The sequence below is a fragment of the Hyla sarda genome, chromosome 4 (assembly GCF_029499605.1).
Source record: "Hyla sarda isolate aHylSar1 chromosome 4, aHylSar1.hap1, whole genome shotgun sequence".
Classification (NCBI taxonomy): Eukaryota; Metazoa; Chordata; class Amphibia; order Anura; family Hylidae; genus Hyla; species Hyla sarda.
In genome coordinates this window covers 75759901-76048258 of record NC_079192.1, presented here as the reverse complement: position 1 = coordinate 76048258, position 288358 = coordinate 75759901, and the positions used below count along the sequence as shown (strand labels likewise).

The 288358-nt window shown below is 43.7% G+C and overlaps 1 protein-coding gene across 5 annotated transcripts; it reads right to left on the bottom strand.

Annotated features, from left to right (window-relative positions):
• Positions 1-159976: 159976 nt before the first annotated feature.
• On the bottom strand, positions 159977-282152 carry ARHGAP25 (Rho GTPase activating protein 25). Of its 5 annotated transcripts, none has more exons than XM_056571404.1 (11): positions 281801-282152; positions 191882-192078; positions 188431-188518; positions 183874-183981; positions 173227-173434; positions 172699-172831; positions 168597-168670; positions 167076-167197; positions 165777-165976; positions 163965-164503; positions 159978-160505 (listed from the first exon to the last, which is right to left on the bottom strand). In XM_056571404.1, the coding sequence occupies exons 2-11, from the start codon at positions 192062-192064 to the stop codon at positions 160295-160297; spliced, it is 1866 nt and encodes a 621-aa protein (XP_056427379.1). In that variant the 5' UTR covers positions 192065-192078; positions 281801-282152; the 3' UTR covers positions 159978-160294. The 5 variants fall into 5 exon arrangements, with proteins under 5 accessions (XP_056427381.1, XP_056427379.1, XP_056427378.1 ...); XM_056571403.1 differs by lacking the exon at positions 281801-282152 and adding an exon at positions 260819-260982; XM_056571405.1 differs by lacking the exon at positions 281801-282152 and adding an exon at positions 257144-257152.
• Positions 282153-288358: the final 6206 nt, after the last annotated feature.

The window sequence follows — 288358 nt, the reverse complement described above, 5'->3', positions numbered from 1 at the left end:
TTACAGGTACATGCAGGGAAAGAAGATGGCGAGGACGCTGGGGTACACTAAACGGCGACGGACCATTTGCACGCCGAAGCGCTTCATCAGGCCAGTGTCATCGGCCTGACGAAGCGCTTCAGCACGCAAACGGTCCGTCGCCGTTTAGTGTACCCCAGCGTCCTCGCCATCTTCTTTCCCTGCATGTACCTGTAAAATCTTCTACAATAAAGGCCTCTGATTGAAGATTACCTGGTGAGTGCTCCACTGTCTTTTCCTTCATATTGGATGTAATTAGATATTAGATAACCAGTCTGAGTTCCCATTCTTGTATAATTTATTGAAGCATAATATAAGCATGAAAACCATTCGTGTGCCCAGTAGAAAGGAGGCCCAAAGTAAAATATTAAAACAAGCCCCTTTTATTTTATGGCTTGAGAGGGGTACTCAGGAAGGATAGGGGATAAGATGTCTGATCGCAGGGGACCGCCGCTGGGACTCCCCGCAATCTCTGTTGCGGCAACGCAGTCATCAAGTGCACAGAGCGAACTTCTCTCAGTGCCTGATGACTAGTAATGCGGCGCTGACGTCACAGCCACGCCCCCTCGTGACACTATGGCCATGCCCCATCAATGCAAGTCTATGGGAAAGGGCATGTCCACCACGCCCCTCCCATAAACTTGCACAGAGGGGGCATGGCTGTGGTGTCATGAGGGGGCATGGCCGTGACATCACGAGTCTCCGGTGCCGCAGCCAGCGTTCTAAACGAACGCTGGGTGCTGCATGGAGATCAGGGATCCCAGAGGCGGGACCCCCGAAATCAGACATCTTACCCCCCATCCTTTGGATAGGGGATAAGATGCCTAGTAGTGATGAGCAGCATTGCCCATATTCAAATTCACAATATTTAGTGAATATATAGATGAATATTCGTCCTATATTCGCGAATTTGGTGTATTCGTTATATTTGCATATTCGCATATGCGAATATTCGCATATATGTATATTCGCATTTACGAATATTCGCATATGTTAATATTTGCGTATTGGAGGAAGAAAATAGTGAGGGGGTGGGCAACTTTATTATTGGTTGCTAGGGATGTTGTTGATAACCTCTGACAAGTGTATTTGCATCATTCTAATTGGCTCACAAGTGAAAAGAAGGAATATGCGAATATTCACATATGCGAATATTCGCACATGCGAATATTCACATATGCGAACATGCCCATATGCGAATATTCACATATGCGAATATGTGCATCTGCACATATGCGGGAAAAAGCGAATATTCACAATTTCGAATATATTCGCAATATTCGCAAATTCACGAATTTGCGATATTCGCGATAGAAATTTGAAATGCGAATCTTCGCGCCCAACACTAATGCCTAGGTGTGGAGTACCCCTTTAAGTATTGCCATCAAGAGTGTTAGCCCTTGGACAAGTTTCATGGCCACATTGCTAACAATTTAAAGGGGTACTCAGTTGGAAAACTTTTTTTTTTTAAATCAACTGATGAAGTTAAACAGATTTGTAAATTACTTCTATTAAAAAAATCTTAATCCTTACAATACTTATTAGGGACTGTATACTACAGAGGAAATTATTTTCTTTTTGGTTTTCTTCTCTGTCACGACCACAGTGCTCTCTACTGACACCTCTGTCCAGGGCCAGATTATCATTGGAGCCAGGAAAGCAAGGGGGCCCTGCATCATGCAGGTCCTGGTCGGCAGACACTTAAAAATATGGATCTCCACAAAGAACATAATGGCAGTTACTGCCCGATCAGAACCTGCTTTGTTCCTTCTGAATGCTGGAGAGGGTGATTGCTTTGTGGACCTGTGGTGATGTCATGATCATGTGACTTGGGGGCGGAGCTAAAGTTTCCGGCGCAGCCAGGAGAGTAGTGTGGTGAATTCTTCCTGCAATCTGTTGGTGTGAAGTCACTGTATACAGCAGTGTTTCCTAACCAGGGTGTCTTCAGCTGTTGCAAAACTACAACTCCCAGCATGCTAGAGGCACCATGGATGGAAGACACTAATATAAAGTATATACAGTACATGTGAGCTCCAGAGCTGCACTCACTATTCTGCTGGTGGGGTCACTATGTACATCAGTGTTTCCAAACCAGGGTCCCTCCAAGTGTTGCAAAACTACAACTCATAATACTAATATTATTTCAAAAAGTATAACAATCTTTATTAGACAATAAAAAACAATTTTAAAAAATTAGTAAAAGGCAGAGGATGACCTTACGCAGGAGACAACAAGTGCCAGTGGACCTGGTGTGGGTAATGTAGGCATTCAGTCAAGTGCCAAAAATTGTGTAAATACATGTGTGTAAATAGGTAAAGATGGCCAAAAATGGAAATGAAGAGTGACAACATGATAAGTATCAAATATAAATGTGCAAAACTGAATAGAAAAATTGTGATCAAAATATGTGATAAAAATAATAATAATAATTGATAATAAATATTGGTAATAATGATAATAATTTATATGAGCAATATCCCCTATAGTAAATAGAAGAATAAATAAATAAATTCATAAATAAATTCATTAATAAATAAATTGAACCCCAATATTAGTCAAGCGTAGCTAAAACTAAGCAAAGGTAAGTATACAAAAATTAGTGCTTGGTGGTATCGGCCTGTGGGTATATGACTAGAGGGACGAGTACATCATCATGACATGGTCATTGAGTCCCAAGTGTTTTTGGCTATATATTGGTACCCCCGGGACCTACATACGGCACGTATTGTCTTGCCGTTTCTGTTGCTTGGCTAAATTAAAACTACAACTCCCAGCATGCCTGGGTAGCCAACGCCTGTCATAGGCTGTTTAGGAATGCTGGGAGTTGAAGTTTTGCAACATCTGAAGGCTGGTGTGATCACTGTGTACATACATTACTTACCATGTACTGTACTGATCCTGAGTTAAATCCTGTAATTAATTTATTAGAAAAATACAAATCACAACAAACACAAAACCAGCACAACTTTGCCATAATGGAAAACAACGAAATTAAATAACATAAACCCATACTTTTCAAGATCAAAAATCATGCCTAAACGGTCAGCCCAGCTTTTCCTAAAAATACTAGTACTACACCAAACATAACCAAACACACTCACATGCATGCATACCTAATGTCCAAAAACCAAAAATAAAATAGCATTATTTAGCTTTAACTAAAAAAAACACCCAAACTTGGGAGAATCACACATTACAAAAACACAACAAGCTCTCCCACGGTACACAAAAAAAATGTGTTTTCTCTTTTTTCCTTTTTCCCTAATAATAATACTATATTATCCACATACTACACACATGCACACACATTACCATTCCTTTACAACATATATAAAAAAAAAAAATTATATATATATATATATATATATATATATACGACTCAAAAACACCCAAACTTGGGAAAATCACATATTACAAACAGAAAACAACTAAGTCCACAACGGATACAAAAATACCAAAAAACGGGTTCGACTGCCATCTATCACTACTATAAACACTATATAAAACACTATATAATACACAAACCAAGACATAAAATAAACAAAAATATTAAAATATAATATTTACTATACATACTATATACATACTATATACATATAACCTATATACACCTATAAATACACAGAAAACACACCTACAAATATAATAAACCAACCTACTCTAAACTGTCCCTTCACCCACACCACCCGCCCTCCTGTACATGGGTCAGAGTCCATACAGTTCGTAGTCCTCAATGTCCAGTCCATAACTGACCCATGCAAGGTCCACCAAAACAAACAACCACCACCACCCACAAATACGCCCTCCCAACCTAGAACTCCTCCCAACCAACTTTACCATAACCAGCTTTGTAATATATATATATAAACAAACAAACAATACAACCCACTTTAGGACCAAGTTCGGTGCCTGTAAGCCCTTCAGAACCTTAACATCTGAAAACAAAACAAAAAGCTATGGTGCACATGCAATAGCCCACCACCAGGAAGAAGGACGGCAATCCTGATACATACAAAATTTACATTCTTTCCCTAACTCCACCCTACCTCTCTCCATACCATTATCCCTAAAAATATCTGACCCTACTATAACCATAACCCTGTCCCTACATCACTGTCCCTAACCAAAACAAGGGTACTCTACCCAAAAGGTCTAGTACCAAGGGCACATCAAAACAAAACCCTCTCCATAGGAGAGAAGCCCTACTGGTACCAAGATTCCCATGCTCCAAAGACCTGATCTTCCCAAGGTCACCGGTGATGTTCCTACAGACCTTCCCCTCGGAGAGGACTTTCCGCTGTGTAGACACTAAACACCGTGCATTCCATGTGTAGTACCTAACTTCTAAGCTGACTAAGAATAAAGTGCCCCGATCACGGCCACCCAGGGTCCTGAATGCCCCATAAGCCCACTCCGGTTAGGTAAGGCCAAGTTGACTCCAGCCGATGGAAGCGCCCACCCGGTTGTAGACCCCTATATTAAAGGGACAATGAAGCAGGAAATGGTCCATGCTTTCCAGCATGTCCCCGCACTCTTCTCGGGGACATCCCCGGTCATCAGATCTCCTACACTTCAAATTGTCCATCACATATAGCTTCCCCTGAAAGCAGCGCCAGGCAGTGTCCCAAAACTTCTGGGGGATCCTTTTCACGTTTAAAAGATATAACCCGACCCTCAGATCCCGACCTGGGCAGTCCCTGAGCGCCAGAGGCTTCTGGAAGTGGATCAACAAAACCCTTTTGTCAAGAAACTGCCTTGACTGGGTCCTGATCTCCCACACTCCCAGACCCCACCAACGTATCGCCTTCAGAGTCGGGGTAGCGTAAGCCGGAAGATGCCCATGGGGCATACGGAGGTCCTTCACTTGCCCTCCTGTCTCGCATTCCTGGAAGAAAGGCCAAAACCATTCCCTGCTGGAGAGTACCCATGGAGAAGCCCTCTCTGACCAGAGGTTTGAGATGTTAGCTTTCAAGTAGGTGTTCGTTAAGAACACCACAGGGTTTATCATAGATAAACCCCCTAGTCTCCTCGTGCGGTACGTAACCTACCTCTTGACTAAGTTCATCCTGTTCCCCCATAACAGTTGGATAAACAGGCTGTAGATCCTAGTGTAGTAGGCCTCTGGCAAGATACATACGCTTCCCAGATAGATAAACAAGGGGAGCAGGTACGATTTGATCAGGTGTACCCTTTCCCTGAGGGTCATAGACCAACCCTTCCATTGGTCCACCTTCTGAGTGGCATCCTGGAGCTTACCATCCCAGTTTTTGGTGGGATAATCATCCTGGCCGAATGCAATGCCCAAAACTTTTGCTGCCTCTTGGGGCCCTGGAAGAGTGTCCGGGAGATCAAACGTGGGATCTCCCCCTCCCAGCCAGAGACTTTCACACTTAACCCGGTTGATCTTAGACCCGGATGCCTCCGAGTATTGTTCCACCTCTGACAGCACCACATCGACCTCCTCTCTCGAGGACACGAAAATGGTGACATCATCAGCGTACGCCACCACTCTCTGGGCGACATCCAGCTCCGCCGGACTCATCCCGACTCGCACCAATGGCCCACAATCTACCCTCCAGACGAAAGGATCGATTGCGAACACGTATAAAAGCAGGCTCAAAGGACAACCCTGATGGACTCCGGACCCCACCTCAAAAGAGCGGCCAGACCCCCCGTTCACAAGAGGGAAACTCTCTGCCCCTGCATACAAGATCTTAAGCCAATTAACAAAAGTACTCGGTAAGCCATATCTCAGGAGGACAGACCAGAGGTACTCCTGGTTCAACCGATCAAATGCTTTGGCCTGATCCAAGGACAGCAAGTACCCCTTCCAGAGACCTGCACTACTCCGCTCCACTGCCTCCCGGACACCGAGAACAGCACTTAAGGTGCTACGGCCTGGAACCGAGCAATGCTGGGCCCCCGAAAGGAGCCGAGGTGCAAACTTCACCAGCCGATTAAACAGTATCTTGGCCAGAAGCTTCCTGTCTGTATTGAGAAGAGCTATGGGTCTCCAATTCTCAATATGGCTGGGATCTTTACCCTTTGAGAGAAGAATCAGGGCTGACCTCATCAATGACTTCGGCAGAGTGCCCGAGGAGAGACACTCATTTAATACCTTAGTCAAGAGGGGAGCCAAAGACTCCTTAAAGGTCCTGTACCACTCGGATATTAAGCCATCCGGACCTGGTGACTTCTTAGGGGCAAGCCCCTCGATCGCCAGTCTAACTTCCTCTTCCCTGATTTCCTCTGCCAAAACATCAAAAGAGGGGTCTACCCCTGGCTCAGGAATGGTTTCAGCCAGGAAAGCCGACATCCTGTCTCGATCTAGATCCTTCCTTCCCAAGAGGTGTGAGTAGAAGGATTTGACGACCTCCAAGATCCCTGATCTGGACTGATTCAGAGATCATGTACTATCGATCAGTCCTGAAATGACTTTACTACACACTGACATCTTACAGTTTCTGTAAGGGTAGGGCGAGCGGTACTTCCCGAAATCCCTCTCAAAAACCAAAGATGTGTGCCTATTGTACTGACACCTCATCAGCAAGGACTTCACTCTGGAGATATCCTCTCGGCTACCTCTAGTCGAGACGGGAAGCTCGAGTTTCCTCCTCAGTCCCTGATACAGGCGATACCTTCAGGGACCTGAGGCTCGAGAGCTGGCGAAAAAAAAACGCAACCCGCTTCTTGAACATCTCCCACCACTCTGACTTACTACTACATAGGCCCAGTAAAGGTACCTGACTCTGAAGAAAATCCTCAAAGGACTGTCTTACCTCCGCTTCCTCCAGGAGGGATAAATTCAGCTTCCAATAACCTTTACCCATCCGGGGGGTCTCTGAAACATTCAGGGAAAACAAAATCATACAGTGATGGGAGGACTCCACCTCAACCACGGACACTGCGGAAGAAACGGCTTCCTCCTTTAAATAAAATCTATCTATCCTAGACCTGCAGCTACCTCGATGATAGGTGAAACCCGCGTGGCCTGAGGGGCTCCTGATGTGGGCATCCTCTAGGCGAGCTTCCTTAACTATATTATTGAGAGCTATGCTATCATAAGCCAACCGATCATTGGAGCCTCTCCTATCTTGAGATCTCGTGACAGATCTTCTGACCCCTTCCTGACTACTGGCCGTGGCATTTTCTTTCACACTCCTCGCCGGCCGGGTACGGGGAGTGCAAGATGAAGCCTCCTGGGGCTCCATAGCAGGAAAAACGTACCCAGGTGCCTGCCACACACTTGGGGAGGGGCAGATGAAAACACTGCTTCTCTGGAAGTCTCTGGAAGTAACAGGAGCTCAGACACACCCAACCTCACTCCAGAGCTGTACTCACTATTCTGCTGGTGAGGTCACTGTGTACATACATTACATTACTTATCCTGTACTGATCCTGAGTTATATCCTGTATTATACTCCAGAGCTGCACTCACTATTCTGCTGGTGGGGTCACTGTGTACATACATTACATTACTTGTTGGGGGTTGATGTCAGTGAGCACTTATTGGAGATATTGGGGGTGATGTCACCGGTGAAGTCAGGGGGTGATATCTGAGCACTCAGTGGTGATGTCGGGGGGTGATATCTGTTACGCCTAGCGCTCCGGGTCCCCGCTCCTCCCCGGAGCGCTCACGGCGTCTTTCTCCCTGCAGCGCCCCGGTCAGTCCCGCTGACCGGGAGCGCTGCACTGTCATGGCAGTCGGGGATGCGATTCGCACAGCGGGACGCGCCCGCTCGCGAATCGCATCCCAGGTCACTTACCCGTCCCGGTCCCCTGCTGTCTTGTGCTGGCGCGCGCGGCTCCGCTCTCTAGGGCGCGCGCGCGCCAGCTCTCTGAGACTTAAAGGGCCAGTGCACCAATGATTGGTGCCTGGCCCAATTAGCTTAATTGGCTTCCATCTGCTCCCTGGCTATATCTGATCTCCTCCCTTGCCGGATCTTGCTGCCTTGTGCCAGTGAAAGCGTTTAGTGTGTCCAAAGCCTGTGTACCTGAACTTCTGCTATCCATCCTGACTACGAACCTTGCCGCCTGCCCCCGACCTTCTGCTACGTCTGACCTTGCCTCTGCCTAGTCCTTCTGTCCCACGCCTTCTCAGCAGTCAGCGAGGTTGAGCCGTTGCTAGTGGATACGACCTGGTTGCTACTGCCGCAGCAAGACCATCCCGCTTTGCGGCGGGCTCTGGTGAAAACCAGTAGCCTCTTAGAACCGGTCCACTAGCACGGTCCACGCCAATCCCTCGCTGACACAGCGGATCCACCTCCTGCCAGCCGGCATCGTGACAGTAGATCCGGCCATGGATCCCGCTGAGGTGCCGCTGCCAAGTCTCGCTGACCTTCCCACGGTGGTCGCTCAGCAATCGCAGCAGATTGCCCAGCAAGGACAGCAGCTGTCGCAGTTGACCGCCATGTTACAGCAACTTCTGCCTCTGCTACAGCAGCAACCATCTCCTCCGCCAGCTCCTGCACCTCCTCCGCAGCGAGTGGCCGCTCCTAGCCTCCGCTTGTCCCTGTCGGACAAATTTGATGGGGACTCTAAACTCTGCCGTGGATTTTTGTCTCAGTGTTCCCTGCATATGGAGATGTTGTCGGACTTGTTTCCTACAGAACGGTCTAAGGTGGCGTTTGTAGTAAGCCTTCTTTCAGGAAAGGCCTTGTCTTGGGCCACACCGCTCTGGGACCGCAATGATCCTGCCACAGCCTCAGTCCAGTCCTTTTTCGCTGAAGTCCGGAGTGTCTTCGAGGAGCCAGCCCGAGCTTCTTCTGCCGAGACTGCCCTGTTGAACCTGGTCCAGGGTAATTCTTCAGTGGGCGAGTACGCCATCCAATTTCGTACTCTTGCTTCCGAGTTATCATGGAATAACGAGGCTCTCTGCGCGACCTTTAAAAAAGGCCTATCCAGTCGCATCAAGGATGTGCTGGCCGCACGAGAGATTCCTGCCAATCTGCAAGAACTCATCCATTTGGCTACCCGCATTGACATGCGTTTTTCTGAGCGACACCAAGAGCTCCGCCAGGAAAAAGACTTAGATCTCTGGGCACCTCTCCCACAGTATCCGTTGCAATCTACGCCTGGGCCTCCCGCCGAGGAGGCCATGCAAGTGGATAGGTCTCGCCTGACCCAGGAAGAGAGGAATCGCCGTAGGGAAGAAAATCTCTGTCTTTACTGTGCCAGTACCGAGCATTTCTTGGTGGATTGCCCTATCCGTCCTCCACGTCTGGGAAACGCACGCACGCACCCAGCTCACGTGGGTGTGGCGTCTCTTGGTTCCAAGTCTGCTTCTCCACGTCTCACGGTGCCCGTGCGGATTTCTCCTTCAGCCAACTCCTCCCTCTCAGCCGTGGCCTGCTTGGACTCTGGTGCCTCTGGTAATTTTATTTTGGAGTCGTTTGTGAATAAATTCAGCATCCCGGTGACCCGTCTCGTCAAGCCGCTCTACATTTCCGCGGTCAATGGAGTCAGACTGGATTGCACCGTGCGTTACCGCACAGAACCCCTCCTGATGTGTATTGGACCCCACCACGAAAGGATTGAGCTCTTCGTTCTCCCCAACTGTACCTCTGAGGTCCTCCTCGGTCTGCCATGGCTCCGCCTTCATTCTCCTACCCTTGATTGGACCACCGGGGAGATCAAGAACTGGGACTCTGCCTGCCTTAGGAAGTGCCTCTCCCCCCCTCCCAGTCCCGTCAGGCAAGCCTCTGTGCCTCCTCATGGCTCCCGTCCTTGTGTCACCCTGCCCCGTGCCAAGCTTCACCCTCTGCCCTCCCTCCCCATTCCAACTCCTGCTGTACTGCCTGCCGTTGAGGAAACCCTCCATTCACTCCCGGTGTCCTCATCCCAGGGGAGGCAGTTACCGGACAAAAAAAAGGGGAGACCTAAGGGGGGGAGGTACTGTTACGCCTAGCGCTCCGGGTCCCCGCTCCTCCCCGGAGCGCTCACGGCGTCTTTCTCCCTGCAGCGCCCCGGTCAGTCCCGCTGACCGGGAGCGCTGCACTGTCATGGCCGTCGGGGATGCGATTCGCACAGCGGGACGCACCCGCTCGCGAATCGCATCCCAGGTCACTTACCCGTCCCGGTCCCCTGCTGTCTTGTGCTGGCGCGCGCGGCTCCGCTCTCTAGGGCGCGCGCGCGCCAGCTCTCTGAGACTTAAAGGGCCAGTGCACCAATGATTGGTGCCTGGCCCAATTAGCTTAATTGGCTTCCATCTGCTCCCTGGCTATATCTGATCTCCTCCCTTGCACTCCCTTGCCGGATCTTGTTGCCTTGTGCCAGTGAAAGCGTTTAGTGTGTCCAAAGCCTGTGTACCTGAACTTCTGCTATCCATCCTGACTACGAACCTTGCCGCCTGCCCCCGACCTTCTGCTACGTCTGACCTTGCCTCTGCCTACTCCTTCTGTCCCACGCCTTCTCAGCAGTCAGCGAGGTTGAGCCGTTGCTAGTGGATACGACCTGGTTGCTACTGCCGCAGCAAGACCATCCCGCTTTGCGGCGGGCTCTGGTGAAAACCAGTAGCCTCTTAGAACCGGTCCACTAGCACGGTCCACGCCAATCCCTCGCTGACACAGCGGATCCACCTCCTGCCAGCCGGCATCGTGACAGTAGATCCGGCCATGGATCCCGCTGAGGTGCCGCTGCCAAGTCTCGCTGACCATCCCACGGTGGTCGCTCAGCAATCGCAGCAGATTGCCCAGCAAGGACAGCAGCTGTCGCAGTTGACCGCCATGTTACAGCAACTTCTGCCTCTGCTACAGCAGCAACCATCTCCTCCGCCAGCTCCTGCACCTCCTCCGCAGCGAGTGGCCGCTCCTAGCCTCCGCTTGTCCCTGCCGGACAAATTTGATGGGGACTCTAAACTCTGCCGTGGATTTTTGTCTCAGTGTTCCCTGCATATGGAGATGTTGTCGGACTTGTTTCCTACAGAACGGTCTAAGGTGGCGTTTGTAGTAAGCCTTCTTTCAGGAAAGGCCTTGTCTTGGGCCACACCGCTCTGGGACCGCAATGATCCTGCCACAGCCTCAGTCCAGTCCTTTTTCGCTGAAGTCCGGAGTGTCTTCGAGGAGCCAGCCCGAGCTTCTTCTGCCGAGACTGCCCTGTTGAACCTGGTCCAGGGTAATTCTTCAGTGGGCGAGTACGCCATCCAATTTCGTACTCTTGCTTCCGAGTTATCATGGAATAACGAGGCTCTCTGCGCGACCTTTAAAAAGGCCTATCCAGTCGCATCAAGGATGTGCTGGCCGCACGAGAGATTCCTGCCAATCTGCAGGAACTCATCCATTTGGCTACCCGCATTGACATGCGTTTTTCTGAGCGACACCAAGAGCTCCGCCAGGAAAAAGACTTAGATCTCTGGGCACCTCTCCCACAGTATCCGTTGCAATCTACGCCTGGGCCTCCCGCCGAGGAGGCCATGCAAGTGGATAGGTCTCGCCTGACCCAGAAAGAGAGGAATCGCCGTAGGGAAGAAAATCTCTGTCTTTACTGTGCCAGTACCGAGCATTTCTTGGTGGATTGCCCTATCCGTCCTCCACGTCTGGGAAACGCACGCACGCACCCAGCTCACGTGGGTGTGGCGTCTCTTGGTTCCAAGTCTGCTTCTCCACGTCTCACGGTGCCCGTGCGGATTTCTCCTTCAGCCAACTCCTCCCTCTCAGCCGTGGCCTGCTTGGACTCTGGTGCCTCTGGTAATTTTATTTTGGAGTCGTTTGTGAATAAATTCAGCATCCCGGTGACCCGTCTCGTCAAGCCGCTCTACATTTCCGCGGTCAATGGAGTCAGACTGGATTGCACCGTGCGTTACCGCACAGAACCCCTCCTGATGTGTATTGGACCCCACCACGAAAGGATTGAGCTCTTCGTTCTCCCCAACTGTACCTCTGAGGTCCTCCTCGGTCTGCCATGGCTCCGCCTTCATTCTCCTACCCTTGATTGGACCACCGGGGAGATCAAGAACTGGGACTCTGCCTGCCTTAGGAAGTGCCTCTCCCCCCCTCCCAGTCCCGTCAGGCAAGCCTCTGTGCCTCCTCATGGCTCCCGTCCTTGTGTCACCCTGCCCCGTGCCAAGCTTCACCCTCTGCCCTCCCTCCCCATTCCAACTCCTGCTGTACTGCCTGCCGTTGAGGAAACCCTCCATTCTTTCCCGGTGTCCTCATCCCAGGGGAGGCAGTTACCGGACAAAAAAAAGGGGAGACCTAAGGGGGGGGGGTACTGTTACGCCTAGCGCTCCGGGTCCCCGCTCCTCCCCGGAGCGCTCACGGCGTCTTTCTCCCTGCAGCGCCCCGGTCAGTCCCGCTGACCGGGAGCGCTGCACTGTCATGGCCGTCGGGGATGCGATTCGCACAGCGGGACGCGCCCACTCGCGAATCGCATCCCAGGTCACTTACCCGTCCCGGTCCCCTGCTGTCTTGTGCTGGCGCGCGCAGCTCCGCTCTCTAGGGCGCGCGCGCGCCAGCTCTCTGAGACTTAAAGGGCCAGTGCACCAATGATTGGTGCCTGGCCCAATTAGCTTAATTGGCTTCCATCTGCTCCCTGGCTATATCTGATCTCCTCCCTTGCACTCCCTTGCCGGATCTTGCTGCCTTGTGCCAGTGAAAGCGTTTAGTGTGTCCAAAGCCTGTGTACCTGAACTTCTGCTATCCATCCTGACTACGAACCTTGCCGCCTGCCCCCGACCTTCTGCTACGTCTGACCTTGCCTCTGCCTAGTCCTTCTGTCCCACGCCTTCTCAGCAGTCAGCGAGGTTGAGCCGTTGCTAGTGGATACGACCTGGTTGCTACTGCCGCAGCAAGACCATCCCGCTTTGCGGCGGGCTCTGGTGAAAACCAGTAGCCTCTTAGAACCGGTCCACTAGCACGGTCCACGCCAATCCCTCGCTGACACAGCGGATCCACCTCCTGCCAGCCGGCATCGTGACAATATCTGAGCACTCAGTGGTGATGTCGGGGGGTGATGTCAGTCAGCACTCAGTGGTGAGATTAGGAGAGGACAGTGAATGGCGTAAATGTAAAAAAAGAATACAAAAGTTTAGAATTGCTGCTTTTTGGTCACATCATATACCATAAAAATTTATAAAAAGCAATAAAAAATTCCCATCTAAACAAAAAAACTACAAAACATAGCACAAAAAATTGTCCCTTGTATAGCCTTTTATACGGAAAAATAAAAGTGTTATAGGGTTCAGAATGGAAACATTTTATGCATGTTAATTTTCTTACAAAAAGTAGTAAAATATAACAAAACCTACATTAATTGGGTATCATTGTAATCATATAGACCTACAGAATGAAGATAATGTGTAATTTTAACAGTAAAATATATTGCGTAGAAACGAACCCACACCCCCAAAAACTTTCCAAAATTGCATTATTTTTCTATATTTTCTTTATGAATTGAAAAATTTCTTTATTGTATGTGAGCAGGGCATCTATATGGGTGCGGGTGCATGGGGGGCCCCATGAGTTGTCAGCCCACCCCTGCTACCCGGAAACAAGTCTCAGTGGGAGGGGGGACTGTCTTGGGGGTGTTGTTTGGGGGCCCCATCATACTGAAGTGCTCCGTCTTCCAAGCAGCCTTAATCTGGCCCATCCTCTATCCATATCAGGAACTGTCCAGAGCAGGAGAAAATCCCCATAGCAAACATATGCTGCTCTGAACAATTGCTAAAATGGGCAGAGGTGTCAGTAGAGAGCACTGTGGACGTGACAGAAAAGAAATCCAAAAAGAAAATAATTTCGTCTGTAGTATACAGCCACTAATAAGTACTGGAAATATTAAGAATGTTTAATAAAAGTCATTTACAAATCTGTTTAACTTTCTGGCACAAATTGATAAAAAAAAAAAAAGGTTTTCCACCGGAGTACCCCTTTAGTTCTCTTCCACTTGAAAAGGTATTCCTGCACAGGTTCTTGCAACGGCAAAGGAGGTGAAACCAACTATGCCTGGGTCTCCTGTCTCCAAGTATCCCAAGCAGCCTCACGATATGACTTTACAGCAGGGGTCTCAAAGTCCCGGCCCGCAGGCCATTTGCGGCCCACGGAACGAAAGTTTGTGGCCCGCACCAGGTCTGTGTAATTTGTATTGCCCGATGCCCGGAACATGTAGTCCCGGGCGCCGGGCAGGTAACTTCTTCAGGCATTTAGCCCTGCTTCGGGCAAGCAGCGCTAAATGCCGGAAGGCTTCACTTACCCCGCCCTCCTACTCCCGGTCTCCGGTTGGCCGGCCGGTCCGAGTCTGATGAGGGACGTCGTGCATGTGACGTCCCTCCGCAGACCCGCACAGGAGGACGTCAGTGACGTCACTCGACAGGCTGCCACTGGAGAGGAGAAGCACAGCGCAGGACAGGTAAGTGTGTCTACGTGTGTGTGCATGTGTGGGTGGGTGGGTGTCTGTCTGTGTGAGAGTCGGGGGGAGGGAACGACAATGCTACCTAATGTGGGGAATCTGCTTCTACCTAATGTAGGGAACCTGCTACTACCTAATGTGGGGAACCTTCTTCTACCTAATGTGGGGAACCTGCTACTACCTAATGCAGGGAACCTGCTACTACCTAATGTGGTGAAACTGCTACTACTTACCTAATGTGGGGAAACTGCTACTACCTATCTTATGTGGGGAACCTGCTGCCTATTTAATGTGGGGAACCTGCTGCTTACCTAATGTGGGGAACCCCCAGAAGTAGCACCCCCATCATCTGTCAGCTAATGCTATTACCACACGGGGGTAGGGGGAATGGGGGGGGGGGGGTTGCTGGTGGATGATGAGGGGCGCATGATGGGGGCATTATATGTAAGGGGCGCATGATGGGGGCATTATATGTAAGGGACGCCTGCGGCCCAGCCTCACCCAGCTGCTACCTCCAGTGGCCCCCAGATAATTTGAGTTTGAGGCCCCTGCTTTACAGTATGTACACATTTGGCAATGACCATCGACAAAAAAAGGCATCTTTCTGGTATTATGCATTGGAGTAAAATTGTGACTGTATGTATAACCTAGTTTTTTTTTATTAGACATTTTGTTTTATTTAATAAAAAGGGGTGATGGAGCGGGAAAATGCAAAACAGAATGGGGGAGTAGCAGAGTTAGTCATGACAGTACACAAACTTCGAAAGAGAACCAGTTATTAACAGTCATAAAAATATTTCCCATATACATGACATGAAACATCGCTTGTTATTTCTAGATTATGTCATACCATGAGGCTGTGGATTAATCACTAAAAACATATATTTAACATCAAAATAATGGAAACAAAACTGTCCATGCATGTGTGTCACTGTCAACGTAATGTCTTCTCCATGGGATCAAAGGATTTTACCATAAAAACTGGATTATTATAAGAAAGTCTCTATAGTGATATAAGTTATATTTATCCCAAGATTCTACACTGAATCATAGCATGACAAATATTTTATCATTACAACAATTTTTTTTACAATTTTTAATATTTTGCAACCAGTTCCTCATGTGGCTGCTGTTAATTTATGACAGATGTTTCAGCCACCTTATGTCTGGCCCACAAAGGGGCATTTAGTTAACAGGAGAGCTGCTCTGAAATGTGACAATGTAAAAACCCAAACTAGTGATAGTGTATGAAGGTAGAGTAACTAGGCCAGTAATAAAAAAGAAAATAATGGTTTACAAATGTTCCTGCTCTTTTCCCTAGCACAAATCAAGAGGAAAGAAAAACTCAACTCCTAAGGAATTTATTAATGCATCAAAGTATAAAAAAAAAAACAATACAATACAATACAATAAGATCCTTAAAATAAATGACTGACGTGTTTCGGACAACGTGTCCATTTTTTTCTTATGAGATGGATCTTCTTTCTTCTTGATTTATGCATGCTGTGCTCTGGCTATCCAGGCTCCAAGATGGGGATATCTAAACCAAGTACAGGTGTGGTAAGATGGTTTTTGTCTTTCCCTGGCACAGACCCATTTCTTCACTACACATTCTCTGACACTTTTTGACATTGATCGACTCTAGGCCCCTAGCATTATTCTAGCATGGACTACAATTCTGAGAGTTGTAGTTTTGCAACATCTGGAGGTCCACAGTTTGGAGACCAATGGCTTAGTGGGTCTTCTTAACCTCCGAAATAATAATATGACACCTCTGACATACATGTGTGATACTTCCCTGTCTTGCAATATTTGACAGTGCCAAAAGTAAGCATCGATACAATGGCCCTCATTTACTAAGAAAATCGGGTTGTAAGTCTATGTTGCTTTCTTACCCGACTGCTTTTTTCCCCTGGTATTTATTATTATGTCGCATCCTGTTTGTCGCACGTGGGTTTTGTAGGTTTTGGTTTCCAACTCCTCTGAGCTGTCGGGAAAAAATCCACAACAATTCAACAAATTCGGGTTGGAAACCTTAATAAATACGTGGGAAAGCTCAGAAATGTCAGGTTACGCCCCTTTTTCGGGTTTGGGAGAATCCACATCGGGTCTGTCGGGAAGAAATGTCGCATAGTGTCGCAGACTGGCGCACGATGTCTGCGACATGGCGCAGACAAAGATGCAACAAAAAAACCCGACAAAAGAGGTTGGGTTTAGAATAGTAAATGAGGGCCAATATCTTACATTTTGGGCATTTGGGGGATAAAAAGTGGGCCTTCACCCTCTTGCATTACAGTACAGTCATCCTCCCTTCCATCTGTCCGCTATTCTTCTATTTCTTGATAAGCTAAAGAAGATACCTTAGTAAGACATAATGAACTGATTAGGGCCAGTGCAGAGCAGAATTTTGACTACATAGGTGAGTAGATGGGGTTAAAAATCTGAATCCCCAGCTGGGATTTTTATGAAGGGAAGGGCTTTTTTACGTGTTTTTTGCCCCATAGGGACTTTTAAAAGGAATCATTAGATTGCTTTTATTGGTCAAGGCTATGCTATAGCAAAGCATTGGTCAGTGTAATCGGCAATCTGCTTGTACAGCCTGCCTGAGGCAGGTTGTATCAGCAAAATGAAGATCACAGCATGGAGGTAAGCTGAAGACCTCCAGCTACCGTTTTAACCTGTTGCCATGATCGCATTACTAGTGAGTCTCAGCTGCTGATAGCAACTGGTACTCACCAGGTATGAAGCGCACTCAGTTCAGCTGTGGGTTCTCATATTTCTTCTATATCTAGACTTAACATTACAATGCAAAGGAATATAGGACAACTTTCTATAAGCTCTGCATAATGTATACTGCTATTTTAAGGCCAGGATATCTAGATCCCTAAAATAAGGGGCTCACGTGTAATATAATGCACATATCCTTACATTTTGACTTTTTCAACACTAACACATATTACAATGCAGAAGAAATCATGAGGCATCTATGGTAGAGTCCCTCAATATTTTGGCACATTTTTGGTACATTAAGACCTTGCCCCGTTTTTGCCAAATCCATGCCCCATATTACCTAAGTCTAAAAAGGGTTCACACTGTCGCTGGACTCTACTAAAGGTAACTCTATCATTTAACCTGTTTAAAGAAAGTGAGTTAATATGAGAAAAATAATGCATGTCCTATTTTTTGTTCTCCACTCAACTGTAAAATACCAAATCCATCGGGACCTGGCGGTGTCTGTTCGGCTTCCTTGTTTGGCACCAAACAGACCCTGAACAAGACAGAGCCCAGCAGCAGTGTGAACAAGCCCTTACTGGCAGCATTTCTACTAAAAAATCTGGACCTCCATTAACATTTCTTAATTGAAAGTAATTCACAAAGTGGATTCTCTCCTCTCCATTTGCAGCAGATTCATATCTTACAAATCTGTCTAAAATCTAAGGCCAAAATTTTTACTCCATCATTTTTGACCAATATATAATTTTTTTTTTTTTGCTGTCTAATCTAAATCCTGATATATATATATATATATATATATATATATATTTAGTGTACGCAGTATTATTAAGCAAAAGGAATGATAGGTTATGGGAAATCTCTTGAGGGTGCGTAATGTCTGAAACATTAAAGCAGAATTCTGTATGTAATAGCTACACTAAATCACATTGTCATTCTTTGGATATAATGGATACCATGCGGTACGGGGATAAGGAGAATTAGAAGTGTTTCCACAGGTACACTCTGTGTATTAGGCAATGAAGTTATAGGCATTTAGTTTCCAAACTATAGTGTGATATTGTATCCAGCTTTTGGGTTTGTTGAGTCTTTTAATTTAACAATATATAGTTTTATATCCTCTGTTAAAGGCCTACCATATTTATCGGCGTAAAACACGCACTTTTTAAGCTAACATTTTTAGCCTAAAGTCTATGTGCGCGTTATACGCCAATAAGCCGCAGCAGTTCAATGATTTAAAGCGGGCGCTTTAAATCAATGAACTGCAGCGGCTTTGCAGGTGCAGAGACAGCCAGCGCTGCCGGCTTCTCTGCCCCTGCCTGCCCTGGGGTCTAGAGCCCTGCTGCTGGCCCTTCTCTCCCCCTGGCTATCGGCGCCGCAGCCCGTTCTCTCCCCCTGACTATTGGTGCCGGCGCCCCATTGCCGGCGCCGATAGCCAGGGGGAGAGAAGCGGCGCCGGCAATGGGACAGTGGCGCCGACAGCCAGGGGGAGAGAAGGGGCAGCGGCACCCATTGCCGGCGCCGCTGCCCCGTTGCCTCCCCCCATCCCCGGTTGCATAATTACCTGTTGCCGGGGTCGGGTCCGCGCTGCTTCAGGCCTCCGGTGTGCGTCCCCTGCGTCGTTGCTATGCGCTGCACGGCGCAATTGGGCGCCGGCACCGATAGTCAGGGGGAGAAAACGGGCAGCGGCGCCGATAGCCAGGGGGAGAGAAGCAGCGGCAGCAGGGCTCCAGACCCCAGGGAAGGCAGGGGGAGAGAAGCGGGCGGCGACGGCCTCTCTGCCACTGCCGTTCCTGGGGGTGTATCGGGGTATACACGCGCACACACACGCGCACACACACGCACCCTCATTTTACCATGGATATTTGGGTAAAAAACTTTTTTTACCCAAATATCCTTGGTAAAATGAGGGTACGTGTTATAGGCCGGTGCGTGGTATACCCCGATAAATACGGTAATTTCTTTCAAAGACTTCTCCCTGTCTGTCTCCACTTTGGATGTGCTATTCCAACCTGGCTCCATTCACTTCAATGGAACTGATCTGCAGAACCACACTTAACCTGGAGACAGAGAGGGAGCCTTCTTTAAAATAAGTTATCTCTGTTTTTCGATTTGTGGATAACCCCTTTAATGTGCAAAAGCTATTGTATGTAAGAATGAAACAGCTTTTTTTGTGGGTAGTCCTGAAAAAAAAACTAATGTTTAAAAATTGCTACATATATACATAATAATTAATTGAATCAAATGTATGGAGCCTATTAACTCCAGTGTGATGAGTTGATTTATAAAATGCCTATCAAGCTTACCAGAAACTGTTATGAATGAATCAAATACTTTATTAGAAAAATGCAAATAACAAAAATATATTAGAAAAAAAACATTTAAAACAGAACATCAGCAGTCAGACTGAAAATGGTGCAGGGGTAGACCCTGATAGTAGATAACACCCGAATGAATGTCTGAATGAGAATTATATCAAATATATCCAAAGAATCTACTCCAGCATGGAAGAGAGATAAAAGGGTGGGCTCTAATAGTAGATGTTGGAAATGCATAGAATTGGACAAATGTAAACTTTAATCATGTGCAAAGTGTGTATCAGATACCGTAAGAAATAATACAACCATATGCATGAATATGAACAAAGAAGCAAGTCTCTTAAAAAAGTACTTATGCATGAACGCATACAGTTCTAATAATGACATACATATTACCAAGGGGTAATAAACCGTCACTCCCCGGGGATGACCAGCAGGTGAGTTAAAGGGGTACTCCAGTGAAAAACTTTTTTTTTCAATCAACTGGTGCCAGAAAGTTAAACAGATTAGTGAATGACTTCTATTAAAAAATCTTAATCCTTCCAGTACTTATTAGCTGCTGAATACAGCGGAAATTATTTTCTTTTTGAAACACAGAGCTGTCTGCTGACATCACGAGTACAGTGCTCTCTGCTGACATCTCTGTCCATTTTAGGAACTGTCCAGAACAGCATATGTTTGCTATGGGGATTTCCTTTTACCCTGGACAGTTCCTAAAAATGGACAGAGATGTCAGCAGAGAGCACTGTGCTCATGATTCAGCAGACAGCTCTGTGTTTCAAACGGAAAAGAATTTCCACTGTAGTATTCAGCAGCTAATAAGTACAGGAAGGATTAAGATTTTTTAATAGAAGTAATTTACAAATCTGTTTAACTTTCTGGCACCAGTTGATTTAAAAAAAAAAAATGTTTTTCACCGGAGTACCCCTTTAATGCCTATAATGTTAACGTGTGGCTCAAAAGGCAATCTATTTTTTAGTTATAGATTGTGTGTCAATTCCTTGCTACTAGGTCAATTGGCTCCAAAGATGGCTTCAATTTGTCTTGTCTTTTCCTGGGCTTTCGCGGTGCACATTATTGTTTCAGAGACTGGGTTTTCCTCAGGGTTGGTATAGCCCTATAGACATGTAAAAAAAGAAAATGGCAGCAGCACACTTGGTCAACAAAATGGAGGCTCTTAGCGCTCTTTTTGATCAAAACGTGTCCCCCCCCCCCATCCACCACGCAGCGGTGACCTCATATCAGATGGGACCCTAACACTAACTCACCTCTGCTGGGCATACAGCCTCTGACTGGGGGACATGTTGGATCCACTATCAATCCAAACCACCTCTTGTGAAATAGGAGGTGATTTGGATTGATTGAACAGCAGAAACAAAAAAACAAAAATGTAGCCAGCACCTAAACCCAATACACGGGTGCTCACTACTGTGGCAAGTACAACACATGTAAAAAAATAAAATGGCAGCAGCGCACTTGGTCAACAAAATGTCACCCAGTCAGAGGCTGTATGCCCAGCAGAGGTGATGGATGGGGGGACACGTCAAAAAGTGTGCTAAGAGGCTCCATTTTGTTGACCAAGTGTGCTGCTGCCATTTTCTTTTATTTATTTTCTTTTATTTACATGTTTTGTACTTGCCACAGCAGCGTGCACCCGTTTATTGGGTTTAGGTGCTGGCTTCATTTTAGTTTTTTAGTTTTTGCTGTGCAATTTGGGGGGAGTGGCTCCCTCTGTAGCCCTGCATCCCCTCCCCTATTACACAGGAGGTGGTTTGGATTGATAGTGGATCCAACATGTCACCCAGTCAGAGGCTGTATGCCCAGCAGAGGTGAGTTAGTGTTAGGGTCCCATCCGATATGAGGCCACCTCCGCATGGTAGATAGGGAGACACGTTTTGATCAAAAAGTGCGCTAAGAGCATACATTTTGTAGACCAAGTGTGCTGCTACCATTTTCTTTTTTTTACATGTTTTGTACTTGCCACAGCAGCGTGCACCCGTGTATTGGGTTTAGGTGCTGGCTAAAAAAAATGTTTTGTTTTGCTGTGCAATTTGGGGGGAGTGGCTCCCTCTTTAGCCGTGTATCCCCTCCCCTATTTCACAGGAGGTGGTTTGGATTGATAGTGGATCCAACCGATCAATGGCAAATGGGGGCGGGGGGAGGGGGTTACAGTTGAAATCCCCGCTCTGCCCCCCCCTTGGATGTTGGGCAGAGTGGGGGGGTGGGGGGAAGATGGTGGCGGTTACCAGAGTTCACGAGGAGGGGGAGGCGGAGGAGCGGTGAAGGCAGCAGCAAAGATCCTTGGTAAGTGACCTTCACTGCTGCCTTCTAGGAGTTGCCAAACTACAACTCCCAGCATGCCCAGACAACCAAAGGCTGTCTGGGCATGCTGGGAGTTGTAGTTTTGCAACATCTACAGGGCCACAGTTTGGAGACCACTATACAGTGGTGCCCAAGCTGTAGCCTTACAGATGTTGCAAAACTACAACTCCAAGCATGCTCAGACTGTTCAGGCATGCTTGGAGTTGTTGTTCTGTAACATCTGGCCCTTCAGATGTTGCAGAACTACAACTTCCAGCATGCCTGGACAGTCTCGGCATGCTGGGAGATGTAGTTTTTCAATATCTGGAAGAGCACATTTTGGACACCACTATACAGTGGTGTCCAAACTGTAGTACTCCAGATGTTCCAAAACTACAACTCCAGGCATGTGGCTCAGATGTTCCAGAACTACAACTCCAAGCATGCCTGGGCAGTCTGAGCATGCTTGGAGTTGTAGTTTCGCAACATCTGGAGGGCTACAGTTTGGACACCACTACACAGTGGTCTCCAGACTGTTCTCCTCCAGTTGTTGAATAACTACAACTCCCAACATGCCCTTCAAGCTGGAGGCACCCTGTTTGGGAAACACTGCTGTAGGGTCATTTTGGTATCGGAGGCAAGTGTAATTCTTGCATCCGGGTCAGTCCCTATGCAAATCCCTAATTCCGGCCTCAAATGCGCATGGCGATCTCTCACCTCGGAGCCCAGCCATATTTCAAGGCTACAGTTTAGTGCCACATATGAGGTATCTCCGTACTTGGGAGAAATTGCCTAACAAATTTTGGGGGGCTTTTTCTCCTTTTACCCCTTATGAAAAGGTAAAGTTGGGGTCTACACCAGCATGTTACTGTAAAAAAATTTAATTTTTTTTACACTAACATGCCGGTGTTTCCCCATTCTTTTCATTTTCACAAGAAGTAAAAGAAGAAATTGTGTTACAAATTTTGGGATCTTTTTTTCCTGAGTATGGAAATACCCCATATGTAGACATAAAATGCTCTGCGGGCGCACAACAAGTCTCAGGAGTGAGAGCGCCATGTACATTTGAGGTGATTTGCACAGGGGTGGCTGATTGTTACAGCGGTTCTGACATAAACGCAAAAAAATAAATACCCACATGTGACCCCATTTTGGAAACTACACCCCTCACGGAATGTAACAAGGGGTATAGTGAGCCTTAACACCCCACAGGTGTTTGAAGAATTTTAGTTAAATTTGGACGTGAAAACGAAAAAAAAAAAACATTTTTCACTAAAATGCTGTTGTTAATTTTCACAAGGGGTAATAGGAAAAAATCACCCCAAAATTTGTAACCCCATTTCTCCTGAGTATGGAAATGCCCCATATGTGGATGTAAAGTGCTCTGCGGGCACACTACAATGCTCAGAAGAGAAGGAGCGCCATTGGGCTTTTGGAGAGAGAATGTGTCTGGAATTGAAGGCCATGAGTGCTTACAAAGCCCCCCATGGTGCCAGAACAGTGGACCTCCCCCCCACATGTGACCCCATTTTAGAAACTACACCCCTCGCGTAATGTAATAAGGGGTGTAGTGAGCATTTACACCCCACTTAAAAAAAACACAGTTGCTCTTTCCCTCTTGAGCCATGTTGTGAGCCCGGAGAGCACTTTATATCAACATATGAGGTATTTCCATACTCAAGAGAAATTGGGCTACACATTTTGGTGGGCTTTTCTCCTTATACTACTTTGAAAAATTCGAAAAATGGGGCTACAAGAACATGTTGATTTTTCTCCTCCACTTTGCTACTATTCTTGTGAAACACCTAAAGGGTTAACAAACTTTCTGAATGTCATTTTAAATACTTTGAGGGGTGTAGTTTCTATAGTGGGGTCATTTATGGGGTATTTCTCACAGAAAGGCCCCTCAAATCCAATTCAAACTTCACTGGTCCCTGAAAAATTCAGATTTTAACATTTTCGTGAAAAGTTTGAAAAGTGCTGCTATACTTTGAAGCCCTCTAATGTCATCGAAAAGTAAAAACATGTCAACTTTCTGATGCCAACATAAAGTAGACATATTGTTTTTGTGAATCAATATAAAATGTATTTGGAATATCAATTTTCCTTACAAGCAGAGAGTTTCAAAGTTAGAAAAATGCAAAAAATTCTAACATTTTTAGAAAGGATGAGAAAGGATGCAAGTAATGCCGAAAATTTACTACTATGTTAAAGTAGAATATGTCACGAAAAAACTGTCCGGAATCAGAATAAACGGTAAAAGCATCCCAGAGTTATTAATGCATAAAGTGACAGTGGTCAGTATTGTAAAAAAGGTCTGAGTCCTTAAGGTAAAAAAGGGTTGAGTCCTTAACCCCTTAAGGCCCCGGGTTTTTCCGTTTTTGCATTTTCGTTTTTTCCTCCTTACCTTTAAAAAATCATAACTCAATCTTTCACCTACAAATCCATATGATGGCTTATTTTTTGCGCCACCAATTCTACTTTGTAATGATGTCAGTCATTTTACCCAAAAATCTACGGCGAAACGGAAAAAAAATCAATGTGAGACAAAAAAAATTTTTAAACGACATTTTGTAACTTTTGGGGGCTTCCGTTTCTGCGCAGTATATTTTTTGGTAAAAATGACACCTACTTTTTATTCTGTAGGTCCATATGGTTAAAATAATACCCTACTTATATAGGTTTGATTTTGTCGTACTTCTGGAAAAAATCAAAACTACATGCAGGAAAATTTATACGTTTAAAATTGTCATTTTCTGACCCCTATAACTTTTTTATTTTTCTGCGTATGGGGCGGTAAGAGGGCTCATTTTTTGCGCCGCGATCTGCGGTTTTTAGCGGTACCATTTTTACATTGATCGGACTTTTTATTCATTTTTCCATGATATAAAAAGTGACCAAAAATGCACTATTTTGGACTTTGGAATTTTTTTGCGCGCACGCCATTGACCGTGCGGTTTAATTAAAGATATATTTTATAGTTTGGACATTTCTGCACGCGGCGATACGACATATGTTTATTTTTATTTACACAGTTTTTTTCATGGAAAAAGAGGGGTGATTCCAACTTTTAATAGGGGAGGGGTTAAATTATCTTTATTCACTTTTTTTTTAACTTTTTTTTGCAGTGTTATAGCTCCTATAGGGACCTATAACACTGCACACACTGATCTTTATCATTGATCACTGGTTTCTCCCTGAGCTAACCGGCATGGTTTCACTTTCATTTTAGACACGGCGTTCAACTTTGAACGCCGCGTCTAAAGGGTTAATAGCACGCGGCAGCGCGATCAATGGCGTGCGCTATTAGCCACGGGTCTCGGCCGTTGTTAGAGGCCGGGCCCGACCCGCTATGATACGGGGCCACGACGTGGCCCCGCGTTATAGATCGGGAGCGGACTCAGGGCATACAGGTACGCCCTGGGTCCTTAACAGGTTAAAGGGGTACTCCGGTGAAAACCTTTTTTCTTTTAAATCAACTGGCTCTGGAAAGATAACAGATTTTTAAATTACTTCTATAAAAAAAATCTTAATCCTTCCTGTACTTATTAGCTGCCGAATACTACAGAGGAAATTCTTTTCTTTTTGGAATGCCAACTGATGACAACACGAGCACAGTGCTCTCTGCTGACGTTATTATAATAATAAGTCTTTATTTATTTATTGTTGTCCTTAGTGGGATTTGAACCCAAGACCCCAGCACTGCTAACCACTAAGCCACCATGTTGCCCTTAGCATATATCTGCTATGCACATTTGCTAAAATGGACAGAGATGTCAGCAGAGAGCACTGTGCTCGTGATGTCATCAATGTTCCAAAAAGAAAGGAATTTGCTCTGTTGCATTCAGAAGCTAATAAGTAATGGAAGGATTAAGATTCTTTAATAGAAGTAATTTACAAATATGTTTAACTTTCTGGCACCAGTTGATTTAAAAGAAAAAAGGTTTTCACCGGAGTACCCCTTTAAGGGGTTAAAAGTACCACCATGAGCCATGAACTTTCTCTGGCATTGAGCAGAAAAGTATTGGCACACTACATTACTCAGTTAGAGATGGACGGTAGGAGCCTATACACATTACAGTGATGCATACATTACACAGGTTTGTAATAGTTATAGTACACATGGTGGTTTTATTGCATTTTGCAGTTACATGTTACCAGACAGCGCATCATTTTGTTGCAATGAAAACACAAAGCACCAGACAAACCCAGGGACCAGCAACCCGGGAATGGTGGGAAATTTAAAAAAAACTAAGCATCTTAAAATTTACTAAAGTTAGCCATGTCAACTTTATATTTAGGAATACTTGTTCTTGGGATTTATCCTATTGCTGTATTACTTTTGTATTATTGTTACACTGCCATGGTATCACAATTGCATGCTCAGATTATATATACATGAACACAGACTTGCACAAATTACACTCTTTGAGTAAGTCCTTTATTTCTGCATAGGATTTTTATGACCAATCTCAGTTTACAATGAGTGACCTTTTACTTAGTCCAAGTGATATGATCTAAAACACAGTTTCTCAACCCAAGTCTTCAGAGATTATAAACTGTACAAATTCATTAGAGTGTTTGGTTTTTAATATGTTTGGTTTAATCTTCAATCACTAAACTATACACAATGAGCTAAGGGACAGCTGGGCCAAGAGTTGTGTGTATAAGAAGCATAAGAAGACCTTGGCCTCATCATGTAACCAACAGGTTTGTCTCAGGGACCTTTTTCCCTATATCAACCAACTAGAGTTCAACTAAAAATGTAAAGGGAACCTGTCATCACATTTAGGAATACGAAACCTACATCATATGGGATCAATCACAATCACAGAAAAGAGGCCATACTTGTTGGTAACTGGTACAGGGCAGCTTAGAAACCTATTTCCACCATGATGCAGATCAGCCACAATGCTATATAGAGGCCACACAGGTTCTAAATACTGATGACCAACTACTCACACACCTACTATTCATGAGGGGGGTATTTGCTTAATATCATACCTGCACATAGATAAGGTGTATAAAGTGTGACAGTTACACGATGTATAGTGCACCATGTTGGCTTATAAGCTATTAGGGTGCATTCACATCACGATTATACCATCCTACTTTTTCTCACGATTTATTTATTTATTATTATGTAAATTGTATTGAATCGTTGTGTCTTTAAATAAACTTTATTGCCCTTGACATACATATAATTTTCCAAACATGCTAAGATTTTTTGTAAAAAATCGGATGAAATTTTCAGCTGTACGATTTTTTTACACGATTTTTAATCGGATACCAGCATTTTTTTAAATACGATTGTATACCATTTCAGGTAATTCGATTTTGTCCGATTTTAATGTCTGGAAATCGGATGGTAAAATCGTGATGTGAACCAGGCCTTAGTGACACCCATACTATTTGATCAGGTATGCTGCCCAGCATCTTATATGTGCACCCCACCAAGCACTGACATCCTAGGCTCCCCCAGCATCATACGACTAAGCTAAATAAAAAAAATAAAAAATTACAACATGAAGTATTTGTCACAGCGAGCGCTCCGGTCATCACCTCCGGACCGGAGCGCCCGCTGCCTCAGCCCACAGTCCCAGGGTCACGGCGTCTGTCGGTCAGACGCACTGACCGGGAGCGCGGGTTCCACAGCTTCAGGGACGCGGCTGGCGTGGCGGCTGGTTCACGCGCTGCGTCCCTGCCCGGCTCACCTGATCCTCGGTGCACGACTCCCTGCACTCCTGCATCCCGGAGCGCGCGGCCCCGCTCTCTAGGGCGCGCGCGCACCGGCTTCAGTAAATTTAAAGGGCCAGCGCATCGGTAATTGGTGCGCTGGTTCCTCACCTCCTACTGTGTCCTTCATATATAAGCTGCCTCCCCCTTCCTGCCTTGCCGGATCTTTGTGCCTTGTGCCTCTGAGAAAGCGTTCCCTTCTGTGTTAGTTGCCTCGCCAGTTGCCGTACCCGTTGCTACCGTCTACTCGCCTGAGAACCTTTGCCGCCTGCCCTGACCTCTGCTATGTCCGACTACGCTCTTGCCTACTCCCTATGTACCACGCTATATTTGCTGCCAGAGAGGTCGAGTTGTTACTGGGGGACACGACCTGGTAGTTACCGCCGCCGCAAATCCATCCTGCTTTGCGGCGGGCTCTGGTGAAGACCAGTAACTGCTTAGAACCGGTCCTCCGGTACAGCCCGCGCCATCGCCTCTCTGATCCAGAGGATCCACTACCAGTCCTGCCGGTTCGTGACAGTATTAGTTGATATTTTGGCCAAAATACAAAATCTCACAACCCACGTTAAGGGTATAATACTAAGCAGCTACCACATCATGAATAGTAGGTGAGAGAGAAGCTGTTCATCAATATTTTACACCAGTGAGACCTTTCCCATACAGCATTGCGGTTGGTATACATCATGGTGGGAATTTATTTTTGCCTGCCCCTATACCAGTTACTAGTCAGTATAGACTCTTTTCTGTGATATTAAACTAAGAGCATACATTTATGCTGCTTACATTAATTATGGCCTTTCCCATATTCTTTAATTTAAGACTAGTTTTACACTGGGTTAAAGGGGTATAAATATGTGAATAAATATCTCAATTGCGGCAATAAATCCAGATGATTTAACTTCAGAGACAGTTTTTGATTTAACTTTAGAGACATTGAGGGACATTTATCAATGTTTGCTTATGTATTCTTTTTTTTAGTAATTTTTTCCTTACTTTATTTTTGCTTATGTGTGACTTATTTATCAACTGGTTTCAGCCTGTTGATAATTTTCTTTCACATAAGCAATTTTTCCTTTTTTACTTTGGTAGTAGCTTTTTCTGCTCCATGTTTGAGCTGGAGTAAATTTAGTCAATTTTTAACGCTGTTGCGACTTTTTTTTGCGCAGTTGCGACTGTCGCAGTTAATAAATACCTGACTACGCGTAGTCCATTTTAAAATGATTACTACATAGTTAATTTTTGGAAAACTTGCTTTTCTCGCTTTCCAGTCAAAATGTCGCACGAAAAATCGTGTAGTCGCAGTTGCGACAATTTTGCGACGATTATAGTAAAGAAAACCTGACTAAACCTGTTGATAAATGTCCATAAATATCTACAGACAATGGGGGAGATTTATCAAAGGATTTAGACTGGTTTTTCTTGTCTAAATTTGTCGCACAGAAAGTCTCAGTCTAAATATGTGCGACTTTTCTGCGACTTTTGCTCTAGAGAATTTTTAGAACATGATGCATGCAAGTCTATTTTAGACTGAAATGCATTGAAAAATGCATTGGTGCTGAATTTATCAAGTGCGACTTTTCAGCGACAAGTCGCATAGGCTGAAAGTACGCCGAAATGTCAGACCATGCTGGAGCAGGTTTAAATATAGACTAAAGCATAGATCATGAAGTCTGTGCACAGAATTTATCAAGAGCTGTGCGCCATTTGATAAATTAGGTGCACAATAGACCAGACTAACCCTCTGTAGTTTGGTCTATATTGATGCGGGACATAGACAACTTTGATAAATCTCCCCCAATATCTACAGACACCATAATTGAAGTTAAATCATCTGGATTCATTGCTGCAACTGAGATATTTATTCACATTATCTACCTGCATTATTTCTACAGACTGTGTGGACACTTAGCGAAAAAAAATTAAGTTTTTTCATTTTATGTATTTTATTAGTTTTAAATAATTATTTGCCATATTTTATGCATTGAATATTTTATGTATAGACTATTTAATATATATGGTATTTCTGCTGACAATGACAAATATCTTATTATCAATAAATTTATTTGTATCTAATATTCATGACTCTGAGCCCCAATTTTTCTATATATTTTGTATAATTTTTGGTGCCTTAGGTACAGGTATTATTTGGGCAGCCCGAGTCACAGGTTGTCTGGGAGATGTGTAAATTACTTCTATTTACAAATCTAAATCCTTCCAGTACTTATCAGCTGCTGTATACTACAGGGGAAGTTCTTTATTTTTTTAATTTCTTTTCTGCCTGATCACAGTGCTCTCTGCTGACACCTCTGTTAATGTCAAGAACTATCCAGAGCAGGATAGGTTTGTTATAGGGATTTGCTCCTTCTCTGAACAGTTCCTGACATGAACAGAGGTGTCAGCAGAGCGCACTATAGTCAGACAGAAAACTACACAATTTCCTCTGTAGCATATAGGAGCTGATAATTACTGGAAGGATTACATTTTTTTAAATAAAAGTAATTTACAAATCTGTTTAACTTTCTGCCACCAAATGATAAAAAAAAAAAAAAAAAAAAGTTTTCCACTGGAGTACCTCTATAAGCAAAGTCTGCTGTATACCGCTAAAAGTGTTGAACTAGCTTTACCCATTTCCTGCAGCTTGGGGCACATGCACCTAGTACCACAGATTGCACATGACTTATTGTCCACCCTTTAAAGGGGTATTCCAAGCAAACCTTTTTTTATATATATCAACTGGCTTCGGAAAGTTAAACAGATTTGTAAATTACTTCTATTAAAAAATCTTAATCCTTCCAATAGTTATTAGCTTCTGAAGTTTGCTGTCTAACTGCTCAATGATGATGTCACGTCCCGGGAGCTGTGGATGATGAGAGAATATATCCCCATAGGAACTGCACAGCTCCCGGGATGTGAGTCATCAGAGAGCAGTTAGACGGAAAACAACAACTCAACTTCAGAAGCTAATAACTATTGGAAGGATTAAGATTTTTTTTTTTTACTAGAAGTAATTTACAAATCTGTTTAACTTTCCGGAGCCAGTTGATATATAAAAAAAAAGTTTTGGCCTGGAATACCCCTTTAACATTCTAATACATTTCTATGGACCTCTGTAATTTGACCAAATTAGGTGCGATTTAGACTTCAACATGGATCACCTTCATGAAGTCAACACCTCGCCTTTATCAAAAAGGAAAATTATCCAATTGGCAGAAGGTTAGGATTACTCTTGTGCAATCAAATATTTCCAATAGAGAGGTGATAGAACCAAGTATGGCTTCTTTCCTCGGGACATTCATACAGACACATTCACTTGATCTGCTTTTATCACAGCCCTAATGCCGAGAAATGGCATACTGTCTAATTTGGGCCAAGCTTCAGAGCAAACAGCTCTTTGATAGTAAACCATGATGCACGTCAGATTTCATTGGAAAGTAGCAGCCATTGACATGCCATGTCTTTATAACATTTCCCCTATAAGTGGAGTCGAATGTAAGGTTAGAGGGGGTTAAATCTGCTGAATGAAGAGGCTGTGAGTTAGAGGAGCCCATGACAGCTTGGAGAGGAGACCTAGTGACAGATGTGGAGGATATAGTAGAGAAAGCCTCATCGCACGCATGCCAGACCGAGACTACAGATAACTCTCCAAGTGCATCTCTGTCCCTAGCGAGCACAGAGAAGAGAGGTGGATGGATAAGGGCCTCGCTCCCATACAAGAAAAGATTATTTAGCAATTAAACCACTTAAAAGTTGACAGCAGCAGACAGCTCTGACACATATCATACAATGGTTTCAGATCCCAAAGGATTTCATCATTTATTCAGAAGGCTTATAGGTTCTTAACAGAGATAAGACATGTTATTTTCCCAGCTTTAAAGTCTAATATTTGGACAGTTGATGGCCAAGTGTGTTTGGAGATTGGTCTTCTTTGTTATGTCTCTGTAGTCATGGCACACATCATTCAAGGATGTGTTGTTTTCCCCAACACAATAAGCGTTTAAAGTTGGCATGTGTGTTCTTTGGACAGCACAAAGGTTTGTGAAGTTGGGAAGCTGCTCTATTTTATCCTCACATCATTGTGAGACAGCGGATTATACCTGAGCCAAGTCCGTTGGCATTTGGAGACATTTATCACATAGTGCCACTGTCCAAAAATGGAGATCAATTTCGGCTTCTAAAATGATGAATAAAAGTGACTGATGATATATAAATCAATACCTACAGGAGACGGTATCACTTAACATTTATTTTCCTCAGGAATTGCTGCTTGCCTACTTTTCAGCTCAACTTTACTAGGACTGTGATCTGTGACTACAGCTAAGAAACAGGGAGTTTGAGGTAGTCTGAGACACACCTCCTGCCTCATCATTGGGGTAGGTTGCTGCTTTCTCCCTCCCCCTTCAACTCTGCTTCATCTCATTGGCTGCTGTATATGACACAAGTCTTTCACAGTCTCATAAATATACAGGAGTGCAAAGTGGGCACTATTACTGTAAGGAGAAATACATATGGGGGGGGGGGGTTATAACAAAGTGGGCATTGTGCTGGAGAAAGGAGTCTACATTTTTGGGTCTTGCAGGTTCTGGAGAGACAATTCATGGCCAGGAAAAATCTTCATGGTAGTGAACAGTGAAAAGTGAACGACTTAGAGAAGATGTCACCTTTGTGTCACTGGATGTAACTGTAATTCTAATATGGTCTGCAGAACGCTTGCGTACAGCTGGTATCTACCACTAAATGGTCACTGTATATCAGAATGCCCATTTTTCCCACATACCCTATTTTAGTACCTTTCCAATAAGCTTTATTTGTTTTTATCTACACACTACTTTAAGTTTAAAAACTCTCAGCGCTATAGCCCTTGTCGGTATTGCACACTGCATTTGTAGGAGGTATGTTATATCCTCAATACATGTTTTGTACTGATATAGTAACCAAGTGCGTCTGCTGCACGCACTCAGAAACAGCTATGGGCTATGTATTAAAACATTAATTCACTCTGCCCCCCTCGACATGTTTCACTACATGAAGCTTGATCAAGAGGTAGCCGGCAAGTGAGCATAGACACTGTTTTGGGGTACTATATAGACTAATGTGCTGATGTCAGTGATGGATTGTGAATGCTTGCCAGCCAATCAGATTCCAGTATGTGCCGACAAGCTCTCTGTATGGTCACATCCTCATGATTGCTGGATGAATCCAGCAATCGTACTTCTCCTTCATGTCAAATGCTCCCTCCCTAACACACGTCATGCCTTGCTTCCGTTTCATGTGACTCACGTCCATAGGCGTGCGCACGGGGTGTGCCGGGTGTGCCCAGGCACACCCTAATCAAGCTCAGGCTGGCATCCGAGGCCACCACTGAGCAGCCCGCAGAGGACCTCCCCCCCCCCTCACATTCGGGACATCCCTGTGTCCCGAAAGATCTTTTCGGGACATAAGGATGTCCCGGTTACCTTTCTACAGTGGCCCCCGCGTTAACTTTAAAAACACAGGGGCCGCCGGGAAGTAGCGCACGCAGGGACGTCATTGACGTCCCGTGCGTGCGCCCATAGTAACGGAGGAGCGGAGATTCAAGGAAGAGGATGGAATGGTAAGTGACCAACACGATCTGGCAGCACGTCGTCTTCAGTGTTCCGACTATCGGTCCTCCGGTCCCGGGACCTACTGCTATGGACTATAGGCCATAGCAGTAGATCGTGACCCCGGACCGGAGGACCGGTGGTCGGAACACTGAAGTGGGGCAGTACACAGACATACAGCCTCCAGCCATACACTGTATATGGCTGGAGGCTGTGTGTCTGTGGGGAATATACTGCACCTAATGTGGGGAACTATACTGCACGCTATACTGCACCTAATGTGGGGGACTATACTGCACCTAATGTGGGGGACTATACTGCACCTAATGTGGGGAACTATACTGCACCTAATGTGGGGAGCTATACTGCACCTAATGTGGGGGACTATACTGCACCTAATGTGGGGGACTATACTGCACCTAATGTGGGGGACTATACTGCACCTAATGTGGGGGACTATACTGCACCTAATGTGGGGAACTATACTGCACCTAATGTGGGGAACTATACTGCACCTAATGTGGGGAGCTATACTGCACCTAATGTGGGGGAGCTATACTGCACCTAATGTGGGGGAGCTATACTGCACCTAATGTGGGGGAGCTATACTGCACCTAATGTGGGGGACTATACTGCACCTAGTGTGGGGAACTATACTGCACCTAATGTGGGGAGCTATACTGCACCTAATGTGGGGGACTATACTGCACCTAATGTGGGGGAACTATACTGCACCTAATGTGGGGGAACTATACTGCACCTAATGTGGGGGAACTATACTGCACCTAATGTGGGGGAACTATACTGCACCTAATGTGGGGGAACTATACTGCACCTAATGTGGGGGAACTATACTGCACCTAATGTGGGGAAACTATACTGCACCTAATGTGGGGGAACTATACTGCACCAAATGTGGGGGAACTATACTGCACCAAATGTGGGGGAACTATACTGCACCAAATGTGGGGAACTATACTGCACCTAATGTGGGGAAACTGTACTGCACCTAATGTGGGGAAACTGTACTGCACCTAATGTGGGGAACTATACTGCACCTAATGTGGGGAACTATACTGCACCTAATGTGGGGAACTATACTGCACCTAATGTGGGGAACTATACTGCACCTAATGTGGGGAACTATACTGCACCTAATGTGGGGGGACTGTACTGCACCTAATGTGGGGGGACTGTACTGCACCTAATGTGGGGGGACTGTACTGCACCTAATGTGGGGGGACTGTACTGCACCTAATGTGGGGGGACTGTACTGCACCTAATGTGGGGGAACTGTACTGCACCTAATGTGGGGAACTGTACTGCACATAATGTGGGGAACTATACTACACCTAATGTGGGGGAACTGTACTGCACTTAATGTGGGGGAACTGTACTGGTGCAGTACAGTTCCCCCACATTAGGTGCAGTACAGTTCCCCCACATTAGGTGCAGTACAGTTCCCCCACATTAGGGCCAGTACAGTTCCCCTTCATTAGGTGCAGTACAGTTCCCCCACATTAGGTGCAGTACAGTTCCCCTACATTAGGTGACACCTAATGTGGGGTAACTGAACTACACCTAATGTGGGGGAACTGTACTGCCAACCTAATGTGGGGTAACTGTACTGCCAACCTAATGTGGGGGAACTGTACTGCCAACCTAATGTGGGGGAACTGTACTGCCAACCTAATGTGGGGGAACTGTACTGCCAACCTAATGTGGGGGAACTGTACTGCCAACCTAATGTGGGGGAACTGTACTGCCAACCTAATGTGGGGGAACTGTACTGCCAACCTAATGTGGGGGAACTGTACTGCCAACCTAGTGTGCGGGGACTTATACTGCCAACCCAATGTGGGGGACCTATACTGCACCTAATGTGGTGGGACTTATACTGCACCTAATGTGGCGGGACTTATACTGCACCTAATGTGGCGGGACTTATACTGCACCTAATGTGGGGGAACTATGCTACACCTAATGTGGGGGAACTATATTAACTGTGTGTATGTGTGCGTATATATATATATATATATATATATATATACACGCGCGGCGGGAGTTTGTGCTTTAGTGTGCACACCCTAATGCAATAGGCTGCGCACGCCTATGCCCACGTCACCTGCACGTTCCCGGATGCACAAACTCTTCATCTCCGTGGTAATTGCTTACCTCTCGTCTGCGCACTCACATGTGCGCAAGCACTTCGTTATTCTGCCTCGTTAGGCATCTGGATCACGATCAGGTCTCAATGCGCTTGCGCCTCTATGTTGATATTCTTTCTTCTATCTAGGGGTCAGTATTCACTTCTGAATCAGGTCATGACTACAGTGTGACATAGGGGTTAGTTCATGTAACATGAAGGGTGTATGAATTTCTTTCCACAGTGAACACATTGCCCTCATATCTGCCTTAACCTTTTTATTTTTATATTGAAATTATCTCTGCATATTAAATTTAAATATTATGTCACCTAATGTGGGGGAACTGTACTGCACCTAATGTGGGGAACTGTACTGCACATAATGTGGGGAACTATACTACACCTAATGTGGGGGAACTGTACTGCACTTAATGTGGGGGAACTGTACTGGTGCAGTACAGTTCCCCCACATTAGGTGCAGTACAGTTCCCCCACATTAGGTGCAGTACAGTTCCCCCACATTAGGGCCAGTACAGTTCCCCATCATTAGGTGCAGTACAGTTCCCCCACATTAGGTGCAGTACAGTTCCCCTACATTAGGTGACACCTAATGTGGGGGAACTGAACTACACCTAATGTGGGGGAACTGTACTGCCAACCTAATGTGGGGTAACTGTACTGCCAACCTAATGTGGGGGAACTGTACTGCCAACCTAATGTGGGGGAACTGTACTGCCAACCTAATGTGGGGAACTGTACTGCCAACCTAATGTGGGGGAACTGTACTGCCAACCTAATGTGGGGGAACTGTACTGCCAACCTAATGTGGGGGAATTGTACTGCCAACCTAATGTGGGGGAACTGTACTGCCAACCTAATGTGGGGGAACTGTACTGCCAACCTAGTGTGCGGGGACTTATACTGCCAGCCTAATGTGGGGGACCTATACTGCACCTAATGTGGTGGGACTTATACTGCACCTAATGTGGCGGGACTTATACTGTACCTAATGTGGCGGGACTTATACTGCACCTAATGTGGGGGAACTATGCTGCACCTAATGTGGGGGAACTATACTAACTGTGTGTATGTGTGCGTATATATATATATATATATATATATATATATATACACGCGGCGGGAGTTTGTGCTTTAGGGTGCACACCCTAATGCAATAGGCTGCGCCGCCTATGCCCACGTCACCTGCACGTTCCCGGATGCACAAACTCTTCATCTCCGTGGTAATTGCTTACCTCTCGTCTGCGCACTCACATGTGCGCAAGCACTTCGTTATTCTGCCTCATTAGGCATCTGGATCACGATCAGGTCTCAATGCGCTTGCGCCTCTATGTTGATATTCTTTCTTCTATCTAGGGGTCAGTATTCACTTCTGAATCAGGTCATGACTACAGTGTGACATAGGGGTTAGTTCATGTAACATGAAGGGTGTATGAATTTCTTTCCACAGTGAACACATTGCCCTCATATCTGCCTTAACCTTTTTATTTTTTTATTGAAATTATCTCTGCATATTAAATTTAAATATTATGTCATTCAGATGATTATTTTCATCTATTACATATCACTCTACATCATCTCAGCAACCAGCCATTACAACAGTACAAACAGTTACATCTATGGGGATTTTAAGTCAGCCCCCTCCTTTTTTAGGAGCAGGGGTCAACTCCGGGACACAGAGAAGTGGGGGTATCTCCAAAACCCCCATCTATCCAAGACAATTGTAGGTGAGGATACAGTAATGCAAATCGGCAACCTCACTCCACTGAGATTAACATCTGATCAAATGTCAGTGTTGCGCAAAGGGTTATCATTTACACCTACCCCAAGATATAACTCTTTTACTTGGATAAAGGAAATAAATGTATTTGCGAGGAAACTTGCTCTACATAAAATCCATAAAAATAAAACGGCTGATCCTAGTACCCTCGCGAGACGTGATGAACAAGTACTCACGGACCTAGTAAATTTATTTGAAGACAATGAGACTGGAGTGAGGATGGCAGACCTCCCCCTACTCGACCCTAAAACCTAAGTGCAAAACGACACCATCATTTAGCCAATTTTATAATATTGATACATTTGTTAAAATGGTCAGTGTGGAGTTAGAGCAACTTTCCCCTAAAAATGATAACCATAACCTCATTAAGAGGGTGATAAAAGCCCTCAGAGAACTCCAACAGAACGAGGAAATTGTGATAAAGCCCTCCGATAAGAGGGGCAATATTGTTATAATGACTAAGGAGGATTATAAAAACATGGTCCTTAGATTGCTGAGAGATCAAGACACATATACTAAATTGGACCAAAATCCTACAATTGGATATGTTGCAGAACTGAAAAAGTTTTGGGGAACGACAACTTAACAGAAGAAATCAGCCTGTATGTTAATCAAATCTTGGCTCGTTTGTGACCTCTTTACCATCATACATCAAAGATACTTGAGACACTGTCTCCAGACTCAAAGAGATCCCTTTTCCCCAGCCACATTTATTGCGAGCCTCGATATGAATGCCCTGTACACTAATATCCTGCACAAATTGGGGATCAAGGCAGTAGAGCACTATTTATGCACAAGAGGAAGACAATTTATTAATCGCAATAAATTTGTCACCACAATATGGTTTTTCTCTTGATGCCCAATTATTTTAGTTTTGAAGGTCACTTTTATTTACAAAACAAAGGCACAGCAATGAACACGGCTTGAGCACCAAATTTTATGAACGTATTTTTGAGGTGGTGGGAAGACACTGTTGTTTTTTCAGATGCACATAGTTAATTTACCAGGCACATTTTGTTTTGGGGCAGCTTCATTGATGATATTCTTATATTTTGGGACGGCACTGTCACCCTTTTTCACGGATTTGTACAAATTCTTAACACTAATTCCATCGGCATTCACTTCACGTTAGAAATTCAATCACAGTCACTTTGTTTCCTTGATCTAGAGGTCTCATTCGGGTCTGGAGGCAGCGTCCAAACCAAGGTATATAGGAAAATAACATCCACTAATAGTTTCCTTGAATGGAAAAGTTGCCACCCAAGACCCCTCAAGAGCGGTATCCTGGTGGGGCAATACTTGAGAGCCAGGCATAATTGCTCTAGTGAAGAAGCCTTTCTGGAAGAGAGTAAGCTTCTTTTCCATCAATTTACAGCTAGGGGATGTCCCCAAAAAAGTTTTACATAGAGCATTTGCAAGAGCAAGAACTACCCCGAGGTCAGAATTGTTGCGAGATAAAACAAAGGTTAATCAGCCTAAACTGGTTCAATATATTGGCACTTTCGACCAAAATAATAAACCGTTCATGAACATCTTGAGAAAATATTGGTCAAAATTATTGGCAGATGGAGACCTAAAAGAGGTACTCACTCCTGGCCCGAGTGTGACATGTCCGAGGGGAAGGAACATCAGGGAGCAGCAGGTACATAGTCACTATAAAGAAAAAGAGAGGTCAGATGGTACTTGGCTAAAATCAAGGGTCAAAGGTTCATACCCCTGTGGAGGGTGCCACTTTTGCAGGTATCTACCCAAGAAGAAAGAATTCATAAACCCATATATGAATTCAGAGATTTTATAAACTGCCAGACATCTGGTGTTATTTCTATTGCGGAATGTGAATGCCCCAAATTATACGTGGGCAAGACAACCCAACAATTGAGGAGAGGGGTGTCAAAACATTTGAGTAAGATACAGATGGGGAAAGACCCCCCCCCCCCCAGCAAGACATGTTCGTGAAGTGCATAGAGGAGATTTAAAGTGTTTGAAATTTTGGGGATTTATCAAACTCCAATTAGGTCCAAGAGGAGGAAACTTCAACAAGAAACTCTTGAGGGAAGAAGCAATATGGATGTGCAGGCTTAAAATCTTAAACTCTCAAGGTTTAAATGAGGGGTTTACATTCTCCGCTTTTCTTTGAAGCCCGCTTTTTTGTATAATATAAAAAAAGTTGGTACATTTTAACAAAATATCTACACCAGTCATGCTGGAGAACAGCTATAGGGACTGTGGTGATCACAAATTTATGAACATATCTGCTATATCGAACAAGGAATAATGAAAAATTTGAGGGTGATGAAATAAAAGTCATTTAAAGTAGTAAGCCATAATTTCAGTAAAAGAGAAATAGGAGGTAAATACAAAAATACTTACTGGAATGTAATGTGATCCCTCGGGGGTGGAGTCCGCCTCTGGAGAAGGCTCACTTCCTACATAATAAAAGAAAAAAGCAAATCTCCTTCCAAAATGTTAACAAAAAAGGAAAAACAAAGCAATTTAAAAGAGATTGATAAAAATGACATGGAGGTACAGAGAAAGAAGAAAGCAAGAAAAGCAATTTAAAGGAAGGATTAGTGAGGAACAATGACTTGGAAAAGTATGTAAAAGTAGTTAAAAATACCAAAAAGAAAATATATATTATAAGTGGCAGCTAATCATATTCTCACGTGCATATTCTTATGTTACACTATCTCTGAGGAGTGATATGTAATAGATGAAAATAATCATCTGAATAACATAATATTCAAATTTAACCCCTTAAGGACTCAGCATTTTTCAGTTTTTGCATCTTCGTTTTTTCAACATTTATATGTTTAAAAATGTCCTCTTCTGACCCTATAACTTTTTTCTTTTTCCGCATATGGGGATGTATTAGAGCTCATTTATTGCGCCGTGATCTGAAGTTTTTATCAGTACCATTTTGTTTTGATCAGACTTGACCAAAAATACGCTATTTTGGACTTTGGAAATTTTTTTTAGGTGTGCGCCATTGACCATGCATTTTAGGTATATTTTTACAGTTTAGACATTTACGCACGCGGCGATACCACATATGTTTAGATTTCTTTTTATTTACATTGTTTTTTTTTATGGAAATAGGAGGTAAATAGGTGAGTCTGACTTTTATTAGGGAAGGGGTTAAATCACATTTATTAACAAATTTTTTTAATTTTTTTTTTGCAATGTTATAGCCCCAATAGGGGGCTATAACATACACTGATCTATTACACTGTTCACTGCCATGCAATAGCATGGCATTGATCAGTATTATCGGCACTTGACTGCTCCTGCCTGGATCTCAGGCATGGAGCAGTCATTCGGTGATCGGACACGCAGGAGGCAGGTAGGGATCCTTCTGGTGTCCTGCAAGCTGTTCGGGATGTCCCGGTTTCACCGCGGCGGTCCCGAACAGCCCGACTGAGCTGCCAGGATGCTTTCAGTTTCACTTCAGACGTGGCTGTCAACTTTGATCGCCGTGTCTGAAGGGTTCATACCGGGCATCACCGCGATCGGTGATGTATGGTATTAGCCGTGGGTGCCGGCCGTTGATGGTCACTGGGACTGTCCCGATATGACGCAAGGTCACCATGTGACCCTGCGTTATATCGCGGGAGCCGGCACAGGACGTAAATATACGTCTTGCATCGTTAAGAAGTTAATATGCAGAGATCATTTCAATATAAAATTAAAAAGGTTAAGGCAGATATGAGGGCAATCTGTTCACTGTGGAAAGAAATTCATACACCCTTCATGTTACATGAACTAACCCCTATGTCACACAGTAGTCATGACCTGATTCAGAAGTGAATACTGACCCCTAGATAGAAGAAAGAATATCAACATAGAGGCACAAGCACATTGAGACCTGACCGTGATCCGGATGCCAGAAGAGGCGGAATAACAAAGTGCTTGCGCACATGTGAGTGCGCAGACGAGAACACAAAGGTAAACAATTACCACGGAGATGAAGAGTTTGCGCATCCGGGAACATGCAGGTGATGTGGGTCACGTGAAACAGATGCAGGGCATGACGTCTGTTAGGGAGGGAGTATTTGACATGAAGAAGTACGATTGCTGGATTCATCCAGCAATCACGAGGATGTGACCATACAGAGAGCTTGCTGGCATATACTGGAATCTGATTGGCTGGCAAGCATTCAAAATCCATCACTGACATCAGCACATTAGTCTATATAGTACCGCAACAGGACGTCTACACTCAGTTGCCCGCTACCTCTTGATAAAGCTTCATTATGTGGCAAAACATGAGGGGGGCAGAGTGAATTAAAGTTTTTAATACAGCACATAGCGCATAGCTGTTTCTGATAGCATAGCTGTGCGTGCTGCAGATGCACTCGGTTACTATATCAGTACAAAACATGTATTGAGGATAGAACGTACCTCTTACATATACAGTGTGCAATACCAACAAGGGATATACAGTGGGGATCAAAAGTTTGGGCACCCCAGGTAAAAAAAATTATTAATGTGCATAAAGAAGCCAAGGAAAGAGGGAAAAATCTCCAAAAGGCATCAAATTAAAGATTAGGCATTCTTATAATATGCCAACAAAAGTTAGATTTTATTTCCAACATTTACACTTTCAAAACACCGTATTTTTCGCACTATAAGACGCACCAGACCATAAGACACACCTAGGTTTTAGAGGAGGAGAACAAGAAAAAAACAGCAGGCCTCCCCTTGTAGACAGTGCCCCCTTGTAAAAAGCAGCCCCCCCTTATAGAAAGTGCCCCCTTGTAAACAGCAGACCCCCCCTTATAGACAGTGCCCCTTGTAAACAGCAGCCCCCCCACTTATAGACAGTGCCCCCTTGTAAACAGCAGCCCCCCCCCTTGTAGACAGTGACCCCTTGTAAACAGCAGCCCCCCACCTTGTAGACAGTGCCCCCTTGTAAACAGCAGCCCCCCCCCCTTGTAGACAGTGCACCCTTGTAAACAGCAGCCCCCCCACTTATAGACAGTGCCCCCTTGTAAACAGCAGGCCCCCCCTTGTAGACAGTGCCCCCTTGTAAACAGCAGGCCCCCCATGTAGACAGTGCTCCTTGTAAACAGCAGCACCCCCCTTCTAGACAGTGCCCCCACTTGTAGACAGTGCCCCCACGGTAGTTGCTCACCTGCGGTTGCCGCTCTGCTGCCCCGTTCTGCTGTCCGCATCCACGTTCTGCCATTCGCATCTCCGTTCTGCCATCCACATCATGGCGTCCTATGGAGCGTAGCATTAAGCTGGGTGCAGGGGAAGAGGTGGAGTGACGTGTGTGTCACATGTTCCTCCATAGGACGCCATGTTGCGGATGGCGGAACGGGGATGTGGACTGCAGAACGGGGATGCGGATGGCAGAATGGGGATGCGGACAGCAGAACGGGGCATTTGACGGCCGCACTGCAGCAGGTATCGGCCTTGGTATCGGGGACATTAAACGAGTCCCCGATACCATGCAAATGCCGGGTATCGGCACACACATTCGCTCTATAAGATGCACAGACATTTACTCCCACTTTTGGGGGGGAGAAAGATTGCGTCTTATGGAGTGAAAAATACGGTAACAGAAAACAAAAAAAAGGGCAACCTGCAGAGTTAATATCTTGTTCTGCCCCCTTTGGCAAGTATCACAGCTTGTAAACGCTTTTTGTAGCCAGCCAAGAGACTTTCAATTCTTGTTTGAGGAATCTTTGCTTATTCTTCCTTACAAAAGTCTTCCAGTTCTTTGAGATTTCTGGGCTGTCTGTCACGCACTGCTCTTTTAAAGGGGTTCTCCAAAGGATAGAGGATAAGATGCCTGATCGTGGGAGTCCTGCCGCTGGGGACCCCCGTGATCTTGCACGCGGTACCCCGTTTATAATCAGTCTCCGGAGCGTGTTCGCTCCGAGTCTGATTACCGGCGACCACAGGGCCGACGGCCTGTGACGTCACGCCTCCGCCCCCGTGTGACTTCACACTCCGCCCCTCAATGCAAGCCTATGGGAAGGGGCGTGATAGCTGTCACGCCCCCTCCCATAGGCTTGCATTGAAGGGCAGAGCGTGACGTCACATGGGGGTGGAGGCGTGACGTCGCACGCTGTCTGCCCTGTGGTCGCCGGTAATCAAACACGCTCCAGTGACTGATTATAAACGGGGTGCCGCGTGCAAGATCACGGGCGTCCCCAGCGGCGGGACTCCCGCGATCAGGCATCTTATCCCCTATCTTTTGGATAGGGAATAAGATGTCTAAGCACCGGAGAACCCCTTTAAGGTCTATCCATAGATTTTTTTAGTGAAGGTCAGGAGATTGTGAAGGCCATGGCAAAACCTTCAGTTTACGCCTCTTGATGTAATCCCCCCCTGGATTTCGAGGTGTGTTTAGGATCATTATCCATTTGTAGAAGCCATCCTCTCTTTAACTTCAGCTTTTTCACAGATGGTATCAAGTTAGCATCCAAAATTTGCTGAAATTTTATTGAATCCATTTTTCCTTCTTCTCGTGAGATGTTCCCTGTGCCACTGGCTGCAATACAACCCCAAAGCATGATTGATCCACCCCCATGCTTAACAGTTGGACAGAGGTTCTTTTCATTAAATTCTGTTCCCCTTCTTCTCCAAACGTACCTTTGCTCATTTCCACCAAAAAGTTCAATTTTAACCTTATCGGTCCACAGAACTTGTTTCCAAAATGCATCAGGCTAGTCAATATGTTCATTTGCAAAGTTCAAATGCTGATTTTTGTGCTGAGGATGTAGAAGAGGTTTTCTTCTGAAGACTCTTCCATGAAGACCATATTTGTACCTCTTTATAGTGGAATAGTGTACCACATCTCCAGTGTCTGCCAGATCTTTCTGGAGGGATTGTACAGTCAAATGTGGGTTTTGAATAGTTTTCTCACAATCCTGTGAGCTGTTCTGTCTGATATTTTTATTTGTCTTCCAGTTCTTGCTTTAACTTCCACTGTCCCTGATAACTGCCATTTCTTAATTACATTCCAAACAGAGGATATTGACATCTGAAAACGTTTTGCTATCTTCTTATAGTCTTCTCCAGCTTTGTAAGCGTCAACTATTTTCAGTTTCAGATTTCTAGACAACTGCTTACAAGAACCCATGTACAGGAAAGGGGGCGTTCCATCCCTGCATGGGATTCATGGAGGGGGTGCCGGCTGCTGTGTCAAGTTCAGAGCACTACAGATCTCATTTAAAGAAGTGTGTAGATGAAAACGAATAAAGCTTATGGGAAATGTATTAAAAGAGGGTATATGGGAAAAATGGGCAATTTTGGGTTACTCTAAGGGGGAATCTATAGGTTTAATTTTGAATTTAACCCTCCATATACGGGTCTTAAACCATTGGGATGTATGTCAGAATGTTGGAAAATTTTAGGGCAATTTTGTATCTGAAATGGTTGTCCTTTTTTTCCCTTAAATCTGGTTTTCCTGACTACAACTAGAGTAAAATGATAATTAGAGATAAGCAAACTTTTCAAAAATTCGATTCATCGAATTTTGCGAAAAAAATTGTTTCGATCCAAATTTATTCGTGGTAAATCTTAATAAAAACAGCTACTTCTGTCCTACAGAGAGCCTCAATAGGGGTATAGAACACTTTGCTGTGTTCTAACACGCATATGGGGTGTGCTGGGGTAGTGAAATAATACTGTTTTTCAGAATAACATGCAGATTACCGGCATCACTTTTAGAATCACTGCCATAGAGCGGCTAGTCCTTGGCAATATTCCTTTTATTACTGGTCTGGTATCAACATGGCAATAATACTGGCAGAGTAACTCAAGGATAGCCACATGTTTCCTACAATACACAGTCAATATATGGAGACCATATAGTGGCTGAATGACACAGCCTGGAGGTGGCATCAGTATGAGGAGACCATATAGTGGCTGAATGACACAGCGTGGAGGGGTTGGCAGCAAGAGGAGACCATTTAGTGGCTGAATGACACAGCGTGGATGAGGCTGAAGCATGAGGAGACCATGTAGTGGCTGAATGACACAGCGTGGAGGTGTTGGCAGCATGAGGAGACCATATTGTGGCTGAATGACACAGCGTGGAGGTGGTGGCAGCATGAGGAGACCATATAGTGGCTGGATGACACAGTTTGGATGAGGCTGAAGCATGAGGAGACCATATAGTGTCTGAATGTCACTGCCTGGAGTTGGCAGCATATGAGGAGACAATAGGGCCTCACAATCTCTAATAATAAAAGATGAATTTTGAAATTGCAATTGAAGATGTATTGTACCTAGTGCTACCATAAACATATATAGGTAATGTCCTAGGCTCAGCAGCATCACTAAACCATGTAGTTGCTATATGACACATACAAGAGTTGCAGAAGCATGAGTATACAACAGGGATTCACAACCCCTAACATTAAAAGGTGAATGTTGAAATCTCTATTGAAGATGCATATTAGCTAATGCTACCATCCAAAAATGTAGGGCATAAGCCCAGAAGCATCAGTAAGCCAAGTAATTTCTGAAAGACACAGAAGCAGTCAGGCACAGGCATCAGCAGTACACCTGAGGGTTTCATAACCCCTTACATTGAAAGATCAATGTTGAAATCTGAATTAGAAAAAAAGAAGGACAGAGCGCTCCATAGTGTAATACCGCAAGGTAGGGGATCCACAGGTAAAATAGGAAATGCCCTTACCATGAGCGGTTGTGTAAGCTCACACACAACAGTGGTCAGAATGAGTGAGAAACAAGTCCAGTCTGCAGCCTTCCCATCCAAGCGAGATAATGGCAGGATAAAACTTCAAGGTGTGATGGGATTCAATGGCGCTGAGCAGGAGCAGACACGTCAGGTGAGATGGAGGATGCCTTTATTAAAGCAATGCTACGCGTTCCACCGCAGGTGCGGCTTCATCAGGCATGGTTAACAAGGAAGGGGTTGGTCTTTATATACAGGTAGGGAAATTAACCCTTACCTGAACATTTTGGATTACACATGTTATACAAAATCAATTAACATGGTCCACCAGCAGCATGCCTGGCAGAGATTTTACATAATTAAAAAAGGTTTCATATAAAAATACAACATTTTACATTAAAATAATATTTTTTCATACACAATAATGATGGGCATTTTATTGGTAATTAATGCATATGCCTATGCGCATGGACGATTGTATTATAATTTAATTTTAATGGTTGGCTTAAATTTTTATCTTTTTTCTTTTTTTACCCATATCAATATTTGCTATGAGTTCTTATTTTTGTTTTAACATGCAAATTATTAGGCACACATATTTGGAAAACCAAATACGTGAGTGAAAAACTGTAAATAAATGCGCACCGGCATTAGCATTACAACCATCAGAGCGATTTATAAAATATATAACTCCACGTATGTATACGTGTGCAGATGCCCGCAAGCGTCTCCGGGCACAAGCACACACATGCACACCCATACACACCTGAAGATCCACATTCACATATATTAAAAAAAGAGAAGAACATATATAAAATAAAAAAGCATAGTGTGAACAGGGCACCAGGATATCTATCTCTTTTCCATTTAAACGCACATTCTCTATGGTATCATTAAATCCTCGTGGGGATAATGTGTCTAATTTATGGATCCAAAAGGATTCCCGATTAATAAAACGTTGGTAACGATTGGGAACATTTTCCGGAATTTGTTCCAATATTATCAATCTTAAAGAACTAATATCACCCTTATGAGTATTGGAAAAATTTTGCTAAACACTATGTAGCAGAAAATGTTTTTTATATTAAACCTGTGCTTATTCATACGGGATCGCACCATCTGAATGGTGCGACCCACGTATTGAATGTTGCAACCACAGGATAATAAGTATATCGCAAACTGTGAATCGCAACTGAGATGATCTTTTATAATATATTTCTTTTGTGTTTGAAAAGACAAAAAACTATCTATCCTGGTGCTCTGTAGCATACTGCAACATAAGCAGCGCTTTTTATTGCATGGCATACATCCTCCTGCTCTACCTTCACCTTTATCCATCTTATCTTTTGTACTTTTATCTTCTATGTTTTTGAGTCTGCTGGGGGCTATTACATTTTTTACATTTTTTGCGCGCTGATATGTAACCCCGGGATGTTTAGGAATAATTTGATTTAATATCGGATCCGCCATTATGATGGGCCATTTTCTTGCTAGGATTTTTTTTTATTTCACTGGCTTTATTATTATAATTTGTAATAAAATTGTGTCTAAATTTGTTCTCTACACTATAATTTGCAATCTTATGTTTATGTATCAAAAAATTGGATTGTTTTTTTCTTTTTACTTTGTTGTAAGCTGCATTTAATAATTTTTCAGGGTATCCCTTTTCTCGGAACCGTTTTTTTTTATAACTGCTGCCTGCATTTTAAAATCTATCTCGCTCGTAAATTTTTTCTTATACGAACATACTGCCCATAGGGCACGTTTTTGAGCCAATTCGGATAATGCACACTTAAAACTTAAAAAACTATTTACATCTACCTATTTGAAGAAAATACGAGTGATGATCTGATTGTCTGTATTTCTTGATATCTCAAGATCCAAAAATTCAATTGTAATCAGAGAGTAGTGTAATGTAAATTGTAACCCCCCTGAGTTATTATTCAAAAATGTAACAAATTTTTCTGCCTCTAACTGGGTCCCTGTCCAAATAAAAAATAAATCATCGATAAATCTTCTGAAAAATAAAACATGTTGGTGGAATAGAGGGGACTGTGCCATGTTTAGCGTAACTTGGGGCAAAACGAGTCCCCATGGCACAGCCCCTCGTCTGTCTGTAAATAATGTTATTGAAGGTGAAAACGTTATGTTCTAAAATAAATTTGATAGAATTTAACAAAAAAAAGTGCTTGTTCACTTTTCAAATCCTGATCATTGTTCAAAAAATGCTCGATGCTACTCAGGCCTAATTCTGTATTAATATTTCAATAGAGGGAACACACATCCAAGGTTAGAAACGAAAAAGTGGGAGGGAGGGATCATTTTTTCATATCTTGTATTAATTGAGTAGAGGCCCTCAAATACGAGGGTAATTGTAAAACATATGGTTGAAGAAATAAATCAACATAATGGGATAAATGAGCCGTGATCGAAAAAAATACCAGAAATAATAGGACGACCTGGGGGATTCATTAAATCTTTATATAACTTGGGTAAATAATAAAAAATAGGTAAGGAATAATGTTTGATATTTAGGAATGTGTGTTCCCTCTTATCAAATAATTGTGAATCAGATCCACTATTTATTAAGTCTATATAGAGTCGATGATAATGGGGTGAAGGGTCACTACTCAGTATTTCGTAGTACTCTATATCCGACAGTATTCGATTTGCTTCATTAATATACATATTTCTATCTATAATTGCTATCCCGCCCCCCTTATCAGTGGGGCATATAATGATTGTATAATGAAATCTGAATTAAGCATTTATGTTAGCTAGTGCTATCATAACATATATTGAGTTAATATCCCAGTTAATAATGTCCCAACAGCATCAGAAAAAGATATATTGGCTGAATGACACAGCCTGGAGGTAGGGAAAGCATAAGGAGCCCATATAGTGTCTGAATGGTACAGCCTGAAGGTGGCTGAAGCATGAGGAGACCATATAGTGGCTGAATGACACAGCGTGGAGGTGTTGGCAGCATGAGGAGACCATATAGTGGCTGAATGGCACAGCCTGGAGTTGGCTGAAGCATGAGGAGACCCCAGTACTTCACAATCCCCAAGAAAAAACACAAGAATTTTAGAAATTTAAAATGAAGATTTTGGATAGCTAGTGCTACCTACCATAACTAAATTTTTATTCCCAGACCCAGGCCTAGCAGCAGTATCAGTAAACCATATATTGCCTGAATGACACAGCCTGGGGTTGGCTGAAGCATGAGGAGACCCCAGCGCTTCACAATCCCCAAGAAAAAACACAAGAATTTTTGAAATTTAAAATGAAGATTTTGGATAGCTAGTGCTACCTACCTTAACAAAATTTTTATTCTCAGGCTCAGCAGCAGTATCAGTAAACCATATATTGCCTGAGTGACACAGCCTGGAGTTGGCTGAAGCAAGTTTTAGTGTCCCGGACCCCGGCATGTACGTACAAAGGGCCAAATTTGACAAGCCCCCACAGGGCTCCTGTGGCCATGAGATGTAGGCGCAACATCTCCATTGCCCTAACCAGCTATTGTTTCCAACACTTTTCGCCAAGGCATACCATGTGAAGAACAGCATGACACCACTTAACCCTGCACACATGGTATGCTGGAGGGCCACTGAGACTTGTCTGGGCAGTGGAGGCTAGTGGAGGATGAGGACACAGTGGAGGATGAGGAGGCAGAGTCGCACACTGTCACAGGACCAACAGGCTGAAAGTGGAGCAGGAAACAGCATGAGTACACAAGAGGGGTTCACAACCCCTAAAAGTAAAAGGTGAGTGTTGAAATCTCTATTGAAGATGCATGTTAGGTAGTGTTTCGATCCAAAAATTTAAGAGCCAAGCCCAGAAGCATCAGTAAGCCAAGTAGTTCCTGAAAGACACAGTCAGGAAAAGGCATCAGCAGTACCCAATAGGGTTTAATCGCCCCTTACATTGAAAGATCAATGTTGAAATTTCTATTAAGCATGTATTTATCTAGTGCTAAACATCCCAAAATTTAAGGCCCAAGCACAGAAGCATCAGTAAGCCAAGTAATTCCTAAAAGACACAGGAGCAGTTAGGAGCAGGCATCATCAGTACAGCCGATGGTTTCATAACCCCTTACATTGAATGATTAATCTTCAAATCTCAATTAAGCATTTATGTTAGCTAGTGCTACAGAACATATTTGGAGTTAATATCACAGTTCCATTAGCATATTGGCTGAATTACACAGCCTGGAGGTGGGGAAAGCATAAGGAGCCCATGTAGTGTCTGAATGGTACAGCCTGAAGGTGGCTGAAACATGAGGAGACCATTGAAATACAAGAATTTTAAAAAGAAATCTAAGATTTTAAAATTGAAATTGAGGATTTTGAAATTGAACTTTTAACTCCCAAGTTTTAGTGGCCCGGGCCCCGTGGGTACAAAGGACCTAATCTAACAAGGAGTCCCATGTCACAAGTCAGCACAATGACAGAGCCTGGAGGTGGCATCAGTAGGAGGAGACCATATAGTGTCTGAATGGCACAGCCTGGAGTTGGCTGAAGCATGAGGAGATCCCAGGGCTTCACAAAAATTGTCAGAATACCACCTGACATTCAAAATAATAAAATGATGAATACGTTCTCTGAAGAAAAGCATCCTTCATTAGATGACAATATGAGTATTGTGTGTTCCAGTGACATTAGCTCATTGGAGGAACAGGAAAACATTATACAAATTAATTCTGCAACTGAAGAACCACAACAAAGAATGAACGACTTAAAGCTTACTGGAACTGAGGAACTTCAAAATGGTAAATCTACCACCTGGGATAGTCAGTCAGTTCCAACAGCCGGTAGTCAGTATCCACAGTTCCCTGTTTCTGCTAGTCCTTGGCAATATTCCTTTTATTACTGGTCTGGTATCAACATGGCAATAATGCTGGGAGAGTAACTCAAGGATAGCCACATGTTTCCTACAATACACAGTCAATATATGGAGACCATATAGTGGCTGAATGACACAGCCTGGAGGTGGCTGAAGCATGAGGAGACCATATAGTGTCTGAATGACACAGCCTGGAGTTGGCGGCAGATGAGGAGACAATGGGGCCTCACAATCTCTCAGAAAAAAGATGAATTTTGAAATAGCAATTGAAGATGTATGGTATCTAGTGCTACCATAAACATATATAGGTAATGTCCTAGGCCCAGCAGCATCACTAAACCATGTAGTTGCTGAATGACACAGACAGGAGCAGTAAGCAGCAGGAGTGCACAAGAGGGTTTCATAACCCCTAAGATTGAAAGATCAATGTTGAAATCTCAATTAAGCATGCATGTAAACTAGTGCTAACATCCATAAATTTAAGGCCCAAGCCCAGCTGCATCACTAAGCCAAGTAGTTCCTGAAACACACAGCCTGGAGCAAGCATCAGCATGAGTTTACAAGAGGGCTTCACAACCCCTAACATTGTGTTAATGTTGAAATCTGTATAGAAGATGTATGTTAGCCAGTGCTCACATCAAAAAATTTTAGGCACAGGCCCAGCAGCATCACTAAACCATATAGTTGCTGAAACACACAGATCAGGCAGCAGCAGAAGTACACAAGATGGCTTAATAATCCCTAACATTAAAAGCTGAATCTTGAAATCTATATAGAACATGTATGTTAGCTAGTGCCAACATCCAAAAAATTGAGACACAGGCCCAGCAGCATCAGCAAGCCAAGTAGTTCTTGAAACACAGCCTGGATCAGGCAGCAGGATGTGTACATAAGAGGGCTTCACAACCCCCAACATTAAAAGATCAATGTTGATATCTTTATTGAGTAGGTATGTTTGCTAGTGCTACCATCAAAAATTGTAGGTAATATCCATAACAGTCCCAGCAGTATCAGAAAACAATATATTGGCTGAATGACACAGCCTGGACGTGGGGAAAGCGTAAGGAGCCCATATAGTGTCTGAATGGCACAGCCTGGTAGTGGCTGAAGCATGAGGATACCATATAGTGGCTGAATGGCACAGCCTGGTGGTGGCATCAGGAGTCCTGAAAGTTACCCTAATGCAAGGAATTCCTGAAACTGGGGAACAGCACCTTAATTATGTTTTGCAGTATCCATGGCAGCACAATGAGAGAGCCTGGAGAAGGTAGCATCAGCATGGGGAGACCATAGAGCAGCACAAATATAGAGCCTGTAGGTGGCAGCATCAGCATGAGGAGACCATAGAGCAGCACAATTAGAGAGCCTGTAGGTGGCAGCATCAGCATGAGGAGACCATATGGCGGCACAATGACAGTGTCTGGAGGTGGTAGCATCAGCATCAGGAGACCATATGGCGTCAAAATGACAGAGCCTGGAGGGGGTAGCATCAGCATAGAGACCATATGGTGGCACAAGGAAAGAACGTAGAGGTGGTAGCATTAACATGAGGAGACCATAGAGCAGCAGAATGAGAGAGCCTGGAGGTGGCAGCATCAGCATGAGGAGACCATATTGTGGCACAATGATAGATCCTGGAGGTGGTAGCAATAGCATGAGGAGACCTTAGAACAGCACAATGACAGAGCCTAGAGGTGGCAGCAGCATCATGAGGGCCATGTCAACTGAGGGTTGAGTGTGAGGAACCCACCGACTGTTGACTGGGGGTGTCGAATGTCACTTGAGATGAAGTGGATGACCGATCAATCACAGCTGCTGGGTTGCTGGTCGTGACACGACTGCTAGCTGACGCCAGGAGCTCAGACCTCTCGCTGCAACTCTGGCTGGCACACACCCTTACTCTGCTGCGACCTCTGCCTGCGCCTGATGAATTTAGGTGTCTAGCACTCCTCTGTGCACGTCCTGGCAATACTCTTCCTGACATACTTATTGTGTATATGAGGGGAGTACAATACACTTCACTACACTTAAAACAGTATTTGTCTAGAACAGCAGCAGGTGTGTTACTATTGGCTGTCCTTTCACTGGATATAGGCCATTGACAGATTAACAAGTACAAAATAGTACACTACTTAGATGTAGGTATGCATTATGCACCGATGAGGGCAAAAATGCGCTACAATACGCATGAAAAACTCTGTATTTTTGTAAAACACCAGCCGGTGAGTACTATTGCTTGGACTTACACAGTATGTAGGCCCTTGACAGATTAACAGGTACAAAATGGTACACTACTTAGATGTACAAATGCGGTATGCACTGATGAGGGCAGAAAAATGCGGTACAATACACATTAAAAACTCTGTATTTTTGTAAAACACCAGCCGGGGAGTACTATTGCTTGGACTTTCACAGTATGTAGGCCCTTGACAGATTAACAGGTACAATATGGTAGACTACTTAGATGTATGTATGTGGTATGCACGTATGAGGGCAAAAAAATGCGCTACAGTACACTTGGAAAACTTATTTTCATAAAACAACAGCCATTGATAAGTTTTCCCTGGCCTTTCACTGTATGTAGGCTTGTTGCAGATTAACAGGTGCAAAAAAGTGCACTACTTAGATGTAGGTATGTGGTTTGCACGTATGAGGGCAAAAAAAATGCGCTACAGTACACTTGGAAAACGTATTTTCATGAAACAACAGCCAGTGATTAGTTTTCCCTGGCCTTTCACTGTATGTAGGCTTGTTACAAATTAACAGGTACAAAAAAGTGCACTACTTAGACGTAGGCATGTGGTAGGCATGTATGAGGGCAAAAAAAATGCCTTACAGTACACTTGGAAAATGTATTTTCATAAAACACCAGCCGGTGATTACTTTTGCCTGGACTTTCCCAGTATCTAGACTTGTTACGGATTTACAGATACAAAATATTAGACTGCTTTGATGTAGGTATGTGGTATGCACGTATGAGGGCAGAAAAATGCATTACAGTCCGCTGAAAAAAACTTTTTTTGCACAGCAGCAGGACTAAACAGTGCAGCACCACAAAAAACTAAATTGCACTCAGTCACAGAGTATTAAGAATGGTGTGAACTGCTGGTTATTATACCATCTACAGACTAGTATAAGCAGCAGATGATTTCTTGTGGAGAAAATACACAGAATTTTGCTGAAAAATCATTCCTGCCTCCTGTGATACGTTTCATGAAGTTAAGTCAGCTTCTTGATATGTATGAGGCAACGAAAAGCTTTCTGCCCCTCTCTGATAATATGCTGAATAAAGTGACTGGGAGGTTTATGGCTGGCGTAAAAATCCTTCTCAGTGACAACAAGCAAAGCACTGCACTGCTCTCTGTCCACAACACTGATGTGACTAGCAGTTGGAAGTGGAACACTGCGGTATGATCAATTCAGTGTGTCTGTGTAACACACAGAGACACGCAGCCATCCTCTCTCTCTGCAGTGAATGGCATTAAATGAGCAGCCGCAAAATGGCGGCCGATTATATAGGGCTGGGACATCACAGGGGTCAATGAATGCTGATAGGCTGCATCCTGCATGTGATTCAGGGTCATCACACCTACCTCCCTGTCCGCCATTGCCTTCCCGCCTTCCCAGCATCCCCTGCCCCATGTAATGAACGATATTCGCATTTGTAGCAAATCGAATAAATCCTGAAATTCGTAACTAATTCGGGTTGGTCTGCTTCGATTCACTCATCTCTAATGATAATAGTGATCCTTTATCCCATGTGTACTGATAGCTTTAACCCCTTAAGGACCAGGCCATTTTACACCTTAAGGACCAGAGCGTTTTTTGCAATTCTGACCACTGTCACTTTAAACATTAATAACTCTGGAATGCTTTTAGTTATCATTCTGATTCCGAGATTGTTTTTTCGTGACATATTCTACTTTAACTTAGTGGTAAAATTTTATGGTAACTTGCATCCTTTCTTGGTGAAAAATCCCAAAATTTGATGAAAAAAAATGAAAATTTTGCATTTTTCTAACTTTGAAGCTCTCTGATTGTAAGGAAAATGGATATTCAAAATAAAACATTTTTGGGTTCACATATACAATATGTCTACTTTATGTTTGCATCATAAAATTTATGAGTTTTTACTTTTGGAAGACACCAGAGGGCTTCAAAGTTCAGCAGCAATTTGGAAATTTTTCACAAAATTTTCAAACTCCCTATTTTTCATGGACCAGTTCAGGTTTGAAGTGGATTTGAAGGGTCTTCATATTAGAAATACCCCATAAATGACCCCATTATAAAAACTACACCCCCCAAAGTATTCAAAATGACATTCAATAAGTGTATTAACCCTTTAGGTGTTTCACAGGAATAGCAGAAAAGTGAAGGAGAAAATTCACAATCTTCATTTTTTACACTCGCATGTTCTTGTAAACCCAATTTTTGAATTTTTGCAAGGGGTAAAAAGGAGAAAATTTTTACTTGTATTTGTAGCCCAATTTCTCTCGAGTAAGCACATACCTCATATGTCTATGTAAAGTGTTCGGCGGGCGCAGTAGAGGGCTCAGAAGGGAAGGAGCGACAAATGGTTTTTGGGGGGCATGTCACCTTTAGGAAGCCCCTATGGTGCCAGGACAGCAAAAAAAACCACATGGCATACCATTTTGGAAACTAGACCCCTCGGGGAACATAACAAGGGGTAAAGTGAACCTTAATACCCCACAGGTGATTCACGACTTTTGCATATGTAAAAAATAAAAAAAAATGTTTTACCTAAAATGCTTGGTTTCCCAAAAATGTTACATTTTTAAAAAGGATAATAGCAGAAAATACCCCCCAAAATTTGAAGCCCAATTTCTCCCGATTCAGAAAACACCCCATATGGGGGTGAAAAGTGCTCTGCTGGCGCACTACAGGTCTCAGAAGAGAAGGAGTCACATTTGGCTTTTTGAAAGCAAATTTTGCTCTGGGGGCATGCCGCATTTAGGAAGCCCCTATGGTGCCAGAACCGCAAAAAAAAACCACATGGCATACCATTTTGGAAACCAGACCCCTCGGGGAACGTAAAAAGGGGTAAAGTGAACCTTAATACCCTACAGGTGTTTCACGACTTTTGCATCTGTTTAAAAAAAAAAAATTCTTACCTAAAATGCTTGGTTTCCCAAAATTTTTACATTTTTAAAAAGGGTAATAGCAGAAAATACCCCCCAAAATTTGAAGCCCAATTTCTCCCGCTTCAGAAAACACCCCATATGGGGGTGAGAAGTGCTCTGCTGGCGCACTACAGGTCTCAGAAGAGAAGGAGTCACATTTGGCTTTTTGAAAGCAAATTTTGCTCTGGGGGCATGCCACATTTAGGAAGCCCCTATGGTGCCAGGACAGCAAAAAAAAACACATGGCATACCATTTTGGAAACTAGACCCCTCGGGGAACGTAACAAGGGGTAATGTGAACCTTAATACCCCACAGGTGATTCACAACTTTTGCATATGTAAAAAAAAAAAAAAAAAATTTTTACCTAAAATGTTGGTTTCCCAAAAATTTTAGATTTTTAAAAAGGGTAATAGCAGAAAATACCCCCCATAATTTGTAACACAATTTCTCCCGAGTACGGCGATACCCCATATGTGACCCTAAACTGTTGCCTTGAAATACGACAGGGCTCCAAAGTGAGAGCGCCATGCGCATTTGAGGCCTAAATTAGGGATTGCATAGGGGTGGACATAGGGGTATTCTACGCCAGTGATTCCCAAATAGGGTGCCTCCAGCTGTTGTAAAAGTCCCAGCATGCCTGGACAGTCAGTGGCTATCTGGTAATACTGGGAGTAGTTGTTTTGCAACAGCTGGAGGCTCCGTTTTGGAAACAGTGGCGTACCAGACGTTTTTCATTTTTATTGGGGAGGGGAGGGGGGCTGTGTAGGGGTATGTGTATATGTAGTGTTTTTTACTTTTTATTTTATTTTTTGTGGTAGTGTAGTGTTTTTAGGGTACAGTCGCACGGGCGGGGGGTTCACAGTAGTTTCTCGCTGGCAGTTTGAGCAGCGGCAGAAAATTTGCCTCAGCTCAAACTTGCAGCCGGATACTTACTGTAATCCTCCGCCCATGTGAGTGTACCCTGTACATTCACATTGGGGGGGGGGACATCCAGCTGTTGCAAAACTACAACTCCCAGCATGTACGGTCTATCAGTGCATGTTGGGAGTTGTAGTTTTGCAACAGCTGGAGGCTCCGTTTTGGAAACGGTGGCGTACCAGACGTTTTTCATTTTTATTGTAGGGGTATGTGTATATGTAGTGTTTTTTTACTTTTTATTTTATTGTGTGGTAGTGTAGTGTAGTGTTTTTAGGGTACAGTCGCATGGGCGGGGGGTTCACAGTAGTTTCTCGCTGGCAGCTTGAGCTGCAGCAGAAAATTTGCTGCAGCTCAAACTTGCAGCCGGATACTTACTGTAATCCTCCGCCCATGTGAGTGTACCCTGTACATTCACATTGGGGGGGGGGGGGAACATCCAGCTGTTGCAAAACTACAACTCCCAGCATGTACGGTCTATCAGTGCATGCTGGGAGTTGTAGTTTTGCAACAGCTGGAGACACACAGGTTGTGAAACACTGAGTTTGGCAACAAACTCAGTCTTTTGCAACCAGTGTGCCTTCAGCTGTTGCAAAAGCTACAACCCCCAGCATGTACGGACAGCGGAAGGGCATGCTGGGTGTTGTAGTTATGCAACAGCGGGAGGCATACTACTTTGGCTGGGGATGCTGGCGATTGTAGTTATGCAACAGCTGGAGACACACTGGTTTGCTACTTAACTCAGTGTGCCTTCAGCTGTTGCAAAACTACAACTCTCAGCAGTCACCGACAGCCAACGGGCATGCTGGGAGTTGTAGTTATGCAACCACCAGATGCACCACTACAACTCCCAGCATGCACTTAAGCTGTTTGTGCAAGCTGGGAGTTGTAGTTACACAACAGCTGAAGGTACATTTTTCCATAGAAAGAATGTGCCTCCAGCTGTTGCAAAACCATAAGTCCCAGCATGCCCATAAGTGCATGCTGGGAGTTATGGTTGTCTGCCTCCTCCTGTTGCATAACTAAAGCTCCCAGCATGCCCTTTTTGCATGCTGGGAGCTGTTGCTAAGCAACAGCAGGAGGCTGTCACTCACCTCCTGCTGCTGCTGATCGCCGCACAGGTCAGTCCCGCTGCCGCCGCCGTCGTCGCTCCTGGGGCCCCGATCCCAACATTAACGCCGGGGATCGGGGTCCCCAGCACCAGGGGTGCACGTCCCGCACCCGCTCACGTCCTCCGGAAGAGGGGCGGAGCGGGTGCGGGAGTGACACCCGCAGCAGGCGCCCTGATTCGTCGGCCGGTAATCCGGCCGACGAATCAGGGCGATCGTGAGGTGGCACCAGTGCCACCTCACCCCTGCAGGCTCTGGCTGAGACGGCCCCGATCAGCCAGTAATTCCGGGTCACCGGGTCACTGGAGACCCGATTGACCCGGAATCGCCGCAGATCGCTGGACTGAATTGTCCAGCGATCTGCGGCCATCGCCGACATGGGGGGGCATAATGACCCCCCTGGGCGATATGCCGCGATGCCTGCTGAACGATTTCAGCAGGCATCGGGCACCGGCTCCCCTCCGGCTAGCGGCAGGGGGCCGGGAAAGGACAGGACGTACTCCTACGTCCTCGGTCCTTAAGGACTCGGAAACGGGGGCGTAGGAGTACGTCCATTGTCCTTAAGGGGTTAAAGGTGATCTGTGATCCAAATTATAGGTTGCTCCTAAAGTTCCTACAGACTCTATGAACACGAACATAAACTTTGCATGCAATTGTACTACAAAATTAGTTGGGTCTTTATTTTCTAACAATAATTGAAGATTTTCCTATCCTTGGTGACGGAAAATATAGATTTTATGAAAGACAGAAGGCGAGCATTATTGCATTTAACTTTCTTTACTGCAAAATGATAGCAGCAAATGTACATATTAACACAGGTAATAAAGAAAAAACTTTGAATACACAGAGTACAGGTGCACACAGGTATCCGAACATGCTAGGTATAGTAACAGCCAATCAGGTATCTAGGTAGGTGATATAAGTCTTTGCCCTATGTAACAAGTCCTCTTTCTTTGAAATCCTTTGAGGGAACAGGTAACAATATAACTCAAGGTCCATCAACGAAGGAGTAAGAGTAGATATCGATTTTAGACGTCTGAGGGATGAATCTAGAGTACGTTCAATAGAAGAGTCAGCGTTGAAGATGCAGGAACATCTGGGAGGCGAACATGAACAGCATCAAACATGGGATGAAGTAGGATAAAAAGGCCCAAAACTTTGAAGATTTATGAAGCTGTGAAATGAAAAGAAACATGTTAGTGGGAAGGGAATTGGGAGGGATAATGCTCGCCTTCTGTCTTTCATAAAATCTATATTTTCCGTCACCAAGGATAGGAAAATCTTCAATTTTATTTCAAGACAGAAGGCCTCGCATTATTGCAAGTTCAAAGCTAAAAGTATGCAAACAAGCTATACATCAATACATTAAAATACATTAAGTAAAGACATAGAGACATGTGATTCAGGTCTATAATAAAAGGTCTTAAAGGTTGAATCTGAAGACCAATTAGCGGCTTTAAGGAGCTCAGATAGGGAAACTCCTGCTTGATAGAGTTTTGTAGATACTGCCCCCCTGGCAGAATGAGCCCCAAACATAGATATGTCAATGTTAGCCAAAGACATAGCCTGCTTGACCCATCTTGCCAGAGTGGCAGAAGACACAGGTAAATGAGGTTTGCAATAGGATATAATAAGTTGATTGTGAGAGGGATGTCGAAGGGTGGCAGTTCTAGTCTCGTAAACTTTGAGACAACGAACCACACATAGTTTTTCATTGTGAGGAAAGGAAGGATAAAAGATTTGGTGTAAGTTGGTTTTAGTTCTTCTGTGAATGGTAAATACGACTCCATGAGGAGAGTATTGTCGAAGAGATAAGTCTAATGCTCTAATATCCGAAAGGCGTTTAATAGAGATCAAACAAAGGAGGGTAGAAAGTTTTATAGATAAAAGTTTCAATGATAAAGTATCATTATCATCCCAATCAGAAAATAATTGTAAGATGGAATTGACATCCCAAGTAGTGTTATATTTGGGAGACGGGGGGCGTTTGAAGCGGATCCCTTTAAGAAGTTTACAAACTAACGGATGTCTGCCAACAGGAATACCATTGATTGGATCATGGTAAAAGCATATGGCAGATCTATAAAGATTTAGAGTTCTATAAGCTTTGCCGGAATCGAAAGAGGCCGATAGAAAATTTAAGATGTTGGGAATAGATGCATGAACGGGATCCAGGTCCCGTTGAATGCACCAATCAACCCAAAGTTTCCAGGCTGATCGGTAAGCGGTCCTGGTACCTGGAGCCCAGGCCTCCGACAAGATGTCTCTAGTAGACTGTGAAAATTCCGCGTCAATTGAGTCTGACCCGAAATTAACCATGCCACTAGAAGAAGTTGGTGAGACAGTATTAAAGGGTGAGCATTCCCTGATGGGTCTAACAGAAGATCTGGAAAGGATGGAAGAATCCGTGGATAATCCAGAAGCATGCCTAGAATCAGAGGAAACCAGGACTGTGTTGGCCACCAAGGAGTGATCAACACCAGAGATGACTTCTGAGCTAAGGTGTGAAGAAGGACTCGGTGAATGAGAGAAAAAGGTGGAAACGCATATAGCGTTTGAGGAGGCCAAGTTTGGGAAAAAGCATCCACCCTTAGGGCTTCCGGATCGGGTCGCCAGCTGAAGAACAGTGGTGTTTGACGATTCAGTCGAGAAGCGAAGAGGTCAAGTTGTAGAGGGCCCCAAAGAAGATTGATCTGGTGGAAAACTTGAGGGAGAAGTTGCCAATCGCTGGAATCGGCAAGATAGCGGGAATTCCAATCTGCTACGACATTGGAGAGACCCGGAAGGTATTCTGCTTTTATGACAATGTTTCTGTCCAGGCAGAAGTGCCAAAGGTCTTTGGCGATATTGGCGAGATGAATTGATTTCGTTCCGCCTAGGCGGTTGATGTATTGGACCGCCGGGATATTGTCCATCCGAATCAGGATACAAATATGAGATAGATGTTTCGCGAAACTTTTCAGAGCAAAGAAGGCCGCTAGTAATTCCAGGCAATTGATATGTAGAGATAATTCCATAGGAGACCATTTGCCTCCCGTGGATAGAGATCCATGGCGAGCTCCCCATCCGTTGAGACTCGCGTCCGATTCCAGAATGATATCTGGATTGGAATTGAAAATGGCTTTGCCATTCCATTCCTGGATATATCTGAGCCACCAATTGAGCTCTTCTTTGGCTTCTGTGGAGAGAGAAATCTCATCTGAATACCCTAGTCCCTCTCTGAGGTGGCGAATCTTTAACCTTTGAAGCGCCCTGTAGTGAAGCGGTGCTGGAAATATGGCCTGAATTGAGGCTGAAAGGAGACCGACCACGCGAGCGATGGAACGAATAGAAATCATCTGTCTGTTGAGGATGGAACGAATCTCCTTCCGGATAACCTTCAATTTCTTCGATGGAAGACTGAGAAGGGTAGTGTGGGTGTTCACTGAGAAACCCAAGAATTCTACCTCCTTGCCAGGAAGTAAACTGGATTTCTCTTGATTGATAATGAAGCCAAGGTCTGACAAGAGAGTGAGAGTCCAATCTCTGTGAAGGGAGATCAGATGAAGAGATTCCGCCATGATAAGTATATCGTCCAGGTAAATGATTAGTCGAACGCCCCTGGAACGAAGGGAAGCTACCACTGGTTTCATCAGTTTGGTAAAGCACCAAGGAGCGGAAGAAAGTCCGAAGGGAAGGCAAGAGAACTGCCACTTGAGATTGATCCATACAAACTGTAAGTATGGTTGAGAGACTGGATGGATGGGAACTGTCAAGTAAGCGTCTTTGAGATCGATCTTGACTAGCCAATCCTCTTTCAGTAGAAGATCTCTCAGAAGATGGATGCCCTCCATCTTGAAATGACGGTATCGAACATGATTGTTGAGAAGTTTGAGATTTATGACCGGTCGATGACCGCCATCCTTTTTCTTTACAAGAAAAAGATTGCTCACAAACCCTACAGAATCTAGAGGAATGTTTACAATAGCATTTTTTGCCTGAAGTTCTGCAACTTCTACATTGATCAAGTTTTGGTCTGTAATTGAAAAGAAAATGGGGTGTGGTAGTTGAAATTGAACAGGCTGGGATATGAATTCTATTTGGAATCCCAACACTGTGTTGAGGATCCACTGATCGTTTGAGATTTTTTGCCAATTTTGGAAAAAATGCATGATCCTTCCTCCTATTGGTAAGTGGGAAAAAGAAGATGGCTTACCTGATGGAGGTCTGGAGCGGGAAGATCCTCGTTGACCCCTAGCCCTCCAGGGCCATCCTCGATAGGGGAAGAATGGTTGGGTTTGGGTGGCGGGAGGATAGAAGGATTGTCTATCTTGATGGAAGGATCCACGGTATTGGGACCTGGATTGGTGTGGACGGCTGGGAAAACGGCCCCTATGTTTCCCAGCCTTCCCCAAAACCTTGTTAGAAAATACTTTTTTCAGTGAGGCCTGAGCCTTATCCAATGAGGAAAATATTCCCACATATTTTGAGATTTCTTTAATAAAGCTATCACCAAATAGCATATTGTCGGAAGTGGAAGATGATTCTGTAGTGGCCAAATGAGCCAATTGTGGGTCTAATTTCATTAAGATTGAGCGTCTACGCTCTATGGAAATGGATTCACATGCATTTCCTAGCAGGCAAATGGTTCTTTGGGCCCAACCTGGCAAGGTAGCAAAATTAAAAGGTTTGTTTGAAGTATTGGCTTCTTGAGCCATCTCTAAAATTTTTGTAGCTGGACCAAGGACGTCTAAGACCCTGTCCTGACAAGTTTTAAAGGCTCTATCGATCCCTTTCCTAGGGTTTTTACCCGACTTTTGTAGGTATTTAATTAAAATCGGATCTAGTTCAGGGGTGGAAGTATCCACCGTGGAAAGAGAGGGGCGGGGACATTCTGCTCTAAGCTTATTCCTAGATTTTTTGTCTAGAGCCTTTTTTATCCATAAGGACACATTCTGGTCAATAAGGGATTCTGGGGTCCATTCACCCGATCTGGGGTGACTTATCTGGGAAGGATCAAAAAGAGGGTTCCCGGATTTATCATAGAGGATTGTGGTATCACTAGTATCAAAATCTTCAAAATTATAATCATTTTCATCGGACTGACCCGGATGATATGACTGATCATTAGAGTCTGAGGAGACAGAGTCCTCTGCAGAAGAGTCACCCGACTGTTCCTGGTAAGAGTTAGGTTTAGACCTCTTTGAAGTTTTAGTACCCCGTTTTTTATTTACTTCCTCACGGGTAGAGGGTGAATTATGATGCGATGAAGCACCTGACATATGGCTGCAACAAGGGCAATTGCCTGAATCATGATCCTGGCATTCCTCAGAGGTAATTGTCTTTCTATTTTTCTGAGGTTTGTGGCCTGCAGAATCAGATTTTCTCTTAACCGGAACTTTTTTGCCACATTTGGAAGTCTGGGCTGACTGCTGTGCAAATAATTGTGTTATAGACTTAGCCACTGATTTGACTAAAGAGTCTTGCATATTTACTAGGGCAGAATCTACCGCCTTTTGAACAGAGACTGACACTGACTGGTCCACAATACCTTGAATGTGGTCAGCATTAATGCAGGAGCAGTCTTTAGGTTGAACAGACATATTGTTGTAATAAAACTATATATTAATAGAAATAAATTGGTTAGTAAGTTATTAATAGGGGCTGCTATCAGTACTATTAATAATGGTAATTGTCTATCTATTTTTTGTGACAAATATATATATATATATATCAGAGCTGCACTGTCCTGAAAAGGACAGTAGGTGGCAGCAGAATAAAAGAAAGGCAAATTGTTTTAAAAATAATAATTTGCTTTTAAACAATTAAGTTTAGTCTGACTATTGGGGAGATGTGAGAGAAGCAAACGTCCTCCGAAGCCGTGACAGGAATGTGACAGGATTCGGGGGCGGGAACAGAACAGTGAGAGCCAACTTTCCTGAAGTCTCGCGAGACTTGCGCGCACCGCTCAGAAATGGCGCTGCTGAACGGGAAGACCGGGACTCTGTAATGGAGGAGAGGACCGGAGCGCCGAAATGGTAGGAGAATATAAAGAAGCATCGGGAAGGGGGAAAGATATGTCTCACAAACTAGTGTGGCAATAAACGGAATGTGTTGGTGAACAGCTAAAGCAGAAGGAATATAAGCGCAACTATGTGTGATAATGCGGTATAACAGTAAGGAATACTGGGGAAATAATTACTAGTAAATGTTAACAGTTGAATAATGAAATAATTAGCAAAGGAAAAAATATTATTTGATAACAAGTAGTATATAGGTACTTATCCTGCGGTAGCAGCAAAGAAAGAGGGCTTGTTACATAGGGCAAAGACTTATATCACCTACCTAGATACCTGATTGGCTGTTACTATACCTAGCATGTTCGGATACCTGTGTGCACCTGTACTCTGTGTATTCAAAGTTTTTTCTTTATTACCTGTGTTAATATGTACATTTGCTGCTATCATTTTGCAGTAAAGAAAGTTAAATGCAATAATGCGAGGCCTTCTGTCTTGAAATAAAATTTTATATTGACAGTTACTGAGACTTTTACTGAAACTTTTATTTTAATTCTTAAAATAAGTATTTAAAAATACACGCACCAGCCTACTTGGCCACCATCATATCAAAAATGGCCACATCTATATTAATACTTAAGATTGCAAGTATATGTAGGAAGGTAGGTATTGGGTGAATCAGGACAGAGTTTCAATCATGTAGTCCATTGTCACTATTATAGTGCACTTACTAGTGAACACGCACATGAACCCACCTCATAATGTACAGTGGGGCTCAAGTTACAGTAATAATTGGTTTCGGGACAGCCATTGTAAGTAGATAACATTGTATTTTGAGACCATAACTCTACGGATATTTCAGTACTATATGACAATCATGTTTGATGTGTGGTGTGAGATATGGGGCAACTCTTGCACCACAGAAAATGTAAAACTAAGTCAACAATAATGTAAATATTACCCACAATAAAGAGCAACCCAAATGCAAAATTTTATGAAAGACAACTCAGGTGGCTATTAGGTTCTGGTCAGGTTTCCATAACCATACTGTTACTTATAAGAATGTATTTTTATTTTTACTGTTTTACCCAACTCTATTAAGATATAAACCATTCTCCTTGCTACAATATATGTGCCTCATACACAGAATGCTGCAAAAGAGATACCTTATGCCCTGTCTAGAAGGCCGGGGTGCAGTGATATAGTAGGTGAGTCCATACAGTGCTTAGCCACAGAGTTATAATACTCCCCATTTTATGGTGTGCAGATTCTTCAGTGTATCCTATAAGATACATCTCAGTGCTGCTTTCCCTGCTTTCTGTTTCTAACAGCTAATGGGGGGAACCCTATTACAAAGAGACAGATTGATGCTACATCTCATAGGACTGCACTGACACTTTATTGTGTAAGTTAGGGTGCCGAAGTTCTTTTCATGGATCTTTCACTTGTTGTACATAGATAGGACTCTGAGCAAGTGCAGTAATAATCATCCATCCCCTTTGTCTCTGCAAAGCCAGAGGCCTCATGGGAAACATAGGCTGCATTAGGAAACCTTGGGGGAGATTTATAATTGTGTGGCTATATGCAGTCATTCCTCCTGCCCTTTTTTTTTTTTAGCTTACTTGCGCCAAATTTATCAATGAGGCGCACAGACTTTGATACATTTTGCTGTAGGATGTCACTTTTCTAAGGCAAGCCAGATTTTGTACATATTTTTTATTTTTATTTTATTTATTTTTTTGCTGTTTAAAAAAGATGCAGTTAACAAATCTCATCCACTGCATAGTCACAAAAGCAGTGTATTTCACAATCACTTTTGCCAAAGGTGTCTATTTGAAAAAGGTGCAGATTTTTTGCGCAAAGGCTTTCCACACAAAATTAATGTGCCAAAGTACAACCATGAAAGTGTCAGTAATGCATTGATAAATCTCCCCTATGCCACTATATCCGTCAGTAGGTATGTCATCCACTACCTGTGCTTTCTGTCACTGAAGGTTGTCACAGCACATGGAAACTAGGCATCAAGGGTTAAACTTCCCTTGTGCCATTTTGCAAAACTGCAGCCATGATAATGTCTCCTTCAAGGCAAACCTGGTAAGCATAAACATAGAAACTTACTGTTTCACATTACAGTTCTCCATTTTGTAAGTAAGGCACCTTACAGTCTCCAGGGGTTCTTGCAGCGTAACTGTTGCCCACTTTCACTCTTCTTACACCCTAGTGCTATCAGATAGGAAAAAGAAAAGTCGCACCGTGCCACCATGCCACACTTTCCCAGAAGAAGCAATCTTATCTAAAGTAATGAAATGCATTGGGGGGGGGGGGGGGGGGGCTATAGTTGGTGGACTATAGTTGGTAACATGAGGGTACAGAGATCCTTATGTTTGTAAAAAAAAAAATGTTAAATTTTACTGAAGATGAAGAAGATGAAGAAGCAGAGAATATTAAGAATGAGTGCTGCTTTCTCCATTGTAGTCAATAGAAGCACTATGGGGGGTATTTATGAAGCACTTTAACCTTGTTTTCTGGGGTTAATGTGGTGCATTTTCTACGCCTTTTGTTGCGCCTTTTCAAATACGCGCATTCCTTTGGTTGGCTGCTATATGTGTGTTTTCAGTCGGGTTTTTGCAGTGGTCAGGAATTTATGAAAATGCTACTTTTTAAAAAAGCGCAAAATTTGGCGCAAACCCTTTAACCCCTTGTCGCAGAACGACGTGTATACCCGTCGCTGCGGCATGGGAAAGTTATGAAGCGAGCTCAGGAGCTGAGCTCGCATCATACCCACATGGTCCCAGCTGCTATCAGCAGCCAGGACCCGTGGCTAATGCTGGACATCGCCTTCCGGCAGATGTCCGGCATTAACTCTTTAGACGCGGCAATCAAAGTTGATCACCGCATCTAAAAGTGCAAGTAAAAGCATCCCGGCAGCTCAGTCGGGCTGATCAGGACATCGTGATAAAATCACGATGTCCCGATCAGCTAGGACGCGCCAGAAGGGTGCCTTACCTGCCTCCTGCACGTCCAAACGGCGATTGATTGCTTCAAGCCTGAAATCCAGGCTTGAGCAATCAACCACCGATAACACTGATCAATGCAAAGCTATGGCTTTGCAGTGATCTGTATAAAAGATCAGTGTGTGCAGCGTTATAGCCCCCTATGGGAGCTATAACACTGCAAAAAAAAAAGTGAACAAAAAAAGTTAAGATCGTTTAACCTCTTTCCTAATAAAAGTTTGAACCATCCCCCTTTTCCCATAAAAAAAAGTGTAAATAAAAATAAAAACATGTGCTATTGCCGTGTGCGTAAATGTCCGAACTATAAAAATATATATCGTTAATTAAACTACACGGTCAATGGCGTATGCACAAAAAAATCCAAAATAGCATATTTTTAGTCACTTTTTATAACAAAAAAAAGAAAAAGGGATCAAAAAGTCTGATCAAAGAAGAAAAATGGTACCGATAAAAACTTCAGATCATGGCGCAAAAAGTTAGCCCTCATACCATCCCGTACATACAATAAAAAAGTTATAGGGGTCAGAAAATGACAATTTGAAACGTATACATTTTCCTGCATGTAGTTATGATTTTTTTCCGAAGTAATAAAAATCAAACCTATAGAAGTAGGGTATTATTTTAATCATATGGACCTACAGAATAAAGATAAGGTGTCATTTTTTATGAAAAATGTACTACGTAGAAACAGAAACCCTCAAAGTTTACAAAATGGCGTTTTTTCTTCCATTTTGTCACACAATGATTTTTTTTCCGTTTCGCCGTAGATTTTTGGGTAAGATGACTGATGTCATTACAAAGTAAAATTAGTGGTGCAAAAAATTAGCCATCATATGGATTTTTAGGTGCAAAATTGAAAGGGTTATGATTTTTAAAAGGTAATGAGGAAAAAAGCGAAAGTGCAAAAACGGAAAGATGCTATGTCCTTAAGGGGTTAAAAAGGCACATAAAAAAGGCATAGAAAACACACATTACAAAAAATTGTTGAAATGACTGATTAATATAAGCATTAATATAAATTTATTTTATATAAAAAAAATATTACTAAATATTACCAAAAAAAAATCTAATTTGGAAACGTTTTTCAATATGGTTAAGATGGACATGTTTAAAAGTCTGGATATTTGGTACAATTAAGTTTAACAAACAAGGAATCATCTCTGAAAGAGCTTCCTGGAACACTTACCTGTAAGGTGGGTAAATTCACACACATGACAGTCATTTTTGAAATTGCACCAAATGTATAGCCCACAGCCTGACTTGCACCTTTTTGTAAATTTGGTGCAGTGAGTTAAAAAGACACCCATGAAAAAAAGGAGTAAAAAAACACATACCACAGCCATTATTCGTAAAAAAAAAAAAACAATAACTCTAAGTTCTAAATAACTCTAAATATCCTTTTAGGTTTCAGTCAATAATATTTTAAGCGATTGTGGTTAGGAGACCACATATTTTCTTATCTAAGTGCAAGTTATTGACATCAACAACAATACCATTAGCAATGAACATTACAATTGAATTCCTTAATTCCTATGTGCTGACAATGTAATAAGAATTGTGGAACCAAACTAAACCCACAGTCCCATTAACATCACTTCCCAATCTGTAAACCATTTCATAGAGTACCTCGTGCAAGCACCATAATCCCAGCTTGAATCTCCTGTAGTTTCCAGTCAAGTGCATCTGACACCCTGCAGGCCCGGAGGTGATAAAAAGCAATGTGTGATGTGAATGCATGGTGGGATGTGCATAGTCTATACAATATAACAGGCATACACACTAGGAGTTTGTGTCACTTGCTGTAGCAACCAGCGATATGTTGGTAGAGAGACAGATAAGGGTAAGATCATGGATTCATTTATGAACAGGTTTCTCTGTAAGCACGCACTCTACCAAATAATATCCCAGCTAAAACTGGGCATGTGGGCATGTGATACGTGCTCTATATTGTGCGCATTATGGCTCCTAGCAGGTGTCATAACAAAATGCAGTGTGACAGCGAGGCAGCTGACTCTGTTATTGGTGTTGTATAGAAGAGACACATCCGTGCCTTATAAAGACACTTTGTTTTAATGGGTTCATGCAACTGATAACCAAGTATATAAATATATTTGGCCCATAAATTATCGCAATTCTCTTGCAGTCTAGTATCCAATGGTTTAGGTATATAGCTGATTTAGTGTATCTTAAGCAAGCACTGCCGCAAAAATTTTTTATACCTCCACACTTTTAAATTCACTTCCAACAAGTCTATAACCTGTAGAAAAGAACCCATACAAGTGGTAGGTTGCCCTCTAGCCCAGGCACAATAGAGACCCAGTCCAGGAGACTAGAGACAAATATCAGAATAAAGTTGAATAGATGGAGTCACTGGAGGTGATTGGAAAATAGGGTATGTGTGTGCTTGAAGACAGAGACAAAGAGGGCTTCAGAAAGGGCCGAAGAAAAAGCAGAGTGTTGGAAGTCTGGGGTTAAAAGGAGCAACCAGTCAGAGGGCAGCAGTTTCCCAGTACCTTTGTGATACACCCAAGTACAGTAGAACATGATCTACTTTATTGCAATCAGATCAACCCACAATCTTCCTTGGGTTTAAAACTGGAACTATTGGAAGGTGGCCCATGGCTGCCGGAGTCATTTTGTAAGGGGGGATTTGCTCAGTTCACATATATGTTGAAGTTCCATTTGGGAGCTCCCTTGCAAAGTCCATTCCAATGACAAACAGTGGACCCGGACAGTCCTTTGCCTAATTGACACCAACAGGTCCACAAGAATCATAAACTGTGATCCAAAACTTGTTTAACCTAAGTCTGGCCTGGAATCTCACTCTAGCAGTAGCTAAGATAAGTGAGTGAAATCAATAACAAATGATTGCAACCATGGGGGCAAATTACAGCCCTTGGCACCAACAGTTACTTGCAAGGTTGTCAGTTGCAGTTCCCCAGCTGTGGAGACTGTTATAAGACAACAACTGAATGTTCCCTGTGTAATGACTTGTCCGTGTTTGACCTGAAGGGTTAAACTTTCTTGAGGTTTGGCTTGGCCTGGTTGCTTTCCTACACCCTAGCAAATCTGGGCTGTGGGCTGCTAACCAGGCTGAGCCTGCACCTGTAGGGATAGCTACTTAAGTCCAGCTCACTCTGTTTGGAGTTGCCAGTGAAAGAACTTAGTTTGAGTAACCAGCATTGTTTGTTCTCTGTAATCTGGATATTGATCTTGGCTCGGCTTTTGACCTTTCTTCTGCTCTTGTATATTGGTACTTTGCTATCTCCAGTTGCTGACCTGGCTAGTCTGACTACGATTTCTGTGTGTGTGTGTTTAGATTTACCTTTGTTAGTTTTGGGTGTCTCCAGCTGTTCCTTGACTCCAACTGTTTTGTTTTCTATTGTTTTGACTCTGTCAGTTCCAGCACGTAGTTAGGAAGGGACCGTCCTTGGGGGTTTAGGAACCCGTTGTTTAGGACAGGTATGCAAGTAGGCAGGGACAGAGGGCTTCACTCTATCCCTGCCCAACGTGACACCCTGGTTGCAGATTTAAAGTGGATAGACATAGTTACTTCCGTCCAAAAACAGTTGAAATGTATGTAGCCGGGTTGTAATACTACACACAACCTGAGGACATGTATGAGGTTGTTTTTGAAAGAAAGCAACTTTGTTTTTCTAATTCTGAATAACCCCTTTAAGGCCCTTTTACACAGGCTAACGGGAAAGATATTGAGCGTCGATCTCTATGATGGGCTCAAACAATCACAGTGTGGGTTGCATGAACAATCAATGGATTGTTTTTGTGCTCATCCATTTACACAGGGTCATGTGAACGATAATGATTTAAATGGCCACATAAAAGATGTAATTATCCGATAAACAAACATTTTCTTGTTATTCAGCTGATTGTTGGCCCTTTTACATGGGTCAGTTATCAAGAATCGTCATTCCTAGAGAACGTCATTCATCTGATTATTAGCCTACATGAAATGGTCTTAAAGTAATTAAAAGGTATCAGTTAGCTCTAACAGGGATCTGTGTTGCGTGTAAACTGTGAAGTGAGCTTTAGACACTCAGTGTAGCTACATCTCTTTGCTTTAAAGAATACTCTGTCTTTAGAAAGAGGCCCCTCTATGAGCAGCACCTAGGTGGTGACAGATGTGAAAGTCAAGGTCCCCAAGCCTAGATGGTTAATACGGTCACCTAGAAGTCTGATATCAGAAGATTATGACTGTGTCCCCAAAAGTCATGGATTACAACCAGTATTCCAGTGCTGCCTCCCTACATGCCTAGAGTTGTTAACTCTTTAGCCTGAGATCTATTCCTTATTTCATAAAGATTGTAAGCATGTATGATCAAGGCTAATGTATCTTGTGAACAATGGCTTCATTTGTCTGCATCATACTGTCACCCAGATGTTAAGTAGATGCCAGCATGACCTTTCAGCACGCCAAATCCCATCTATCATGTGTGACTGAGGACGAATAGGAGTAAATCTGAGATCAAATTACCTGTTTTCTCTACACAATATGGCGTTGAGTGCAATGTGATTCACAACAATATCATGACAAGATATGAAATTAAGATATAATGCTGAGCCTGGCATGAATGTTATCTCCAGGAAAGCACCTACATTAGGACAGTTATTGTCTCCACTAATTTTTACAGTAAAAAGAATGGTAGTTCTACTACTTGGCTATTGTCCATAACAAGTGTAGTGTCTGTGTGTTTGGTGATAGTTCTGTTTTGTATGTGGTATTTCCATATTTGCGGTTACATACATTACTATTCCATGTATACAGTTTATTTAACCACATGAAATAAAATTAATTTGCCATTTTAAAGTTGCACAACATGGCCCCTCAATATATTAGAGACTGCATGGCAGATTTGGTCTCATCTGACAGAAAAAATACTGCAGCACAAGGAAGTCTGCAAAGAGACAGTTTCATTGCAAAAACAAGCCCTTTGCACCACATTCAACTGTGTTCTCCTTAATTTAACAGCAAAGTACCACCGTCTCTGTGCCATGCCATATCCTTTAACCCCTTAAGGACGCAGGACGTAAATGTACGTCCTGGTGAGGTGGTACTTAACGCACCAGGACGTACATTTACGTCCTAAGCATAACCGCGGGCATCGGAGCGATGCCCGTGTCATGCGCGGCTGATCCCGGCTGCTGATCGCAGCCAGGGACCCGCCGGCAATGGCCGACGCCCGCGATCTCTCGGGCGTCTGCCATTAACCCCTCAGGTGCCGGGATCAATACAGATCCCGGCATCTGCGGCAGTTCGCGATTAAAATGAACGATCGGATCGCCCGCAGCGCTGCTGCAGGGATCCGATCATTCATAACGCCGCACGGAGGTCCCCTCTCCTTCCTCCGTGCGGCTCCAGGCGTCTCCTGCTCTGGTCTGTGATCGAGCAGACCAGAGCAGGAGATGACCGATAATACTGATCTGTTCTATGTCCTATACATAGAACAGATCAGTATTAGCAATCATGGTATTGCTATGAATAGTCCCCTATGGGGACTATTCAAGTGTAAAAAAAAAATGTAAAAAAATGTAAAAGTAAAAGTAAAAAAAAAGTGAAAAATCCCCTCCCCCAATTAAAAAGTAAAACGTCCGTTTTTTCCTATTTTACCCCCAAAAAGCGTAAAAAACATTTTTTATAGACATATTTGGTATCGCCGCGTGCGTAAATGTCCGAACTATTAAAATAAAATGTTAATGATCCCGTACGGTGAACGGCGTGAACGAAAAAAAATTAAAAAAGTCCAAAATTCTTACTTTTTTAATACATTTTATTAAAAAAAAATTATAAAAAATGTATTAAAAGTTTTTTATATGCAAATGTGGTATCAAAAAAAAGTACAGATCATGGCGCAAAAAATGAGCCCCCATACCGCCGCTTATACGGAAAAATAAAAAAGTTATAGGTCATCAAAATAAAGGGATTATAAACGTACTAATTTGGTTAAAAAGTTTGTGATTTTTTTTAAGCGCAACAATAATATAAAAGTATATAATAATGGGTATAATTTTAATCGTATTGACCCTCAGAATAAAGAACACATGTCATTTTTACCAGAAATTGTACGGCGTGAAAACAAAACTTTCCAAAATTAGCAAAATTGCGTTTTTCGTTTTAATTTCCCCACAAAAATAGTGTTTTTTGGTTGCGCCATACATTTTATGATATAATGAGTGATGTCATTACAAAGGACAACTGGTCGCGCAAAAAACAAGCCCTCATACTAGTCTGTGGATGAAAATATAAAAGAGTTATGATTTTTAGAAGGCGAGGAGGAAAAAATGAAAACGTAAAAATTAAATTGTCTGAGTCCTTAAGGCCAAAATGGGCTGAGTCCTTAAGGGGTTAATAGACCGCAGGCACTTTAAGCTTGCAGCCTACTAAATCATACTAAGACAGATGCAATCCAATTATGTAATCACACCCACCTTTTGAATGATAAGGGCCACTTTATTTGTGTGGGGACACAAGGGGAGAACTGATTTGGTGTGGGGGCACTATTCACCATAATTTATGCTAGTGAAATAGTGTAAATCTATGCAAGCTCCTAGATGCAACTATTCCCTTTCTTTGCTTCTCCCTCCTTTCTTCCCTGTCCCTGCTGCCTTGTTTTTCTTTTTCCCTTTTGCTCCCTTTCTTCCTTTCTGTTCTCCCCCCCCCTTAATTTATGTTTTTCTGTTTTGTTTTTTGTTTGGCCTGCACCCTTGCTATGCACATGACTAGACATTTGCTCGGTGTCGCTTGGGATTGGCCTGCTGTCTGCAGTGTACTTACTACACTCTGTTAGTTTAGAATTTTTGATGACATTTTATATCACTTTGAGGGTTTTTTATGTATAAAATATGATAACATCTCTTTGCAAATGTCTATTTCTTAATTCATGTCTCTTCTCACTTAACTTGTGGACATGAAATCTATTTTGCTGATGTCAATAAAACATAAATTGGAAGCATAGCTAAAGTCTGGCATCTAAAATGACGGTCAGTCTTCAGTAAATCTGCCCCCAAAGTGTTTGGATGTCAATCAGTATGGTAGATTAAGAGATATGGCAGACACCCAGACTAATCAAAGACACAGGAGAGGTTTCTTGGAAAAACATAGTCTTGTTCTCTATCAAGTACAGTACATCAGTACTGCTAGCTGTGACATGTACGTAAGAGGAAATACGTAGCGATCTGTCCTCAGCATTAACTAAATTGATAGCAGTGGGGGTTCCTGAAGGTAAACTATGGTGTGAGTTACAAGAAACAAATGGAGTTATAATAAAATCTGCTGTGTTACTTAGAAGTGACCTCAGATGATTGTTGACTGCATATAACCACAGTATCCAGTGATGTCCGGAGAGAATAGATTCTTAGAATATTGTATGAAAATTTAGGCTAATGAGAACCATGTCACTCTGCGGACAGAGGAACAATATAAACAGTTTCTTCCAGTGTTACGCAATTTCATAGAACACCCAGCATGCTAAATAGAAGGACTAGCCTTAACAGCAGGAATAAAACTTTGCCAGTGGATGCAGGGCTGGCCTAGGTATAACAACTAGCCCTGGAAATAATTGCATACCAGCCCTATAGCATAACGCAACATACACGACAGAAGCCTGGCCGTACGATGCAAGTAGTTCTTTAACAGAACCCTGGGAAATCAAATACCAGGCTGGCAGATACTGGTTTCAGGTTGAATTCTACAAGTTTACTTCCTGGCCCAGAAATGCTTGGTGTTGGATGGCCAAAACCCCCCATACAGTGACCATGCAGTGTTACATACCAGCTGTATGGTAGTGCTCTGACCATATAAGTAATTACAGTGCAGTTACGTCCAGTGACGTCTTCTCTGACCTGAGTTGTTAACTTTTCCTTCTCTTTGCCATCCGGCCTGGGACATCTTAAAGACTTCTTATGGCCACGACTCGTCTCCACAGAATCTGAATCTGACAAATATTTTAGACTCCTTTCTTCAGCACAGTCCTCACCTCTAAACACACTTCAAATGTATATTGCCCCACACAGTAATAATGCCCACTTTGTGCCCCCATATAATAGTTAGGTCCAACTCTGTGACCCATTTAGCAGTTAGTTCCCCTCTGAATCCCTATATAGAATAAGGGCCACCTCTGTGCCTCCATATTGTCGCACCTCTGTTCCCCTGATATAATAGAAATGTAGAAATTATTAGGCCCACATCTGTATCCCGATATAGTTCATATGCCCAACTCACGGCCTCCATACAGATAATAGTTCCCCACTGTGCCCCCACATAGTTAATAGGCCCATATCTGTGTCCTCATATAGTAAATAGACCCACCTGTACCCCATATATCTCATAGACCCATCTGTGTCCCTATAGAGTTAAGTTGCCCACATCTGTGTCCCCACATAGTTAATAGGCCCACCTTTGTCCCCATATAGTTTATAGGCCCACATCTGTTTCCTATATAGTTAAATGGCCCACCTGTCCCATATAGTTAATACTTTTTACTATATGGCAACATAGATGTGAGCCTATTAACTATATGGAGACATAGATGTGGGCCTATTGACTATATGGGGACATAGATATGGGCCTATTAACTATATGGGGACATAGATATGGGCCTATTAACTATATGGGGACACATATGTGGGCCTATTAACTATATGGGGACACATGTGGCACTATCAACTTAAAAGGCCCACATCTCTGTCCCCATAAAGTTAATATGGCCCACCTGTGCCCCTATATAGTTAACACTTCTTACTACATGGGGACATAGATGTGAGCCTATTAAAGGAGTAGTCCAGTGGTGATTCAGTGGTGAGCAACTTATCCCCTATCCTAAGGATAGGGGATAAGTTGCAGATCGCGGGGGGTCCGACCGTTGGGGCCCCCCGAGATCTCCTGTATGGAGCCACGACAGCCGGCGGGAAGGGGGCGTGTCGACCTCCGCACGCGGCGGCCAGCGACACGCCCCCTCAATACAACTCTATGGCAGAGCCGAAGCGCTGCCTTCGGCAATCTCCGGCTCTGCCATAGAGATGTATTGAGGGGGCGTGTCGGCCGCCGCTTCGTGCGGGGGTCGACACCCGCTATCTCGGCGGAGAGCCGGGGCCCCGTACAGAGAGATGGCAGGGGGCCCCAGCGGTCGGACCCCCCGCGATCTCAAACTTATCCCCTATCCTTAGGATAGGGGATAAGTTTTTCACCACTGGACTACCCCTTTAACTATATGGAGACACAGATGTGGGCCTTTTAACTATACGGGGACATAGAAGTTTCCCTATTAACTATATGGGGACATAGATGTGAACTTATTAACTATATGCCCACCTGTGTCCCAATACAGTTAATAGCACTCCTGTGCTCTCATATAGTTAATAAGTCTACCTGTTTCCCCATATACCTCTCCCCAAATAGTTAATATGACCTCACTATAATAACTTTGCCCCCACTTGTAGTAAATGAAAATAAACAACAAAACAAAAAAAATTATGCTCACATAGGGCACATTCCTCCAGTGTCTCCTCAGATGTCTTCAAACAGCACCAGTGCTGGTCTATGCTGGAGGCCTATTGGACAGCGGTAACGCGGCTGATGATGTCAGAGGTCCGACAAAGAGGGCGCAATGAACTGCGTGCATCACGTCACCTGTGTTGGATATTTGACGTCATCAGCCGCGCTCCTACTGTCCAATAGGCCACCGGCATAGACCAGCCTGGGCTGTAACCATACACAGGTTGTAACCACGAACTCTATCTGCGTCCTAAGGATGCAGAAAGAGTTGCGAGTGGTTGTAGCCCAGGCCACGCATCTGCTGTCGGGGGCCACGGTGGGACGGCCCTGCCAGCCTTCAAGGTGGATGGTCTACCAGGAATTTTCCCGGTAGGCCAGTCTGACCCTGCATGGATGGCATTGTGCCTGCTAGATTTAAAGCCTGGCATAGTCAAACTTCATTACAGCACAGGACTTTCTGACAGGCACAGTGACTTGTCAATCATGGCATATAGTAAGTACCATAGGAGGCGCTATGCCACTGCTATGGAGCCTTTGAAGAGATGTGGCCTACACCCTGGTTTGTTGTATTCCATTATCTCTGGGCCCCTCTCCAAAATATTTTAACCCCTTAAGGACCACAGGTTTTTTCATTTTTGCACTTTTGTTTTTTCCTCCTCACATTCTTAAAATCATAACGCTTTCAATTTTTCACCAACAAACTCATATGAGGGCTTGTTTTTTGTGCCACAATTTTACTTTGTGATGACATCAATAATTTTACCACAAAATCTACGGAAAAAACAGAAAAAAAATATCTGTCGGGCTAAATTGAAAAAAAGGCATTTTGTAAGTTTTGAGGGCAGCACACTTTTTGTTAAAAATGACACCTTATCTTTGTTCTGTAGGTCCTTACAATTAAAATGACACCCAACTTATATAGGTTTGATTTTGTTTTACTTCTGTTAAAAAAGTATAACTTTATGCACGAAATTAGTTTAAAATTTCCTCTTCTGACCCCTATAACTTTTTTATTTTTACAGGCAGCATGAGGGAAAGTTTTTTGCGCCATGATCTGAAGTTTTCATCGGTACCATTTTTGTTTTGATGGGACTTTTTGATCGGTTTTTATAAATTTTTTTTAAAGTATACAAAGTGACCAAAAAAAAAACTATTTTGGACTTTGTTATTTTTTTTTTACGTATACGCCATTGATCTTGCAGTTTAATTAACATTATATTTTTATAGATCGGACATTTATGCACGTGGTGACACCACATATGTTTATTTTTATTATGTTTTTATATTTTTTTAGATGGAATTTGGGAAAAGGGGGGTGTTTAAAACTTTTAATAAGGAAGGGGTTAATGTGTGTTTTTTTTATACTTTTATTAAACTTTTTTTTTACACTTTATTAGTCCCCTTAGGGGACTTTTAGGAGGAATCATTAGATTCCTCATACAGATCAATATAGTCTCTTTTATGGACTGGTGCCCAAAACTGAACAGCATATTCCAGGTGAGGCCGTTAAAGGAGCCCTATGGGCCCTACTACATTGGGGCCTTTATGATATTACATGTAACCCAACACTTTTCCTGCAATAAGTGCAAGGATTGAGGTAGATCGGGTTGAAATTTAACAAAAGCATTAGAACCTCTAGGACAGGGGAACTCAACTACTCTTAGTAGGGGTCCGCTTATCCAGGTCTGCCATCCAGTGAAGGTCCGAGCTAAACGGTAAGACCTGGTTCACACCTAGCGGCTGCAGTGCCATGCCAGAAATAAGTGCTGCCTGTTATAAAACATTATTTGTTAAGTCATAATCATTCCCCAACTGCCACACACTGTGCCCCTGGTATAATAATGCCACACACTGTGCCCCTGGTATAATACTGCCACACACTATACCCCTGGTATAATACTGACACACACTGTGCCTTTGGTATAATACTGACACACACTGTGCCCCTGGTATAATACTGACACACACTGTGCCCCTGGTATAATACTGACACACACTGTGCCCCTGGTATAATACTGACACACACTGTGCCCCTGGTATAATACTGATGACAATTACGTCACACTCCAACAGTATGGGTGCTCAAAGTAGGAATCCCAATCCTTATAATAAACGATAAAGTAGACTTGGCACACCAATCAATGTGAAGTAGGGTATTTTTATTTGCAATCCAAAATAATGTAACGTTTCGATCCTATTAGGATCTTTCTCAGACCTATGAGGAATAACCAAAACAGAACGTATGGACAAATTGAGTCACATATTAAGAAAAATCATATGTGATACTCATGCTAGAGAGTAGTACTATACAACAAATGAAAATAGAAAAATAATAATATAAATAATAATATCACAAAATTGTGTCTGATTCATCACGAGGTATGTGTAACACATAAATGACACAAGTAGTGAAATAAGGCATCGGAGATATAATCAAAAATTGTACGTGTCTTATATCAATAATGGTATAAAGATGCAATAGATGGTACATAGGTAATGAGGTATATGAAAAAATTACATAGGAGATATGATGAAGACATATTAGCACATAACATCACTACTGGTATAACAATGAATGATATAATGACATCCAATCAATAATGATACAAAGAAAACTAGACATCACATCATATACTGGGAAAAAGGAAATGCACATCAAACAATATCAAATATATATGGTGGAATGCAAGGTGCGCACCACCCGCCGGTCACATGATGTAGAGAGTGAAATGGTAAATAGATGCAGGTGGAATGCAAACTGCGCTCCACAGGCCGGAATCCAGTGTATATGTCAGGGTTGAATTGTCAGATAGTAAAAAAAGAAAATTGAAGATAAGATAGGAATAGAGAGAAAATAGAGGGCAAACAGAATAAGAGAAGGAATAGAAAAGTGAATAGAATAAAATAAGTGTATTGATGTGGTAATCACATAGTTGGAGCAGAATAGTATAATAGATAATAGCTGATAATGTATATTGAAGAGGGAAGGAAAATGATGCAGAAGAAGGAAAGCAGAAGTGATTGTATTCTTTTCCTGATGCACTACCCTTCCAATTTCCCTTCTTATTCCCCTCTCCTTCCTAATTTTTCTCCTTATTTTTCCCTTTTTCCTTTTTTTCCTCACTTTTAAATCTTTATCTCCTATTCTAATCATTTTCCATCTTATTTTTATTTTATTTTAATTTTAATTTTTTATTTTTATTTTTCATTTTTTCTTATCATTTTTCATTTTTTCCATTCGCCTTCCCAAATTTTTTTATTAAATTTTCCCTTGTTTGATTTTTATCACTTTTTTCATATTTTTCTCATTTTCATCAATTTTATTATTTGTAATTTTTCCATTTTCTCGATTTTTCCATTATTATTTTAATTTTTATCTTATCTTCCTATAATCACTTCTGCTTTCCTTCTTCTGCATCATTTTCCTCCCCTCTTCAATATACATTATCAGCTATTATCTATTATACTATGTTGCTCCATATATGTGATTACCACATCAATAAACTTATTTTATTCTATTCACTTTTCCATTCCTTCTCTTATTCTGTTCGCCCTCTATTTTCTCTCTATTCCTATCTTATCTTCAATTTTCTTTTTTTACTATCTGACAATTCAACCCTGACATATACACTGGATTCCGGCCTGTGGAGCACAGTTTGCGTTCCACCTGCATCTATTTACCATTTCACTCTCAACATCATGTGACCGGCGGGTGGTGCGCACCTTGTGTTCCACCATATGGGGCGTACTCTGTGATCGCTGTATTACAGCGGTCTCGGAGGCGCTTCACTTTGGTTACGCCCATTCCCCGCCCTTCTATCATGTGACCACTCGGTGGAACGCATCCTGCGTTCCACTGCCCGGCGCGCATCGGAGATCGCTGTTACACAGCGGCCTCTGATGCGCTAGGGGCCATAGACATATCACATGACCCTGGGTGGAGTGCATGATGAGTTCCACCGCCCGTCGGCTCTGTCTTTTTTTTTCTTCTTCTTTTTTAAGTTTTTTTCAGTTTCATCCTGTTATGCTGCTCGTTACCATCACATTGGTTTTTTAGGTTCACACAGGTAATATTTATTGGTTACATAGTTACATAGTTACATAGTTAGTACGGTCGAAAAAAGACATATGTCCATCAAGTTCAACCAGGGAATTAAGGGGTAGGGGTGTGGCGCGATATTGGGCAAGGGATGGGATTTTATATTTCTTCATAAGCATTAATGTTATTTTGTTCCATGAATGTATCTAATCCTGTTTTAAAGCTGTTAATTGTTTCTGCTGTGACCAGTTCCTGAGGTAGACCGTTCCATAAATTCACAGTCCTCACGGTAAAGAAGGCGTGTCGCCCCTTGAGACTAAACTTTTTCTTCTCCAGACGGAGGGAGTGCCCCCTCGTCCTTTGGGGGGGTTTAACCTGGAACAGTTTTTCTCCATATTTTTTGTATGGGCCATTAATATACTTATATACGTTTATCATATCCCCCCATATTAGTTTAGTCGCGCGTCTCTGCACCCTTTCCAACTCCGCAGTGTCCCTTTTATGGACAGGTGCCCAAAACTGAACAGCATATTCCAGGTGAGGCCGTACCAATGCTTTATAAAGGGGGAGTATTATGTCCCTGTCCCTTGAGTCCATGCCTCTTTTGATACATGACAATATCCTGCCAGCTTTGGAAGCAGCAGCCTGACATTGCATGCTATTCTGTAGTACACACAGATCCTTCTCTACCAGTGACTCTGACAGTTTAATCCCACCTAAGACATACGACGCATGCAGGTTATTAGTACCCAGATGCATAACTTTACATTTATCCACATTGAACCTCATTTGCCAAGTGGATGCCCAGACACTTAGTCTATCCAAGTCATCTTGTAACTTATGCACATCCTCTATAGACTGTACCGTGCTACAAAGCTTGGTGTCATCTGCAAAGATAGAAACAGATACCATCCTCTATATCATTGATAAATAAATTAAACAACAGCGGGCCCAGTACTGAACCTTGGGGTACACCACTAATAACCGGGAACCAATGAGAGTACGAATCATTGACCACCACTCTCTGGGTACGATCCATGAGCCAGTGTTCAATCCAGTTACAAACTAAAATTTCCAAACCCAAAGACCTTAACTTACCTGTCAGACGTCTATGAGGGACAGTATCAAACGCTTTAGCAAAATCCAGAAACACTATATCCACAGCCATTCCTCTGTCAAGGCTTCTACTCACCTCTTCATAAAAGCAAATTAGATTGGTTTGACAACTTCTATCCTTAGTAAACCCATGCTGGCTATCACTTATAATACAATTATCCCCTATGTATTCCTGTATGTAATCCCTTATAAGTCCTTCAAACAATTTACCCACAATGCACGTTAAACTTACCGGTCTATAGTTTCCTGGGGAAGACCTAGAGCCCTTCTTGAAGATTGGCACCACATTCGCCTTGCGCCAGTCCCTTGGCACAATACCAGACACCAGAGAATCTCTAAATATCATGAACAGGGGTACAGATATTACTGAACTTACCTCTCTAAGAACTCTTGGGTGTAGTCCATCCGGCCCTGGGGATTTGCTTACATTTATATCACTTAACTTACCTTGTACCATCTCTACATTAAGCCAGTTCAGTACATTACATGATGTGTTACCAGCACTGACCTGGCCAATGTCAGCTCCTTTTTCCATAGTGTATACAGAACTAAAAAACCCATTCAGTAGCTCCGCCTTCTCTTGATCGCCTGTGACAACCTCCCCATTATCATTATTAAGGGGTCCTACATGCTCTGTCCTTGGTTTTTTTGCATTTATATATCTAAAAAAATATTTAGGATTAGTTTTGCTTTCTTTGGCCACCTGTCTCTCATTTTGAATTTTTGCTGTTTTTATTACATTTTTACAGATTTTATTAAGCTCTTTGTACTGTTTAAATGTTATCGCTGACCCATCAGATTTGTATTTTTTGAAGGCTATTTTTTTGTTGTATATTGCTCTTTTAACATCATGTGTCAGCCATGTAGGATTTAGTTTTAATCGTTTATATTTGTTCCCCTTTGGTATATATTTAGATGTATAGTTATTTAGAGTTGATTTAAAGATGTCCCATTTACCTTCTGTATCAGTATTTGAGAACACCTCCCCCCAGTCTATGTCCTGTAGTGCAGCCCTCAGCCCAGGGAAATTTGCCTTTTTAAAGTTATATGTTTTTGCCTTCCCCGCCTGTCTTTGTTTTCTACATTTTAAGTCAAAAGTAACTATATTGTGGTCGCTATTACCAAGGTTTTCCCGCACAGTTACATTACCAACCAGCTCTGCATTGTTGGAAATGATCAGATCCAACAAGGCATCACTTCTTGTTGGGTCCTCCACAAACTGGCCCATAAAATTATCCTGCAATAAATTTAGGAATTGTCGCCCCTTTGTAGTTTTAGCCAACCCCGGACCCCAATCTATATCTGGATAGTTAAAATCTCCCATTATTACCACTGTACCTGCCCGGGTGGCCCTCTCTATTTGTTTATGAAGCCGAACTTTTATCTCTTCAGTGATATTAGGGGGTCTGTTATTTTTTCAGTATTTCCCTCCTTTTGTAATTCTACCCACAGTGATTCCACCTCCTCAAAATCATCACACACTATGGCATCGTTCACACTGACTTTCATACCACTTCTTACATACAGACAGACTCCACCACCTTTTCTGTTCATTCTATCCTTGCGAAACAATGTAAACCCCTGCAGATTGACAGCCCAGTCATGCGAGGAGTCCAGCCATGTCTCAGTGACCCCAACTATATCAATATGTTCCTCCAGTATCAAGGCCTCAAGCTCCCCCATTTTATTTGCTAGGCTTCTGGCATTTGTGAACATACACTTTACATTTCCATCCTTTATTGTTATTGGGGTTAATGGGATTCAAGGGTGTAAGTTTTATTTTCCTATGAAGCCTATTCCTATTAACTATTCTAACCCCTCCCTCCGCTCCACCCCCAGGTACATTTATAATTCCCACCTCTCTATCTACACTATCTTCCCCCTCTTTGCTGTAGGTTCCCTCCCCCCAAGTCCCTAGTTTAAACACTCCTCCACCCTTCTAGCCATCTTTTCCCCAAGCAAAGCTGCACCCTCCCCATTGAGGTGCAGCCCGTCCCTACGGTAGAGCCGGTAACCGACAGCAAAGTCAGCCCAGTTCTCCATGAACCCAAACCCTTCCTTCCTACACCAGCTTCTGAGCCACTTGTTTACCTCCCTCATCTCCCGCTGCCTCTCTGGTGTGGCTCGTGGTACTGGTAGTATTTCAGAAAATACTACCTTGGAGGTCCTTGCCTTAAGCTTGCGGCCTAAGTCCCTGAAATCATTTTTAATGTTACCCTGGTGTTTGCTTTTACTATATTCTATCTATCACTTTTTCACTTCCAGTTCATTGAACCGAAAGTAATCCTGTATTTACCTATATAAACCAGCAGCTATATGCTGCAATTCCATATACCAGTACTTTAATTTTTCTTAACCATTATCTCTCCAGCAATCTGGTAAGCCCAGAGTAGGAGTACAGACATCCTCTCAAGCATGCCTATATTGTTTGATATTGTTGGATGTGCATTTCCTTTTTCCCAGTATATGATGTGATGTCTAGTTTTCTTTGTATCATTATTGATTGGATGTCATTATATCATTCATTGTTATACCAGTAGTGGTGTTATGTGCTAATATGTCTTGATCATATCTCATATGTAATTTTTCATATACCTCATTACCTATGTACCATCTATTGCATCTTTATACCATTATTGATATAAGACACGTACAATTTTTGATTATATCTCTGATGCCTTATTTCACTACTTGTGTCATTTATGTGTTACACATACCTCGTGATGAATCAGACATCATTTTGTGATTTTATTATTTATATTATTATTTTTCTATTTTCATTTGTTGTATAGTACTACTCTCTAGCATGAGTATCACATATGATTTCTCTTAATATGTGACTCAATTTGTCCATATGTTCTGTTTTGGTTATTCCTCATAGGTCTGAGGAAGATCCTAATGGGATCGAAACGTTACATTATTTTGGATTGCAAATAAAAATACCCTACTTCACATTGATTGGTGTGCCAAGTCTACTTTATCGCCTGGTATAATACTGCCACACACTGTACCCCTGGTATAATACTGCCACACACTGTGCCCCTGGTATAATACTGCCACACACTGTGCCCCTGGCATAATACTGCCACACACTGTATCCCTGGTATCATACTGCCACACACTGTGCCCCTGGTATAATACTGCCACACACTGTGCCCCTGGTATAATACTGCCACACACTCTGCCCCTGGCATAATACTGACACACACTGTGCCCCTGGTATAATACTGACACACACTGCGCCCCTGAATATAATACTACTACATGTTGTGTACCTAAATATAATTCCTTCAAACACAATGCCCCTGATATAATACCTCCATACACCCTGTTTCTGAGTATAGTACTGCCATTTAAGCCTGCCCCACATATGAACTGTGCCATGATGCCTCTCCCCCATATAAAACTATGCCACTATGCCTGCCCCCCCCCCCCCATGTGAACTCTCCAGCTGTTGCAAAACTACGACTCCCATCATGCAGACAGAAGAGCATGATGGGAGCTGTAGTGTGAAACAACTGTAGAGTTAAAGGTTGGGAAATACCTGTTATACACTTACTTCCAGGGCTGGACTAGGAGGAAAAATAGGTCCGGGGATATTAGACTATGCATTATTTTTTTTTTTTTTAATGGCGGGTTTTGTAACAGTTGGAGACCACTGATTGGGGTAGTGTCACCCATCATCACTGCAGAAATTACAAGTGACTCCAGCTTTGATGGCACCGTCAGGAGAATAGACAATTGTATAATGACTCACAGGAGACGTCTTCTCTGTTGTCTTTACTTTTCTTCTTCATCTGGTCTTTATCTTCTTTCAGCTCCATCTTTTCTGCAGAGTCTGATGCCCGGACATCATTGGTCACTTTGGTAGTAGATCCTCATCCTCTCTGCATAAAGACAATAATCATTATAACCCTGCCAGACATCATGACCCCTAAAAATAATACTGCCGGATACTGTTTCCTCTGTTTGTTAGAATCCCACCCCTGTACTCCCCCCAGATCCATTTTTCCCCTCCTCCTGCAGACCCTGCTCTTGTTAATATCCTGATAGGATAAGGTTGATTATTTATAAAGTTAAAATCATAAATTGGTGGGCACAGTTTGCAAAAAAAAAAAAAGGCTGCAATTTTTTTCGGTACTTGTTTACTAGAAAAATCTCCATATAGATAGCAAAATTACCTGAATTCTTCCAGTCTGAACCCAGACCACATGGGGTTTTAATGGTTCAACAAGCAAACCTTTGGTAACAACTGGCCCACTGGGAAACCCTGATCCAACAACATGGTGGCAAATCCGCTGACCTTTACCAGCTCTTGAAGCAGGTTGCACTGTTATCCTTAGGACAACTGAGTTTGATGATCAAAATATTTGGTCAGTTGATTTTTGCTCAGGAATTTGCCCAATTCAATGCGGAGGATATATATATATATATATATATATATATATATATATATATATATATATATGTATATGTATATATATACTAAATTTGAGTAGCCGTATTAGTCCAGTGATGCAGATGCAAATCAAAAAATGTTGCAGTTTCTTGTAATACCTTTTTTATTGGACTAACAGAATTTTGTAGAGAAGCTTTCAGGATTCCTCCCTTTATCAAGTCCAAAGCAAATCAAAGCTCACAAGCAGAAGACACAGGTTACATCTCACAAATATGCAGGGGTTAAGACAATAGATTTGGAGAATTCATACTTAGATGGGCCATAAATTGGCCTGCTATAGGAACATAGACTAAATAGATAAGGATGAGAAAAAGGGGGAGGGAGGGGGGAGCAGGGGAGAGACTGGTAATTAAGCAGGACAAAGTGAGATGCAAAAGAGAATACAGTACAGTACAGTATGGGTTATAAGAAATTTTGATAATGAGATATGAAACTCAAATCCACATTGAGTCCCCTGTTTTTGGAGTAAAAAAACAGCATCATTTTGGCTTCAAATGTCTTTCTCTTTTGTGTTTTTGAAATTCCCTCTCAGTATCCTGATTGTAAGGTCATGTATGGAGTGGCCTGATTGGGTAAAATGGTGTCCAACTGGGGTGCAGTAGTCATTTTCTTTATGGCGCTTGATTGAATGTCTGTGTAGATTAATCCTTTCGTTGAGTTTCCAGCTGGTTTCACCAATGTAGCATCCCATGTCACACTTGGTGCATTGTATCATGTAGACCACATTTGGGGATGTGCAGGAGTATAGTCCTATAGCAGGACAATTTATGGCCCACTTTAGTGTGAATTCTCCACATCTATTGTCTTAACCCCTGCATATTTGTGAGATGTAACCTGTGTTTGCTTGTGAGCTTAGATTTGCTTTGGACTTGATAAAGGGAGGAATCACGAAAGCTTGTCTCTACAAAATGTTGTTATTCCAATAAAAAAGGTATTACAAGATACTGCAACATTTTTTGATTTGCATCTATATACATATATAATATATATACATATATAATATATATAATTTTAACAAGATTTTATTATATATTTTTTGTCTATGTTGCACAGGAGACCTATAATTTGGAGGCAGCTGCATGCATGGTGGAAGGGGAAAAAAAGCATGGAGAGCTCAGCATTTCTTCTTCTATTACAAATTGTTTTGCCATTTTGAACACTAGCAGAGGATTATATATCTGGCCAATTGACAGATACTTTCCCCTAACTGTCAATCTTCATATTCATTTGTAATATTCTCTGTTCAATTACACATAAATATTCTAATTGCTTATTAAGATTGACAGTTAGGGGAAAGTACACTGCTAAAAAAAATTTAAGGGAACACTAAGATAACACATCCTAGATCTGAATGAATGAACTAATCGTATTATATACTTTCGTCTTTATGAAATTATTTTGTTGTTGCTGACAACAAAATCACACAAAAGTGATCAATGGAAATCAAATGTATCAACCCATGGAGGTCTGGATATGGAGTCACACTCAAAATCAAAGTGGAAACCACACTACAGGCTGATCCAACTTTGATTTAATGTCCTTAAAACAAGTCAAAATGAGGCTCAGTACTGTGTGTGCCCTCCACGTGCCTGTATGACCACCCTACAATGCCTGGGCATGCTCCTGATGAGGTGGCGGATGGTCTCATGAGGGATGTGCTCCCAGACCTGGACTAAAGCATCTGCCAACTCCTGGAAAGTCTGTGGTGCATGTCTGTGGTGTTGGTGGATGGAGCGAGACATAATGTCCCAGATGTGCTCAATTGGATTCAGGTCTGGGGAAAGGGCAGGCCAGTCCATAGCATCAATGCCTGCCTCTTGCAGGAACTGCTGAAAAACTCCAGCCACATGCATGTCTTGCATTTGGAGGAACCCAGGGCCAACTGCACTAGCATATGGTGTCAAAAGGGGTCTGAGGATCTCATCTTGGTACCTAATGGCAGCCAGGCTACCTCTGGAAAGCACATGGAGGGCTGTGCGGCCCCCCAAAGAAATGCCAGTCCACACCATTACTGATCCATCGCCAAATCGGTCATGCTCTAGGATGTTGCAGGCAGCAGAATGTTCTCCACGGCGTCTCCAGTCACTGTCATGTCTGTCACATGTGCTCAGTGTGAACCTGCTTTCATCTGTGAAGAGCACAGGGCGCCAGTGGCGAATTTGCCAATCTTGGTGTTCTCTGGCAAATGCCAAACGTCCTGCACGTTGTTGGGCTGTAAGAACAACCCCCACCTGTGGATGTCGGGCCCTTATACCACCGTCATGGAGTCTGTTTCTGACTGTTTGAGTGGACACATGCAAATTTGTGGCCTGCTGGAGGTCATTTTGCAGGGCTCTGGCAGTGCTCCTCCTGCTCCTCCTTTCACAAAGGTGGAGGTAGTGGTCTTGCTGCTGGGTTGTTGACCTCCTACAGCCTCCTCCCCATCTCCTGATGTACTGGCGTGTTTCCTGTTAGCGTCTCCATGCTCTGGACACTACGCTGACAGACACAGCAAACCTTCTTGCCACAGCTTGTATTGATGTGCCATCCTGGATGAGCTGCACTACCTGGGCCACTTGTGTGGGTTGTTGACTCCGTCTCATGCTACCACTAGAGTGAAAGCACTGCCAGCATTCGAAAGTGACCAAAACATCAGCCAGGAAGCATAGGAACTGAGAAGTGGTCTGTGGTCACCACCTGCAGAACCACTCCTTTATTGGGGGTGTCTTGCTGATTTCCTTTAATTTCCACCTGTTGTCTGTTCCATTTGCACAACAGCATGTGAAATTGATTGTCAATCAGTGTTGCTTCCTGAGTGGACAGTGTGATTTCACAGAAGTGTGATTGACTTGGAGTTGTTTAAGTGTTCCTTTATTTTATTGAGCAGTGTATTTTTTTATTTGTCAGAATAGAGCATGTGACTTTATCAGCCAATCCCTCTTCAGTGTGGAATATATGAAACGCTGTCCTAGTTAAAAATGGAAGAACAATTTTGTTTGGAAGAAGAGATGTTGCTGGCCTCTGTATACCCTTGCCTAAACTGCACCCCTGTGTAATATAGATACAAGTTATATAACAAAATGATAATACATTATGAAGGAATAATATATGTATGGTATAGGGGATACAGCTGGCTTCTCTGTGTATCTGTCCGCCCCATGAGCTGAAACTGCAGACATCTTCTCCCAATTCACAGCAGCGGTCAAAAGTTATTCTATTCACGGACAGTTTTCTTTTCCACAGGTTGACATTGAATAGAACAACTAATGATCGGGACCAACAGCGAAAATTCTCTCCACCCCGCCAATGCAGAGACTAGTCGTGTAATTCATCACAATAAGGCTAGGATTCCACTGAGGTTTTTTCCCACCAGAAAAAAGGCCAGGAAAAACTGCCAAAAAAACTTCCATAGCTTTCTCCTTTGTTTTGGCAGTTTTTCTGGCTTTTTTTTCTGGCATTTTTACCTTCATGTGGAAATTGCATTTTTACCCTTTGGCAGTTTCGATGCAGGCATTGTTTCCTGTGGTACCACAAAAACAAGAAAAGATGCAGGAATGATGCAGTAGGGATGTCTGAATTAGTAGGGAATTATTTTATATGTTTTAAAACGAAATTCTTTTTTATTTGATTTTTTTTTTATCTTTTATTTCATTTTTCTACTTTTAATGTTTGATTTTCCTGTTTGTTGGTCTGTTTTTTTGTTTTTTGGTGACTTTATAATTTTTTAAACACCCAAGAATGGAGTCTACATTTTATTCTATTCTGCCAGAGCGGAGAAAATCATATACTTGACCACAGTAGCTGCAAAGGTCACAGGTTAATTATGTGGTTAACCACAATTAATTTGCATAATAAGTAGCTCAATTGAATGTGCTCTTGTGGTTTACCACATATTTATCCTGTAACCTTTGTAGCTACTGTTTATTAATAATGATTATTTCAGCTCTGTGCTGAAAAGAAAAAAAGTCTTCTATGGGGATTTCAATTATTTCCTTATGTATCACAAAAATAAAGAAATAAAAGATGTGAAACTGATACTGTGGCCATGCCTGAATTTGTAGGCAACAACATTTAAATGTTTTAAAACAAAATTATTTTTTATTAAGAAGCAGTGAAAATTTTTGTGAGAAGGGCAGGGAACTGAGAGCCCTGGCCACCCAATATTAACATGCAAAGCAGCCTGTGAAAATGAATAGAATACTGTAATATAATATTACAATAAAGGTTAGAATAGACAAATAATATTCTTAGACAGGTGCTTTATATATATATATATATATATATATATATATATATATATATATATCATTCAATATTTCTAGCTGTGATGTTCTGCCGAACTAGTTTACACTGCCGTGTGCAGAAGATTGAATCAGCCTTTTTGTACAGTTCTGCCGGGATGGATATATTTTGCTAACATTTTTTAATAAGGGGGTATAGTGACTAACAGTACCACTATTAAATATACTAGGTTTATATACAAAATAGCATATGTACCATTGCGTCCTATCATTATGCCGTACAGGTGTATTTTGTATATAAACCTAGTATATTTAATAGTGGTACTTTTAGTCACTATACCCCCTTATTAAAAAAATGTTAGCAAAATAAATCCATCCTGGCAGAACTGTACAATAGGCTGATTCAATCTTCTGCCCACAGCAGTGTAAACTATTTCTGCAGAGCATCACAGCTAGAAATATTGAATGTTACATATATAAAGCACCCCTCTAAGAATATTATTTGTCTATTCTAACCTTTACTGTAATCCTATATTACAGTATTCTATTCATTTTCACAGACTGCTTTGCATGTTAACATTGGCTGGCCGGAGCTCTCAGTTCCCTGCCCCTCTCACAAAAATTGTTCACTGCTTTTTAATAAAAAATAATTTTGTTTTAAAACATTAAAATTTGTTTTAACCCCTTCCCGCAGAATGGCATATATAAACGCCGGGTTGTGCAGTGCGTTCGCGCATCCCGGCGTTTATAAATGACATTCAGTTAACCCGGCGATGCGCAGCATCGCACGGGTTAACTGGCAGAAGTCCCGCTGTTTCCAGCAGGGGACAACTTCTGCTTCACCCCCCAGGACCATCCATTGATGGTCCTGGTCAGCGATCACTTTGATTGGTCCCTGTGGACCAATCACAGTGATCTGGGGTGAAAGTTCAGATCCCCCGCACTGCCCGCCCCTGGAAGTCGGCAGAACGGGGGACGATGGCTGCAGGGGCTCGCAGGGACCTGCGGCATAGGGGGGGAACACCAGGGGACCGGCGGACTTACCTGGCGGGACCGAGGAGCAGCGGCAGGACCGGCCACGTGGACGAGCAGCGACGGGACCGGCAGGTAAGTACGTAGTCCTCAGAAGCAGCAGTGAAGATCTTCACTGCTGCTTCTAGGAGTCTGAAACCTACAACTCCCAGCATGCCTAGACAGCCTTTGGCTGTCTGGGCATGCTGGGAGTTGTAGTTTTGCAACATCTGGAGGGCCCCAGTTTGGAGACCATTGTATAATGGTCTCCAATCTGTGCTCTTCCAGCTGTTGCAAAACTACAACTCCCAGCATGCACTGACTGTCCAGGCATGCTGGGAGTTTTAGTTCAGCAACATCTGGCCCTTCAGATGTTGCCGAACTACAACTCCCAGCATGCCCTTCAGCTGTCTGGGCATGCTGGGAGTTGTAGTTTTGCAACAACTGGAGACACACTGGTTGGGAAACATTGTTTCTAACTCAGTGTTTCCTAACCTGTGTGCCTCCTGCTGTTGCAAAACTATAACTCCCAGCATGCACTAACAGACCATGCATGCTGGGAGTTGTAGTTTTGCAACATCTGGAGGGCCCCAGTTTGGAGACCATTGTATAATGGTCTCCAATCTGTGCTCTTCCAGCTGTTGCAAAACTACAACTCCCAGTATGCACTGACTGTCCAGGAATGCTGGGAGTTTTAGTTCAGCAACATCTGGCCCTTCAGATGTTGCCGAACTACAACTCCCAGCATGCCCTTCAGCTGTCTGGGCATGCTGGGAGTTGTAGTTTTGCAACAACTGGAGACACACTGGTTGGGAAAAATTGTCTGTTTCTAACTCAGTGTTTCCTAACCTGTGTGCCTCCAGCTGTTGCAAAACTATAACTCCCAGCATGCACTAACAGACCATGCATGCTGGGAGTTGTGGTTTTGCAACAGCTGGTGCACCCCCCCTGTGAATGTACAGGGTACATTCACATGGGCGAGGCTTTTACAGTGGGTTTCTCGCATCTTGAGATGCAGCAAATTTTGCGCTGGGAAATTCGCTGTAATCCCCCGCCCGTGTGACTGTACCCTAAAAACACTACACTAACACAAAATAAAATAAAAAGTTAAAAACACTACATATACACATACCCCTACACAGCCCCCCTCCCCCAATAAGAACGTCCGGTACACCACTGTTTCCAAAGCAGAGCCTCCAGCTGTTGAAAAACTACAACTCCCAGTATTGCCGGATAGCCGTTGACTGTCCACGCATGCTGGGAGTTTTGCAACAGCTGGAGGCACCCTGTTTGGGAATCACTCCCGTAGAATACCCCTATGTCCACCCCTATGCAAATCCCTAATTTAGGCCTCAAATGCACATGGCGCTCTCACTTTGGAGCCCTGTCGTATTTCAGGACAACAGTTTAGGGCCACATATGGGGTATCGCCGTACTCGGGAGAAATTGCGTTACAAGGTTTGGGGGGCTTTTTCTTCTTTAACCCTTCATGAAAAGGAAAAATTGGGGTCTACACCAGAATGTTAGTGTAAAAAAATTCAATTTTTTACACTAACATGCTGATGTTGCCCTATACTTTACATTTTCACAAGAGGTAAAAGGTAAAAAAGCCCCCCAAAATTTGTAACACAATTTCTCCCGACTACAGAGATACCCCATATGTGAGCGCAAAGTGCTCTGGGGCGCACAACAAGGCCCAGAAGGGAGAGCGCACCATGTACATTTCAGGTGATTTGCACAGTGGTGGCTGATTGTTACAGCGGTTTTGACAAACGCAAAAAAAAAAAAAACCACATGTGACCCCATTTCAGAAACGACACCCCTCACGGAATGTAATGATGGGTGCAGTGAGAATTTACCCCCCACAGGTGTCTGACGGACCTTTGGAACAGTGGTCTGTGAAAATGAAAACTTGTACAGCCCACTGTTCCAAAGATCTGTCAGACACCAGTGGGGGGCAAATGCTCACTGTACCCCTTGTTACGTTCCTCAAGGGGTCTAGTTTCCAAAATAGTATGCCATGTGTTTTTTTTTTTTTTGCTGTTCTGGCACCATAGGGGCTTCCTAAATGCGACATGCCCCCCGAGCAAAATTTGCTCTCAAAAAGCCAAATATGACTCCTTCTCTTCTGAGCATTGTAGTTCGCCCATAGTGCACTTCAGGTCAACTTATGGGGTACCTCCATACTCATAAGAGAAGGGGTTACAAATATTGGTGGGTATTTCCTGCTATTAACCCTTGGAAAAATGTGAAATTTTGGGGGAAACACACATTTTAGTGAAAAAAATATTTTTTTTTACATATGCAAAAGTCGTGAAACACCTGTGGGGTATTAAGGCTCACTTTATTCCTTGTTATGTTCCTCAAGGGGTCTAGTTTCCAAAATGGTATGCCATGTGAGGGTTTTTTGCTGTTCTGGCACCATAGGGGCTTCCTAAATGCAACTTGCCCCCCAAAAACCATTTCAGAAAAACTTACTCTACAAAATCCCCTTATCGCTCTTTCCCTTCTGAGCCCTCTACTGCGCCCGCCGAACACTTTACATAGACATATGAGGTATGTGCTTACTCGAGAGAAATCGGGCTACAAATATAAGTATACATTTTCTCCTTTTACCCCTTGTAAAAATTCAAAAATTGGGTCTACAAGAACATGCGAGTGTAAAAAATGAAGATTGTGAATTTTCTCCTACACTTTGCTTCTATTCCTGTGAAACACCTAAAGGGTTAAAATGATGACTGAATGTCATTTTGAATACTTTGGGGGGTGCAGTTTTTATAATGGGGTCTTTTGTGGGGTATTTCTAATATGAAGACCCTTCAAATCAACTTCAAACCTGAACTGGTCCCTGAAAAATAGTGAGTTTGAAAATTTTGTTAAAAATTGGAAAATTGCTGCTGAACTTTAAAGCCCTCTGGTGTCTTCCAAAAGTAAAAACTCGTCACTTTTATGATGCAAACATAAAGTAGACATATTGTATATGTGAATAAAAATTTTTTTTATTTGTAATATACATTTTCCTTACAAGCAGAGAGCTTCAAAGTTAGAAAAATGCAAAATTTTCAATTTTTTCATCAAATTTTAGGATTTTTCACAAGGAAAGGATGCAAGTTACCACACAAATTTACCACCATGTTAAAGTAGAATATGTCATGAAAAAAACAATCTCGGAATTAGAATGATAACTAAAAGCATTCCAGAGTTATTAATGTTTAAAATGACAGTGGTCAGATGTGCAAAAAACGCTCTGGTCCTTAAGGCCAAAATGGGCTTGGTCCTGAAGGGGTTAAAACAGTTACAAATTCAGGCATGGCCACAGTATCAGTTTTACATCTTTAATTTCTCTATTTTTGTGATACATAAGGAAGTTATTGAAATCCACATTTTTTCTTTTCAGCGCAGAGCTGAAATAATCATTATCAATAAACACTATCTACAAAGGTCACAAGTTAAATATGTGGTGAAACACAAGAGCACATTCAATTGACCTACTTATTATGCAACTTAATTGTGGTTAACCACATATTTAACCTGTGACCTTTGTAGCTACAGTGGTCTAGTTAATGATTTTCTCTGCTCTGGTAGAATAGAATAAAATGCAGACTCCATTCTTGGGTGTTTAAAAAAAAATCGAACATTACAAATGGAAAAAAAATAAAAATAAATAAAAATAATTTCGTTTTAAAACATATAAAATAATTCCCTACAAATTCAGACATCCCTACTGCATCATTCCTGCATCTTTTTTTGTTTTTGTGGTACCCAACTAATAAATGTCAGTAGGGAAACTGCCAAAGGGGTAAAAATGCAATTTCCGTACAAAGGTAAAAACGCCTGAAAAAATGCCAGAAAACTGCCAAAACACAGGAAAAAGCTGTGGCAGTTTTTCTGGCAGTTTTTCCTGGCGTTTTTGCTGGTGGGAAAAAACCTCAGTGGAATCCTAGCCTAATAGTGATGTATTACATGCCTGAGAAAAGCTTATACTGGCCTCTGCACTGGCGGGGGTGAGAGAATTTTCACTGTTAGTCCTGATCATTAGTTGTTCTATTCAATGTCAACCTGTGGAAAAGAAAAATGTCAGTGAATAGAACAACTTATGACCACTGCTGATAGAGTTGCTGTGAATTGGGGGCAGGTGTCTGCAATGTCAGCTCATGGGGCAGACAGATACACAGAGAGGCCAGCTGGATTCCCTATTCCATACATATATTATTCCTTCATAATGTATTATCATTTTGTTATATAACTTTTATCTATATTAAACAGGGGTGCAGGTCAGGCAAGGGTATAGAGAGGTCAGTAAAATCTCTTCTTCCAAACAAAATTTTCTGCCATTTTTAACTAGGACAGAGCTTCATATATTCCACACTGAAGAGAGATTGGCTGATAAAGTCACATGCTCTATTCTGACCAATCTAAAAATACTTCCCCCTAACTGTTAATCTTAATAAGCAATTAGAATATTATGTGTAATTGAACAGAGAATATTACAAATTAATATGAAGATTGACAGTTAGGGGAAAGTATCTGTCAATTGGCCAGATACATAAACCTCTGCTAGTGTTCAAAATGGCAGAACGATTCACTATAGAAGAAGGAATGCTTCTGACCTCTCCATGCTTTTTTTCTTCTTCTACCATACGAGTAAATTATAGGTCTCCTGTGCAACAAAAACTATAATAAAACCTTATTAAAATTATATATATACGGTATATACATGTATATATATATATATATATATATATATATATATATATATCCTCCACACCGAATTGGGCTAATACCTGGGAAAAAATCAACTGACCCAATATTTTGATCAACAAACTCAGTTGTCCTAAGGATAACAGTGCAACCTGCTTCATTCATGAGCTGGTAAGGGTCAGCGGATTTGCCACCATGTTGTTGGAGCAGGGTTTCCCAGTGGGGCAGTTGTTATCAAAGGTTTGCTTGTTGAACCATTAAAACCCCACATGATCTGGGTTAGAAATGAGGAATTCAGGTAATTTTGCTATCTATTCCAATAAGACAAGGACCGAAAAATTGCGGCCTATTTTTTATGTAAACTGTGCCCACCAATTTATGATTTAAACTTTATAAATAATTGACCTTCTATTAGGATGTCAAAAAGAGCAGTTAGTGCAGCAAATTCTGTAATTGTAAAAGACCTAGAGGGAAGGGGTCTGTGAATTTAAACCTGTGCAGAGGAAAATGGGTACAGTTGCCCATAGCAACCAAATTACCTCTTTAATTTAAAAAAATAAGCAATCAGATTGATTCTATAGGCATCTGCACCACATTTCCCATGCACAGATTTTGGTAAATCTTCCAAACCCTTTTCCTAGAGGTTCTAATGCTTTTGTTAAATTTCAACCTGATCTACCTCAATCCTTGCACTTATTGCAGGAAAAGTGTTGGGCTACATGTAATATCATAAAGGCCTCAATGTAGTAGGGCCCATAGTTTCCTTTACCAATTAACGACAGAGTTAAACTATGCATCTAAGAGACTATTTACCCATCTTCCTCTTCACAAACCCTCTTCCTCCTCGCCCCCACCCTACATTCGCATTTGGACACCACTGCAAATGCCAATTTTCCTTATCTGACAAGAACCTTGGAGTTCTCTGTATCTTTTAGCCCTTTATATAAATCTTATGGAGTCACCTTTGCCCATATTCTCCGCTTCACAATTTCACCCTCAGATAACATGAAAAATATGTGACTATTTATCCCAATCTGACCATATGCCATAACAGGGTTTATCTTCTTTTTAATAATATCCTATCCTGATCGGGGGATTTTCTACACCTTGCCAGTTTCTGTATCAGGGTCATTAACTTTATTAAGGGGTACTCCAGCCCTCAAACACTTCTCCATGAGATTGAGGATAAGCGTATAGGGGCAGGACTTGCACTTTTACATAAAGCCACCATCATGAACCCAATGTCAAACACCCCTGTTTGTTTGGCTCATCCATTACACTGCAGTTAGCTCTTCTCCTACTATCTCTCTTTCACACACACTTTATTAAACACATTATTAAAATACATTACTAATAAAAATTAGCCTAAAATTTTTTCGGATCAAATTGTTTTTTTTTTTATTCAGCTAATCGGCCGAATCGAATTTTTCTGAAATTATTTCATCTCTAGGGCTTACCTCTCTTTTCTTCCTGGTCCTGTTTCTGCGATTGATAGAGCCTGGCTGAACCAGGCTTTATCAATCGAGCGCAGATCACACAGATCAATGGAGTTCTATAGAACTCCATTGATCTGTGTGAGAAATGTAATGATTCCTCCTAAAAGTCCCCTAAGGGGACTAATAAAGTGGGGGAAAAATGAATAGAAGTTTGAAAAAACACCCATTAACCCCTTCTATATTAAAAGATTAAATCACCCCCTTTTCCTAAGTTCCATATAAAAATATGTAAACATAATAAAAATAAATATATGAGCCCTCACACGTCCCCATATACGGAACATTTTTTAAGTCATAGGGGTCAGAAGAGGACAATTTTAAACATACAAATTTTCAAGCAAAAAATTATCATTTTTTAACAGTAAAACAAAAGCAAACCTGTATATGTTGGGTATCATTTTAATAATATGGACCTACAGAATAATGATAAGGTATAATATATTTTACAGAAAAGTGCTCTGCGTAGAATCGGAAGCCCCCAAAATTACAAAATATTGTGTGTGTGTGTGTGGGGGGGGGGGGGGGGGGGTATTTATTTTGCCTCACAAATATTTTTTTCTGGTTTTGCTGTAGATTTTGTGGTGAAATTATTGATGTCATTACGAATCAAAATTGGTGGTGCAAAAAACAAGCCTTCATATCGGTCTGTAGGTGTAAAATTAAAAGCGTTATGATTTTTAGAAGGTGAAGAGAAAACAACAAAAGTGCAAAAATGAAAAAAAAACCTTTGCACTAAAGGGGTTAATTTTAAAAGCTAAACACTGTTACAGCAAGCTTCTGTAAGGTAAAAAAAAATTTCAGGGGTTCCCTCACGGTAATATTGTCGGAAATCACTAAAATAGGCTATCTTCCTATAAGGCTACGTTCACACAGCCGTCTGCTCTGCCCGTTATGTAACCCGTTTACAAATTTTGCAAACGGGTTGCAAAGGGCTGTAAACGGATCCCATTGATCTCAATGGGATTTTTTTTACAGTCCTTTATCACCCGTTATGTTTGTAATCCGTTATTTTTGACGGCCATAAGACGTTTCATTTCATTTATTTTTTTGGCTGTCAAAAATAACGGGTTAAAAATGGGTCTTTTAAATTTAACATTGAAGTCTATGGGAAACGGGTTACAAACAGGTTACTCTTTAATGTACGCATTTGCACTCGTTTGTAACCCGTTTTTTTATGTTCCGTTATTTTACTTAAACGGCTGAATATCAGGACGGGAACCAACGGCTGTGTGAACGTAGCCTAAGGTGGGCTTGTATTATAAATGGCACATGGAGTCCTGTTGCAGATTTTGCATTGGGGCACAGAAGCTACAAGTTATGCCACAGTTCCCCTGGTCAGTCTGATTATAGAGTTATGTTCTACTACTTTTGACAAAACTTTGCATCACCGTGTTCTGAGTCATATATCTATTTTATTTTTCTATCTAGGGAGATGTGTTAGGGCTCCTTTTCTGCATGATAAGCTCTAAATTTTATGAGTACCATTTTAAGAGGGGTGACAAAAAAATGGCAATTTTTGTTCAGGATGTTCACTGTATAGGAAAAATAATGTACTTTATTAAGTTGGACATTTCCGCACAATTACGTTGTACAATTAAGGCGACCAAGGTCGCTGAACGCGTCACTCTATGATCCCTGTTGCTGTTTGCTGTTTTATTCCACAATAAATCATCTTGCATCGTGCTCACAGTGCTGGACATTTTCTTTTTACTATTGGCTGTGTTTGTGGCGTCCGCACGAGTCCGCACATGGGGGCGGCATTGGTGAGCTGAACTACTACTTGTTGCACTTTCCGCACAATTAGGTTCAATTAATATTTTTAAAAACTTTAATTTTTATTTGTTTTCACACTTTTTCAGTCCTCCTAGGGGTCTTGTGCCAGCAATCATTCTATCGCTTGTAGAGTATACTGCAATATATTGCAGTGCATTTTCATTTTCAGTATCTCCAAATACAACCTGGCTATGGCAAAAAAATCAATATCTTGTTTTGTGTAAATAAATCGGAGTGATACATACTTTTTACTATACTTAAGGGGGTTTTCCTGGACTTTTCAAATGATGACCAGGATGGGCCATCGCTGTCTAATTGGTGGGGGGGTCCAACAATTGATCAGCTGTTTTCCAGAGCAGTGGTTCCCGTATACACAGAAAACAGAGCTGAAAGTAGACAGCTCTGTACATTGTGTAGTGGCCATGCTGGATTACTGAAGCGCAGCTCCTAATAAAATGACCAGCTGATTTAAGGGGTTGCCGGAAGTCCCACTCCCACGAAAAGATAGTAAAGGAAATCTGTCATCAGTGTCACCTGCACTATCCTATTCGTACAGACAGGTAGTGTAAGTGACACTGATGACAACGATACTTACCTGGTCCTGTTCTATGCTGTGGCTGTGGTTCTCCAGCAATCTTACCCCATATCTTCAGTTCTGGGGGCAGACTTGGAGCATGGGTGGAGCTTAATGACATCACCGCTGCTGCTCTATGCTGGGTCCTGCTGCTAGAAAACCGCTGCGGTGACATCACTAAGCTCCGCCCATGCTCCAAGTTGGCCACGGAACTGAAAATACAGCAAAACATCGCACGGAATGGGACCAGGTAAGTTTCGTTGCCATCAGTGTCACCTGAACTACCTATCTGTACCTGTGCAGGCAACACTTATGACATAATTCTTTTCATGGCTATAAATAAGAAAGCAATGGAAATTGGCCTTAAAGTTGTCTGTTTAGAGACATCGTTCCTTCTTATCATAGAAATGTGCTCAAGCAATATGTAAATAAAGTTTCTTAACTATAAACCACAGACACATTAATCGTCTTGGTAAAACAGGACCTGCTATATAAATTATTGTCAAAACCTCTTTCATTACATTTGAAAACCATTTGGTCTGGACTTACCAGGGAGAGACTTTACATTTCTTGAACAGTTCACTTATTGGCAGAGACCAGAAGGAATAATGGTTTGGAGATAATTAAGGTCAGATCTCGGAGGACGCGCTGATATAAGCCATGTGGTTCAGCTGCTTTATCAACATTCATTTTGATAATGATTCCTTACAAATATTTAGGGAGATCTAGCCCATAGCAACCAATCTAATTGCTTTTGTTATTTTTCAGAGGCCTTTTTAAAATTTTTAGGAGCAATCTGATTGGTAATTTTTTCCTTTATCATTTACTCTTTTTGATAAAAAGAATAAATAAATCTAAGTACATTTTCTGGTTCCTGTAAACTTTTAAAGGATTCCACTAACATAGGGACCAATGTCTTCATAGGATCCATGATTCTGTTATATTTAGACCAAAAACATACAAAATAGCATATTAACCCCTTAAGGAACAAGCCCATTTTCACTTAATGAACCAGGCCAATTTTATTTTTGCGTTTTCGTTTTTTCCTCCTCGCCTTCTAAAATCCATAACTCTTTTATATTTCCATCTACAGACCTATATAAGGGCTTGTTTTTTGCGTGACCAATTGTACTTTGTAATAAAACCTCTCATATTCCCATAAAATGTACAGCAAACGCCCCCCAAAAATTTTTTTAGGGAGGAGATTTAAATGAAAACCAAAATTTTGTACATTTTGGAGGGGTTTGTTTTTACACTGTACAATTTACGGTAAAAATGATATGTGTTCTTTATTCTGTGGGTCAATATGATTAAAATGATACCCATGGCTAGATACTTTTATATTTTTGTACCGCTTAAAAAAAAACGAAAACTTTTTTGTACAAAATCAGTAATCTAAAATCGCCCTATTTTGACCACCTATAACTTATTCATTTTTGCATATATAGGGGGTTATGAGGTCTAATTTTTTGCGCCTTCATCTGTACTTTTGTTGAGATACAATATTTGCATATATAAAGCTTTTAGATAATTTTTTCTAAACAAAAATTTGAAAAAAATGTGACAGAAAAGTAGCATTTTTGGACTTTTTTTTTATTTTATACGTTTACGCCATTCACCGTACAGGATCATTAACATTATATTTTCATAGTTCGGACATTTACACACGCGGCGATACCAAATATGTTTATTTTTTTTAAATTACGCTTTTTGAGGGTAAAATGGAAAAAACTGACAATTTTCATTTTTATTGGGGGAGGGGATTTTTTTACTTTTTATTTTAAAATTTTTCAACTTTTTTTTAACACTTTTTATGTCCCCATAGGGGACTATCTATAGCAATCCTTTGATTGCTAATACTGTGCAGTGCTATGTATAGGACACAGCACTGCACTGTATTATCGGTGATCTTCTGCTCTGGTCTGCTCGATCTCAGACCAGAGCAGAAGACCCTGGGAGATGGCCGGAGCCAGGTGAGGGGACCTCCGGCTGCCATGCTGGATGATGGGATCGCCGTGGCAGCGCTGCGGGCGATCCGATCATCCATTCAAAGCACCGCAATGCTGCAGATGCCGTGATCTGTATTGATCACGGCATCTGAGGGGGTTAATGGCGGATATATACGCGATCGCGGATGTCGGCCATTACGGGCGGGTCCCTGGCTGCTGCTAGCACCTGCCGTGTATGACGCGAACACCGTTCCGATGCGAACGGTCATACACAGGATGTAAACGTACATCCTGGTGCAGGAAGTCCAGCCAAACCAGGACGTACATTTACGTCCGTGGTCGTTAAGGGGTTAATTATAAGGAGGCAAGCTGAACATACTGTCCAAACGGCAGAGACGGCTTAAAGGGTACCTTTCATCAAAAAAAAACTTTTGATATATTATAGATTAACGTATGCAGATTAACTTTGAGATAGCATGTTATTAAAAAAATATGCTTCTTTCTATTTAATTTTCCACTTTGAAAAAATGACCACTAGGGGTCTCCCTACCAGTCCTTTTTTAGAGATTTCAGACTCATGCAGGAGTCCTAAATCTCAGACTGCATCCGGGACACAGACAAGCGCAACATTGCTCCCTGGCAGGGAGCAGTGGTGAGTTTGTGTGTGTTCCGGATACAGTCTGAGATTTAGGACTCCTGCATGAGTCTGAAATCTATAAAAAAAAAAAGGACTGGTAGGGAGACCCCTAGTGGTAATTTTTTCAAAGTGGAAAATTAAATAGAAAGAAGCATATTTTTTAATAACATGCTATTAGAAAGTTATTCTGCATACATTAATCTATAATATATCAAAAGTTTTTTTGATGAAAGGTACCCTTTAAAACGCGCTGAACAAATGGGTGTCTGTCCAGGGCATGTTCATGAATTGTTAAGTAGTCTTAATCCATTTTTTTTTCACTTTAATTTGTCTAAGCAGAATTGTATTTTCCATTGTCTTTTCCATACTTTATATTCATATATCTTGTTACGCCGAGCGCTCCGGTCCCCGCTCCTCCACGGAGCGCTCGCAGCATCCTCTCATTCGCAGCACTCCGGTCAGACCTGCTGACCGGGTGCGCTGCAATATCACTCCCAGCCGGGATGCGATTCGCGACGCGGGAGGCGCCCGCTCGCGATGCGCATCCCGGCTCCCATACCTGACCCGTTCCCCGTCTGTCTTGTCCCGGCGCGCTCGGCCCCGCTCCTTAGGGCGCGCGCGCGCCGGGTCTCTGCAATTTAAAGGGCCACTGCGCCACTGATTGGCGCAGCAGGCCTAATCAGTGTTATCACCTGTGCACTCCCTACTTATACCTCACTTCCCCTGCACTCCCTCGCCGGATCTTGTTGCCATTGTGCCAGTGAAAGTGTTCCCTTGTGTGTTCCTAGCCTGTGTTCCAGACCTCCTGCCGTTGCCCCTGACTACGATCCTTGCTGCCTGCCCTGACCTTCTGCTATGTCCGACCTTGCTCTTGTCTACTCCCTCGTACCGCGCTTATCTTCAGCAGTCAGAGAGGTTGAGCCGTTGCTGGTGGATACGACCTGGTTGCTACCGCCGCTGCAAGACCATCCCGCTTTGCGGCGGGCTCTGGTGAATACCAGTAGCAACTTAGAACCGGTCCACGAACACGGTCCACGCCAATCCCTCTCTGGCACAGAGGATCAACCTCCAGCCAGCCGAATCGTGACATATCTATAGCCTCCACCAATTTGGTGAAGAACACTACATACATATTTTTATAGATCCCCTTCCTCCTTGCTGCTGTTATTGGGGGTATTTTAGGACACCTAAACATTTTTGACCAAATAATTGCTTAACTAAGGGGCATCTAAAAAAAAATGAAAAAAAATGCTACAGATTTATTCTGTTCCTAAATGGTACCTTTCATTAGAAATACTTATGAATATGTTTTAGATTGGCCTATTTAAATTACTTTTGTAATATACCTTTTAATAAAATGTATAACCCCTAAAAGCCTGTAAAGTGTATAAAGCTAAATATTTCAGCTCCCTTTCCTTTTGAGCTGAGATAAACTGTAAAGTCATGATTAGAGATGAGCAAACTTTTGAAAAATTTGATTCGGCTGATTCAGTTCGGGTCGAATTTATTTGTGGCAAATCTATATGAAAAACGGCTATTTCTGGCCTACAGAGAGCCTCAATAGGGGTGTAGAATACTTTGCTTTGTTTAAATAATAATGTTATTCAGTATGACATGCAGATTACAGGCATCGCTATTAGAATCGCTGCCGAAGAGCGGCACAATGACAGAGCCTGGAGGTGGCATCAGTATGAGGAGACCATAAAGTGGCTGAATGACACAGCGTGGAGGTGAAGCATGAGGACACCATATAGTGGCTGAATGGCACAGCCTAGAGTTGGCAGAAGCATGAGGAGACCATTGAAATTTAAGATTTTAAATTTTTAAAACTGAAATTGAGAATTTTGAAATTGAAATTTTAAGTTTTAGTGTCCTGAGCCCCGGTGTGTGGGTACAAAGGACGAAATCTAATAAGGAATCACATGTCACATGGCAGCACAATGACAGAGCCTGGAGGTGGCATCTAGAGATGAGTGAATTTTTTGAACGATTTGCCGAATTTTCCAGAAAAATTTGGTTCGATCTGAATGTATTTGCTGAGAATTTACATTAAAACGGATATTTCTGCCCTACAGACAGCCTCAATAGGGTGTAGAACACTTTGCTGTGTTCTAACACGCATATGGAGTGTGCTGGGGTAGTGAAATAATACTGTTTTTCAGTATGACATGCAGATAACAGGCATCGCTTTTAGAATCACTGCCGCAGAGCGGCACAATGACAGAGCCTGGAGGTGGCATCAGTATGAGGAGACCATATAGTGGCACAATGACAGAGCCTGGAGGTGGCATCAGTATGAGGAGACCATAAAGTGGCTGAATGACACAGCGTGGAGGTGTTGACAGCGTGAGGAGAACATATACAGTATAGGAGAGGAGACCATATACCCATATGCCGGGGCTTGGGACACTACTGAGGAAAGGGCCGTGACCCCAGTGCCCTGAAACGCGTCTAGTCCTGATTTTATCTGCCACTACCGATCCTGAATACAGCGCCAATACATCTATTTGGATTTGTGCCCCCATAACAGTTATCGCTACCTGGAAGCCCAGCCTATTCCATCAAGTGAGCACCCACAGCTTCTGGTCCCAGCCTCTGTCTCCAGTGTTTTCCTCCAGCTGGTTACCAGTGACGTCACACGCTGACCCCACAAGGTTTTGCCAACGACCTACAGCAGTGAGTACCACCATCAGCGAGTGGCTTTCCATCGAGCCGGCGCAGACCAGACCTGCTATCGCCAGCGCAAGCCAGCCCTCAACTCCTGCAACCCTGGGAAGATCGCTGGTATCCTAATTTCACCTACAGCAGTCGGCTATCCAGAGACTGGTAAAACATTCTGCCACCTGTGCTATAGTGCTCTACACTTAGGCTACAGTGCTACATTTGTTATAACTTTGAAACATTTCTGAAACATTTTGAAACATCTGAACATTTAAGATCAAATAACCAGGCTACAACCTGTGTTAACCATTTAGTGACATTTATGGACGCTGGTTGTTATAACATTATTTGAATATTCTCAACAGGATCAATTGAATAATGACTCACTAGTGGCAACAATTTTTATGTCTATTTTATGTTTAATGTTTTATTAATAATTGTGAACTGTCTATTCTATTTTTCACACAAGGGCCCTGTGTGAAGATAGTTTATTAGCTACTGTTAATTTGAATAAAGTAAAGAATATATTAAAATTGAAGCACGGTTTTCAATAATTTAATTATTCTTCATATTTAAAAAAAAATATCCTGTACACTTTCCTTGAGGTCGGGCAAACTAGATTTATTTGTATTTAGACCTCGGTCAGTGTAGAAATTGTGAGCTGCACCATTTATTTTTCTCTTTTAGATTTGTAAATTACTTCTATTAAAAAATCTTAATCCTTTCAGTACTTATGAACTGCTGAAGTTGAGTTGTTCTTTTCTGTCTAAGTGCTCTCTGATGACACCTGTCTCGGGAACTGTCCAGAGTAGAAGCAAATCCCCACAGCAGACCTCTCCTACTCTGTGCAGTTCCTGAGACAAGCAGAGATGTTAGCAGAGAGCACTGTTGCCAGACAGAAAAGAACAACTCAACTTCAGCAGCTGATAATTATTGGAAGGATTAAGATTTTGAATAGAAGTAATTTACAAATATGTAAAATTTTCTGAAGCCAGTTGAGATATAAAAAAAAGTTTTCCTGGAAAACCCCTTTAAGGACTGGTCCATTTTAACGGGTTAAAACCGTTTCCACCGGTGGAGAACGGGTTAAACCCTATGGGTCCCGGTTGCTACGGGCAGCCAGGACCCAGGGATAATGCCGGGCCATGGCTGATCTTGCCCATGCCCGGCATTAACCCTTTAGATGCCATGATCAAAGTTGATCGAAGTTGATCTAAAGCAAAAGTAAAAGAATCCCCGCAGCTCAGCAGAGCTGATTGGGACTATCACGACAAAATCGCAATGTCCCGATCAGCTTACAGGACAATAAGAGGGTCCTCACCTGCCTCTCCGTCGTCCAATTGGCGACCTACTGCTTCATGCCTGCACAGCAGGCTAGAACAGCAGTGCGTTGGTGGCACTGATCAATGCTATGCAATGTCGTACACGTAAAAAAAATACCAAAGTCTAAAATTGTGCATTTTTTTCTCTTCATATACCATAAAAATATTAATAAAAAGCAATCAAAAAGTCCCATCAAAACAAAAATGATTCCAATAAAAAAAAAGACGACGGCACAAAAAATTAGCCCTCATTCCACCCCATACACAGAAAAATTTAAAGTTATAGAAGTCAGAATATGCCAATTTTAAACATACTAATTTTGGTGCATGTAGTTTATAAAGTATTAAAATAAAATAAAATCTATATAAATTGGGTATCCTTGCAACCGTGTGGACCTACAGAATAAGCATAAAAATGCACTGCGTTCAAAAGGGAGTCCCCAAAAGTTACGAAATGGCGTTTCTTTTTTTATTTCACTCCACAAATAATATTTTTTGGGTTTCCGCCCAGGTTATATTATAAAAGTGATGTCATTACAAAGTATAATTGGTGACACAAAAAAACAAGCCCTTATATGGGTCTGCAGGTGCAAAATTGAAAGTGTAATGATTTTTAGAAGGGAAGGAGGAAAAAACGAAAATGCAAAAACTTAAATTTGCTGAGTCCTTAAAGGGTTACTCTGGTACCACAGTTTTATGGTTATCTAGCGTATTTGTAAAGTTTAGCACTTTTGTAATTCACATGTTATACATCTGTCCACAGCATATATGTTTTTTACTGACCTCTTTTCTGTGACAAAAGTTCAGTGGTTTTTCTGGTTGCTTTTGACTGTTGTCCACACTCACGGCCATGTTTGTTCACTGTTGTGGACAAGACATCAGTGCTGCAGACGTTGCTGTTTTTTCTTCTCCTGCCATGGTTTCGCACCTTTTCCACACCCCTGTAATGAATATTCATTGAATTGTTGGGGAGGATGGACGCTCACAATGTACGTTGTTACACCGAGCGCTCCGGGTCCCTGCTCCTCCCCGGAGCGCTCGCAGCGTTCCTCTCTCTGCAGCGCCCCGGTCAGACCCGCTGACCGGGAGCGCTGCACTGACACTGCCGGCGGGGATGCGATTCACATAGCAGGACGCGCCCGCTTGCGAATCGCATCCCAAGTCACTCACCTGTCCCGGTCCCCGGCTGTCACGTCCTGGCGCGCACGGCTCCGCTCCTTAGGGCGCGCGAGCGCCAGCTCTCTAAGATTTAAGGGGCCAGTGCACCAATGATTGGTGCCTGGCCCAATCAGTCTGATTAGCTTCCACCTGTGCACCTGTCTATATAACCTCACTTCCCCTTCCCTGCCGGATCTTGTTGCCATTGTGCCTTGAGAAAGCGTTTATTGTGTTTGCCATAACTGTGTTCCTGACCTCTTGCTATCTCCATTGACTACGAACCTTTCCGCCTGCCCCGACCTTCTGCCACGTCTGACCTTGCCTCTGTCTAGTCCTTCTGTCCCACGCCTTCTCAGCAGTCAGCGAGGTTGAGCCATTGCCAGAGGATATGACATGGTTGCTACCGCCGCAGCAAGACCATCCCGCTTTGCGGCAGGCTCTGGTGAAGACCAGTAGCAACCTAGAACCGGTCCACCGACACGGTCCACGCCAATCCCTCGCTGACACAGAGGATCCACATCCAGCCTGTCGAATCCTAACAGTAGATCCGGTCATGGATCCCGCTGAGGTGCCGCTGCCAAGTCTCGCTGACATATCCACGGTGGTCGCCCAGCAGTCCCGACAGATCGCCCAACAAGGTCGCCAGCTGTCGCAGTTGACCTCCATGCTACAGCAACTTCAGTCACAGCTACAGCAGCAACCATCTCCTCCACCGGCTCCTGCACCTCCTCCGCAGCGAGTTCCCGCTCCTAACCTCTGCTTGTCCCTGCCGGACAAATATGATGGGGACTCTAGACTCTGCCGTGGTTTCCTGTCTCAATGTTCCCTACATTTGGAGATGTTGTCGGACCAATTTCCTACAGAACGGTCGAAGGTGGCTTTCGTGGTTAGTCACCTGTCTGGGAAGGCCCTGTCATGGGCCACACCGCTCTGGGACCGCAATGATCCTGTCACTGCCACTGTACAGTCCTTCTTCACTGAGGTCCGTAGTGTCTTCGAGGAACCAGCCCGAGCTTCTTCTGCCGAAACTGCCTTGCTGAAACTGGTCCAGGGAAATTCTTCTGTAGTCGAATACGCCATCCAATTTCGTACCCTCGCCTCTGAATTATCTTGGAACAACGAGGCCCTCTGCGCGACCTTTAAAAAAGGCCTATCCAGTAACATCAAGGATGTGCTGGCCGCACGAGAAATTCCTGCCAACCTGCATGAACTTATCCATTTGGCCACCCGCATTGACATGCGTTTTTCTGAAAGACACCAGGAGCTCCGCCAGGAAAAAGACCTTGATCTCTGGGCACCTCTCTCCCAATATCCTTTGCAAACTACCCCTGTGCCTCCCACCGAGGAGGCTATGCAAGTGGATCGGTCTCGCCTGACCCCTGAAGAGAGTACTCGCCGCAGGGATAAAAATTTATGTCTGTACTGCGCTAGTACCGAACATTTCTTGGTGGATTGCCCTATTCGTCCTCCACGTCTGGGAAACGCACGCACGCACCCAGCTCACGTGGGTGTGGCGTCTCTTGGTATGAAGTCTGCTTCTCCACGTCTCACTGTGCCCGTGCGGATTTCTTCTTCTGCCAACTCTTCCTTCTCAGCTATGGCCTTCTTGGACTCTGGTTCTGCGGGAAATTTTATTTTGGCCTCTTTTGTTAATAAGTTCAACATCCCTGTGACCCGTCTCGCCAAGCCGCTCTACATTTCCTCGGTCAACGGAGTAAAATTGGACTGCACTGTGCGTTACCGCACAGAACCCCTGCTCATGAGCATTGGACTGCATCATGAAAAAATTTAACTTTTTGTTTTGCCCAACTGCACCTCTGAAGTCCTCCTCCGTCTGCCATGGCTCCAACGCCACTCTCCTACCCTTGACCACCGGGGAGATCAAGAGCTGGGGTGCTTCTTGCCACAAAAAATGCCTCATGTCTGCTCCCAGTCCCGTCAGTCAAACCTCAGTGTCTCCTCCTATACCTGGTCTCCCCAAGGCATATCAGGACTATGCCGTGCCTCCTCATAGCCCCCGTCCTGGTAATACTCTGCCCCGTGCCAAGCTTCACCCTCTGCCCCCCCTCCCCATTCCCACTCCTTCTGAACTGCCTGCCGTTGATGAGCATACCCAGGACTTCTCTGTCTTCCAGAAGGAAACTCTACAATCGCTCCCAATGTCCTCGTCCCATGTGAAGCAACAACCGGACAAAAAGAGGGGAAGACCTAAGGGGGGGGTACTGTTACGCCGAGCGCTCCGGGTCCCTGCTCCTCCCCGGAGCGCTCGCGGCGTTCCTCTCTCTGCAGCGCCCCGTCAGACCCGCTGACCGGAAGCGCTGCACTGACACTGCCGGCGGGGATGCGATTTGCAGACCAATCAGTCTGATTAGCTTCCACCTGTGCACCTGTCTATATATCCTCACTTCCCCTTCCCTTCCCTGCCGGATCTTGTTGCCATTGTGCCTTGAGAAAGCGTTTATTGTGTTTGCCATAACTGTGTTCCTGACCTCTTGCTATCTCCATTGACTACGAACCTTGCCGCCTGCCCCGACCTTCTGCTACGTCTGACCTTGCCTCTGTCTTGTCCTTCTGTCCCACGCCTTCTCAGCAGTCAGCGAGGTTGAGCCGTTGCCGGTGGATACGACCTGGTTGCTACCGCCGCAGCAAGACCATCCCGCTTTGCGGCGGGCTCTGGTGAAGACCAGTAGCAACCTAGAACCGGTCCACCGACACGGTCCACGCCAATCCCTCGCTGACACAGAGGATCCACATCCAGCCTGCCGAATCCTAACATACGTTACCCCTTCCCCACCATGAGGACCATGCGCCCGCGTGGGGAATCAGGGGTATCAGCTATCATGATTCCCCCGCTGGCACACTGTCAGCTTCTCACCCATAGTCCCCACATCAGGGAATGAATTGTCAGCCGCAGTGCACTGTCCCCACTTTAGGGAACTAATGATATGTGACCCACGGACGCCGTTCTCCTTCTCCCCCTCCCTCCCCCCAATGAATTGTCAGCCGCAGTGCTGTCCCCACATTAGGGAACTAAGCTTATGTGACCTGCGAGCGCTGCTCTGCTTCCTGCCCTTCCACCCCCCCCCTCTAACCCCCCGAAGCAATGTACCAACAAGGGTTAAAGGACATCTGTACTGCTACATTCTCCATATTACTGTGCCCGGCTGCAAAAATAAACAAAACAAACTTTGACTCACCTTCCAGCGTTCCCCCGTTGCTACAGTAATGGCCTCACGGTCACGGGCCCGCGGGTCACATAAGATCAGTTCCACCCACTGGCAATTAATTCATTCCCTGATGTGGGGACTGTGGAGTGACAGTGGGTGGGAGCACTATACTAATGAGCAGGGCGGGGAAAGGGAGTGCTAAAGGGGAAAGAAAAAACACAGGGCTGGGCGGCAACGCAAAACAAGTTGGGCAGGCTACAAGGCATGCTGGGAGCTGTAGTTTCTAAAGCAGAGGCAAAACGGAAATAGATGCTACACTACAGGGACACACTTGTGCAAATGAAGGAAAAGAAAGACAAACAAAGAGCAAGCATGAGACCAGAGATAACAAGAAAACTCACCTGAGAGGGTAAGTAGAAACTGAAAAAACACATTGGCCACCAAAGTACCCCTTTAAGGTGAAAATTCCCTAAGGGGTTAAATTACACATAAGTTTCATTGGCTGGAGATAAAGGAATGACATTTGTAAGAAACTAGGTAGAAAAAGATAGCATCTTCCTACAGACCAGCACAGATGTAAATTTGTCCCAAATTCTTTATCCAAAAAAATATCCAACAGATAAACATGTTTTATGAACAAAAACGTGCGTTCATTGTGGTGCTTCCCTTCCCATAATAGATCACACACAGGCTATTTTTGAATAAAAATGTGATCTGTTTTTATTTCCTTTGAAGGCCTTCTCAGCTTTTGTTTGAGATCTATGCCAACATAGCAATGGGCAATAAGCTTAAAAGTCTGGTCTTTATTGCTTTATATATCTGCCCAAGCAAGAAATTTACAGCCTTCGGCTGTCCGGGCATGCTAGGAGTTGTAGTTTTGCAACAGCTGGAGGCACCTGGTTGGCAAACACTTCTTTAAAGGGGTCCTCCACTTGAAAAAACATTTTTTTTTTAATCAACTCGTGCCAGAAAGTTAAACAGATCTGTAAATTACTTCTATTTAAAAATCTTAACCCTTCCAGTACTTATCAGCTGCTGTATACTACAGATGAAGTTCTTTTCTTTTTGAGTTTCCTTTCTCTCTGACCACAGTGCTCTCTGCTGACACCTCTGTCCATTTTAAGAACTATCCAGAGTAGGAGTGAGGTGAACCAGGAGAGTTGTGGGGTCTGGGGTGTTGCGGTGATGTAAGTGCAGGGTCTGAGTATTAACCCTTAGATGTCATGATGCCAGGGTGTGGTTTCCTTAGTGTTAATGGTCCTACCGCCAACCGTACCAGAAACGGCAGGGAAAATAACGGAATGTCCACAGCAGACTTTATGAATAAACTGAAGAACTTTACTTGAAGATTTTATGCAACAGTCTCTATACATAACAGTCTCTTAAGAGGAAACCGGAATGCAGGTTCCTCACTGTTAGGATTCGGCAGGCTGGATGTGGATCCTCTGTGTCAGCGAGGGATAGGCGTGGACCGTGTCAGTGGACCGGTTCTAGGTTGCTACTGGTATTCACCAGAGCCCGCCTCAAAGCGGGATGGTCTTGCTGCGGCGGTAGCAACCAGGTCGTATCCACCGGCAACGGCTCAAACTCGCTGACTGCTGAGAAGGCGTGGGACAGAAGGACTAGACAGAGGCAAGGTCAGACGTAGCAGAAGGTCGGGGCAGGCGGCAAGGTTCGTAGTCAATGGCTATAGCAAGAGGTCAGGAACACTGGTAAGGCAAACACTATAAACGCTTTCTCTGGCACAAGGCAACAAGATCCGGCAAGGAAGTGAAGGGGAAGTGAGGTTAAATAGACAGGGAGCAGGTGGAGGCTAATTAGACTGATTGGGCCAGGCACCAATCATTGGTGCACTGGCCCTTTAAATCTTACAGAGCTGGCGCGAGACAGCTGGGGACCGGGACAGGTGAGTGACTTGGGATGCGATTCGCGAGCGGGCGCGTCCCGCTATGCGAATCGCATCCCCGCCGGCAGTGTCAGTGCAGCGCTCCCGGTCAGCGGGTCTGACCGGGGCGCTACAGAGAGAGGAACGCCGCGAGTGCTCCGGGGAGGAGCAGGGACCCGGAGCGCTCGGCGTAACAATACCCCCCCTTAGGTCTCCCCCTCTTTTTGTCCGGATGTCGCTCCACATGGGACGAGGACATTGGGAGCGATTGTAGAGTCTCCTTCTGGAGGACAGTGAAGTCCTGGGTATGCTCATCAACGGCAGGCAGTTCAGAAGGAATGGGAATGGGGAGGGGGGGCAGAGGGTGAAGCTTGGCACGGGGCAGAGTGTTACCAGGACGGGGGCTATGAGGAGGCACGGCATAGTCCTGATAGGCCTTGGGGAGACCAGGTATAGGGGGAGACACTGAGGTTTGACAGAGGGGACTGGGGGCAGACGTGAGGCATTTTTTGTGGCAAGAAGCACCCCAGCTCTTGATCTCCCCGGTGGTCCAGTCAAGGGTAGGAGAGTGGCGTTGGAGCCATGGCAGACCGAGGAGGACTTCAGAGGTGCAGTTGGGCAAAACAAAAAGTTAAATTTTTTCGTGATGCAGTCCAATGCTCATTAGCAGGGGTTCTGTGCGGTAACGCACAGTGCAGTCCAATTTTACTCCGTTGACCGAGGAAATGTAGAGCGGTTTGGCGAGACGGGTCACAGGGATGTTGAACTTATTAACAAAAGAGGCCAAAATGAAATTTCCCGCAGAACCAGAGTCCAAGAAGGCCACAGCTGAGAAAGAGGAGTTGGCAGAAGGAGAAATCCGTACGGGCACAGTGAGACGTGGAGAAGCAGACTTCAGACCAAGAGACGCCACTCCCACGTGAGCTGGGTGCCTGCGTACGTTTCCCAGATGTGGAGGACGAATAGGGCAATCCACCAAGAAATGTTCGGTACTAGCGCAGTACAGACATAAATTTTTATCTCTGCGGCGAGTCCTCTCTTCATGGGTCAGGCGAGACCGATCCACTTGCATTGCCTCCTCGGCGGGAGGCACAGGGGTAGATTGCAAAGGATACTGTGAGAGAGGTGCCCAGAGATCAAGGTCTTTTTCCTGGCGGAGCTCCTGGTGTCTTTCAGAAAAACGCATGTCAATGCGGGTGGCCAAATGGATAAGTTCATGCAGGTTGGCAGGAATTTCTCGTGCGGCTAGCACATCTTTGATGTTACTGGATAGGCCTTTTTTAAAGGTCGTGCAGAGGGCCTCATTGTTCCAAGATAATTCTGAGGCGAGGGTACGAAATTGGATGGCGTATTCGCCTACAGAAGAATTTCCCTGGACCAGGTTCAGCAAGGCAGTTTCGGCAGAAGAAGCTCGGGCTGGTTCCTCGAAGACAATATGAACCTCAGCGAAGAAGGACTGTACAGTGGCAGTGACAGGATCATTGTGGTCCCAGAGCGGTGTGGCCCATGACAGGGCCTTCCCAGACAGGAGACTGACCACGAAAGCCACCTTCGACCGTTCTGTAGGAAATTGGTCCGACAACATCTCCAAATGTAGGGAACATTGTGAAACCACGGCAAAGTCTAGAGTCCCCATCAAATTTGTCCGGCAGTGACAAGCGGAGGCCAGGAGCAGGCACTCGCTGCGGAGGAGGTGCAGGAGCTGGCGGAGGAGATGGTTGCTGCTGTAGCTGTGGCAGAAGTTGCTGTAGCATGGCGGTCAACTGCGACAGCTGCTGTCCTTGTTGGGCCCCCTCCCGTAGGCTTGCATTGAGGGGCGGAGCGTGACATCACACGGGGGCGGTGGCGTGATGTCACACGCCGCCGGCCCTGCGGTTGAGCGTAATCAGACCCGGAGTGAACACGCTCCAGGGACTGATTACAAACGGGGTGCCGCGTGCATGATCGCGGGCTTCCCCAGCTGCAGGACTCCCGCGATTAGGCATCTTATCCCCTATCCTTTGGATAGGGGATAAGATGTGTAAGCACCGGAGTACCCCTTTAAGATTTTTAAATAGAAGTAATTTACACATCTGTTCAACTTTCTGGCACAAAAAAAAAATGTTTTCCAGGGAAACTTCACATACAGAGTGCACGAGTTACAGGGCACTCAAGTGGGAAAAAAAATTTTCAACTGGCTCCGGAAAGTTAAACAGATTTGTAAATTCATCCAGTACTTATCGGCTGCTGTATGCTCCAGAGGAAGTTGAGTTTTTTTTTTCTGTTTAACCACAGTGCTCTGAACTGACGCCTCTGTCTGTCTCATGAACTGTCCAGAGCAGAGTAGGAGCAAATCCCCATACCAAACCTCTCCTGCTCCGGACAATTCCTGACATAGACAGAGATGTCAGCAGAGAGCACTGTGGTCAGTCAGAAAAAAACTCAACTACCTGTGGAGCATACAGCAGCTGATAAGTACTGGAAGGATTAAGATGTTTTAATATAAGCAATTTACAAATCTATTTAACTTTCTGGCTCCAGTTGATTTGAATTTTTTTTTCCAGCAGAGTACCCCTTTAAATCTGTTCTTCCACTTACCCACAGTTCTTCATTTGCACACTTTCCTTGTCGTTGTCCTTCTTAGACCCACCACTCAATTTTGTCAAATGTGGATGAATAGGACCAATAGACATCCACTCTTTCCCTATTAGCTAGTCATGCATTCACATGAAATACCCAGAGTTCCAAGGGCACAGCTACCCCAGGCAACTAGCAACCAATGGGCTTTAGTCCAGCCCCCTAGTATATAAGGGGCTGTAGTCTCCAGATTCTCTCTTTTGTTCCTGCACTCTCTTGAGACCTGGCCAAAGCCTAAAGTCCAGCAGCCATCTCTAAACCGTGAGTTACAAATATCTCTGCAAATCAAGTGACTATTACTCAGCTAAAGATATATATTAGTAGCACAGTGGCCTGCTGCATTTTCACCATAACTACAAGTCCAAGCAAGCCTGTGAGGTTCCCTGTGTCCCGGTTGCCTCTGAGGAAACTGCATTATTGTTAAGACTGTTTCCTCCATATTGCAAGTAAAAGTTCCAGTTACTTTAAAACCCTTTCTGTGGACATTCCTTCATTGCATGCCGTTTTTGGGCTGGTTGTCGGCGGTGCCCTATACCAAAACGACCACATCCTGGCGTCACAAACCCTAAGGGGTTAACAACATCTTGCCCCCGAGGTTAATACCTCTATTTCAGCACCCTGTGGTCCCCACATCTCTTTTGGCGTCTCACAAACAGGATACAGGTGTGTGCCTTTTTAATAATTCAGCCACCCAGGCCACCCACAATGAAAAACAGGTGCATACCATTACTGCAAAAGCCACTAGTCCTCCCCCTATGCAGGAATGTGTATAGAGAACTGTCCAGGATCATCGCAAGCTGCGACCGAAATTGCGCCCAAAAGTGTGCAGGACATTGTCAGTGAAATTGTGCTTTGCCGGGGCGCTAGAAAAAGTAAGGGGGAAGGTGAAGAATACTGTATTGTGGCCATGTATAAAATTCGGGGTGAAGCCATGTTACATGCTTCATTACAGAAAGTACCTGAAAGGGTTAAGGAAGAACCCGAGAAGGGCGCCAAAATGTCCCGCGCTGGTCTGCGTCCCACCCCTGGGCATGGACATCATGTAGCCATCTCAATGCCAAAGTGGAACTGTTGTTATCTGCTTGTGTTTGCCGGGGGACAGGAAGTCAGTGACCGATGACCGATGACTTCCTTCCGGCCGGCCGCCATTTTGTCCAGCCCTCTTCAGTCCGGAGAGGTGTTCAGACAGGGCAGAGCCCACCAGAGCACGTGAAGAGAGCAGCAAAATGGCACCGGAGCAGCGGAAAGTTCCCACAGCGCAGCTGTTCCAAGATTTAGCTGACCGTTTGCAGCGATTGTCCCTCGGGGCCGAGGAGGACTCCTACCAGCCCCCGCTTCCAGAGGACAATGAATGGCCAGCTACCCCGAAAGAGGAATCACCGCAGTCTTCAGCAGCAGCATCGCCGGTGAGATTGTCCCCTCACCACCGATCCTGGGGATCCTGGGCAGAGATCGCAACCGAGGAGTCGGATGTAAGTACACTGGCCGAGGCCGCATTTTCTACGCCTTCTTACTCCTTCAGCCCAGATAGGGAGCCCCCAGTGCCAAAGTCTGTCCCAGTTAGTGCATGCCCGCAGTCACCCCCTCTTCCTCAATGGGTGTTCGGCGAAGAGCCAGCGCTTATTCAATATATGTGGGATCATGTCCTTCCCTTGCCAGGGAAGTCCCATCCACTGGTCCCCACAGCACAGGCTGAGAGAGCCCGCAGAGAGACCAAAATAGCCGGCATCATAAAAAATTGAAAGCCCAACACAGGGAAAGGTATGGGCCTAAGCAGTTGCCCTATGAAGTAAAGCTGGAGCAACAGCAGGATACCAAAAGGCTGGAGGCCCTCTATATATGTAAGCTGGACTATCCACGAGAGGGTGAGCCACCCTTGGAGCGCCGACGCGCCACTGTTATAAAGTTTGATAGAGTACGGGGCTTTGGCACCCTTCAAGACTCCCGGCATGGAGGTACCATACTTGAAAACAGGAGAGTCTTTCAGCGGGACTACCTGCCTCCAGCATTCCACTCCTTAGAAGCTGGGGAGATAGTGGAATACACCCCGGTGAAAAGTCTGCGGGGAGAATGGGCAGCAGCCATACCCAGGCCCAAGAATCCCACTCATATACCCCTCACATATTTCCCATCGGACGACCAGTGGCGTCTCCAGCATTCATATTTAGGGGGGGCACATGGGGGGCCAGTGACAAAAGTTGGGGGGGCAATTATAAAACGTGTGTGTGTGCGTATGTGTGTGTAAATATATATATATATATATATATATATATATATATATATATAAAATTGTTTTATATATATATATATCATAAATAAATACATATATATATTTAAAATTTCATTTCATTTAAAATCTTCATACATTCTTTTTGCACAATGATTTTTTTTTTCCGTTTTTGCCGTAGATTTTTGGGTAAAATGACTGATGTCACTACAAAGTAGAATTGGTGGTGCAAAAAAAAAAAAGCCATCATATTGATTTTTTGGTGCAAAATTGAAAGGGTTATGATTTTTAAAAGGTGAGGAAAAAGTGCAAAAACAGAAAAATGCTATGTCCTTAAGGCGTTAAAACTTTTGGACACTACCATCAACTTTGATAGCGGAATCTAAAGTGTTAATGTCGGACATCAGCCTGATTGTTGATGTCTGGCATTAGCCGAGGGTTCTAGCTAATGATTTATACAACACAGTGGGAGCAGGCACAGTGCGTACACATACGCCTTGTGTCCTTAGGGCTCATTTACATGGATGGATCCCCAGCATATTTTACGCTGCGGATCCCCCGACAATGGACCTTACAGTGCTGCCTCCATCTGTGCTGCTCATAACAGCAATCCTCCGCTGCGAGCAGACACGCTTTGATGTGTATACTCGCACACATAGCGGCTGCTCTCGGCCTAGCTGAGAGAGCAGAAGGAGCCGCCATGATGTGTGCGAGTATACACATCAAAAGCATGTCTGCTCGTAGCGGAGGATTGCTGTTATGAGCAGCACAGATGGAGGCAGCACTGTAAGGTCCATTGTCGGTGGATCTGCAGCGTAAAATACACTGCGGATCCACCCCTGAATGAGCCCTTAGGATACGTTCACACGTACAGGACCTGCTGTATATTTTCTGCAGCTGATTTTGCTACCTATTGAAGCTAATGGGTTGCAAAATCAGCTGCACAAAATATGCAGCAAAAATATGCAGCTGATCATATACATGTGAATGTACCCTTAAGGGGTTAATGATAAACTAGTTCACATGTTGTCCTTCCAGAGGGGTCACTTTCCCTCCTCCAGTGTCCACAGGTCACCAACAGGTCACATTACCAGAACAATTTATGGAAAAATAGCGGCAAAAATTGCGCGGCTTTACCGCGATTTACAAAAAATCGCAGTAAGACCGCGCAATTTTGCCGCGATTTTTCCCAAAAATTGTTCTGATAATGTGACCTGTTGGTGACCTGTGGACACTGGAGGAGGGAAAGTGACCCCACTGGACTGCTACTATACACATGACCCAGCGCCAGGATAGACTGCTGATCAGGGGGGAGAGAGGGAGGACACGGGACATCACTCACCTCACATGAAGCTGCTCTGTGTTCCGGAGGCCTGTCAGCTCTCGGCCCCGCCCTCTCCTGTGCTGGGGGCGGAGCCATCATCAGGTACCTTCATCCCTGCTCTGCTTGTCTCTGCTAATGATAAGCAGACCAGGAGCAGCGCAAGGATATCCTCAGCAGCTGCAGCGGGCTCTTTAGCCAGCCGGTCAGTCCGCCCCTGGCCCCAATACTAGTATCGGGACATCCCTATTTATTTTAAATTGGGGGGCACAAGGGGGCGCACGGCCTGATCTAGGGGAGGCCATGGCCCCATCTGCCCCCCCCTAGCGACGCCACTGAGGACGACTGGGATGCAGATCCCCATGGAATTCGGCCGACGAGGTCTCCAGATACTGCCCTGGAAGAAGTAATGTATTTGTCCGAGGCGCCCATCATGGCTCCTAAATTCATGAAGAGGTCCAGTTCCTAGTGCCCAGGCCTACTCCCTCTGAGGAGGTGAGGCCTAATCAGCGGGCACCAATTTATGTGCCTAGGCCTACTCCAGTCCCGGAGGTGTGGCCTAATCAGCAGGCACCGAGCATAGAATGCGGGTGCTGCAGGGAGATCGCGGGGGGTCTTAGCACCGGGCCCCCCCGCGATCAGACATCTTATCCCCTATCCTTTGGATAAGGGATAAAATGTTTTTGCCCGGAATACCCCTTTAAGAGAATTATGCCACTCCCTTAGAGAGTCAGAGAGCCTCAGTGGAGCTGTGGACCATGGTTTAAGCCCCTTTGAGGGAAACCTGTAGGCTGAAGTCAAAGATAAAGAGACCTGGAGAGTCTGAATGGTGCCGCGACTGGGGACGTGACGTGAATGGAGGGGGCGTGACGTCACATACCCAGTCCTGGAAACCCGGAGGTTTCCGAAACTGGAGATGCAGCACCCGCATAGAATGCGGGTGCTGCAGGGAGATCGCGGGGGGTCTTAGCAGCGGGCCCCCCGCGATCAGACATCTTATCCCCTACCCTGTGGATAGGGGATAAAATGTTTTTGCCCGGAATAACCTTTAACTCACCCTCATCATGTCCCTCATGGTACCATACATAGTACTCTAGTACAGTACCGTAGCAAAGCACAACCCACAACAATGCTGTCCAACACTCCAGCACTAGGCATTGAGTGGGCCCACACTGAAGCATAGCCATTAAAGGGGTACTCTGGAAGGAAAAAAAGGTTTTTAAATCAACTGGTGCCAGAAAGTTATACAGATTTGTACATTACTTCTATTTAAAAATCTTAACCCTTCCAGTACTTATCAGCTGCTGTATGCTCCAGAGGAAGTTGTGTAGTTCTTTCCAGTCTTACCACAGTGTCAGGAACTGTCTAGAGCAGGAGAGGTTTGCTATGGGGATTTGCTCCTGCTCTGGACAGTTCCTGACATGGACAGAGGTGTCAGAAAAGAGCATTGTGGTCAGACTGGAAAGAACTACACAACTTCCTCTAAAACAATCAGCAGCTGATAAGTACTGGAAGGCTATTTTTCTGGCATCCATAGATTTTAAAACACGTTGCGTATTCCTCGCTCACTATACACACAGTGCTTTCCGACGGCAGCCCTATGCGTGTAGTGAGTTTTGGAGGTGGGCCGTGTGCCGGCGTGACTGTTATGCGCAGCTCCACCTCCAAAACTCACTGCACACATAGGGCTGCCGCTGGAAAGCCCTGTGTGTATAGTGAGCGAGGAATGCACAGCGTATTTCCCTCTGCTGCTGCAAATATTGCGCAGTGTCAAATACGCTGCATATACGTCAGGTGGGAACGCACCCTTATGGGGAACACACACAGGCTTTCATTTACTAAGAGTGTTGGGTTTTTACGAGTGTGAAATGTTTCTGACTTACAAGATTCCACTCTATTTACTATGGGTATTCACAGATTTAAAAGTCGGGAAAATTTTCTGAGCAGCATTTTCTTTGTGAATAAGGCTGGGTTCACACTACGGTTTGTATTTATGGTTCCCGTATATGGCTGAGAGGAGGGGGGCGGGGCTTAATCGCGGTGCCCGCACTCAGCCGTACACGGGAACCGTATTTAATGCATGTCTATGAGCCGAACGGAGTGACCCGCAGCCTCCAGTCGGCTGTGTTTTTGGCCGTATGCGGCCGCAGGCAAAAACGTGGTCGACCGGTCGGCTCATAGACATGCATTAAATACGGTTACCAAATAAGGCTGAGTGCGTGCGCCGCGATTAACCCTTTAACGACGAAGGACATATATTTACGTCCTCCGCCGGCTCCCACGATATGCCGCGGGGTCACGCGGTGTCCCGCGGCATATCGGGTCGGTCCCAGCGGCTATCAATGGCTGGGACCCGCGGCTAATACAGGACATCACCGATCACGGTGATGCCCTGTATTAACCCTTCAGACGCGGCGATCAAAGCCGACCGCCGTGTCTGAAGTGAAAGTGACCCGGCTGCTCAGTCGGGCTGTTCGGGACCGCAGCGGTGAAATCACGACATCCCGAACAGCTTACAGGACACTGGGAGGGACTTTACCTGCCTCCTCGGTGTCCGATCGACGAATGACTGCTCTGTGCCTGAGATCCAGGCAGGAACAGTCAAGCGCCGATAACACTGATCACAGGCGTGTTAATACCCGCCAGTGATCTGTGTAAGAGATCAGTTTGTGCAGTGTTATAGGTCCCTATGGGAACTATAACACTGCAAAAAAAAAGTAAAAAAAAAAAGTGTTAATAAAGGTAATTTAACCCCTTCCCTAATAAGAGTTTGCATCACCCCACTTTTACCATAAAAAAAAATAAAACAGTGTAAATAACAATAAAAATGAACATATATGGTATCGCTGCGTGCGTAAATGTCTGAACTATAAAAATATATTGTTAATTAAACCGCACGGTCAATGGCATACACGCAAAAAAAAAATCCAAAGTCCAAAAAAGCGTATTTTGGTCACTTTTTATACCATTAAAAAATGAATAAAAAGTGATCAAAAAGTCAGATCAAAACAGAAATGGTACCGATAAAAACTTCAGATCACAGCGCAAAAAATTAGTCCTCATACTGGCCCGTACGTGGAAAAATAAAGTTATAGGGGTCAGAAGAGGACATTTTTAAACGTATAAATTTTCCTGCATGTAGTTATGATTTTTTCCAGAAGTACGACAAAATGAAACCTATACCGTATGGACCTACAGAATAATGATAAGGTGTCATTTTTACGGAAATATGCACTGCGTAGAAACGGAAGCCCCCAAAAGTTACAAAATGGTGTTTTTTCTTCTATTTTGTCGCACAATGATTTTTTTTTTCCGTTTCCCCGTGAATTTTTGGGTATAATGACTAATGTCCCTGCAAAGTAAAATTAGTGATACAAAAAATAAGCCATAATATGGATTTTTAGGTGGAAAATTGAAAGGGTTATGATTTTTAAAAGGTAAGGAGGAAAAAACGAAAGTGCAAAAACTGAAAAACCCTGCGTCCTTAAGGGTTCAAGCCCCGCCCCCTCCTCCCAAACGTATACGGGAACCGTAAATACAAACCGTAGTGTGAACCCAGCCTTAGACAGTAAATAGGTTGGGTTGTGAAAACACACACCTTTTTGGGACAACCAGGCCCACTTTGCAACAGACCACGACCGTTTTTGATTTTCACAATGCAATGTTGCAGAATGTGTAGTTCTTTCCAGTCTGACCACAGTGCTCTCTGGTGACAGGAACTGTCAGGAGCAGGAAAAAATCCCCATAGAAAACCTTGCCTGCTCTGGACAGTTCCTGAACCAACATAGGTGGCAGCAGAGAGCACTGTGGCCAGACTGAAAAGAACTACCCAGCTTCCTCTGTAGTATACAGCAGCTGATAAGTACTGGAAGGATTAAGATATTTAAATAGAAGTAATTTACAAATCTCTATAAATTTCTGGCACCAGTTTATTTGAAAACATTTGTTTTCCACTTGCATTCCATCATAGTACCCCTTTAATGGGTTGTATGTCTTGCATTGACATATATATTAGGACCCAACCTCCTATCCCAACCTCCTATCCCAATCTCCTATCCCGTCCTCCTATCCCGTCCTCCTATCCCGTCCTCCTATCCCGACCTCCTATCCCGACCTCCTATCCCGACCCGTCCTCCTATCCCGTCCTCCTATCTCGACCTCCTATCTCGACCTCCTATCCCGTCCTCCTATCCCGTCCTCCTATCCCATCCTCCTATCCCGACCTCCTATCCCGACCTCCTATCCCAACCTCCTATCCCGACCTCCTATCCCGTCCTCCTATCCCGTCCTCCTATCCCGTCCTCCTATCCCGTCCTCCTATCTCAACCTCCTATCCCGTCCTCCTATCCCGTCCTCTTATCTCGACCTCCTATCCCAACCTCCTTTCCCGTCCTCCTATCCCATCCTCCTATCCCGACCTCCTGTCCCGATCTCCTATCCAGACCTCCTGTCCCGTCCTCCTATCCCGACCTCCTATTCCGACCTCCTATCCCGACCTCCTATCCCGTCCTCCTATCCCGTCCTCCTATCTCAACCTCCTATCTCGACCTCCTATCTCAACCTCCTATCTCGACCTCCTATCCCGACCTCCTATCCCTTCCTCCTATCCCTTCCTCCTATCCCTTCCTCCTATCTCGACCTCATATCCCGTCCTCCTATCTCCACCTCCTTTCACGACCTCCTATCTCGACCTCCTATCACGACCTCCTATCCCTTCCTCCTATCTCGACCTCCTATCCCGAAGGATTAAGATATTTAAATAGAAGTAATTTACAAATCTCTGTAACTTTCTGACACCAGTTTATTTGAAAATATTTGTTTTCCACTTGCATTCCATCATAGTACCCCTTTAATGGGTTGTATGTCTTGCATTGACATATATATTAGGACTAGCTAAGTACCCGGCGTTGCCTGGTTTTTCCTTCCTAATCCTTGTTGGGGAGGAAAATAAACAAAGGAGGAGGCTTTTGACTTCATATCCCATCCTCATATATTGTTGTCATATCCCAACCCCATATCCCATCCTTATATGCCGACCTCCTATCCCGACTTCCTATCCCGACCTCCTATCCCGTCCTCCTATCCCATCCTCCTATCCCGACCTCCTATCTGGACCTCCTATCTGGACCTCCTATGCCGACCTCCTATCTCATCCTCCTATCCCGTCCTCCTATCCTGTCTTCCTATCTCGACCTCCTATCCCGTCCTCCTATCCCAACCTCCTATCCCAACCTCCTATCCCGTCCTCCTATCCCATCATCCTATCCCGATCTCCTATCCCGATCTCCTATCCCGACCTCCTATCCCGACCTCCTATCCCGACCTCCTATCCCGACCTCCTATCCCGTCCTCCTATCCCGACCTCCTATCCCGACCTCCTATCCCGTCCTCCTATCTCGACCTCCTTTTCCCGTCCTCCTATCCCGTCCTCCTATCTCGACCTCCTATCTCGACCTCCTATCGCGACCTCCTATCCCTTCCTCCTATCTCGACCTCCTATCCCGAACCCGTAATATGTGTACCAGGTATTGAAATATCTCTAGACATACGGAAGTTATGTGGGAACATACATTTCCCATTGATTTGCATGGGACTTTAAACAAAAACCCCGACCCTCACAAATGGGGGTAGTTAAGGTTTAAATTAACTATCCTATATTTTAAGTGGATATATAAGTAACATGTGACCAAGTATTATCAAAATATCTCCAGCCGTTTGGAAGTTATGCAGTAACATGTATTTCCCATTGACTTGTATGGGACTTCAAACATAAACCCCGCCCCTGGCAAATGGGGGTGGGTAAGGGTTAAATCACCTATCCTATGTTTGTTGTTGACATATTAGCAACATGTGTGCTAAGTTTCATGTTAATATCTTTAGCCGTTTGGACGTGATGCTGGAACATTCACAAATACATACATACATACATACACAAATACATACACACATACATACACACACACACACACACATTGAGTTTTACATATCTATATATGTAAAACTCAACGTGTTTGTGTGTGTATGTATGTGTGTATATATGTATGTGTGTATGTTCCACAAAAACTTCCAAACGGCTAAAGATATTAACATGAAACTTGGCACACTTGTTACTTATATGTCAACAACAAACATAGGATAGGTGATTTAACCCTTACTCACCCCCATTTGCCAGGGGCGGGGTTTATGTTTAACCCCTTAAGGACTCAGGGTTTTTCCGTTTTTGCACTTTCGTTTTTTCCTCCTTACCTTTTAAAAATCATAACCCTTTCAATTTTCCACCTAAAAATCCATTTTATGGCTTATTTTTTGCGTCGCCAATTCTACTTTGCAGTGACATTAGTCATTTTACCAAAAAAAAAGCACGGCAAAACGAAAAAAAAAAATCATTGTGCAACAAAATAAAAAAAAACGCCATTTTGTAACTTTTGGGGGCTTCTGTTTCTACGCAGTACATATTTAGGTAAAAATGACACCTTATCATTATTCTGTAGGTCCATACGGTTAAAATGATACCCTACTTATATAGGTTTGATTTTGTTGCACTTCTGGAAAAAATCATAACTACATGCAGGAAAATTTATACGTTTAAAAATGTCCTCTTCTGACCCCTATAACTTTTTTATTTTTCCACGTACAGGGCGGTATGAGGACTAATTTTTTGCGCCGTGATCTGAAGTTTTTATCGGTATGATTTTTGTTTTGATTGGACTTTTTGATCACTTTTTATTCATTTTTTAATGGTATAAAAAGTGACCAAAATACGCTTTTTTGGACTTTGGAATTTTTTGGGGCGTACGCCATTGACCGTGCGGTTTAATTAATGATATATTTTATAGTTCGGACATTTATGCACGCGGCGATACCACATATGTTTATTTTTTTTTTTTACACTGTTTTATTTTTTTATGGGAAAAGGGGGGTGATTCAAACTTTTATTAGGGAAGGGGTTAAATGACCTTTATTAACACTTTTTTATTTTATTTTTTTTGCAGTGTTATAGGTCCCATAGGGACCTATAACACTGCACACACTGATCTCTCATGCTGATCACTGGCGTGTATTAACACGCCTGTGATCAGTGTTATCGGCGCTTGACTGCTCCTGCCTGGATCTCAGGCACGGAGCAGTCATTCGTCGATCGGACACCGAGGAGGCAGGTAAGGGCCCTCCCGGTGTCCGGTCAGCTGTTCGGGACGCCACGATATCACCACGGCGGTCCCGAACAGCCCGACTGAGCAGCCGGGTCACTTTCACTTTAGAAGCGGCGGTCAGCTTTGACCGCCGCTTCTAAAGGGTTAATACCGCACATCGCCGCGATCGGCGATGTGTGGTATTAGCCTCGGGTCCCGGCCGTTGATGAGCGCCGGGACCGACGCGATATGATGCGGGATCGCGGCGCGATCCCGCTTCATATCGCGGGATCCGGCGCAGGACGTAAATATACGTCCTGCGTCGTTAAGGGGTTAAAGTCCCATGCAAGTCAATGGGAAATATATGTTACTGCATAACTTCCTAATGGCTGGAGATATTTTGTTAATACTTGGTCACATATTACTTATATGTCCACTTAAAATATAGGATAGTTAATTTAACCCTTAACTACCCACATTTGTGAGGGTCGGGGTTTTTGTTTAAAGTCCCATGCAAATCAATGGGAAATGTATGTTCTCATATAACTTCCGTACGGCTGGAGATATTTCAATACCTGGTACACATATTACAGGTCTGGATATGAGGATGGGATGGGAGGTCGGGATAGGAGGTCGGGATATGAGGTCGGGATATGAGGACGGGATATGAGGACGGGATAGGAGGTTGGGATATGAGGTTGGGATAGGAGGTCGGGTAGGAGGTCGGGATAGGAGGACGGGATATGAGGATGGGATAGGAGGTCTGGTAGGAGGTCGAGGCAGGAGATCAAGATAGGAGGTCGAGACAGGAGGTCAAGATAGGAGGTAGAGATATGAGGACAGGAAAGGAGGTCGGGATAGGAGGTCGAGATAGGAGGATGGGATAGGAGGTCGAGATATGAGGATGGGAAAGGAGGACAGGAAAGCAGGACGGGAAAGGAGGACGGGATAGGAGGTCGGGATAAGAGGACGGGATAGGAGGTCGGGATAAGAGGACGGGAAAGGAGGTCGGGAAAGGAGGTCGGGATAGGAGGTCGAGATAGGAGGTCGAGATAGGAGCTTGAGATAGGAGCTCGAGATTGGAGGTCGGGATAGGAGGACGGGATAGGAGGTCGAGATAGGAGGACGGGATAGGAGGTCGAGATAGGAGGACGGGATAGGAGGTCAACATAGGAGGTCGGGATAGGACGAGATAGGAGTACGGGATAGGAGGACGGGATAGGAGGTCGGGATAGGAGGTCGGGATAGGAGGTCGGGATAGGAGGTCGGGATAGGAGGACGGGATAGGAGGACGGGATATGGGGTTGGGATATGACAACAATATATGTGGGATGGAATTTGAAGTCAAAAGCTTCCTCCTTTGTTGATTTTCCTCCCCAACAAGGATAAGGAAGGAAAAACCGGGCAACGCCGGATACTCAGCTAGTATATAGATAAAGCCAGGATGCAAGGATCCAGTTAGGTGCATTACAGTACTGTTTTCCAGCTTAAAAACGACATGAATCTCCAGGGGGAGCCTGTGATACTCCAAATCCTAAACCAAGAGTGTCTAATTCCATGTATAAAATGCCAAATCCCAGGGATTATGCAAGTTAGTAAATATAATATTTTTTTAAAATAAATCATTTTCAAAGATATAGCCCTATATTTCTAGGCATTCACCACTCAACATACCTCATTTTTCCGTGGTTCCATTATTGATATCAGGCTCGGTTAAAATACCAGTTCCCATAGTGGCCATTAGTTTAATCCAATACATTTTTAAATCTCATATTAGTTACTAAGCAACATACAAACCAGTTTATTGTGTTTTGGAAAAAATAAGACTAAACCACAAGTGCAGTCTACCTTTGCTTTTTACGGTTTTACATTCTTGAGCAGAGTCTAATAATGCCACCTACTTGTCATGTGTGGTACTACACCACTAGACATGAAAAAGACTTCTCTACTGAATTATAAACATTAAACTACTTTTGCTATGACTAAGAGTCCATAGGCCTCAAAATGTGGGGTTGTCAACTGGATTATAAAATATTAAGACGACAAATAAAATCCTTCAGTTTTGCTGCTAAGAGCTGCAGACACTGTTGGATGGCTGTTAGGATATAAAAGCAAACTGTCATAGAGCTGGTGGTGGCTGCTAAACATATAAAATTGCCTTTTTTTCTTCTCAGCCAAGTCTCAAGAAGGCAGGGCCGAGATACTTAAAGGGGTTATCCAGGAAAAAACTTTTTTTATATATCAACTGGCTCCAGAAAGTTAAGCAGATTTGTAAATTACTTCTATTAAAAAATCTGAATCCTTTCAGTACTTCTGAAGTTAAGGTTGTTCTTTTCTGTCTAAGTCTTCTCTGATGACATCTGTCTCGGGAAACGCCCAGTTTAGAAGCAAATCCCCATAACAAACCTCTTCTAAACTGAGCGTTTCCTGAGACAGGTGTCATCAGAGAGCACTTAGACAGAAAAGAACAACCTTAACTTCAGACGCTCATTAAGATTTTTTAATAGAAGTAATTTACAAATCTGTAAAGTTGATATATATAAAAAAAAGTTTTCTCCTGGAATACCCCTTTAAGTGCCACTCCCTTTCGGCCTCCTCGCTTGCCCTCAACTCCCAGACCCTCCTTGACAGCCACACAGAGTATTAGTGGGAACATCAGTCAGGGGGGGTAAAGGCGAATATAGAGGTGAGCAAGGATGTAGCACTTGAGCAGCTTGGCCCCACCTCCTTAACATTTGGCTGAGAGATAAAAACATGATTTTATAAGTTTGGCAACCACCATCAGCACTAGGATAGGTACAGTTTGCTGCTACACCCTAACAGCTATCCAACAGTGTTTGCAGCTCTAAGCAACAAATAGATCTGACAGATTCCCTTAAAAGGTAATGTATCACCTATATTGTGTTTATACTAAAAGCCAGATGCAGATTCTTTTTTTTTTCTAATCTGTTTCTATCCACTGTGTTTAACTGGCTTCATATCATTTGTTGTACACTATTATGGGGACAACCATAAAGCAAGCCCCATGGACATAGATACCATAGACTGTCCCAAACCCTATTTACTAATATGGGAAAATTATCTGGGCATTCCCTGTGACCTGTGCAGAGGTCATTCCTCAAAAAGTGGGAGGCTGACCTCTAAGCTCCAGCTATTCTCTTATATATTTACAGAACAAGAAGTATTTGCTTAAAGGGGTACTCCGCTCCTAGACATTTTATCCCCTATCCAAAGGATAGTGGATAAGATGTATGATCACGGGGTGCCGCCGCTGGGGACCCCAGCGATCTCCCTGCTGCACCCGATGTCCGCTTAGAGCATCGGGTGCAGCGCCAGAGGCTCGTGATGTCATGGCCACACCCATAGACTTGCATTGAGGGGGCGTCGCTGTGACATCATGAGCGAGGCATGACCATTACGTCACGAGCCTCCACCCCGCATCCCCAATCATCCGACACGGAGCGAAGTTCGCTCCGTGCTCCGGATGTCTGGGATGCTGCAGCCGAGATTGCGGGGGTCCCCAGCGGTGGGACCCCCGATCAGACATCTTATCCCCTACCCATAAGATGTCTAGGGGCGGAGTATCCCTTTAATATTAGGTCTAGTGGCCAGAATGGAAACTGCAAAAACAAAAGGTCCAGAGCACCACACTGACTCTTTGCAGGGAAGCCTAACGACAGCAGTGGAAATGTTACCAGCTCTTAGTATGTGGTCATAGGAAGTAATGAAGTAATGTTATACAGTGCACTTATCACAGGAAATGTCTATTCAAATGACCCCGAAATTGTAAAATCTTGAATCCAAGATTGTTGTTACCACAGCAGCTTCCTCTTTTGATGGGTCAGTCTTCATGGGACTCATATGTTTATATAATTAGCTAAAATTAGTGACAGTTTTAATGCCGGAGATGTAATGTTCCAGCTCTCATCCCAAACAACAAAATCTCACATGAGTTCAAAGGTATCTAGTGCTGAGAAAAATGAATGAGTTAACATTGAAAATAATCTAAATTCTTTAAAAAAAATTACATTTAAAAGAATTTAAAGGAAAACCCCACTTTCAGCTTGTGTTTTTAACATTCCAGTTAAACTAACACTATTAAGTCACTTTGTAAATACGGTATTTTTCTTTCCTTATGTTGTAATAAGTTTGATGACATCATGTTTTTTTCTGCAACTATATTAAAACAGAGGTAAATAATAGAACTTTGTCAAGGACAAATGATATGCCCATATACTGTGAAAATGCTATCAAAATATTCTTATAAATAGGGCGGCGTTACTGTCATGTGTCTTTTCTTTAGCCAATCAGTTTACCCCTTTGGTGTTTCTGTTAAAGGGGTTATCCAGAAATAAAAAAAAAAAAACAGGCCTTTTTTCTTTCAAAGACCTCTCCCTGTTTGTCTCCAGTTTGGGTGTGGTTCTTCAGCTCAGTTCCATTGAAGTGAATGGATGTAACAGGTCACGGCAGGTGGTGGATCCTCTGGGCCTGTGTGTATGATGACGTGAGCCGTGCCAGGGAGCAGAGTCTAAGGAGCTGCTGGTTTTCACCAGAGCCCACCGCAAAGCAGGATGGTCTTGCTGCGGCAGGCGGCACCCAGGTCGCTATCCCTGGCACAACTCGTCCACACAGGAAGCTGGGAGTATGGCACATAGGTCAGGGCAGGTAACACAGGTGCAGGGTAGGTAAGGTAGCAAGGAACAGGTACACGGTAACAGAGACACAGGACTTTCACTATGGCAAAAGACAACCAAAGATCCAGCAGGGAACCAAGGGAGGAGCTGATATTTAAAGGGGTACTCCGGTGGAAAACCTTTTTTTTTTTTTTTAAAGGGTACCTCTCATCAAATAAACTTTTGATATATTTTAGATAAATGAATGTTGAATAACTTTCCAATAGCATGTTAATGAAAAATATGCTTCTTTCTATTGTATTTTTCCCGATCAGTCCTGTCAGCAAGCATTTCTGACTCATGCTCGAGTCCTAAACACTCAGAGCTGCCAGCCTGCTTAGTTCACAGCCAAACAGGCTGTGAACAAAGCAGGCTGGCAGCTCTGAGTGTTCTCCTTTGTGAACAAAGCAGACTGGCAGCTCGTAGTGTTTAGGACTCCAGCATGAGTCTGAAATGCTTGCTGCCAGGACTGGTAGGGAGACCCCTAGTGGTCATTTCTTCAAAGTGGAAAATTAAATAGAAAGAAGCATATTTTTTAATAACATGCAATTGTAAAGTTATTCTGCATACATTAATCTATAATATATCAAAAGTTTTTTTGATGAGAGGTACCCTTTAAATCAACTGGTACCAGAAAGTTAAACAGATTTGTAAATTACTTCTATTAGTAAATCTTAATCCTTCTAGTACTTATTAGTTGCTGAAAACTACAGAGGAAATTATTTTCTTTTTGGAACACAGAGCTCTCTGCTGAATCACAAGCACAGTTCTCTCTGCTGACATCTCTGGAGAAAATCCACATATGTTGCAAACATATGTTGCTCTGGACAGTTCCTAAAATGGACAGAGATGTCAGCAGAGAGCACTGTGCTTGTGATGTCAGCAGAGAGCACTGTGTTCCTCTGTAGTATTCAGCAACTAATAAGTACTGGAAGGATTAAGATTTTTTAATAGAAGTAATTTAGAAATCTGTTTAACTTTCTGGCACCAGTTGATAAAAAAAAATAAAAAAAAAAGTTTTCCACCGGAGTACCCCTTTAACCCCTTAACGACGCAGGACGTATATTTACGTCCTGCGCCGGCTCCCGCGATATGAAGCGGGATCGCGTCGCGATCCCGCATCATATCGCGTCGGTCCCGGCGCTAATCAACGGCTGGGACCCGCGGCTAATACCACACATCGCCGATCGCGGCGATGTGCGGTATTAACCCTTTAGAAGCTTCTAAAGTGAAACTGAAAGTATCCCGGCTGCTCAGTCGGGCTGTTCGGGACCGCCGCGGTGAAATCGCGGCGTCCCGAACAGCTGATCGGACACCGGGAGGGCTCTTACCTGCCTCCTCGGTGTCCGATCGACGAATGACTGCGCCGTGCCTGAGATCCAGGCAGTAGCAGTCAAGCGCCGATAATGCTGATCACAGGCGTGTTAATACACGCCTGTGATCAGGATGAGAGATCAGTGTGTGCAGTGTTATAGGTCCCTATGGGACCTATAACACTGCATAAAAAAAGTAAAAAAAAAGTGTTAATAAAGGTCATTTAACCCCTTCCCTAATAAAAGTTTGAATCACCCCCCTTTTCCCATAAAAAAAATAAAACAGTGTAAAAAAAATAAAATAAATAAACATATGTGGTATCGCCGCGTGCGTAAATGTCCGAACTATAAAAATATATAATTAATTAAGCCGAACGGTCAATGGCGTACGCGCAAAAAAATTCCAAAGTCCAAAAAAGCGTATTTTGGTAACTTTTTATAACATTCAAAAATGAATAAAAAGTGATCAAAAATCATACCGATAAAATCTTCAGATCACGGCGCAAAAAATGAGTCCTCATAATGCCCTGTACGTGGAAAAATAAAAAAGTTATAGGGGTCAGAAGATGAAATTTTTAAACGTATAAATTTTCCTGCATGTAGTTATGATTTTTTCCAGAAGTGCGACAAAATCAAACCTATATAAATAGGGTATCATTTTAACCGTATGGACCTACAGAATAATGATAAGGTGTAATTTTTACCGAAATATGCACTGCGTAGAAACGGAAGCCCCCAAAAGTTACAAAATGGCGTTTTTTTTCCGATTTTGTCGCACAATGATTTTTTTTTCCGTTTCGCCGTGCATTTTTGGGTAAAATGACTAATGTCACTGCAAAGTAGAATTGGCGACGCTTCAGCATTTCCCGGTTGTCCCAGACAGCCAGGACCATGCTGAAGGCTAGGAGCGAGGTGGCAAGCCGGCCACCTCCTCCTATACCCTGCGATCTGTCGGTTAGTTAACCGACCAATCGCAGGGGGGGGGGGGGGGGCGGTTACTTCCTCCCGCCCTGCCCGGCCCCTGGAAGTCCGGAGAGGACGGGAGGAAGACCGGAGGACGCGGCGGGGGACGGGGGAGTGCTGGGGCCCGGCCCCGGTACTTACCTCGTCCCTGAAGACCCGGATCCCGGCGATGAAGACGGCGGCGACAGGTGAGTTCCTCTTCAGCCGCAGTCGGGCCCTTTACAGCAATGCACGTCGCCGTAAAGTGACGTGCATTGCTGTAATGGGACCCTGTATACTACAACTCCCGGCATGCCCAGACAACCCTTGGCATCTGGGCATGCTGGGAGTTGCAGTTTTACAACATCTGGAGGTCCACAGTTTGGAGACCACTGTGCCCTTCCAGATGTTGCAAAACTACACATCCTCAGCATGCCCTTAATGTCCAGGCATGCTGGGAGTTGTAGTTCTGTAACATCTGGCCCTTCAGATGTTGCAGAACTACAACTCCCAGCATGCCTGGACAGTTTTAGCATACTGGGAGTTCTAGTTTTGCAACATCTGGAAGGGCACAGATTGGTAACCACTGTATTATTGGTCTGCAAACTGTAGTCCTCCAGATGTTGCAAAACTACAACTCCAAGCATGCTGGGAGTTGTAGTTTGGCAACATCTGGCTCTAAAGATGTTGCCGAACTACTACTTCCAGCATGCCTGAGAATGTTTGGGAGTAGTGGTTTTGCAACAACTGGAGGCACACTGGTTGGGAAACATTGTCTGTTACTCAGTGTTTCCCAACCCGTGTGCCTCCAGCTGTTGCAAAACTAAAACTACCAGCATGCACTGATAGACTGTGCATGCTGGGAGTTGTAGTTTTGCAACAGCTGGAGCCCCCCCCCCCCCCCTGTGAATGGCTTACAGCGAGTATCACGCTGCAAGTTTGCAATGCAGCAAATTTTGCGTGGCAGCTCAAACTCGCAGCGGGAAACTCGCTGTAACCCCCCGCCCGTGTGACTGTACCCTAAAATCACTACACTACACTAACACAAAATAAAATAAAAAGTAAAAAACACTACATATATACATACCCCTACACAGACCCCCTCCCCTCCCCAATAAAAATGAAAAACGTCTGGTAGCCACTGTTTCCAAAATGGAGCCTCCAGCTGTTGCAAAACAACAACTCCCAGTATTGCCGGACAGCCGTTGACTGTCCAAGCATGCTGGGAGTTTTGCAACAGCTGGAGGCACCCTGTTTGGGAATCACTGGCATAGAATACCCCTATGTCCACCCCTATGCAAATCCCTAATTCAGGCCTCAAATGCGCATGGCGCTCTCTAACGTTGGAGCCCTGTCGTATTTCAAGGCAACAGTTTAGGGTAACATATGGGGTATCGCCGTACTCGGGAGAAATTACCTAATAAATTTTGGGGGGCTTTTTCTCCTTTAACCCCTTATGAAAAGGTGAAGTTGGGGTCTACACCAGCATGTTAGTGTAAAAAAATAAATTTTTTACACTAACATGCTGGTGTTGCCCTATACTTTTCATTTTGACAAGAGGTAAAAGGGAAAAAAGCCCCCCAAAATTTGTAATGCAATTTCTCCCGACTACGGAGATATCCCATATGTGGCCGCAAAGTGCTCTGGGGGCGCACAACAAGGCCAAGAAGGGAGAGTGCTCCATGTACATTTGAGGTGATTTGCACAGGGGTGGCTGATTGTTACAGCGGTTTTGACAAAGGCAAAAAAAAAAACACATGTGACCCCATTTCGGAAACTACACCCCTCACGGAATGTAATGAGGGGTGCAGTAAGAATTTACCCCCCACTAGTGTCTGACAGATCTTTGGAACAGTGGGCTGTGCAAATTAAAAATTTTGTACAGCCCACTGTTCCAAAGATCTGACAGACACCAGTGGGGGGTAAATGCTCACTGTACCCCTTGTTACGTTCCTCAAGGGGTCTAGTTTCCAAAATGGTATGTCAAATCCACTTCAAACCTGAACTGGTCCCTGAAAAATTGTGTTTGGAAATTTTGGAAAAACTTGGAAAATTGCTGCTGAACTTTGAAGCCCTCTCGTGTCTTCCAAAAGTAAAAACACGTCAATTTTATAATGCAAACATAAAGTAGACATATTGTATATGTGAATAAAAAACGAAATTTTTGGAATATCCATTTTCCTTACAAGCAAAGAGCTTCAAAGTTAGAAAAATGCAAAATTTTCAATTTTTTCATAAAATTTTGGGATTTTTCACCAAGAAAGGATGCACGTATCGACAAAATTTTACCACTATGTTAAAGTAGAATATGTCACAAAAAAACAATCTCGGAATCAGAATGATAAGTAAAAGCATTCCAGAGTTATTAATGTTTAAAGTGACAGTGGTCAGATGTTCAAAAAATGGCCGGGTCCTAAGGTGTAAAATGGCTGGGTCCTTAAGGGGTTAAACCCTTAAGGACCTAGGGTGTATGGATACGCCCTGGCTTCCTGGTACTTAAGGACCCAGGACATATCCATACGCCCGTAGGAAATCGATCAGCAGGCCCCCCTGGCAAATGCCCCCTCCATGTCGGCGATCAACGCAAATCGCAAGTGAATTCACACTTGCGATTTGCGCCTATTCCGGGTCCCTCCTAAGCGACGACCAATAGCAGATCGGGGCGGGACCAATAGCAGAAGATCCACTTACTCATCCGGAGGCAGCTGGCGATGGAGATCAGCGGGCGGCGATGTCATGTGGCAGAAGAGGACGGCTCCCTGGATCCTACGGAAGCAGGTAAGTTGCCTAGCAACATCTGGAGGGCTACAGTCTGAGACCACTATACAGTGGTCTCTAAACTCTAGCCCTTCAGATGTTGCAAAACTACAACTCCCAGCATGTCCAGACAGCTGTTAAGGCATGCTGGAATATGTAGTTTTGCAACAGCTGGAGAGCTGCAGTTTGAGACCACTATACAGTGGTCTCTAAACTGTATGCCTCCAGATCTTGCAAAGCTACAACTCCTAGTATGCCCAAACAGCTGTTTGCTGTCTGGATATGCTGGGATTTGTAGTTTTTCAACATCTGGTGGGCCACAGTTTGGAGATCACTGTGCAGTGGTCTATAAACTGTAGCCCTCCAGATGTTGCAAAACTGAAAATTCCAGCATGCCCAAACAGCTGTCTCGGCATGCTGGGAGTTGTAGTTGTGTACCTCCAGCTGTTGCATAGCTACATCTCCCAGCATGCGCTTTGGTGATCAGTACATGCTGGGAGTTATAGTTTTGCAACAGCTGGAGGCACACTGGTTGGAAAATACTGATTGCGGTAACAGAACCTAACTGAAGGTTTTCCAACCAGTGTGCCTCCAGCTGCTGCAAAAGTACAACTCCCAGCATGCAGGGTCTGTCAGTACATGCTGGGAGTAGCAGTTTTGGAAGAGCTGGAGGTTTGCCTCCCATGTGAACGTACAGGGTACATTCACACAGGCAGGTTTACAGTAAGTTTCCTTCTTCAAGTTTGGGCTGAAGCTAATTTTTCGCCGCAGCACAAACTCCTAGCGGGAAACTCTCTGTAACACGCCAGTGCGAATGTACCCTAAAAACACTACACTAACACAAAATAAAGGGTAAATCACTACATATACACTCCCTTACACTGTCCCCCCAATAAAAATGAAAACTGATTGTACAGCAGTGTTTCCAAAACGGAGCCTCCAGCTATTGCAAAACAACAACTCCCAGCATTTCTGGACAGCCACTGACTGTCCAGGCATGCTGGTAGTTTAGCAACAGCTGGAGGCACCCTGTTTGGGAATCACTGGCGTAGAATACCCCTATGTCCACCCCTATGCAATCCCGAATTTAGTCCTCAAATGCGCATGGCGATGTCTAACTTTGGAGCCCTGTCGTATTTCCAGGAAACAGTTTAGGGCCACATATGGGTTTTTTCTGTACTCAGGAGAAATTGCACTACAAATTTTTGGGGGCTTTTTCTCCTTTTACCCCTTATGAAAAGGAAAAGTTGGGGGCAACACCAGCCTGTTAGTGTAAAACAATAAAAACTTTTCACTAACATGCTGGTGTTGCCCAAAACTTTTTATTTTCACAAGCGGTAAAAGGAAAAAAAGACCCCCAAAATTTGTAATGCAATTTCTACTGAGTACGGAAATACCCCATATGTGGGCGTAAAATGCTCTGCGGGCTCACAATAAGGCTCAGGAGTGAGAGCGCACATGTACATTTGAGGCCTAAATTGGTGATTTGCAAAGGGGTGGCTGATTTTACAGCGGTTCTGACATAAATGCAAAAAAATAAATACACACATGTGACCCCATTTTGGAAACTACACTCCTCACAGAATGTAACAAGGGGTATAGTGAGCCTGAACACCCCACAGGTGTTTGACGAATTTTCATTAAAGTTGGATGGGAAAAAAAAAAAAAAAAAAATCACAAAAATGCTGGTGTTACCCAAAATTTTTCATTTTCACAAGGGAAAAAGCCCCCCTAAATTTGTAGCCCCATTTCTTCTGAGTAAGAACATATCCCATATGTGGATGTAAAGTGCTCTGCGGGCAAACTACAATGCTCAGAAGAGAAGGAGCACCATTGAGATTTTGAAGAGAAAATTTGTCCGAAATTGAAGGCCACGTGTGTTTACAAAGCCCCCATAGTACTAGAACAGTGGACAACCCCCCCCCCCACATGTGGCCCCATTTTGGAAACTACACCCCTCATGTAATGTAATAAGGGGTACAGTGAGCATTTATGTCCCACAGGTGTCTGACATATTTTTGAAACAGTGGTCCGTGAAAATGAAAAATAAAATTTTTCATTTGCACAGCCCACTGTTCCAAAGATCTGTCAAATGCCGGTGAGGTGTAAATACTCACTGCACCCCTTATTAAATTCTGTGAGGGGTGTAGGGGGGCTTTGTGTAGGGGGCTTTGTAAACGCACATGGCCCCTGACTACTATTCCAAACGAATTCTCTTTCTAAAAGCTCAATGGCGCTCCTCCTCTTCTGAGCATTGTAGTTCGCCAGCAGAGCACTTGACGTCCACACATGGGGTATTTCCATACTCAGAAAAAATGGGGTTACAAATTTTGGGGGTCATTTTCTCCTATTTCCCCTTGTAAAAATGTAAAATTTACGGAAAAAAATGCATTTTAGTAAAAAAAAGATTTTTTTTTCATTTACACATCTAACTTTAACAAAAAGTCGTCAAACACCTGTGGGTAGGTAAGGGGTATTCCAGGCAAAAACATTTAAAACATATTAAACATATAAAATTGCCTTTTTTTCTTCTCAGCCAAGTGTCAAGAAGGTAGGGCCGAGATACTTAAAGGGGTTATCCAGGAAAAAACTTTTTTATATATATCAACTGGCTCCAGAAAGTTAAACAGATTTGTAAATTACTTCTATTAAAAAATCTTAATCCTTCCAATAGGTATTAGCTTCTGAAGTTGAGTTGCTGTTTTCTGTCTAACTGCTTTCTGATGACTCATGTCCCGGGAGCTGTCCAGCTCCTATGGGGATATTCTCCCATCATGCAAGGGATATTCTTCCATCATGCACAGCTCCCGTGATGTGACATCATCATTGAGCAGTTAGACAGAAAACTTCAGAAGCTAATAACTATTGGAAGATTTTTTTATAGAAGTAATTTACAAATCTGTTTAACTTTCCAGAGCCAGTTGATATATGAAAAAAGTTTTTGCCTGGAATACCCCTTTAAGGCTCACTGAACCCCTTGTTACATTCCTTAAGGGGTGTAGTTTCCATAATAGTATGCCATGTGAGTATTTTTTGCTGTTATGGCACCAAAGGGGCTTCCTAAATGCGACATGCCCCCCAAAAAACATTTCAGCAAAATTTGCTTTCAAAAAGCAAAATGTGACTCCACTTCTGAGCATTGTAGTCCGCCCGCAGAGCATTTTACGTCCTAACATGGGGTATTTCCATACTCAGAAGAGATGGGGTTACAAATTTTGGGGGGCATTTTCTCCCATTACCCTTTCTAAAAATTGTAAATTTGGGGGAAAAACTGCACTTTAGTGAAAATATTTTTTTTTTCATTTACACATCCGATTTTTCCTTAAAGGTATTTCCTTACTCGAGAGAAATTGCTTTACAAATTTTGGGGGGGCTTTTCTCCTATTAGCACTTGCAAAAATTCAAAAACAGGGTCTGCAAGAACATTCGAGTGTAAAAAATGAAGATTTTGAATTTTCTCCTTCACTTTGCTGCTATTCCTGTGAAACACCTAAAGGGTTAACACACTTACTGAATGATACTTTGAGGGGTGCAGTTTTTATAATTGGGTCATTTATGGGGTATTTCTAATATGAAGGCCTTTCAAATCCACTTCAAATCTGAACTGGTCCCTGAAAAATTCAGATTTTGAAAATGTTTTGAAAAATTGGAAAATTGCTGCTGAACTTTGAAGCCCTCTGATGTCTTCCAAAAGTAAAAACATGTAAACTTTATGATGCAAACATAAAGTAGACATATTGTATATGTGAATAAATATATAATTTATTTGGAATATCCATTTTCCTTATAAGCAGAGAGCTTCAAAGTTTAAAAAAAATGCAAAATGTTCAATTTTTTCATCAAATTTTGGAATTTTTCACCAAGAAATGATGCAAGTATCGACAAAATGTTACCACTAACATAAAGTAGAATATGTCACGAAAAAACAATCTTGGAATCAGAATGAAAAGTAAAAGCATCCCAGAGTTATTAATGCTTTAAGTGACAGTGGTCAGATGTTCAAAAAATGGCCGGTAGGCATGAACATTCCTACAACCTCACTCCAGCGCTGCTCCGGACTAATGAAGCAGCGCTAAAGACCGCTTCCGGGTATAGTAGGAAATCCCACACATGCGCAGTATCGGCCGGGATGAGGAAAGTGTAAGACATTATATGAATATTCATTAGCCGGGTGGTGCTGCGGGCTGGGCGGCGATTACATCACAGTGCCAGATGAAGGCAGTAACCCCGCACGTGTCAGTTAGCAGCTAATTTAAATATACAGAAAAACTGCTATAACGGGCGAACGGCGCAACGCATCCAGGCAAGGTAGGACTCAAAATGTTCAGCGTCTCGCGCACTATCCATCGGCACCTGTGGATAGTGCGGGAGAAAACATATGACAGTTTTCCTTTAACCCCTTAGTGCATATGGACATTTATGAACATCCATATGCGCGTCCAGATATATAATGCATGCTCATGAGGTGAGCGCGCATCATACCCGGTGGGACCCGGTTGCTATAAGCAACCAGGACCCACGCTAATGCCGGACATCCCCGATCGGGCCCGATGCATTAACTTTGATCGCCGCGTCTAAAAGTGAAAGCAAAAGCATTCTGGCTGCTCATTTGGGATGATCAGGACCATTGCGATAAAATCGTGATGTCCCGATCAGCTAGGACTCAGCAGGAGGTCCCCTCACCTGTCTCCTGTGCGTCCGATCGTCGATTGATTGCTCCAAGCCTGAAATCCAGGCTTAAGCAATCAACAGCCGATAACACTGATCCCTGCCATTGAATGCAATGGCAGTGATCAGTGTATTGAATCAATGTACTGCATGTTATAGCCGCCTATGGGGGCTATAACATTGCAAAAAACAGTAAAAAAAAAAAAGTTAATAAAGATCATTTAAATCAGGATTAGTGTTGCTTGCGAATATTCGCAATGCAAATTTTATTCGGGAATTCGCGAATATTCGCGAACATAGCACTATATATTCGTAATTATGAATATTAATTTTTTTTTTTTTTTTTTTTTTTCACAGTACACATCACAGTGATCATCCCTCTCTGCTTCCAGCTTGTATGGTGTAAAGAAGGCTCTAATAATACTGTGTGAGACTGGCGTGCGAATTTTCGCATATACGAAAATTTGCATATGCAAATTTTCGCTTATGCTAACTTTGTATATGCGAAAATAAAACGCGAATATTACGAATATGCAAATTTAGTGAATATATGATGAATATTCGTCCATATATTCGCGAAATATTGCGAATTCGAATATGGCCTATGCCGCTCAACACTAATCAGAATCACCCGCACTAAACCTGTTACACAGGCTTGTAGTGCGGGTGATCCTGATTAAAACACTTCTTACCTGGTTAAAATGGTTCAGCGCTTCTTCAGATATCTTTATCTTTAGTTTTCTGTTATTCCCTGGCTTGGAACTCAGTGGGAGGTGTTATCATCTCAGACTCGGCTATACGTCATTCTAGCTGGCGGAGCGGCCGCCCGGCTCATGAATATTCATGAACTTATCCTCGTAGTCTAACTCCTTTTTCTAGGTCTGGTGGGGAGGGCCGCGCATGCACCGCGTTCCGTACACCCGGAAGCGGCGTTCTCCCCCCCGGCTTTTCACTCATGCAGCCCGTCTTCATACTTGTAGCCCGTCTTCATACAGCCCTCCCCACCAGACCTAGAAAAAGGTGTTAGACTACGAGGATAAGTTCATGAATATTCATGAGCCGGGCGGCCGCTCCGCCCAGCTACAATGACGTATAGCCGAGTCCGAGATGATAACACCTCCGACTGAATCCCAAGCCAGGAAATAACAGAAAACTAAAAATATAGATATCTGAAGATCCGCTGAACCATTTTTAACCAGGTAAGAAGCGTTTTCATCAGGATCACCTGCACTACAAGCCTGTGTAACAGGTTTAGTGTGGGTGATTCTGATGACAGATTTCCTGTAACCCTTTCCCCAATAAAAATTTGAATCACCCCCCCCCCTTTCCCATAAAAAAACTGTGTAAATAAAAATAAACATATGTGATATCGCCACGTGCGTAAATGTCAGAACTATAAAAATATATCATTAATTAAACCGAATGGTCATTGGCGTACGTGCCAAAAAAATCTAAGTAGCATATTTTTGGTTACTTTTTATACCATAACAAAATTATTAAAAAACGATTAAAAAGTCTGATCAAAACAAAAATGGTATAGTTAAAAACTTCAGGTCACAGCGCAAAAAAAGAGCCCTCATACCGCCCCGTACATGGAAAAATAAAGAAGTTATAGGGGTCAGAAGAGGACAATTTTAAACGTATACATTTTCCTGCAGGTAGTTATGATTTTTTTCAGAAGTAATACAAAATCAAACCTGGGAAGATCCGAGACATCTGGCAGAGGCACTCCAGCGGGATCCATGGCTGGATCTTACTGTTATGGGACTCAGCAGGTGGTGGATCCTCTGGGCCTGTGCGAATAATGACGTGAACCGTGCCAGGGAGCGGAGTCTAAGGAGCCGCTTGTTTTCACCAGAGTCTGCCGCAAAACGGGATGGTCTTGCTGCGGCAGGCGGCACCCAGGTTTCTACCCCTGGCACGACTCGTCCACACAGATAGCTGGGAAGTGGCCTGGCACAGAAGGAGACTGGCAGGAAGTGGCAAGATGGCAGTAGGTCAGGGCAGGTAACACATGTGCAGGGTAGGTAAGGTAGCAAGGAACAGGTACACAGTAACAGAGACACAGGACTTTCACTATGGCAATAGGCAACCAAAGATCCAGCAGGGAACCCAGGGAGGAGCTGATATTTAAGGACAGGGGTGCAGGTGAAGACATTTGATTAATTGAGCACTGACCCTTTAAGAGTAAGAGCTCCGGCGCACGAGCGCCCTAGGTGGCGGGGGTACGCGCACCAGGGTTGCGAAGACACGGAGAGGCAAAAGATGAGGGAGGTGGGTGATGGGCTGGGATTCACATACGGGCGCATTCCCGCAATGTGAATCCCAGCCCCGCCGGCAGCGGGGACATGAACAAAGAGCGCTCACGTCTGGCGAGTCCAGCTGGAGCGCAGGCATTACAATGGAGCCAAGTTGTAATACCCCACCCAAAGTGGAGACAAGGAGGGCGTTGTCTTTGAAAGAAAAAAGGCCTGTTTTTTTTTTTTCCTGGAATACCCCTCTAACCCCTTAACGACAATTGACGTAAATGTACGTTATGGTGCCATGGTACTTAACGCAGCGTACATTTACGCTCCACCATGACCGCAAGCATCGGACTGGTGCTGGCATCATGTGCAGAAGGTCCCGGCTACTATCAGCAGCCAGGGACCCGCCAGTAATGGCGATCGTGCGGATGTCCACCATTAACCCCTCAGATGCCGTGATCAATACACAGTACTTTAAATGGATGATCGGATCGCCCGCAGCGCTCCGATCATCCAGCATGGTGGCCGGAGGTCCCCTCACCTGGCTCCGGCCGTCTCCCGGGGTCTTCTGCTCTGGTCTGAGATCGAGCAGACCAGAGCAGAAGATGACCGATAATACTTATCAGTGCTATGTCCTATGCATAGCACTGAACAGTATTAGCAATCAAAGGATTGCTATAACTAGTCCCCTATGGGGACTATTAAAGTGTAAAAAGGAAAGTTAAAAAAAAGTTAAAAATAAAAAAAGTTAAATGTCCTTTTTTCCCAATTTACCCCCATAAAGTGTAAAAAAAATTATTAATACACATGGTATCGCCACGTGCGTAAATGTCCAAACTATAAAAATATAATGTTATTGATCCCATAAGGTGTGAAAGTAAAAAAAAAAATAGCTGCTTTTGTGTAACATTTTATTTTTAAAAATTATAAAAAAAATTATAAAAGTTTTATATACACAAATGTGGTATCAATAAAAAGTACAGATCATGGTGCAAAAAATGAGCCCTCATACTGCCGCTTCTATTAAAAAATCTTAATCCTTTCAGTACTTAGGAGCTTCTGAAGTTAAGGTTGTTCTTTTCTGTCTAAGTGCTCTCTGATGACACGTGTCTCGGGAACACCCAGTTTAGAAGAGGTTTGCTATGGGGATTTGCTTCTAAACTGGGCGGTTCCCGAGACACGTGTCATCAGAGAAAACTTAGACAGAAAAGAACAACCTTAACTTCAGAAGCTCATAAGTACTGAAAGGATTAAGATTTTTTAATAGAAGTAATTTACAAATCTGCTTAACTTTCTGGAGCCAGTTTATATATATATATATATATATATATATATATATATATATATATATATATATAAAGTTTTTCCTGGATAACCCCTTTAAGGTCAAAATGGGCTTGGTCCTTAACCCCTTAAGGACGCAGGACGTAAATGTACGTCCTGGTGCAGTGGTACTTAACGCACCAGGACGTACATTTACGTCCTGTGCATAACCGCGGGCATCGGAGCGATGCCCGTGTCATGCGTGGCTAATCCCGGCTGCTGATCGCAGCCAGGGACCCGCAGGCAATGGCCGACGCCCGCGATCTTGCGGGCGTCCGCCATTAACCCCTCAGGTGCCGGGATCAATACAGATCCCAGCATCTGCGGCAGTGCGCGATTTGAATGAATGATCGGATCACCCGCAGCGCTGCTGCAGGGATCCGATCATTCAGAACGCCGCACGGAGGTCCCCTCTCCTTCCTCCTTTCGGCTCCCGGCGTCTTCTGCTCTGGTCTGAGATCGAGCAGACCAGAGCAGGAGATGACCGAAAACACTGATCTGTTCTATGTCCTATACATAGAACAGATCAGTATTAGCAATCATGGTATTGCTATGAATAGTCCCCTATGGGGACTATTTAAGTGTAAAAAAAATGTAAAAAAATGTAAAAAAAATGTAAAAGTAAAAAAAAGTGAAAAATCCCCAATAAAAAAGTAAAACGTCCGTTTTTTACTATTTTACCCCCCAAAAGCGTAAAAAATAAATTTTATAGACATATTTGGTATCGCCGCGTGCGTAAATGTCCGAACTATTAAAATAAAATGTTAATGATCCCGTACGGTGAACGGTGTGAACGAAAAAAAAAAGTCCAAAATTGCTACTTTTTTAATACATTTTATTAAAAAAAATTATAAAAAAATTATTAAAAGTTTTTTATATGCAAATTTGGTATAAAAAAAGTACAGATCATGGCGCAAAAAATGAGCCCCCTACCGCCGCTTATACGGAAAAATAAAAAAGTTAGAGGTCATCAAAATAAAGGGATTATAAACGTACTAATTTGGTTAAAAGGTTTGTGATTTTTTTTAAGCACAACAATAATAGAAAAGTATGTAATAATGGGTATCATTTTAATTGTATTGACCCTCAAAATAAAGAACACACGTCATTTTTACCATAAATTGTACGGCATGAAAACGAAACCTTCCAAAATTAGCAAAATTGCGTTTTTCTTTTTAATTTCCCCACAAAAATAGTGTTTTTTGGTTGTGATATACATTTTATGATATAATGAGTTATGTCATTACAAAGGACAACTGGTCGCGCAAAAAACAAGCCCTCATACTAGTCCGTGGATGAAAATATAAAAGAGTTATGATTTTTAGAAGGCGAGGAGGAAAAAATGAAAACGTAAAAATGTAATTGTCTGAGTCCTTAAGGCCAAAATGGGTCTGAGTCCTTAAGGGGTTAAAGGAGTACTCCAAAGAATAGGGGATAAGATGTCTCACCGTGGGGGTCCCGCCGCTGGGGACCCCTGCAATCTTGTATTCGCCACCCACCTGTTTGAGCTGAACGCCGTGGTGCCAGCTCACAAACAGCCGGGTGGCGACCACGGGGCCGGAGTATCGTGACATCACGGTTCCACCCCCGTGTGACGTCACCCCCGCCCCCACTATGCAAATCTATGGGAGGGGGCGTGGCTATAATTTCATGCAGAAATTCTGGTGTGTGAACATAGCCTTGGACGGCAGGCACTGTGGGGGTGTTAATGTTTTAGTAGGAGGCCAAACAGATCTTGTGACAGAGAGAAGTTGGGGAGATTTATCAAAACCTATGCAGAAGAAGAGTGGTAAAGTTGCCCATAGCAAGCAATCAGATTGCTTCTTTTATTTTTCAGAGGCCTCTTTGAAAATGAAAGAAGCTTTCTGATTGGTTGCTATAGGCAACTGCTTCACTTTTCATCTGCACAGGTTTTGATAAATCTCCCCCATTGTAACTTTACCAAAAGACTGCCGTTGCAAATGCCATATCAGACAGAAATTATAATTTAACTCCAGTATAACAAATAGTTTACAATCAGAAATTAGGTCGAATAAAGAAAATGACAGAACAAGAAGTGCCTAAAATGCCCCAAAAAAGTATATCAGACAATACCTTCAAAGTGGTTTTCCAGAGTTTTTTTTTCTACTCAACTATGCTCAGGGTGCAGTTAAATAGAAAAAAAAATCTATACTTACCATCCTCAATCCTGCTCAGATGTGTCAGTCCCAGCTGCACTGCACATCCTTGTGTCTGTGTAGGCACAAGAAACTTGGCACTCAGCCAGTCAGTGACTGAGGCGGGACACCATTGCAGCCACTGATTGGCTGATCATGAAGGTCCTTGTACCGACACCAGCACAATGTGTCGACACCAAAACTGTGGCAGCAGCAGGGGAATGAGGAAGTTATGTATAGAATTTTTTTAAATATTGGGCAGCGCCCTAAACACAGTTCAGTATACTCCATTAAAGGGTTACTCTGCTCCCCAGCCTCCGGAACGTTGAGTTCCTGAACGCTGTGTGCGGGCTTCCGTGGTCAAGCCCGCCCCCTCGTTACGTCACACCCTGTCATGTGACATAACGTCCAGCCCCCTCAATGCAAGTCTATGGGAGGGGGCGTGGCGGCCATAGACTTTCATTGATTGGGCAGGCCGTGACGTCACAAGGGAGCGGGCCTGAACACGGAAGCCCTCACGCAGCGTCCAGAAACTCAATGTTCCGGTGTGAGGTGGAATAACCCTTTAAGTGCTCCTAGCTGCAGACAGTCACAATTAAGGTATGATCACATGGGCACATATGCTCCCATATGAGGTGCTGCATAACGGCTTCATCTCGGAGCTGCAAACAGTGCAGGGGGAAAGAGGGGGGGGAGCTCCCAATGGCATGTCACTCTTTCTTAGCATGTTTTGGGCTGCGGATGGAAATGTCCTACTAGAGGCTGCGGTTAAATGTATGTCCTGAGGGCAAAAATTATGATCTGAGGTGCTGAAACCTGCTAATCAGAGACCTTGGGGGACATATATTAGGCCGCATCACTAAGGAAGACCCCCTATAGCTGCACATTTGTGCACAGAAATCGTAATGCTCAAACATCACTATTTGTATGCAAAGATATGTGACTTTGAGGGTCTGCGCCACTCATGCCAGGGGCGTGTGAAGGAGGCCTGATAGAGGTTGGAAGGGGGCTTGACCTCGCATGGACTTGAAACCCCTAAAGTCTCCGAAATATATCCTCAATAGGCGGTGCATATGTGCGTGTCCACCAGGTGAAACAACAGCCACGGAACCCGTGGATTTACTAAAAGGCATTCACCAGTGGACCAAAAACGGGTGGCGCATTATTTATGTGTAGTGCCCCAAAACGCCAGACATGATAAATGTCCTAACTTGATACAGTCCATGCATTATTTATCTAGTATTACTAGGAAAACTGACTTGTCGTATCAGCAACAAGGACACATTTATGTGGGATTGTTTTGATATATTAGACTTGGTTGTTCCTAAAATTATTAATACATTCACAAATATATGAAACAATTTCCAGACATTGATAAAGAGAACTATAACTTCTCACAGGGGGCAGGGAAGATACTTGGAGGAGATCTTTGCTCGCCCAGAATTTACATTATCACCTACATTATTCTGTAGATATTGGGGGAGATTTATTAAAACCTGTCCAGAGGAAAAGTTGCTGAGTTGCCCATAGCAACCAATCAGATCGCTTCTTTCATTTTGCAGAGGCCTTGTTAAAAATGAAAGAAGCGATTTGATTGGTTGCTATGGGCAACTCAGCAACATTTCCTCTGGACAGGTTTTGATAAATCTCCCCCATTGTCCTTGCTGATGGTATTACAGTGACCCCCCGACCTACGATGGCCCCGACATATGATGAAATCGACATACGATGGCCTCTGAGGCCATCGCATGTCGATGTCAGCATCGACATACGATTCTTTTTTATGTCGGGGCCATCGGATTAAGTGCTATCCGGCAGCGCCAAATGCTTAAGCTGCTGCCGGATAGCAGCTTAATGTTCCCTGTGTGGTGCGGTAAGTATTACTTACCCCTCCACGATGCTCGGGGGTGTCCTCCGGGTCCAGCGCTGGTCTTCTCGGCCCTCTCCGATGACGTCAATACGCTTCTGCGCATGTCATCCAATAGGAATAGCGTACGCAGTGGCGTAATGACGTCGCTACGCAGGCCCAGTAAGGCCTTGCGGAAGACAGAAGAGGACCGGAGAAGACAGTAGAGGACCGGAGAAGACAGCGGAAGACCGGAGAAGACAGCGGAGAGCCCAGCGGAGGCCCGGGGACACCATCTCGAGCGGCGGGGACACCATCTCGAGCGGCGGGACACCATCTCGAGCGGCGGGGACACCATCTCGAGCGGCGGGGACACCATCTTGAGCGGCGGGGACAGGTGAGTACAGCTTCCTATACTTTACATTGCACGGATCCCTCAACATACCATGGATTCGACAAACGATGGCTCGTTTGGAACGAATTACCATCGTATATTGAGGGACCACTGTATATAATTACACTGTGAGCACAATCTACTGCAGTGTTTCCCAACCAGGGTGCCTCCAGCTGTTGCAAAACTGCAACTCCCAGCATGCCTGGACAGCCAACGGCTGTCCATGCATGCTGGGAGTTGTAGTTTTGCAACAGCTGGAGGCACCCTGGTTGGGAAACACTGATCTACTGTGTTTTATGCCTTTCCCAGGTGTGTAACATAAGTGTGTTTGTACTTCCCACATCCTATATGCTAATGTTCTGTAAACATACCAAGTTTTAACACCTCTAATGCCAAGTGCATATCTACAGTTGGAAATCTTTTTAATGTCACGTGACAGGGTTCTCTTTACTGTAGCAAAGTACATGATCATGTGGTGCCATCTTCTGGCTGCAATATACTGTGTAATCTGCAATGTAAAAAATATGATTATTTCCATTATTATTATTATTATGAATACAGTAATTATTAGTGTTGGGCGCGAATATTCGCATTTCAAATTTTTATCGCGAATATTATAGTCGTAATATATTTGAAATTGCGAAAATATTAGCTTTTTCGCATATGTGAATATTCTCATATGTGAATATTCACATATGCGCATATTTGCATATGTGAATATTCGAATATGCACATATAAACATATGTGAATATTTGCATATTTCTTCTTTTCACTTGTGGGCAAATTAGAATTAGTGTGTCCTTCATATAAGGATACACTGGCGAATGTCTCAATTTTAACATCAGTGTTGAGGGATAGCCAATGTCATTGTATACATCTACCACAGTAGTGCACCCATATTCCTGTTTTTTATTATTCTTATTGTTACACATCCACACCGGTGGTGTAGGATTCTATTGTGGCACTTGTAGTCCGCTGCAGGCATCCTCCATTGTATGCATTTTTATGCTGGGGATCGCCCCTAGCAACGGACTACAAGGGCAGGATCTGCTCCCCCAGTATAAATGCACAACCATATTTGGGGTTGAGCACCTCCAGCCATTTGAGACCACGTTTTTTGTTGTTTGTTCAAATTAGAATGATGCAAATACACTTGTCAGAGGTTATCAACAACATCCCTAGCAACCAATAGTAAAGTTGCCCACCCCTTCACGGTTTTCTTCCTCGAATACGCAAATATTCACATATGTGAATATAACAAATACACGAAATTTGCGAATATAGGACGAATATTCTTCTACATATTGGCGAAATATCGCGAATTCGAATATGGGCAATGCTGCTCCTCACTAGTAATTATTATGTGTAATTATTATTATATTTCATTGTCTAAAGCTATGAATATTGTACTGTACTTCATACATTGCAGTTTATCTTACATCTCAGTCTTGTGTTCGCATATGTTGATATGCAGGATGTTACAGAACAGGACAATTGACTAATGTATTCTGTAGAAAATGAGTGTCTATTGCAGGATACTGTAATAGGGTTTATATTCTGTACACACTAAAAGGGAAACTATGAGTAGGTTAGAACTTGCTTGCCTGCTGATATAGGCCAATAGGGCATGGTACTGTGATTAACAGGGTGTCTATAATATTTTGTATCCTGTGCAAATTATTTATAAAATGCCGTCTTATACATATGTAAATTAGTGTGTTCGGTGCACTGGGCTTGTTCCTTTACCCCTAGGTGCACTATGCCACCCGCTCCTGTTACCAATGCCTCTTTCTGCATATTCATCCACTCCTATGCAGTTCCCAGCAGCAATGAATTACGTCACTGTAGAGGGGTCAATGGATATGCAAGAGGAGGCCTTGTTACAGGAACAGGCGGGCGGCCGGATTGGTGCTTCTAAGGGTCTATTCACACGGCAGAATTTCCGCTAGCGGAATTCCGCCTCAAATAAAAGCCTAATAGACTTCTATGGGATTCCGCACTCACATTCACATTTCACCGGGAATTCCCGCACAGATTCCGCACCAATTCCGCACAAAATTCACAGAAGTGGAATTGGGGCAGATGAGAGGAAATTCTGCCGTGTGAATAGACTTTAAGGATAAAGAAATACTCCCGTAAAATCTTACACATTGTTTTAGTTTACGGCTTTTTTATTTTAATTGGTGGCACAGATCTGATGGACATTCTTCAGGATTATTCTCACTGCAAGATACAGTAGGAGTTCCTATCTGACCCAGGACTGAGCTTTGTTGTCCAGCAATGGCATTCAAAATAGAATAAAAAATACAACAACAGATCTGCGATGTTATCCAGGCACTACTGCCTAGCCTGGTTTTATAATATGGCACCATTCATATTTGGATCACAAGTCAGAGGTAACAACTTCACATTATAGATGAGTAAACCAAACCCATAGAACACGAGTTTGATCAGAAATTTGCTAAAAGCTTGATTCGATACAATACAGCTCTGGTATGTCCTTCATATGAGTATATACTGGCGAATGTCTCAATTTTAACATCAGTGTTGAGGGATAGCCAATGTCATTGTATACATCTAACACAGTAGTGCACCTATATTCACCCATATTCCTGTATTGTATTATTCTAATTGTCACACATCCACACTGTCTATCTGGTGTAGGATTCTATTGTGGCACTTGTAGTCCGCTGCAGGCATCCTCCATTGTATGCATTTTTATGCTGGGGATTGCCCTTAGCAACGGACTACAAGGGCAGGATCTGCTCCCCCAGTATATATGCACAACCGCATTTGGGGTTGAGCACCTCCAGCCATTTGAGACCACATTTTTTGTTGTTTGTTTAAAAAGCGTGATTCGGCTAGAACTTGAACTTCAGGTAGTTTGTTTCGGCAGAACCTGCTAATATAACATCAGCCACATGGCAGAAAGGAGAAAGAGGAAGGATCATATGACCTAAGGGGAACCCATAATGCATTCCAAACAATTATCTCAGCCAATCTCTATTTATAATGAAGACTAATGTATCACAACATGTATTCTACATCTGAGCACTCTAAACATCTTAACCATCTCTCCATCATCTGTTGACAATGACAACTGAATAGACTTTATGTAAGGAAAACACCTCCCAGAAACTTAGTATAAAGGTACGATTACACGCGCGGATTTACAGCTGGTGAAGGCCCGCTCTATGCTGTCTTTACATGTGCCTACTCGTAGTGGCAATACGCCGCTACAAACAGACACAATGCGATGTGCGAGTCTGCCTAGCTCAGAGCAGGGAGAGCGACCGCGATGTGCGAGTAAGCCGCGCACATCGCTGCACTGTGTCTGCTTGTAGCGGCGTATTGCCGCTACCAGCAGGCACATATAAGCCAGCATACAGCGGGGCCTTCACAAGCGGATCCGCAGCTAAATACGCTGCAAAAATCCGTCATGTGAACGTACTCTTAAAGTCTTCCTCACAGCTGGTAGTCTTATACAGGGATATAGTTGGGGGAAGGAGTTGCCAAGATGTGTTCCCCGGGTGCTTAATACCTTACTTCACATGGTGGAGAGCAGTGTCATTGTACATACAGACACTTCACATTGACATAGGCAATTGTAACACCCATTAAAATTTATTCTCATACAGTATATCCAGGAGTGATAACAGGAAAACAGCACTACTCAAAATTTAAAGAAAAGATTGTCCAGAATAAAAAAAAATAAAAAAAAATAAAAGAAAATGTAAGTATTTCTTAAAACAGGCTATTAACACCTTAAGGACCAGGCCCATTTTGGCCTTAAGGACCAGACCAATTTTATTTTTGCAGTTTAGTTTTTTCCTCCTCGCCTTCTAAAAATTATAACTCTTATATTTTCATCCACAGACCCATATGAGGGCTTGTTTTTTGCGTCACCAATTGTACTTTGTAACTACATCACTTATTTTACCATAAAATGTATGGCGCAACCAAACAAATATTATTTATGTGGAAAAATTTAAAAGAAAACCGCAATTTAGCAAATTTTGGAAGGTTTTGTTTTCACGCTGTACACTTTCTGGTAAAAATGACATGTTTTCTTTATTCTGTGGGTAAATACGATTAAAATGATACCATGATTATATGCTTTTCTATAATTGTACCGCTTAAAAAAATCTAAAACCATTTTAACAAAATTAGTATGTGTCACGATGCCGGCTGGCAGGAGGTGGATCCTCTGTGCCAGAGAGGGATTGGCGTGGACCGTGCTAGTGGATCGGTTCTAAGTCACTACTGGTATTCACCAGAGCCCGCCGCAAAGCGGGATGGTCTTGCTGCGGCGGTAGTGACCAGGTCGTATCCACTAGCAACGGCTCAACCTCTCTGACTGCTGAAGATAGGCGCGGTACAAGGGAGTAGACAGAAGCAAGGTCGGACGTAGCAGAAGGTCGGGGCAGGCAGCAAGGATCGTAGTCAGGGGCAACGGCAGGAGGTCTGGAACACAGGCTAGGAACACACAAGGGAACGCTTTCACTAGGCACAAGGGCAACAAGATCCGGCGAGGGAGTGCAGGGGAAGTGAGGTATATATATGGAGTGCACAGGTGAACACACTAATTAGAACCACTGCGCCAATCAGCGGCGCAGTGGCCCTTTAAATCGCAGAGACCCGGCGCGCGCGCGCCCTAGGGAGCGGGGCCGCGCGCGCCGGGACAGGACCGACGGAGAGCGAGTCAGGTACGGGAGCCGGGGTGCGCATCGCGAGCGGGCGCCACCCGCATCGCGAATCGCATCCCGGCTGGAGGCAGTATCGCAGCGCACCCGGTCAGTGGATCTGACCGGGGCGCTGCAGTAACGAGAGTGTAGCGAGCGCTCCGGGGAGGAGCGGGGACCCGGAGCGCTCGGCGTAACAGTACCCCCCCCCCTTGGGTCTCCCCCTCTTCTTTGAGCCTGAGAACCTGAGGACCAGATTTTTATCTAGGATATTGTCCTCAGGTTCCCAGGATCTCTCTTCAGGACCACAGCCCTCCCAGTCAACCAGAAAAAAGGTTTTCCCTCTGACCTTTTTGGAGGCCAGTATCTCCTTTACAGGAAAGATGTCCGAAGAACCGGAGACAGGAGTGGGAGAAATAAGTTTAGGAGAGAAACGGTTGAGGATGAGTGGTTTAAGAAGAGAGACATGAAAGGCATTAGGAATACGAAGAGAAGGAGGAAGAAGAAGTTTGTAAGAGACAGGATTAATCTGGCACAAAACTTTGAAAGGACCAAGATAGCGTGGTCCCAATTTGTAGCTGGGAACACGGAAGCGGACATATTTAGCGGAGAGCCATACCTTGTCTCCGGGAGAAAAAATGGGGGGAGCTCTTCTTTTCTTATCAGCAAACTTCTTCATGCGTGATGAAGCCTGTAAGAGAGAATTTTGGGTCTCTTTCCATATGGTGGAAAGATCACGAGTTATTTCATCCACAGCGGGCAAACCAGAGGGCAAGGGAGAAGGGAGGGGGGGAAGAGGGTGACGGCCGTACACCACGAAAAATGGGGATTTGGAAGAAGATTCAGAGACTCTGAAGTTATACGAGAATTCGGCCCATGGTAGAAGATCTGCCCAGTCATCCTGGCGGGAGGAAACAAAATGCCGTAAATAATCACCCAGGACCTGGTTAATTCTTTCTACTTGCCCATTGGATTGAGGATGATAAGCAGAAGAAAAGTTTAATTTAATCTTGAGTTGTTTACAGAGAGCCCTCCAGAATTTTGACACGAATTGGACGCCTCTATCCGAGACGATCTGCGTGGGCAACCCGTGAAGACGAAAAATATGTACAAAAAATTGTTTTGCCAACTGAGGCGCTGAAGGAAGACCAGGAAGAGGAATAAAATGTGCCATCTTGGAAAATCGATCAACGACCACCCAAACAACAGTGTTGCCACGGGATGGGGGTAAGTCTGTAATAAAGTCCATACCAATCAGAGACCAAGGCTGTTCGGGGACAGGCAGAGGGTGAAGGAGACCAGCAGGCTTCTGGCGAGGAGTCTTGTCCCGGGCACAGACAGTGCAGGCCCGCACAAAATCAACAACATCCGTCTCCAGAGTCGGCCACCAATAGAAACGAGAGATGAGTTGCACGGATTTCTTGATGCCCGCATGGCCTGCGAGATGGGAGGAGTGACCCCATTTGAGGATTCCGAGGCGTTGGCGTGGAGAGACGAAGGTCTTCCCTGGAGGAGTTTGCCTGATGGAGGCTGGAGAAGTGGAGATCAGGCAGTCAGGAGGAATGATGTGTTGCGGAGAGAGCTCTACTTCCGAGGCATCCGAGGAACGAGAGAGAGCATCGGCCCTGATGTTCTTATCGGCAGGGCGAAAGTGAATTTCAAAATTAAACCGGGCAAAGAACAGAGACCACCTGGCCTGGCGAGGATTCAGCCGTTGGGCAGACTGAAGATAGGAGAAATTCTTGTGATCGGTGTAAATAATAACTGGAAATTTAGATCCCTCCAGCAGATGCCTCCATTCCTCAAGTGCTAATTTAATGGCCAGTAGCTCTCGATCCCCGATGGAGTAGTTCCTCTCCGCCGGAGAGAAGGTCCTAGAAAAAAAAACACAGGTAACAGCATGCCCGGAAGAATTTTTTTGTAGAAGAACCGCTCCAGCTCCTACTGAGGAGGCATCAACCTCCAATAGGAAGGATTTAGATGGGTCAGGTCTGGAGAGCACGGGAGCAGAAGAAAAGGCCGACTTGAGCCGTTTAAAGGCGTCTTCCGCTTGAGGAGGCCAGGACTTAGGATTGGCATTCTTCTTGGTTAAAGCCACGATAGGAGCCACAATGGTGGAAAAATGTGGAATAAATTGTCTGTAATAATTGGCGAACCCCAAAAAACGTTGGATAGCACGGAGTCCGGAGGGGCGTGGCCAATCTAAGACGGCAGAGAGTTTGTCTGGATCCATTTGTAGTCCCTGGCCAGAGACCAAGTATCCTAGGAAAGGAAGAGATTGACATTCAAACAGACATTTCTCCATTTTGGCATAAAGTTGATTGTCACGAAGTCTCTGAAGAACCATGCGGACATGCTGGCGGTGTTCTTCTAGGTTGGCAGAAAAAATCAGAATATCGTCCAGATACACAACAACACAGGAATATAAGAGATCACGAAAAATTTCATTAACAAAGTCTTGGAAGACGGCAGGGGCGTTGCACAGGCCAAAGGGCATGACCAGATACTCAAAGTGTCCATCTCTAGTGTTAAATGCCGTTTTCCATTCATCCCCCTCCCTGATGCGGATGAGATTATAAGCACCTCTTAAGTCCAGTTTGGTAAAGATGTGGGCATCTTGGAGGCGATCAAAGAGTTCAGAGATAAGAGGTAGAGGGTAGCGGTTCTTTACCGTGATTTTATTAAGACCGCGGTAGTCAATGCAAGGACGTAGGGAGCCATCTTTTTTGGACACAAAGAAAAATCCAGCTCCGGCAGGAGAGGAGGATTTGCAGATAAACCCCTTTTTTAAATTTTCCTGGATGTACTCAGACATAGCAAGAGTCTCTGGGGCGGACAGAGGATAGATTCTGCCCCGGGGTGGAGTAGTGCCCGGGAGGAGGTCAATAGGACAGTCATAAGGCCTGTGAGGAGGTAGAGTCTCAGCTTGTTTTTTGCAAAACACATCAGCAAAGTCCATATAGGCCTTAGGGAGACCGGTTACAGGGGGAACCACAGGGTCACGGCAGGGAGTACTGGGAACCGGTTTAAGGCAGTCCTTGAAACAAGAGATACCCCAGCTCTTGATCTCCCCCGTGGACCAATCCAGGGTTGGGGAATGGCGTTGGAGCCACGGTAGTCCAAGGAGAATTTCGGAAGTGCAATTGGGGAGGACCAAGAACTCAATTTTTTCTTGATGAGGTCCGATGCACATTAGAAGGGGCTCCGTGCGGTAACGTATGGTACAGTCCAATCTTTCATTGTTAACACAATTGATGTAGAGGGGCCTGGCGAGACTGGTTACCGGGATGTTGAACCTGTTGATGAGAGAGGCCAAAATAAAGTTTCCTGCAGATCCGGAATCCAAGAAGGCCATAGTAGAGAAGGAGAAGGTAGATGCAGATATCCGCACAGGCACAGTAAGACGTGGAGAAGCAGAGTTGACATCAAGGACTGTCTCACTTTTGTGCGGAGTCTGCGTGCGTCTTTCCAGGCGGGGAGGACGGATAGGACAATCCTTCAGGAAGTGTTCGGTACCGGCACAGTACAGGCAGAGATTCTCCATGCGGCGTCGTGTCCTCTCTTGAGGTGTCAGGCGAGACCGGTCAACTTGCATAGCCTCCACGGCGGGAGGCACAGGAACGGATTGCAGAGGACCAGAGGAGAGAGGAGCCGGGGAGAAAAAACGCCTCGTGCGAACAAAGTCCATATCCTGGCGGAGCTCCTGACGCCTTTCGGAAAAACGCATGTCAATGCGAGTGGCAAGATGAATGAGTTCATGTAGATTAGCAGGAATTTCTCGTGCGGCAAGAACATCTTTAATGTTGCTGGATAGGCCTTTTTTAAAGGTCGCGCAGAGGGCCTCATTATTCCAGGATAGTTCAGAAGCAAGAGTACGGAATTGTATGGCGTACTCGCCAACGGAAGAATTACCCTGGACCAGGTTCAGCAGGGCAGTCTCAGCAGAGGAGGCTCGGGCAAGTTCCTCAAAGACACTACGAATTTCCGAGAAGAAGGAGTGTACAGAGGCAGTGACGGGGTCATTGCGGTCCCAGAGCGGTGTGGCCCATGACAGAGCTTTTCCAGACAGAAGGCTGACTACGAGAGCCACCTTAGACCTTTCAGTAGGAAACTGGTCCGACATCATCTCCAAGTGCAGGGAACATTGTGAAAGAAAGCCACGGCAAAACTTAAAGTCCCCATCAAATTTATCCGGCAAGGATAGTCGAAGGCCTGAAGCGGCCACTCGCTGCGGAGGAGGTGCAGGAGCTGGCGGAGGAGATGATTGCTGAAGCTGTGGTAGTAGCTGCTGTAGCATCACGGTCAGTTGAGACAGCTGGTGGCCTTGTTGCGCTATCTGTTGTGAGTGCTGGGCGACCACCGTGGTGAGGTCAGCGACATCTGGCAGAGGTACTTCAGCGGGATCCATGGCCGGATCTACTGTCACGATGCCGGCTGGCAGGAGGTGGATCCTCTGTGCCAGAGAGGGATTGGCGTGGACCGTGCTAGTGGATCGGTTCTAAGTCACTACTGGTATTCACCAGAGCCCGCCGCAAAGCGGGATGGTCTTGCTGCGGCGGTAGTGACCAGGTCGTATCCACTAGCAACGGCTCAACCTCTCTGACTGCTGAAGATAGGCGCGGTACAAGGGAGTAGACAGAAGCAAGGTCGGACGTAGCAGAAGGTCGGGGCAGGCAGCAAGGATCGTAGTCAGGGGCAACGGCAGGAGGTCTGGAACACAGGCTAGGAACACACAAGGGAACGCTTTCACTAGGCACAAGGGCAACAAGATCCGGCGAGGGAGTGCAGGGGAAGTGAGGTATATATATGGAGTGCACAGGTGAACACACTAATTAGAACCACTGCGCCAATCAGCGGCGCAGTGGCCCTTTAAATCGCAGAGACCCGGCGCGCGCGCGCCCTAGGGAGCGGGGCTGCGCGCGCCAGGACAGGACCGACGGAGAGCGAGTCAGGTACGGGAGCCGGGGTGCGCATCGCGAGCGGGCGCCACCCGCATCGCGAATCGCATCCCGGCTGGAGGCAGTATCGCAGCGCACCCGGTCAGTGGATCTGACCGGGGTGCTGCAGTAACGAGAGTGTAGCGAGCGCTCCGGGGAGGAGCGGGGACCCGGAGCGCTCGGCGTAACAGTATGCTTGAAATTGCCCTATTTTGACCACCTATAACTTTCTAATTTTTCCGTATATGGGGCGATATGAGGGCTCATTTATTGCACCATGATCTGTAGTTTCTATCAGTACCACTTTTGCTTAGGTTTTACTTTTTATAAATTTTTTATACATTTTTTGGGGAATAAAATGTGACAAAAAAAGCAGCAATTTTGGACTTTTTAATTTTTTTTACGTTTACGTCGTTAACCTAATGGGATAATTAACAATATATTTTAATAGTTCAGACTTTTATGCACGCGGCGATACCAAATATGTGTATTAATATTTTTTTACGCTTTTTGGGGAGTAAAATGGGAAAAACTGACATTCTACTTTTTTATTGGGGGAGGGGATTTTTCACATTTTGTTACTTTTTTATTTAACATTTTTTTAACTTTTTTATTTTTAATTTTTACACTTTTTATGTCCCCGTAGGGGACTATTCATAGCAATCAGTTGATTGCTAATACTGTTCAGTGCTATCGGTCATCTTCTGCTCTGGTCTGATCGATCTCAGACCAGAGCAGAAGACCCAGTGAAACGGCCGGAGTCAGGTGAGGGGACCTCCGGCGACCATGCTGGATGATCGGATCGCCACGGCAGCGCTGCGGGCGATCCGATCATCCATTCAAAGTACCGCACTGCCGCAGATGCCGTAATCTGTATTGATCACGGCATCTGAGGGGTTAATGGCAGACATCAGCGCGATCGCGGATGTCCGCCATTACCCGCGGGTCCCTGGCTGCTGATAGCAGCTGGGACCTGCCGGGCATGACGGGAGCACCGCTCCGGTGCTCACGATCATGGTGGCGCGTAAATGTACGTCATGGAGCGCTAAGTACCATGTCACCATGATGTACATTTACGTCCATTGTCGTTAAGGGGTTAAAGTGTACATCTCATTTCCCATAAAAATAGTTAAATGTTACTCAGACACATAAAAATTACATGATCAGTAGGTACTAGCACCTATATTTCTCTTACAAATACCTTCTATCTGGTGCTCACTTGGTTTGTCATTCTGGGCATTGGAGGGGGAGTGTCCTCACTCTGCATGACTTATTTAGAGTCTACTGTGCTGTGATGGGTCTCTTCATCCAATCACTGCAGGCTGCTATGTAACCCTGCTATGCATCCCCTCCTTTCTGTTTTCATGCTGTCTGATAAGACAGGAGTGAGCACCGATGAGTGCTAGTGCAACTCTCACTGACTGGACTTTATGCCAGCCTGTGCTTCACCCTAGTGATTTTTTTTATAAGCCATGATTTGAAAGGGTAATGTTTTGCCAAAATGTACAACATAAAAAGTTTTTTAGTCTGACAGTGCCCATTTAGGGAACCTGTCAGGAGAATTTAGGCACCCAATGTCGTGATGTTCTTTTTTAAATGTGATCAACAAAGCAAAAAGTACTATTAAAACAGTATACACTACATTCAAATGTCCTGTAATAACTCCTGGGGGTGAGGCATATTCCAGCCTGAGGAACATCAATCAAGGCAGGATGGAGACTGACCAGCGTGACTCTTCAGAGTGGCACCACCCCTATGACTCTTTAAAGTAATTTGAATATAACACTGCTTTCAAAGTTCCTTTTTTACATTATGCTGCCTAAACACTTTGTAAAATCATTGTCAAACTGTTATCTTGGATTTCAGGTTGATGGTGGTTTAGGGGTCTAAATTCTCCTGGCAGACTTTCTTTAAGAGATATTTCCAGGTGACATTGCAATATTACTAACACAGCAAGGATTTTTCTTATGAGTACTTTCTTATAGCATGCTGAAAATGAAGTGGTCTGGATAAACACCCACTTACAGGTCACCTGTGTGGGTCCAAATTAGGATGAGAGGTATAATTTGGCAAAATGAGAAAAGCTACATTAATGAATGCAAAGACAAGCTTCTACAAAGACAATAATATGCTGATCTGTTTATTAGGCAGAGCTACCCACTTTTATACACTGGGTATATACTAAGTGTACATCACAGGTTATACAATTATATAATAGCAATTAACCAGAGGACACCTGCATGCTATCTTAGCCCCTGGCCAATCTCCCAGAAACTCCTCAGCTACGGTTATCAGCTTGGTCATTCTTTCCTGGGAACTCATACACTAGTACACAGTAGAACCAACTTCTTAGCCTTACTCAATTTCAGCTTATTTTCTAACAAATTCTGTACTTTAAGGATATTAACTGTTTAGTTTCCATAACAGAAGAAATATAGTCATTTTGGTGTTAAATAGTTTTAATAAAGGCTTATTATTTATATAAAAATATATAAAAGTTTACTTTGAAGTACAGCAGTGATGGGTAACAGCAGACTGTGCAAAAGCTATTCTTACCATCTATAGTCTTTACGTTTACTGAAGAATTTAAAACACTTTTCTGAGGAACCAAACTAGAACACAGGCTTCTATCCAGTCTTTTTACCAATGTATCTTCTTTATTATCTCAAAGATTTGGTCCACAGTTTGGTGAAACCACCAGAGTGCAAGTAGTTGTACAACTAATCTTCTGGTGACATTGTATTTATTCCGGTTTGTTTCCCGCTTGGCTCATGGCTCTCACAAAGCCTTGGATCTCCTGCTCCAGGTGTTTGTTCCTCCTTTCTGCATCATCTCGTGATCGCTCCATGTTTTGCAGTGTGATTTCCAATGCCTTCCTCTTGTTTCTTTCTTTTTCCAAATCCTCATTTAATTTCACCACTTTCTTCCACACATCAAAATTTTCTTTCTCTAGGCTAAAACCAAAGAAAGAAAAAAAAAAACAGAAATGTCATTGGAATTTCAAAACACTTTTCAAAACTTTATGGGTATTTGAAAAGATAATAGATAATCCTTGAAGATTAAAGAGATTAAATCTTAAAGTTTACATTTTGTAAATCCTTAACAATTTTTACTTTGAATCCTCAAATGGACACTATCAGATCCAAAAACTTTTTATGTATTGTAACTGATGAAAATTAAAGATGTTTTATAAAATGGTTGTTTTTTTTTCCCCCCAATATTTAATAAAGAAAATGGCTCCTGAAAATACCACCACTATGGGTCACAATACCTACTGGGACACTCACCAGTCCTGCAGCAGCATCAGGCTTGTCCATGAGTCATGGACAAGAGATGACTCATGGACAAGGCTGCATGAACAGATGCACCCATGTCCTCCCACCACCACAAGGGAGAGACCTTCCCCTGAAAGGATTTCTAACACTGTGAGCTAATAAAAAGAGTGATTTTAATAATAAATATTGGTGATAGAGGCATAAAAATTACATGTACATGGTCAGGATTAGCTAATAAGTAACAATTTGTTTTATTTTATTGTGGGATCTGATAGGTACCCTTTAAAAAAAATTCTCCTGTATCTCAAAGGGGTAGTCCACTACTTTAAAATGTTTCCCCTATCCATGTGAGCACAGTGTTCGGCTCTGCCATAGAGATGCATGGAGGGGGCTGATCCCACTCTGTGCATGAGGGGAGATAAGCCCTTTTATATTGCTGTAATATTCTTACAGTATGTCACCTCGTACTGTTCTTGTAGTTTTGCAACACCTCATGTGTCTTTCAATTTTTTCCCTAAGGACCCATATGAGGGCTTATTTTATGCAGGACCAATTGTACTTTGTAACGGCATTGCTCATTTTACCAAAAAATCTATGATGAAGCCCAAAAAAATTGCTTGTGAGGTAAAATTGAAAAAGCAAACAAAATACAATTTTGCAACTTTTGGGGGTTTATGTTTCTAAGTAGGGCATTATATTTATTCTGTAGGTACAACACTATCCAATTATATGTGTAACTTTTTTCAAGAAAATTTGTTTGGTTAAAATTGTCCACTTCTGATCCCTATAACTTTATTTGTCCGTTTACAGAGGAATATGAGGGTTCATTTTTTTATTTGTAGTTTTTATCGGTAAATTTTATGTTTTCATTGGAATTTTTGATTGTTTTATATAAAAAAAAAATTTGTGACCAAAGTTAGAAATTCTGGACTTGAATATTGTTTTACATTTACTGCATTCACTGTGCGGTTTCAGTAACATTATATTTTAATAGTTTGGACATTTCCACATGTGGCAAAACCACATATGTTTATGTTTATTTACATTATCTTTTTTTTTTTTTTTTTAAATGGGGGAAATTTAAACTATTATTAGGGGAGTGGCTTATTTACATTTATTAACTTTTTTCACAATTTTATAGTCCCTTTTACCCGCAATCTTTAGATTGCAAATACTAGTGATCAGTGTTATCGGTACTCCACCGATCGGACTGAACAGAGCAGGGTAAGGGACCTTCGTCCATCCTCTCAGCTGATTGGGACTCTGAGAATTCACAGCAGTGGTCCCGATGGAGAAGGAAGCGGAGAAGAGAGAGAGGAGGGAGAAGTGGCTAAAGAGTACCAGAATCAGAGAGATTGCAATAAGTGTGCACTAGTTTACTGTGAGTAATCAATCTCACCCCAGCTTTAACTGCTCAGTATTGTTCTATAATGGCCCCATGCTGCTGCTGCTGGGTGTTTTGGGTGCACTATAGAGATATAGGGGAGCAGGATCTTCTATTCTTCTATTCTCAATAATTGACTCATGAAAACAAGCCGCTGATGAGCCAATTAACGAGAAAATACTAATTCGTCAGCTGATTTGATTGTATATGCAGGCCTAAAAGTCATTTTAGTCATTCGCACATCTTCCTGTGTGGAAATGGTTCTGGACTATGGAGATAAGAAAGGTATGACTGGAATCCTGATTAGAAACCCTGTTTTTTTTCCTGCTGACAGGTACACAGGTACACTAAGGACCCCAATACATGAGGTGATTATCAGCCGAACAGACCAATAATCACCCAGTTCCATAGGCCCAGCGATCAGCTGAGGAATAAGCAAGCGCACATACATCAGCTGATCTCATGTTTTTGACATGTTTATAAATACTCGTAATAAGGCTTGTGCAGCTGACAAATTATAGAAGTATAGAGCTACATGAACGCCCCCTTCCATAGACTTGAATGGAGGGAGCATGGCGTGACATCACCACCACGGCCTCCTGAACATAATGTTCAGAGCGTTGGGTGTCTGCACGAAGATTGCAGGGGATTACAGTGGCTGGACCCCCACGATCAGATATCTTATCTAGAAACAGAATACCCCTTTAAGAAAAAGCTTATCTGTAGTCCTGCAACAGCTCTTGTTATTTGCAAATAAATCTTGTGTGTAAAAAAAAAAATTACCTTCCCGTGCCTCTGTGTTCACCACTTCCTTTTTTATTTAACAGATATAATTGTATTCTATTGCCTTTTATAGTGAAAAGACCAACCCTGGTCCAGACCCGATTTTACCGCAAGTTTTCTTTTTTTTTATGTCCCTTACATTATTTGAATATTGTACCCCTTTGGAAACATCACGTCTCTAGAAGGACATTGGGGGAATTTATAGGGTCAGTACGTTTATTCAAACAGTTGCAAATTTTTACGTAAACCACTGATTTGCGCAAACACATTTTTGACTTTTTTCACCTTTAGAGTGCCCTCACCAACTGGGAGGAGTTTGCTGTAAAGGGGGTGGAAAGGGGTATGGCCCTCAATTTACATTAGAAAGAAATCAGCAATTGTAGCTGAGATCTACATTCAGAGCAAGTGTAGCTTTCAGAAGGACAACACATGGGCAACCACTAATATGCCTGAAAAGCTAACCGAAAGACAGAATTTTACTGAAAGGGTTTTTTACCATGGTTAACTTTCTACAGCAGGAAAGGCTTCCCACAGTTATCTCCAATACATAGACACTCAAAAGTTTCCCATCCAAAAATAAAATATAGATTACCAAAATTGAATTTTTATTGTGATAATTGTGATATTCAGCCCAGAACTTTAGGAGTGGTCCATAGATGAATGGGAAGTCTTGATTTACTCTTAAGGAATTGTGTGTATCATCTAGAACAGGAAGCCTGCAGGTACACCCCTCAGACACCTCTCTCTCTCTCCCGTGATTTTTTGGTAAATAAAATGATTAAAATTTGCATATCACATGTAGGTAATTTTTGGAAAGGTTCCTTTATAATCATAATAATCAATATAATTATTGACAAGCCATAAGAGAATTAAGGAAGAAGAGTAAAGCCAACAACGACTACATTTTAGATACTATTTGTTATAATCAGATGTATAAGTTTTCTACTTGCATCAATAGTAATGTAAAATACCTTTTTATTCGGTCCTCAAGTTTCCTGTTGTGAATTGTCATTTGTTCTAGAGAATTGGCCAACCTCTCGCAGTTGATGTTTTCTTCACTCTCAGTAACAAGACAGGCATCCCCATTTGTAAGGTAGCTTGGGCTTTGTTGGCCTTCACTGTTCACAGTACATGTATCAAATGTTCCCGAACCTGAACTACCACCACAATCACCATGAGTGTAAGGAACATTATCATAGGTTGATGTACGATTCTGGGAGAGTTCTTCAGACAACGACCTCTTGTGCACACTGGATGCAGAAAAATAAGATTTTCTTCCATTAGGAGATGCCCAAAATTCACCACTGAATATTTCCTCTTTGAAGGTAGTGGCAGTGTTATCATCCTGATTTTTGACTATGGGACAATTTGTGATAGGCATAGTCTGAGTTCTCTTTCTTGGGATGGCTTTCCATGAATCGGAGCTGTCCAGCAATCCAGAGTTATAGTCGTCATGAAGAGACATGCTATCATCCGAGATGGAAGAACCACGGGAATCACCAAAGTATTTCTGGAGAAAAGAAGGATATACTGAATATCATTATTGTGATACATAAATCTTTAATGCAGGGGTGGACATGTCATTCAGATTAAACTGAGTTACCATTAACTAAATGTGCTGACGCACCTGTATTAGGCACAGATGTAACAGAGGTGACAGTCAGAGTCATAGCACATTAACTAGATGCATTAACCCACCAAGTTTGACTGTTAAAGGGGTATTCCATTTTTTTTTAAACTTGCCCCTGATGCAAAGTTATGTTGTTAGTACATTTATTTGTTTTACCTTTCAATGGGGGGATCATTCACTTTTTTGTTTTTCCATGGTCCTCCCAGGTTCAGCATTCCTCTGCAGTATGGATGACTGCCATCTTAAGCCTTTCCTACAATAATGTTCGGCTCAAGACAACAGCTAATCACAGGGGGCTTGGCTTCTTCTTGTCTTTTCTGACAAGCCAGCTCCCTGATGATGTTTGTGGTCCATCTGGACGTCCTGCAGTACCTGCGTTCAATGCATCCCTGCATTTGGAGAAATCACATGACACAGGCACATGGGACATCTAGATGTACCACACACAGTTGGGTTGTCAGGAAAGACAAGAAGAAGCCAAGCCCCCTATGATCAGCTGTTGTCTTGAGCCGAACAGGATCCTGTGAAAAGCTCAAGATGGCAGTCATCCATACTGCAGAGGAACGCTGTATCTGGGGGGGGGGGGGACCATGAAAAAACAAAAAAGTTAACGATCCACCCCTGAGAGGTAAAACAAATAAATGCACTAACTACATAACTTTGCATCAGGGACACGAAAAAAAAAAACTGGAATACTCATTTAACTGCTACATCTGTTTATGCAACTTGTGCAGTTTTATCCCTAAGGGTGTGTTCACATGTTCAGGTTTTAAATTGCAATAACTGAAAGCAAAGTCAGAAACAGATCAGAAATGGAAGAAAAGTATAAAAGAATAAACTAAGATCCTTCTCTTTTCAGTTCCATTCCTGGCTTTGTATTTATTACCATATTTGTAATTAAAAACCTGAATGTGTGAACACAGCTTAAAAGCAACATCATGTTGTCTATTAGATTGCTAATAAAGGAACAAGCTATTGAATTTCACAACTAACAATTACTGCGGGATAGTGAGAGAAAAGTGAGTGCTATCCGAGACCATGAGGCCCATATACTGTTCTTGCACAAGAGTCTTATCTGTGGCCACACTTGTTTCTATGGCAGCTTCCTTTTATGTGAGGAACATTTGTCTACTCTGCATCTCTAGCATCTTACCATATGTGTTTTAGATGAATCTCCTGAAGGTGAGATACTCTCCTCAGCTGTATCCCAACCAACCGAACTGCGTGGAACCTGCACTTTCTTTGGATCATTTCTCGGTGTCTTGGCTTCCACAGGCTGGTCTTTGGATTTAGGAAAGAATTTCTCGTGGTGACTGATCATCACAGTCATAAGTTTCTGGATCTGTGGAGCCCCTGAAAGGTAAAGTGACAAAATAATATGAGTGAGAAGAACAAAAATGAAGAAAAAAAAAAAAGGGAAAAAAATTCAAAACATCCTGTTTGGTCTGATTGGGCCTTTACCCTTCTTTACCTGACTCCACTTTCCAGATATTTACAATTTCCCCCCTTCTCAGTCTAACTGTAACAAAAGTTTGCTTTCCTTATTTCCCCCATATCCTATTACAAAAAATGTTTTCCCTTTTCTTGAATTTTTGCCAACACCCATTCATTGTTCCTAACCTTTTCCATCAATCCCTTGAATCATACCATCTCCTCACAACCATCACCTTAGCACACGTAATAAGTCTCAATATTCGATATTTCTCCTATGTGTGAGGTTTTCTAAAGTAACACCACATGGATTTTGATGCGGAGATCAGCACGGTTTTACCTATGTGAACATAGTCTAAATGGAAATGTAAAGATCCATTTGGGGAAAGTTGTTTGTTTATTGAACTTAATTTTTTTACTTTTTAACTAGTCCCACCAGGGGACTTTTACCAACGATCATCTGATCGCCCGTATAATATACTGCACTACTACTGTAGGCAATCTATACAGCAATGCCTCTAACACAAGTGTATAGAAGGCTTATCCCTGGCAGGCCTGTAGTCCCTCACAGGAACCCCAGCTGCCATGGAGACATGCTGGGGTTTATGTTTTGACCACGGCATAAAACAGGTTAACTGCCAGAAATGAAGGTTTCGGGCGGGGTTTCGGCTATCATTCTGACAGGTCCCACGATCCTGGCACATGGGACCTGTAGCAATCGATCAGGCTGATGCTGTTTAAAGACGACAGCCTGGCTAAAAGCCTATTAGTGACCATCGTTTAAAGACGTAAGGCAGTCACTAAGGGGATAAAGTCCTGCAAAATCCTTTCAATCTATAGTTCACTTAAGATACAACCAACACTGCCAACAATAAAATATGATCAATACGGGATTGATTTATTTGGCAAAGTAATTTTGTCCATTTTTCCTGAAATTGATGACTGTATCTGAGTATTTGTATTTAGAGATAAAGCCATATTTTAGACCAGTTCATTATGTAGATTTATAGATATGTATTACCTCTCATAAGGATCACCGGTTCTTCTATTTTTGACCTTAGAAGATTGATTCCTATCACCATGGCTAGATTATCTACACTCATCTTATTTATACTGGCGTTCTTCTGTACTTTATAAAGAAATCTGTAATATTCAATAAGAAATATGTTAACCTTCATAAAAGTATAGGTTGATCCACATCCTGCTAATGCTCTAAAGGGGTTATTCAGCCTTTAATAAAATCATGTCCAGTCCACAGCATAGGCTGTCAACATTAGATCTGTGGGGGTTCCACTGATCAAGCACCACATCTTATTGACGGATTGACGGTGCAGCAGCCTCTTCAGTGTTTATATCGGCTTCACGACGGATCATACTTGTAAATTCGCTATTTGTAGCAGTGGTGCAAGGAACTGCAGCAATGTCCCATACACTTGAATGGGATAACACCTTGCACCACTGCTATAAGAGTATTTATACCTATACAATAGGTATGCAAGATGGAAACCCAATTTGAAGCAGACTTTAAACCCACTCACATTCTACTAGGATGTTCAGTATCGACTCAGTATAAATGTATGGTCTTCAAAATAGTTTTCTCTGGTGGGCCAAAGAAGCCCAAATCTGTTGGGATGTAACAGGAAGATACACTGCTGCTAGTGGTTTTTAGCTGTGGCTTATTCCCCTCTTCTTGGGGTGAGCCAATGGGTACTCCGGCCCTAGACTTCTTATCCCCTATACAAAGGATAGGGGATAAGATGTCTGATAAGATGTCTGATAGCGGTAGCTCCGCCGTTGGGGACCCCCGCGATCTCCCTGCTACACCCGGCATTCGTTTAGAGAGTCGGTTGCAATGCCGGAGGCTCAAGACGTCACGCCAACCACACACCCCCTCAATGCAAGTCTATGGGAGGGGGCCCCCTCCCATAGACTTGCATTGAGGGGGCATGGCCATGACGTCAGGAGCGGGACGTGACCATGACGTCACGAGTCTCTGCCGCGCATAGCCAGTCATCCATCATGGAGCGAAGTTTGCTCCATGATCCGACTGCGGACCAATATATGGATGTCTGGAGTACCCCTTTAAGGGGTATCAGGAGACATAGCTGGGTTAAGCCAACAGCTATCTAACAGAACTAACAAAACTTTATTTTCCAAACTATTTAAATGATTATTTATATATATATATATATATATATATATATATATATATATATATATATATATATTACTGGATGTGTATTCCATAAAAATTAATTTATCAAGGTTACTTATTAATTATATATCTGAATGGGGAAAATATGTCTGTCTATGGTATCTACCTAAGATACAGGTGTGTTTTACATGTGCAGTTGCAGTAAAGAAATATGGACACCAAAAGAGGTCAAATGATGGGGGTGTACAGCAGTTTTGTAACACGGTGGGTGTGTGCGTAGTTTATTGTGAAACCTCAAAAGCAAACAAACATAAGTTATTGAGCAACAATCTACACGTAGAAAGCATCATGTAAATATCATGGGTCGGGGAAGGCTGAAAGATTTACCTGCATATAAAGCTGAGGAGATTATAATTCTCTCTAGGGAGAAAATGTATCTGTTTCATGAGTTCTTCATGGCCCTGTAAACATAACCAAGAAATATTACACTATGAGGGACATTCACCATTGTAGGTGTAGGTCAATGTTTCCCAACCTGGCTGCCTCCAGCTGTTGCAAAACAACAACTCCCAGCATGCCTGGACAGCCGAAGGCTGTCCTGGCATGCTGGGAGTTGTAGTGTTGCAACAGCTGGAGGTACCCTAGTTGGGAAACACTGCTGTAGGTGAAGCATTTTTGTACACTTTTTTTTAGAGTGCCAGAAATGTGTAGGTGCACAAAATTAATAAAATGGTCACATGGCATTTGATAACTTTTGTACAGGTAAACATTTTCTAAAATTCCACTTTACACACACACACTCACCAAAAAGCTAAATCTGGGTTGGTGTATTTTTGCGACTTTTTGGTGGTTCTTGCACAAAAATTTGTGACCTTTTTTTTTTTTTTTTAAAGTGACAATAAATTAATTACCACTGCATAAGACTAACCTTAAAGGGGTATTCCAGGAAAAACTTTTTTTTTATATATCAACTGGTTCCAAAAAGTTAAAAACAGATTTGTAAATTACTTCTATTAAAAAATCTTAATCCTTTCAGTACTTATGAAGTTGAGGTTGTTCTTTTCTGTCTAAATCCTCTCTGATGACACCTGTCTCAGGAAACGCCCAATTTAGAAGCAAATCCCCATAGCAAACCTCTTCTAAACTGGGCGTTTCCCGAGACAGGTCTCATCAGAGAGGATTTAGACAGAAAAGAACAACCTTAACTTCAGAAGCTCATAAGTACTGAAAGGATTAAGATTTTTTAATAGAAGTAATTTACAAATCGGTTTAACTTTCTGGAGCCAGTTGATATATATCTAAAAAAGTTTTTTCCTGGATAACCCCTTTAACAGCTGGTCAATGCACACTTTAAAAAAAAAAGTGTAAACCAGAAAGTCGCAAAAAATAGCCCGAGGTGCAGCGCTGCACCAAATGTGCAAGAAATATACACACAAAAAACTGCTCTAAAGACAATATTAATAATTATTATTATAGAAACACCAACTAAAGAGGAGAATATATGGCCCTAATACCATTTAAAGGGGTACTCCACTGGCCAGCATCCGAACGCTGTGTGTGCATGCTGCAGGGGTCGGCCGTGCCCCCTTGTGCCTAGGCCACGCCCCCTCAATGCAAATCTATGGGAGGGGACGTGGCAGCCACCACGCCCCCTTCCATAGACTTGCATTAAGGGGGTGTGGCCTGAAATTATGAGAGGGTGTGGCCGACCCCCGCAGCATGCACACACAGCGTTCGGAACTAAATGTTCCGGATGCTGGCCAGTGGAGTACCCTTTTAACACATGGAAATCCAGAATAAAATATATTGCTGTATAGCACAGGTTATGTCATTCTAAAGATGTACTTGTTATACATATGTGATTTGAGCCCGAAATACAGATCGCAATAATAGAGCACTGCTGGGGCACCTGTAAGTTTGAGAATGGGGACCCTATTCATACATTAGAATGAAGCAACGAGTCCCACATGCATGCTGCAGCTTCACTTATTCTCTATGGGAACTGCTGTAAACAGCCGTAAATTGTGAAGAAAAAAACTCTTCTAGAGTTGGCGCTGCTTATCCCAATGAAAATGGATTCCAAGTCAGGAGTAATATTCATATCCAAAGATGACTCGATTATTTGCAGTACAATAAAATAATAAAAGGACCAATGGCATGTTTTGGGGTGCACTTACTATTTCCTCAGGACAGGTTGGCCCATCTTCTGCGGCCCCTCGGCTGAACAGCTTTTCCACAGCATTTCATACCCCCATTAAATAGGGGCACATTTTTACTCGTACAATGTGAGCAGCCATATTACAGAGGCTTCTATCTGTGCAGATCACTGAGCAGGGTCATTGAATGCCGCGGTAATACACTGCTCAAAAAAACACTTAAACAACACAATGTAACTCCAAGTCAATCCCACTTCTGTGAAATCACACTGTCCACTCAGGAAGCAACACTGATTGACAATCAATTTCACATGCTGTTGTGCAAATGGAACAGACAACAGGTGGAAATTATAGGCAATTAGCAAGACACCCCCAATAAAGGAGAGGTTCTGCAGGTGGTGACCACAGACCACTTCTCAGTTCCTATGCTTCCTGGCTGATGTTTGGTCACTTTGAATGCTTTCACTCTAGTGGAAGCATGAGACGGAGTCTACAACCCACACAAGTGGTTCAGGTAGTGCAGCTCATCCAGGATGGCACATCAATGCGAGCGGTGACAAAAAGGTTTGCTGTGTATGTCAGTGTAGTGTCCAGAGCATGGAGGTGCTACAGGAGATAGGTCAATACATGAGGAGACGTGGAGGAGGCCGTAGGAGGGCAACAACCCAGCAGCAGGACCACTACCTCTGCCGTTGTGCAAGGAGGAGCACTGCCAGAGCCCTGCAAACTGACCTCCAGCAGGCCACAAATGTGCATGTATCCACTCAAACTGTCAGAAACAGACTCCATGAGGGTGGTATGAGGGCCCGACGTCCACAGCTGAGGGTTGTGCTTACAGCCCAACACCGTGCAGGACGTTTGGCATTTGTCAGAGAACACCAAGATTGGCAAATTCGCCACTGGCGCCCTATGCTCTTCACAGATGAAAGCAGGGTCACACTGAGCTCATGTGACAGATATGACAGAGTCTGGAGACGCCGTGGAGAACATTCTGCTGCCTGCAACATCCTCCAACATAACCAGTTTGGAGGTGGGTCAGTAATGGTGTGGGGTGGCATTTCTTTGGGGGCCGCACAGCCCTCCATGTGCTTGCCAGAAGTAGCCTGACTGCCATTAGCTACCGAGATGAGATCCTCAGACCCCTTGAGACCATATGCTGGTGCGGTTGTCCCTGGGTTCCTCCTAATGCCTCAACAATGCTAGATCTCATGTAGCTGGAGTGTGTCAGCAGTTCCTACAACAGGAAGGCATTGATACTATGGACTGGCCCACCCGTTCCCCAGACCTGAATCCGATTGAGAACATCTGGGACATCATGTCTCGCTCCATCCACCAATGTCACGTTGCACCACAGACTGTCCAGGAGTTGGTGGATGCTTTAGTCCAGGTCTGGGAGGACATCCCTCAGGAGACCATCTGCCACCTCATCAGGAGCATGCCTAGGCATTGTAGGGAGGTCATACTGGCACGTGGAGGCCATACACACTACTGAGCCTCATTTTGACTTGTTTTAAGGACATTACATCAAAGTTGGATCAGCCTGTAGTGTGGTTTTCCTCTTTGATTTTGAGTGTGACTCCATATCCAGACCTCCATGGGTTGATAAATTAGATTTCTATTGATATATTTTTGTGTGATTTTGTTGTCAGCGCATTCAACTATGTAGTGTTCAACTTAGTGTTCCCTTAATTTTTTTGAGCAGTGTACATAAATATTTTTCTATTTTCATACAGGAAAGTTGTACTTGGCTGTTTCCACAGCTTCCATAGGGAGTAAATGCAGAGGCTGCTCCCTTGTAATGACTGAAGTGGTCACCTTCTCAGCCAGCATTCACACCAGGGCTCACGTTCTTCAGGAATGTGTGGGAACTGAGTTCCTGCACTTTTTCTACAGCAGGAACACCATTCCCATTAGCAGGACCAGCCCTTGAGTGGAAATCTTGGGTGAGTTCCCACACTTTTTCTTCCCAAGACTTGACCCCTGATTCACACCATAGGTGATCAGTTAGTTATCCCCTATCCTGTGGATAGAGCGTGACCTTCTAAGATGACACAACTCCTTTAAGTTTTATATATATATAAGTCCAGTCAGCAATTCTGGCTCTATCCAAGTGACCCACCTTCTGAATAAATTTTTGCTTTTAAATTCCTAGCTTAGTGTTTCCCAACCAGGGTGCCTACAGCTGTTGCAAAACCACAACTCCCAGTATGCCCGGACAGCCAAAGGCTGTCCGGGCATACTGCGAGTTGTAGTTTTGCAACAGCTGGAGGTACCCTGGTTTGGAAACACTGCCCTAGCTGTTCAGCCAATAATATAATTTCGGCATGACTTACCTTTTCCTCATCAATGTTCATTGTATTTTCACATGCTAGACAATCCTCATACTGGGACCAGGGAAAGACAGGTTCAGGTAGCTCCCGCAGGTAAAGTTTAAACAGCGATGCTACAGTGTGGACGTCAGTATCGCTGAAAAAGATAGAAGGATAACTGAATATCTCATGGGTGATAGAAGATTATTGGAATTTTTAAGGATTTCATTATGATTCTGCTCAAATTCCGAGCCAGATTAACTTCAATGGGGCTTTGAAGGGAATTCTGCAAAATTTTAAGACATGTCTTTAAATTTTGCAGACTCTGGAATGTTTGCTGCGGAAATTCCACTGTGTGAATGGGACAGCTGAATCCCATGGCACATAATGGGCAGTAAATTCTGGGGAATTTCCTTGCTAAATATTCTTGTGGATTTCCCTCAGAAATTTCGCCCCGTGAACATGGCCTAAGAGAAGAGTTATTTTGCATACAGATTGTAGAATAATCACAAGCAGTTAGTATCTGAAATATAAGCGTATTGTAAAATGTACCTGCTAAAAGATGGCCTCTCTCCTGCATCAAACGCTTCCTTCAGCTGCTTCACCAGATTGTCCTGGCCGGGAAGTCGGAATATCCCCTCTTCATTCAGCCCCTTCTCTAGGATAAAGTCTGCACACTTCTCCATCAATATGGGAACCGTATGTCTTCCAAATTTCCTTTCATAGGCTATGGTGTCTGCCAGACGCTGGCCAAATACAACTACAAATACAAAGAATGGAAAATATAGCTGAATCATTCATTGAATTGTGACCTTCATGTCTATAGTAAGAGACATTCATGTTCAACTGTACGAAAGGAGTTAATTAGGACTTCATTATTGCAAAGCTACAACTCCCAGCATGCACAGACAGCCTTTGGCTGTCCAACATGCTGGGAGTTGTAGTTTTGCAACATCTGGAGGCACCCTGGTTGGGAAACACTGGTGTAATCCAACAATAATCTAATATTTTTATTTTGCCTAGGAACAAGGAATGACTGAAATCAGATGCAAATGGGGGTAAAGTAAATCCCCATTCCTAATATGCCTCTGTACCATTTAGAGCTTGTACTGAGCAATAATTCAACTAAATTGCAGTTGTTTGGCATGGATAATTCAGGCTCATAAAAGAGCACAGAAATACCTTTTTTGTAAATATTAAAGTAATTGCACGGGTGTATGGCGGGACCACGAGTGTAGCGGTGGGAGTGGTGGGATCAGATGGTATTAACCCCGGGGGCAAGATGTTGTTAACCCCTAGTGTTCGTGACGCCAGTGAGGTTTAAGGGTCAGGAACACGACACACCTTGCTGGACCAATATATTTGTAATTAACTTGACTTGACATTGGACTTGACTTGACTATATGCAGGAATTGACTAGTTTCAGTGACAGCAGACTAGTGTTGCTTGCGAATATTCGCAATACGAATTTTATTCGCGAATATCGCATATTCGCGAATTCGCGAATATAGCACTATATATTCGTAATGACGAATATTCTTTTTTTTTTTTTCACAGTACACATAACAGTGATCATCCATCTCTGCTTCCAGCTTGTGTGGTGTAAAGAAGGCTCTAATACTACTGTGTGAGACTGGTGTGTGAATTTTCGCATATGCGAATTTTTGCTTGTACGGGTTTTTGTATATGCAAATTTTCGCATATGTTAATTTTTTTCGCACATGCGAATATTTGCATATGCGAAAATAAAACGCGAATATATGACGAATATTGGTCCATATATTCGCGAATATTCGCGAATTCGAATATGGCCTATGCCGCTCAACACTACAGCAGACATAGACTTGAGAGTTACTGGAATGACTGTAGCTTTTGGGGTCTTCCAGATGCTGATCACTTGCACTGAGATCTCTGGAGTTAACTGTTCCTCAGCAAAGATCATAAGAGAAGAGACTGAGAGAAATTGTAATGGCCACCCCTTTATATATTGGGGGGCTGGACTGAAGCCCATTGGTCAAGCTGCGGGTCATAGGTTATGCTGGTGCTCTCTGGGAGAACATGTGACAACAAATCATGTGACTGCATAACATAACTTGTGACAGACTTACAAGAGGTCCTTTAGACCTTCCACAGGTCCTTTGTACTACCTATACATTAGGAGACTGTCTAGGCATTAAAGCAATACACACTGTTGTTTTCTGGAAACAACAGGGGGAGACCCTGCAGGAGAGCCCCCAGGTCACTGAGGGTCTCAACCTGACAGGGCCTAAGGTAGTACAGGACCATGTCCTGTACTGGTATATTACACAACACTATCATGGAAAAAAACAGAAATATGTTAAACTGAGCTTGTGCATCCCATAGGAACTTTTTTGTTCTCAGATTGACAGGAACAGTCAGGAGTCTCCCCATGACAGGTGATTTGTAATGACTCCTGGACAAAGCCGCTCCAGTCGAAATGCATCGAAGTTGTGGTGTGGGGCAAGGGTAAGTCCTGTCTTCTTTGCACGAGCTGCCTATCTGCAGTGGTGTACCAAGGGAGGCGGGGAGGCGGGGAGGCGGGGGGTGCGGCCCGCCCCGGGTGCCACTCTCAAGGGGGGTGCCAGGGGCGGACTGACCCGCCGCCGCCGCTGCTGAGGTCCGGGACATTCATCCCAGATCAGCAGCAGTAAGCACTACATTCTCCTGTATGCGCGATACACGCACATACAGGAGAAGGCGTCCCCTCTGTGTGAGCCGCATCTGCAGCTACACAAAGGAGACGTGACCTCCGCCCCCACGCAGCACGCAGTACAGGCGCCGATGACGTCACTCATCCGGCGCCTGTACTGTGGAGGGTAGAAGACGCGGGCTCTGCAGCTGAGGAGATCGCTGCGTGGGACATCAGGTGAGCATCCTTTTTATTTATTTTTTAACCCTGCCTATACCTATAGGGGGGTGCTCTGTATATACCTATGGGGAAGGGGGGGTGCTCTGTATATACCTCTGGGAAAGGGAGGGAGAGGGGGGGGGGGTGCTCTGTATATACCTATGGGAAAGGGAGGGAGTGGGGGGGGTGCTCTGCATTTACCTATAGGGAAGGGGGGAGAGGGAGGGGGGGTTCTCTGCATTTATCTATAGGGAAGGGGGGGAGGGTGCTCTGCATTTACCTATAGGGAAAGGGGGGGAGGGGGGGTGCTCTGTATTTACCTATAGGGAAGGGGGGGTGCTCTGTATTTACCTATAGGGAAGGGGGGGTGCTCTGCATTTACCTATAGGGAAGGGGAGGGGGGTGCTCTGCATTTGCCTATAGGGAAGGGGGGCGAGAGGGGGGGGTGCTCTGCATATACCTAGGGCTGGGCGGTATGACCATATATGTGTATCACGGTATCTTTTTAACTTATGGCGGTCCCACGGTATATAACGGTATGCCCCACCCCCAAAATCATGTGACCCGCCAGCGCTGTTCTGCCCACCCCCCCCCCTCCCCTATCATGTGACCCACACGCGGTGTTTGGCTTCCCCCCCCCCCAAATCATGTGACCTGCCAGCACTGTTCTGCTCCCCCCAATTAATGATGAGCCCAGCGGGGTACTACTCACATATGTCAAGCACTGCCATCCTCCTCTTTGTTGGGGGCCGCCGGCCACTGTACGCCAGTGGTCTCCAACCTGCGGACCTCCAGTTGTTGCAAAACTACAACTCCCAGCATGCCCGGATAGCCAACGGCTGTCCGGGCATGCTGGGAGTTGTAGTTTTGCAACAGCTGGAGGTCCGCAGGTTGGAGACCACTGCTGTACGCTGTATCCCTATGCCCAGGCTGCAAAAGATACAGAAAATAAACTTTTAACTCACCCACGTCGAACGCAAGCTGGGGACGGGAACGCCGGACAGCCGTCAGCCTATCACCGGCCAGAGCGATGCCCCGTCCCTGCCAGTGATAGGCTGAGCCCACTGTCATGTATGAAGCTGGCTTCATACATGACAGTGGGCTCAGCCTATCACTGGCCAGGGCGGGGCATCGCTCTGGCCGGTGATAGGCTGACGGCTGTAAGGGCTTCCCGTCCCCAGCGTAAGGCCGACGTGGGTGAGTTAAAAGTTTATTTTCTGTATCTTTTGCAGCCCCGGCATAGGTATACAGCATACAGCAGTGGTCTCAAACCTGCGGACCTCCAGCTGTTGCAAAACTACAACTCCCAGCATGCATGTGTACCAATGTATCCTGATCTGCATAGTTTCCTGACTTTAGTTAACCTGTCCACTCCCTTTATTCTCGGTAATCCTGTTGCTATATCTCCTGGCATCTTGTTTTGTCATTACTCTCATACCTGCCGTTTATTGCTTTGGTTTTAAAGGCTGTTGTCAGTACGTATGTGTATACACCTGCCAGTATATCTTCCTGTTATAGGTTTGTTACTACTTTGTATATCTGCTGTTATACAGTATTCCGGAGTCTGTTGTTTATAACTTGTTAACCCTTCATATCCTGACCTGTTTCCTCGACCTCCATACAGTTCTGTTTATTGTTTTTACTTGATGCCACTGCACTTTAGTCCAGTGGAGGAACTGACACCCAGTTGTAGAACCGCTGTCTAGAACGTTTATGTAAGTAGGCAGGAAAAGGAGTTCTGGGTAAATTCAGGGCTCACTATTCCCTGCCCTACATGACATGATCATTAAAAATAGTACCCATTCTGGATTGGAAGGTTACATTGGTACAGTTGCATCTCTCCATGCCTGATGTCAGGTTCCATGGGAAACTATGCTGGACAACCATTTTAACAAGCATGAACTGCAGTAACAAACACAGTCCACAGGAAACAGAAAAAAGACCTCTCTTCCTAAATACAGACACCCTCTTTCAACAATTTGACTCATAAATATTCAAATAATGACTAAACCAACAAAAATCTGCTGCAACTCTATGCAAAGACCTATTACCTTACAAATACAAATACAATAGAAAAAACTAAATTGTATCAATATAAATGTCTCCAGTGAAACATTCATCACCAAACAACAACCAAATAAGTAAAAATAAATAAATATACTGTATTTCATACTTCTTGGTTATTGCTCAATCAATAACCAAAATGTTAAAGGTTAAAAAAGGTTAAAGGTTAAAATTTCAGATCAAATCATACATTTAACTGATCGAATGAATTCATAAAAGCAAAGGTGATTTTTTTGTGTGCTTATTATTTGTACATTGCATGAAAACAAAGATATGCAAATATTTTATAAAATTTTTTTTTTACCAAGTAATAAAGTGAAAATCCAGATTAGGCTGGGTTCACATTACGTTATTACCAATATGGGACCGTATACGGCTGGGGGGAGCTAAAACCAGGCGATCCCGTATCCCAGCCATATGTAATGTATTTCAATGAGCCGACCGGAGTTAAACGGTGACTGCGGTTGGTTCACTTTTGCCCCGTAGGCAGTTTTCCCACCGGACCTAAAACCGTAGTGTACCACGGTTTTTGGTCCGTTGGGAAAACCACATATGGGGATAAAATTAGTCCACCGGAGTCAGCGTTTAACTCCGGTCGGCTCATTGAAATACATTACATACAGGCCGTGTATACGGCTGGGATACGGGGTTTTAGCTCCCCCCTACCGTATACGGTAAAAACGTAATGTAAACCCAGCCTAATTTAAATGATTTGAAGGGTATTTTGCTCTTGTCTCCAGACCAAATAGCTTTATCTGAGACAGGTGAATTTTTTAAAATAAATTTATTGCAGATATTCCCAACCAGTGTGCCTCCAGCTGCTGCAAAACTACAACTCCCAGCATGCCCGGACAGCCTTTGGCTGTCCGGGCATGCTGGGTGTTGTAGTTTTGCAACAGCTGGAGCCATCCTGGTTGGGAAGCACTGACCTATTGGAATGTAAATTCAATATTGGCGAAAAAATACAACGTAACCACTTTATTCTCGTCCTATGTTTCATTACATAACAAATAACAACCTACTGGCATTATTGGGTCAATATAAGTCATCACTACCTCTGTGGTGCAGCTTAACAGTCCTCCTCCTGTCAGCGAGGCATATCAGTCTCATCTTCAGAGCCGGGATACAGCCGATATCCCACCCTAATTTCCTATAGCACTGAGACATCCCAAGACAAGGAGAAGACTCCTTTATGCTGTTCCGTGATTCCCGGGGGGCCGTAGATGTCAGCGAGAGGCAGCTTTCCCTTCTTTCCAACCCTGCTGTGGATGTTGGGTTGGGCCTGCTCATACCTGCCTCTCATACAATGGGCTGCCTTTGTTTTAAAGAAATTTGTATAAACCAGAAATTCTGTCCCCTCCCTGCGAAGCCTCACTATTACCATCTAATTGTTAACTCCTCCGTACCCAACAGCAGAAACAATGATGTGATAACATATAATCAACAGATATAGGGCGGAGTTCTTTTAATTGAAGTGGGTTCTATATTCATAAAAAATTCATTGCTTAATACTACTGTCTAGCTGAGCTTTCCATTATACTCATGGCTGCAGCCAATTCCTCCATGCAGAAGGCTTTCCGACAAGGCGTGCTATGGATACGTGTCGCACACTGTCACCTTCAATTCTATAAATGATGTCTAATGATGGCGTAACCATCAACTTTGTTTCATTTAGCAAACTTTGTGTTGTTGTTGTTATGTGAATATGACTATGGATTTGGATATCCTGCCAATGTGCACCACCTCCCCACTGTAGTGCTGAAATTACTGTTTCTTTATTCCTTCCATTACGAGGGAAGGGTCACACGTGCCATATTTTGCTGCATAATTTGCTGCATATTTTCTGTAGCTGATTTTGCTACTCATTGGCCCTCATTTACTATTGCAAACCCAACATGTTTTGTCGGGTTGTGCGCCAGATTCTGTCGCATTGCACCAGAAATTCTATCTGCACCAGATTTTGCGCCAGAATTTGCGTCAGAATTGAAAAAAAACCAAACTAACTCTCCATTTTGCTAAGAAAACCCAAAAAAAGGGGCGTGTCTGCCGGGGAAAGGGGGCATGGTCTCCGAAAAGGGGCGTGTTCTCGACATTTTCGCAAAAACCCAACATATTTTCTAAGGTTTCCGCATAAAATGTGGTGGATTTGAGCTGAGAAAAACCCTACAGATCAGAGCATGTGTAAAAAAAAAAGCAAAGTGTAGGGAAAGTGGAAAATGTAGGGAAACCTTAGTAAATACCATGGGAAATAAATTGTAGGGAATTAGAACCCACAAAGAAACCTACACAACACTCTTAGTAAATAAGGGCCATTGACTTCAATGAGTAGGAAAATACGCAGCAGCTAAATACGCAGCAAAAATCTGGCAAACTCCGCTGTAAACATTTTATCCCCTGTGGACCCCCGCAATCTCCGGGCCGTCAGTTTGCTGCATCCGCATTTGTGACATCATGCCACACCCTCTCCATTTATATTTATGGGAGGGGACGTGATGTCTAGTGCATAGCCATCACGCCTCCTCCTATAGAGGTGAATGGAGAGGGTATGGCGGCTGGCATCGCCAGTCATCGGGAAGGAGTGGAGTTCACTCCATGCACCGAATGACAGGGGTGCCACTGCGGAGATCGTTTGGATAGGGGATAAGATGTTTACAGCGGAGTACCCCTTTAAGGAAGCTGTAAGTTCAGCCCCACAGTGGGAAGGTGGTGCACATTAGAAGGATATCCTAAGAGTGCATTCACACATACAGTATCCTATGCATATTTGATGCGCAGGATTTGAAGCTGCAGATTTCATTGTAATCTAAATGAATGAACACCACTTCAAATCCTGCGCATCAAATATGCACAGGATATTGTATGTGTGAATAGACCCTAAACATATATGTCATTAGATACCTGCAGATGGACTCAAATGCTCCCTTATGGCATTACTTACTATATTTACAATGGTTATGGTTTAGGAAACAGCTGTGCAGAATAATGGAGTACAGTAGGAAACTAGAGAACAAGTAGAAAACCAAGTCAATTTTTAGAGAAGATGTAACAGTAAATAGTGCTTTTAAGAAAAATAAAATTCCTAGCCCTTTAGTCATGATACCATTGATGTATCTTTCTTACCAATAGGAATCTGACTAGGTTATTGTGTGTTAATGGACTTAAAGGGGAACTCCGGTGGAAAAGAAGTGAAAAACAAATGTTTTTATATCAACTGGTGCCAGAAAGTTAAACATATTTGTATATTACTTCTATTTAAAAATCTGAAGCCTTTTAGTACTTATCAGCTGCTGTATACTAAAGAGGAAGTTATGTAGTTCTTTACAGTCTGACCACAGTGCTCTCTGCTGCCACCTCTGTCCGTGTCAGGAAATGTCAAGAGGTGAAGCAAATCCCCATAGCAAACCTCTCCTGCTGCGTACAGTTCCTGAAATGGACAGAGGTGTCAGCAGAGAGCCCTTTCTCTGTAGTATTAAGTGCTGGAAGGATTAAGGATTAAGATTTTTAAATAGAAGTATTTCGCAAATCTGTATAACTTTCTGGCACCAGTTGATTTGAAAGCATTTTTTTTCCACCAGAGTACCCCTTTAAGCTTTTATATCATCTGACAGCACTATGCAAAGGCCAAGGAGGGGAGTGTAATAATACCTTGTGTTTTCGGTCTTGCAACCTGAATCTATGAGAAAACTTTACTCAGTGGGTGTAAGCTCTTGTCATTAGGTGTCCTGAATTCTCTGTATTGGTGGCTTCTTTTATTCCTCCTCTAAGCTATCTAGTTTCCTATCTTCTTTCCTCTAGCATCCCTACATGAAACATGAAAGATGTGCAAAACAGCCCTATTCAGACAAACTGAACCAAGCAGCAAGGGATTTCTGGAACCGATATGTCGCATCTGAATAGACCCTAAATGGCTCCAGCTGCCCCATTCACCACATTTGGTTAGCCATAGTGAAGAAGTATCAACTATTCATAATAATAAAAAGTGACCACACTTTCCTAGCGTCCCTTGTAACAGACAACCCCACTTAGGATATAAATGTCTATACTGGAAACCATGTAGCATATTCACACAAGGATTATCATGTATTATTTATGAAGAATACATCTGTTCCCTAATATTTATACTACAAGAACACATCTATTACCAAGTATAAAATTAAGGGAAATATTTACTTCCCAAAGTCCAAGGATTACTTTGTTTGTTTCAAAATATCATATAGATTTTGGTTCCAAAGTGTTACCTTACTGGAGCGATGTTATAACTAGGGATGTCCCGATACCGATACTGATATCGGTATCGGGGCCGATACTAGCCATTTGCATGGTATCGGAGACTCGTTTAATGTCCCTAATACCATGCCCAATACCTGGTGCCGCTCTGCTGCCCCGTTCTTCCATCCTCCCGTCCGCAGCATAGTGTTCCATGGAGGAGCATGTGACACACACATCACTCCGCCTCCTCCCCTGCACCCAGCGTAACGTTACGCAGGAAGCAGAGTGACGTGTATGTCACATGCTCCTCCATAGGACGACACAATGCGGACCAGAGGACGGGAGAACGGGGCAGTAGAGCGGCAGCACCCGACCAGAGGAGGTGAGGGGTCTGCTACTAATGTCTAAGCGGGCGGCCCTGCTGCTGTCTAAACGGGGGGGGGCCCTGCTGATGTCTAAACGGGGGGGGGGCCTGCTACTGTCTAAACGGGGGGGGGGCTGCTGCTGTCTAAAGGGGGTGGCTGCTGATGTCTAAACGGGGGGGGGGGCTGCTGCTGTCTAAAGGGGGTGGCCCTGCTGCTGTCTAAAGGGGGGCCCTGCTGCTGTCTAAAGGGGGGGCCCTGCTGCTGTCTAAAGGGGGGGGGCCTGCTGCTGTCTAAAGGGGGGGGGCCTGCTGCTGTCTAAAGGGGGCCCTGATGCTGTCTAAAGGGGGGGCCCTGATGCTGTCTAAAGGGGGGGCCCTGATGCTGTCTAAAGGGGTGGCCCTGCTGCTGTCTAAAGTGGGGGCCCTGATGCTGTTTAAAGGGGGGCCCTTCTGCTGTCTAAAGGGGGCCCTGCTGCTGTCTAGGGGGGGGCTGCTGCTGTCTAAAGGGGGGGGGGCCTGCTGCTGTCTAAAGGGGGGGCCCTGCTGCTGTCTAAAAGGGGGGCCCTGCTGCTGTCTAAAGGGGGGTCTCTGCTGCTGTCTAAAGGGGGGGCTGCTGCTGTCTAAAGGGGGGCCTGCTGCTGTCTAAAGGGGGGCCTGCTGCTGTCTAAAGGGGGGCCTGCTGCTGTCTAAAGGGGGGGCTGCTGTCTAAAGGGGGGGCCTGCTGCTGTCTAAAGGGGGGCCCTGCTCCTATCTAAAGGGGGGGCCCTGCTGCTGTCTAAAGGGGGGGCTGCAGCTGTCTAAAGGAGGGGCCCTGCTGCTGTCTAATGGGGGGGGGCCTGCTGTCTAAAGGGGGGCCTGCTGCTGCTGTTTAAATGGGAGCCAACTGTCTAAAGGGGGGCTGTGGTCTACAGGGGGCTGCTACTTATGTCTACAGGGGGGCTGCTGTCTACAAGGGGGGCTGCTACTAATGACTGCCGGGGGGCTGCTGCTAATGTCTGCAAGGGGATAATACCTACTATTAAAGACAATCTTACAGCAGAGTCACCTGCACTAACTTGAACTTATATGTAGATAGTGCAGGTGACCCGGTTTCTACCGCTGCTCACCATGTGGTCATTGGTTTCGCCGCCAATGCAAATTCCCTGTTCTGTCCAATGGAGAAGAGAGAAATCTTGGCTCATACTACAGCAGCCGCCTCCATTGTACACAACAAGGACCCACATATCATACGGTAAACAGCGCCAGAAACCGGGTCACCCTGGTGTCAGCTTCCCTTTAAAATATAAGTACTCGTACTTGGTATCGGTGAGTACTAGAATTAAAGTATCGGTACTCGTACTGGGTCTTAAAAAAAAGGGTATCGGGACATCCCTAGTTATAACCTTGAAGTATTTAAGGAAGTTAATATAATAAAGCTTGAATATTTTTTACACGACTTAAAGGGGTACTCCGCTGCTCAGCGTTTGGAACAAACTGTTCCGAACGCTGGAGCCGGCGCCAAGAGCTCGTGACATCATAGCCCCGCCCCCTCATGACGTCACACCTGCCCCCTCAATGCAAGTCTATGGGAGGGGGCATGAAGGCTGTCAAGCCCCCTCCCATAGGCTTGCATTGAGGGGCTGAGCAGAGGAGTACCCCTTTAAGTGCTGGACCTTTTCAACTGCTATATTGAGATTCTATGTTGCTTTCTTACCTCCTGATGGGAACCCCGCTGCTCTTTTAATGGCTTTTACCCATTCTTCCATTTCTGTTTGTGAGTTTGCCAAAAGGATGTAGCCATCTTGGGTGGGTTTGTTATGGTCTAGAAAATATAAGCCAGCATTTTTATGTTACATCACAAGTTGGACCATAATAAACACATAAAAACCAAAGGCATAAAAAACTCATGATCATCACATGTTGTTATGCCAATATGCCAAAGCCATATGTTGGTATTCCAATGGTAATGTAGTACCTATTAGAGATGTGGAGAATGGTGGACTCTGGTTTTGTTATACTAATTTTATAAATTCTTCATATTTGCTTCATTTGGATGATACCAATTCCCATGCACCCAAATGCAGCCACAGGACAACTCCCCAAAGACCATACAACACCTGCTCAGATAAAGTAGGGAAACAAAAGCCGCACAATACACATTATATGTCCATAAAAATCTATTTACATATCTTATTTCATTGCAAAATTAGTTGGCAGTCACTGGGATATTGCAGACTTTTTTCACCAAAAACAAAACTCAACCTTCTCTGAACTATGAAAATGTATAATTACTAAATGGAGAAAGACAAAATATTGCCCAAGAGGCCTCCTTCCCTTACTGAATGCAGCCTGTCTTGACAAAGCGCAGTTTGCTTGGCAGCTTTACCAAAAATGTGCCCTTTTCGTACTCACTTTTCTTAACCTCAGACAATTATTACCATTATTTAAGATTTGCAAGAAGAACATTTAAACTTCAAAATCCCCAGAGATGATCAGAAGGCCAAAAATATATAATTATTGCTTTGCTTCTGCTCATAAGTATTCAAGTTAAATAAAAAATAAGTTAATTCAGAGGGTTATATAAATTTTGCCTGAAATCATAGAATTTATTAATTATTTATAGTCCATTTATTATATCCCTTATGCACCAGATATATATCCCATGGGTACTGGTAATAAGCCAAACCATTGGTATAGTTCTGGTGAGATTCATGGCCAGAAATTGAAGGCTCATCTAACCTAAGCACAAATGACAATTTTATTTATTGAAAGATGCAGGAATCAGGAACAAGTGACGCCAAAATGTTTTGCTGAGTCTGTATTCATTTTGCTTCTTTCTCTACCTTAAAGGGGTACTCCGGTGAAAAACTATTTTTTTTTTTTTTTTTATCAACTGGTGCCAGAAATTTAAACAGATTTGTAAATTACTTCTATAAAAAAAATATAAATTCTTCCTGTACTTATTAGCTGCTGAATACTACAGTGGAAATTCTTTTCTTTTTGAAACACAGAGCTGTCTGCTGACATCATGAACACGGTGCTCTCTGCTGCCATCTCTGTCCATTCTAGGAACTGCACAGAACAGCATGTGTTTGCTATGGGGATTTCCTTTTACTCTGGACAGTTCCTAAAATGGACAGAGATGTCAGCAGAGAGCACTGTGCTCATGATGTCAGCAGACAGCTCTGTGTTTCAAAAAAAAAAAAGAATTTCCACTGTAGTATGCAGCAGCTAATAAGTACAGGAAGAATTAAGATTTTTTTAGAAGTCATTTACAAATCTGTTTAACTTTCTGGCACCAGTTGATTTAAAAAAAAAAAGTTTTTGACACGAATACCCCTTTTAAAGAGTACCCCTTTAGATAGGGGATAAGATGTCTAGGGTCAGAGTACCCTTTTAATTGCAGAGTACAACATGCTGGATGGAATTATAAGTCAGTAATGTTATGGATATGTTATTGGAGTGTTGGATATGTCTCTGGTTGCACGTTCATAATAGTGGGCACAGAGGTAGCATTTTCACCTGGGCCCTGGTGCCTGAGGGGGCCCCTTTACTCGGACACCAGTATTATAAATGGCACATGGTAGATGGGGGCACTGTAACAGGCTTTAAATTGGGGCACAGAAGCTACAAGATACATCTCTACCTGGTTGTCTAGATCTAACCGTCAGCATATTTGGTGTTTGACCCAGATCCTTTCAACAGTTGTGAAGATGAATAATCTGTTACCAACCATTAGTATCTCAGAAAAAAAGTTGGAATAATTGATGGAGAAATGGATTTGGCAGATAACATTCAGTAATTTTCCCTGCTATTTGGTAAATTTTTAAGCAATTTTTTTTTCTTTTTTTGAAACATCTTTCATATTTTTAAAACAGTAAATGCTATTATGCAATTTGAAAACCAGATGTTTGTTTTAAAAAAAAAAAAAAAACATGCAAAAAAGTTTCAAAAACATTTTTTGAGCCATTAACAGTTACGGGTAAACAGAAATTGGTAATCAGGATACAGTTTTGTTTTTGCTTTTTTTTTTTTTTGGGGGGGGGGGACTTTTTTGCGCTGTACAATGAATGTTTTACCACTCAAACTGCAGACTGTATAGTATACATTCATAGCGGGGTTTTTTTGTTAGTTTTTTTGTTGTTTTTTTTAAATGTCATGGACACTTTAAGTTCTTTACTGTAATAATACACAATATTAATATTTCTATTGCACTTTTCCACACTGTATACCCTAACAAGGGAGGTTAATATAAAAGTGCGCTGTATACCCTAACAAAGGAGGCTAATATAAAAGTGCACTGTATACCCTAACATGGGAGGCTAATATAAAGGTGCACTGTATACCCTAACATGGGAGGCTAATTTAAAGGTGCACTTTACACTCTTATATGCGAGGCTAATATAAAGGAGTGGCATCTACCATACATCACTGAGTCCCCTGAGGTATGTCTTTGCCATACACTGCAAAAATGCAGTGTGAAAAGAGCCCTTCTGTGCAAGCACTACCAGGTATCTCATACCATCAATTGTACCCCATGGTCCCCATGGCAGTGGTATAATGTGATCAGAAAAAAACTCCAAAAATAGGAAGTAATACAGTGAGAGATAATAAAAGACAAATGTGGTGTCCCGGTACTGGACTTGGTCCCGTACTTTTTTCATAAGTCCCCACAGTCAGAGTTCCTCCATGCTGGTAGGGCTTTCCTGGTGGGTTCACCCCTAGTCGACTCCTAATTCCATTCAGAAATGTATATATTTAATATATTTTATAATGTAATTTATGTACAGGACCTTTGGTCACGTGATATGTATAGATAATTGTGTTATGCTAGGTTTAAAGGGGTACTCCATCCCTAGACATCTTATCCCCTATGCAAAGGATAGGGGATAAGATGTCAGATCGACGTGGTCCCGCTGCTGGGGAACCCTGGGACAGTTTGCTCTGCACGTAATGATGGGCAGTACAGGGACCGGAGCATCGTTACGTTACGGCTCCGCCCCTCGGGCCGTGATGTCACGAGGGGCGGCGCCATGACATCACGCTGCTCCGGCCCCTGTATCGCCCGTCATTACGCACAGAGCGAACTCGCGGGACCGCGGCGATCTGACATCTTATCCCCTATCCTTTGGATAGGGGATAAGATGTCTAGGGGCGGAGTACCCCTTTAAGGACCTTTTGAGTCATGTGATAGGTCATGTGATGTACCATAATGCCTTGGTTTAGGACTGACAGATTTGGGGACCAATAAGCTTTGATCCTGCCCCTTCAGTATATAAGGGCGCTGTATCCAATAGTCACTCTCTTTTTCTCCTGCTCTCTTTCCCTTGGGACCTCAGAGGAAGCAGATCTGTTATCAGCTATAAGACAATCTAGGCCTGAAGCCTACTACTTCAGCATCTTGTTAAGCCGTGAGTTAATCCAACTCCATCCTAATAATCCTACATGACTACTGAACCTAAACATAACCCTAAATTCAGTGAAACAGCGTACAGCAAACATCAAAGCTTATTAGCGATAAAGTCCCAGCCAAGTCCCTGTCCTCTTCAAAAGACTGTTTATTATTCATCCTGCATAAAATCTGCAGTAAAGTTATTTCAAGTTTATTACAATTCCGGCTGTGGACAATCCTTTATTCCTCCCTATCGTTCTCGGGACGGGTGGCGGTAGGACATATATAAGTAGAGGAAGCCATCACCCTGGCGTTACGACAATCAAGAGTTAATCCTATACCCAGCAACACTACATTGCAACACCCCTGTTCTCCCTTCATCCCCGAGTACCACACAAACCACCCAACAAGGGAAGTATAAATCTGTAGCAGCTCCGTGTTTACATATAAACTTTTTGGCTCCAAACAACCGTACAGTATATATGGAGAAATGTAATAAATACAGTCCGTCTCCTTAGCATAGCTTATGATGATGCTACACATAAAAATAACAGTCCTAATCTCGTAACAGAATGCCACATTTCTCTCATGCATGTATTGGTCTATTATAATGCCACATTCACACAACCATACTAAAACATAAAGTGGGACTTGTTTTCTCCAGATATGGAACCAAATTTCATGCATATTGTTTCCATATTCTGTCCATAACCTCAGTGTTTTCTATGCATACGTTCTCCCTTATTGCAAATACAAGTACAAAGAAAATGCACACGTAATACACATGCAAAATATGGTACTAAATATACAAACTTTAACAGATAAATGTAATTTATCTACTATGGTTAAAATATAGCTGTAATACATAGTATAACATACCTGGTATAACCTCAAAGATGAATTTTCCTGCATCATCTGGGCTGCAGGAGACCTTGCTTACTGTGCTTCTTAATAAATACAGGAAACCCTTCAGGGGGTAAAAGACAAAAGAAATTATTATGAGATAAAGGATAACATACAATTCAGGAGAATGTCACAGTAACACGACTATAATACTCTATGTCCTGGACCAGCAAATACTGTTATGTATGAAATAGGAGTCTGCAGAATGCTACTTTTAAAATAAGCTCATGCAGTACTCGCTGTCAACACTATATACAATGCATTCGGAAAGTCTTCAGACCCTTTTAGCTTTTTCTCATTTTATGTTGTGGCCCTTTACTCAGTACTTAGCTGAAGGTGATTGGTGGTGATTATAGGTGGTGATGAATATAGGCGGTGACTATTTGCACACCTGGATTATGGAATTCTTACAATTCTTCTCTGAAGATTCTCTCGAGTTCTGTTAGGTTGGATGGTGACTGTCGGTGGAAGCCATTTGCAGGTCTATCCCGAGATTGCATTGGGTTCATGCCAGGGCTCTGGTTTGGCCACTCAAGGACATTTAAATAGTTGTCCCAAAGCGCTCCTGTGTTGTCTTGGCTGTGTGCTTAGGGTGAATGTTTTGTTGGAAGGTAAATCTTTGACTCAGTCGGAAGTCCAAAAAACACTTGATCAGGGTTTAATTAAGAATATTTTCACTCCATTTTGCTTTCCTGCAATCTTGAACAGTCTCTCTGCCCCAGTCACTGAAAAACACCCCCACAGCATGAGGCTGCCACCACCATGCTTCACCGTAGGGAAGATATTGGGTAGGGGATGAGCGATGCCTGGTTTCCTCCAGATGTGACACTTAGGGTCTACTCACATGGCAGAATTTCCGCTTGCAGAGTTCCACCTCAAATTAAAGTCCAGACTTTTATGGGATTCGGCAAATTCAGAAGTGTGAATGGGAGTGCGGAATCCCATAGAAGTCTATGGCCTTTAATTTGAGGCAGAATTCCACTAGCGGAATTCTGCAATCTGAGATTTTGCCGTGTGATTAGACCGGAGAATCTTGTTTCCCGCAGTTTGAGAGTCCTTATTTGCAAACTTCAGGCAGCTTTTATTTGGGTTTTGTACTGAGGAGGTTTTATACTGAGGAGAGTTCTTTCTGTGCACTCTGTCATAAAGTCCAGATTGGTGGACTGCTGCAGTGATAATTGACCTTCTGGAAGTTTCTCTAGTTTGTACACAGCATCTTTGGAGCTCAACCAGCCTGGTTAATCTCCCTTCTCCCCCAATTATTTAGTTTGGCGGGCTGAAAAGCTTAAACATGTCTTCAATTTAAGAATTACTAAGGTCACTATGCTCTTGGGAACTTTCAAGATGTTGAAACATCTCAAGGATGATCAAGAGAAATGGGAGACCCCAGAGGTAAATTTCAAGTGTCCAGGCAAAAGTTATATATACTTACAGTATGCCCCTGCCAGATTTTTGTTTTACTTTTAAAATTTAAAATTATGTTTTAACTTTGTCATTATTGGGTATTAAGTGCAGAATGATTGGGGGGGGGGGGGGTATTTTAGTACAAGGCTATAACACAACAAAATGAGAAAAAAAAGTGCAAAGGTCTAAAAACATGTTAAATGCATTATATATATAGTTTGTTAGGAATAATTTGTTACGAATCCATTCTAGTTGATTCTAAGTTGATTCCGGAAAGCTGGCACCCTCCATTTTGTTTGCATAAGCGATGCTGCATGACGGTTTTGTGTGGTAGGTAGATAGAAGATAGATGATAAATAGATATATAGAAAGAGATAGATATGAAAGATAGACAGATAGATAGATATGAGCTAGATAGATAGATAGATAGATAGATATGAGATAGATAGATAGATATGAGATAGATAGATAGATATGAGATAGATAGATATGAGATAGATAGATATGAGCTAGATATGAGATAGATATGAAAGATAGACAGATAGATAGATATGAGGTAGATAGATAGATAGATAGATAGATAGATAGATATGAGATAGATAGATAGATATGAGATAGATAGATATATAGATATGAGATAGATAGATAGATATGAGATAGATAGATAGATAGATATGAGATAGATAGATATGAGCTAGATATGAGATAGATAGATAGATAGATAGATAGATAGATATGAGTGAGATAGATGATAGATAGACAGACAGACAGACAGATAGAGCAAATAGGATATCTCTGCAACACTCCAAAATAGTGAATCAAAAGGTGTTTATTCCACCCAAAAAGTGTATTTACAAGAGCTCTTCTAATTACACTTTTTGGATGTCAAAAACACTGATTCTATTTTAAAGTGTTGTAGAGATATCCTATTTGCTGTATGAATTTGTGGGCCTTTAACCAAGGCTTCAGAGTCTGTGTGCACGTATTACTGAAGTTTTTCTGGACTGTGGATGTGCTACTCTTCTAATTTAAGATAGATAGATTGATAGATAGATAGATAGATAGATAGATAGATGATAGATAGATAAATTCATGGGAAACAGAACAACACAGCCAAGTTTCAGCTTCTCTATTTGTATAATAGATAGATAGGTAGATAGATATGAGATAGATAGATGGATAGATATGAGAGATAGATAGATAGGTATTAAGTTTGTTAGGAAAAATTTGTTACAAATCCATTCCAATAGATTGTAAGCTAATTGTGAGCCGATCCGGAACGCTGGCACCCTCCTTTTAGTTTGCATATGTAGTGCTGCATGACGCTTTTGTTTTGTATGGTAGATAGATAGAGGATAGATGATAAATAGATGTATAGAAAGATAGATATGAAATAGATAGATATGAGATATGTGATAGTTAGATAGATAGATATGAGATAGAAAGATAGATGTGTGATAGATAGATGGATAGATAGATAGATATGAGATAGATAGATAGATAGATAGATATGAGATTGATAGATATGAGATGGATAGATAGATAGATATGAGATAGATAGATGGATATGAGATGGATAGATAGATAGATAGATAGATGATAGATAGATATGAGATGGATAGATATGAGATATATAGATATGAGATGGATAGATAGATAGATAGATATGAGATTTATAGATATGAGATGGATAGCGAGATAGATAGATATGAGATAGATAGATAGATATGAGATAGATAGATAGATAGATATGAGATGGATAGATATGAGATATATAGATATGAGATAGATAGATAGATAGATATGAGATTTATAGATATGAGATGGATAGCGAGATAGATAGATATGAGATAGATAGATAGATAGATAGATATGAGATAGATAGATAGATAGATATGAGATGCATAGATATGAGATATATAGATATGAGATAGATAGATATGAGATTTATAGATATGAGATGGATAGCGAGATAGATAGATATGAGATAGATAGATAGATTTAAGATAGATGTAACTCTTACCTGCGGTTTGGTGTCATCTTCATCCTTGTAAAAAAAGAGATACTGTCCCTTCAGTACAAAGTACTTTTGCTGCCAGTTCTTCACAAATGATTTTTGTTGCTTCTTCAACCATCCGCATTTCGCTGGCTTCTCCAAAGAGTTGTGTACCCGTGCAGAAGGCAGTGCATGGTCAGTGGTCATCATGCTGACAGATCGCACTGTAGGAAGGGATAATGGATTAGTTGGTGACCACCGGGGGTTTGTTGTCTTCTCAGTATACGTGTGGTAGAGCTTCTACAATATCAGAGTACTGTCACCATGTTGCAGCAAACAAGGACTGTGATATCACAGGAACTTGGGTCGAATTAACAGCTGGCTTCTGGCTTTAGAATCTTTAAGGAAGTGGCCAAAAAAATGGTTTCAAAATATACTTCCTCTAGTGCGTAGGAGTGTTTTTAGTGAGTAGAAGGGCAGATAAAAATAAGTCCACTCTTCATGAGTCTACGCAATAACATCTCACTGCTTACATGACCATCATGTTTACTTGTATAAACCTGTTTTCCATCAAACTGTGAATATTGCCTCATACATTTATAAATAGATTTGTGAACGAACATTTTAGGTAAAATTTACCCAACATATTTCCTTTACTCATGGACAACCTTTTGCAAAATTTAAACAAAACAATGGAAGTTTCACGAGAATTAAGCACAAACTTTCACTCTCTTACCAAATTACTGAAAGTAGAAGGATAATATAAAGCATTGGGTCCCAATGTAAGATCTGCATTAAGCTCCCACCTACCATGTGCCATTTATAATACTGTGTCAGGGTCTTTGTCCCCTCTCAAGCACTAGGGCTCATGTGCAAATCCTACCTGTGCACCACCTATAGCTATGGCCCTGAAGACAAAAAGAGATATATTTGGGGGGGAAATTCAGTTTGGTGCCCCTCAACCATAAACAAGAGCCACGTGGAAATGATCTCTCATCAGTTACATAGTAATACCAATGCAATAAATCCACCTAGAAGTGACCATAGCTGTTCTTGGCAGTGCAGCTACCATACAACAGCATACATAACCTAGGAGTGGCAGCAATTGTAGTAGTGTCCATATGATTGAGTCAACAGCATAGCAGTAGTTATTATCATGCTCAATAATAAAGGTTTCCTAAAGGTAACAAGAACATTGCAACATTTGGCATCGAACATCCATGTGTTTTCCATGGGGAGGAATAAGCTGCAGCCAGGGACAGATTCAGACATCTTTGGTCAAAGGTATAAGGGGACCTCAGGAGATACAATACTGGAGTATCTAAAAACATAAATAAATGCATAACTCCACATGAATGAGCATAGGTTCATCATAGATAGGTCCTGTCATATCTGATCTACTTCTATTAAGAGGTAAATTTAATTCAGGACTGAGGAGAAACATTGATGTAATATATTTTGATTTTGTCAATGCTCAAGCTTATGTATGAGGCCTTGACCACATCAGCGTTGGAGCTCCGCTCTGTTTACTGCAGATCAGTTTCTTTTCTCCACTCAAATCCTGCAAAATGGAGTCTGTGACAGTGCTCTCAAACAAGCCCCAATGCCATTGTCAACTTAGCCTAAGTGAGTAAGTACCATGAATGGTTGAGAGGGTGGTCATAAATGAAGCAAGCTCTGACTAGGTCACTGCAAGTAATGGGGACCACAGGGGTCAGTAGTGGACTCTATTCTTTTCAATATATTGATTCATAGTTACAAAGTTCATAAGGTTGAAAAAAGACCAGAGTCCATCAAGTTCAACCTATAACCCTAGTGAGTCCCTACTGAGTTGATCCAGAGGAAGGCAAAAAACCTCATACTAGAAGTAAAAATTCCTTCCCAACTCCAAATATGGCAGTCAGAATAAATCCCTGGATCAACGTTCTGTCCCTATAGATCTAGTATACATAACCAGTAATGTTATTACTCTCCAAAAATGCATCCAGACCCCTTTTGAATTCTTTTACAGAGTTCACCATGACCACCTCCTCCGGGAGAGAATTCCACAGTCTCACTGCTCTTACAGTAAAGAACCCACATCTGTGCTGGTGTAGAAACCTTCTTTCCTCAAGACATAAAGGATGCCCCCTTGTTGTATATACAGTCCTGGGTATAAATAGGTCATGGGAGAGATCTCTGTACGGCCCCCTGATATATTTATACATAGTAATTAGGTCACCCCTAAGCCTTCTTTTTTCTAAACTAAATAACCCTAATTCTGATAATCTTTCTGGGTACTGTAGTCCTCCCGTTCCTCGTATTACCCTGGTTGCCCATCTTTGAATCGTCTCCAGCTCCACTATGGGGGAGATTTATCAAAACCTGTGCTGAGGAAAAGTTGCCCATAGCAATCAATCAGATTGCTTCTTTCATTTTTAACAAGGCCTCTGCAAAATAAAAGAAGAAATCTGATTGGTTGCTATGGGCAACTGGGCAACTTTTCCTCAGCACAGATTTTGATAAATCACCCCCTATATCTTTCTTGTACACTGGTGCCCAGTACTGTACTCAGTATTCAATGTGTGGTCTGACTAGTGATTAGTACAGCGGAAAAATGATTTCCTTGTCGTGGGCATGTATGCCCCTATTGATACACCCCATGATTTTATTTGCCTTGTCGGCAGCTGTCCGACACTGGTAGCTACAGCTAAATTTACTGTTAACTAAGACCTTTTCCATGTCAGTCTTTCCAAGTGTGCTCCCATTTAATACATATTCCCAGCCCAGATTTTTCTTCCCCATGTACATTGCCTTACATTTGTCAGTGTTGAACCTCATCTGCCACTTCCCAGCCCAAACCTCCAACCTATCCAGATCCATTTGTAACAGTACACTGTCCTCTATAGCGTTAACCACTTTACAGAATTTAGTATCATCTGCAAAGATTGCTACTTTACTCTTCATCCCCTCTACAAGGTCATTAATAAATATATTAAACAGAACAGGACCCAACACCGACCCCTGTGGTACCCCACTAGGAACAGTCACTCAATCAGAATAAGTACCACTAACAACTACCCTCTGTTTCCTACCACTGAGCCAGTTACTTACCCACTTACACACATTCTCCCCCAGCCCAATCTTTCTCATTTTATGCTCCAATCTTTTATGTGGCACCGTATCAAATGCTTTGGAAAAATCCAGATATACGACATCCAACGATTTCCCCTGGTCCAGGCTGGAGCTCCCCTCCTCATAAAAGCTGATCAGGTTAGTTTGACAGGACCGGTCCCTCATAAAGCCCCGCTGATATGATGTCATACATTTATTTTTTATCAAAATAGCATCTCTTAGAAAACCCTCAAACAATTTACATGTAGCGGAGGTTAAACTAACAGGTCTATAATTTCCGGGGTCACCTTTTGACCCCTTTTTAAATATTGGCACCACATTTGCCATGCGCCAGTCCTGGGGAACAGTCCCTGTCACTATAGAGTTCCTGAATATTAAAAATAGGGGTCTGTCTATTATATTACTTAATTCCTTTAAAACACGGGGGTGAATGCCATCTGGACCGGGTGATTTGTCTATTTTGTAGAGGGCCTGATGTTTCAGCCAGGCTCTGCAGCCCGGAGCAGCAGAGCACCGATAACACTGATCAATGCTATGCTATGGCATAGCATTGAACAGTGTATGCAATCAGAAGATATAAAAATGTGTAAAAAAAGTAAAAAAAAATTAAAAAAAGTGAATTTACGTCCTATGCATAACCACGAGCATCGGAGTGATACTCGCGTCATGCGCGGCAGCTGATAGCAGCCAGGGAATCACCCATAATGGCGGACATCCGTGATCACACGGATGTCAACCATTAACCCCTCAGATGCTGTGATCAATACAGATCAAGGCATCTGCAGCATCGCGGTACTTTGAATGGATGATCGGATCGCCCGCAGCGCAGCCGCGACGATCCGATCATCCAGCATGGCAGCCGTAGGTCCCCTCACCTGCCTCCGCTGCCTTCCATGGGTCTTCTGCTCTGGTCTGCGATTGAGCAGACCAGAGCAGAAGATGACCGATAATACTGATCAGTGCTATGTGCTAGGCATAGCACTGAACAGTATTAGCAATCGAATGATTGCTATAAATAGTCCCCTATGGGGACTATTAAAGTGTAAAAATAAAAGTTACAAAAGTTTTTTTTTTAAGTAAAAAAAAAAAGTGAAAAACCCCCTCCCCCAATAAAAACGTAAATTGTCCCATTTTCCCTATTTCACCCCCAAAAAGTGTAAAACAAATTTTTTATATACATATTTGGTATCACCGCGTGCGTAAATATCCCAACTATTAAAATAAAATGTTAATGATACCATACGGTGAACGACGCGAACGTAAAAAAAAATAGTCCAAAATAGCTGCTTTTTCATAACATTTTATTCCAAAATAAAATAATAAAAAAAGTGTTAAAAGTTTTATATAAGCAAATATGGAATCAATAAAAATTACAGATCACGGCGCAAAAAATGAGCCCTCATACCGCCGCTTATACAGAAAAATGAAAAAGTTACAGGTCTTCAAAATAGGGGGATTTTAAACGTACTAATTTGGATAAACAGTTTGCAATTTTTTTTAGGCACAACAGTAATAGAAAAGTATGTTATCATGGGTATCATTTTAATCGTATTGACCCAAAGAATAAAGAACACATGTCATTTTTACCGTAAATTGTATGGCGTAAAAACGAAACCTTGCAAAATTTGCTAAATTGCGGTTTTCTTTTTAATTTCCCCACACAAATAGTATTTTTTTGGTTGCGCCGTACATTTTATGGTAAAGTGAGTGATGGCATTACAACGGACAATTGGTTGCACAAAAAACAAGCCCTCATACTAGTCTGTGGATGAAAATATAAAAGAGTTAGGATTTTTTGAAGGCGAGGAGGAAAAAACGAAAACGTAAAAATAAAATTGTCTGAGTCCTTAAAACCCACAAAGAAACCTAAACTCCATTATTAGTAAATCAGGGCCAATGTGTAATTTTTACCGAAAAGTGCACTGCGTAGAATCGGAGGCCCCCAAAAGTTACAAAATGGCGTATTTTTTTCAGTTTTGCCTCACAAATATTTTTTTTTTCTGGTTTCGCCATAGTTTGTGGTGAAATGATTGATGTTATTACAAAGGAAAATTGGTGGTGCAAAAAACAAGCCCTTGTATGGGTCTGTAGATGGAAAATTGAAAGTGTTATGATTTTTAGAAGGTGAGGAGGAAAAAACGATAATCGTCACTTATTTATTTCAACTGGCACCATGTAACAGTGTCTACTGAAGAGGACAGTAAGCTGGACCTGTGCCAATCAGTTGATCAAAAGATTGACCTTATTCCAAAGAGGGCAACATCTTTAAAGAGGACCTGTGGCCAAATCCCAAAAAATTAGATTGAATTATTATTATTAAATAACCTAGGGTGCCCTGATCCCCTTACTTTTTACAGTTTCTGTGATTTCAATAGCAATTTTAATAATAGGAGTAAATGGCAATTTTAATAATGGGAGTGAATTTCAGATGATGGGCAGAATTTTACAGTATTCGACATACACGCTCCTAAATGTATAACATTCACACCCCCTGACTGTATGATCCAGTCCATCACCGACACCTGATAGTCACTCCCATTTTTTTTTTAAATTAAGTTCATACCCATCTGACTGATTCCTTGAATTGTAAGACAAACTATAAACTCACATATGAGGATCGGAAGGGTGTATCAAGAAACTGTAAAAAAAAAAAAAAAAAGGGTTTGATCAGGGCACCTAAGCTGTTTAATGACAGCAAAATCTCAATTCAGGGGGTTGACCACAGGTCCTCTTTAACCCCTTAAGGACTCAGGGTTTTTCAGTTTTTGCACTTTTGTTTTTTCCTCCTTACCTTTTAAAAATCATAACCCTTTCAATTTTGCACCTGAAAATCCATATTATGGCTTATTTTTTGCGTCACCAATTCTACTTCGCAGTGACATTAGTCATTTTACCCAAAAATTCACGGCGAAGCAGAAAAAAAAATCATTGTACGACAAAATTGAAGAAAAAATGCAATTTTGTAACTTTTGGGGGCTTCCGTTTCTACGCAGTGCCTATTTCGGTAAAAATGACACCTTATCATTATTCTGTAGGTCCATACGGTTAAAATGATACCCTACTTATATAGGTTTGATTTTGTCGTACTTCTGGAAAAAATCATAACTACATGCAGGAAAATGTATACGTTTAAAATTGTCAGCTTTTGACCCCTATAACTTTTTTATTTTTCTGCACACAGGGCGGTATGAGGACTCATTTTTTTCGCCGTGATCTGAAGTTTTTATCTGTATGAAATTTGTTTTGATCTGACTTTTTGATCACTTTTTATTCATTTTTTAATGGTATAAAAGGTGACCAAAAATAAGCTTTTTTGGACTGTGGAATTTTTTTGCGCGTACGCCATTGACCGTGTGGTTTAATTTACGATATATTTTTATAGTTCAGACATTTACGCACGCGGCGATATCAAAAATGTTTATTTTTATTATGTTTATATATTTGTTATATGGAATTTGGGAAAATGGGGGTGAGTTAAACTTTTAATAAGGAAGGAGTTAATGTGTGTGTTTTTAAACTTTTTTTAAACTTTTTCTTTTTACACTTTTAGTCCCCTTAGGGAACTTTTAGGAGGAATCATTAGATTCCTCATACAGATCATTATGGTTGAATAGAACCATAGTAATCTGTGTGCTCTGCGCTCGAATGATAAAGCCTGGTCCTGCCAAGCTGTATCATTCAGAGAGCTGGAAGCCGGCACAGGAGCATAGGTAAGCCCTCAGGCTACCTCGGCAGTGGATCGTGTGTCCCCCCCCCCCCCCCCCCCCCCGCGATTGCGCTGCGGGGGGGCCATCCACCCCACTGGACCACCAGGGACTGAATACAGGCACCTTTAGATGCTGCCGTCAACTTTGACAGCGGCGATCTAAAGGGTTAATAGCCGCCCGCGGCGATCGCCACATGTCGGCTATTAGCGCCGGCCCCCAGCTGCAGGAATCAGCTGGGGGCCGGCCGGTATGATGCGGGCTTGAGTCAGGAACCCGTGTCATACCCGGTTAAGGGCCATTGAACGTGTATACAGGTTCATGGTCCTCAAGAGGTTAAGCAAAAAACACTAACATAGAATCCAATATTATAGTAATAATAATATAATTAGGCTAAAAAAGGTACAAGTCCATCTGGTTTAAAGGGGCACTCCGGTGAAAAACTTTTTTTTTTTAAATCAACCGGTGCCAGAAAGTTAAAGCAGATTTGTAAATTACTTCTATTAAAAAATCTTAATCCTTCCTGTACTTATTAGCTGCTGAATACTACAGTGGAAATTATTTTCCGTTTGAAACACAGAGCTGTCTGCTGACATCACGAGCACAGTGCTCTCTGCTGACATCTCTGTCCATTTTAGGAACTGTCCAGAATAAAAGGAAATCCCCATTGCAAACATATGCTGTTCTGGGCAGTTCCTAAAATGGACAGAGATGTCAGCAGAGAGCACTATGCTCATGATATCAGCAGACAGCTCTGTGTTTCAAAAAGAAAATAATTTCCACTGTAGTATTCAGCAGCTAATAAGTACAGGAAGGATTAAGATTTTTTTTAATAGAAGTAATTTACAAATCTGTTTAACTTTCTGGCACCAGTTGAGTTAAAAAAAAAATAAAAATTTCACCGGAGTACCCCTTTAACCTACTATTCTACAGTCACATAGGGCAATATATGTGCAGCCCTCATCCACAGCCATTTTCCCTGTGATCTGAAAATTATCCAATTATGGGTCACCTGTGTGGGTCCATATTAAGGTATGAGGTGTGACTGGCCAGTCAGGAACTAACATTTAGAGAATATACAGGAAAACTGGGTAATATCAGAAATGCTCTGAGCCAAGTGCTCTTTATTATAAAAGCTTCTCATTTTTTATATACCAGATATACATCAGAGATTATCCTGCTTCTGCATAAATAGCAATTAAAGGGGTACTCCACTGCCCCAGTGTTCGGAACATTTAGTTCTGAATGCTGGGTGCGGACTGCGAGGGGTTGTGATTTCACTGCTACATCCCTCGTCATGTCACGATACACCACCTCAATTCAAGTCTATGGGAGGGGCATGGCGGCCGCCACGCCTTCTTCCATAGACTTGCATTGAGGGGGCATCGTGCGACGTCACAAGGGGCATGGCTGTGATGTCAGTACCCCCGCAGCCCACACCCAGCATTTGGAACTAAATATTCCAAATGCTGGGGCAGTGGAGTACCCCTTTAACTAGAAGACACCTGCTTATTTGAACAATCATTGGCGACCAACTAACACCAAATAGAACCATATCTTTACTCTACTTTAATTTGACTTATGTTTCTAATATATTTTGTACTTCGGATTAACTGTTTAGTTTCCATATCACCTGCCTACTTGAGTGTCCATTCAAAGCGACAGATGCTCAACTGGACAGCGGTCCCTGCACTGAGTAAGTGCATGGGTGTAATAAGGTCCAGAAGAATAAACAACACTGTACAGAGGTCAGGAAAACAGGTCAGGACACAAAGGATTAACAGGAAAAGCACAACAGGAAAAGTACAAGGTACAAAACACAGAAACCTGTAACAAGCAGAGGTCAGAATGCACTGAATAGAACAAACTAGGAGCAGTATAAGAGCTAGTACAGAGTGATTCAAACACAAGCAATGACTAAACAGACTAGCTGGGTATTTATATGCATCTGGGAAGGCTCTGGAGGCTTAGACTTAAGGATTGGCCCGGTTGTCATCACAGTTACCCAATGATGCTTCAGCCAAACATCAAAAAACATAACCCTTCTGCCAGAACCAGGTCAAGTCAATAAATCTTCTCTGTTGATCTAGATGACAAAAAATCCTTAGGTGGTTACCTATTTGTTTTTTATAAGAAAGATAAATTTTCCAATATAGCAAACAGGATAAATCCCGGAATCACTGATCTCTTGTGGCCACTGTTAAAGGAGTAATCATGACAACTTCCTCTAATAGAGAGTTCCATAGCCTCACTGCTCTAACAGTAAACAATCATCTTCTATACTACTGTAAAAACTGTACACAAAACTGTATAACGTAATTGTATACAGCCAAAACAATTTGTATATCATATAGACTTATGCCTCTTTATATCTGCCCTGGTGGTTGGTTGCTAACATTTATTGTGGAATTATTTTAGACATTTTCGATGGATATGTTTTTTTTACTATTTAAAAGAAATGTACATCATTCCAAGGGCATAACCTCTACACTGAACCTTAACACTACTCTACCCAAGATAAAATAAATTAGCATCTCATACCTAATAAGAGGTTAAATCTGATCAAATAAAGACCATTTCCATGCTTGAATATCTTTAGAACTTGGTGTCTGTTAAAGAGTTGAAATTTGCAACTATTTATGAAGATTATTTAGCATATTCGGTATGCCAGCAATTTTACATTCTGAATGACAATGACCCTTTTATTATCTGAATAACAGCTATAATAGTCCATGATCATGGAGGTGTAGAGCGGATAGTTGACTTACAGCCAGGTGCCCAAGGAGACAGCACAAACATACAAACTGTTTAATTGCTGCTGATATTCCCGACCACTGGACCTTCTACATTTGGACTAGTTACTATTTTGCAGCATGTACCTTGGCATTCAGTAGAGCGTTTATTAATAGCTTCTAATTGTTGTCACATTTCATAATGAAACATGAAGTGAGAATTGCTAACAGGTTTCTGTCACCAGACAGAATGTTTTATATTAGGATTTGTTGGGCACCCTAACAATGAAATAGTTTCGGGTGTATCTGCACCCACTCATAGGCCCCACTGATCCTTTTGTCAAGGGTCCAAAAGTACGATGTATGTAAGTGAAGGCATTAGGGGCACTTTCAGTGCAGAGTCCAGTACCAACAAGAATATTTTGAGATAAAAAATATGGCCATGTTTTATTCCTATATTACAGATTATTTTTTTAATGATTTAATGATGTGTTAATCCAGTCTAAAACATGTTAGACAGATGAATTGAAAATTTAGATTTGTCGGATTATATATGTTTTATAATGGCTAGAAACACTGCTGATCCCAATAATAAGGATACCTAGTCTTTTTTCCTGGTGGTAGCCTTATGTGGGTCATAATGTCATAAAAGAGATATGTGACATAACCAGGTTGTTCTACATATAGAGACCACTATGGTAGCTTGAGCATCGCCATGCTTTAAAGAGGTACTACGGTGAAAAAAATTATTTTTTAAATTCTTCTATTATAAAATCTTAATCCTTCCTAAATTACTTCTATTGAAAAATGTTAATTCTTCCAGTACTTATCAACTGCTGTATGTTCCAGAGAGAGTTGAGTTGTTCTTTTCTGTCTGACTACAGTGCTCTCTGTGGACACCTCTGTCCATGTCGGGAACTGTCCAGAGCAGGAGTAAATCCCCATAGCAAACCTCTCCTGCTCCTGGTAGTTCCTTACATTGACAGTGGTGTCAGCAGAGAGCACTGTGGTCAGACAGAAAATAACTACTCAACTTCCTGTGGAGTATATAGCAGCTGATAAGTACTGGAAGGATTAAGATTATTTAATAGAAGTATTTTACAAATCTATTTAACTTTCTGGCATCAGTTCATTAAAAAAAATTGTTTCCACAAGAGTACCCCTTTAATGAGTGACTATGCTGCTGTGATCACAGGGCTGTTAGCTAGCTTGTACTTTCCATAGACACAGCTTTCCAGTTTTCCTGTTTTAGTAACATATTCGTTTTTTTTACCTCTTGTAGGCGGTAAACAGGTAAAGTGGTGGTAGGTAGATATATGTGCCAAATCCGTTGCTGTATCAACTAGTTAACTTCCAGGGTTGTCAAGGAAGCCGATCCGGCAGTCCGTATCGGCATTTCCAGGGAGCTAAGTTGCAGCAAAGAAACTGTCGGGTCCCGGGTTCAGTGGGGAAAAAAGAGCATTTTAAGGGTGTGTTCACACGCTAGTAACTAGCGACGGATTTTCCGCTGCGAGTTACGCTACCATTGATTTAAATGAGTCCACAGACAGTCCGCAATAGTGTCAGATTTGTGCGCGGACCCATTCAAATGAATGGTAGCATAACTCGCAGTGGATTTCTCGCAGCAGAAAATCCACTGCTAGTTACTAGCGTGTGAACGCACCCTTAGTCAGTAACAGCAGGTTACTGACCTGTGCATAGTTAGGATAGCTGCCATGCAGCTTAAATGGGCTCTTTTTCTGGAATGGCTGTGTGGGTGGGAGGCTGTTTCCACAGTCCGGTCTGGGCTTCACTGGACCTCTTGAGGAGTTTAACCCCATGGGGACCGAGCCCATTTTGACCCTAAGGACCAGAGCATTTTTTGCAATTCTGACCACAGTCACTTTAAGCATTAATAACTCTGGGATGCTTGTACTTATGAATTTGATTCAGAGATAGTTTTTTCGTGACATATTCTACTTTATGTTAGTGGTAAATTTTCGTCGATACTTGCATGATTTCTTGTTAAAAAAAAATCCAAAATTTCATGAAAAATTTGAAAATTTAGCATTTTTATAAATTTGAAGCCATCTGCTTGTAAGGCTTGTAAGGAAAATGGACATACCAAATACATTATATACTGATTCACATACACAATATGTCTACTTTATGTTGGCATCATAAAGTTGACATGTTTTTACTTTTGGCAGACATCAGAGGGCTTCAAAGTTCAGCAGCAATTTTCCAATTTTTCAAGTACGGTAAATTTCAAAATCTGAATTTTTCATGGACCAGTTCAGTTTTGAAGTGAATTTGAGGGTCTTTATGTTATAAATACCCCATAATGGACCCCATTATGAAAACTGCACCCCCAACGTATTCAAGATGACATTCAGAAAGTTTGTTAACCCTTTAGGTGTTTCACAGGAATAGCAGCAAAGTGGAGGCGAAAATTCAAAATCTTCATTTTTTACACTAACATGTTCTTGTAGACCCATATTTGTTATTTTTACAAGGGGTAAAAGGAGAAAAAGCCCCCCCCCCAAAAAAAAAAAAATGTAACCCAATTTCTCTGGAGTAAGAAAATACCTCATATGTGGATTAAAAGTGCTTTGTGGGTGCACTAGAGGGCTCAGAAGAGAAGGAGCGACAATGGGATTTTGAAGAGCGAATTTTGCTGAAATGGTTTTTGGGGGGCATGACGCATTTAGGAAGCCCCCATGGTGCCAGAGCAGCAAACAAACACCACACATGGTATACTATTTGGGAAACTACACCCCTCAAGGAAGGTGACAAGTGGTACAGTGAGCTTTAACACCCCAGAGGTGTTTGACGACTTTGTGTTGAAGTTGGACGTGAAAATAATTTTTTTAAACTAAAATGCTGATGTTACTCCAAATTTTTCATTTTCACAATGGGTAATAGGTGAAAATTTCCCCCCAAATTTTAAACCCCATTTCTCTCGAGTAAGGAAATACCTCATATGTGGATGTAAAGTGATCTGTGGGTGCACTAGAGGGCTCAAAAGGGAGGGAACAACATTGGAATTTTGGAAAGCAAATTTTGCTGAAAGGGTTTTTGCGGGGCATGTCTCATTTAGGAAACCCCTATGGTGACAGAACAGCAAAAAACACACCACATGGCAAACTATTTGGGAAACTACACCCCTCAAGGAACGTAACGAGGGGTACAGTGAGCCTTAACACCCCACAGGTGTTTGACGACTTTGCGTTGAAGTTGGACGTGAAAATTAATTTTTTTTTTTTTTACTGAAATACTGATGTCACCCCAAATCTTTCATTTTCACACGGGGTAATAGGTGAAAATGTCCCCATAATTTTAAACCCCATTTCTCTCGAGTAGGGAAAAACCTCATATGTGGATGTAAAGTGATCTGCGAGTGCACTAGAGGGCTCAAAAGGGAGGGAGCGACATTGGGCTTTTGGAAAGCAAATTTTGCTGAAAGGGTTTTTGTGGGACTTGTCTCATTAGGAAGCCCCCATGGTGCCAGAACAGCAAAAAACACCCCACATGGCACACTATTTGGGAAACTACACCCCTCAAGAAACGTAACAAGGGGTGCAGTGAGTATTTACACCCCACTGGCGCTTGACAGATCTTTGTAACAGTGGGCTGTGCAAATGAAAAATTACATTTTAAATTTTCACGGACCACTGTTTCAAAAATCTGTCAGTCACCTGTGGGGTGCTAAGGCTTACTATATCCCTTGTTACGTTCCGTGAGGGGTGTAGTTTCCAAAATGGGGTCACATGTGGGGTATTTATTTTTTTTGCATTTATGTCAGAACCGCTGTAACCAGCAGCCACCCTTGTGCAAATCACCAGTTTAGGCCTCAAATGTACATGGTGCGCTCTCACTCCTGAGCCTTGTTGTGCGCCTGCAGAGCATTTTACGCCAACATATGGGGTATTTCCGTACTTGGGAGAAATTGTGTTACAAATTTTGTGGGTTTTTATTTCCTTTTACCTCTTATGAAAATGAAAAATATGGGGCAACACAAGCCTGTTAGTGTAAAAAAAAAAATGACATTAACATGCTGGTGTAGACCCCAACCTTGCCTTTTCATAAGGGGTAAAAGGAGAAAAAGACCCCAAAATTTGTAGCGCAATTTCTCCTGAGTCCGGAGATACCCCATATGTGGCCCTAAACTGTTGCCTTGAAATAAGACAGGGCTCCGAAGTGAGAGAGCGCTATGCGCATTTGAGGCCTAAATTAGGGATTTTCATAGTGGTGTACCCGGATGCAAGCGTTTCACTTACCTCCTCCACCAAAAATACTGTACGTCAGTTTTCCCCAAACAGGGTGACTCCAGCTGTTGCAAAACTCACCACATGCCTGGACAGTCAATGGCTGTCCGGCAATACTGGAGATGTTATTTTGCAACAGCTGGAGGCTCCGTTTTGGAAAAACTGACGTACAAGTTTTTAATTTTTATTTGGGGGGGGGGGGGGCAGATGGCCTGAAGGGCCAGATGTTACAGAACTACAACTCCCAGCATGCCTTGACTGTCTGGGCATGCTGAGAGTTGTAGTTTTTCAACATCTGGAAGGAAAGTGGTCTCCAAACTGTGGCCAAAGGTTGTCTGGGCATGCTGGGAGTTGTAGTTTTGAAACTCCTAGATACAGCAGTGAAGATCACTTTACGGCAATCTTCACTGCTGCATCTGGGAAACCGCCGCCGCTGCCTCCACTTGCCTGCGCCTCCTGTCAGCTCCGATCATCGTGGGGGTGGGGTCTCAGGACCCCCCCCCCCCCAGGCATTTGCACGGCATGCCTGCTGAACGATTTCAGCAGGCAGCCCATTCCAATCCCCGTCCGGCTAGTGGTGGGGATCGAAATTCCCATGGGCGTACAGGTACGCCCTTGGTCCTCAAGTACCAGGACGCAAGGGCGTATCCATACGCCCGTGGTCCCCAACAGGTTAAAGCCTGCTGCTCTTAATCCTCAGGTGAGGAGAGTGTGAACCTGAGGAGTTTGTTTGCCATTTCTTCCACATTCTGCTAGAAGCTGGAGCACACAAAATGTGCCCTGGGGATCAGGACAGAGATAGACTGGCGTCTCTGCACCAGGAACAACCACCACTACATGGTCATGTATGGACTTTAAGCTGGAGCCACGTTTTTGTTTGTTCTGAGTTTAACAGCTGATGTTGAGGGCGTACCTGTATGCCATCAGCCCGCTCCCTGTCTATAATGCGGGGCCACGTCGTGGGACCTGTGGCTAATAGCGCATGGCACTGATCGTGGTGCCGCGCGCTATTAATTCTTTACACACGGCGTTCAAGTTGAACCCTGCATCTAAAGTGAAAGTAAACCATTGCCGGTTAGCTCAGGGGGCTGTTCGGGATCGCCGCAATGAAATTGTGGCATCCCGAACAGCTTACAGTACAGCAGGAGGGTCCCTACTTGCCTCCTCGCTGTCCGATCGCTGAATGACTGCTCAGAGCCTGAGATCCAGGCATGAGCAGTCAAGCGGCAGAATCATTGATCAATGGTTTCCTATGAGAAACCATTGATCAATGTAAAAGATCAGTGTGTGCAGTGTTATAGCCACCTATGGGAGCTATAATATTGCAAAAAAAAAAGTAAATAAAGATCATTTAACCCTTTCCCTAATAAAAGTTTGAATCACCCCCCTTTTCCCATTTAAAAAACAAACAAACAGTGTAAATAAAAATTAACATGTAGTATCACCGCGGAAATGTCCGTATTATAAAAATATATTGTTAACTAAACCACACGGTTAATGGCATATGTGCAAAAAAATTCCAAAATAGCGTATTTTTGTCACTTTTTATATCATGAAAAAAATGAATAAAAAGTGATCAAAACATAACATACATAAATGGTACCGCTAAAAAATTAGCCCTCATACCGCCTAATACGCGGAAAAATAAAAAAGTTATAGGGGTCAGAAGATGACAATTTTAAAGGTATACATTTTCCTGCATGTAGTTATGATTTTTTCCAAAAGTACGACAAAATAAAACCTATATAAGTAGGGTATCATTTTAATCGTATGTGTGGTGTCCCGGTACCGTATCCTATCCGGTACCTGCGTATGTGGGTCCCCTTAGCCAGAGTCCCTAGGACGTCGGGGTCCTCATTGTCTAGTTCACCCCTGGTCACCTCTCATCTAGATAGTTATTGAGCTAATGGTTTATTTAGGATGCATGTAAATATGATTGTATAAATGTCTATAAATAGTTAATTACCTGTATACAGCGTAGCAGGACCTGCGGGTCACATGATCGGGAAAACTCTATGTTTTTTTGCTTTAGGCCCTTTGGAGGTCCCTGTGACGTATGCTACCCATCACTCCTTGTAACGGTGAGTGACAGTTACTGGGACCAATCCAAATCGGCCCTGCCCATATAAGGGAGCGGCGGCCATTGCTCTTTCTCTTTGCTCCTGACAAGGAAGGACCTGTACAGCTATCTCCCCCAGTGAGTTAGGCCCGAGCCTTGCGGCAACAGCTGATCGATTCTAAATTGAGAGTGTATCAATCCCTAAGGACTCTGCATGATCACCGGACCTTATCTATCCCCTAAATCTGGACGGATCTGCAAATATTACCCTAAATTCAGAGACTGTATCTAAAAGTCAAGGTCCGCAACAACTGTCAGTCATTGCACTATATAGAGACTGTATTCCTGAGACTGTTATTGTGCATTGGATGTACCGCAAGCCTTTCAGTAAAGTTTGTTTAAGTTCAAGTATCTTGTGGACCTTCAGTCATTTTGTACATGCACCTATCGTACAAACTCATAACAAACAAAAACGTGACTCCAGCTTAAAGTCCATACATGACCATGTAGTGGTGGTTGTTCCTGGTGCAGAGACACCAGTCTATCTCTGTCCTGATCCCCAGGGCACATTTTGTGTGCTCCAGCTTCTAGCACAATGTGGAAGAAATGGCAAACAAACTCCTCAAGTTCACACTCTCCTCACCTGAGGACTAATAGCAGCAGCTTTTACCCCTTAAGGACGCAGGACGTAAATGTACATCCTGGTGGATTCTCGGTGGTACTTAATGCACCAGGACGTACATTTACGTCCTGTGCATAACCACGGGCATTTGAGCGATGCCCGTGTCATGCGCGGCTCATCCCGGCTGCTGGTGATCGCAGCCAGGGACCCGCCGGCAATGGCCGACGCCCGCGATCTCGCAGGCGTCCGCCATTAACCCCTCAGATGCCGGGATCAATACACATCCCGGCATCTGCGGCAGTGCGCGATTTCAATGAATGATCGGATCGCCCGCAGCGCTGCTGCGGGGATCCGATCATTCAGAGCGCCGCACGGAGGTCCCCTCTCCTTCCTCCTTCCGGCTCCCGGCGTCTCCTGCTCTGGTCTGAGATCAGAGCAGAAGATGACCGATAACACTGATCTGTTCTATGTCCTATACATAGAACAGATCAGTATTAGCAATCATGGTATTGCTATGAATAGTCCCCTATGGGGACTATTCAAGTGTAAAAAAAAAAAGTAAAAAAATGTAAAAGTAAAAAAAAAAGTGAAAAATCCCCTCCCCCAATAAAAAAGTCAGTTTTTTTCATATTTTACCCCCAAAAAGCGTAAAAAAATAAATTTAATAGACATATTTGGTATCGCCGCATGCGTAAATGTCCCAACTATTAAAATAAAATGTTAATGATCCCGTACGGTGAACGGCGTGAACGGAAAAAAAAAAGTCCAAAATTGCTACTTTTTTAATACATTTTATTTTTTTTAAATTATACAGTTAAAAAAAGTACAGATCATGGTGCAAAAAATGAGCCCTCATACCGCCGCTTATATGGAAAAATAAAAAAGTTATAGGTCATCAAAATAAAGGGATTATAAACGTACTAATTTGGTTAAAAAGTTTGTGATTTTTTTTAAGCACAACAATAATATAAAAGTATGTAATAATGGGTATCATTTTAATCGTATTGACCCTCAGAATAAAGAACACATGTCATTTTTACCGTAAATTGTACGGCGTGAAAACGAAACCTTCCAAAATTAGCAAAATTGCATTTTTCTTTTTCATTTCCCCACAAAAAGTGTTTTTTTTGGTTGCGCCATGCATTTTATGATATAATGAGTGATGTCATTACAAAGGACAACTGGTCATGCAAAAAACAAGCCCTCATACTAGTCTGTGGATGAAAATATAAAAGAGTTATGATTTTTAGAAGGCGAGGAGGAAAAAACTAAAACGTAAAAAAATCCTTAAGGCCAAAATGGGCTGAGTCCTTAAGGGGTTAAAGGGGTATTCCAGGCAAAACCTTTCTTATATATATATATATATATATATATATATATATATATATATCAACTGGTTCCGGAAAGGTAAACAGATTTGTAAATTACTTCTATTAAAAAATCTTAATCCTTCCAATAGTTATTAGCTTCTGAAGTTTTCTGTCTAACTGCTCAATGATGATGTCACGTCCCGGAAGCTGTGCATGATGGGAGAATATCCCCATAGGAACTGCACAGCTCCCGGGACGTGAGTCATCAGAAAGCAGTTAGACAGAAAACAACAACTCAACTTCAGAAGCCAATAACTATTGGAAGGATTAAGATTTTTTAATAGAAGTAATTTACAAATCTGTTTAACTTTCCGGAGCCAGTTGATATATAAAAAAAACGTTTTGGCCTGGAATACCCCTTTAAACGCCTCAAGAGGTCCAGTAAAGCCTGGACCAGACTGTGGGAATGGCCTCCCACCCACACTACAATCGTTCCAGAAAAAGAGCCCATTTAATCTGCATGGCAGCTATCCTAACTATGCACAGGTCAGTAACCTACTGTTACTGACTTAAAATGCTCTTTTTCCCTACCGAACCCGGGACTTCGGTGGCACATATATTGCAGTTTCTTTGCTGCAACTTAGCCCTGGTAATGCCGAAACAGACTGCCGGATCGGCCTCCTTGACAACCCTGGAAGTTTACTAGTTAATACAACAACCTATTTGGCACGTATCTACCTTCCACCACTTTACCTGCTGGTCGCCTATACTCTGAGCTGAAGATAAAAAACAGCACAGAACTGTATTTTTACTTTTAGATAAGAACAATACATTTATATAGTGAGATGTTTATAATGAAAGGTTTAGTTTTTCTTAGAATAAAAGAGGAACTCACTTTATTTGTATTTTATTTCAATGCTTTAATATGATTAAAATCTAATCTAACTACGATCCTGGCACTTCATGTGCTGGTTAGTGCTCGCTTGTCTATGTCTAGAAGTTGCTTAGTATTTTGAGCGACAAGAGTTGTCCATCACAGGAGTGTTTGTAAGTAATCTACCCACCGGTTCTATCCTATGGGATCGACCATAGCTTTTATCTGTATAATACTCATTATTTACATCTCTTCCTGGAACAATTCTGGTGCCATTTATGTTAAAGGGGTAGTCCGCTGCTCCAGTGTTCAAAAGATTTAGTTCTGAACGCTTGGAGCAGGCAGCGGGGTCGTGATGTCAGGGCCATGCCCCCTCGTGCCATCACTACGCCCCTCAATTCAAGTTGAGTTGGAAGGGGTCTGGCAGCCGCCATGCCCCTTCCCATAGACATGCATTGAGGGGGCATCAAGAAAATCCTCAGTTCTTCTGAATGCTATACTTAAAGGGGTACTCTCTGCTGACATCACGAGCACAGTGCTCTCTGCTGACATCTCTGTCCATTTTAGGAACTGTCCAGAGTAGGAGAAAATCCCCATAGCAAACATATGCTGCTCTGAACAGTTCCTAAAATGGACAGAGATGTCAGCAGAGAGCACTGTGGTCATGATGTCAGCAGAGAGCTCTGTGTTCCAAAAAGAAAATAATTTCCTCTGTAGTATTCAACAGCTAATAAGTACTGGAAGGATTAAGATTTTTTAATAAAAGTAATTTCCAAATCTGTTTAACTTTCTGGCACCAGTTGATTTAAAAAAAAAAGTTTTCCACAGGAGAACAATAAATGACCCTATTTAGAAAGGACTGGCAACCTGGGTTTCTGGTTCTATTTGCCGGACAGTAGAACCATGTACTGCAAGACTTTGGCTGAAGACTCATGAGCCCAAGTTATCTCATGCTTTGCCTGGCGATTATGAGTCCAATTCATGGCCAGCAAGTATCCATGTTAAGTGTCAGTAAGCAAGATCATTAGAAATCAAGCTTTTAGGATAGTAAAGCAATAGGATTGGAATTAATTTGAATATTTTCAGCATTTAAGTGACAATTTAAGCCATTATATCTGATCAGCCAGTTTAGAGGTACAGTAACAGATGTAGAATGTAAGTGGAACACATCCAACATCTAGCAGTCTGTTCGCCCCTCTGCCTGTATCCCCAGTGCTCCGCATCGGGCGGTCTGGCCTGCCTCGTCAGCTGCCAATAAACCTGGCCCATCTTACTGTAGTAACCTGGTATCTCCCCTGCAGCTGAAGTCCAGCTTCCACATCCTGAAGCGGGATCAAGGTGAAAACCGGTAATTGGCACAACAGATTCACAGCCATTGGGGCATTACACATAATCCTTTCAGTTACCAAATGAAGAACATTAGAAACACATCAAGGTTGTTTGTCTACATAATGTGATTTGTCTATTACTCCTATTAGGAATTAGGGAATAAATTGGATGTTTCCAGTTAGGGGGCGGGGGGGGGGGCATGTCAGCGGTGACGGTATCAGACAGGGTAGTGACACGCCCCTTTGACAAGAGAAATGGTAAAACTCCATTGTCAATTAATTAATACATTTCTTGATTTCTTGGAGGAATAACAAAGAAATGGCACCATGCAAAGTTTTAAAAAGCATGACCCAGAATAGATTTTTTTATAGGGAATACAAGTATTTAAAAAATAGACATGTCAGGAAAGGCCACAGGTTCTCTCAAAATAATCAATTCCTTATAACAATCAGAAGAACAACTCTTATATGCTCATTTGTAGAAGTAAAAGTTTTAGATTACAGAATATTGTGCAGATCATGCAGATAAAGTTGATCAGCTCACCCAAGTCCCTGGGTCACAGATGATGTTGGGCAGCACCCAGAGTAAACACTTGTCACGTACCTGGATGTGGATGTCATGGAGCAGGTAGTGGATCCTCTACCTGTGTGGCTGATGACTCGGACCGAATCGAGGAGCGGAGTCTAAGGTGCTGCTGGTCTTCACCAGAGCCCGCCGCAAGGCAGGAGGGATTTGCTGCGGCAGGCGGCACCCAGGTCGCTACCCCCGATACGGCTCGACCACACAGGTACTGGGCACGGCGAGGTACAAGAGGATGAGACAGAGGCGTAGTCAACGTAGCAGAAGGTCAAGGCAGGAGGCAAAGGTTCATAGTCAAAAAACGTGGCAAGGAAGTCTGGTAACACGGGTAGGCAAAACAGGCAATGGGATCGCTCCGGACGGAAAGCGTCTCACCGGCGTGGCGCACACTGAGCGGTAGGATAAGTTGCGGTACTGCCTGGGCACTGTTTAGTGACGTCACTTAGTGTCATAGGGCATGGGAATTAGATCCTATGCATTTCGGATAGGAGGAAGGATAGCGTACTATCCGAAATGCATAGGATCTAATTCCCATGCCCTATGACACTAAGTGACGTCACTAAACAGTGCCCAGGCATTACCGCAACTCATCCTACCGTTCAGTGTGCGCCACGCCGGTGAGACGCTTTCTGGCCGGAGCGATCCTCCCGGCACGTGCAGCCGCTGTCATCCCCGGACATCACTACCGTCACCGCATCCTCCGGACACCTTAGCGGTCATTACAACCTCCGCTGCCAGTCCCCTGCATCACGCGGATACCGGCCTGACACGAAAGTGGAAAAACATCAGCCGCCACGTGACTTGCCAGACAGCCGGGGACCGGAACATCACTACGAGGAACACGGAGGTATTGTACCACGAGTGTATACTTCACTTACAAAATCTATATTGCAAAATAATCTGTATCCATCACACGTATGGAGGAAGGAGCAGTCAGATACTAAAGTATTAAGATAGCAGACTTGTATCACAGAAATTAGATACAGAGTATTTATGTGTATGCCTCTTTTACTTCTAGTGCTCGACATATGCTGTGAACTTACAAACTCTTGCTAAATGCAAAACTGAACACCACTACAGGACCTTTGCTCAAATATTTTCCGGTAAGTGTGTTTTGACATTCAGATAATGAATTTCTGATCTATTATAATTTTTAGCAGAGGATTTTTCAGTACATGTTTATCCACTAATAACCTATACTAATATCCCATATATCTACTATCTACAGTGGAATTGTAAATCAACATTGAATTTTCTCCCTATCAACTTTAATACTCAGGAACAATTGATCACTACTTGCTCAGTAAGTGTTGAATACCTTCTTTTTTATTTATTTATTTATTTATTTATTTATTACTATTAAAAAATTCTGTGCGCCGATTCGCAACCTTTTATTATTACTATCCACTTATAAAATGTGTTCAATGTGCTGCCCATTGTGTTGGATTGTCAATGCAACCCTCTTCTCCCACTCTTCACACACTGATAGCCACACTGCAGGAGAAATACTAGCACAGGCTTCCAGTATCTGGAGTTTCAGGTGCTGCACATCTCGTATCTTCACAGCATAGACAATTGCCTTCAGATAACCCCAAAGATAAAAGTCTAAGGTGGTCAGATCGGGAGACCTTGGGGGCCATTCAACTGGCCCACGAAGACCAATCCACTTTCCAGGAAACTGTTCATCTAGGAATGCTCGGACCTGACACCCATAATGTGGTGGTGCACCATCTTGCTGGAAAAACTCAGGGAACGTGCCAGCTTCAGTGCATAAAGAGGGAAACACATCATCATGTAGCAATTTCGCATATCCAGTGGCCTTGAGGTTTCCATTGATGAAGAATGGCCCCACTATCTTTGTACCCCATATACCACACCATACCATAAATTTTTGTGTTCCAACAGTCTTGGAGGGATCTATCCAATGTGGGTTAGTGTCAGACCAATAGCGGGGGTTTTGTTTGTTAACTTCACCATTCACATAAAAGTTTGCCTCATCACTGAACAAAATCTTCTGCGTAAACTGAGGGTCCTGTTCCAATTTTTGTTTTCCCCATTCTGCAGCACCTGAAACTCCGGATACTGGAAGCCTGTGCTAGCATTTCTCCTCCAGTGTATATAGTAGTATATAGCAGTGTATACAGATACAGGAAGCCTGTGCTAACATTTCTCCTGCGGTGTTGCTATCAGTGTGTGAAGAGTGGGAGAAGAGGGTTGCATTGACAATCCAAGACAATGGGCAGCACATTGAACACATTATATAAGTGGTCAGAAACTTGTAAATAACTCATGAAAGAATAAAGTTATGTTAAAACCAAGCACATTATTGTTTTTCTTTTGAAATTCCCAATAAGTTTGATGTGTCACATGACCCTCTTCCTATTGAAAAAACAAAAGTTGGATTCAAAATAGTTGACTTCAAAATGGCCGCCATGGTCACCACCCATCTTGAAAAGTTTCCCCCCTCACATATACTAATGTGCCACAAAGAGGAAGTTAATTTCACCAACCATCCCTATGTTATTAAGGTGTATCCATATATATGGCCCACCCTGTATTGTTCAGGTGCACTTACTAATTTTGGGCGCACTGGCCCTTTAAATTTCAAAGCTCCGGCACGCGCGCACCCTAAGGGACTAAGAGGCTGAGACGAAGCAGCAGCAGGAGTGGACGTGGGTAAGTGATGGGCCCCACCGGTGACCAGGGACACGAGACTACTGCGCTCACGGCCGGTGCTAACCGCCGGAGCGCAGTATGTAACAACTTGGAGGAAGTGGAGATCCATCCAGGATAGATGCAGTAAATACTCGTATCGGGTGTATACCACTCTTAGTCATACTGTATATCTAACTGTGGTATACAGCTGATATGTGTGAAATAAAGGGACTTATTCACTGCATCAATCTAGCCTGGATCTCTCCTTCCTTCAAGTGACTGCAGAATATTGTAACAACTATTACTGGACCAGCCCTTAAATTACAATATTTACCCTGAATTGAAGGTAGAATCTGTATATATAGTTTTCACTTTTGACAGTGATATCTATCTGTGATGCCCACTGTGCCTCTTATCAATGCATAACCCATGCACTTTCGTCCTGTAACATAATGTACAGCTCTGTGGGACTGTATTTACAGGTATGTGCTTTTTCAAGGTCTTAGCATAAATGCATCTGCCCCACTGTCTACTTTGTGAAAACTGGGGTGCACCTAGATTTTCTAGTTCTTTATGACTTGTTGGTTGGAAAAATCTACACATTTTGGCCTTTGAAATATAATGTATGAAATCAAATGCGTTTACATGGACAGCAAGGGATAGGTTTGCTTTTGCTCGCAGTAACAAAGGCTAACAGGGATTAGCGTACACTCACTCTCAAATAGAAAGTGGGACTCGAAAATAAATGTCACACATATAGCATATCTAAAAATAATAGACCGCCCCCTAAAACAGTACCAGACAAATAATAGGCCACAAAAACGAATGTCCAGGAAAACAGTGGCATACAGTATATAAAGTGCCAGTTAAAATAGTGCTATATTTCTAGCACCCATTAAAATCATGTTATTTAGTCATATACATGATATCCTTTAAGTTATTGTTCCCCATCATGGTTTAGTAAAATTTCAACATTAGAAAGAATGCAGGGTTGGCAGCATGTTTTGGTCATTTGCCAGTCCTTGTAGGGAAGTATAGTACCTTAACAATGGTGCGCACCTGTCTTCATGAATGATGGCCCTTGTGTGCGGATCCTCTCCTGTATGACACTACAATACATTCTTTTACTGCTGCTTAACCCCTTAAGGACCTAGGGCATATGGATACGCCCTGGCTTTCTGGTACTTAAGGACCCAGGACGTATCCATACGCCAGTGGGAATTTCTGTCCCCGCCGCACGCCGGGCAAATGCCCAGGGGGGTCATCAGACCCCCCCATGTCAGCAATCGGGACAAATCGCAAGTGAATTCACACTTGCGATTTGCGCCGATTCGGGTCTATGCTGACCCGATGACCCGGAATAGAAGGGGGATCGCGGGTGTCCATGACACCCACGATCCCCCTGAAGCGATAGGAGTGAGGTGGCAGGGGTGCCACCCCTCCTATCCCTGCTATTGTTCATCAAGACGCGATGACCAATAGCAGATCGGGGGTGGGGGGCTTTACTTTTGGTTTCCCTGTCCTGCCCACCCACAATAGGCGGGGCGGAACGGGGAAACGACACAGGACTGGCGTCGAAGATCCACTCACCCATCGGCGGCGGCAGCAGGCGACGATCGACGGAAGAAGAGGATGGCGACGCAGCTCCGTGGATCCTACGGAAGCCGGTGAGTTGCTTAGCAACATCTGGAGGGCAACAGTCTGAGACCACTGTAGAGTGGTCTCTAAACTGTAGCCCTCCAGATGAGCTGTTTAAGCATTCTGGGATTTGTAGTTTTGCAACAGCTGGAGAGCTACAGTTTGAGACCACTGCACAATGATCTCTATACTGTCGCTCTCCAGATCTTGCAAAACTACAACTCCCATCATGCCCACATAGCAGTTTGCTGTCTGAGCATGCTGGGATTTGTAGTTTTGCAACATCTGGAGGTCCAAAGTTTGGACATCACTGTGCAGTGGTCTCTAAACTATAGCTCTCCAGATGTTGCAAAACTGCAAATCCCAGCATGCTCAGACAGCAAATTGCTATGCGGGCATGCTGGGAGTTGTAGTTGTGTACCTCCAGCTGTTTCAAAACTACAACTCCCAGCATGTACTGACAGACCGTGCATGCTGGGAGTTGTACTTTTGCAAAAGCTGGAGGCACACTGGTTGGAAAATACTGAGTTAGGTAACTGAAGGTTTTCCAACCAGTGTGCCTCCAGCTGTTGCAAAAGTACAACTCCCAGCATGCACGGTCTGTCAGTACATGCTGGGAGTTGTAGTTTTGAAACAGCTGGAGGTTTGTCCCCCCATGTGAATGTACAGGGTACATTCACACGGGCAGGTTTACAGTTAGTTTTCTGCTTCAAGTTTGGGCTGCGGCAAATTTTTCGCCACAGCACAAACTCCTAGCGGTAAACTCACTGTAAACCTCCGCCAGTGTGAATGTACCCTAAAAACACTACACTACACTTACACATAATAAATGGTAAAACACTACATATACACCCCCTTACACTGTCCCCCCCAATAAAAATGAAAAACGTATTGTACGGCAGTGTTTCCAAAACAGAGCCTCCAGCTGTTGCAAATCGCCATCTCCCAGCATTTCCGGACAGCTACTGACTGTCCAGACATGCTGGGAGTTTAGCAACAGCTGGAGGCACCCTGTTTGGGAATCACTGGTGTAGAATACCCCTATGTCCACCCCTATGCAATCCCTAATTTAGTCCTCAAATGCGCATGGTGCTCTCTCACTTCAGAGCCCTGTCGTATTTCAAGGAAACAGTTTAGGGTCACATATGGGGTATCTCCGTACTTGGGAGAAATTGCACTACAAATTTGGTTGGCTTTTTTTCCTTTTACCCCTTATGAAAAGGAAAATTTGGGGTCTACACCAGCCTGTTAGTGTAACATTTTTTTATTTTTTAAACTAACATGCTGGTGTTACCCCATACTTTTTATTTTCACAAGCGGTAAAAGCAAAAAAAGACCCCCAAAATTGTTAAAGCAATTTCTCCTGAGTACGGAAATACCCCAGATGTGGGCGTAAAATGTTCTGCGGACGCAAAACAAGGCTCAGGAGTGAGAGCGCACTGTGTACATTTGAGGCCTAAATTGGTGATTTGCAGCGGTTCTGACATAAACACAAAAAAAGAAATACCCACATTTTGTAAACTACACCCCTCACGGAACGTAACAAGGGGTATAGTGCGCCTTAACACCCCACAGTTGTTTGACAAAATAGTTGGATGGGAAAATGAGAAAAAAAAATGCTGGAAAATTTTTAAAAAAATTGGAAAATTGCTGCTATATTTTGAAGGCCTCTGGTGTCTTCCAAAAGTAAAAACATGCCAACTTTATGATGGAAACATAAAGTAGACATATTGTATATGTGAATCAAAATATAATTTATTTGGAATATCCATTTTCCTTATGAGCAGAGAGCTTCAAAGTTAAAAAAAAATGCAAAATTTTCAATTTTTTCATCAAATTTTGGAATTTTTCACAAGGGAAAATAGGAAAAAAGCCCCCCACAATTTGTAACCCCATTTATTCTAAATAAGAACATACCCCATATGTGCAGTAAAGTGCTCTACGGGCGAACTACAATGCTCAGAAGAGAGGGAGCGCCATTGGATTTTGAAGAGAAAATTTGTCCGGAATTGAAGGCCACGTGTGTTTACAAAGCCCCCATAGTGCCAGAACAATGGACCCCCCCACATGTGACCACATTTTGGAAACTACATCCCTCACGTAATGTAATAAGGGGTACAGTGAGCATTTACGCCCCACAGGTGTCTGACAGATTTTTGTAACAGTGATCCGTGAAAATTAAAAATTTAGTTTTTCATTTGCACAGCCCACTGTTCCAAAGATCTGTCAAACGCCAGTGGGGTGTAAATACTCACTGCACCACTTATTAAATTCTGTGAGGGGTGTAGTTTCCAAAATGGGGTCACATGTGCGGGGGTCGACTGTTCTGGCACCACGGGGGGCTTTGTAAACGCACATTCCAAACAAATTCTCTTTCAAAAAGCTCAATGGCGCTCCTTCTATTCTGAGCATTGTAGTTCGCCAGCAGAGCACTTGACGTCCAAACATGGGGTATTTCCATACTCAGAAGAAATGGGGTTACAAATTTTGGTGGTCATTTTCTCCTATTACCCCTTGTAAAAATGTAAAATTTGGGGAAAACACAGCATTTTAGTGAAAAAATAATATTTTTTCATTTACACATCCAACTTTCACAAAAAGTCATGAAATACCTGTGAGGTGTTAAGGCTCACTGTACCCCTTGTTACGTTCCTTGAGGGGTGTAGTTTCCAAAATGGTATGCCATGTGTTTGTTTTTTTTTGCTGTTCTGGCACCATAGGGGCTTCCTAAATGTGACATGCCCCCCAAAAACCATTTCAGCAAAATTTGCTTTCCAAAAGCTAAATGTGACTCCTTCTCTTCTGAGCATTGTAGTTCGCTCGCAGAGCATTTTACGTCCTAACATGGGGTGTTTATATACTCAGAAGAGATGAGGTTACAAATTTTGGGGGGCATTTCCCCCCCATTACCCTTTGTAAAAATGATAAATTTGGGGGGAAAACTGCACTTTAGTGAATTTTTTTTTTTCATTTACACATCTGACTTTAACGAAAAGTCGTCAAACACCTGTGGGATGTTAAGGCTCACTGGACCCCTTGTTACGTGCCTTGAGGGGTGTAGTTTCCAAAATGGTATGCCATGTGGGGGTTTTCTGCTGTTCTGGCACCATAGGGGCTTCCTAAATGTGACATGCCCCCCAAAAACCATTTTAGCAAAATTCACTCCAAAATCCTATTGTCGCTCCTTCCCTTCTGAGCCCTCTACTGCGCCCGCCGAACACTTGACATCCACATATGAGGTATTGCCTTACTCGAGAGAAATTGGGTTACAAATTTTGGGGGGATTTTTCATCTATTACCTCTTGTAAAAATTCAAAAACTGGGTCTACAAGAACATGTGAGTGTAAAAAATGAAGATTTTGAATTTTCTCCTTCACTTTGCTGCTATTCCTGTGAAACACCTAAAGGGTTAAAAAAAACTTTCTGAATGTCATTTTGAATACTTTGAGGGGTGAAGTTTTTATAATGGGGTCATTTATGGGGTATTTTTTAATAAGAAAGCCCTTGAAATCCACTTCAAAACTGAAGTGGTCCCTGAAAAAATCCGATTTTGAAAATTTTGTGAAAAATTGGAAAATTGCTGCTATATTTTGAAGCCCTCTGGTGTCTTCCAAAAGTAAAAACATGCCAACTTTATGATGGAAACATAAAGTAGGCATATTGTATATGTGAATCAAAATATAATTTATTTGGAATATCCATTTTCGTTATAAGCAGAGAGCTTCAAAGTAAAAAAAAAAATGCAAAATTTTCAATTTTTTCATCAAATTTTGGAATTTTTCACCAAGAAATGATGCTAGCATCGACAAAATTTTACCACTAACATAAACTAGAATATGTCACGAAAAAACACTCTCGGAATCAAAATGAAACGTAAAAGCATCCCAGAGTTATTAATGCTTAAAGTGACAGTGGTCAGATGTTCAAAAAATGGCCGGGTCCTTAAGGTATATTTAGGCTGGGTCCTTAAGGGGTTAAATCCAGTGCTTAGAGTTATTATTATGTTTGTATTACTGCAGTTCACTTTACTGTCAACAAGATGGGACAACCCATTCTTTACCATTCTATTAGTTTTAGTGACACCTCTTGGTGATTGTCTGCTCATCTGTACTCAGCAGGGACTGTCAAGGAGTTTTACCTTTGCAAAGTTGACTATTCAAGTGGTTTTCCAGGCATCATACACGTGGTCTATACATCATGGTCTATTCCCTGGATGGGCACCCCTGCCGATCAGCTGTTTAGGCAAGCTGTGGCTCCAGAACATACACAATGAATGGTTTGGAAGTAGGGTTGCCACCTGAATGCAATGGCCGGTATTTATCCAACCAATCCTCCAATTCCTGGAATGTTGCACCATAACCTATACCAGTGTTTCCCAACCAGATTGCCGCCAGCTGTTGGCTGTCCGGGCATGCTGGGAGATGTAGTTTTGCAACAGCTGGAGGCCCCCCTGGTTGGGAAACACTGACCTATACTATATACTACTTTACAGTCCAACATGCTGGGAGTTGTAGTTTTCGTTTGGGGCAGCTGCTGAGCCACAGGCTGTATCAAGGCATGCTGGGAGTTGTAGTTAGTAACTAACTGCAACTTCCGAATGTGATAAAAAAAAAAGCGATCAAAAAGTCCCATCAAAACAAAAATGGTAGTGTTAAAAACTACAGATTGGCAAAAAATGATCCCTCATACAGACCCATATAAGGAGAAATAAAAAGTTATAGGGGTCAGAATAGGACAAAATTTCTCCCCCCCCCCGCATACGTGTATCCTGTGATGTCACGCATATATAATTAATTATGCAAATTAGCATGGCCGGTATTTTTCTGCAAGAAAGGTGGCCACTATAGTTGGAAGTCATGTGCCATTCATTATTTAGAGGTGGTGGTGGGTTATTGCAGCTCAGTTCCCATTCACTTAAATTGGATAAGCAGGTGTCGACACCCCAACAATCATACATTGATGGATTACCCTGAGGATAGACCATCAATGTATAAATGCCCAGAAAATCCCTTTAATTTACATTGAGCTGCACAATGTATGCTGCTTGATCCTACATTTTTTGCCTTCCTCTGAATCAACACAGTAGGGTTTTAGGTTAAACATAATGGGCCTCATTTACTAAGCTGAAACTGACCAGTTTTTGTCTGGTTATTTTGTCTGAGACATGTCTGCACCAGTGTGCGCCTGAAAAAATCCGACAAACCCGAAAAAGGGGCGTGGTCTGCGACCGATTTACTATGGAATTCACAGAAAATCCTGTGGGTAAATGGCTGGAAATATCGACCTAGAAAAAGCTGGTCAGAAAATGTTCCCGACTTTTCCCAATAGCAAATAGAGAGGAATCCTGCAAGTCTGAAACAACTTTTCCCACTAGTAAAAACCCGACAATCTTAGTACATGAGGCCCAGTGTCTTTTTTTCAACCTTACAAACTATGTTGCTATTTACTAAGTAATTGGAGCTGTGGGCCTGAGCAGACACAAGGAACATCTACTTGACAGGGCATTTGGACAAAAGTGTTCTGCACCAGGACACCACATAGAGATTACACCAGAAAGCCCCTGGAAGAAAGTGAGAAGGTGCAACAGGAGAAAGAGTCTCCCACCTTCATAGATGTTAGGAAACTCTAGATGCAACCAAACTGTCTGCAGGAGAAGAGGGAGTCTCCCTTCTGCTTATACCAGGATGACTGGCCTTGGGTAGTGGTCACTAGCCAGGAAAAGAACTTCCACTAGTGAGCCATAGAGAGGCGTGCTGGTGAGGATGTCCACTGCAGATGCTATGATTCCACATGGGACTGGTGGGGAGGCTGAGCATGAGGGAGGGCAGAGATTATCCCTTCCTATCATAGAGTCTGAGAGAAGTTGCCAGAGAGACTGGTGAGGGATTTAGGTGCTGAGACGTAGTCAGAAAGACATCTCTCAGGAGAGAGGTGCTAGGGTGCCTGGACCTGCAGAGAAAAGGCTGCAGGCACTACACATGGGAGAACTGCTGGTGTCCAATACCTATCTGACTGAACAGTACTGGACACTGGAGGCTGAGTAACATATCACTCAGGACCAGGAACTGCAGGTCAAGAACAATTGTACCAGATGGGCCTAATAGTGGCCAGAAGTTGAACATTGCCCCTGTAACTGGGAGATCCCTCTTAGGGAAAAAAAAAAAAGAAAAAAAAAGAGACTACATAGTTTTAAGCAGTCTTCCAGCAAAGATTAACTATTCCTGTGTTGCCCTTCTGGCTGGTGGGCCAGCTGAGCTGTTATAATTGATGCCATCCTGTGTAGATACACTGCTAATATATGTATTCTGGCTGTACCAGAAATGGTTTTGATTAATGTATTTAACTTATCTCATATCTGTCTGCGACTTTCCATCCTGAACCTAGCTTCTTCGTCATACTTGATACTGGCCATTGCAGTGATTGCCCCTTTATAGCCCCATTATCACACAGTAAGGGTAACATTTACACTGTTCAGAATATGCCCATCCATAAGCTATAGAGTGATCTGTCTGTCAGTGTGAAGTTTCTGAAAAAGCTGTTTGTGGTTACTTCCACCTAACAACTCGGCCTCTTTATTAACCAGAGCAACAGGAAATTGTCGTTGAGCAGTTTCAACACTCTGCAGGCTTTCAGCGGAGGCACATGATCTGTCACATTGGATCTCTCCAGACAAGAGTTGTGACTTTACATGGAGTTTCCCGGAAACATATATGGCCATGTGGCCACCATATTAGATGGAATTTGCTTGGGGTTATCGGCAAACCAGAGACCAGCTCTTGTGGCCAAATCTACTGGATACATTGCATTTTGGTTTATTGCTATTTAAAGCTTGAAGACACAAGTGCAGTCAAGTCTCATAATGACATGGACCTGGGCCCACCACCTCCTCTCCTCCAATGCCAGCTACACCTCTGCAAAGAGTGATTTTTCAGGCTCATTCTCAATCCTATTACAAGCCATAGCAAAGATCAGACCCCTCCACATCTTTTTGACCTTTGGGCTAATATCTTTTGCTTGCCAACAATACAATTCCACTAATAGGCTAGGATTCCACTAGGAGGGTTTTCTCACCAGCAAAAACGCCCCAAAAAGGTGCCAGAAAAACTGCCACAGCTGTTTCCTGAGTTTTGGCAGTTTTTCTGGCGTTTTTTCTGACATTTTTCCTGGTGTGTAGAAAGAGACAAATTTGTCCCCTGTGGCAGTTTTCTCACTGTCTTCAGGTACCACTCTGTGGGTCGGATGCTGAGCGCCCGGTCCACAGAGTGTAGGGAGGTGAGGAGTGATGTACAGCATCACTACTCACCTCCCCCGGCCGTATAGTACACAGGGGGCATAGTGTACCCATGTATACTGTACAGGAGCCGGGAATCGTGTCACCAGACTGACAGGACTCCCTGATCATATAGCCCCTTTGGGCAGTATACAGGATATACAGCTATTGATAGATAGCTGTATATAGTGTATAAAGAGGCTGACGTCCACTTTCATCCCTGGCTCCTCTCCCGGCTGAGTCAGTGTAGCTCTACCCCCTAGCGCACAGCTCAGCAAGGGGTTGAGTGAGGCAGCAATGTGTAAACGATGTAGCCGCGAGCACAGCTGAGTCTCAAAATTCACATCACTGATTTGCCGCTCAGAGAAGTGATTGGCCAGATGGTGCCAGCCATTCACCGCCCTGTGAGAAATATATGAATCAGTGATGTGAATTTCTATTCACATCACTGGCCAGCCGTGTAGAACAGAGATGCTGAGCGCAGCAGGGAGCCGCTCTACATCTCAGGAATATAAAGGAGGATCGCAAAGGGTGTTAGAAGTGACACCTGCTGCAATCTGTCTGTTAGTACAGGTACTACTACTCCCAGTATCGAACAGTCTGTTCCATGCAGGGAGTATTAGTAGTACCTAAATAATATATAAAATAAAGAAAATAAAGGTTAAAACAACAAAATCACACACACACATACTTTATAAAACACATCATTAAAATGCATTATTAATAAAAAGTTTTACAGAATGAATTTAACCTCTTAAGGACGCAGGGTGTACCTGTACGCCCTGCCCCTGGTCCTGGTATATAACGCGGGGTCATGCTATACTGGGTCGGGCCCGGCGGCTAATGAAAGCCAATCGTTGTGCCGCTCCCTATTAACCCTTTAGACGCGGCATCTACAATGACAGTAAAAGTTTCCCAGCAGCTCAGTCTGGCTGATTGGGACCATCGCGGTGAAATCGCGATGTCCCGATCAGCTAGACCGTGAGCGGAGATCCCCTTACCGGCCTCCGTCGCGTCCGATCGGCGATTGATTGCTTCAAGCCTGAAATCCAGGCTTGACCAATCGACCGTCAATACCACTAATCATTGCCGTGTCAATGCACGGCAATGATCTGTGTATGAGATCGGTATGTGAAGTGTAATAGCCACTAGGGGGGGCTATAACACTGCAAAAAAGAAAAAGTATAAAAAAAAGTTAATAAAGATCATTTTACACCTTCCCTAATAAAAGTTTGAATCACCCCCCTTTTCCTCTTTTCCATTAATTAAACCGCAAGGTCAATGGCATATGCGCAAAAACATTCCAAAGTCCAAAATAGCGTATTTTTGGTCACTTTTTATATCATGAAAAAATTTATAAGAAGTGATCAAAAAGTCAGATCAATATAAAAATGGTACTGTTAAAAAACTTCAGATAACAGCTCAAAAAAATAGCCCTCATACCAGCCCGTACGCGGAAAAATAAAAAAGTTATAGAGGTCAGAATATGACAATTTTAATCGTATACATTTTTCTGCATGTAGTTATGATTTTTTTTTTTTAAGTAACACAAAATCAAACCTATATAAGTAGGGTATCATTTTAACCATATGGACATACAAAATAAAGATAAGATGTCATTTTTACCGAAAAATGCACTGCGTAGAAACAGAAGCCCCCAAAAGTTACAAAAAGGCATTTTTTCTTAAATTTTGTAACACAATGAATTTTTTTCTGCTTCGCTGTGGACATTTTGGTAAAATGACTGGTAAAAAATTGGTGGCGCAAAAAATAAGCCATAATATGGAATTTTTGGTGCAAAATTGAAAGTGCTATGATTTTTAGAAGGTGATGAGGAAAAAATGAAAATGGAATTACATGGCCCCTTTATATATTTTTAATTAAGCCGGCTACATTTTTATGTCCCTGCCCGCGTACATTATTGGTCCCTGATTGAAAAAAATAAATAAAATTGTAATAAAAATTATAAATTTTGTTCCCTACAATTTTTTCCATTCCTACAGTATCTTTTTTTTTTTTATGGTAAGCTACAAAATTGTAAAAAAAAAAAAGATAACTCCATCCCTTTTTTTTTATAGCTAAAGTCCAAAAAAGAATAAAAATTGCCTGCAAAAACGCCAAAGTTAAAACCCACATGGTGTTTTTCTTAGTGTTTTTTCACTCCCATAGAATTCTATGGGAGAAAAATGCCAAGTTTTCCCTGAAAAAACACCAGTCTCAACAAGAGGTCGTTTTTCAAATACTGCCAGGGAGCCTAAAATAGTTGAAAAACACCCAAAGGATTTTAAAAACGCCAAGTGGGTATGGCATTTTGCAGTTCCCTATTGAGTTGCAGCTAACATTTGTCCACAGCGTTTTTTCACAGAAAAAAAGCCGTTGGGCAGAATGAGCTTTTTTATGAGCGTTTTTGCTGAAAAACCTCAGTGGACTTCCAGCCTTAAAGTGTACTTGTCATTAGTGTTGAGCGGCATAGGCCATATTCGAATTCGCGAATATTCGCGAATATATGGACGAATATTCGTCATATATTCGCGAATATTCGCATATTAGTAATATTCTCGTTTTATTTTCGCATACGCGAAATATTTGCGTATGCGAAAATTAACATATGCGAAAAATAGCATTTACAAAATTAGTACAAGTGAAAATTCGCATATGCGAATATTAGCATATACACATTTTTCGCATATGCGAAAATTCGCACGCCAGTCTCACACAGTAGTATTGAGAGCCTTCTTTACACCACACAAGCTGGAAGAAGAGAGGGATGATCACTGTGATATGTACTGTGAAAGGAAAAAAAAATGAAAAAAAAAAAACGAATATTCGCAATTACGAATATATAGCGCTATATTCGCGAATATTCGCGAATTCGCAAATATGCGATATTCGCGAATAAAATTCGAATTGCGAATATTCGCGAGCAACACTACTTGTCATTAACAAAAACATTTGATATAATGTAGATAATACCATTATATGTATGTTTGTCATATACATTGATTAAAAAATGTGTATATTTTTGGGTGGAAAAAATGCTATCTCTGCAGCAATTGTCTGTGTGTCTCTATGAGGAGACCAAATACACGAAGTGAGGGTAGGACAAATAGGGCTCTGTGCAGGCTCCTGGCTTGTCAATCATCCTGCTCTGTGAGTCGGGAGTGTGTCATAGAGCCTCACTTCACAGAGCCCTTCTTGTCCTCACTTCTCAGAGCCCTGTTTGTCCTCACTGTACAGAGCCTTGCTTGTCCCCAGTGTACAGAGTCCTGCTTGTCATCAGTGTACAGAGCCCTGCTTGCCCTCATTGTACAGAGCCATGCTTGTCCTCAGTGTACAGAGCCCTGCTTGTCCTCTGTGCATAGAGCCCTGCTTGTCCTCAGTGTACAGAGCCCTGCTTATCCTCAGTGCACAGAGCCCTGCATGCCCTCACTGTACAGAGCCCTGCTTGTCCTCACTGTACAGAGCCCTGCTTGTCCTCAGTGCACAGAGCCCTGCTTGTCCTCATTGCACAGAGCCCTGCTTGTCCTCACTGTACAAAGCCCTGCTTGTTCTCACTGTACAGAGCCCTGCTTGTCCTCACTGTACAGAGCCCTGCTTGTCCTCACTTTTCAGAGCCCTGCTTGTTCTCAGTGTACAGAGCCCTGCGTGTCCTCAGTGTACAGAGCCCTGCTTTTCCTCAGTGTACAGAGCCCTGCTTGTCCTCAGTGTACAGAGCCCTGCTTAACCTCAGTGTACAGAGCCCTGCTTGCCCACAGTGTACAGAGCCCTGCTTGCCCACAGTGTACAGAGCCCTGCTTGTCCTCAGTGTACAGAGCCCTGCTTGTCCTCAGTGCATAGAGCCCTGCTTGTCCTCAGTGCACAAAGCCCTGCTTGTCCTCACTGCACAGAACCCAGCTTGTCCTGAGTGCACAAAGCCCTGCTTGTCTTCACTGCACACAGTCCTGCTTGTCCTTGTGATAGCCTGGGGGGGTTGGGCATGGGGAGTGTAGCTGTGTGGTGGCTAAAGGGTGTTTGTTAACCCTTGCTATTCCTGACGCCAGGGTGAGGGCTCCTCAGTAATGCTTGTCCTACCGCCACCCTTCCCGAGAGCGATAGGGAGGTAGATAATAATGGAATGTCCACAACCGGAGAGTTTTCTGAAACAGTTGTACATTTTACTGAAGATTTTATGCAAGCTTCATAACCGGAACAGTTGCTATACATGCAAACTTTCTTTGGAGATTGACAAAGGTTGGGACATTTAGCAATTTAGAGTCTTTGAGGTGATATGCGCTGTTCCACTGGATTTAGGGGATTTAGTTGCGGTCCAGTAGTCACGCTAGTTTTAGCGGGGGTAGTTTAGAACTCATGGTTTTAGTTCAGCTGAGGCCGGTAGGTTTTCAGGCCTAGCGTGTCTTTGAAAGTTGCGCAGATCCGTCCTGCTAGTTCGGCATCCACGAGAGCAGCAACCCAAGAGAGAGATAATTGGATACAGCTCTGTTATATGGACAGGGGCTGGACTAATGCTAATTGGTCCATACTTGTGTCAATCACCATTACAAAGGATTGTGGGTAACACGTGACCCAAGGACCTCCAAAGGTCCTCCAACATACCATAGAGGATATAAACATGGTCTCATGACCTAAGGTCCTGCGACGCTAAACAAGATAAGTGCTATACATTTTATTAAATATACATTATTACCAAATATGTACATGTATTAACAGTATAGAATTAGAGTAGAGAAGAGGCGACTAGGGGCTGTCCCACCTGGGGGATCCTACCTGAGCGTAGTTACTCTGACTTTGGGGATCTCTACACTAGGTACGGTATGCAATACGGTCCCGGGACACCACATCGTAAGTGCACATGTGTTGTCCCGGTACCGTATCCTATCCGGTACCTTTGTATATAAGTCCCCATAGCCAGAGTCCCTGGGACGTCAGGGTTCTTCTTAACTAGCCCGCCCCTAGTCACCTCTCATTTAGGTATTTATTATCTAATAATTCTTCAGGATTTGTATATATATAGGATTGTACAAGTGTATATAAACAGTTCATTACCTATGCATAGCGGAACAGGACCTGCGGGTCACGTGACCGGGTGAAATCTATGGTTTTATGCTTAAGGACCTTTGGAGGCCCCTGTGACATTTATCTCCCATCACTCCTTGTAACGGTGAGTGACAGTTGATCGGACCAGTAAAAGTGGCCCTGCCCATATAAGGGAGCGGCGGCCATTGCTCACTCTTTCCTCGTGGACTGTTGATGGAGAAGGATCTGCGCTGCTGTCATCAGTGAGTTTAGGCCTGAGCCTTGCGGCGACGGCTGATATCTGCTAAATTGTGAGTGTGTCAATCCCTAAACACTCTGCAAGATCACCGGACCTTATCTATCCCCTAAATCCAGACGGATCTTCGCAATATTCCCTAATTCAGAGACTTTTATGAGAAGTCAAGGTCTGCAACAACTGTCAGTCATTGCAATAGATAGAGACTGTTACTGTTCATTGGATGTACCGCAAGCATTTAAAGGGGTATTCGAAGCAAAAACTTTTTTATATATATCAACTGGCTCCAGAAAGTTAAACAGATTTGTAAATTACTTCTATTAAAAAATCTTAATCCTTTCAGTACTTATGAGCTTCTGAAGTTAAGGTTGTTCTTTTCTGTCTAAGTGCTCTCTGATGACACCTGTCTCGGGAAAAGCCCAGTTTAGAAGAGGTTTGCTATGGGGATTTGCTTCTAAACTGGGCGTTTCCCGAGACAGGTGTCATCAGAGAGGACTTAGACAGAAAAGAACAACCTTAACTTCAGAAGCTCATAAGTACTGAAAGGATTAAGATTTTTTAACAGAAGTAATTTACAAATCTGTTTAACTTTCTGGAGCCAGTTGATATATATGAAAAAATGTTTTTGCCTGGAATACCCCTTTAAGTAAAGTTATCCAAGTTCAAGTACCTTGTGAACCTTCAGTCATTTTATGCATGCACCTATCGTTACTGGGAAGGGCGGCGATAGGCCGGAGAATTACCTCAGCATACTGGCCCTCAGCCTGGCGTCACGAACTATAGGGTTAACATTAACCCCTCATCTACCGAAACAACTCCCCAACTACCATACACCCCGCAAGGGCTACCACACACAGAGCCCTGCATGTCATCACTATACAGAGCCCTGCTTGTCCTCAGTGTGCAGAGCCCTGCTTGTCCTCAGTGTACAGAACCCTGCTTTCCCCCAGTGTACAGCCCGGCTTGTCCTCAGTGTACAGAGCCCTGCTTGTCCTCAGTGTACAGAGCCCTGCTTGTCCTCAGTGTACAGAGCCCTGCTTGTCCTAAGTGTGCAGAGCCCTGCTTGTCCTCACTGTACAGAGCCCTGCTTGTCCTTAGTGTACAGAACCCTGCTTGCCCCCAGTGTACAGAGCCCTGCTTGTCCCCAGTGCACAGAGCCCTGCTTGTCCTCAGTGTACAGAGCCCTGCTTGTCCTCAGTGTACAGAGCCCTGCTTGTCCTCAGTGTACAGAGCCATGCTTTTTCTCAGTGTACAGAGCCCTGCTTGTCCTCAGTGTACAGAGACCTGCCTGTCCTCAGTGCACAGAGCCCCGCTTGTCCTCAATATACAGAGCCCTGCTTGTGCTCCCTCACAGAACCCTGCTTGTGCTGAGTGCACAGAGCCGTGCTTGTCCTCAGTGTACAGAACCCTGCTTGTTCTCAGTGTACAGAGTCCTGCTTGTCCTCAGTGTACAGAGCCGTGCTGGTCCTCAGTGTACAGAGTCCTGCTTGTCCTTAGTGTACAGAGCCCTGCTTGTCCTCAGTGTACAGAGCCGTGCTTGTCCTCAGTGTATAGAGCCCTGCTTGTCCTCAGTGCACAGAGCCCTGCTTGTCCTCAGTGTATAGAGCCCGGCTTGTCCTCAGTGTACAGAGACCTGCTTGTCCACCCACACTTCCTGTATTTGGTCTCTTTACAGAGACACACAGGCAATAGCTGCAGGGACAAAAATATGCAAATTTTTTACCAATGTGAATGATTAATATACATATATTGTATTTTCTGGATTACCGTATATAAAAGTTTTTGTTAATGACAGGTTCACTTTAACCCCTTAAGGACTCAGCCCATTTTGGCCTTAAGGACAATTTAATTTTTACGTTTTCATTTTTTCCTCCTCGCCTTCTAAAAATCATAACTCTTTTATATTTTCATCCACAGACTAGTATGAGGGCTTGTTTTTTGCGCGACCAGTTGTCCTTTGTAATGACATAACTCATTATATCATAAAATGTATGGCGCAACCAAAAAACACTATTTTTGTGGGGAAATTAAAAAGAAAAACGCAATTTTGCTAATTTTGGAAGGTTTCGTTTTCACGCCGTACAATTTACGGTAAAAATGACATGTGTTCTTTATTCTGAGGGTCAATACGATTAAAATGATACCCATTATTACATACTTTTATATTATTGTTGCGCTTGACCTATAACTTTTTTATTTTTCCGTATAAGCGGCGGTGTGAGGGCTCATTTTTTGCGCCATGATCTGTACTTTTTTTGATACCACATTTGCATATAAAAAACTTTTAATAAATTTTTTATAATTTTTTTTTTTTATAAAATGTATTAAAAAAGTAGCAATTTTGGACTTTTTTTTTTTTTTTTTACGTTCACGCCGTTCACCGTACGGGATCATTAACATTTTATTTTAATGTTTCAGACATTTACGCACGCGGCGATACCAAATATGTCTATAAAATTTATTTTTTACGCTTTTTGGGGGTAAAATAGGAAAAAACGGACGTTTTACTTTTTTATTGGGGGAGGGGATTTTTCACTTTTTTTTACTTTTACATTTTTTTAAATTTTTTTTTACACTTGAATAGGGGACTATTCATAGCAATACCATGATTACTAATACTGATCTGTTCTATGTATAGGACATAGAACAGATCAGTGTTATCGGCTATCTTCTATTCTGGTCTGCTCGAACACAGACCAGAGCAGAAGACGCCGGGAGCCGGAAGCAGGAAGGTGAGGGGACCTCCGTGCGGCGTTCTGAATGAACGGATCCCCGCAGCAGCGCTGCGGGCGATCTGATCGTTCATTTAAATCACGCACTGCCGCAGATGCCGGGATCTGTATTGATCCCGGCACCTGAGGGGTTAATGGCGGACGCCCGTGAGATCGCGGGCGTCGGCCATTGCCGGCGGGTCCCTGGCTCTGATGCCCGCGGTTATGCACAGGACGTAAATGTACGCCCTGGTGCGTTAAGTACCACGGCACCAGGACGTACATTTACGTCCTGTGTCCTTAAGGGGTTAAAGGAAGTACTACATATGTTCTTTCTAACTAATAGCAAAAAGGATGGGATTAACCACAATTGGTCTCTACTTTCTTTAGAAGCCAGTCTACCTCTGTGGTATGCACACAGTTTTTTATGACAGTATTGCAATATTTGACTTCAAAACTTTTGAAGTTTTAATTTACAATAATTATTTTAGACAGCAGGGGGAGACATTTTCCTTATATTTCCTCTTCAGTCCCAGGTAAAGATTCCTTACATAATATGCAGCTAAGGCTATGTGCACATCAGCATCTGGAGCTCTGTACGCTGATACCGTTATAATGACAGGACTTCGGACTGCTGCAGGTCAAGCTTCTCTCTGCAAATATCATGAAAAATAATAGACATCTAATGGAACCTTTACGGACCCCATTCAAAGTGAACAGGACCTGTCAGGTTACATTGGTGTCCGGTGACACAACCTCTCTCCAAGCCCTTATCAGCTGTTGCAATGGAGCTCCACAATGCTGATGTGAACATAATAATAATATCTGTGCTTGTTTGCTTGTTAATCCAGTTTGGCCCAATGGCATTAATTTATCAAAACTGGTGCAAAAGAAAAGTGCTGCAAAGAGCTGCAAAAGTCAAGTTCAAGCTCTGCAGAAAAATGATTGCTGAAATCTGATTAGTTGTTATAGTGTAATGTCCCAGTACAGGTACATGGTCCTATACTACCTGTAGGTCCTGTCAGGTCGAGTCTCTCAGTGACCTGGGGGCTCCCCTGCAAGGTCTCCCGCTGTTGTCTCGCTGTTGGTTTAATAAATGTGTGTAGGTACCTTTAATGCTTAGACAGGATCCCTATGTCTAGACAGTCTCAAGGACCTGTGGAGGTCTCAAGGACCTGTGAGTAAGCCTGTCACATGTTATGTTATGCAGTTACATGATTTGTTGTAACCTGTACTCCCAGAGAGCACCAGCTTAACCTATGACCTACAGCTTGACCAATGGACTTTAGTCCAGCCCCCACTATTTAAAGGTGTGGCCATCTTTAATTAGTTAGCTTTCCTCAGACTCTTCTGAGAGTAACATCTATATACTACAGAGGAAATGCTTTACTTTTTGGATTTCTCTGATGTCATGACCACAGTGCTCTCTGCTGACCTCTGCTGTCCATTTTAGGAACTGTCCAGAGCAGCATATGTTTGCTATGGGGATTTTCTCCTGCTCTGGACAGTTCCTAAAATGGACAGCAGAGGTCAGCAGAGAGCACTGTGGCCATGACATCAGAGAAATCTAAAAAGTAAAGCATTTCCTCCGTAGTATATAGCCCCTTAAAAGTACTGGAAGGATTAAGATTTTTTAATAGAAGTGATTTACAAATCCGTTTAACTTTCTTGCACCAGTTGATTTAAAAAAAAAAAAATGTTTTCCACGGGAGTACCCTTTTAAATCCTATTGTTAAGCCCTATGTAACCAAGGAAGGTGTAAGTGACCAGGTGACTTGTTGTTGACCTATGGGACCCCTCTAAATTGCTCCCTTATATAGCAGGGAGGAGCTAGCCTAGAGCAGTTCCAGATTCAGCTGAGGTACAGTCAAGTGAAGACCTGAAAGTGTCTGGTGGTCTATCCGTGGAACCCCCTGCAGGTGAAAGTCAAAGCCTGGTAAGTGCAAATACAGGGGAGAAGTCTAGTCAGCATAGTCAAGTCTGTCAAGTCTAAAGTTAGCGTGGGTTGCATAATTGAGTCCAAGTCCACTACAAGTCCCAGCGAGCCAACAAGCCTCCTGAAGTACACTGGTCACCTCCTTGAGCCTAAACTGAGCTGTAAGGACTTTAACATCTGTCTGCCTCAGTAAAGTGCAGTTGTTCCGTAACCTTGCATTGGAGTGATTATTTGCCCCGTGACTGGCCCAGGAACCAGCAGTCATACCTCGGGTGGTGCAGAGGATAAGCTCACTCTGGCGTCACGAACACTAAGGCATAATACCATCTGCCCTAAGGGTTAACAATATCTGCCTCTCCAACACCCTCACCACACAGTCATGCTCTCATAGCTACCTATAGTCACCATTAGAGGGTGCCCAATACATGTGGATTTATATAGCTTCAAATGTGTGCAGTACTAGCTTGTAAATCCACATGCCGTTATCTCCCCCGGTGGTTGCATGCCATCTTAACTACAACATTTCTTCATGTCAGAAAATGGAGCTTCTCCATACAGATGAACAATACTATTACTATTCCAGCTTTAAATTTGGGCCCAATAATGGAATTGCTCACCGCGGGATGTGGCCCTTTCTGAAATTTGCTGTTGGACCCTATCTATTCTGTATAAAGGCCTGTATGCTCCAATTACTGCCACATGTTTATGGTACAAACAATTAGGCTTTATTGGCATCTCAATATACAAGATAAATGAATTACATACCCCAAACATCGGTATCCAATACAGAATAATACAAACAGTAAGGTTCAAAATAGTATCCTACACAATGGCATTAAGCTTTCCATGGAGCATGAGAGAGTTGATCTGTCCTGCCACATTTGTAGCCACTTCTGTTTTTGGCTCAAAAATTGCAGTGGTAGTTTAACAAAAAATGTGATGGCAGCCTTCGGGCTCATTTACACTACAGAATTTCTGCACAGAATTGGGATCCTACTGTTCAGTTCACACTATGGAAGTTTTGTATGTTTGACCGGCAGAAGTCCTGACACTGCTCTATTGCCAATGGGACTGTGCATACTTCTGCAGTGGATTGCCACAGACATAAAAGTAATACTCCGCCCCTAGACATTTTATCCCCTATCAAAAGGATAGGGGGTAAGATGTCTGATCGTGGGGGTCCCGCCACTGGGGACCCCCTGCGATCTCCGTGCAGCACTCAGCATTCTAAACAATATGTTTAGACCGCTGGGTTCCCGCAGCAGGAGACATCACGTCACGCCGCCTTGAGACATCACACCACGCCCCCTATATTCATGTCTATGGGAGGGAGTATGACAGCCAGATAATGCTGTGTGCTGCACAGAGATTGCAGGGGGTCCCAGCTCCGGGACCCCCGCAATCAGACATAAGATGTCTAGGTGTGTCGCACCCCTTTAAGTACCCATTCTGGAGGAAGCTGTGGAATATTCTGTAGTGTGAAGTGGAATTAAGGGTAGTTTCACACACAGATTTTTGTAGCACATTTGGGGCAGTATTACATTAAGGTTTTAAGCCAAAGCCAAAATAGATCCAGCTGTTATTCCTTTCTTTATATTAGGGTGAAGTGCTGAATGCACATCAATCAAGTCAACGGGAGTTTTAGGGCCGACCCCTTCTCCCATCCCCTCCCACTCTGCCCGCGCCTCAGAGAAAGCCATGTACACAAGCTTGGATTATGCCTGCATGTGCCCTCTCCATGTGCAGATGCCCTGACTAAAATCTGTGTTCATGTTCACCTCTATTATAATTGTGGGGAATTGGATGCAGAAACCACAGTGAGCTGTGCTAAAAAGAAGATCTGTACGACAGTAAAAAATGATCTCACTGTCATAAAGAGTTGTAAGAAGAGGAAGTGAACACAGCGTATGATCAGTATATCTCCCCTCTCATATATAAACAATATAAAAGTGTCCATATTGTGTCATTTGAGCTTAAATTACACTACCAGTAAATCACTGCAGCATTTATCACATCATAAAAACCTCTGAAATATCTCAAAACTGGTAGAATTCTAGACATCAACCACTATTGATGCTACAGTAGAAGTAGTGCAGAGGTAATGCTATGGTAAATAGGCCAGAGAAAATAATATACAGTATACAAGGAGGGCTTCTTCATACAATGGGGCCCATGAGGAAAATGACAAAATGTCTGCGTGTATTTACTTTGACATTTTTTTTACAAGTACTACATGGTGTAGTAATTTTATTTATTATATACAGTATAATATCGTTGGTGGTCTATAGTGACAAGGGTTTATTCTATTGATCGGTTACTATCTAATATCCCTGGAGGTCTAGGTTGGATGGTTTGTTAACACCTAATATTCTGGGTTAGGCTACATTCCCATTACCGTTGTGCTCTGACCCATTCACCAAACAAAGAAGACAAACAGACCCTTTAGACAACAGACATTGGCAGGTCCCGACAGATCGCATTAATTGCATGTCGTCGTTCGGGTGTTTGTTTTTTTAGGGGAGTTGAGTAGAGAAAAAGATCAGACATGCGACGGAGGTCCCTTAGGTGCAGCTCAATGGTAATGTGAACATAGCCTTAACGGTGGTGGTCTAGGACAGAAAATATGCAAGTAATATTAATTGATTCAATAAAAAATATACAATTGGTGGAAAGAGTTGCTATTTACCTTGATATGATATTTACTGTATACAGGAAGAAAATATTAACGGGGATCAGGAAAAAGCAAATATATTAAACAAATTCTTCTCCACTGTATTCACTGAGGAAAATGAAATGCCCGGTGAAATACAGCGAGATAAGGTAAACTCCCCAGTACAGGTCACCTGTCTAACCCAGGAAGAAGTACAGTGCCGTCTACAAAAAATCAAAATAGACAAATCACCAGGTCCAGATGGCATTCACCCCTGTGTTCTAAAGGAATTAAGTAATGTAATAGACAGACCCCTATTTTTAATATCCAGGGACTCTATAGGGACAGGGACTGTTCCCCAGGACTGGTGCATGGCAAATGTGGTGCCACTATTTAAGAAGGGGTCAAAAGTTGACCCCAGGAATTATAGACCTGTTAGTTTAACCTCTGTTGTATGTAAATTGTTTGACAGTTTTCTAAGAGATGCTATTTTGGAATATCTTGCTAAAAATAAATGTATGACCCTGTATCAGCATGGCTTTATGAGGGATCGGTCCTGTCAAACTAACCTGATCAGCTTTTATGAGGAGGTGAGCTTCAGACTGGACCAGGGGCAATCGCTGGATGTCGTATATCTGGATTTTTCCAAAGCATTTGATACGGTTCCACATAAAAGGTTGGTGCATAAAATGAGAAGGTTTGGGCTGGAGGAGAATGTGGGTAAGTGGGTAAGTTACTGGCTCAATGATAGGAAACAGTGGGTGGTTATTAATGGTACTTATTCTGATTGGGTGACTGTTACTAGTGGGGTACCACAGGGGTCCGTCTTGGGTCCTGTCCTATGCCCACGACAAGGAAATAATTCTACCGCTGTACAAATCACCAGTCAGACCACACATAGAATACTGTGTACAGTACTGGGCACCAGTGTTCAAGAAAGATATAGTGGAGCTGGAGAGGGTTCAAAGACGGACAACCAGAGTAATACGGGGAATGGGAGGACTACAGTACCTAGAAAGATTATCAGAATTAGGGTTATTTAGTTTAGAAAACAGAAGGCTTAGGGGCGACCTTATAACTATGTATAAATATACCAGGGGGCCGTACAGAGATCTCTCCCATGATCTATTTAGATCCAGGACTGTATCTATAACAAGGGGGCATCCTCTACGTCTAGAGGAAAGAAGGTTTCTACACCAGCACAGATTGGGGTTCTTTACTGTAAGAGCAGTGAGACTGTGGAATTCTCTCCCGGAGGAGGTGGTCATGGGGAACTCTGTAATAGAGTTCAAAAAGGAGCTGGATGCATTTTTGGAGAGTAATAACATTACTGGTTATGTATACTAGATTTATAGGAACAGAAGGTTGATCCAGGGATTTATTCTGACTGCCATATTTGGAGTCGGGAAGGAATTTTTACCTCTAGTATGAGGGTTTTTTGCCTTCCTCTGGATCAACTCAACTCAATAGGGACTTATTAGGGTTATAGGTTGAACTTGATGGACTCTGGTCTTTTTTCAACCTTATGAACTATGTTACTACGTATGCATGTATATATTTTATGTATTTTTGTCACATTTACACAGTCACTGTTGTTTCAAACAACTTCTCTCCATTTTAAAGCCATATAATTTGTAACATATTTGTAAATCAATTATCACAGAAAAAATTGGGTACCAGAATATAAAAATGAGCTATTAGGACTAAGTTCACAGGAAATTGAATTATGCGCTCATTTAAAACTTAAAGGGGTTCTCCACCATAAGGTGATTTTAGTACGTACCTGGCAGACAGTAATGGACATGCTTAGGAAGGATCTGCGCTTGTCTTGGGGCTAAATGGCTGTGTTGTGAGAGTACCATAACACTGTGGCTAGCTTTTTGTGAACTGGTATTTCCTGTTTGACTTTTCTTTTTTTGACTACAAATCCCACAATTCCATTTCCTCCCTCTCTCCCACACATCAGCCACCCCACCCATTGAAACATAAATGAGCTGCATCCATTCAAAAGACCTGTGGTTTTCAATCAGGGTGCCTACAGCTGCTGCATTAGTTGCAGATTGATCTCTTTCCACCAAGCGGTTGCTCCACCCATTGAAGCAGACAGGCTCCCTGTCACCAGCTGACTAGTGAGTCAGGTCTCGGCCCGGTGCTACCTGGGAAAAATCTGAGACAAAAGTAATTTTGTGTGATGTTAAAAATAAATATTGGAGTGAAAATCACGTAAGAATTGTGAGAAAACCGTCACACACAGGTACAGACACTATATTATGAACTACACTCACTTTACAGACCCTGTAGCATAGTCAAATAAAAAAAATTCCTGGAATACCCCTTTAACATTTATTAGATATGTAGTAAAATGAATGTCCTCAAACAACATAAATGTGTCATAAACAACACCCAAATATTGCGCCAAAAAGACCAGAAAAGCCCCAAAACCAGAGGCTATATCAGGGGCTAACCGATTACTGCCCCTATGCAAATTGGAAAACAGCCTGTGATAAATTATCTAGTATTGTCCTAAAATTCAGTAAGTTATAGACACCTCGATATGCATCAAGTTCCGATGCGTTTCCCCCCTAAATGTATAGGTAAACAAACACTGCAAGGGGTTCATCAGGGGACAACAAGTAAAGGAACAACAGGCTTAATCGGATATGGCAAACAATAAATCGGTTGCCAAATAAATGATGGATCGGTCCAACAAGGGACCACTCACTCAGATGCCCAGGATAATTTTGTGATGGCTGTGGGGGGATCCAGTATAGTAGTCTCCCCTCCTCTCCAAGCGCTCCTGCCGTAACCCACCCCTTCCTATGATCCTTTGTGTTGCTGTTTATTCATTATCAGCAGTTTACTGCTTAGACCGGGTCTACTTTTGTGATATATTTCTTTCCTTTCTGGCAAAAAGACCAACTTTGGCCCTACACCATGAAATTGAGAGAATAAAAGATAGCTGAGCACCATGAAAGGAACCCACAGGGGCTCAAAAACAGCCGTAGGAGCACTAAGTTCCCCTTAAGTTAATCTAAAAAAGCCATGCAGGTTTTTAAAGTTCTTCTGAAAATACAGGTACGCTTTACATCAAATGAGGAATTAAGAAGTAAGAAAAAAACTTAAAGCATATTGCATGTAGTGATCTAAGCCCCTCTAATATGGATTATTAGGGTATATAGAAAATAAAAAAAAGTGGGACCCCCTCCCCCATGACCTCAAAGAACAGGGCAGCAAATCAGAATCAGTTCTGCATGAACTCCGTCACTTATTCCAATGGCCAAAGGTAACACGACAGGAGACCCAAGCAGCCGACTGCAACTTCCTCTTGCTAAATGGTTTATAGATATACAGTACCTCCAGCTTCCTATTTGTGTGGAATTTTTCTTGAAGTATAAATGAATCTATATTTAGTAATGAGCGATGTTGACCTAACCAGTAAGGAGTAGTTACTTTTTGACATTTTTGGTTTCCTAAATAAATCCTAACATAGTAACATAGTTGGTAAGGTTGAAAAAACAACAAGAGTCCATTGAGTTAAACCTAAAACCCTACTGTGTTGATCCAGAGGAAGGCAAAACCCCTCCATGAGACTGATGCCATTTGCCTCAGGCCAGAAGAATTACTTCCCAACCCCAATATGGCGATCAGAAAAAATTCCTGGATCAATGTTCTATCCCCATAAATCTAGTATCCATTATTTGTAATACTACATTTTTCCAGATAAACATCCAGGCCCCCTAGAACTTGTTAAAGGGGTACTCCGGTGGAAAACCAATTAAAAAAAAAAAAAATTTTATCAACTGGTGACAGAAAGTTATAAATATTTGTAAATTATTTCTATAAAAAAAATCTGAATCCTTCCAGTACTTATCAGCTACTTTATGCTCCACAGGAAGTTGTATAGTTCTTTTCTGTCTGACCACAGTGCTCTCTGCTGACACCTCTTTCCATGTTAGGAACTGTCCAGAGCAGGAGAGGTTTGCTATGGCAATTTGCTCCTGCTCTGGACAGTTTCTGACATGTCAGCAGAGAGCACTGTGGTCAGGAAGAAAGGAAATTCAAAAAGAAAAGAACTTCCTCTGGAGCATACAGCAGCTGATAAGTACTGGAAGGATTAAGATTTTTTTAATAGAAGTCATTTACAAATCTGTATAACTTTTTCAGTTGATTAAAAAAATATATAGTTTTCCACCGGAGTACCCCTTTAATTGAGTCAGACATCACAACATCATGTGATAGAAAGTTCCATAGTCTCACTGCTCTTACAGTAAAGAATCTCTGTCTTAGATAATGGTGAAACCTTCTTTCCTCTAGAATGTGAGACTGCAAACCTGTCCTCCGGGTGTTCTCAGTTCTCCCTGTCTAATATTAAACTCAAAGCACTGCAATAATAGGGGTACATACTGTACTTTTTTGCCTTTCTTGCGCCCATTTATACCTACAAGTGTACTCATTGGGTTTCATTTCTGAAATATCTTGAGAATGACTTTATGATTCAAGTTCTTCTAACCAGATGTCTGGTGCCGATTGTAGATGTAATTAAATCTAGGACACCAACCACCCAGGAAGCTATGTTGCTTTATTTCGTGCAATGGTGTTTTCGCCCCACAGTTTTTCAACCCATAGTAAGCGAATAGTTTCTAATCCTAACATGACTTTTTGAAGCCTTATTTCAAATCCGTTTGCCTCTCTCAGCTGGTATCATTATGGCAAGAGGAATTCATTTCATTGAGTGGTCTCAAACTGTGGCCCTACAGATGTTGCAAAACTTCAACTTCCAGCATGCACAGCAGATCGCATTACCAATCCACATCCTGTTCTGTCTGAGGTTAATGTACAAACTCATAAAGGAACATGCGGTGTGCAAAGCGGCTGCTGCTAAACATGACATCTCTAAGGCAGGGTACTACTATGGTAATATTATGTGATACTGGAAACCTAGCAGCCTCTAAATCAGTGGGCTCAAACTGTGGCCCTCCAGATGTTGCAAAACTTCAACTCCCAGCATGCCCGGACAGCCGATGGCTGTCCGGGCATGCTGGGAATTGAAGTTTTGCAACATCTGTAGGGCCGCAGTTTGAGACCATTTCTCTAAATATATGCAGATACTATTAGTTCAGTCTTAGGCTGGGTTCACACCACGTTTTGTTAAATACGGTTCCCGTATACGGCTGGGAGGTGGGGGGGCGGGGCTTAATCGCGGCGCCCGCACTCAGCCGTATTCGGGAACCATATTTAATGTATGTCTATGAGCCGACCGGAGTGAACCCCAGCCTCCGGTCGGCTTCGTTTTCGGCCGTATGTGGTTTCCCGACCGTAGGCAAAAACACAGTCGACCACGTTTTTGCCTGCGGTCGGGAAACTGCATACAGCCGAAAAACGAAGCCGACCGGAGGCTGCGGTTCACTCCGGTCGGCTCATAGACATGCATCAAATACGGTTCCCGAATACAGCCGAGTGCGGGCGCCGCGATTAAGCCCTGCCCCCCCTCCTCCCAGCCGTATACGGGAACCGTATTTAACAAAACGTGGTGTGAACCCAGCCTTAGGCTTTGTACATATCTCATGCTTCTGTCATAGGTATACATGGGGGGGGGGTGGTATTCTCCAAAAGAAAACCTACAATGTACCCCATGTTAGAGAATGTCAGCCACTTACTCCCATATTGGGCTGGGTTCACATTATGATTCTACATTACACTGCACATATATCACTGCAACCTGTCAAAATGAAATGCCAATCGAGCACAGGCCCTTTTGACTTTAATGGCCCCAACATAGTCAACTAAGGTCTACACTTGGGTTATTCCCCAGAATATATATGTGTATATAAAAGGACTGCACACCATGCTTCTGAGTTGTAGAAAATACACAAATACTTTTGGGAAATGACCTACCGTATTTTTCGCTGTATAAGACGCACTTTTTCTCCCCGAAAACTGGGGGGGGGAAAGTTGGTGCGTCTTATACGGGAAATACACATTAAAACCCTGTCCTATTGTGGCGGTCCCTGCGGCCATCAACGGCCGGGACCCGCGCCTAATACAGGACATCACCGATTGCGGTGATGCCATGTATTAACCCTTCAGACACGGCGATCAAAGTTGACCTCTGCGTCTGAAGCGAAAGTGAAACTTGAAGAAGAATCCCATTGACTTAAATGTAATCTGTCAGAGATCCAGTAGTTTACTGGAGTTTAGCGTAGACAAAAAATAGTGCACTATTTTGTCTCCGTTAAAATCAAAGGTATTGCCGACAGAGCTCCACATAGAGCCTAATGGTAATGTGAAAGAGGCCTTAGCAAAAGCTCAATGGAAAGTGGTGCTCCAAATCACAATAACACCCTCATTTATCAGTTGACAACATATGCAGCGCCGTTGGACAATCGGCATCACTAGACGACATATGATGACCCTCTTCAGGCATCTGCTTAGTAATCTGCTGATCTGCAACAAGATATTTAACTCTGGGTCTGCAGGGTTGAAAAAGGTTCACTAGGGAATGAAAATGTGCTTCTTTATTTGCTAAAATATTCAATTCTGTTTAATGTTTTCTACCTGGAGTCACACCAGCTTTCTTATCATCCCAATACCATGACATGATCAGCATTATGCATGATGTCATACAAAAGGCTTAAAGGGCAACTCTGGTACATTACATCTTGGTACATTACATAAGTGTCTGATCATTTGGGGTCCAACCACTGGGATCCCCCAGTGATCTCCTGCCCAGCGCCCCAGCTCTCCTCATGCTTGGAGTGACCACCACACAAAGCGGTGTTCGATACGCGCCCTCTTTGCATCTGTATGGGAGAGCTGGAGATACACGAGCACTGTAACTCCGCCTCTCCCATATAGATGCATAAAAGAGGCATGTCGGCCTCGGCTGCTTCGAGCAAGAGGAGCACCGTCTTCTGAAAATTAAGCTTCAGAACAAGGGGGCATTGGGCAGGAGATCGGAGGGTTTCCAAGAGCTTGGACCCTTGCAATCAGACACTTATACCCTATCCTGTGGTTAGAGGATAAAATGTAATGTATCTGAGTTCCCCTTTAAAAGAATGATTCAATCATAAGTTTGGGCTTTGTAGGAGCATCCCGCACATGCTCATCCCCATTATGGTTCTCATTGAAAAATGCTCTATAATCATGTTTCACAGTCTTCTCACAAACAACTAACAACAGAGGCCAAAAGAATATATATATATATATATATATATATATATATATATATATATATATATACACAAAATGTTATGCTCTGCCATGTCATCTGAGGCTATGTTCACATTTTGAGACTCGAAAATACGTTTTTTTTTTTACCTTTTCGCCCTTAGTTTTAGAGTGTTTTTTTTTTTTTTAGTTTTTTGCATTTTTTTCAATGCATATTATTAGTCCTTTATGCAGATCTGGTCTTTGCTTGCCATTTTCAGACATTCTAAAATGTTCATGTGAAAAAGATGCACCACAAAATGCTCCATGAATCTGTAAAGAACATATTTCATCCAAAATATTTTTCATGATAGCCTTAGGTTTTAGGTAGATGACCTTTCCACTGCCAGCTTGGCAGAAAGGAATCTGAGCGGAAGCATAGAAATTCCATCATGTGGATATAGCATTAAAGGAGTACTCTGGTGCAGAGTATTCCTGCTCCGTCCTGCCCGGGCTGCAAAAAAATGAAAATAAACCATCACTCACCTTCCTGGGTTACCGCGGAGCACCACTACAGCTGATTGGTCCTCCGGTCCATCCTCTTCATACTTCCGGGTGTAACGATGCATCACATAGCGCTCAGCCTATCGCCGGCCGAGGCAGAACATCGCGGCGGCCGGCGATAGGCTGAGCGAAATGTGAAGCTTGAAGTATGAAGGAAGTATGAAGAGGATGGACCGGAGGACCGATCAGCTGTAGTGGCGCTCCGCCGGAACCCAGGGAGGTGAGTGATGGTTTATTTTCATTTTTTTTTTTTTTTTGCAGTCCGGGCAGGACGGAGCAGGAATACTCTGCACCAGAGTACTCCTTTAAGGCTAAGTTTCCACTTGTCTTTTTTTCTGGCAGTTTTTGGAATACTGTCACTGCAGTTTTTGAGCCAAAGTCAGAAGTGGATCCATAAGGGAGGAGAAGTGTAAGTCCTTCCTTTATATGTCCTATCCCTTTTGAATACATTTCTGGCTTTGGCTCAAAAACTACAGAGGCTGTATTCCAAAAACTGCGCACAAAAAAAAAGTGGAAACTTAGCCTTACTTACAGGGTTATCTCAAAAATGACATTGATGCCATATAGCCATGATTTGCCATCAAAGTCTGTTTAGTGGGTTCCAAGCATTGCACTATTTTATTGCTGGGCCACCTCTGCTCGCTTTTTTGCCCAAGGTGCAACCTGGTATCAGTAGTGCCGAGGCTTTCCATGTGACAATGCCACTTCCTTAGGGGGGGCACTATGGGAATTTTATCATAAGCATGCGACATCAGTGTATTTAATGTTGTTACACTGTTAACTCACCAATGCACCAAAACTTATTTCCCAAAAGAGTTAAAGATGTCCAATTCAACTGACCCTCTTGACTTAAAAGCGTCCACCAGGGAGACCATCCGATCATCACTTAGGATCAGGGCATTCGATTATTGCCCTAGCGTAAAATACAGATGCCAGGTGTCCACCAGAGTCAGAGATGCCTTTAAAGGGGTTATCCAGGGAAAGAAACTTTTTATATATATAAATATATATATATATATATATATATATATATATACTGGCTCCAGAAAGTTAAACAGATTTGTAAATTACTTCTATTAAAAAATCTTAATCCTTTCAGTACTTATGAGCTGCTGAAGTTGAGTTGTTGTTTTCTGTCTAAGTGCTCTCTGATGACACAAGTCTCGGAAACCGGCCAGTTTAGACGCAAATCCCCATAGCAAACCTCTTCTACTCTGTGCAGTTCCCGAGACAAGCAGAGATGTCAGCAGAGAGCACTGTTGCCAGACAGAAGACAACAACTCAACTTCAGCAGCTGATAATTATTGAAAGGATGAATATTTTTTTAATAGAAGTAATTTACAAATCTGTTTAACTTTCTGGAGCCGGTTGATATAAAAAAATAAAATAACAAGTTTTTTCCTGGAATACCCCTTTAAATTGACTCTCTCCTCCAGTGTTTCCCAACCAGTGTGCCTCCAGCTGTTGCAAAACTACAACTCCCAGCATGCCCGGACAGCCTTTGGCTGTCCGGGCATGCTGGGAGTTGTAGTTTTGCAACAGCTGGAGGCACACTGGTTGGGAAACACTTCGCTACTCTGACAAATTGGGATATCCCCTTTACGAACCCTATGGACAACATATAGGTAACAACGTAACAACTAATTTATCTCTGCAACAACTGTGTATATACACATACAGCACATAATAATGATACGCAGACAAGCATAGGTTAAAATAATACGTTTTCCTTTACCCATTCGTCCCAAATCTGATTTGATGGAGAATTCCCAGCTCTTCGGTAGTTTCAGCGACATGGCGAGGAATCATGGAGGGCGCCCCTGCTGTATATACGTCCAGACGCCTGTTTCTCAGGACCCGTCCCCACCACCCATGTGTTATACGTAACCGAACTGTCTTCCTCTTTCCGCTGCGCCACTTAGCAGGTAATAAACCCTGTGAATTCACAGAAGGTTGTTTCCTGGGTGTTCACGGGTAGGAGGCCAGATTCTCATAGAAATGATCTCTTTTTGCATTATTGTTTCAGAGAAGAATAATAGAAAACCAGGCTTTCCAGTCTGTCGGCGCACACTCCGGAGGTTGAGGAAGTTGTGGGCATTTTATACAACACTTCTCAAAAAAAAAATAATAATGCAGCTATAGTTTACCGATAGGTTACAGGACAGACATGAAAAGCAGGGCAAATAATCCCCCAAACCAGAGACCCTGTAGTTGTCGTTTGAGGATTTTTTAGGGGCATCAAACAACGAAGTGAAGCACCGTACAATGTATTATATTGTACTGCACCCTAGCTGCTGATGGACAATGCTGCAATGTCCTCATCCAAAAGCAGGGCCGGTTCTGCCTATAGGCAAAATAGGCAGCCGCCTAGAGCGCCCTCTTGATGGGGGTGACACACTGCACACTCTAAGAAAGATAGTAGCCAGCATCCGAAGCGCCAGCTCATCCAAAGCACCCGCATCATACCTCCTCCCACCGGTACCATCTGCATTCTTCAGCCTGCTGGAGGAGTGCAGAGCCACTTCCGAGGCAAACAGGCAGGTCAGGTCTGTCCAGCATCCTTACATCGCTCGCGCCTTCACAAGGAGAAGGTTGTTACAGTGTGTCACCCCAGTAGTAAGGAGATTACATGTGGAGGAGCTTTGTTACAGTGTGTCACCCCAGTAGTAAGGAGATTACATGTGGAGGAGCTTTGTTACAGTGTGTCACCCCAGTAGTAAGGAGATTACATACGGAGGAGGTTGTTACAGTGTGTCACCCTAGTAGTAAGGTGATAACATATGGAGGAAGATTGTCACAGTGTGTCACCCCAGTAGTAAGTTGATTACATGAGGAGGAGGTTTGTTACAGTGCGTAACTCCTGTAGTAAGGAAATTACATGAGGAGGAGGTTTAGTACAATGTGACTCCTGTAGTAAGGATATTACATACGGAGGAGGGGGATGTTACAGTGTGTCACCTCAGTAGTAAGGATATTACATACGGAGGAGAGGGTTGTTAAAGTGTGTCACCTCAGTAGTAAGGAGATTACATGAGGAGGAGGTTTGTTACAGTGTGTCACCTCAGTAGTAAGGAGATTACATGAGGAGGAGCTTTGTTACAGTGTGTCACCCCAGTAGTAAGGTGATTACATGAGGAGGGGGTTTGTTACAGTGTGTCACTCCAGTAGTAAGGTAATTACATGAGGAGGAGGTTTAGTACAATGTGTCACCACAGTAGTAAGGATATTACATACAGAAGAGGGGGATGTTACAGTGTGTCACCCCAGTAGTAAGGACATTACATACGGAGGAGGGGGTTGTTAAAGTGTGTCACCTCAGTAGTAAGGAGATTACATGAGGAAGATGTTTGTTACAGTGTGTCACCTCAGTAGTAAGAAGATTACATGAGGAGGAGCTTTGTTACAGTGTGTCACCCCTGTAGTAAGGAGATTACATACGGAGGAGGGGGTTGTTACAGTGTGTCACCCCAGTAGTAAGGAGATTACATATGGAGGATGATTGTTTCAGTGTGTCACCCCAGTAGTAAGGAGATGGCATACAGAGAAGGGGGTTTGTTACAGTGTGTCACCCCAGTAGTAATGTGATTACATGAGGAGGAGGTTTGTTACAGTGTGTCACCCCAGTAGTAAGGAGATTACATGAGGAGGAGGTTTGTTACAGTGTGTCACCCTAGTAGTAAGGTGATTACATGAGGAGGAACATTGTTACAGTGTGTCACCCCAGTAGTAAGGTGATTACATGGGGAGGAGGTTTGTTACAGTGTGTCACTCCAGTAGTAAGGAAATTACATGAGGAGGAGGTTTAGTACAATGTGTCACCACAGTAGTAAGGAGATTACATGAGGAGGAGGTTTGTTACAGTGTGTCACCTCAGTAGTAAGGATATTACATGAGGAGGAGCTTTGTTACAGTGTGTCTCCCCTGTAGTAAGGAGATTACATACGGAGGAGGGGATTGTTAAAGTGTGCCACCCCAATAGTAAGGAGATTACATATGGAGGACGATTGTTACAGTGTGTCACCCCAGTAGTAAGGAGATGGCATACAGAGAAGGGGGTTTGTTACAGTGTGTCACCCCAGTAGTAATGTGATTACATGAGGAGGAGGTTTGTTACAGTGTGTCACCCTAGTAGTAAGGTGATTACATATGGAGGAACATTGTTACAGTGTGTCACCCCAGTAGGAAGGTGATTACATGAGGAGGAGGTTTGCTACAGTGTGTCACCAGAGTAGTAAGGAGATTACTAACAGAGGGGGTTTGTTACAGTGTGTCACCCCAGTAGTAAGGAGATTATATGAGGAGGATGATTGTTACAATGTGTCACCCCAGTAGTAAGGTGATTACATGAGGAGGAGGTTTGTTACAGTGTGTCACTCCAGTAGTAAGGAAATTACATGAGGAGGAGGTTTAGTACAATGTGTCACCACAGTAGTAAGGAGATTACATGAGGAGGAGGTTTGTTACAGTGTGTCACCCCAGTACTAAGGTGATTACATGAGGAAGAGGTTTGTTACAGTGTGTCACTCCAGTAGTAAGGAAATTACATGAGGAGGAGGTTTAGTACAGTGTGTCACCTCAGTAGTAAGGAGATTACATGAGGAGGAGCTTTGTTACAGTGTGTCTCCCCTGTAGTAAGGAGATTACATACGGAGGAGGGGATTGTTACAGTGTGTCACCCCAGTAGTAAGGAGATTACATATGGAGGACGATTGTTACAGTGTGTCACCCCAGTAGTAAGGAGATGGCATACAGAGGAGGGGGTTTGTTACAGTGTGTCACCCCAGTAGTAATGTGATTACATGAGGAGGGGGTTTGTTACAGTGTGTCACCCTAGTAGTAAGGTGATTACATATGGAGGAACATTGTTACAGTGTGTCACCCCAGTAGTAAGGTGATTACATAAGGAGGAGGTTTGCTACAGTGTGTCACCAGAGTAGTAAGGAGATTACTAACAGAGGGGGTTTGTTACAGTGTGTCACCCCAGTAGTAATGAGATTATATGAGGAGGAAGATTGTTACAATGTGTCACCCCAGTAGTAAGGTGATTACATGAGGAGGAGGTTTGTTACAGTGTGTCACCACAGTAGTAAGGAGATTACATGAGGAGGAGGTTTGTTACAATGTGTCACCCCAGTAGTAAGGTGATTAAATGAGGAGGAGGTTTGTTACAGTGTGTCACCCCAGTAGTATGGAGATGACATGAGCAGGAGGTTTGTTACAGTGTGTCACCCTAGTAGTAAGGTGATTCCATATGGAGGAAGATTGTTACAGTGTGTCACCCCAGTAGTAAGGTGATTACATGAGGAGGAGGTTTGTTACAATGTGTCACCCCAGTAGTAAGGAGATTACAAACAGAGGGGGTTTGTTACAGTGTGTCACCCCAGTAGTAAGGATATTATACGAGGAGGAGGCTTGTTACAGTGTGTCCCCCCAGTAGTAAGGAGATTACATAAGGAGGAGTATTTTTACAGTGTGTCACCCCAGTATTAAGGTAATTACATACGGAGGAAAATTGTTACAGTGTGTCACCCCAGTAGTAAGGAGAGTACATGAGGAGGAGGTTTGTTACAGTGTGTCACTCCAGTAGTAAGGATATTACATATGGAGGAGGGGGTTGTTACAGTGTGTCACCCTAGTAGTAAGGTGATTACATATGGAGGAATATTGTTACAGTGTGTCACCCCAGTAGTAAGGAGATTACATGAGAAGGAGGTTTGTTACAGTGTGTCACCCCAGTAGTAAAGAAATTACATGAGGAGGAGGTTTGTTACAGTGTTTCACCCCAGTAGTAAGGAGATTACATGAGGATGGGGTTGGTTACAGTGTGTCACCCTAGTAGTAAGATTAGCAGCAGCATCGATTTAAATGGGATTCTGCTGCTCAGTTCACACATCAGAATTTCTGTGGCAGTAACATCTGCTGCGGAAATCCGGATTCCGGCGTTCGCAAAAACATTGAATCTGTTTACATTTACTTACTAAATTATTCTTCTCCTACCTATCGAAACCTTGTGGGAGAGGAAAAGCAACAATGGGGCTCTTGTCCTCATATCCCGACCTTATGCCCTGTACTCTTATCCTGACCTCATATTCCATCCTCATATCTTATCCTCATGTCCCAACCTTATATTTTATCTTCATATCCTGTCCTCATATCCTGACCTCACATCTCAACTTTAACCCCTTAAGGACCCAGCCCATTTATACCTTAAGGACCCGGCCATTTTTTGCACATCTGACCACTGTCACTTTAAGCATTAATAACTCTGAAATGCTTTTACCTTTCATTGTGATTCCGAGATTGTTTTTCCGTGACATATTCTACTTTAAGTTAGTGGTAAATTTTCGCAGATACTTGAATCATTTCTTTGAGAAAAATTCCAAACTTTGATGAAAAACTTAAAAACTTAGCATTTTTCAAACTTTGAAGCTCTCTGCTTGTAAGGAAAACAGACATTCCAAATAAATTATATTTTGATTCACATATACAATATGTCTACTTTATATTTTCATCAGAAAGTTGACATGTTTTTACTTTTGGAAGACATCAGAGGTCTTCAAAGTTCAGCAGCAATTTTCCAATTTTTCACAGAATTTTCAAAATCGGAATTTTTCAGGGACCACTTCAGTTTTTAAGTGGATTTGAAAGGCCTTCCTATTAAAAAATACCCCATAAATGATCCCATTATAAAAACTGCACCCCTCAAAGTATTCAAAATGACATTCAAAAAGTTTTTTAACCCTTTAGGTGTTTCACAGGAATAGCAGCAAAGTGAAGGAGAAAATTCAAAATCTTCATTTTTTACACTCACATGTTCTTGTAGACCCAGTTTTTGAATTTTTACAAGGGGTACTAGATGAAAAATCCCCCCAAAATTTGTAACCCAATTTCTCTCGAGTAAGGAAATACCTCATATGGGGATATAAAGTGTTCGGCGGGTGCAGTAGAGGGCTCAGAAGGGAAGGAGCGACAATGGGATTTTGGAAAGTGAATTTTGCTGAAATGGTTTTTGGGGGCATGTCACATTTAGTAAGCCCCTATGGTGCCAGAATAGCAGAGAACCCCCACATGGCATACCATTTTGGAATTTCACAACTTTTCACAACTTTTTGTGAAATTTGGATGTGTAAATGAAGAAAAACTTTTTTTTCACTAAAATGCAGTTCTTCCCCCCAAATTTTAAATTTTTACAAGGGGTAATAGGAGAATATGACCACCAAAATTTGTAACCCCATTTCTTCTGAGTATGGAAATACCCCATGTGTGGACATCATGGGCTCTGCTGGCGAACTACAATGCTCAGATGAGAAGGAGCACCATTGAGCTTTTTGGAAGAGAATTTATTTGGAATGGAAGTGTGCGTTTACAAAGCCCCCCGTAGTGCCAGAACAGTGGACCCCCCCACATGTGACCCCATTTTGGGAATTACACCCCTCACCGAATTTAATAAGTGGTGCAGTGAGTATTTACACCCTACTGGAGTTTGACAGATCTTTGGTACAGTGAGCTGTGCAATTGAAAAATAAAATTTTTAATTTTCACGGACCACTGTTCCAAAAATCTGTCAGACACCTGTGGGTCATACATGCTTATTACATTACTTGAGGGGTTTAGTTTCCAAAATGGGGTGACATGTTGGGGGGGTCAATTGTTCTGGCGCTATGGGGGCTTTGTAAACACACGTGGAGTTCAATTCCGGACAAATTTTCTCTTCAAAATCCCAATGGCGCTCCTTCTCTTCTGAGCATTGTAGTTTGCCCGCAGAGCACTTTACATCCACATATAGGGTATTTATATACTCAGAAGAATTGGGGTTACAAATTTTGGGGGGCTTTTTTCCTATTTTCCCTTGTGAAAATGAAAAATGTAGGGTAACACCAGCATTTTAGTGAAATTTTTTTTTCTCATTTTCCCATCCAACTTTAATGAAAATTTGTCAAACACCTGTGAGGAGTTAAGACTCACTATACCCCTTGTTACGTTCCGTGAGGGGTGTAGTTTCCAAAATGGGGTCACATGTGGGTATTTATTTGCATTTATGTCAGAACCGCTGTAAAAGCAGCCACCCCTGTGCAAATCACCAATTTAGGCCTCAAATGTACATAGTGGGCTCTCACTCCTGAGCCTTGTTGTGCATCCGCAGAACATTTTACGCCCACATATGGGGTATTTCCGTACTCAGGAGAAATTGTGTTACAAATTTGGAGGTCTTTTTTTGCTTTTACCGCTTGTGAAAATAAAAAGTATGGGGCAGCACCAGCATGTTAGTGTAAAAAAGAAAAAAAAATTACACTAACAGACTGGTGTAGACCCCAACTTTTCCTTTTCATAAGGGGAAAAAGGAGAAAAAGCCCCCCAAATTTGTAGTACAATTTCTCCCGAGTACGGAAATACCCCATATGTGACCCTAAACTGTTTACTTGAAATACGACGGGGCTCCGAAATGAGAGAGCGCCATGCGCATTTGAGGACTTCATAGGGATTGCCTAGGGGGGGACATAGGAGCATTCTCCGCCAGTGATTCCCAAACAGGGTGCCTCCAGCTGTTGCTAAACTCCCAGCATGCCTGGACAGTCAGTGGCTGTCCGGAAATGCTGGGAGTTGTTGTACAACTGGAGGCTCCGTTTTGGAAACACTGCCGTACGATACGTTTTAAATTTTTATTGAGGGGGACAGTGTAAGGGGGTGTATATGTAGTGTTTTACCCTTTATTATGTGTTAGTGTAGTGTAGTGTTTTTAGGGTACATTCGCACTGGCGGGTTACAGTGAGTTTACCGCTAGGAGTTTGTGCTGTGGCGAAAAATTTGTGCCGCAGCCCAAACTTGAAGCAGAAAACTAACTGTAAACCTGCCTGTGTGAATGTACCCTGTACATTCACATGGAGGGGCAAACCTCCAGCTGTTTCAAAACTACAACTCCTAGCATGTACTGACAGACCGTGCATGCTGGGAGTTGTACTTTTGCAACAGCTGGAGGCACACTGGTTCAGTTACCTAACTAAGTATTTTCCAATCAGTGTGCCTCCAGCTGTTGCATAATTTCAACTCCCAGCATGTACTGATCGCCGAAGGGCAACACCCAGCATGCCCAGAAAGCTGTTTAGGCATGTTGGGAGATGTAGTTATGCAACAGCTGGAGGTACGCAACTACAACTCCCAGCATGCTGAGACAGCTGTTTGCTGTTTGGGCATGCTGGGATTTGCAGTTTTGCAACATCTGGAGAGCTATAGTTTAGAGACCACGGCACAGTGATCTCCAAACAGTGGACCTCCAGATGTTGCAAAGCTACAAATCCCAGCATGCCCAGGCAGCAAACTGCTGTGTGGGCATGCTAGGAGTTGTAGTTTTGCAAGATCTGGAGTTCTACAGTAAAGAGATCACTGTGCAGTGGTCTAAAAACTTCAGCCCTCCAGCTGTTGCAAAACTACAAATCCCAGCATGCCTAAACAGCTTTCTGGGCATGCTGGGAGTTGTAGTTTTGCAACATCTGGAGGGCTACAGTTTAGAGACCACTATAGTGGTCTCAGACTGTAGCCCTCCAGATGTTGCTAAGCAACTTACCGGCTTCCGTAGGATCCAGGGAGCTGCGTCTCCATCCTCTTCTTCCGCCGATCGTTGCCCGCAGCCACGGTCGATTGTCTTTTCCCTGTCCTGCCCCGTCTATTGTGGGCGGGCAGACAGGGCAAAGCAAAATTAAAGCCCCCCGCTCCCGATCTGCTATTGGTGGTTGCGTCTAGACCACCAATAGCAGGGTTAAGAGGGGTGGCACCTTTGCCACCTCACTCCTATACCTTCAGGGGGATCGTGCGTGTCATGGACAACCGCGATCCCCCTTCTATTCTGGGTCACCGGGTCACCATAGACCCGTTTGACCCGGAATCGGTGCAAATCGAAAGTGTAAATTCACTTGCGATTTGCGCCGATTGCCAACGTGGGGGGTCTGATGACCCCCCCTGGGCATTTGCGTGGGGTGCCTGCTGATCGATATCAGCAGTCACTCCGGTCCTGTCCCTGCCCGGTGTGCGTCGGGGACCGAAATTCCCACGGGCGTACAGGTACGCCCTGGGTCCTTAAGTACCAGGGACCGAAGACATACCTGTACGCCCTGGGTTCCTATGTGGTTAAAGGAGTAGTCCAGTGGTGACTCAGTGGTGAGCAACTTATCCCCTATCCTAAGGATAGGGGATAAGTTGCAGATCGCGGGTGGTCCGACCGCTGGGGCCCCCTGCGATCTCCTGTACGGAGCCCCGACAGCCTGCGGGAAGAGGGCGTGTCGACCTCCGCACGAGGCGGCGGCCGACACGCCCCCTCAATACAACTCTATGGCAGAGCCGAAGCGCTGCCTTCGGCAATCTCCGGCTCTGCCATTGAGATGTATTGAGGGGGCGTGTCGGCCGCCGCCTCGTGCGGGGGTCGACACCCGCTATCTCGGCGGAGAGCCGAGGCCCCGTACAGAGAGATCGCAGGGGGCCCCAGCGGTCGGACCCCCCGCGATCTCAAACTTATCCCCTATCCTTAGGATAGGGGATAAGTTTTTCACCACTGGACTACCCCTTTAATATGTCGTCTTCATATCATGCCCTCATATAACATCCTCAAATCCCAACCTCATATCTTATCCTCATATCATGACCTCATAAAACATCCTTGTATCTCGTCCTTATATTCCATCCTTTTATCCAGTCCTTATATCTGGACCTTATATCAGAACCTCATATCCCGTCCTCAGACGGGCCTTAGTTGTAATAAAGAGATTGTAGAGATAGAAGGGGGCGTGGCTTTGTGTGTGTGTGTGGGGGGGGGTATCTTTTCAGTCAAAACAACACATTTACCCAAAGATGCGGAGCTTGTGGAGTAATGTGGGGCTGAGCTGTGATGAAGAGAATGTGGTTGACGGACCTGTAATGTGAGTGTATTGGGTGAAAATGGTGTTTTCAGCCTTGAGCAGAAACAAAAAAGCGGAAAAAAATTTCGGGGGCATGGCAAGTTGGGGGCATAGCCTGCAAGCTGGAACGACAAACCCACTAGGAGATGGAGATGCAGAGTAGAGCTAGTGGAGTAAGGTACCGGAAGACCCAAAAACTTGCATGAGACTTTAGACAAAAAAAAAACAACTCTCGCCAATGGGGGTGGGTGAGGGTTAATTTAACTATCCCATTTTTTTTGTTGTTGATATAAGTACATAGAGGTAACATGTGTACCAAGTTTCCTCAAAATATCTCCAGCCATTTGAAAGTTATGCTGGAACATACACACACATTGGCCCTGATTTACTAAGAGTGTTGTGTAGTTTCCCTTCCCTTCTGGGTTTTAATTCCCTACAAAAAAAATGTCAACGGTATTTACTAAGGTTTCCCTATAATTTTCACTTTTCCGTACATTTTGCTTTTTTTTATACATGCTCTGATCTGTTGGTTTTCCTCAGCTCAAATCCACCACATTTTTTGTGGAAACCTTAGTAAATATGTAGTTTTTTTGTGAAAATGACGGGGACACGACCCCTTTTCTACGACTAAGCCCACTTTCCCTGACGGACATACACCTTTTCTGGTTTTCTCAGTAAAATGGAGATTTGGCTGTTTTTTTTTTTTTTCAATTCTGGCACAAATTCTTGCACACAACCCAACAAAACATGTCAGGATTACAATAGTAAATCAGGGCCATTGAGTTTTTACATACTTAAAAAAAAATGGAAAAAAATAATCCCCCAAAAAACAACAGTGTCCAATGTGGATTAGCATACTAAACCAATCTGTGCAATAATGGCCCTCATTTACTATTCTAAACCCGACTTGTTTTGTCGGGTCTTTTGGGCGTATCTTTGTCTGCGCCATGTCGCAGACATCATGCGCCAGTCTGCGACACGATGCAACATTTTTTCCCGACGGACCCGATGTGGATTCTCCCAAACCCGAAAAAGGGGCGTAACCCGACATTTCTGAGCTTTCCCACGTATTTATAAAGGTTTCCAACCCGAATATGTTGAATTGTTGTGGATTTTTTCCCGACAACTCAGAGGAGTTGGAAACCAAAACAAACAAAACCCAGTGCGACAAACAGGATGCAACATAATAATAAATACCAGGGGAAAAAAGCAGTCGGGTAAGAAAGCAAGATAGACTTACAACCCGATTTTCTAAGTAAATGAGGGCCAATGTTTACAATGGCCAGACAGGGTACGAACAAGATGATATCTGATATACTGTCTATCTAATACATAACTTCTGTAAAGGTTTTCAATCACGTTCAATAGCTGTCGGCTAAATGTTTGTTTGACCGATAGCTCATTTCCCCCATACACAATCACACCCAACAGGGAAAAGGTGTAGCCACATGATTAATATTATACACTTTATAGGAAAGACAACGTTGATGTCGCCCTAGACCTATCTGGGTCCTTGGACAGTCTTTCTCTTGTAAACTCAGCCCCTTGTGCTTTACACACCTATATTTCTAAAGATTCCAGCCATATCACACCACATAGGACCCAACTCTGTCAACTCTTCCTGGCACCCTATGTCATGGAGTCATACCGTGTGGTACGGGACTCTGCCAAGTCCCAGTGCACACATATTATTCTTTGCCAGTGGAGCTAAACAGCCACTTACCTCACAGAAATGTTGTGGCTTCGCCTTTCAGGTCTCTTGACTTTTAGACTTAAAAAGGACATTTTGTTATTTTACTGCACTAAGATCACAATAAAATTAATGGCATTTAAAAAAAACTACTCACACAGGGCGTGCTGACTATTCTGTATACACTTTATGAATATTTAGTTGTGCACCACTATAGCCGGGCACCCACTTAAAAGTCACCTTGGAGTGGTGCTGCCTGCTCTACTATTGGACTCTTCCTGTCAATCGATTACAGTGAAGTTACCTTTCTCATCTTTCCTCTTTCACGGTGTAAAGAGGTGTTTTAAGTGTACCTGTCATATCACAGAAAAATATCATACTGGGAGCATGGCCTGCTGGGAGAAGATGTCTGCCTGAGTCTCTCCTCAGCATTCCTGCATAAAGCAACATCTAACGACTCCCACACTTCTTGCTTCGCAAAGCCTTCTATCTCACCTTGCGGGGGAATGCCCTGAGATCTTCTGGACCAACTCTGAGCTCTTAACGTGCCGTACCTGAAATGTTAGTCTTAATACGCAAGCAGCGCTGAACTGCGGGTGCCATCTTACCGCCGGAGCCCCGGACTCACATAGCACAGCACAGCGCTCATCAGCGTTCCACATCTGGACAAAGAAGTAAGTGCGGTGCCTAAACAATAACCGGAGGCGCTCTGCAAACCACTAGAGTAGCAATTACCTCCGTTACATACCGCCACCTGCTGTAGTGACTACCGGAGTCCCGCTCCCCATACACAGCCCGCTGTGACACACAACCCGGCCTGCTGCTGATGCCAGGCGCGCCTCCTTTAAGCCTTCTGCATGGACGCCATTTTACTTACCTGAAAGTGCCCACGCAGTTCCCCTTCATTCTTCTACTGAATGTGACTGCCACATAGTTAGTATGGTTGAAAAAAGACATACGTCCATCAAGTCCAACCAGGGTATTGAAGGGAAGGGTGTAAGGGGATAAGGGGAAGGGATGTAGTTTTATAATTCTGCATAAGCATTAATGTTATTTGGTTCCAGGAATGAAAGGGGTGTGTCTGAGGCAAGCACTGAGCCCGCCCTTTCTCACCATGCATTCACTTACTCCCTGTTACGCCGAGCGCTCCGGGTCCCCGTTCTTCCCCGGAGCGCTCGCCTCATTCTCGTTGCTGCAGCGCCCCGGTCAGATCCACTGACCGGGTGCGCTGCGGTACCGCCTCCAGCCGGGATGCAATTCGCGATGCGGGTGGCGCCCGCTCGCGATGCGCACCCCGGTCCCCGTACCTGACTCGCTCTCCGTCGGTCCTGTCCCGGCGCGCGCGGCTCCGCTCCCTAGGGCGCGCGCGCGCCGGGTCTCTGCGATTTAAAGGGCCAGTGCACCAATGTTGGTGCCTGGCCCAATCTTCCCAATTATCAATTAGTGTGATCACCTGTGCACTTCCCTATATTACCTCACTTCCCCTGCACTCCCTTGCCGGATCTTGTTGCATTAGTGCCTAGTGAAAGCGTTCCCTTGTCTGTTCCTAGCCCGTGTTCCTGACCTCCTGCCGTTGCCCCTGACTACGATCCTTGCCGCCTGCCCTCGACCTTCTGCTACGTCCGACCTTGCTTCTGCCTACTCCCTTGTACCTCGCCTATCTTCAGCAGTCAGAGAGGTGAGCCGTTGCTAGTGGATACGACCTGGTCACTACCGCCGCAGCAAGACCATCCCGCTTTGCGGCGGGCTCTGGTGAAAACCTGTAGTGGCTTAGAACCGGTCCACTAGCGCGGTCCTCGCCAATCCCTCTCTGGCACAGAGGATCCACCTCCTGCCAGCCGGCATCGTGACAGTAGATCCGGCCATGGATCCCGCTGAAGATCCTACACTGGTCGCCCAACTAGCCCTAAAGATCGCCCAACGAGATCAACAGCTGGCATACTTGACCTCCGAGGCACTGCGTCTTCAGTCACAGATACAGCAGCTGCAGCCGCAGATACAGCAACTTCAATCACAGCTACAGCTGCAACTACCATCTCCTCCGCCGGCTCCTGCAACTCCTCCGCAGCAACCGGCCGTTCCTAACCCCTGCTTGTCCCTGCCGGACAAATTTGGCGTAAAGATCGCCCAACGAGATCAACAGCTGGCATACTTGATCTCCGAGACACAGCGTCATCAGTCACAGATACAGCAGCTGCTGCCGCAGATACAGCAACTTCAGTCACAGCTACAGCTGCAACAACTATCTCCTCCGCCGGCTCCTGCAACTCCTCCGCAGCAACCGGCCGTTCTTAACCCCTGCTTGTCCCTGCCGGACAAATTTGATGGGGACCGCAATGATTCTGCCACAGCCACAGTCCAGTCCTTCTTCGCTGAGGTCCGTGGTGTCTTCGAGGAGCCTGCCCGAGCTTCTTCTGCCGAGATTGCCCTGCTGAACCTGGCCCAGGGTGTTTCTTCCGTTGGCGAGTACGCCATTCAGTTCCGTGCTCTTGCTTACGAGTTGTCCTGGAATAGTGAGGTTCTCTGCGCGACCTTTAAAAAAGGCCTATCCAGCAACATTAAAGATGTTCTGGCCGCACGAGAGACTCCTGCTGACCTACATGAACTCATTCATCTTGCCACTCGCATTGACATGCGTTCTTCCGGATGGCGTCTGGAGCTCCGCCTGGATATGGACTTTGTTCGCACGAAGCGTTTTTTCTCCCCGGCTCCTCTCTCCTCTGGTCCTCTGCAATCCGTTCCTGTGCTTCCCGCCGCGGAGGCTATGCAAGTTGACCGGTCTCGCTTGACACCTCAAGAGAGGACACGACGCCGCATGGAGAATCTTTGCCTGTACTATGCCGGTACCGAACACTTCCTGAAGGATTGTCCTACCCGTCCTCCCCGCCTGGAAAGACGTACGCTGACTCCGCACAAAGGTGACACAGTTCTTGATGTCAACTCTGCTTCTCCACGCCTTACTGTGCCTGTGCGGATATCTGCCTCTACCTTCTCCTTCTCTACCATGGTCTTCTTGGATTCCGGATCTGCAGGAAAAAATTTTTTGGCCTCTCTTATCAACAGGTTCTACGTCCCTGTGACCAGTCTCGCCAGACCCCTCTACATCTATTGTTTTAACAATAAAAGATTGGACTGTCTCGTGCGTTTCCGCACAGAACCCCTCCTAATGTGCATCGGACCTCATCTCGGAAAAATTAAGTTTTTTTTCCTCAGGTTCTTTGGCCCCAAGAAGAGGGGGAGACCCAAGGGGGGGGGTACTGTTACGCCGAGCGCTCCGGGTCCCCGTTCTTCCCCGGAGCGCTCGCCTCATTCTCGTTGCTGCAGCGCCCCGGTCAGATCCACTGACCGGGTGCGCTGCGGTACCGCCTCCAGCCGGGATGCGATTCGCGATGCGGGTGGCGCCCGCTCGCGATGCGCACCCCGGTCCCCGTACCTGACTCGCTCTCCGTCGGTCCTGTCCCGGCGCGCGCGGCTCCGCTCCCTAGGGCGCGCGCGCGCCGGGTCTCTGCGATTTAAAGGGCCAGTGCACCAATGTTGGTGCCTGGCCCAATCTTCCCAATTATCAATTAGTGTGATCACCTGTGCACTTCCCTATATTACCTCACTTCCCCTGCACTCCCTTGCCGGATCTTGTTGCATTAGTGCCTAGTGAAAGCGTTCCCTTGTCTGTTCCTAGCCCGTGTTCCTGACCTCCTGCCGTTGCCCCTGACTACGATCCTTGCCGCCTGCCCTCGACCTTCTGCTACGTCCGACCTTGCTTCTGCCTACTCCCTTGTACCTCGCCTATCTTCAGCAGTCAGAGAGGTGAGCCGTTGCTAGTGGATACGACCTGGTCACTACCGCCGCAGCAAGACCATCCCGCTTTGCGGCGGGCTCTGGTGAAAACCTGTAGTGGCTTAGAACCGGTCCACTAGCGCGGTCCTCGCCAATCCCTCTCTGGCACAGAGGATCCACCTCCTGCCAGCCGGCATCGTGACACTCCCTGAGTCTGATGTGCTGTGACAGGAGTCTGATAGACAGGACAGGAGTGAGCACAGAAGAGTGCTAGTTCCACTCTCACTTTCTAGACTTACCTGCCTGTACTTCAGCTGGTTATCTTCTGGATGGTATGGGGACCCCTAGTGGTCTTTTTTTATAAGCTATAAAAAGGAAATACAATTTTTAATGAAGTATATTAGAAGGGTAATGTTTTACCAAGATGTACAACATATAAAAAGTTTTTGAATCTCATAGGGGGAGATTTATCAAAACCTGTCTAGAGGAAAAGTTGCCCAGTTGCCCATAGCAACCAATCAGATCGCTTCTTTCATTTTTAACAAGGCCTCTGCAAAATGAAAGAAGATATTTGATTGGTTGCTATGGGCAACTGGGCAACTTTTCCTTTGCACAGGTTTTGATAAATCTCCCCCATAGTGCCCATTTAATTCATTGTTGCCTGATCAGGTATTATATTTACCAAATGTATATTTGTCCACCAGGAATGTTTCACAGGAAAAATGTTTCTGCAAACATATTTCTTATAGCCTGCAAAGTTTTGTATTCTTTAGCAAAATGATTTTCGGGAAGTGTATTTCAATATTGCCATAAATAAGGAAGGAAGTTACTAAATATAAGTGTATGAAAATAAAGGGAAGACTTTTATAAAAACAAAAGTCACTTTATTTTAAATATTAAACTCTTAGATAAAATCCCTGGACACTGTTCATATCTCTGCAAATGTAGATTATTAAAATATATTATAATGAGGCCTCAGAGGCAGAATCCAGTCAGTTTCCCCTGGTTAAGGTAAACCTGTTATTGAAGACACAGCTGATTTGCTTATATAAGAATGCAGCCCCCCAAAGGGAATGCTGCAGAGGGTAAGAACCCGAGATATGGCTGGGTGCAGCAGTTCTAGAACTACCGTATTTTTCGCCCTATAGGACGCACCGGCGTATAAGACGCACCCAATTTATAGGTGCAAAATCTAAAAAAAATAAAGATTTTGAACCCAATAGTGGTCTTCAACCTGCGGACCTCCAGATGTTGCAAAACTACAACTCCCAGCATGCCCGGACAGCCAACGGCTGTCCGGGCATGCTGGGAGTTGTAGTTTTGCAACATCTGGAGGTCCGCAGATTGAAGACCACTGCATAGGAGGTAATACTCACGTGTCCCCGCCGCTCCGGACCCGTCACCGCTGCCCTGGAATTCGCTCCATCGCTGTTGCGGTGTCCCCGTCGCTCCGGAACGTCTCTGCTGCCGGCCGGGTATCCTCGCACTCCGTCGCCGCCATCACATCGTTACGCACGCCGACGCACGTACGCGACGACGTGATGACGAGGAAGGAGAGCGCCGGCCATACAGGGGATCCCTGAACGGAGAAGACACCGAGGAGGCAGGTAAGGTCCCCCCCCCCCGATGTCCTGTAAGCACTAACCCGGCTATTCAGTCGGGCTGTTCGGGACCGCCGCGGTGAAATCGCGGCCGTCCCGAACAGCCCGACTGAACAGCCGGGTTAGTGTCACTTTCCCTTCAGACGCAGCGGTCAGCTTTGATCGCCGCATCTGAAGGGTTAATACAGGGCGATCGGTGATGTCCTGTATTAGCCGCGGGTCCCGGCCATTGATGGCCGCAGGGACCGCCGCGATAGGGGTGTATTCGCCGTACAAGACGCACCGACTTTTCCCCCCCCAGTTTTGGGGAAGAAAAAGTGCGTCTTATATGGCGAAAAATACGGTAGTCATGGTTGTTGGCGCAAGGGCTTCCATGAAACTAGTCTATGCTCCATGGGCTGGCACAGTAAAGAAGGGCTGCACAGCAGGTGTAGAGGTCTGCTGGGGCACACCCTATGTAGTGTCTGGGTTAATTATGAGATGCCATGTGGGTGTGGTACATGAATAAGCCAAAACACAGGAGTAGGTAAACTATAACTAAAATCCAGATAAACGGAGGCACCGTCTTTTGAAATAAACAAATCCAACAGAATGGCTAGAGCAGGTGATCACCCTTAAAGGGGTACTCCAGTGGGAAAAAAAAAATTTAAATTAACTGGTGCCACAAAGTTAAACAAATTTGTAAATTATTTCTATTTAAAAATATTAATCTTTCCAGTACTTATCAGCTGCTGTATGCTACACAGGAAGTTCTTTTCTTTTTGAATTTTTTTTTTTTTATGTCTGATCACAGTGCTTTCTGCTGACACCTCTGTCCATATCAGGAACTGTCCAGAGTACAAGAAAATCCCCATAGCAAAACTCTCCTGTTCTGGACAGTTCCTGATACTGACAGAGGTGTCAGCAGAGAGCACTGTGGTCAGGCTGGAAAGAACTCCAGAAAGAAATACAACTTCCTGTGGAGCATACAGCAGCTGATATGTACTGGAAGGATTGAGATTTTTAAATAGAATTCATTTCAAAATCTGTTTAACATTGTGGCACCAGTTAATTTAAAAAAAATTGTTCTCCACCGGAGTAACCCTTTAAATGGGCGCTGTCATTAAAACTAATTTTTGCTATTGCACTCCCTATGGTAAATAAACAATCTTTCTAATGTACTTTGTTTAACTGTTTTACTTGTGTTTAAAAAAGCTGGCACTAGGTGTCTCCTGACTTGTCCAGAGCCCATTCCCCATCTCTTGCACAGACCTTGGACTCCTGCTGGCCTGACAGAAGTCCAAAATCAGGAAATGCAGTCTGGAGTGCTGGGGGGGGGGGGTGCAGCCTTAGCCAATCATAGCTCATCTTACACTGAACTGCTATGGGCTGTGTGTAGCAGAGTTAGGGAGGAAGTTCTTCCCTTTATGGCTTCAGAGGATGTCATGCCTGCTGGGTAACGCCCCTTCCCAGTCTCAGTGGTGTCACTAGGGGGGCCATGGCCCCCCTAGATCAGGCCGTTTCCCCCCTTGTGCCCCCCCAAATCCGTGGGATTTTGCCGTGAATTTTTAATTAAAAAAATAATAATTCCCGCCCCAGCCTGCGTGCCTGCTACTCACGGCGCCGCAGGGGGGAAGGGAAGCGTACATGCATACTGCGCATACAGCTTCCCCCATCGTCCCAGCGTTTTACCCCCCTTGTCATCCTTGTCCACCCCCCTGTCACCCCTTTTCACCCCCCCCGTCTCCCATGTCCACCCCCCCTGTCATCTATGTCCACCTTGGCCACTCCTCTGTCACCCCTGTCCATCCCTCTGTCACCCATGTTCACCCCTTATTCACCTCTCTGTCCCTTTGTCCCCCCTGTCCCCCCCTTATTCACCTCTCTGTCCCTTTGTCACCCCTGTCCCCCCCTCTTTTACCCCCTTGTCACACCTGTCCACACCTCTGACCCCCAGTCACCCCTATTCGCCCCCCTGTCTCCCTTGTCCACTCCCATGTCCACCCCCCAATCTACCCCCTGTCACCCATGTCCACACCCCTATTCACCCCCTGTCACCCCTTTTAACCCCCTTGTCATCCTTGTCCATCCCCTCTGTCTCCCATGTCCATCCCCCCTGTCATCCATGTCAACCTTGGCCACCCCTGTCACCCACGTCCCCCCCCCCCCTGGGAAACCCTCTGACCATCCTCCAGTCTACCCCTCTGTCAACCATATCCACCCCCTATTCACCCCTCTGACACCCTGCTACCCCTGTTATCACCCCCTGTCTCCGTTGTCTACCCCCCTGTCACCCATGTCCACCCCCCATTCACCCCCCTGTCCCTTTGTCACCCCTCTTTTACCCCCCTTGTCATCCTTGTCCACCCCCCTGTTCACCCCCCCTCGTCTCCCATGTCCACCCCCCTGTCATCCATGTCGACCTTGCCCCCCCCCTCTGTCACCCTTGTCCATCCCTCTGTCACCCATGATCACCCCCCCCCCATCCACCCCTCTGACCCCCCCAGTCTACCCCTCTGTCACCCATGTCCACCCCCTATTCACCCCTTTGTCAACCCAAGTCCACCCCTCTCTGTCACTCCTGTCTACCCCTCTTTTACCCCCTTGTCACCATTCCTGTCATCCATGTCCACCTTGGCCACCCCCCTATCCACCTCTCTGTCACCCCTGTCCATCCCCCTGTCACCCATGTTCACTCTCCATTGTCCACCCCTGACAACATCCTCGTCCCCCATGTCCATCCCCTATTCACCCCTCTGTCCCTTTGTCACCTCTGTCCACCCCTCTGTTACCACCTTGTCACACCAGTCCACCCCTCTGTAACCCCCTATGCCCCCCGTCACCCATGTTCACTCTTCTACATCTCACTACACCCCTCTGCCACCCCCTACACCCCCTGTCACCCATGTACACTCTTCTACACCCCCTGTCACTAATGTATGCTCCTTTACACGCCTCTGCCACCCATGTACACTCCTCTACACCCCCCTGTCACCCATGTACACTCTTCTACACCCATGTACACTCCTCTACACCCCCCTGTCACCAATGTACAATCCTTTACACACCTCTGCCACCCATGTACACTCCTCTACACCCCTCTGTCACCCCTACGCCCGGTCACCCATGTACACTCCTCTACACCCCTCTGTTACCCATGTACACTCCTCTGTCACTCATGTACACTCCTCCACACCCCTCTGCCACCCATGTACTGTACACTCCTCTATACCCCTCTGTTACCCATGTACACTCCTCTACACTCCTCTGTCACTCATGTACACTTTTCTACACCAATCTGTCACCCATGTACACCCCTTTGTCATCACCTACGCCCTCTGTTATCTATGGACACTCTTCTACACCCCTCTGTCACCAATGCATGGAAAAAAAGTGCGGAGCCTAATAGGTTTGTTTTGCAGTTTTAACCCCTTAGGGACTCAGCCTATTTTCACCTTAAGGACTCAGCAAAGTTTCGTTTTTGCATTTTCGCTTTTTCCTAAAAATCATAACTCTTTCAATTTTGCACCTACAGACACATATAAGGGCTTGTTTTTTGCGTCACCAATTATGCTTTGCAATGCTATTATACATCCTAAGTAGACTAAACACATTTACATTCTTTTGATACCTTTCCTAGTATCTGGATGAGGCAATTAGAAATCTATCTAGACATTTTAATGCTATCTAGACATTTAAAGCTATCTAGACATTTAACCCCTTAAGGACTCAGGGTTTTTCAGTTTTTGCACTTTCGTTTTTTCCTCCTTACCTTTCAAAAATCATAACCCTTTCAATTTTCCACCTAAAAATCCATATTAGGGCTTATTTTTTGCGTCACCAATTCTAATTTGCAGTGACATTAGTCATTTTACCCAAAAATTCACGGCGAAATGGAAAAAAAATCATTGTGCGACAAAATCAAAGAAAAAACGCCATTTTGTAATTTTTGGGGCTCACGTTTCTACGCAGTGCAATATTTGGTAAAAATGACAGCATATCTTTATTCTGTAGGTCCATACGGAAGTGACCAAAAATACACAATTTTGGACTTTGGTATTTTTTTACGTGTACGCCATCGAGCTTGTGGTTTAGCTATCCTTACATTTTAATAGTTTGGACATTTACACATGCGGCGGACCATATATGATTATTTTTATTCTTTATTACATTATTTTATTTTAAAAAAAATGGGAAAAGGGGGGTGTTTTAAACTTTTAATAGGGAAGGGGTTAATGAACCTTTATTACACTTTTTTTTACCAATTTTTGTTTTTTTTGCCTCCATAGGGGGCTACAACATGCAATCTTCTGATTGCATACACTGTTCAGTGCTCTGTCATTGCAAAGCACTGATCAGGGAAACCGGCGGTCTGCTGCTCTAGCCTGCTGCGCAGGCATGGAGCAGTAGATCGCCGATCGGGCAACGGAGAGGCAGGTGAGGTCCCTCTCGTCGTCCGGTAAGCTGATCGGGACATCGCGATTTTGTCGCGATAGTCCCGATCAGCTCCGCTGAGCTGCCGGAAATATTTTACTTTCGTTTTAGATGCCGCGATCGACTTTGATCGTGGCGTCTAAAGGGTTAATGCCGGGCAACGGCCCGATCGCCCGTGCCCAGCATTAGCCATGGGTCCTGGCTGCCCGTAGCAACCGGGACCCGCCGGGTTTAACCCGTTCTCTGCTGGTGAAAACGATTTAAACCCGATAAACGGGACCAGGGCATACAAAATTATTTTCTTTTTGGAACACAGAGCTCTCTGCTGACATCATGACCACAGTGCTCTGTTCTCTGATGACACCTCTGTCCATTTTAAGAACTGTCCAGAGAAGGAGAAAATCCCCATTGCAAAGATATGCTGCTCTGGTCATTTCCTAAAATGGACAGAGATGTCAGCAGAGAGCACTGTGGTCATGATGTCCGCAGAGAGCACTGTGTTCCAAAAAGAAAATAATTTCCTCTGTAGTATTCAGCAGCTAATAAGTACTGGAAGGATTAAGATTTTTTAATAGAAGTAATTTACAAATCTGTTTAACTTTCTGGCACCAGTTAATTAAAAAAAAAAAAAAAAGTTTTCCACCAGAGTACCCCTTTAAGTAAATGCATGTTTTCATACTTCAAATATCCTCTATCCACAGTACAGGGGGCAAGTGTCAGATCTCCAGAGAGGGGCCTTTGTTTTGAATAGATCATTGACTCCTTAATGGTAGAATCCCGCATACCGCATCCGCAGCGTGTTTCATGCTGCAGGAAGTCCGCTGCGGCTTCTGCTACAAGCATATGTCCCCTAAAATATACTGAAGATTCTGCTCCGAGCATCTGTCACCTAAACTTGCATGCGCAAGTAAGCTTTGACCCTGTCCGATGGCCTAGCTCGCTCTATCGCCAGCACGCTGGGACAGGCCTCAAAACCTTACTGCACACACAGGGATGTGGCTGGGTAACCCTGCCTGTGCTAGTTGCAGAATCCCCAGTGGATTTTCTGCAGTGTGAAATACATGGAGGATGCAGTATGTGGGTCCCTACCCTAAAGAAGTATTCTGAGTTAAAGGGGTACTCGGCTGAAAAACATTTATTTATTTTTTTAATCAACTGGTGCCAGAAAGTTAAACAGATTTGTAAATTACTTCTATTAAAAAATCTTAATCCTTCCAGTACTTATCAGCTGCTATATGATCCACAGGAAGTTGTATTCTTTTTGAATTTCCTTTCTGTCTGACCACAGTGCTCTCTGCTGACACATATGTCCATGTCAGGAACTGTCCAGAGCAGGAGCAAATCCCCATAGCAAACCTATCCTGCTTTGGACAGTTCCTGACATGGACATACGTGTCAGCAGAGAGCACTGGGGTTGGACAGAAAGGAAATTCAAAAAGAATACAACTTCCTGTATAGCATACAGCAGCTGATAAGTAGTGGAAGGATTAACATTTTTAAACAGAAGTAATTTACAAATCTAAATTTTACTTTCTAGCATCAGTTGATTTAAAAAAAAAAAAATTTTTCCAGCGGAGTACCTCTTTAAATTATCCAGATCAAGGCGGTTACGGCTACTGGTAACCTAGGGGCTCCTGATGCACATATAGTTGGAAACTGCACTCACCCGGATTCCCAATAGGTTTCCCCTGCATCCTGCAGCCTAGGGGGAATATGCCCACCTTCCCAGTCCACCCCAGGAACTTCAGCACAGCAGTTTCAGTGGCTCGGGGAAGGTGAGTATAGATCACATTTTTATGCATTAGCTACAATACCACCTTCCACACTCCTGTTTTATATTAATGGACTGATATAATTTTCAATCATACTATGTACCTGCATTCTGATCACAGAAACGTTTTAAGGTCAGGCTCATACGGCAAATGAAAAGGCAGGTTCTTCTCTCGGCATAAGGGAGCGCCCCAACAAAGCATCGAATATCACAAATCACAGCTAATCTTTATAAAATGGTCAAATATTAGATTGTATGTAGGGATGCGGGTGCAAAGGTAGCAGTCGCACCCAAGACCTGATCTTTGAGGATGCCCAAAGACCCTTTTACCAGCAGTATAGCACATGATAAGTGTGGGCCCATAGGTTTCAAATTACAACTCTGTCTATAGTAAACGGTAATAAAGAAATGTGATGTCCCGTACAGTACCTATGCCCTGTCAGGTTGAGTCCCTCTATGTCCTCACTATGGGGGAGACGCTCTCCCCCATAGGTATTAGGTATAAAGGACCTTTGAGGACCTTTGAGTTAGTCACATGATAATGTGGTCACATGTTCTATTCACATGTTTGGTTACCCAGGGAGCACCAGCTAACCAGGTGACATGCAGCTTGACCTATGGGCTCCTTGCACAGCCCCCCTTTATAAGAGGAGGAGGTACTACAATCTCTTTCTTTTGCTCTTAGATCCTGGGGTCATGTCCAGTCCAGATGTCTCAGAGCCAGTGTCCAGCACATCTGGAGGCCTCAAGCCTAAATTACAGCCACAGATCTGTAAGTCAAGTCATCTCTGTCTGCTGTCACTATATTCAGTCAAGTCAAGTCTAATATAGTCAGCGTGGCTGTCCTAAAGTCTGTCAAAGTCACTGCAAGTCCCAGCAAGCTGTGAGGTCCCCTGTATTACTGGTCACCTCTCTAGGATCCTGGCCTAGCTGTGAAGACTGTATCATCTGTCTACCTCAGTAAATCTACCGTTAACCCTGACCTGGCCTTAGACTCTTCTTTGCCCTGCCTAACTAGGACTAGCGGTGCTGCCGTTTGGGTAATTATCGGGAAAACCACGCCCTGGCATCACGAACATTTAGGGGTTAATACCAACTGCCCCTGGGCTATGACATCTGTCCCAGACATCTCACCTTCACACCCCGTAGCTCACCACAGAAACGATCTGCAACCTTTTTCATTTTCATATTGTCTAACAGGGATAACACCAGATTACAAAAGCATTTTGCCAGTGATCAGCTTATGCAGATATGTTCACATTTTGTGTATCCTAAAATAGACCCAAATGTGTGGGCGGAATCGCAAAAGGAAAAGAAAAGAATGGAAATGTCGTAATTACACCCGATCTGTGCGAAGCTTCCTGCTGCCGCATACTGCCAGGATATATTGGCAAGAAGTAATTAATGGAATGAGTCACATGTCTAATAAAGCCCTGGAGCAGGTGGCAACAGCAGAGATGTTAAGTTGCATTAAAGGGGTACTCCAGCGGAAAACTTTTTTTTTTAACCCCTTAACGACGCAGGACGTATATTTACGTCCTGCACCGGCTCCCGCGATATGAAGCGACCCCGCATCACATCGCGTCGGTCCCGGCGCTCATCAACGGTTGGGACCCGCGCCTAATACCACACACCGCCGATCGCGGCAATGTACGGTATTAACCATTTAGAAGCGGCGGTCAAAGCTGACCGCCGCTTCTAAAGTGAAAGTGAAACTATCCCTGCTAGTCAGTCGGGCTGTTCGGGACCGCCGCGGTGAAATTGTGGCGACCCGAACAGCTTACAGGACACTGGGAGGGCCCTTACCTGCCTCCTCGGTGTCCGATCGACGAATGACTGCTCCGTGCCTGAGATCCAGGCAGGAGCAGTCAAGCGCCAATAACACTGATCACAGGCGTGTTAATACACGCCAGTGATCTGTATAGCAGATTAGTGTGTGCAGTGTGGGACCTATAACACTGCAAAAAAAAGTACAAAAAAAGTGGTAATAAAGGTCATTTAACCCCTTCCCTAATAAAAGTTTAAATCACCCCCCTTTTCCCATAAAAAAAATAAAACAGTGTAAATAAAATAAAAAATAAACATATGTGGTATCGCCGCATGCGAAAATGTCCGAACAATAAAAATATATCATTAATTAAACCGCACAGTCAATGGCGTACGCGCCAAAAAATTCCATAGTCCAAAATAGTGTATTTTTGGTCACTTTTTATACCATTAAAAAATTAATAAAAAGTGATCAAAAAGTCCAATCAAAACAAAAATCATACCGATAAAAACTTCAGATCACGGCGCAAAAATTGAGTCCTCATACCGCCCTGTACGTGGAAAAATTTAAAAGTTATAGGGGTCAGAAGATGACATTTTTAAACGTATACATTTTCCTACATGTAGTAATGATTTTTTCCAGAAGTGCGACAAAATCAAACCTATATAAGTAGGCTATCATTTTAATCGTATGGACCTACAGAATAATGAGAAGGTGTCATTTTTACCGAAATATGCACTGCGTAGAAACGGAAGCCCCCAAAAGTGACAAAATGGCGTTTTTTCTTCGATTTTGTCGCACAATGATTTTTTTTCCGTTTCGCCGTGAATTTTTGGGTAAAATGACTAATGTCACTGCAAAGTAGAATTGGTGACACAAAAAATAAGCCATAATATGGATTTTTAGGTGGAAAATTTAAAGGGTTATGATTTTTAAAAGGTAAGGAGGAAAAAAACGAAAGTGCAAAAACTGAAAAACCCTGAGTCCTTAAGGGGTTAATCAACTGGTGCCAGAAAGTTAAACAGATTTGTAAATTACTTCTATTAAAAAAAAAATCCTTTCAGTACTTATTAGCTGCTGAATACTACAGAGGAAATTCTTTTCTTTTTGGAACACAGAGCTCTCTGCTGAAATCACGAGCACAGTGCTCTCTGCTGACATCTCTGTCCATTTTAAGAACTGTCCAGAGTAGGAGAAAATCCCCATAGAAAACATATGCTGCTCTGGACAGTTCCTAAAATGGACAGAGGTGTCAGCAGAGAGCACTGTGCTCGTGAAGTCAGCAGAGAGCTCTGTGTTCCAAAAAGAAAAGAACTTCCTCAGTAGTGTACAGCTGCTAATTAGTATTGGAAAGATTAAGATTTTTAAAAGAAGTAATTTACAAATCTGTTTAACTTTCTGGTACCAGTTGATTAAAAAAAAAAAAAAATGTTTTCCACTGGAGTCTTTAAATACCAATCAATTGATGCAGATTGAATAGGAGACGATATCTTCAGCAACGCCATAATAAAATGATCCTATGCTGGTCCATAATAAGAAAAGTAATTGGATCATATTTGGTTGCAGCATTGACAGGTCTACTGGGTTTTCGAACCAGGGTGCCTCTAGCTGTTGCAAAACTACAACTTCAAGCATGCCCAGACAGCTGAAGGCTGTCTGGGCATGCTTGAAGTTGTAGTTTTGCAATAGCTAGAGGCACCCTGATTCGGAAACAGGAGACTTATCAATGCTGCAACCATATGTGGTAGCCCTTGGGGTGTATGGTGATGGTGGTATGGTATCGGTATATGAGGGGTTAATTTTAACCCTATAGTTCGTGATGCCAGGCTGAGGGCTGGTATGCTGAGGCAATGCTCCGGCCTATCGCCGCCCTTCCCAGTAAGGATAGGTGCATGAAATGACTGAAGGTCCACAAGGAGATTTAACTTGAACTTGAACAACTTTAATTAAGTGCTTGCGATACACCCAAGGCACAGTAACAGTCTCATATAAACAGTCCTTATGTTGCTTAGTGACTGACAGTTGTTGCGGACCTTGCTATTTAAATAGTCTCTGAATTTAGGCTAGATATTTGCAGATCCGTCCGGACTTAGGGGTATTATTAGGTCCGGTGATGCTGCAGAGTGTCTGGGAATTGATACACTCTATATTTGGAATGATTCAGCCGTTGCCGCAAGGCTCGGGCCTAACTCACTGCGTTAGTTGCTGTACAGGTCCTTCTCGTTTGACAGCCCAGGAACAAGAGAGCGAGAAGATTGCCGCCGCTCCCTTATATGGGCAGGGGGCGGGGCGGGGCGAATCCGATTGGTCCGAACATTCTGTCATTCACCATTACAGAGAGTAATGGGATTGCTTACGTCACAGGGCCTCCAAAGGTCCTTAAGCAGAATACCATAGAGTTTACCTAGTCATGTGACCCGCAGGTCCTGCAACGCTATGGAACAAGCAATTAACTATTTATTTACGTCTATATTACCATATTTACATTAACCTTAAATAAATTACTGGTCTATGAGCTGGAATAGAGGCGACAAGGGGTAAACTACATTACAGGGATCCCTACGTCCTAGGGACTCTGGCTATGGGGACCCACACATACATAGGTACCGTATACGATGCGGTACCGGGACACCACACATATATGAGCCAATTATTTATCTTATTATGGACTAGCATAGGATAATTAGGTGGCCAAGCAACAAAGTTGCATAGGACACCTATTGTTATTGTTCACATAATTATTATTATTTTTATTATTATTATAATTATTCTGCCATAAATTTAAAATGCTTATATTTTCCTGCACTGTTATTCTAAAACACATGTGACTTTGCACAGTGGTAGACACTTGAGCTGTGCATAATCTTATGTAATATAAAGGTCATAGGTCACATGGTAAGACCACCATCTTGGTTTTTGTGGCAACTTTTCCCCAATATTCAAAAATCTTCTTGTCTGGAATCACTAAAGCTACCGGAATATTATTTGCTACTTTGTTCATTACAAGTCTATTGATCACATGGTGTGGCCGCCATATTGGATTGCACAATATTCTACAAACATCTCCTTCTCTGAAACTGTTTGTTAGAACTTTTAATTTGGCAGACATGTTCATGGTTCCCTTCTGTACCAAGTTTGTTAAAGCTGGTTCATTTGCTTAATCAATATGGCCACCGCATGCCAAAAAGATTTAGATAGCATTAATATTAATGCGCAATTTTTTTTAAATGTGTGTAATATGTACACTGGAAGTGTGTTATTGTGCTTAACCTGTTAAGGACCCAGGGTGTACAGGTATGCCTTGACACCCTGGAACTTAAGGACCCAGGGCGTACTTGTACGCCCGTGGGAATTTCGGTCCCAGCCGCGTGCCGGCAAATGCCCAGGGGGGTCATTAGACCAGCCGCAAATTACTGGTGAATTCACACAGGCGATTTGCGGATATTCCGGGTCATACGAGTCTATGGTGACCCGGAAAGAGAAAATTTGTCCGAAATTGAAGGCCACGTGTGTTTACAAAGCCCCCATAGTGCCAGAACAATGGACTTCCGCCACATGTGACCCATTTTGGAAACTACACCCCTCATGTAATGTAATAAGGGGTACAGTGAGCATTTACGCCCCACAGGTGTCTGACAGATTTTTGGAACAGTGGTCCGTGAAAATGAAAAATTTTATTTTTCATTTGCACAGCCCACTGTTCCAAAGTTCTGTCAAACGCCAGTGGGGTGTAAATACTCACTGCACCCCTTATTAAATTATGTGAGTGGTGTAGTTTCCAAAATGGGGTCACATGTGGGGGGGTCCACTGCTCTGGCACCACGTTGGGCTTTGTAAACGCACATGGCCACCGACTTCTATTCCAAACAAATTCTCTTTCCAAAAGCTCAATGGTGCTCCTCCTCTTCTGAGCATTGTAGTTCGCCAGCAGAGCACTTGACGTCCACACATGGGGTATTTCCGTATTCCGAAGAAATGGGGTTACACATTTTGGAGGTCATTTTCTCCTATTACTCCTTGTAAAAAATGTTAAATTTGGGGGAAAAACAGCTTTTTAGTGAAAAAAATATTTTTTTCATTTACACATCCAACTTTAACAAAAAGTCGTCAAACACCTGTGAGGTATTAAGGCTCACCGTACTCCTTTTTACGTTCCTTAAGGGGTGTAGTTTCCAAAATAGTATGCCATGTGGTTTGTTTTTTGCTGTTCTGGCACCATAGGGGCTTCCTTAATACAACATGCCCCCCAAAAACCATTTCAGCAAAATTTGCTTTCCAAAAGCCAAATGTGAATCCTTCTCTTCTTAGCATTGTAGTGCGCCAGCAGAGCACTTGATGTCCACACATGGGGTATTTCCATTCTCAGAAGAGATGGGGTTACAAATTTTGGGGGGCACTCCTATTTCCCCTTGTAAAAATAAAAAATTTGGGGGAAAACTAGCATTTTATTGAAAAAAAAAATGATTTACACATCCAACTTAACATTTTTGCTATTCCACTCCTTATGGTAAATGAAAAATATTTCTAATATACTTTGTTTAAAAAAAATGAAGTTTTCTATGTTTTATTTGTGCTTAAAAAAGCTCAAGAGCACATTTCCCCACAACTCATACACAGACTTTGGACCAAAGTCCAAACACAGGAAGTGCCGCCTGGAGTGCTGAGGGGGGGGAGGGTGTCCAACCAACAGCATATGGCAGTTATGTGTGAGAGGAGCTATGATTGGATGAGAACTCCAGATGGCACTTCCTGTGTTTGGACTTTGGTCCAAAGTCTGTGTATGAGTTGGGGGAAAATGTGCTCTTGAGCTTTTTAAGCACAAATAAAACATAGAAAACTTCATTTTTTTTAAACAAAGTATATTAGAAATATTTTTCATTTACCATAAGGAGTGCAATAGCAAAAATTAGTTTTAATGAGAGTGACCCTTTAAAGAAAAGTCGTCAAACACCTGTGGGGTGTTAAGGCTCACTGGACCCCTTGTTACGTTCCTTGAGGGGTGTAGTTTCCCAAATAGTATGCCATGTGGGTTTTTTAGGCCGGGTCCTACAGTGAAAATTGGCTGGGTCCTTAAAGGGGTACTCTGGTGGTTAAGATTTTTGGCCATATTGCATCTTCTTTTAATGTTCATGTTTTTTGCAATTGACATGTATTATATGTTTGTGCAGAACATATTCAATATGGCCACTGCACGCTACTAACATTTAGATAGCATTAATAATGATATGCAATTGTGTTAAATGTGTGTAATATGTAGACTGTTAATCTAAAAGTTATGTTTCTTTGTACAATAGTAGATTACTCACTTTCTGTACCCCAGGTGATCACCAGATGTGGAAGCCATATTGGATTGCGCAATATTCTGCAAACATAGATTTCTCAAAAATTACTGGTCAGAAAAATTTGAAAATTAGCACACGTTCTTGATCGCTTCCCATACCATCATGGATCACATGGTTTGGCCGCCATATTGGATTGCGCAATATTCTGTATACATAGTTTTCTCCTAAATTACTGGTAAGAACAATGTGAAAATTAGCACACATGTTCGTAATCACATTTTGTACCACATGTGATCAGAAGATTTGGCGGCCATATTGGATTGCACAATATTCAGCAAACATAGTTTTGTCTTAAATTCTTGGTCAGAACAATGTGAAAATTAGCACACATGTTCTTGATCGCTCCCGTACCATCATGGATCATATGGTTTGGCCGCCATATTGGATAGTGCAATATTCTGCAAACATAGTTTTCTCTTAAATTATAGGTAAGAACAATGTGAAAATTAGCAGACAGGTCCATGATCACCTTCTCCACCATCAGGGTCACAGCAGTCGTGTGGGATAACCCTGCTATGCAGCTTGGCCACCTGTATTGCCTCTTGCAGCTATATTTAGGTGGCTAAGCGATGAAGTTGCACAGGACACCTATTGTTTTTACTCAGATTATTATTTTTATTATTATTATTCCACCTCAAATGTTAATTGCTTATATCTACTCCAAAACTCATGAGACTTTGCACAGTGGTAGACACATGAGCTGTGCATAATCATATAATATAGAGGTCATAGGTCACATGGTAAGGCCGCCATCTTGGTTTTTGTGGCAATATTTGCACAATATTCAAAAATCTTCTCTGGTACCGCTAAAGCTACAGATACATATATCGCTGTTTATGGTTACACTGTTGTGCAGAGTCAGATTTGGTCATTGTAAGACTTTTGGTCACATGGTGTTGCAATATTGGATTGCACAATATTCTACAAACATCTTTTTCTCTCAAACCGTTTGTTAGAATAAGGTATAATTTGGCAGATATGTTCATGGTTACCTCCTCTACCAACGTTGTTAAAGGGGTTCTCCGGTGCTTACACATGTTATCCCCTATCCAAAGGATAGGGGATAAGATTAGGGATCGACCGATATCGTTTTTTTAGGGCCGATACCGATAATCAGTGGAGGTAAGGGCCGATAACCTATACCGATAGTCAGGTATAAGTTATTGGCTATTTATCCCCCCGCGACACCGCTGCAGATCATTGATTTAAAGTGGGCGCTTTAAATCAATGAACTGCCATAGACCGGCGCCGCCACCCGCTTCTCTCCCCCTGCCTGTCCGAGGGTCCTGAGTCCTATCACCGCCACCCCAAACCGCCGCACCGCTCCCCCCACCACCGCACCGCACCCCCCACCATTGCCTCCCCCATCCCCGGTTTTATAATTACCTGTTCCTGGGGTCCACTCAACATCTGGCTCCGGTGGCGTCCTCCTGAGCTGTCACTGTGCGCACTGAAGGTGACGTCACGTCGTGTCCCTCGTCATTGCGCACAGCGTAACGCAGGACGCAGCAGGAGCCAGAAGTAGCGTGGACCTCGGGCCCCGGGAACAGGTAATTATAAAACCAGGGATGGGGGAGGCACTGGGGCCGGGGCGGGTCTGGGGGGGGGGCTATGCGGTGCGGCGGGTCGGGGTGGGGGCTGGTGCGGTTGCAGTGGGGGTGGGGCATTATCAGCTTATCGGCAAGGTAATTGCCGATACCAATAATGCCCAAAATCGTGATTATCGGCCGATAATATCGGCCAAACCGATAATCGGTCGATCCCTAGATAAGAAGCCTGATCATGGGAGTCCCACCGCTGGGGACGCCCGTGATCATGCACGCTGCACCCCGTTTGTAATCAGTCCCCGGAGGGTGTTTGCTCCGGGTCTGATTACGGGCGACCACCGGGCCGGCGGCGTGTGACGTCGCGTAGGCTTGCATTGAGGGGCGGAGCATGACATCACACGGGGGCGGAGGCGTGACGTCACACGCCGCCGGCCCGGTGGTCGCCCGTAATCAGACCCGGAGCGAACGCGCTCCGGGGACTGATTACAAACGGGGTGCCGTGTGCATGATCACGGGATAGGGGATAAGATGTGTAAGCACCGTAGAACCCCTTTAAAGCTGGTTCATTTGCATAATCAATATGGCCACCACTCGCCAATAAGATTTAGACAGCAGTAATATTGATGCACAATTTTTTTCAAATGAGTGTAATATGTACACTGTTAATTAAAAACATATGTGTCTTTGCACAATGGTAGAGCACTCTATTGTGTTTAAGTTTTTTTTTACATAAAGGTCATAGGTCACATGAGCTGGCAGCCATCTTGTTTTAGGTGGCAATATTCAGTGCTATATGCAAAGAAATGTCTCTCTAAAACCAGTAAAGATACAGATGTACAAATAGCCGTGTATGGTTACACTGTGACCTAGACTCATTCTTGTTTGTTTGACGTCATTCAACCATATGGATCAGCGGCCATATTGAATAATGTAAATATCAACAATTATTCCTATTATTTCCATGGGCTTTTTGCAATATGCCTGGAATTGCCTTAATGTTACTTCAAAACTCATGAAATTTTACCCAAAAGGTAGAGCCCAGTACTCTGTATAATGTGTTGTAACATAAAGGTCATAGGTCACATGGTCAGGCAGCCAAATTGGTTTGTGGGTCATGTTTTTTGCACAATATTGTGCAATATTATAAAAACATCTTCTCTAAAACCACTTGTTAGATTAACGCATAATTTGGCAGACATGTTCATGGTTACCTTCTGTAACAAGGCTGTTAAAGCTGGTTCATTTGCATAATCAACATGGCCACCGCATGACAATAACATTTAGATAGCATTAATAATTCTATGCAATATTGTTAAGTGTGTAATATGTAGACTGTTAATCTAAAAAGTTATATTTCTTAGCACAATAATAAATTACTCACTTTCTGTACCACAATTGATCACCAAATTTAGCGGCCATATTGGATTGCGCAATATTCTGCAAACATAGTTTTGTCTAAAATTACTTGTTAGAACAGTGCAAAAATGAGCACACATATACATCATCACTTTCTGTACCACAATTGATCACCAGATTTGGCGGCCATATTCTGCATGCATATTTTTCTCTGAAATTTCAGCTCAAAACAATGTGATAATTAGCACACATGTTCGTCATCACTTTCTGTACCACATTTGATCACATGGTTTGGCCGCCATATTGGATTGCGTAATATTTTGCAAGCATACTTTTCTCTTAAATAACTGGTCAAAAATCACCTTCTCCATCATCAGGGGTCACAGTAATCGTGTGCTAGACCCCGGCTGTGCTGCTTGGACACCTGTATTGCAGCTTGTTATTTTTGTTATTATTATTCCACCTCAAATTTCAAATGCTTATATCTGCTGCACTGTTACTTCAAAACTTATGAGACTTTGCCTAGTGGTAGACCCATGAGCTGTTCATAATTATATGTAATATACAGGTCATAGGTCACATGGTAAGGCCACCATCTTGTGTTTTTTTTGTGGCAATTTTTTCACAAAATGTAAAGATTTTCTTCTCTAGAACAGCTACAAGTACATTATTTGCTGTATGTAGTTACACTGTTGTCCCGAGTCAGATTTGTTCATTACAAGTCTGTTGATCACATGGTTAAAGGAGAACTCCGGAATATAAAAATTGTCCGCCATACTGCCGGCAGTAAAAAAATAAAGGTGTACATACCTTCCTCCGCTCCCCCGGGGCCTCTGGTAACCGGCTCCGGTCTCCGCTGTGATCCACTTCCTGGTTGCCGGTGGTGGGATGAGTTATACTGCACTCAGCCAATCACCAGCCTCAGCGTAGTCCCGACTCGGCTGGCGATAGGCTGAGCGGCAGTGTGAGAACGCTTCAGGACACAAAATCCTTCACTACACCGGCACCTGCTGCCGCGGCCGAAAACGTCACACTGCCGCTCAGCCCATAGGCGTGCGCAGCCTATTGCATTAGGGTGTGCACCCTAAAGCACAAACTCACACTGCGCGCATGCATATATATATATATATATATATATATATATATACATATATGCACACACACACAAATACACTCTTGCTTGCATGCACACATACATAAACATAAAAGTCCCTGTACATTAGTTTGGCAGTATAGTCCCCCACATTAGGTTGGCAGTACAGTTCCCCCACATTAGTTTGGCAGTACAGTTCCCCCACATTAGGTTGGCAGTACAGTTCCCCAACATTAGGTGCAGTACAGTTCCCCCACATAAGGTGCAGTACAGTTCCCCCACATTAGGTGCAGTGCAGTTCCCCCAAATTAGGTGCAGTGCAGTTCCCCCCACATTAGATGCAGTACAGTTCCCCCACATTAGGTGCAGTACAGTTCCCCCACATTAGGTGCAGTACAGTTCCCCCACATTAGGTGTAGTACAGTTCCCCTACATTAGGTGCAGTACAGTTCCCCCACATTAGGTGCAGCACAGTTCCCCCACATTAGGTGCAGTACAGTTCCCCACATTAGGTTGGCAGTACAGTTCCCCCACATTAGTTGTAGTACAGTTCCCCCACATTAGGTGCAGCACAGTTCCCCCACATTAGGTGCAGCACAGTTCCCCCACATTAGGTGCAGTATAGTTCCCCCACATTAGGTGCAGTATAGTTCCCCCACATAAGGTGCAGTACAGTTCCCCCACATTAGGTGCAGTACAGTTCCCCCACATTAGGTGCAGTACAGTTCCCCCACATTAGGTGCAGTACAGTTCCCCCACATTAGGTGCAGCACAGTTCCCCCACATTAGGTGCAGTACAGTTCCCCCACATTAGGTGCAGTGGTTCTCCACATTAGGTTGGCAGTATAGTTCCCCACATTAGGTGCAGTACAGTTCCCCCACATTAGGTGCAGTGCAGTTCCCCCACATTAGGTGCAGTGCAGTCCCCCCCACATTAGGTGCAGTACAGTTCCCCCACATTAGGTGCAGTACAGTTCCCCCACATTAGGTGTAGTACAGTTCCCCCACATTAGGTGCAGCACAGTTCCCCCACATTAGGTGCAGTATAGTTCCCCCACATTAGGTGCAGTATAGTTCCCCCACATTAGGTGCAGTGGTTCTCCACATTAGGTTGGCAGTATAGTTCCCCACATTAGGTGCAGTATAGTTCCCCCACATTAGGTGCAGTATAGTTCCCCCACATTAGGTGCAGTATACTTCCCCCACATTAGGTGCAGTATACTTCCCCCACATTAGGTGCAGTATACTTCCCCCACATTAGGTGCAGTATACTACCCCACATTAGGTGCAGTATAGTTCTCCCACATTAGGTGCGGCATAATTCCCCCACATTAGGTGCAGTATACTTCCCCCACATTAGGTGCAGTACAGTTCCCCCACATTAGGTGCAGTACAGTTCCCCCACATTAGGTGCAGTATAGTTTCTCCACATTAGGTGCAGTACAGTTCCCCCACATTAGGTGCAGTACAGTTCCCCCACATTAGGTGCAGTATAGTTCCCCCACATTAGGGGCAGTATAGTTCTCCACATTAGGTGCAGTATAGTTCCCCCACATTAGGTGCAGTATAGTTTCCCCACAGACATACAGCCTTCAGCCATATACAGTGTATGGCTGGAGGCTGTATGCCTATGTACTGGCCCACTTCAGCTTTCCGACCACCGCTCCTCCGGTCCTGCCTATAGACCATAGCAGTAGGTCCCGGGACTGGAGAAGCGGTGGTCAGAACACTGAAGATGAGGTGCTGCCAGCTCGTTCTCCTCGTCGATGCTCCGCTCCTCCATTGCTATGGGCGCACGCACGGGACGTCAGTGACATCCCTGCGTGCACTACCTCCCGGCGGCCCCTGCGTTTTTAAAGTTAACGCGGGGGCCGCCGCAGAAAGGTAACAGGGACATCCTTGTGTCCCGATAAGATCTTTGTAACAGGGGAATGTGACGGGGCCCCCCTGCGGGCTGTTCAGTGGCGGACGCGGATCCCCCCCTGGGCTTTATTAGGGTACGCCTATGTTTGCAACAGTTGGAGAGCCGCAGGTTGGACACCCCTTGGTATAAAGGATGAAAGGCAGCACTGGTCATTAAAGGGTTAACCACAATGGCTGTTATAGACTATACACTGGTGTTTTCCAAGCAGGGTGCCTCCAGCTGTTGCAAAACTACAAATCCCAGCATGCTCGGACAGCCAAAGGCTGTCCGTGCATGCTGGAAGTTGTTGTTTTGCAACAGCTGGAGGCACCCTGCTTGGCAAACACTGCTATACACATGGTGGGGAGCAGAAGGGCACACACTATTAGTTACCACTTGGTCAGCAGCTCCCGGCTGCTTCTGTTATCCAAAAAGTTAAATGTCCAGTTCTCAAGGGGATGAAAAGTGAATTTAGCCCCAGGCACGTCCTGCGCCATCTTCCTGCTTCTTCTATTCTATTCTGCCGCATCTGCGTCTCCATGGCAACAGACATCAGGCAGTGTGCAGGAGAAAAGCTAGTCCGCCCGGGAAATGTGGCAGTGATGTGAACGTTCCGCCCACGTGGCAGGCGCTGTGTGAGCAGAGATAGAGGTAACCGGGACATCCTTGTGTCCCGAAAAGATCTTTCGGGACACAGGGATGTCCCGAATGTGACGAGGAGCCCCCTGCGGGCTGCTGGGTAGAGGCCGCGGATCCCCCTCCTGGGCTTGATTAGGGTGTGCCCAGGCACACCCGGCACACCCCGTGCGCACGCCTATGGCTCAGCCTATCGCCGGCCGAGTCGGGACGGTGATTGGCTGAGCGCAGTAAGAAAGACTCTCCGACCACCAGCAACCAGGAAGTGGATCACGGCGGAGGCCGGAGCCGATTACCCAAGGCCCCGGGGGAGCGGAGGAAGGTATGTACATCTTTATTTTTTTTATGCCGGCAGTATGGGCGACAATTTTTATGTTCTGGAGTTCTCCTTTAAGCCGCCATGTTGAATTGCGCAATGTTCTACAAACATCTTCTTCTCTAAAACCGCTTGTTAGAATAACGTATAATTTGGCACACAAGTTCATGGTTACCTCCTGTACCAAGGTTGTTAAAGCTGGTTCATTTGCACATTTAATAAGGCCATCGCAAGCCAATAACAATTTGTTAAATGTGTGTAATATGTAGACTGTTAATCTAAAAGTTATGTTTCTTTGCACAATAGTAGATTACTCACTTTCTGTACCACAATTGATCACCAGAATTAGTGGCCATATTAGATTGCGCAATATTCTGCATACATAGTTTTTAGAGATTAGTAAATTATTGAAAAATTTGATTTGGACAATTCACCGGATTTTCCACCAAAATTAGTTTTGGTCCGAATTTAATTGCAGCAAATCGCTATTAAAACGGCTATTTTTGGCATACAGAGAACCTCAATAGGGGTGTAGAACACTTTGCCTTGCTGTAACACGCATAGGGTGTGTGCTGGGTTAGTGAAATAATACTGCTATTCAGTATGACATGCAGATAAGAGGCGTCACTATTCGAATCAGTGTCGCAGAGCGGCACAATGACAGAGCCTGAAGGTGGCATCAGTATGAGGAGACCATATAGTGGCTGAGTGACACCACCTGGAGTTTGCGGCAGCATGAAGAGACCATATAGTGGCTGAATGACACAGTCTCGAGGTGGCAGAAGCATAAGGAGACCATATAGTGGCTGAATGACACAGCTTGAAGGTGGCAGCAGCATGAGGAGAACATATAGTGGCTGAATCACACAGCCTGGAGTTGGCGGCAGCATGAGGAGACCATATAATGGCTGAATGACACAGCCTGGAGTTGGCGACAACATGAGGAGAACATATAGTGGCTGAATGACACAGCATGGAGGTGGCGGCAGCATGAAGAGACCATATAGTGGCTGAATGACACAGTGTGGATGTGGCGGCAGCATGAGGAGACCACATAGTGGCTGAATGACACAGCATGGAGTTGTCGGCAGCATATAGTGGCTGAATGACAAACCTTGGAGTTTGCGGCAGCATGAGGAGAACATATAGTGGTTGAATGACACAGCGTGGAGGTGGCAGAAGCATGAGGAGACCATATAGTGGCTGAATGACATAGCCTGGAGTTGGTGGCAGCAGGAGGAGACCATATAGTGGCATAATGACACAGCCTGGAGGTAGCGGAAGCATGAGGAGACCATAAGGTGTCTGAATGATACAGTAGGAAGGTGTCAGCAGCATAAGGAGACCATATAGTGGCTGAATGACACCACGAGGAGGTGGCGGCAGCATGAGGAGACCATATAGTGGCTTAATGACACAGCCTGGAGTTGGCGACAGCATGAGGAGAACACAAAGTGGCTCAATGAGACAGCCTGGAGTTGGCAGCAGCATGAGGAGACCATATAGTGGCTGAGTGACAAAGCCTGGAGTTGGCGGCAGCATAAGGAGACAATATGGTGGCTGAATGACACAGCCTGGAGTTGGCGGCAGCATGAGGAGACCATATAGTGGCTTAATGACACAGCATGGAGGTGGCCGCAGCATGAGGAGACCATATAGTGGCTGAATGACACAGCCTAGAGTTGGCGGCAGCATGAGGAGACCATATAGTGGCTGAATGACAAAGCCTGAAGTTGGCGGCAGCATGAGGAGACTATATAGTGGCTTAATGACACAGCATGGAGGTGGCAGCAGCATCAGGAGACCATATAGTAGCTGAATGACACAGCCTAGAGTTGGTGGCAGCATGAGGAGACCATATAGTGGCTGAATGACAAAGCCTGAAGTTGGCGGCAGCATGAGGAGACCATATAGTGGCTTAATGACACAGCATGGAGGTGGCAGCAGCATGAGGAGACCATATAGTAGCTGAATGACATAGCCTGGAGTTGGCGGCAGCATGAGGAGAACATATGGTGGCTTAATGACACAGCGTGGAGGCGGCGGCAGCATGAGGAGACCATCTAGTGGCTGGACGACACAGCCTGGATGTGGCAGCAGCATGAGGAGAACATATAATGGCAGTTTGAGACATCTTGGAGGTGGCAGCAGCAGCATCAGGAGTCCTGAAAGTGACCCAGTGACAGAGTGGTGCGGTGGGTGGCAATACCAGTAACTGATGACAAAGGTGGGTGAAAAAAGAAGAACTTGGCATCAGATGTGTGGCATCAGGCGGGTGGCAGGATCAGAATAGTAACTGAGGCAAGTAGGCAGAAGAAAACGGTGTCTTTTGTAAAAGTGTTAGTGTGCACAAGTAAGTATTGAAAATATGCATTACGTAAAATGTAACTTTTAATAATATGCTTAGGATAAAATATATGGACCCCCAATTTTTTTTTTAAATCAAACAAAAGGAAAGTGTGCAAAAAACACCATGTGCCACCTACACCACCAAATATTGATGTGATGCAAAGACCTCTAAAAGGTGGAAGAGAACAACGTATGCTCCATTGTAACCGGTGGGGGTAAAAACTTCCCCTATAAGGCCCTACTCTCACATTATTATTTCCTTTCTTGGCAAATGTTACTCACCCTAAAAAGGCAGGCCTCACACAGGAAACTCTCTATTTCTACCTAAAAACCCTGGGAAATGGCAGTGTTTGTAGGGGGAAATAGGGAGAGCTTCCTGTGTGGAGCCGCCCATTTTAGGGTGACACTTGCCAAGAAAGGAATTAATAATGCGAAGGGAAGTGTTTATCCCCACCGGTTACAATGGACTACACGTTGTTCCCTTCCACCTTTTAGAGGTCTTTGCATCACATCAATACTTGGTGGTGTAGGTGGCACATGGTGTTTTTTGCACAACTTTACTTTTGTTTAATTTAAATAAAAACTTTTGGGTCCATATATTTTATCCTAAGCTTATTATTAAAAGTTAAGTTTTAGCTAATGCATATCCTCAATACTTACTTGTGGTCTGATGCGGAGGAATGTTTGTAACTGGGGAGCAGCACCTTAAATCTGTTTGGCACTATCCATATTTGTGAAGTGTTGGTGTGGGCACCATGGTCAATCTACTCTGATGTATCAGGCATTGGTGGGTGGAAATCCTGGATGATTCATGCCTGATTCATCTTCACAATCTTAATTTTTTGTGGACAGACGAGTTCTCCTTGGAGTTACTATGGCCCCCGCCACACTAAACACCTGCTCTGATGGCACACAACTGGTCGGGCAGGACAGCTTTTCCAGGGCAATCGCTGCTAGATGTGTCCACTTAATAATATAAATCACCAGCTGACCAATACCAGTGAAAGAGGTGCCTAAAATATAACTTTTATTTCCATTCTTAAAATTAGTAAAAGCAACACGTGTGAATATTGTGCTTGTATTTTGTTAGAAGATACCAACACAAGAAAAGAGAGCTGTTAACATTATAGCACTCCCTAGATATATCTTAAGACAAAAGCACCTTCCAATTTTATTTGAGTATAATTATTGCAACTCAAATAGTTAGAATTACTCCCTTAGTCATCCATTTCTGGGGACAAGTTCACCCAACGCGTTTCTGTCGCCTTTTTAAACGACGTCATCAGGGGAGTTTAACAGAACATCAAGAGTTAATAAAATATATGCCAGAGTCCAATGACCCATCAGACAGTCAGAGATTACTTATAATTCCTCCCCAATACTGCCAGATATGCTCTCAATCAAGGGGCGCGCTGGGCTGGAAGTCAGCCGGTCTCTTCGCCATTGCGAGAGTGCGCGCTGCAGTTTAACTCCATATGAAGACTCAGAACTGGACACCAGCTGGAGGGTTATAAGGCAAACCCCCGCTGGCTGAGGACTTCAATTCTTTAAGGGGCATACCCATATGGCTTGTTATATCCCCTTTGATTGGGTTTTGATATTGGGTTGGGACACACTGCTCTAGATCGTCCTCACTAAATAGTGGCGCTGGACCCACAGCATAAAATAATTCTGTGGGGGAGGGAACAGCACAGGACAGAGGCAATGGGAGGACAGGGACTGCTCCCAGGCCATGCCAACTGAGGGTTGTGTCTGAGTAACCCACAACTGGGGGTGTCAGATGTCACTAGTGATGAAGTGGATGACGGTGTTAACCAATCGATGAAGACAGATGGGTTGCCGGTCAAGACACGACCTCTCGCTGCGACTCCTGCTGCAACTCACCCCTAGTCTGCTGCGACCTCTGCCACTCCTCTGTGCACGTCCTGGCCCTTCTCTGCCTGACATGTGACTGAGAGGTGAATCACTGCTGGAAAAAGCTTTTGTGTGTGACACACAGCGCTGTCCTATCTCTCTGCAGTGAAAGGCTGAAGGGACTGGCCGCAATATGGCTTCCGATTATATAGGGCTGTGACATCACAGGGTTGACTGGCTGCTGCTAGGCTGCATCCTGCATGTGATTAAGGGTCATCCCGCCTACCCTTGTTCCCGCTTACCTTGCCCCATGTCCTCCCATGTGGATCCGCCATTTTAGATGCCCTGGAGCCTGGACTGCACTAAATGTAAAATTTTTAGCCTAAAGTCTATGTGTGTGTTATACGCCGATACCGCCCCAGGAAAGGCAGGGGGAGAGAGAGGCCGTCGCTGCCCGCTTCTCTCCCCCTGCCTTCCCTGGGGTCTAGAGCCCTGCTACCAGCCCTTCTCACCCCCTGGCTATTGGCGCCGCTGCCCGTTCTGTCCCCCTGACTATCGGTACCGGCGCCGATAGCCAGGGGGAGAGAAGGGGCAGCGGCACCCATTGCCGGCACCGCTGCCACATTGCCTTGCCCCATCCCCGGTGGCATAATTACCTGGGTCGGGTCTGCACTGCTGCCGGCCTCCGGCGTGCGTCCCCTTCGTCGTTGCTATGCGCGGCGCATGGCGTCAGTGCGCCGCGCCGTGCATAGCAACGACGTAGGGGACGCATGCCGGAGGCCTGCAGCAGCGCGGACCCGACCCAGGTAATTATGCCACTGGGGATGGGGGAACAATGGGTGCCGCTGCCCCTTCTCTCCCCCTGGCTGTCGGCGCCGCTTCTCTCCCCCTGGCTATTGGTGCCGGCAATGGGGCGCCGGAACCGATAGTCAGGGGGACAGAACGGGCAGCGGCGCCGATAGCCAGGGGGAGAGAAGGGCCGGCAGCACGGCTCTAGACCTCAGGAAAGGCAGGGGGAGAGAAGCGGGCAGCGACGGCCTCTCTCCCCCTGCCTTTCCTGGGGATGTATCGGGGTATACACGCGCACACGCACCCTCATTTTACCATGGATATTTGGGTAAAAAACTTTTTTTACCCAAATATCCTTGGTAAAATGAGGGTGCGTGTTATAGGCCGGTGCGTGGTATACCCCGATAAATACGGTAATTTAATGAAGCGATATTCGCATTTGTTGCAAATCAAATTTTTCTAGAAATTCGGAACGAATTCGGATTCGTCAGATTCGATTCGCTCATCCCTAATAGTTTTCTCAGAAATTTCTGGTCAGAACAATGTGAAAATTAGCACACATGTCCGTGATCACTTCCTGTACCACTGTTGATAACCAGATTTGGCGGCCATATTGGATTGCACAATATTCTGCAAACATAGTTTTTTCTAAAATTACTGGTCAGAGCTGTGCAAAAATTAGCACGCGTGTATGTAATTACTTTCTATACCACCGTTGATCACCAGATTTGGCGACCATTGTTTATTGCACAATATTCTTCATACATAGTTTTCTCAGTTTAAATTTCAGTTTAAGGGTATGTTCACACTGCGGAACTCCGCGGGCGGAACATTAGTGTGAATGGGTCTCCGCGAGAACCGTTCACACTGCGGAATTTCAGCGGCGGACAATTACGCCACTGAAATTGTTCCGCGCAAAGAAAGAACATGTTCATTCTTTGCGCGGAAGTCCACGGGCACTGCATAGTTGTCAATGGTGACGTCGCATTGCCGTGCGGTCCTATAAC

Bases quoted from the DNA above. Each gene is read 5' to 3' on its own strand.
- ARHGAP25 (XM_056571402.1), bottom strand. From the start codon at position 246,059: ATGTCGCTGAAACTACCGAAGAGCTGGGAATTCTCCATCAAATCAGAT. The intron at 188,519-191,881 runs GTAAGAGTTACA...TACCCCCTGAAG, and splicing joins AAGATGACACCAAACCGCAG to GGTTTCCTGTATTTATTAAG. The intron at 172,832-173,226 runs GTACATTTTACA...TATCTTTTTCAG, and splicing joins GAGAGGCCATCTTTTAGCAG to CGATACTGACGTCCACACTG.